We start from the raw sequence: 284,186 nt of genomic DNA, 5'->3' as shown, positions 1-284,186 counted from the left end.
CTTGATAAAATATTCACACTATGATTATACTTTTTCTTTTCCCTTGTATTTCGTCTGACTTTTGCTTTATATATATTCGTTTCTTGGTTGTTACGTAGATAATGGTCCATGTTTGTCTTCTTTGTGAACTGTATCTTTTACCATTAAAAATATTTGTTCCACTTAATTTTTTTTTTTTTTTGCATTGGGTTCTGCCAGATGTTAGTAAATGCTTCCCTTGTTCTGCTTTTGTTTGCATCCGCCTGGTATATCTTTGCTATTCCATTCTTTCACTGCCATTATTTTGCTATCATTTTAAATGTCTCTTAACATTTAGACTATTCTTTGCTCAATCTGAGTCTTTACCTTTTAATGGGGGGAATTTAATCTACTTACGTTAGTGTGATATTTAAGATAGATTGGGCTTATTCTTATCCTCTTAATCTTTGTGTTTTCTGTTAATTACACATTCTATTGCCCTTTCCCTCTTTTCCTCTCATTTTGCCAGAATGATCCAGTTTTCTTTGGTCCTTTTCCTTTTCTATAATGATGTGCAGGTCATATATTCTGTTTCTGTCTTGCGAGAACTTATCTATCAATTTTATCAGTTACATCCTTTTTTTGACAGAGACAGAGAGAGAGTCAGAGAGAGGGACAGATAGGGACAGACAGATAGAAAGGAAGAGAGATGAGAAGCATCAATTCTTCGTTGTGGCACCTTAGTTGTTCCTTGATTGCTTTCTCTTATGTGCCTTGACTGGGGGGTTACAGCAGAGTGGGTGACCCTTTGATCAAGCCAGTGACCTTTAGGCTCAAGTCAGCGACCTTGGGCTTAAAGCCAGAAACCTTTGAGCTCAAGCTAGTGGCCATGGGGTCATAACCATGATCCCATGCTCAAGCCAGCAACCTCGGGGTTTTGAAACTCAGTCCTCCGCATCCCAGTTCGACACTCTATCCACTGTGTCACCACATGGTCAAGCTATTAGTTATATCCTTTTAAAAATTAATTTCAAGGCATCAACAGTAGCAATGAAAAGATAACTCCAATGTCAGAGAATAATGAAATGAACATTTTCACATATTAGTGGTTAAAATGTAAATTCTTTTTATTTTTCTGAAGTGAGAAGTAGGGAGGCAGAGAGACAGACTCCCACATGTGCCCGACTGGGATCTACCTAGCAAGCCCACCAGGGGGTGATGCTTTGCCCATCTGTTGCTCTATTGCAACCGGAGCCATTCTAGCACCTGAGGTGGAGGCCATGGAGCCATCCTCAGCATCCAGGCCAACTTTGCTCCAGTGGAGCCTTGGCTGTGGGAGGGGAAGAGAGAGACGGAGAGGAATGAGATGGGGAGGGGTGGAGAAGCAGATGGGCGCTTCTCTTGTGTGCCCTTCCTGGGAATCAAATCCAGGACTTCTACATGCTGGGCCACCGACACTGTACCACTGAGCAAACTGGCCAGGGCCTAAAATGTACATTTTTATCCCAGGTTTCCAAGTGTTTATATTGAGGGGATATGGAATGTAGCCCTGATCACACGGCCTGAGGCTGTAGTCAATCTCATCCAAGCTGTAAAACTAAAGGATAAAAGTTCTATGTGAAAAATAAGGTATTATGGTGATAAAAGATGAAAATAAATGCTGTTATGACAACCAATATCCTCTATAATGGTCATTGTAGTATTGTTTATAACTGAGAAAATAGGGAAGTAACCTAAATGTGCATTAATAGGAAATTGGGTAGCCTGACCAGGTGGTGGTGCAGTGGATAAAGCAGTAGACTGGGACACAGAGGACCCAGGTTTGAAACCCCAAGGTTGTTGGCTTGAGTGCAGCTCACCAGCTTAAGATCAGGGTCACTGTGTGGGATCATAGACATGACCCCATAGTCACTATCTTGAGCCCAAAGTTTGCTGGCTTGTGGCTTGAGCCCAAGGTCACTGGCTTGAGCAAGGGGTCACCACTTGCTCTTCTGTAGCCCACCGGCTACAGCACATGATAAATCACATAAGAGAAAGCAATCAATGAACAACTAAGGTGCCCCAACAAAGAATTGATGCTCCTCATCTTTTTCCCTTCCTGTCTTTCTGTCCTTATCTATTCCTCTCTCTGTCTCTCTCTGTCTCTCTCTGTCTCTCTCTCTCTCTCTCTCTCTCACACACACACACACACACACAAATAGGGAAATGGGTAAAAAATGATGGAACAGCCACACTATTCCAATTCTCTACATAATGTTAGTCAAGTTATTTAACCCCTCAATTCTGATTACCTTATCTATAAACTGGAAATAATAAGAACACCCGTATCAACCATAAAGTTATAGTAAGGCTTAAACAAATTAATGTATGTACAGCCTTCTATATAGCACGTGTCTGGCACATGATAAGTGCACAATAAATGTTAGCTATCATTATTGTTATTATTATTCAGGTTTTAAAAATAATACAATGGGGGTGGCAAGAGGGGGAATAGAAGAAAAGTAGTCAAAAGGCACAAACTTCCAGTTATAAGATAGGTAAGTATAGTATGATGACCACAGTGAACACTGTTGTGAGATGTGTATGAAAGTTGTTAAAATAGTAGATACTAAGAATTCTCTCACAAAGAAAAATACATATGCATATATTTTTGTACCTATGTGATATGATGGTAATCACTGCATGCTATCTGTAAGTCAAATCATCAATCTGTGCAACCTAAACTTACACAATGCTGTCTGTGAGTTAAACCTCTATAAAACTGAGGGAAGGAAGATTCCAAGATGGCAGCAGAGTAGGCAGACACACAGACTGTCAGCTCACGCCATGAAACTGGATTACAAATTAATTTAGGAACAGTCATCATGAAAAACCAACCTTGGACTAAAATAACAGGTCTCAAAAATCAAGGAGCAAAGAAGAATCCACACCGATCCTGGTAGGGAGTGCGGGGGCACAGTGGGGGCTACCCTGCTCCCAGGAGCAAGGGGAAGCTGAGGCTGAGAGTCCAGAAGAGCTCTCATTACAAGGAGAAAGACCCTGAGAGACAAGGGCCCTTAGTCTCAGAAACAGAGAATAACCTTAGTAATCCAGGGACTGGAGGAGACAGGTAGAAAGTATTAAGTGGGGAGAAGAGAGAAAGTTCTGTATGTGGGAAGTGGTGGGGGTGCCTTAAAGGGACAGAGCAGAGAATATCACTCACAGCCACTTGTCTGGGGCTTCGGGGGCGAGGCTGGCTGAGAGGACTGGTTTGTCTTCCACGAGGAAAGTGGGTAGAGCAAGACAGATGGTGACAGGGAGAGGAATGCCTGGGCTGACCTGAGAAGCTGACTCATTCTCCAGTGCAGAGGCAGCCATAGCTGGGGGAGGGGTTGATCCCTCCACACAGCACAAGCCTAAAGTGGTTCCAGGTGACTCACCTCCAAAAAGCTCTCCAGCTCTAATTAGCATGGAAGACACAGCCAAAAGCAGGAAGTAAGGGGGAGGGGCAGTAACTCAGGTCTCCAGGGAGATCTGAGATACACTTCCCCCTACTGATACCAAGAATGTGCCCCACCCCCAGAGAACAGCTGGCAGAACAATCTTCAGATTCTCAGAGGTTACACCCACCACATTCCTGGATACAGTTTCAAATAAGCCCCCTGCTGAGATCAGTGAACAAGCTCCCTGCTGAGTTAATTAAACTTAAAACAGAACAATCAAGACTTTAAAGTGGCTCGACTAGTTAAGGAGACCACAACTGGAACAAGCCTGTAAGCCACACACAGAAACAATGGGAAGACAGAGAAACTTAAGTCATATGAATCAACAAAAATAATCCCCAGAAAAAGATCTGGATGAAATGGAAGTAATCAATTTACCAAATGCAGAGTATAAAATACTGATTGTTAGGATGCTTAAGGATCTCAAAGCTACAATAGATGGAGTTAATGAACACTTCAATAAAGAAATTGTAAGCATCAAAAAGGACACAGAAATCATAAAAAAAGAACCAGACAGAAATGACAAACACAATATCAGAAATGAAGACTACACTAGAAGGAATTAAAAGCAGGCTGTATGAAGCAGAGGATTGAATCAGTGACTTAGAGGACAAGATAAGAGAAAGCACAGAAGCAGAACAGCAAAAAGAAGAGGATCAAAAAGTCTGAGGAAACTCTAAGAGAGCTCACTCTGTGACAACATGAAGAGAAACAATATCTGTATAGTAGGGGTTCTGGAAGGAGAAGAGAAAGAACAAGGAATAGAGAACCTGATTAAAGAAATTATAGCTGAAAATTTCCCTAAATTGATGCAGGAAAGAGTCACACAGGTTCAAGAAGCAGAGAGAACCCCATTAAAAAAGAACCCAAAGAGACCCACAACTAGACACATCATAATCGGAAAATGTCAAAGCTAAGAGATAAAGAAAGCATACTAAAAGCTGCAAGAGAAAAACAGTCAATCACCTACAAAGGAACCCCCATAAGGATGACATCTGACTTTTCAACAGAAACACTTGAGGCCAGAAGGGAATGGCACAAAATATTCAAAGTAATGTAGAACAAGAACCTACAACCAAGACTTCTTTATCCAGCAAGGCTATCATTTAAAATTGAAGGAGAAATAAAAAGCTTCCCAGACAAAAAAAACAAAAAACAAACAAAAAAAAAGCTCAAGGAATTCATCACAACCAGACCAATGCTGCAAGAAATGTTAAGGGGCCTGCTGTAGACAGAACAAAGCAGGGAAAAGATCTAGTAAAAGAGGAATGTAGATTTAAAGAAAAAAATGGCAATAAACAACTACATATCAATAATAACCTTAAACGTAAATGGTTTAAACGCTCCAATCAAAAGACATAGGGTAGCTGCATGGATAAGAAAACAGGACCTGTACATACGCAGTCTACAAGAGACTGACCTCAAAACAAAAGATACACATAGACTGAAAGTAAAAGGATGGAGAAAAGTATTTCATGCAAATAGAAATGAAAAAAAAAAAGCTGGGGTAGCAATACTTATATCTGACAAAATAGGCTTTAAAACAAAGACTATCGTAAGGGATAAAGAAGTTCACTACATAATGATAAAGGAAGCAATCCAACAGAAAGAGATAAGCATTATAAATATCTATGCACCTAATATAGGAGTACCTAAATATATAAAGCAGACTTTGATGGACATAAAGGGCGAGATCAACAGCAATACTATAATAGTAGGGGATTTCAATACCCCACTAACATCATTGGATAGATCTTTAAGAATGAAAATTAACAAAGAAACAGCAGAATTAATAAAGTACCTAGGAGTAAATTTAACCAAGGAGGTTAAAGACTTGTACTCAGAAAATTATAAAACATTGATAAAAGAAATCAAGGAAGATACAAACAAGTGGAAGCATATACTGTGTTCATGGTTAGGAAGAATGAACATCATTAAAATGTCCATATTACCCAAAGCAATTTATAAATTCAATGCAATTCCTATTAAAATACCAATGACATACTTCAAAGATATAGAACAAATATTCCAAAAATTCATATGGAACCATAAAAGAACACAAATAGTCTCAGCAATCTTGAAAAAGAAGAATAAAAGTGGGAGGTATCACACTTCCTGATATCAAATTATACTACAAGGCCATTGTACTCAAAACAGCTTGGTACAGGCAGAAGAACAGGCATACAGATCAATGGAACAGAACAGAGAACCCTGAAATAAACCCGCACCTATACAGACAATTGATATTTGACAAAGGAGGTAAGAGCATACAATGGAGTAAAGACAGCCTCTTTAATAAATGGTGTTGGGAAAATTGGACATCTACCTGAAAAAAAATGAAACTAGACCACCAACTTACACCATTCACAAAAATACTCAAAATGAATAAAAGACTTAAATGTAAGCCGTGAAACCATAAGCATCCTAGAGAAAAACATAGGCAATAAGCTCTCCAACATCATCCGCAGCAACATATTTGCTGATTTATCTCCACGGGCAAGAGAAATAAAGGACAGGATAAACAAATGGGACTATATCAAACTAAAAAGCTTTTGCACAGCTAAAGACAATATGAACAAAATAAAAATGCAAACCACACAATGGAAAAACATATTCAACAATACATCTGATAAAGGGTTAATAACCAAAATTTATAAAGAACTTGTAAAACTCAACACCAGGAAGATAAACAATCCAATCAAAAAATGGGAAAAGAAATGAGACGTCACGGAAATGGCGCCGTGAGCAGCGCGTCCGACAGATCTCCCCAAAATCTCAACAAATTTATCAACTAGAAACAGAAAAATTTATCCTCGGAGCATTCCGGAGTTCCACACACACTGAAAGCGAACGGACTGTTATCACTTGAATCTGAGAGACGGGTCACAGCTGACAGTGTGAAGGAAGCTAACTACCGCACGGACGTTCATTCAAGCTGAGGAGGGAGTACGCCTGTGGTGAGTCAACCCACGCGTGCAACTGCCCACCCACACTCGGGGAGTGGCAGCCTGGGCACTGGTAGCCGCCGGCGTGCTCTGAGAAACCGTGCGCACACCCTGTGCCGCGGTCCGGTTGCAGAGCGAGCTCTCTTACACCACCAGCGTCCCCAACGGCCCGTGCACTGCGAGTGAGGGTCCCCAGCCACCGGTGTGTCCTGAGAGACCGCGCTCGTGCCCCGTGCTGTGGTCCAGGAGGGGCGCTAAGGCTGTCTTCCCCATTCCGGAGATTCTCTCCATGGGCAGGGCACCTCACCCAGCCATTCAAGCTAACAATCAAGCATTGGGGGAGGGGCGCGCAGGCAGCCTGAAATACTTTCTGGAGCACAGCTGCGGATCCAATCACTGAAATTAGCTTAACCCACGAAATCTGCGCACCCACGGGGCTATAATTGATAGGATCTCTCTCAGTTCAGTGATCCAAGACAAGAGGCGTGATATTTTTCAGTGCCTCTCGCTAAAGGGGCGGGGGCAACTTCTGATTGACAGAGCCTCCATATTCAGGGATATATGCTAACAAGAGGGACTTGGCAGATATTAAGATCTATATAGCAAGCAGCGACTAGTGCCTCTTCTTCCCAGCCAAAATAGGTTACAAAGTGTGGAAAGCCTGGGTTGAGTGGTCCAACTGAATGCTAGGCGCTGAACAGTCACCTTGACAACAATTGACTCCTAGCCCCACCTGATTATGCTGGAGGCTCTGACTGCCAGAGCCTTACCCAGAGCCTTGTGCTGAGTGGGGATAGAGTGGGGATTTCCCAGCTCTTTGAGCCTCTTACTCCCCAGACAGAAGCAGTGGCAGCCTCATAACTGGATCACCAGGCTGCTAATTCAGGAAGGGGAGACTAGGAGAGAGACTCCAGGAAAGCAAACTCTCTCATTGTTGGACCCTGCAAATGCCAACAAGCCTTGACTACCAGCGAGACTAAACCCAATTATATGACATTGCCATAGAATCCCATCAACTGCAAATCCCTACCTAAGCGTGACACAGGGGCAGAACCTGGGGTACAGAGTCACCGACCAGGAAGAGGGAGAGAAAAGAAAAAGGAAGAAGTTAACCTCTCAAAGTCAAGAAAAATCCACAGACTTTATAACTTGTTCCACTAATTCTTTGTTGTTGTTGTTTCTTTCTTCTATCTTATTGCCTTTATTATTATTTCTATTTCCTCACCTCGGTCCTTTTATTCTCTGCCCATCTTATGCTTCCCTTTTCTTGAACTACACTACCCATGAGTGTTACATTTTATTTCTTTTCTTCATCCTTACTCTCCTTTAGGGTTACACTCCAAAACCCTTAACTCTCACTCTCTCCCCCTTGTCTTTTTTTTCTCTTCCTTTTTTTCTTCCTTCGTTTCTCTCTTTTTCTTATTTTTCCCTTTCTATTCGTTTCTTCTTTTCTCCTTTTACTTTTCCTCCCATTCAATCCTCAATCACGAACAAATTATTTAATTTGGGAATCAAGGTTTTTTTTTTGGTTTTATTTTTTATTTATTTATTTATTTTTTGCTTTTGTTTTTGGTTTTCCTTTGTTTGTTTTTGTGGCATTTTGGGTACTTTTTACATTGCTTTTTAACTCACTGGCATTCCTCCCAACCCAAGGTCTCCATTGTAGTTAGTCTTCACTCCACTTAATACAACAGATTTTTACCTATTTTTATTTTTTCTTCTTTAATTATTATTATTTTTTCTCTCCTTTTTTCTGTATCCCTCTTACCCCTCTCATTATATCTCTTAGTTGACCACCACTTACAAGCAAATCATTTTATGCTTGTCTAAGATTTCCTCCTTTTTTTTTTTTTTTTTTTTTGCATTTAGTAGGTCCCTACTCCCTTTTTTGCCCCTTGAACTCTTCACCCCAAATCAGGCCCTCCGTTATAGGCAGTTTTTGTTCCATTTAGCATAATATAATTCACAGGTCATCACGATATTTCCCTAAGGAGGGGAGAGGAGAGGAAGAGAAGAAAGAAAAAAGGGGGAAATAATAAATTATTACTGGTTTTTTTTTGTGGGGTGCTTTCCTTTTTTTTTTCTTTTTATTCTTTATTAATTCTAATTAATACTATCAACAAGACGACCCTCAGATGCCAATAAGAAAAAGGAAATCGAATATTATGGATACAAAAGATAGAGAGGTAACACAAATAGATGTGGAAAAATCTATGGAGAAAAGATTTAACATATTGGAAGCCTTGGAGCCAAATGACAGAGAATTTAAAATAGAAATCTTAAAAATACTCAGAGATATACAAGAAAACACAGAAAGGCAATTTAGGGAGATCAGAAAACAACTCAATGATCACAAAGAATATATTACCAAGGAAATTGAAACTATAAAAACAAATCAAACAGAAATGAAAAACTCAATTCACGAGCTGAAAAACGAGGTAACAAGCTTAACTAATAGAACAGCCCTGATAGAAGATAGGATTAGTGAAATAGAAGACAAGCAACTTGAGGCACAACAGAGAGAAGAAGAAAGAGACTCAAAAATAATAAAAAACGAGAAAGCCCTACAGGAATTGTCTGACTCCATCAGAAAGAATAACATAAGAATAATAGGTATATCAGAGGGAGAAGAGAAAGAAAATGGAATGGAGAATATACTCAAACAAATAATAGATGAGAACTTCCCAAGCCTGTGGAAAGAACTAAAGCCTCAAATTCAAGAAGCAAACAGAACACCGAGTTTTCTTAACCCCAACAAACCCACTCCAAGGCTCATCATAATGAAGATGACACAAACCAATGACAAAGAAAAAATTCTCAAGGCAGCCAGGGAAAAGAAGAGTACAACATATAAAGGAAGGCCTATTAGATTATCATCAGATTTCTCAGCAGAAACCCTACAAGCTAGAAGAGAGTGGACCCCAATATTTAAAGCCCTGAAAGAGAGGAACTTTCAGCCAAGAATACTATACCCATCAAAGCTATCCTTCAAGTACGAAGGAGATATAAAAAACATTCACAAATACAGAAAAGATGAGGGAATTTATCATCAGAAAGCCCCCACTCTAGGAAATACTAAAGGGGGTTTTCCAACCAGATTCAAAGAACAAAAGAAAACAAAACCACAAGTAACAGCTCCACCAAGAAAAGAATAAAACCAAACTTAAACTGTGACAACAAAAGAAAAAAAGGGGGGAAAGGATGAAGATTAACAGTAGCAAAGGACGATGAAGCGCAGAAATACTCATAAGATAGGGTACTACATTGAATATGGTAGGTACCCTTTTCATTACTTAATGATAACCACCCTTGAAAAAACCACCACAAAAACACTTGACTTAAAAAAGGTAGCAACAGAGGAAAGAAGTATGGAATACAAACAAACAAAAACAAATGATAGAAAAACAAAAGAGAAGAATCAAACAAGATACAAAACTAACAGAAAGCAATTTATAAAATGGCAATAGGGAACCCACAAATGTCAATAATTACACTAAATGTAAATGAATTAAACTTACCAATAAAAAGACACAGAGTAGCAGAATGAATTAAAAAAGAAAATCCAACTGTATGCTGCCTACAAGAAACACATCTAAGCAACAAGGATAAAAACAAATTCAAAGTGAAAGGCTGGAAAACAATACTCCAAGCAAACAACACCCAAAAAAAAGCAGGTGTAGCAATACTCATATCTAATAATGCTGACTACAAGACAGAAAAAGTACTCAGAGACAAAAATGGTCATTTCAAAATGATTAAGGGGACACTGAATCAAGAAGACATAACAATCCTTAATATATATGCACCAAACCAAGGAGCACCAAAATATATATGACAGCTACTTAGTGACCGAAAAACAAAAACTGGCCTGACCTGTGGTGGCGCAGTGGATAAAGTATTGACCTGGAAATGCTGAGGTCGCCGGTTCGAAACCCTGGGCTTGCCTGGTCAAGGCACATATGGGAGTTGATGCTTCCAGCTCCTCCCCCCTCCTCTCTCTCTCTCTCTCTCCCTCTCTCTCTCCTCTCTAAAAATGAATAAATAAAATTAAAAAAAAAAAAAAAAGAAAAACAAAAACTGACAAAAATACAATCATACTTGGAGACCTCAATACACCGCTGATGACTCTAGATCAGTCATCCAAACAGAGAATCAATAAAGATATAGTGGCCTTAAACGAAATACTAGAACACCTGGATATGATAGACATCTACAGGACACTTCATCCCAAAGCGACAGAATATACATTTTTCTCTAGTGTACATGGAACATTCTCAAGAATTGACCATATGTTGGGCCACAAAGACAATATCAGCAAATTTAGAAAAATTGAAATTGTACCAAGCATATTCTCTGATCATAAAGCCTTGAAACTAGAATTCAACTGTAAAAAAGAGGGGAAAAACCCACAAAATTGTGGAAACTAAACAACATACTTCTAAAAAATGAATGGGTCAAAGAAGAAATAAGCGCAGAGATCAAAAGATATATACAGACAAATGAAAATGAAAATACGACATATCAGAATCTCTGGGATGCAGCAAAAGCAGTAATAAGAGAAAAGTTCATATCACTTCAGGCCTACATGAACAAACAAGAGAGAGCCCAAGTAAACCACTTAACTTCACACCTTAAGGAACTAGAAAAAGAAGAACAAAGACAACCCAAAACTAGCCGAAGAAAGGAGATAATAAAAATCAAAGCAAAAATAAATGAAATAGAGAACAGAAAAACTATAGAAAAAATCAATAAAACAAGGAACTGATTCTTTGAAAAGATCAACAAAATTGACAAACCCTTGGCAAGACTCACCAAGGAAAAAAGGCACAGGACTCAAATAAATAAAATCCAAAATGAAAGAGGAGAGATCGCCACAGACATCATAGATATACAAAGAATTATTGTAGAATACTATGAAAAACTATATGCCACCAAATACAACAATCTAGAAGAAATGGATAAATTCCTAGAACAATACAACCTTCCTAAACTGAGTCATGAAGAAGCAGAAAGCCTAAACAGACCAATCAGCAGGGAGGAAATAGAAAAAACTATTAAAAACCTCCCCAAAAATAAAAGTCCAAGCCCAGACGGTTATACTAGTGAATTCTATCAAACATTCAAAGAAGACTTGGTTCCTATTCTACTCAAAGTCTTCCAAAAAATTGAAGAAGAAGCAATACTTCCAAACACATTTTATGAGGCCAACATAACCCTTATACCAAAACCTGGCAAGGATGGCACAAAGAAAGAAAACTACAGACCAATATCTCTAATGAATACAGATGCTAAAATACTAAACAAAATACTGGCAAATCGAATACAACAACATATTAAAAAAATAATACATCGTGATCAAGTGGGATTCATCCCAGAATCTCAAGGATGGTTCAACATACGTAAAACGGTTAATGTAATACACCATATCAATAAAACAAAAAACAAAAACCACATGATCTTATCAATAGACGCAGAAAAGGCTTTTGATAAAATACAACACAATTTTATGTTTAAGACTCTCAACAAAATGGGTACAGAAGGAAAATATCTCAACATGATAAAGGCCATATATGATAAACCATCAGCCAACATCATATTAAATGGCATAAAACTGAGGACTTTCCACCTTAAATCAGGAACAAGACAGGGTTGTCCACTCTCTCCACTTTTATTTAACGTGGTGCTAGAAGTTCTGGCCAGAGCAATCAGACAAGAGAAAGAAATAAAAGGCATCCATATTGGAAAAGAAGAAGTAAAGGTATCACTTTTTGCTGATGATATGACCCTATACATCGAAAACCCGAAGGACTCCACAAAAAGATTACTAGAAACAATAAACTAATACAAAAGGTCGCAGGATACAAAATTAACATACAAAAGTCCATAGCCTTTCTATATGCCAACAATGAAATATTAGAAAACGAACTCAAAAAAATAATCCCCTTCACGATTGCAACAAAAAAAATAAAATACCTAGGAATAAACATAACAAAGAATGTAAAGGACCTATATAATGAAAACTACAAGGCATTGTTAAGAGAAATAGAAAAAGACACAATGAGATGGAAAAATATTTCTTGTTCTTGGATAGGAAGAATAAATATAATTAAAATGGCCATACTACCCAAAGCAATATATAAATTTAATGCAATTCCCATCAAAATTCCTATGACATTTTTTAAAGAAATGGAACAAAAAATCACCAGATTTATATGGAACTATAAAAAACCCCGAATAGCCAAAGCAATCCTAAGGAAAAAGAATGAAGCTGGGGGCATTACAATACCTGACTTTAAACTATATTATAGGGCCACGATAATCAAAACAGCATGGTATTGGCAGAAAAATAGACACTCAGACCAATGGAACAGAATAGAAAGCCCAGAAATAAAACCACATATATATGGTCAAATAATCTTTGATAAAGGGGCCAACAACACACAATGGAGAAAAGAAAGCCTCTTCAACAAATGGTGTTGGGAAAACTGGAAAGCCACATGCAAAAGAATGAAACTCGACTACAGCTTGTCCCCGTGTACTAAAATTAATTCAAAATGGATCAAAGACCTAAATATAAGACCTGAAACAATAAAGAACATAGAAGAAGACATAGGTACTAAACTCATGGACCTGGGTGTTAAAGAACATTTTATGAACCTGACTCCAATGGCAAGAGAAGTGAAGGCAAAGATAAATGAATGGGACTACATCAGAATAAAAAGTTTTTGCTCAGCAAGAGAAACTGATATCAAAATAAACAGACAGCCAACTAAATGGGAAATGATATTTTCAAACAACAGCTCAAATAAGGGCCTAATATCCAAAATTTACAAAGAACTCATAAAACTCAACAACAAACAAACAATCCAATAAAAAAATGGGAAGAGGACATGAACAGACACTTCTCCCAGGAAGAAATACAAATGGCCAACAGATATATGAAAAGATGCTCAGCTTCATTAGTTATTAGAGAAATGCAAATCAAAACTACAATGAGATACTACCTCACCCCTGTTAGATTAGCTATTATCAACAAGACGGGTAATAGCAAATGTTGGAGAGGCTGCGGAGAAAAGGGAACTCTCATCCACTGTTGGTGGGACTGTAAAGTAGTACAACCATTATGGAGGAAAGTATGGTGGTTCCTCAAAAAACTGCAAATAGAACTACTTTATGACCCAGCAATCCCTCTACTGGGTATATACCCCAAAACCTCAGAAACATTGATACGTAAAGACACATGTAGCCCCATGTTCATTGCAGCACTGTTCACAGTGGCCAAGACATGGAAACAACCAAAAAGCCCTTCAATAGAAGACTGGATAAAGAAGATGTGGCACATATACACTATGGAATACTACTCAGCCATAAGAAATGATGACATCAGATCATTTACAGCAAAATGGTGGGATCTTGATAACATTATACGAAGTGAAATAAGTAAATCAGAAAAAAACAAGAACTGTATGATTCCATACATTGGTGGAACATAAAAACGAGACTAAGAGACATGGACAAGAGTGTGGTGGTTACCAGGGATGGGGGGAGGGAGGACGCAGGAGGGAGAGAGGGAGAGAGTTAGGGGGAGGGGGAGGGGCACAGAGAAAACTAGATAGAGGGTGACGGAGGACAATCTGACTCTGGGCGAGGGGTATGCAACATAATTTAATGACAAGATAACCTAGACATGTTTTCTTTGAATATATGTACCCTGATTTATTAATGTCATCCCATTAACATTAATAAAAATTTATTAAAAAAAAAAAGAAATGAATAGACCCTTCTCCAAGGAGGACATACAAATGGCCAAAAGGCAAATGAAAAAATCTGCCTATCATCACTAATCATTAGAGAAATGAAAATTAAAACCACAATGAGATATCACCTCACACCAGTCAGAATGGCGCTCATTAACAAAACAACACAGAATAAGTGCTGGCGAGAATGTGGAGAAAAGGGAACCCTCTTGCACTGCTGATGGGAATGCAGACTGGGGCAGCCACTATGGAAAACAGTATGGAGATTCCTCAAAAAATTGAAAATGGAACTGCCTTGTGACCCAGCCTTCCCACTTATAGGAATATATCCCAAGCATACCACATCAATGATTCAAAAGGAGAAATGCACCCCATGTTTATGACAGCATTGTTTACAATAGCCAAGATCTGGAAACAGCCCAAGTGTCCGTCAGTGGACGAATTGATTAAAAAGCTGTGGTACATATACACAATGGAATACTATAGGACCATGAAAAAGAAGAAAATCTTACCTTTTGGGACAACTTGGATGGACCTAGAAACTATTATGTTAAGTGAAATAAGCCAGGCAGAGAAAGAAAAATACCATATGACCTCACTCATTTGAGGAATCCAGGAAACAATGTGAACTGAGGAATGGAATAGAGACAGAGGCAGGATCAAAGAGTCCAGAGGGAAAGTGGACAGAGGGAAAGGGAATGATAGGATGGGATGAGAGCAGAAAAGCAAATCCTGGAGGGAATGGGGAAGAGCATTACAGGAAGGGGGGAAAGGGGGATATTGTGTGGAACATGGGGGAGGGGGGGTTATTCAGGGGACACTAGAATGTATATAAACACAATAAATTAAAAAAAAAAACAACAACTGGGGGAAACCCAGAATATCAGCTCTTTTACACAATATATTGTTAACTGAAAATTTTGCAGAAAACTAGTTACTTCATGTTCTAAAAAATTTGTTGTTAAAGATTATGAAAGTGTGTACACTGAAAGTGGCCACACACAGAACTGACCACAAGTACTATGTCATACATATCTAAATGCAGAAATATGTGCTGAAGTGCCAACATTCATTCTCTTTCTGGTTTTTATGTGTGCCTTAGCGCTACAAAGGGCCCAAAGATGGAAGTAAGCCCAGGGAAGGGTGTGTACATCAGAAAGGATTGTAAACCCAGCAGATCAGGGGCTTGGGTAATGAAGGCAGAAAATAGATTATTCTGGAAAGCTATAATTTCTATATGGCCGAGTTATGAACTGAGAATTGTGCCTTCTACACACAAAACTGTGTTGCTTGAATTTTTAAAACCAAATACATGTTTGTTGTGGACTGTTAATGGCAAGGGGCCATTGTAGATTTGAGGCTTAGCAAAAGGCTAAGTTCTCCCCCCTCCATCTCCATATTTGGCTTTGATGCTGAGTATTTGCACCCACTCTACTTCCTTCCTTGGGTTGCAGGAAGCAATATACATGCCCTTCCTCTGACTCTTTGTTTCAGATGTTTGTAAATTTCACTAATGTATCCTGTTTTTGCCTTGGGAGAGTTCCTGTCTTAGCCTTTGATGTGCAACTTTGTATCAGGGTCCTTGATTTGCATAGGTCTATATAATAAAGCGAACTGGGGCTGTGAGGACTCAGATGCTGCCAGGCAGTTTGAGGAGTCCTCCCGGTCCCATTGGTTTTGTTCTGACAAGTGTGTTTCCTCAATTCCGCACCCGTTATTTGGAGCCGTGCTGGTCCGCGGCACATGTTGCTTTTACAATAAAGAAATGCCCATCATTGCCTCCCACATGTTCCCTTCTAAGTGAATTCATTCTCTCACTTGCACTGGTTCCATGTCTTCTCAGCTGAGTAACTCACTCAGTTTCTCTTTGGAGAATTTGAAACTGGAATAACTCACTCACAGTTTCTCTTTGGAGAATTTGAAACTGGAATACCGAGGGAATAAATTAGGAAGAGCAAGAGAACGAAGCAGATGCAGGGTTAGGGATGACAGACAGGATGGGTTTTGAGAGACCAAGGGGTAACCTTGATTCCTAATAGATATTCCAGCCCATTAGACCCTGGCTATAATTAGCTTCTCACATCTAGATGCTGGTACAGATGATGAACTCCCCACTGCTGAGCTAGTTGGGGTTCTCTTCCTAGCAACTAAAAGATCTCTGACAAGAATGTGATGTTTAACCTTTTGCACCTAGAATATAAAGAATCTGTGAAATTTCTGAAGCATTCTTATATGTACATGTCATCTCTCATAGTGTCGGGAAAGATCACTGTTTCTTTGACCTTTTGTCTCCATGGTTTGTCTCATAATTACTTGTGTGTTTCTTTCTTTTTTTTTTTTTTTTTTTTTTTGTATTTTTCTGAAGCTGGAAACGGGGATAGACAGTCAGACAGACTCCCTCATGCGCCTGACCGGGATCCACCCGGCACGCCCACCAGGGGGCGACGCTCTGCCCACCAGGGGGCGATGCTCTGCCCCTCTGGGGCATCGCTCTGTCGCGACCAGAGCCACTCCAGTGCCTGGGGCAGAGGCCAAGGAGCCATACCCAGCGCCCAGGCCATCTTCGCTCCACTGGAGCCTCGCTGCGGGAGGGGAAGAGAGAGACAGAGAGGAAGGAGAGGGGGAGGGGTGGAGAAGCAGATGGGCGCTTCTCCTGTGTGCCCTGGCCGGGAATCGAACCCGGGACTTCTGCACGCCAGGCCGATGCTCTACCACTGAGCCAACCAGCCAGGGCCTCTTGTGTGTTTCTTGTTGGTTCTGAACAATTCTTTATCCTTCTACTGGCCTCCTGCCACTATCTAGCTAATGTGGACTCAGGGGAGGTTAACAGATTTTAATATTTTCCTAAGCAAACTATCCTTAGGAAGATGTCAGCTTTTCTTCCAAGGGAGAAAAGCATTGGCCATACCCAGTGACTTTTAATTATTTGCATCATTGCTCCTTTCTAGTCCTAAAGTTAATTGAAAGTTGCCCATGCACATTTTAAAAAAGAATTTATTATTTATTTGAGAGAGAAAATGGGGGGGGGGCGGGAGATAGAAGCGAGAAGCATTAACCATAGCAGTTGAGCAAGCCTGAGGTTTCAAACCAGTGGAACCTCAGGGTTCCAGATCAACACTTTATCCACTAAGCCATCACAGGTCAGGTATCCATGCACATTTAAATCCAATAATCATTCCTTTCTAGAATAAGACAGTGGGCTAAGAACAAGATGTAGGCATAGCAGCCTTCATGATCAAACTGCATTCAATTTCAAAGAGACTGCATGACTGCAGATATTTCCAGAGGCATAATCCAGAGAGGTAGGGAGAGCTAGGAAGCCCACATATCTGTGCTCCATTTCCAGCTGAACCTTTCTCTTACACTTGGTTGAATAATTTCAATATAAATTTATCGGTGTGCCAACTGCATGAGAAGCACTCTACTATGCACAACAAGAAATGAATAAGAATTTGTTGAGAACATACTATGTACTCAGCACTTTGCACAGCGCTGGAAGTATCACTATGAATAATATCCTATACCTGCTTTTGAGGAACAACACTTTGCTTCCCTGGTTCTTAGTTCTCCCCTAAAACGAGAAGTGAACTAGGCAATTTCTAAGATAACATCTAGGTCTATACTTTTGTGATTCTTAAAAATTTCCCCTAGATCTTTGTACTCATTTCTGGTGGGAAAGGATGTTCTGTTGTTTTAGTTCAAGAAGTTTACAGCCTGACCAGGTGGTGGCGCAGTGAATAAAGCGTCAAACTGGATGCAGAGGATCCAGGTTCAAAACCCTGAGGTCGCCAGCTTGAGTGCAGGCTCATCTGGTTTGAGCAAGGCTCACTAGCCTGAGCCCAAGGTCACTGGCTTGAGCAAGGGATTACTCGGTCTGCTGTAGCCCTCTGGTCAAGGCACATAAGAGAAAGCAATCAATGAACAACTAAGGAGCCGCAATGAAGAATTGGTGCTGCTCATCTCTCTCCCTTCCTGTCTGTCCCTATCTGTGTCTCTCTCTGCTCTCTGTCACACATACAAAAAAGAAGTTTACAATAGAGGATTGAATAAATTTTTCAAACAAACATTACAATCAGCACATATGGGTTGAGTTCAGTAGTACAATGTTTCTTCCCACATATTTATTAGAGGCTAATTATTTCTCTATGAAATTTTATAGATGCTCGGTCTTTATTCAGGATAGTATGAGGCCAGATGCATAATCTTCAAACCACTGAATTGTGACCATCTGCCTACTGTGGCTATTGCCTGCCAGGTCTCTTTGGGAGAAACATGCTGAGGACACTCCAGGCCAAGAAGCACTATCCTGGGACCTTCATTCAAATTTCTAATCAATACTTTGTGGGTGAGCTAGGTATCACCACAGGGACTCCTGCCTAGACTACATCCTGCTTCAGGCCCAGGGCATTTTCTGTGATACCCACCTGGGAGACAAATTTTAAGAGGATAGTCAATCCCAACACAAAGAAAAGAAATCCAAGAGAAAGACCCAAAAGCTGCTCCCAAGAGAAGTAAGACATTTTATCTGGTGCTCATTGCATCAAGAGGTCCCCCTGTACCATGAGTGAAATTAAATATTTTGGAAAGCTGTATCATAGTAATATGGCACTAATGTTTTTTAAAGCCAAATGTTTTTTGTGTTGTTTTTTGTGTGTTTTTTTGAGAGAACAGAGAGACAGAAAGGGAGAGGGCAAAAAGCATCAACTTGTACTTGCTTTCACTTTAGTTGTGCATTGAGCTTCTTGTACATGCCTTGACCGTACATGTTCAAACCAGTGACTTTTGGGTTTAAGTTGGTGAGCTTTGGAATCATGTGGACCATCCCCCTGCTCAAGCCAGAGACCTCATGCTGACCATCTGTACTCAGAGCCTGCAACCTCAGCGTTCTAGGTCAATGCTTTATCCACTGTGTCACCATTGGTCAGGCAAGCCAAATGCTAACAGATGGCCAAAGGACAGAAAAGTTGAAGGGATCTGTGCTCTAGAGTCCCTGGAGGTTGTAGCCTGGCTATTAGTCAAGGAAGAAAAATAATTATGGAGGACCCAGACAGGAGAATGGGAGGAAGGCAAGAAAGAAGTGAATGATAAATCTTTTGGGGCTAACTGGGAAATTTCAGTAGGCAATAATGTATGGTCTGAATGATTTTCTAATCATTGTAAGGCCTTATATGCTCAGATTAAAGTTTCATTGATGTCCTACCTCCCTTAAGGGTTTTCAGATTATTTCTGTGGATTTGGCCAGCACGAGCATCTATAGCCACTAAGGCTATAGGCATGCAGGCCTAAGAGACTAGACTAGAGGCAAGATAATTGTAGTCCACAGCAGCCATTGGGATGCCTAGAGCAGGATGTAGTTTTAAAAAGCAAAAAGCCGTGCCCTGGCTGGTTGGCTCAGTGGTAGAGCGTCGGCCTGGCGTGCAGAAGTCCTGGGTTTGATTCCCGGCCAGGGCATACAGGAGAAGCGCCCGTCTGCTTCTCCACCCCTCCCCCTCCTTCCTCTCTGTCTCTCTCTTCCCCTCCCACAGCGAGGCTCCATTGGAGCAAAGATGGCCCGGGCGCTGGGGATGGCTCCTTGGCCTCTGCCCCAGGCGCTGGAGTGGCTCTGGTTACAACAGAGCAACTGCCCTGGAGGGGAAGAGCATCTCCCCCTGGTGGGCGTGCCGGGTGGATCCTGGTCGGGCGCATGCGGGAGTCTGTCTGACTGTCTCTCCCCGTTTCCGGCTTCAGAAAAATACAGGAAAAAAAAAAAAAAGCAAAAAGCCCTAGCCTGGCCAGTTGGCTCAGTGGTAGAGCATCAGCCTAGCATATGGACGTCCCAGCTTCAATTCCTAGTCAGGGCACACAGAAGTGACCATCTGCTTCTCCACCCCTCCCCTTTCTCTCTCTTTCTCTCTTTTACTCCTGCATCCATGGCTCGATTGGTTTGAGCATGTTGGCCCTGCGTGCTGAGGATGGCTCCATGGGAACTCCACCATAGGCGCTAAAAATAGTTCAGTTGCAAGCATGGCCCAAGATGGGCAGAGCATTGACCCCAGATAGGGGATCTTGGTCAGGATGCAAATGGGAATCTATCTCCCCTCCTCTCACTTGGAAAAGAAGAAGAAGAAAAAACAAAGAGCCCTCTTTTAAAGAGATTTAAACACCACACATAACTATCTTAACTATATACATTTATTCTTTTTTGTTCTAAAAACCCTAACATCAGAGGACCAGGACTAATAGTCTAACCATGAATAGGATTTCTGATATTTTTCCATGAGTTAATCTGACTTAGATGTAATCTTAAAGTGGGCAAGAGCCTTAATTAAACAGCTCCTATGGTAAATGGGATACTAACATTTTTTATCAGTATTTCTCTTCATACCCTATTAGTTCTAGACAAAAGGAATTGCTTCAGATTCTTCAGAGATTTCTGCCTAGAGAGATGAGAAACATCAATTCCTAGTTGCGGCACCTTAATTGCTTTCTCATATGTGCCTTGACCTGGAGGTTCCAGCCAAGCCAGTGATCCCCTTGCTCAAGTCAGTGACCCTTGGGCTTCAAGCTAGCAACCTTTGGGCTCAAGCCAGCAAATATGGGGTCATGTCTATGATCCCACACTCAAGCCAGTGACCCCGCACTCAAGCTGGTGAGTGTGCACTAGAGCCAGATGACCCCAGGCTCAAGTCAGTGACCTTGGGGTTTCAAACCCGGGTCCTCAGCATCCCAGGACAATGTTCTATGCACTGCATCACTGCCTAGTCAGGCTCATTCTACTTATTTTAAAGATTCATCAAGTGTCTGAGTGCCAGATACTGTTTTTATTCTGATATGTAGTCCTTTTCCATGGACTGGTCTTTGCCTCCACACATTGGAATTCTGTCTTTAAAACTGTAATACAAATGCTTCCTCATTGCATTCATTCAAAAAATATGTATTGAACTCTTACTGTGTGCAGAGTCCCGGTACAGGCAGAAGGATACAACTGTGGGAAAAGATACCACTCAGTCAGCATGTAGTCTGTGGGGACCATGGACAAGAAAAGAGGCTAAAACAAGGGTGTATAAAATAAAGAAGTATCCAAAAGAAGGTGCCTTTCAAAGTTTCTCACGGCTCATTGCTGAAGGTGACAACTGGCCAGGATGTCTAGCAGCCCTAGGCTCCGCCTGGCCATGGGAGAATTGAGCCAATCACTGTCAGCCCACACCTACTCCATTCACACTATACTTGTTCTGGTCTAGGATAAGACCTGAAGGATAAAAAGATGCTGCTAACTAAGAAAATAGACAATCAGCCTGACCAGGCGGTGGCGCTGTGGATAGAGCGTTGGACTGGGATGTGGAGGACCCAGGTTCGAGACCTCGACGTTGCCAGCTTGAGCGTGGGCTCATCTGGTTTGAGCAAAAGCTCACCAGCTTGGACCCAAGGTCGCTGGCTTGAGCAAGGGGTTATTCGGTCTGCTGAAGGCCCACGGTCAAGGCACATATGAGAAAGCAATCAGTGAACAACTAAGGTGTCGCAACGAAAAACTAATGATTGATGCTTCTCATCTCTCTCCGTTCCTGTCTGTCTGTCCCTATCTGACTCTTTCTCTCTGTCTCTGTAAAGAAAAGGAAGGAAGGAAGGAAGGAAGGAAGGAAGGGAGGGAGGGAGGGAGGGAGGGAGGGAGGGAGGGAGGGAGGGAGGGAGGGAGGGAGGAGGAAGGAAGGAAGGAAGGAAGGAAGGAAGGAAGGAAGGAAGGAAGGAAGGAAGGAAGAAAATAAAAAAAAAGAAAAGAGACAATCAGGGCCCTTCGGTAGTTCACGTACCTGGTCTGTCTTGAGCATCTACTACAGGGGTCGGGAACCTTTTTGGCTGAGAGAGCCGTGAACACCACATATTTTAAAATGTAATTCATGAGAGCCATACAACGACCCGTGTAATTCTGTGAGAACCATACAACGACCTGTGTACGTTATGCATTATCCAATAAAAATTTGGTGTTGTCCCGGAGGACAGCTGTGATTGGCTCCAGCTACCCGCAACCATGAACATGAGCAGTAGGAAATGGATTTAATACATGAGAATGTTTTATATTTTTAACGTTTTTTTTTTTATTAAAGATTTGTCTGCGAGCCAGATGCAGCCATCAAAAGAGCCGCATCTAGCTCACAAGCCATAGGTTCCCGACCTCTGATCTACTATATGCTCCGCACTGTGCCTACAAGAATCAACCTAGGAATGCATAAATGGAACAACAAATTGATGTTTCTCTTTCCCCTCCTCTCTCTCTCTCTCTCTCTCAAATCAGCCAATAAAGTTATAAAAATCTCTAAGAATTTTCATTAGTAATTTTCTTATTCTTGTATGTGTCCTGATGGGGGATGAACCAACTGAGCTATCCTGCCAGGGCCTGGTGTGATTTTCAGTTGAGCACAGAATAAAGTCCTGACCTTGAATTTCTATGTAAGCCCAGCAGGACCAGCCTCCTATCTTATTCCTGGGCATTCTCCATCATGCACCCAAAGTCCAACCACTGTCTTACTACTTGGGGTGAGTACATACCCCAGCTTGTGAAGTTTTGTCCAGGGCGGGTGTAGATTTGGGAGCAGTTACTAGGAGATTATCAACCATCAAAAGAAGAGCCCACACCAGAAGAAGGAATGAGGACACGTCAAGCGTGTTCTGAAAGCACAGTTTCCCGCCCCTCCATCAAGAGATCACATTTTTGTGATTTGGGGATCCTTTGTCTAGAAGGGTCATTCATACCACCGAATCCCAGCCCCACGGCCTTTCACATCACCACGACCTGTGGTTTCAATCCTCATTTCTGCTTCTGAAGTTTCTGGCGAACTATCGTTCCTCATTCAAGACTGACTGAGCCTACAAAGACCTTGTGGCCCCGCTACCCACGTGGTGCTTCCACAGTCTGACTCTAGCAGTTCTGCGATGGCAGCGCGGCCTCCGCAGCGCACAACCTCGCCAGCGCCACCAGCCATCGGGCCGCCGTGTTCAGGGCGCCGCCCAGCGCTCGGCGCCGCGGGAGGGCCGGGCTCAGGCCCGGACAGGGCGAGGGCTCCGCGGTCCTGGTCGCAGGCTAGGCGCCCGCACGGGTCACGTGACACGGCGGTGGTCACGCGGGCGCCGCTCCGAAGAGCGCGGGGTCACGTGGCAGGCCCGCGGGACCGCAGAGAGGAGAGGCTCATGGCGGGCCCCGGGCTGTACCTATCGCTGCTGCTGGCGGCGGCGTTCGCGGGTCCGGTGGCGGCCCTGTGGCCTTGGCCGCAGCGCGTCCAGACCGCCGACTGGTCCTACGTCGTCCTCCCGAACAGCTTCCAGTTCCAGTACCACATCCAGTCGGCCGCGCAGGCGGGCTGCTCGGTCCTCGACGAGGCCTTCCGGCGCTACCGGGATCTGCTCTTCGGGTCCGGGCCGTGGCACCGCCGCGCCCCCGCAGGTGAGCCGCCGCGCCCCCGCCGCCGAGACGCCTTGTTTCGCGGGCTGTGGCCGGCCCTCCCGTCTACCCCGTCCCCACTCTCCAATGTCTCTCCGGCTGTGGTTCCAGACGCCTCGAGCCCGTTCACCGCGTCCTGTTCTCGGGCTGTGTTTCTCTCAAACTGCCCGTCCCAGGACGACAGTCCAACCAGGACACCAAATGACTGCATGGTCTGTGCCAGTGGACGTCCCAAGTGGCCTCTCTGGCCGTCTCTGAGTGTCCCAGGGCTCCTGGTGAAGCTGCGAGCAGGCTGGGGTGGGGGAGACCAGAGCTGACCCCGAAACGGTTTTGACAAAACGTGAGAAATGCATGGACCTACGCGCAAGGACAGGAAAGTGACACCTGGCGTAGGCAGGAGATGTTTGAACTGCGAGAGGAACCACAGAGCACTTTTGTACGGAGATGGGGTTTGAACCGCCAGCTAGAGCGGGGCAGTGGATATGGTGGGCCAGGACGAAGAAGAGCGCATTCCAGGAAGCCTGAAAGGCTCGGGCGGAGGCGTCAGAAGGATATAATTGAGCTCAAGTGCTGGGTGTTGGGTGCGATGGGGAGGAAGAGAGTGGGGTGCGTGGTGAAGTGAGGGTTTAAACGAAAAGTCAGGAGTACGGTTGGAATGGGTTTCATCTACACTAGCAAGGGTTGGCAATTTTCTTGAAGGCAACTGCTGAAAGTTGTGTTTGAGGATTAGTATTTCATCAACGCAAAGGAATCAGAGTCTACTTTATGGACATAAAACTTAAGAGTTTTTCTTGAACATGTCCTGGAATCAAGTTCTCTATTAAATGAGGTGTAGCTATTCATGAGTGGAAGCTATGTTGATGGTTGGGTGGATGGGCTGTATAGTAACATCAATTTGAATAGTTTCACCTGTTCTTAAATCATACTGCTCACAAAAATTAGGGGATATTTTATTGCCTTATATTCATTTTGAAATATCCCCTGATTTTTGTGAGCAGTACACTTTTCACAAATGTTCTCATTTGCTATATTGAAAGCATTTAATTAAACAGATGGCAGAGAGTGACAGAACTGCCATCAAGGTAATTCTTCACCAGTAAAATTCTTTGGGCTGGGCGGAGGAGAGACCAGGCTGTTGTGTGTGTGGTGAGTCTCATATTTCTCAATCCTTTGGGACAAATAATAAAATGCCTTACATAGGATTGCCAGTCAGAACATTATTTTGATATAGAACAGTTAGAGCCTGGCTTGTGCACACACACACACAAAAAAAAGAAAAAAAATTGATCTGTCATATAATTGGTATGTGCCTATCCCAGTTCTAGGTGCTCTGGATGTTCTAAGAAAAGTAGAGGCCCTGGCTAGTTGGCTCAGTGAATATATATAGCATCAGCATAGCATGCGGACGTCAGGGTGCACAGGAGAAGCCAACCATCTGCTTCTCTTCCCTTCCCTCTCCCCCTTCTCTCTCTCTTCCACTTCCACAGTCAGCTGCTCCATTGGTTCAAGCATGGTCCTCACCCCCCTACCCTGTGCGCTGAGGATAGCTGGGGTTGGGAGGGAGCTCAGCCTCAGGTGCTGAGGATAGCTCCGTTAATTTGACCATCAGCCCCAGATGGGGGTTGCTAGGTAGATCCTGGTGGCGGCACATGTAGGAATCTATCTCCTCTCCTTTCACTTAAAAAGAAAAAAGAAAAGTAGAAGACCTATGGCTAAGCTTTACAGTCCAAGTGGGAAAATATGTAGCAAAAGGGCACAATGTATTATAAAATGCTGAAAAGATAGATAATTGACATGTTTACTGCTATTGTATAAAGTAAGCATTTACCTCCATTTCAAAAGAACTGCAGTTTAATCAAGAAAATGGAAACCGGAGGTTATGTGACAACGGGTTGCTATAAATTCCCTATGAAAGATTTAGAAACAGATAAAAAGCTAAAGTGTTTTATTTCAATTTACTACCTTCCTGTGAATGAATTTACTCTGTTAGTTGAGGGGTTTATATCCCTTGAGAGATCATGAAAACTGGTTTGGATGAACATTACCAAAGACATAGGAGTAACTTCTTCCTCTGTTTTTCTTTCCTTTGGACCAGAGTGTTCTGGGGAGGCTTTCAGATGACTTGAGCTATAACCCTATTTCTGAAGAAGAAGAAAAATTAATTGATGGAAGGGAAAACAACATCCACAAGGCTTAAACGGGGTATATTTCCTTTATGGGGCTGATTTCAGTAAAGAAAACAACATATACAAGTTGAATCTTAGCTAACCACTTTTCATCGGGTTCCTCCAAATAACTGCCTTGTAGGCATTGGGCCAGTGTTTTTCTTAATGTAGCACAACTTCTGTTTTTGGTCTGAACCTCAAATCCACTGGAATTCATACTTTCCTTTTCTCAAAAACAAGTCTAGTACCGAGTTTCCGTTCTATTCTGAATTCACCTTCAAGGGTTAGCCTTAGTCCCTCCATTGCTAATGGTCTAAGAAGGTGTTCAGTATTTGTTACTGTCTTTGCCGTTGAGAGTGTTTCTGTCAACTGGAGAGTCTGTTGCTACATATTGTTAAACCTATTAAATTAAATTATTTTAGACTCTAGCTACTTGAATGACTTAGTTCTGTGGTTTGATTATTAAGCCACATCCTATTTGCAAATCAAAGATCTGGTCGCTTGAGATGGCACCCATTTGATGGTGCCCAAATACTGTTGTGCAATTGATGGAGCTGGTAAAGCCCTAATTTTTTAGGTTAAGTGGCTAAATTCAGGTTAAGTGTTGATTGACTGCATGCAGTCTTTACTTTTCCTGAAACTGGTTGATTGAAGCTGTAAGTACATACTTAATGGCTGTTACAAAGTTTCTCTCCTGTTCTGATGTTTCCATGCAAATTCCTGTGAGTTACTTAGGATCCCATTGTCCCTAAACAGAATAGTCCTCACTACTTTCCCCAGTCCTCTTATTCTAGAATGGAAGGAAGATTATTATGTGAATATCCAGAGCTCTCTGAAAGCCATTTTTAAAATTTGACTTGCTTGATATCAGATATTGAATCAGTGTCTAAGTTCATATGTGGCATAATTTTTTATAATCTGAATCTCCTAACATACCTCCATTCCTTCTCTAACTAGGGCTGGAACATAGTAGTATATAATTACTTGTTGGATAGATTAGCTTAATAGGGCTGGCTACTTTGCATGAAAGTTTGTAAGATGACTTCATGGTTTTTATTTCCAAGATCATCAAAAAGGAGACAATTTGCAGTTCCACTTAGAATTAAATGCCTTTCCTTTTGAGTGGTAAACTTGGAGTATTAGCATGTAAGTCCAGAGAAAGGATTGTATTGTGCTGTGGTCCCAACTCAAGTTGATTTAATCTCATCCCGGAACTGGGGACACATTGGAAATGTGTCCAGGGAGTGTCAGACAGAAACAGGTGAGATTGGGCAGCTGGGCTGCGGAGAAAGAGCAGTGCTGATTCCTTTTCTCTACTTTACTTGGACTAGTGTGCACTTTAACCTTTCTGGTGACAAGGGCAAGGCATATTCCTGTAGAAGACGGGACTGCTGCTAAGTTTATTGTTTTAAAAGCAAAGAGAAAGAAAGCAAAACGTGAAGAATTCTTTAGTAGACCTATTTTTCTTGTGAAGAACAATGGAGGGAGGGACACATTAAGAAGGGGAGGTAATAAGATTTGGAAAGGAGCCCTGGCCGGATGGCTCCATTGGTTGGAGGTGTTGTAAAGTAACTAAATTCACAAATCCGCGGGTGTTCATAGAGGCACGTAGTCCAAATAAGTTTTTGAAAAGTTTTATTAAAGGAGGAAATTTATTAAATATACCGGCCACATATGGCTGACAACAGGGCAATAAACCCAAATTGTGCAGCCCCCAAAAACAGTTCAGGGGCTGTTTATATACTCCTAATTATACAGGGGAGGGGAGAAAACCTGACATCATGGCATAAGTTTATACCTCTTGTTTAGAGATACATACATTAACCACATGCTTTCAGGGGGGAGGGGTAGTTTCCATAGGGACAGATACCTGTAAATGGTTCATTAGTATAAGAAAAGATTTTAATTTAATCTTTTTTTCTTCCTGTACCTGGCTAGCTATTCACCCTTCCTCCCATAGGTATGGGGGAAGGTCAGGGAATCCAAGTCTTCTTCCTCTTCTGCATTTACAACACAATGCCATTGGCCATCTTAGTTTTGATGCTAATCACACAAGCATAGAAATCACACTTACAAAATCTTTTTGCACACCTAGCCCAAATTAATAAAATGTTCTTTAAATTTCCTAAAATATTAATATTAATTCTGTAGCTTTTGGCACTTTACAACATTCCCCACTGATTCTATTTCCTAAGTCAAATTTTTTACTTAATTTATTGATGAGCATAAGGCTGTTGTCTAGGAATATTAACTTACAATATGTAACAGGCATTTAACAGATAGCATTAATAGCAATATAGTTTATTAAAGAAACAAATGTTGATTAATTTCTTATAAATTGCACAAATCTTTTGCAATTTATATAAAACTAATTGGTTTTTATAACAATTTACTTTTAGTCAGAATTTTAAGAGTACTTAGTGAGTTTGTTGTGGGTTTTTTTGTTTGTTTTTTCTGAAGTTGGAAATGGGGAGGTAGTCAGACAGACTCCCGCATGTGCCCTACTGGGATCCACCTGGCATGCCCACCAGGGGGTGATGCTCTGCCCATTTGGGGCATTGCTCTGCTGCAACCAGAGCCATTCTAGTGCCTGAGGCAGAGGCCACAGAGCCATCTTCAGCGCCCGGGCCAACTTTGCTCCCTTGGCTGCGGGAGAGGAAGAGAGAGACAGAGAGGAAGGAGAGGGGGAGAGACAGAGAGGAAGGAGAGGGGAAGGAGAGGGGGAGGGGTGGAGAAGCAGATGGGCGCTTCTCTGTGTGCCCTGGCCGGGAATTGAACCTGGGACTCCTGCACGCCAGGCCAATGCTCTACCACTGAGCCAACCGGCCAGGGCCCTTAGTGAGTTTTTTTTATATATTCACCATCCTTCTTAGGGTTAACTTGCAAGGGTTGGTGGGGTCAGTCTCTGTCGTCCACGATGGTGTCTCCGCTGGGTTTGTAGGCCTGAACCTGCTGTGATTGACCCAGGTGGGCACGCCCTCTATCTTGGCAGCAGTGGGAGTGGTTAGGATCACAGTGTGTGGGCCCATCCACGTGGGAGTCAGTCCTTGGGTGATGTATTTCTTTACCCAGAATGAGTCCCCAGGCTGAAAAGGATGTACTGGATTTTTTGGCAATGTAGGAAGTGCCTCTTGACTGTCCTTTTGACAGCCTGCTGAGTAATTTGCAAACCCTGCAAGTACTTAAGGAAGGAGTGGTTACTTAACTCAGCTTTTATTTTTTCTCTGAGTTTTGGGAATAAGGGATTAGGTCTCCCAAACATTATCTCAAAGGGCGTAAATTCTTTTTTATAGGGGGTACACCTTGCCCTAAGGATAACTAGTGGGAGTAAGGTTGGCCAGTTTTCACCGGTTTCTAAAACAAATTTAGTTAGAATTTCTTTCAGAGTCCGATTTATACGCTCTACCTGCCCTGAACTTTGGGGCCTATAGGCACAATGTAATTTCCACTTAATATTTAAGATTTTGGCTAAGTCCTGGGATATTTTGGCAATGAATGCCGGCCCATTGTCAGAACCCATGGTGGTAGGGAGGCCGAATCATGGAATTATTTCATGGAGTAATTCCCTAAGTACTGTGGTAGCAGTTTCTGACTTAGTGGGGAATGCCTCTACCCATCCGGAGAAAGTGTCCACATAGACTGGGAGATACCTGTACCCTGCATGTACCCTGCTTTATTTCAGTGAAATCAATTTCCCAGTGTTCTCCTGGCATGGTTTTTTTCTTTCTAACTCCTAAGGGTGTTCTCCTACCTTGTTTTGCATTTACCCGTGCGCAGGCCTGGCAGTGTTGTATAATGCTACTCAATATCTGGTCCAGGTGTGGTATGAATACCTGGATTGGAGTAATTTAGTCATTTTGATTATGCCGAGGTGGGAGGCTTGATGTATTTGAAGGGCTATTGTCTGCCCTAATGTCTTTGGAATCAAGATTCTTTTATTTGGTAGGATTTAATAGTCATTGACATTTTTGGTAGCTCTTTTCTCTTCAGCTAGGGTAGTTTCTAACTGAGAGTAATGAGGAGTGTCGGGCAACTCAGGCAAAGGCAAAGTCACCAAAACTTGGAGAGGCCCCACTGATTTTATAGCTATTGGCTCGTGCCTCTGGGTCTGCTGCTCGGTTTCCTCAGGCTTCTTTCGAATCTCCTTTTTGGTGCCCTCTGCAGTGAATGATTGCTATGGCTGAGGGGAGTTGGATAGCTTTTAGTAATGCTAAGATTTTTATTTTTTAATATTCTTCCCAGCCGAGGTAAGTAGTCCTCTTTCTTTATAAATGGTACTATGTACGTGTGCTGTAGCAAAAGCATACCTGCTGTCCATATAAATGGAAACTGCCTTTCCCTTTCCTCATCTGAGGGCCTCGATAAGGGCTATTAGTTCTTTTTTTTTTTTTTAACAGGGACAGAGAGAGTGAGCCAGAGAGAGGGATAGACAGGGACAGACAGACAGGAACAGAGAGATGAGAAGCATCAATCATCAGTTTTTCGTTGCGACACCTTAGTTGTTCATTGATTGATTTCTCATATGCACCTTAACTGCAGGCCTTCAGCGACCGAGTAACCCCTTGCTCAAGCCAGGGACCTTGGGCTCAAACTGGTGAGCTTTGCTCAAGCCAGATGAGCTCGTGCTCAAGCTGGCGACCTCGGGGTCTCGAACCTGGGTCCTTCCGCATCCCAGTTCAATGCTCTATCCACTGCACCACCACCTGGTCAGGCAAGGGCTATTAGTTCTGCCTTTTGTGCTGAAGTTCCCTGGCCTAACACCTGTGACCAAATGACCCGATTCAGGGTCACTACTGCAGCCCCCGCATACCTGATATTGTCTTTTATGTAGCTGCTCCCATCTGTGTACAGTACTTCATTAGCGTAAGGTAGCTCAGAGTCCTTTAAGTCTGGTCGAGCAGTCTGTATGATGTTGATTACCTCCTTGCAGTCATGTAGCGGGGTATCCAGGTCGTCATTTGGTAGTAGGCTCGCGGGGTTTATGGCAATTGTTTTTTAAAACCTTATTCTGGGCTGTTGGAGGAGTAAAGCTTGGAACTGGGTTACTTGAGTGTTAGACATATTTTTCTGGAGTTTCCCTTAGGAGCGTTTCTACTGCATTTAGTGCTGTCAGAGTTAGCTCTTTACCTAATGTGAGCTTGTTAGCCTCTCTAACTAGGATTGCGGTTGCTGCCACAGCCCTTAAGCATGCAGGCCATTTGGCTGCCACAGGGTCCAGTTGTTTAGACAGGTATGCAGCTGGTCTTTTCTATGGTCCTAGGGGTTGAGTTAAAACCCCTTTTGTGATTCCCTGAGCCTCATGAATAAATAGCTGAAAGGGCTTTGAGATGTCAGGTAGGGCAAGAGCAGGGGCCGATACTAGAGCCCTTTTAAGGTTTTCAAAGGCTTTTTGTTCTGTTTCAGTCCAGTTTAGGGGTTGTGACCCACCCACCCGTGCAGGCATAGAGAGGATTTGCTAATTCGGCAAAACCTAGGATCCACAGTCTGTAATATTCCACAGCCCCAAGGAATTCTTTTACTTGCCTTTTTGTTGTTGGAATGAAGACCTGGAGTATGGCCTTGATGTGTCCAGAGGACAGAGTTCTCTTCCCTTCTTTGACCCGATAGCCTAAGTAAGTAACTTCCAAAGTGTAGAGTTGAGCCTTTTTTGGCTGACACTCGGTACCTGAGTGTTTGTAGTGTGGCGAGGAGGTCCTGAGTTGCCTCGAGACAGTGCTCCTGTGTAGATGCCACCAGTAGTTGGGTCATCTACGTACTGGAGTAGGGTACAGTCTTGATGTTCCTGTTGGAAGGCTACCAGGTCTGTATTCAGGGCTTCATCAAAGATAGTAGAGTTTTTGAAGCCCTGAGGCAGCCTAGTCCAGGTTAATTGGCCAGAGCATTCTCCTGCTGGATTTATCCACTTAAAGGCAAAAACAGGCTGGCTTTTAGGGGCTAGCGGGATATTGAAGAAGGCATTTTTAAGGTCTAGGACTGTATAGACCCGATGCTCAGGGTGCGGGAAGCTGAGCAATGTGTAGGGGTTAGGGACTGTAGGGTGTATGGTCTCTACCAATGTGTAGGGGTTAGGGACTGTAGGGTGTATGGTCTCTACCAATGTGTAGGGGTTAGGGACTATGGGGTGTATGGTCTCTACCCATTTGTTAACTTCCCGAAGGTCCTGGACCGGTCAGTAATCCTTTGTTCCAGGCTTTAGGACAGGTAATAAGGGAGTGTTCCATTGGGATCGGCAAGGCACCAAGATTCCCGCTTCCGGGAGACGCCGTATGTGAACAGCTATTCCCTCCTTAGCTTACCAACTCATTGGGTATTGTCTTACCGCTGCTGGAGTTGTGGTAGACAGCAATTGTATGACCGCAGGTGGCTGATGAGCCGCAAGTTCGGGAGGATTGGTTTCAGCCCATACTTCTGGAAAACTTTCTTGGAATTGCTGGAGTAGAGACAGGCTATGAGCATTTTCCAACTCAGTTGATTCCTGTAAAAGGTATTCTTTGGAGAGGGGGCAGGTTAGGAGTAGCTGTAACCCAGCATCTGGAGTTCCCTTATCAGTTCCTATAGTTAATGTAGAATTCTCCCCCTTAAAGAAGATTGTGACCTGGATTTTTTTTTTTTTTTGTATTTTTCTGAAGCTGGAAACGGGAAGAGACAGCCAGACAGACTCCCGCATGAGCCTGACCGGGATCTACCCGGCATGCCCACCAGGGGCGACGCTCTGCCCACCAGGGGGCGATGCTCTGCCCCTCCGGGGCGTCGCTCTGCTGCGACCAGAGCCACTCTAGCGCCTGGGGCAGAGGCCAAGGAGCCATCCCCAGCGCGTGGGCCATCTTTGCTCCAATGGAGCCTTGGCTGCGGGAGGGGAAGAGAGAGACAGAGAGGAAGGAGGGAGGGGGGTGGAGAAGCAAATGGGCGCTTCTCCTATGTGCCCTGGCCGGGAATCAAACCCGGGTCCCCCGCATGCCAGGCCGACGCTCTACCGCTGAGCCAACCGGCCAGGGCCGCCTGATGGAATCTTATGAAGCCCTTTAGGGTGCTGGAGCCTTTGAGAGTGTATGCCAAAAGCTGGTATTTCCTGACTTTTTTGGGGCCTTATTTGCCTTTTCTGTTACTTCCTTGGCCATTATAGACCTTAAAAGCCATGCTCAGAAGATCTCACTGAGGGACTTGACTAAGAGAGCAAAATTGGAAATCCAGTGTCTAAAGAAGCCTATTAGACTGAGGAAAGAAAGGATTTGATTTGTGATGGTAGGTGGTTGGAGACTGCGGAGGGTCTGAGTTCGATCTAGGGTGAGACCTCAGGTGGTGGGGGTTAAGGCGATGCCCAGATAGACTATGGACTAAGAGTGAAGTTGAGCCTTAGCAGAGAAGACACGATATCACTTCATTGCGAGTAAGTTAAGAAGGGTGGAGGTGTGTCTCCTTGAGGCAGGCAGAGAGGGGCTGCGGAGGAGTAGATCATCTACATATTGTGAGAGAGTACAAATATCAATCAACTTACGACCTATGCAACTTATGACCATTCGACTTTATGACCACAATCGCTAGCCGCGACTGCTCCGCGTCTGGCAGCGCAGGCGTTGCCCAGCTGGGCGTACAACAGTGCGGACCAGCTTCCAGCAGCACTACCATCTCCACGTGCACCATTTCAACTGTTATTGTATTATTATACAATACATTTTTAAATAAAATATGTATTTCTGATGGCTTTAGGCGACCCCTGTGTTTTGGTCATTTGACCCCCGCCGGGGTCGTGACCCACAGGTTGAGAACCGCTGGTGTAGAGGAATGGTAAAGAAGGCATTCTTGAGTTCTAGGATCCTGAAGTGAGTGGTGTTTGAGGGAATGTGTGACAGTAACTTGTAGAGATTAGTGACTACTGGATGGAGGGGAATCATTACCTCATTGATTAGGTGTAAGGCTTGTACGAGGCGATCATCCCCTGAAGGTTTTTGAACAGGAAGGATGGGGTATTGCAGGGAGAGTCTGTGGGGATGAGTAAGCCTTAATTTAAGAGGCGGGTAATTATTGGTTTAAGGCCTTAGAAACAGACACAAAGATACTTCAGATACACATTATGAATTAAGGAATTTAAATGAGCGTGCTTTACTTGTTTCAATTAAAATTATACTAGAGGTGTTTTTTGACAAAGAGACAAAACAGATTATTCACTCACATAGCTCAATAGACAATTCTGTTTTTTTAAGTTTTTTGAAATGGCAGGGAGTTGTCAGCATAGAGGGGAGGAAGAGAGAAAGCAGACGGATGGACAGTGTGAGCAGCTGGATGGAAAAGAAGGAGGGTCAGAATCTGCAGGAGGAGGAGGAGGAGGTTGAGGTATTAGTGGTGGCGCCATGTGGTCAGAGGAGTCAAAAAGATTTGGAGCTCTGAAGAGGGGAGAGGACGAAGGGGAGAAGGGCATAGCTGTAGCCTGTGAGGAGGGGGGTTGGGGCGAGGAGAAGAAAGGCAGAGCCTGCAGTTTGTAAGGAGGTAGGGGGGGCTTAAGAACACAGTGGAGAAGGGAGGGGCCCCCAGCCAGCAGGGGAGGAGAAAGAGAGACTGGATTTGCAGGTGAATGAGAAAACAGAATCCTGTGAAGGGAGGGGCTTTCTGGAGGGAAGAGACTCGAGGGAAAGAGATTTGCAGAGGGACCAAAGAGGGGTCCCGAGAAAGAGGTGCCCCGGGGGTCAGGCAGGAGGGAGAGAGAGTTGGGAGTCCGTGGAGAAGGAAAGATTAGGAGTGGAGGTTTTAGGTGAGGTTTCTCTGGCCAAAAACGGCCTGCGTGTAGAACAAGTAGCACAGAAATTAAGGACAGGAGAGAAGGGAGAAGAAAGGCCTGCACATAAGGAATTTCTGATGCCCTCCCCGTCCGGTGGCAAAAGTTGTCAAGATCTCTTAGGATATTGTAATGGTAGTAGAAAGCAACCTGGCTAGACACCTAGACTTTCGAGGAAGTCCGTAGAAGCTAGCCACTCGGAGTAGAAACCTCCCAAACTGTGAACCTCAGAGAGTAGGGTGAGTCCTGAAAGAGTAAAAGAGTAGTCTCTGAGGCCTGAGATTGGGAGGAGCCCATGTTCCGAGGAGAGCCTGGCTGGACGGTTTGGACTGGGAGGAGCCCCCCAGTAGAAGAGACTGGTGAGAGAAGGGGGTGTCCCTGCCTTCAGTCACATTTCCGAGAGGAGAAAATCTCCGTAGAAAGACAGTCTCAGAGAAGAGGTCTTCACCCCAAGGCTGAGATCCTGGGACGTAGGAGAGGGGCCAGGCTAGGCGCGCCTAGACTTTTGTAGAAGTCTATAAAGGAGTAGAGGCAGACCACCCGTAGATATGGGGTCCAAAGTCAAAACTGTCCGACCAGGAAGGGTTGCTTTTAGAGAGAAATTTGGAGGCCAACCGGGGAAGGAGGAGGGAGAAACTCCTTACCTTTCTCTGGTCCAGCAGGGGTTCAGGACAGGGTTAGACTGCCGGCCAATCAACCTACAATTGCACGTCCAAACAGAATCAGGGAGTAAGCCCAGGACGAGCTGCTGCTGCCCATTGCTTCCCTGGTTGTAAGTTTGAACGGCAAAGAGGGATCATCCAGGCAGTTAGTACCCTGTTCCGGGTTTCAGCACCAAATGTTGGAATCCGTGGGAGTCCGAAAGACCAGAGCAACAGGCTTTATTGAAAGGAAGAAGGAACCCTGCCGGGCACTTCTCCAGGAAGAAGAGCACCAGTACAAGATAGGGGATGAATTTATAGGGTAAAAGAAGAGTCTTGAGCAAGTGGGTGTTGAATCAAAAGTCCTGGTATGTCCAGAATGCTCTTCCTTGGGTCAGCTTGCCAGCTTCTTGGAATTCCTCTGTCTCGGGGGTGATAGTCCAGTAAGGGTGAGGTCTGACAGATAAGCAGAACAACAAGAGGGCAGTTTGGAATTCCTGGTAAATTCATGTATCTATCAATTTCCAAGTGGCTGTTGATACTTAAAAAAAATTCTGCAGCCTGACCAGGCGGTGGCGCAGTGGATAGAGCATCGGACTGGGATGCGGAAAGACCCAGATTCGAGACCCTGAGCTCGCCAGCTTGAGCGTGGACTCATCTGGTTTGAGCAAAAAGGTCACCAGCTTGGACCCAAGGTCGCTGGCTCGAGCAAGGGGTTACTTGGTCTGCTGAAGGCCTACAGTCAAGGCACATATGAGAAAGCAATCAATGAACAACTAAGGTAACGCAATGAAAGACTAATAATTGATGCTTCTCATCTCTCCATTCCTGTCTGTCTGTCCCTGTCTATCCCTCTCTCTGACTCTGTCTCTGTTTAAAAAAAAAAAAAATTCTGCCTATGTTTCAAGCATTTCTGAAGATAACAAGGAGATAGTGGTGAATGTCTTTACAGTCTTTGAAGGAAGGTATGTAGAAGTAAGAACTTGATTTGAAAGTAAAACAAAAATAGCCTGACAGGTGGTGGCGCGGTAGATAGAGCATTGGACTGGGACACAGAGGACTCAGGTTTGAAACCCCAAGGTCACCAGCTTGAGCACAGGCTCATCTGGTTTGAGCAAGGCTCACCAGCTCGGGCCCCAAGGTCGCTGGCTTGAGCAAGGGGTCCCTCGCTCTGCTGTAACCCCTCCCCTTTGTCAAGGCACATATGAGAAAGCAATCAATGAAAAACTAAGATGCTGCAACAAAGAATTGATGCTTCTCATCTCTCTCCCTTCCTGTCTGTCCCTATCTGCCCCTCTCTCTGTCTCTGTAACAAAAAAACAAAAAAACAAAAATAAAATGTCTGAGTACCAGTGGTATCCCTTCTCTTGTCCCATCCACTTCCTTACTGATAGATATGTAAATTTCAAACTGCCCTCTTGATGTTCTGCTTATCTGTCAGACCTCACCCTTACTGGACTATCCCCCCTGAAATAAAGGAATTCCACAAAGCTGAGAAGCTGCCCCAAGGAGGGGCTTCGGACATACCAGGACTTTTGATTCAACACCCACATGCCCCAAGCCACCAAGGAGGAGCATTCCGGGCATACCAGGACTTTTGCCTCAGTATCCCCTCAGGCTCTCCCAAACACTATATAATTCGCCCCTAGTCTGTAACCGGCGCTCTTCTCCCTGGGAGAAGTGCCCAGCAGGGTTCCTTTCTTCCTTTCAATAAAGCCTGTTACTCTGGTCTTTCGGACTCCCATGGATTCCAACATTTGGTGCCAAAACCCGGGACAGGGTATTAACTGCCTGGATGATCCCTCTTTGCCATCCAAACTTACAACCAGGGAAGCAATGGGCAGCAGCAGCTCATCCCGGGCTTACTCCTTGATTCTGTTGGGACGTGTAATTGTAGGTTGATTGGCCGGTGGTCTAACCCTGTCCTAAACCCCTGCTGGCCCAGAGAAAGGTATGGAGTTTCTCCCTTCTCCTTCCCCGATTGGCCTCCAAATTTCTCTCTAAAAACACCCCTTTCTGGATGGACGGTTTTCTCTGACACGCTTCACGTTTTGAGGGGTTTGACTTTCAGTCTCAGTGGACTGCAGGGAAGACTAGGCGCCTAGCCAAACCTCTCCACTCTCTCAGACTTCTTGTCCTCGGAGCTCCCTGACAGGTGGTGACGACCTCTATCAGGGATGACTCCCCCATTCGGAGATTCTCTCCTCTTGGGACAGTGACAAAAGGCAGGGACGCCCCCTCTTGCTCATCTGTCTTCACTATGGGCTCTTCAGAGTCTAAGCCTTCCGACCAGACCCCTTTAGGATGTCTCATAAAAAACCTCACCAAACTCGGTCTCTCAGACCTCAAACTGAAGAAATTAATCTTCTTCTGTAACAGGGCATGGCCTCAGTACAGACTAGACAATGACTTCCATTGGCCTGAAAACGGGACATTCGATTACAATATCCTAAGAGATCTTGACAATTTCTGCCACCAGACAGAGAGGGCATCAGAAATTCCTTATGTGCAGGTTTTCTTCTCCCTTCTCTCCTGTCTTTAATTTCTGTGCCTTCTGTTCTACATGCAGGCCGTTATGGCCAAAGAAACCTCACCTCATTCATATGCAATACCACTCTTTCTCTTTCTCCTCCCCTGCTGGCCGGGGGCCTCTCCCTTCTCCACTGTGTTCTTCATCCCCCTCCCCCCTCCTTAGAAGCTGTGGCTCTGGCTGCGGTGCCTGTCTCATCTCTGACCTCTCTTCCCTCCTTACAAACTTCAGTTCTGTCTGTCTCCTCTCCGACCCCTCCTCCTTCCTTACAAACTGACTGTGCCTCTTTTCTCCTTGCCCTCTCCCCTCTCCTCAGAGCTCTAAATCCTTTTGACTCTTCTGACCATGTGGTGCCACTCCAATATTTTAACCTCTTCCTCCTCCTCCTGCAGATTCTGACCCTCCTTTTTCATCCAGCTGCTCGCACTGTCCATCCGTCTGCTTTCTCTCTTTCTCCCCTCTATGCTGGCAACTCCCTGCCATCTCGAAAAGCTTAAAAAAAACCAAAATCGTCACTGTGAGAGTGAATAATCCATCTTGTCTCCTTGTTTGTTAGAAAATATCTCTAATATAATTTGAAATGAAACAAGTAAAGCACTCTCATTTAAACTCCTTAATTCATAACTTTTATGTAAAGTCTTTGTTTAATGTGTAACTGTGTCTGTTTCTAAGGCCTTAAACCAGTAATTACCCACCTCTTAAACCAGGTTTACTCATCCCCAAGGAATCTCCCTGCAGTACCCCACCCTTCCTGTTCGAAAACCTTCAGGAGTTTATCACCTCGTACAAGCCTTACACCTAATCAATGAGGCAGTAATTCCCCTCCATCCAGTAGTTCCTAATCTCTACAAGTTACTGTCACACATTTTCTCAAACACCACTCACTTCATGGTCCTAGACCTCAAGAATGCCTTCTTTACCATTCCTTACAACCTGACTCTTACTTTCTGTTTGCCTTTACCCAGACACTAATGCAGCCCAGCAATTTACCTGGATTGTCTTACCCCAGGGGTTCAGAAACAGCCCACACCTGTTTGGGCAGGCACTAGCTCAGGATTTAGCAGCATGCAATCTCAAAACTAGTACTCTCTTACAATATGTAGATGATCTACTCCTCTGCAGCCCCTCCCTGCCTGCCTCAAGAAGATACACCCTTAACTTCCTCACTATGAAGTGATATCATGTCTTCTCTACTAAGGCTCAACTTTATTCTCAGTCCCTAGTCTATCCAGGCATCGCCTTAACCCCCACCACCTGAAGTCTCACCCTAGATCAAACTCAGATCCTCCACAGTCTCCAACCACCTACCACCACAGATCAAATCTTTTCTTTCCTTGGTCTAATAGGCTTCTTTAAACACTAAATTCCCAATTTTGCTCTTAGTCAAGCCCCTCAGTGAGATCTTCTGAGCATGGCTTTTAAGGTCTATAATGACCAAAGAAGTAAGAGAAAAGGCAAATAAGGCCCAAAAGAGGTCAGGAAATACCAGCTTTTGGCTCCAGCGCCCTAAAGGGCTTCAGAGGATTCTATCAGGGCCCTACTTCAATAGTGGAAAGAAAGGTCATTGAACTGAAGCCTGCCAGGCTTCCCGACCCCATCAAGGGACACACCTGTGCTGTGGAAAGAGGGACACGAGAACGTAAGCTGCCCCCTTGCTCTGTGGAGGGAGGATTCAGTCTCTTCTAGCCCTGCTCCAGCTATCTGTGACCTGACCTTGCCCAGCATGCTGGGAATTGCCACTGAAGGCCCAAGGACATCGTTCACAAGCCTAAGGTATTTCTTCCAAATAGCAGATAATCTAATCTCATTTCTTGTAAACACAAGGGCCATATACTATACCTCGCTTGAATATTTAAGTTTTATTTATCCCTCAAAGATCTCTACTATGGGTATTGACAGTCTGAGTTTGTTACTTTATTTAATGTATAGTATCTCCTTTATTTCTCTTATCTCAATGCCCCATGCCTATTATAGGCTGGGACCTGCTGCTAATTCCAGCTAGAAGCAGTGGTCAATAGGACTTAAACTCTGACTGCAAAGTGTAGAAATGTAACCACCCTTTCCCTAAGTAATTGCAGGTTTTATAGGTTACTCAGCAAACTGTTCAAAGACTGTCCAAGAGACACTTCCAGCATTACATTACCCAAGGAGTGACTTTCACATGGACAGGCCCACACATCGTGATCCCAACAACTCCCACTGCTGCTAAAGTAGAAAAACGGCATGCCTTACTCCAATCACAAACCTGAAGCTGGTTGGTCTAAGTATGGCAAATATATGAAAAAACTAAGGACTCTTTTAGTCAGGCTTTGGGAAAAGGGAAACTAGGATAAAAAGAAAGTCAACTTGTCACTAGAGGTTAAAATTTTTTAAATCAAGAGTTCTGACTAGAAAGGAATTGTATGGTTTTGATAATAGAAGGTATAAGGTATGGAAATACTTTTGAAAGAAAAAGGAAAAGCAAGTTGTTATGAAGGCCAGTTATTTCTGGATAAGAAAGTCATGAAAGCTGAAGGTTTATGTAAGTTGTAGAAGGTTTGTGCAGGTTATAGGTTTGTACTGAGAAAAAAGAATTTGTACAGTCAGAAAACTGGTTTTCAAAGAATGTTTAATCAGTCATTCTAGCTACCAATGCTCTACTCTCCCCACTTACTGGGACGACTCTTTCCTCCACCCTGACCATCTGGAGCTCAGGAACAGAAATAAAACCGACCCCTTGTCCTTCTATTCTCTATTCACCTCTCAGCCTGCCTCACCCAATCAGGGGCTTTCTACTCATGTGGGACCACAAGTATATGTATCTCCCTACTAATTGAACAGAAACCTGTACCCTAATCTGTCTCACCCCAAATATCAACCTAATCCCATCCCATGAGCCTTTTTCAATTCCTAGTACACTACCCATCAATATAAGGACCAAACAAGCTATACAGGTAATTTCTCTTCTTGTTGCTTTAGGAATCTCTATAAAAGTAGGTTTAGGGGCAGGGGGACTTGCCACTTCCCTGTCTTATCCCTTCTCTCTCTCTCTCTCTCTGAAGCCAAGCGAATTCGTAAACAAGGAATCAGTGGTTTCACACAAACTGGGTGTCTTGACTATTGCCTTTCATTAGTCCATTCACTCTCCTATTTATTTTTCTAATTTTTGGACCATGCCTTTTACGTTTGTTCACTAGTTTCTTACAGAACTGTATGCAGACCTTCGCCAATCAGAAAATTGGAAAAATCTACCTAACCCTACACACCAACCCTGAAACCTGCCCTCGTGAAACAGAAAAATCTGAAACCCTATATTAGCAAACCTCCTAAATCCTATCTTTCAACCCTTATAGGTCCCCTTACCCTAAAGCTCTCCCATATTCCTGAAGAACTAGGAGAATGAATAGCATTGACCTCTTAATGCTTCTCAATCTTTTTGTCCTTCACATAGTAAGGGGACAAGATCGCTGGGTCTTCTTGGCTGAAGAAGAGCCTACAAACAGGCTTGAAACATTTCTTTTAGCTCAAACTAACTGCTCTCTCCAGGGCTGCCAGGAAAAAATATCTCTACCTTTACCGTGGAAGAACTTTCACCCCCGCTATACAACCCTCCTAATCTCTGCATTCCTGATCTCCAAATACTTGCCTCTTTCTTTATTAAGTTCCTACAGGCCGGGATGAGTGAAATCTCAAGGATTATCTTCAATCAAATGCTCCTACACTCCTATTCCTCAATACCCCAAGAAGAACTTCACGAGGGAAATATCAAATAGGTAGGGATGACAGCAGGAAGAAGCCGCCCCTCAGCCCGAGAAGTTCCCTCCTGAATGTTCTCCAAACCCTCTTCCTTTTTAACCACACATATTCAATCCTTCTAAAAAATTTACACCAACAGGTTCCCTGTCTCTAAAAATCTCTACATGTCCTCCCACTCAAGGGGAACCAGACCAGCACATCTCATGAGGCTCATCCAGGAGACCATGCATCACCATGTCACTCTGTCCACCCGGCACTCGCAGCAAGCAACTAACAATTATTACCTCACAAAATTTTTTTACTTCCTCACTCAGGTTTTCGAGGACATCGCCTAGTTCAGACCTCACAGCATGGAAATTGACGACCTCCTTAACTGGATGAGGGACTTGGCTTAGCAAGATTCCCTTCTTGAGTTCTCTCCAGAAGAAGCAATAATTTTCCAATTTTTCCTCCTCTTTCTCCTCATCACCCCTCAGCATATATTATAAAATTAATAACTGCCTTTCTTTTATATGTAACCACAGAGTTGAGTAATGATAGATATGTGTATTTCAAACTGCCCTCTTGGTGTTCCACTTATCTGTCAGACCTCACCCTTACTGGACTATCGCCCCTGAGACAGAGGAATTCCAAAAAGCTGAGAAGCTGCCCCAAGGAGGGGCTCCGGACATACCAGGACTTTTGATTCAACACCCACATGCTCTAAGCCACCAAGGAGGAGCATTCCGGGCATACCAGGACTTTTGCCTCATTATCCCCTCAGGCTCTCCCAAACACTATATAATTCGCCCCTAGTCTTTAACCGGCACTCTTCTCCCCGGGAGAAGTGCCTGGCAGGGTTCCTTTCTTCCTTTCAATAAAGCCTGATACTCTGGTCTTTCGGACTCCCATGGATTCCAACACTTACCACCAGACACAGGACGTTGTAGTTTTTTGCCTGTAGATACCTTCTTTTTATTTGTATTTGTTTTTAATATTAGGTGTAGGCTTATTTTCTTATAGGCACACTGTGTTTTTCTGGTGCATGTCAATATATTAGCCTGTTAAAGGCATAAAACCCAACCCTTTCCCTGTTCATTATACAGAAGGACAGTTTTACTGCCTGTTACTTCTTTTAGAAATGCAAGAGGTCACTGTTATGTTTCTGCCTTTTTTATAAATTTCCTCTGCTGACCCTGGTGATAAAGAAGGTTCACTGTGCCTCATCAAGAGGTTTATACAGTTAGATTCGGTAGGAGCTTTGTCCCACTTTGACAGGGCACTGGTAGCAGGGTCAGCCAAAAAGAGGAGGCTGCATCTGTAGCAGTGACAGAGGTACCTGTGTGAAGGGTTTTTTGAGATCTGCCTCGACATTTATGGGTCTGTTGTTCACTCTCACAGAGAAATGGATTTGCTTCTCTGTTCCTGGATGTAGTGAATAAGACCCATTGGTGGGTCAGGAACTTCTCTCTTTCATTTCCTTTGCTTCTGCTTTAAGCTTCTGTTATTGCTTAAGTTTCCTGGCTGTGCACTCAACCTGCTCTCCAGCCAGTAGTGCTGTGCTATAATTGTGTCCACATCTGAGGTTGGTTGAGGGGTTTGGCTGTGATATAGAACCCTTTCTCTGGATGTTTGCACTCAGATGCAGGAAATTTGGGCGCTTGTCAGCTCCGGTGTCAGTAAGCAGCCTCTCCTTCTCTTGTAAAGCTTTGGAATGGGGGCACATGGCTTACCAGGTCCACTGGATGGGAAGTTTAAATTCTGTCCTGTTTGACCTTGTCCTTGTGGGAACTAGTACTGGGATCTCACATTAGTGGCTTTGATCATGTGACTGGGGCCACAGTCCTAGTTTGAGGCAGTCACAGTGGCAAGCTTCTGCTCCTTTTATGTGTTGGCGTGTCAGCCTGTTCTCCGTACAGGTAGCAGCACATACTCATGGAGCCTTTGGGCTTCTGGAAGAATCTCATGAACAGCCCTCGGGGAAGCTGCTCTGTGACGTGGTTATCACAGGAAGCTCCCAGCCCCAGGGTTCCTCCAGCCATGTAGAAAACCGTCTTTAGGAAAAAGGAAGTAGAAAATGGAAAGAAACTAGCATTTATTGAAGGACTGGCACTTGCTGTATGTTATGCCCTTTGATCTTCATAACAGCTCTGTGAGGTTGGTGTTTCCCCACCTTTCAGACCTGAGACTCCAGGCGCTAATATGTCCAGGGTTGTAGCGCTGGCAGTGGTGGAACAGAAATTCGGGCAGGTCTGTCTGTCTGCAAAAATTGTGCTCTCTTGACTGTGCAATCTTGGGGTAATCTACTCATAAGTATCTTCATCAAGCATTATACCAATTAGTGATTTGGAAAACTAGCTTCTGGTGGAATTAAGCTCTGATCACACTTTAATGTGAATTACTTTAGTGACTTCTAACATCTAATTGCTTAATCGATAGCACTCAGGTTATAAATATTTTGATACCTCACTCGTTATTAGATTCTAGTAGTATTTCTGATTGGCTTTCTTCCTTAGTACAAGCAGGATTTTAAGCAACTAGAGATTGTCAGTAGCTCTGATCCAAAAAATATTAATTGAACTGCCCTCATCCTTGAGGAACTCACAGTCTCTGGAGACGGGAATACAAACATACAGTGTGGTTTTTGCTGATAATGGAAGACTCAGGTGCTTTGCCAGCAGCCCAGCCAAGTGTATGTGTGCATGTGTAGGTACCTTTGGAGAGGCTTCCACAAAGAGCTGTCTAATCAACTCTGGAAGTAGAGATTGGTGGAGATGGAGGTGGTAATCCACATGGAAGGAACTGCAGGTGGTAAAGGCCTCCCGGAAAGCAGCCTTTGTGCCATGTTCAAGGCACTGGAGGTCAGTGTGGTTGACACATACGGCTCCAGGTGGAGCGTCCATTTCCAGAGCTAGAAAAGTTGGAGACCCAGGTCATCTCAGGACAACTCCAGACTTACTAGCAATTTGTATTCTGCTGTCATTCACAGAGGTAGGGAAGATAGTAGGAGAGGAAGGGAAAGGAGGGAAGATGGTAAAAAGAGAGAGAGTGATGAAGAGGCTAGAAGGAGGATGAGAATTACAAAAAGTAAGTTTGACTTTGGATCTGTTGCGTGTGAGGTGTCTAGTGTCTAGTAAATAGCTATATAGCACTGAAGCTTGAGAGATGAGTTGAAACAATTACAGAGGACAAGAAACTCCAAAAGTGACTGTGAGAGGGTGTTAAGGACGAGGAAGAAGATGCTGGATAACTGCTAAGCCAGAACATACTCTTCCTCTTGAGTATTGAAATCATTTAGGATGATAACCAGCCTTGAGACGGACAATAAGACTAGGAACCAGGATCTGAAATCTTGGGTAAATATAGAAGAGACCAGGAAGTTGCAGAGTGTTATGACAAGGAGAGGCTCAAGATTTCACACTGGATGGCCTGGGCCACAGAAGAGATGGTGTTTTTCCCCCCACTTGATGCTAGAGGACCTGACAGCAGCCCCAGATCCCAGCCTGAGGACCTGAGAAGGAATTGCTTCTCAGCGACTCCAGGAGAAGTAGCATTCCTGGGGAAAGCCAGCTTCAGTTGAGGAGGAAATAAAAGAGACTGAGGATTTGGGCACTTAAATAATCATGGAACAAGATTCCAGAGGGTTTGGGGGGGGTGGAGTGCGATGTGTAGTGCAGGTGGTTTGTGGAGGAGAACAGACGACACCTAAAGGGATGGGAGTGTGGGCCCAGGAATGAGCAGAGGCAGTTACATTGGGCAGAGTGACAGAAGATGAGAGAGATGACATGGTAGATTTCCCTGACTGTAAGATTGCCAAGAAAATAAGTTCCAGAGATAAGCAAGAATTCATATGTACATGAGAATTTAATATATGATAAAGGAAGCATTTCCAATTAAAAGTGAAAAGATAAATTAGTCAATAAATGGATAGGAATGGCTTATTATCCATTTGGAAAAAATTTAAATTAAGTATATTAATCACAAAAGTAAATTCCAGCCCTGGCCGGTTGGCTCAGTGGTAGAGCGTCGGCCTGGTGTGCGGAAGTCCCGGTTTTGATTCCCGGCCAGGGCACACAGGAGAGGCGCCCATCTGCTTCTCCACCCCTCCCCCTCTCCTTCCTCTCTGTCTCTCTCTTCCCCTCCCGCAGCCGAGGCTCCATTGGAGCAAAGATGGCCCGGGCGCTGGGGATGGCTCTGTGGCCTCTGCCCCAGGCGCTAGAGTGGCTCTGGTCGCAACAGAGCGAAGCCCCGGATGGGCAGAGCATCGCCCCCTGGTGGGCGTGCCGGGTGGATCCCAGTCGGGCGCATGCAGGAGTCTGTCTGACTGCCTCCCCGTTTCCAGCTTCAGAAAAATACAAAAAAAAAAAAAAGTAAATTCCAGGTGGATTAAAGTTGTAAAGATAAAAGATAGGCCATAAAAATACTAGAAGGAAATGAAGGAGACTATTCAAGTTCTCCTAGGGGTAGAGGAGGCCTTTCTAAGCCAGCTAGGAAGGAAAACCCTAAAGGAAGAAACTAACAGATTTCACTGTGTAAGAGTAAAGCAAAATAACATTAAAAAATAAAGTGCAAATAGGGCAAATATTTGCAACTTTAGAGACATGTTTAAAATGTAGAGAGATCTCTACAAATCAATAAAATAAACCAAAAAAAAGTGCAAAGAATATAGCCAATAAATGCTAAGTAGTGCTCATATTCATTCATTAGTAAAGAAATGCACATTTAAAAATGATAATATTTCTTTATCGATCAGGCTGGCATTGGTGAAAATCATTGAGACTGTCTAGTTTTGGAAGGATGTGAAAAGATGGGCCAATGTGTATTGGTTCAGACAGAAGGCACTACAATAATTTGGGAAGGGTAATTTGGCAGTGTCAAAACCAAAAGACTTCGTATTTTTGGTGGGTTAGCATTTTACCTCTAGGAATTTTTCTACAAAAATCTCTCACAATTTATTTTTAAAAGGACACACACAACTATTTACTAGACATTGTTTATAATATCAAAAACTTAAAAGTATTCCCAAATGTCTTTCTAAATATATCTCAAAAATGGGGTTCTATTCAGAACCTACAATATCAATATATATTGACATTAAAAGATCTGCAGGTTATTTTGGTAAGTGGGAAAAAAGTTACAAATTGTCGCTTGACCAGGCAATGGCGCAGCGGATAGAGTGTCGGACTGGGATGTGGAGGACCCAGGTTCAAGACCCTGAGGTGGCCAGCTTGAGCGCGGACTCATCTGGTTTGAGCAAAAGCTCACCAGCTTGAGCCCAAGGTCGCTGGATCGAGCAAGAGGTCACTCAGTCTGCTGTAGCCCCCTGGTCAAAGCACATATGAGAAAGCAATCCATGAACAACTAAGGTGCTGCAACAAAGAATTGATGCTTTAGTCTCTCTCCGTTCCTGTCTGTCCCTCTAGCTCTCTGTCACACGCAAAAAAAGTTACAAATTAATATGAGGATCTCATTTTTGTTTTAAAATTTAATACTCTCTGTTTTTACAAAAAAAAAACAAAAAACTCTAAAGACTGCAAATGTTAACCAAGATTATCTCTTGGAAACTGTAATTATAAGGAGATGTTTTTCTTTTCAGTGGAATTACCGGGGGAGAGGAGGAGACTAAACAAGTTTTAAAAGTAGGGAAAAGCTTTTAACTACAGCTTTTACAGAAGAAGATGGAAGGAGGATCATCTGGGACTCTCTTGTGGGCTGGATCAGCAGCACTTCTGAGTGGGTGTTAGACATCCCTGGAGGATGTAAAGTCTTGGGTTTCGGGAGGAGACACTGTGGTCCACACCAAATTCAACAGCACTATGGAGGCGCTCCAGGCTCGAGGCAGCTGGGTTCTCAGACTCCTGCTGTACTGGGATAAGAAGTGTGATTAGAAGGGGGGTGGCCTTGCCTCTTCCCCTATCCATACCATTGTACTTGTACATTAACTGCTTCCCAAGCTTTGGAGTACCTCATCCCCTCTTGATAGCCTGGCAAACACGAACTCAGGGTTCAAGGTTCTTGGTCAAAGGTCTCCTCCGAGGTTAAGCTGCTTCCCTTTTTGGAGATAGCTGTTATACCCACTGTAGCCTTTGTCAGTGCTGTTTTGTAATTGTTTAAATTTGTCTCTTCTACTAGACTGTGAGCTTGTCAAGGACAGGGACCAGGGCTGGTTTTTGTTTTTAACTGCCCCAGCACCTAGCACAGCTCCTGATGCATAGTAAGTGCTTGATATATTTTGGTTGGAATGAAGAAATGAGTGAGAAATGAATGATTTCAAGGATTTTTATTAGGCTGGGAATGGGGAAAGGAAGCCTGGATGTTATGTATATAAAGGTGAGAGGGGAGGGGAACAAAGTGGGCACAGAGAGCCTGCAGCATTGGCACCAGCCTCGGAGAGTACCACGACCATGGGGCAGGGTACATGTGAAAGAGAGAGGAGGTGCCAAAGGCTGGGTTGACTTCCCTAATTACCACTCCAGAAACCAAACCAAGTGCCATTATAGCCAACAAATGTGTTTTTCCCTGCTGCTAAGATTCTGTGAATTAAAAACATTGGTATGAGAGAAATGGGTTTTTTTTGTTTTTGGTTTTGGTTTTTTTTGGCAGAGACAGAGGGACAGACAGACAGGAAGGAAGAGAGATGAGAAACATCAATTCTTTGTTGTGGCTTCTTAGTTCATTGATTTCTCATATGTGCCTTGAGTGGGGGGCTTACAGCAAACCAAGTGACCCCTTGCTCGAGCCAGCGACCTTGTGTTCAAGCTGGTGAGCCTTGCTCAAACCAGATGAGCCTGCACTTAAGCTGGCGACCTCGGGGTCTCGAACCTGGGTCCTCCACATCCTAGTCCGACGCCCTGTCCACTGCACCACCACCTGGTCAGGCGAGAGAAATGTTTTGATTCAGGGGGAGAAAGGCTGGTAGAGGAAGAGGCTAAGACAGTTTCCAGATCCCCTAATGCAGCAATGAGCTGTCTCTTCCAGGGAAGTGGGAAGTCCTGAATCTTTAGATTTATGGACCCAGGGGTCTTCAGAGCAGTGACTGAAAAGGTCCTTTCTGTGTGCCTGGGTGTCTTCTTACCATCCCCTACCCCAGCCCCCAAAATACTAGGTTTGGATATATAAAAGTAATCTCTGCATGAACTGTTTGCCATTTATGCCTGATTATCATGTGGCAGAGTCATTATATTGTACATATGCAGCATTAAATATGCATGTTTAAAATTCTAGCATCATTTATTATTTTCAGCAAATATTTATTGAATGGCTCTCACATGTCAGACATTGGAAATACACAGTCCCTGCTGTTGAGGAACTCACAGCCTAAATGAGGAGATAGGTGAACAGCGCATATTAAGATAAATTTTACCCCAAAATGTATGTATGTGTTGCTTCATGATCACATTCTAAGTTCTCTTAGGAAAGGGTAGGGCCAGGATATTAAAGCTTTATGGAAAGAAAACTTTTTAAAAAATTTATTGAGTTCTAGAGAGAAAGAAAGGGGGGGGGGGAGAGAGAGAGAGAGAGAGAGAGAGAGAGAGAGAGACATCAATCTGTTCCTATATATTCCCTGACCGGGGACCAAACCCAAAACCTCTGCGTATAGGGACAGCATTCTAATCAACCACGCTATCTAGCCAGGGCTAAAAGGAAAACTTTTATAAAAAGCTGTTTCTTTCTCTTTCTTCTTTCTTTTTTTTCTTTCTTTCTTTCTTTCTTTCTTTCTTTCTTTCTTTCTTTCTTTCTTTCTTTCTTTCTTTCTTTCTTTTTTGTGACGGAGAAAGTCAGAGAGAGGGACAGATAGGGACAGACAGGAAGGGAGAGAGATGAGAAGCATCAGTTCTTCATTGCAGCACCTTAATTTTCATTGATTGTTTTCTCATATGTGCTTTGACCGGGGGGCTACAGCAGACTGAGTGACCCCTTGCTCGAGCCAGTGACCTTGGGCTCAAGCTGGTGAGCCTTGCTCAAACCAGATGAGCCCGCGCTCAAGCTGGCAACCTTGGGATCTTGAACCTGGGTCCTCCGTATCCCAGTCCGATGCTCTATCCACTGCTCCACTGCCTGGTCAGGCAAGAGCTGTTTCTTAATCAGGTGAGATGTGGAAGTAACAAAAAGTTCATTTCAATTGGAGGACGCAATACTTGCAAAGAAAAGTATGGAGAAAATGTGGAGTTTTCGGGGTTCTGTAAAGAGTCATTGTGCTACTATGAGATTCTACACAGGAGCAGAGAGACTAGGCTGGAGCTCTTACAGTCACCCAATGGATTCTGGACTTTATCCTGAAAGTGTTGGGAAGACACTGGAAGACTCTGAGAAGAGATTGTCCTAACCTGATTTTTGTATTAAAACATCACAAGGGTATGACCAGGTGGTGGCGCAGTGGATAGAGTGTTGGACTGGGATGTGGAGGACCCAGGTTCAAGACCCTGAGGTCGCCAGCTTGAGCATGGGCTCATCTGGTTTGAGCAAGGCTCACCAGCTTGGACCCAAGGTCGCTGGCTTGAGCAAGGGGTCACTCAGTCTGCTGTAGCCCCCCCGGTCAAAGCACATATAAGAAAGCAATCAATGAACAATTAAGGAGCCGCAACGAAGAATTGATGTTTCTCATCTCTCTCCCTTCCTGTTTGTCCCTATCTGTCCCTCTCTCTGACTCTCTCTGTCTCTCTCTGTCTCTGTCACACACACACACACACACACACACCACACACAAGGGAGAGTAGATTGAAATGAGGCATATATGGAGATAGGGAGAGACCAACTAGGAGAGTTATTTTACAGAGATCCAGGTGAGAATTTATGAGAGGCTGATTGAAGGCATTGACCAATGGAAGTGGGAAGATGGTGATAAGAGATAGTAAAGATTTGTAGTTTTTGTAGTTAGAAGACGTAATTGAATCTTTCTCTTTTTTTCTGTTGTAACTCAGTGTTTAGCCATGTTTGACACATAGTAGACAGTCCATAAATGTTGGATGATTTAACTGGTGATCTCCTCAGAAAGGTGGCAGGAGGAGGGTAACCATGGTCTGGGTAAATCAATAGATGATGCTGTTATCAGAGAGACGATTGACCAGGAAGAGGAATGGAGAGTTGGCTCATTGTTGTATTGAAGTGTCGAGGTGCGTTTGAAATACCTGATCAGAGGTGTTTGAATCGAGCTTTGGAAGCACTGGCGTGGGAAGTCAGATTTGGGAGTTTCAGTCGATGTGGAGTGGAGGGCGGGCCCTGTCCAGGGAGAGGGTAAGATAAGAGAAAACAAGCAGTCTGCGATTCTGGGGAACACAGCACATAGGAGTTGATAAAGGAAAAGAAGAATGAGGAAGCATGTTCAAGGAGTTAGAAGGAAAACCAAGAGAGAACAGTGTTCCCTAAGACAAGGGAGTTTAGTGTTTAGAAGTTCCAGGATATCTGATGATGCCAAGAGGTCTCAGAAGGAGTGAGAATATAGTTGTGTGACAACAGGAAGTTTTACCTGTCTTGGTCACTGCTGGATCCCCAGCACGTTGAACTACCGAACACAAAGTAACTATTTGTTGTTGAATAGTTGTTGAATCAGTGAACTGGAAAATGTCCCTAGGATTTAGTTACAGACCCACCGGACCTTGGTTAAGGCATTTTCAGAAGAGTGGTGAAAGGAAGCCAGATTATGGTAGACTGAGGAGTGGATAGCGTGTCAGGAAGTGGCTACAGAGAGAGGACTTGGGATGGCCGTTTCCTTGGGTACTTGTCATGTGCTACACACTGAGCTCAGCACTTCACATGCATTAACTTTTCATCTTCCCAACAGCCCTGTGATGTAGGCTCTGCCACAACCCCCTTTACAGATGAGGAAACTAGCTCAGAGGAAAAATAACTTACCTGCCCAGGGTCCCTTGTCTAGAAACAAGTGTTAAAACCAAGACTTCAACCTAGACCTCTGTTTTCGTCAGCACCTAACTGCTAAGGCTGCTCGGAAGGGGTGAGCAGGCTTTCTTGACATAGGTCAAGGCTCTTGGGTTTCTTCTGCCTGGAGATGGATAACATTTGGGATTCCAGTTTGATTCTGAATTCTCTCCTCGCTTCTGCCGGGAGGTTCTGTCCATGACCTTGTAGTGCCATGGGAAGTCATGGATGTGGTGCCAGTGGGAGTGCCCTTGGCTCCAGACAGGAGAGAGGGAGTTCACTGAGGTTCAGGCTTAGGACAGTACAATCACAGCCTGAAGGTCACAGAGAAGAACCTGTAGGAGGGTGGGAAGAGACAACACTGGTATTTCGGCCTTTTTTTCAGTATTTACTAGCATCTTCATACTATATCAGATAGTGTGTTGGCTTGAAGGGGTGGCTTTCTGCTGATGGGGGAAAGGTACCTCGGATAGAGAGCCTGATCAGGAAGTGGAGGGAAGGAAGCAGGATGGGCTGATGAGCGTGTGCCTTTGCTGGGACACCACCAGCTGATCATGTTGGGACTCCTCTGGTAGGATCCCCCGTCATCTTTCTCACCTGCTCACACTAGCTCCGGGCTTTACCAAGGTTGGAAAGCTTTCATCTGGGGCCCTCAGTAGCAGTGCCACTTCATGCGCCCATCTGCAGCTAGATGGGAAGCCTACACACCAGAATGTGAAACTGTTACCCTCACCAGACCTCCCTATGAAAAGAGTGTTAGACTGAAACAGTGTGTTTATTCTGACATAATTGATTTCCATTCTGGCATCACATACATTTCCTAGCTGGTGACCAGCCAGTAACACAGTTTACAAATCAGCTAACCCGCAGACCACGCCTTGAGTGCTCTTGAGCTGCCTCTAGTTTCAGAGCAGGTGCTGAGGTCTTGGAATTGTGTGTTTGGACTGTGCCCAGCCAGAACTACAGTCTACGTTACAGAGGGCTGACCCAGATCATTCACACTCTGTCAGGAGGGGTTCCTAGGGAGAGCAGGGTTGTGACCAAATGAAAAGGCTGACTGGCTGCACATGTGCAAGGGGCACCTGCGCTTTCCTCCCTCTCTCTTGCCACAGGCGTGAGCTGAAGGGACTAGAGCTGGGGACCCTCCTGTAGGGCTTTGGTTTTGCCTATTGCCTCTGGTGGCAGATCAGCCACCAGAATTTACACTGTTCTTGTAGGAAAACAGCATACATTGGAGAAGCATTCGTTGGTTGTCTTTGTGGCCACTCCTGGATGTGACCAGCTGCCTTCTTTGGATTCAGTGGAGAACTGTAAGTACCACCCTGTTCCCATTCTAGTAGAATAAGCACTTATCTGGAACTGTAGCTCTAGATGGCCTGACCTGAGTTGCTGGTACTAGCTGGGCCTAGAGCCCTTCATGACTGTGGGGACCAAGGGCCACCAGGTACCAAGAGCCATAGAAGGTGAGCTTTTCCTGTGCCCTCCAACTAATGTTTGCAGGCTGACTGGATGATCATACTGGCTGTTCACTGAGTTTTACAAGTCACCTGCTTTCTGGACTAAGAGTAATTCTGTTGCTGTTTTAAGAATGTGAATACACTTTGCTGGGTTTCTCTTTGAGTTCCTACAATGGGGGAAAAGGGAAGTTTTTGGTCATTTGAACTGAGTTGAGGCAGTCCTGTGACTACCTCCCGTCTTCCCTGAGCAGCAGCATTTGGGGTCTTACTGGTCTCCAAAGTGCCATTCAGGTCTTGACTTCTTCTCACGTCCTTGGGTGAGGTAGCTGAGGTCTGGAAGAAAGGGAAAGGGGGGCAGTTACAAAGGCCCCGGGAATGTCGGAACCTGGGGTCACCCCTCCAAAGGAAGTCTGCCATCAGACTTCCTCCTTTCAGCTGCAGGCTGGAGGAATTAATGTTTCTTGGGGAAGAAACTGACCCACAAGTTGAGTGGTGGTTTGCAGAGGACTCTGCTCCAGCCTGACTCTTGTCATGTGTCATCTACTAGAGTCTGCAGGGCCCCTAGGTGACTACCCTTCCATTCTGGCCCCAGTATAGCCAACCTGCAGCTGCCCTGCTCTGGGGATGTCTCCTCTTTGAAAAAAAAAAAAACGTGATCTTGCTATTGTTTTTTTATTTTTTTATTTTATTTATTTTATTTTATTTTTTCAGAGAGAGAGAGGGACAGACAGGGACAGACAGATAGGAATGGAGAGAGATGAGAAGCATCAATCATTAGATTTTCCATTGCGCGTTGCAACACCTTAGTTGTTCATTGACTGCCCTCCCATACGTGCCCCAACCGCAGGCCTTCAGCAGACCGAGTAACTCCTTGCTGGAGCCAGCAACCCTTGGTCCAAGCTGGTGGGCTTTTTGCTCAAACCAGATGAGCCCGCGCTCAATCCAGCGACCCCGGGTTCTCGAACCTGGGTCCTCCGCATCCCAGTCCAACGCTCCATCCACTGCGCCACCGCCTGGCCAGGCTTGCTATTGTTTTTTAATCCAAGGATTTATACAGAACATGTGGTTTATAATCTGAGAATAGAAATCCTTAACCACGTGGGGTTATCTCTGTCATTCCAGACACCTTGACCATAGACAATGAGCAGTGTCTCCTCCAGTCTCAGACCATCTGGGGAGCTCTCCGAGGTAACGGGGCTGATGCGGGAGAGACCGAGGAATGTGGGGTGGTTGGCATTGATGGGGTGGGAGGACAGGATGGGGTCCAGCAGCTTTCTTTGTGGAGAGCATGTGGACTGTTTTCCCATTCCCTGAAAAGAGTGATCTCCTTACAGCTTTCCCCAGAAGCTGACAGGTTTTACTTGTGCAGGGGCAGCAGCTCCACCAGATGGGCACACACTCTGTGGAGGCGGTGGGACCCTGCAGGCTGCTGCTCAGGGTGCCAGCTGGGGACCAGCAGCCAGGACAGGGGGACTGTGCCACAGACACTGCCTATTCAGCTCTCACTAAAGACACATAGCCTGGTTCTTTCGAAAAGGAAAACCATATCAAAGAAATAGATAAATGTCAAAAAAAAAAAGTAAATAGTAGTAAAATATGTAGAATTGTATTATTTGGGAAGGACATTAGAACTTGCTTAGCTGAGAGGTAGTAGACCTATGTCCTTCCTCTTGGTTTATTGTAAAATATAGACTTAGGCAAATACCTTTACTACTTTTGGTAAAACACCTGCTGGTAAAGGACGTAGGACATTCTCACAAAGTCCCTAACCTCAGTTGGTCTGTCTTTATCCCCTTCCCCTCATCTGTCCTCTCCAGTGTTGTGGAGAAGCAGCATGCTGGCCTCCTGCCCTCCAGCACCTTTAGTGGTGGTGCTGACAATTAGCGAGGCTGGTGGGGTCTGGGACACTAGGCATCAGGCAGGGGAGGAAGTGACAGGATAGTCTCGCAGTCTGCCTCAGACTTGGTGCTGGGTGACCCTGGTTCTTTCATTCTGAAACTTGAAAACTCTGGGATTCCTTCGTGGGGACTCTGCTTGGTTTTTAGAAGTGGAGCTGCGGCATTGAGAATACACAGTGCTTTGGCCTCAGCATGCCTGCCATGGCCTTGCTGGAGTCAAGTGTGCATCCTTGAACTGGTCGGTCCAGGGCGACTGCTGGGAACAGTGCAGGTGTGGCTGCACCTGACCCACCTCAGACCCGCAGAGCTAGGTCTCCACTCAAGCTCTGAAGAGGAAATGGGATAATTCTTTGTCTTCCTGGTCCAGCTGGGGACCGAGGCACTTTGGAAACTCAAGCTCATGATCATTTTTTCACAGTTCAGTAAGTGCAAGGGCAGCAGGCTAGCAGGCTAGGGCCCCTTTCTCAGCTCCCTCAGCTTCACTGAGTGCTGTCCCTAAAAGATTGTAACCCCTTGCAGATGATGTTTCTGCATCTGTCCCTACAAGCACACCTCTGAATGTTCTTATAACTTTGTGCCTTTGGAAATATGGCAAAGAGGTATGTTGGCTTTGAGGGTTACTATATTCCTAGGAGGGGCACTAAAACCCTCACACTGCCACCTCCCAAAATAAAATAGAGTAAACATTGATACCACCTTCCTATACCGCCCCCCCCCCCCCCCCCCCCGCCCATCCTAGAGTTGAGAACCATCAAGCCTTCTGCTGGGTGCCCGAGCATCATCCTCTACCATACTGTCACCTCCCAGATGGATGCTTCTCGCCCACCTCCCTAAGTCTTTACTCTGCCTCTCTGCTTCCCTGTAGGTTTGGAGACTTTTAGCCAGCTTGTTTGGAGATCTCCTGAGGGCACGGTGAGTGTGAGCCCTCAAAAAGGGCTCCTTTTAAGTGCCAGGTTGTTCAAGATGCCTGGAGACCAGGAAGTATCTTCTTTGCTTTAAGACAAACTCCTAGTGGCTTGAGAGGGCCTCAATAAGAGTATACAAGGAGACATGAATAGAAACTTGGTTTATTAGACTTGGCCTGTTTAAAATCACTGTAATGTAGTTCCCCTGAGTCATTATTTAGTAAAGACCTGGAGACAACACTGCTTTGAGGAAAACATATCAATGGTCAGTGAAGGTGCAGAATCTGTAGGCTGAATGGTGTGTGGGACAGCTGTTTTTGGCTAGCCTAGGACAGCTGCTCTCTGATCAAATTCCTGCTTATGGTCATTGGGGTAGAGGTGTGGGGCATTTGGGGAGACAGTTACCATGCAGAACAATCACAGAGTGGCTTTTCAGAGTTCTCGGGAGACCTCCTCATTCCCCAGTCCACCCCCATGGTGAGCTCCCTTGGAATGCTGACATGTTCAATGTTTGGTCCACACAGTTCTTTATCAACAAGACGGAGATCGAAGACTTTCCCCGCTTCCTTCACCGGGGCTTGTTGCTGGATACATCTCGGCATTACCTCCCACTGCCCAGCATCCTGGACACACTGGTACCCAGGCCTTAGGCCTTCTTTGGGGTGATGGGCAAGGGATAGCCCAGGTGCCATATTCCTGAAGACTTACAGAGAGAATATAAATAACTATGAGCTCCTTGGAAAAATGTGAAGGATGATCTGCTGTAAGACAAAATAATAAGAGTGATTTCAGTCTACCCCATTGGCTACTGTGGACCAGTTTCCAGGCTATCTCCAGCAGGGATATAGAAGGCAGGTTTGGGAACTGGCTTCTTTGACCGGCAGAGCTAACTTTAGTTTAGTTAGCACAGGGTCACAGAAGATATTTGCTGAGCCTTAGGTGGGGACATTCCTAACTGTCTTGAGTTTGATGGGCAGTCTTACCTGACAGCGGCTAATCCAGCTCAGCTGTCTGCCTTTTCCTTTGCTCCTATGGGGGAACCAAAGGAGGGGAGACATGCGTCAGTCTCAGCTTCTGAGTATGTGGGTTGTGGGGCTACTGAATTTATAGCAGACCCCACAGTCTGGATAAGTTCTAGTCAGACTACCCAAGACAAATGGCAGGAAGAAATGTTAGTCTTCAGAGTATTCGGGTGCTTTTGGAAGACCCTAGGGTACTACATAGCCACAACCCTCCTCTTAATGTGGCTACCACTCATCTCAAAAGGAGGAGTTGCTGCCTCAGTCAGCTGCCTTCAGCTGTGCCCTGGGGAAGAAGAAATGTGCTGGATCTCCATGCCAGGCATGCCCTGGTGAGAAGGTCTGCTGGAACCTGTTAACACTCAGCCTAGCCTTGGGCAGGCCGAGGGCGAGTGGAGCGGCCTGGAAGTCTGCCCAGCTTCCCGAGTTTGAGACTGAGAATTGACTCTTGGTGTGATCACAGTGTGTTCTCTGGCTTGCAGGATGTCATGGCGTACAATAAATTCAACGTGTTCCACTGGCATCTGGTTGATGACCCATCCTTCCCATATGAAAGTGTCACTTTCCCGGAGCTCACCAGGAAGGTAGGTACTGATTTCACCCTACCCACACTGATGGGATGTTTGAGCCCAGCTATGGCGCTGCTGGCAAGGGTACCTGCTCTCCTCACCAGCCAGTTTTAGGGACACTGACATGGGAATGGCACTGATTTGGAGTCAGGAGACCTGAGGCCGAGTTAAGTTGTCCACTTCTTTGCTCTGTGACCTTCAGGAGATAATCTCTTCTGGTCTCATTTTCTTTTTATTGTATTATTTATATTCTGTCAGGTGGACATAATACCTTCATCTTACTGGCCATGTACGCAGGTAAAACAGTAGACATGATGGCTTGTGGCCGATTATGAAATAAGTTCACAGCGGTAGAGCGTCGGCCTGGCGTGCGGGGGACCCGGGTTCGATTCCCGGCCAGGGCACATAGGAGAAGCGCCCATTTGCTTCTCCACCCCCCCCCCTCCTTCCTCTCTGTCTCTCTCTTCCCCTCCCGCAGCCGAGGCTCCATTGGAGCAAAGATGGCCCGGGTGCTGGGGATGGCTCCTTGGCCTCTGCCCCAAGCGCTAGAGTGGCTCTGGTCGCGGCAGAGCGTCGCCCCTGGTGGGCGTGCCGGGTGGATCCCGGTTGGGCGCATGCGGGAGTCTGTCTGACTGTCTCTTCCCATTTCCAGCTTCAGAAAAATACAAAAAAATTATAATAATAAATAAGTTCAGTAAAGGAAGTTCCTGATACCAGAGGGCTGTGGGTAGATTTTCTGATATCCAGGAAGTCCTAGAGGAGTTTTCAGTCTCCTCTAGTTGGCTAGCCTTAAGAAAATGAGATCCTTAAAGGTGTCTTTTGTCTTTCAGGGGTCCTATAACCCTGCCACCCATATCTATACCACACAGGACGTGAAGGAGGTGATTGAATATGCACGGCTCCGGGGCATCCGTGTATTGGCAGAATTTGACACTCCTGGCCATACACAGTCCTGGGGACCTGGTAAGCATAATGTCAGGGGTTGGAGGAAGTCCACTGAGCCTCCTCCTCTTGAGGCTTTGGGGCATTAGCACTTGGACGTGGCATGCTTAGCCTTGGTCCCTGGAAGAGTTTTCCGTCCCTCTTCCACCTGGGATTTTAGATAGCCAGAACTTAATTTGTCTGAAGGAAGCCACTTCTTACTATTATACTATGGGCAGATTCTTCTCAAATGTCCTTGTCTTAATGATGCCCTTGCAGGTTGTTGTGTCCTAGAGTGGAAGAAAGATTTTGCCAATTTGGCTGAATTTGGCTCTCTGCTTTTCTGCCTAAAGGCAGGATGAGAGCAGCCTTTGGGGCGAAGGTGACCCCTGCTGGAAGCAGTGTGTCAAGGCAAGAGTGTATGTGCTGACCCTCTGTTTATGATTATGGATATATTTGTATTTTTTTTATTGTGACTAAGTGCTCATGATTACCAGAGTCCTTGAGTCTATCTACCTGTGTAAGTATAATGTTTATGGGTCCAACTTATGACTTAGTGTGAGTTAATGTCCTTCTGTATGTGACTGTGCCGAATGGTGTGCGTACTTGTGATGCTCGTGTGGGCTTCTCTGCCGCCTAGGTGTCTCTGGATTGTTGACTCCTTGCTACTCTGGGTCTCAGCCCTCTGGCTCCTTTGGACCGGTGAACCCCATTCTCAACAGCACCTATGAGTTCATGAACACTTTCTTCTTGGAGATCAGCTCTGTCTTCCCGGATTTCTACCTTCACCTCGGAGGAGATGAGGTCGATTTCGCCTGTTGGTATGAGCCCTCTGATCTCGCCATCCGGCCTGATGAGCTGCCTGCTCAGAACAGAGGTCAGCCCCTGGCAGGCGGCCTTTCTTGGGTGCTCCTCAGGATCGACCTTGGAGACAGCACTCTGTCTCAGTCCAAACAGCTCCAGTCCTGCGGCTTCTTTCTCTCCAGTGACAGAGAGGCCCTGCCTGCCTGGCGAGGCTATGAACGTAAAACTGTTCCTTCCTTTTCTTATATCCTTCAGATAATTGTGGGAAAGCCAGCTCTAGGCACAGAACTGACTTGTTAAAATCCAGAATAGGGAAAATCATCTATAATTATGAAGGTTTAAAATAGTCTGCTTGAGGAGTCATGGCACAGATGAATTTGAGACTAATAGAGGACAGTGTCTGGTTGGCATTAAATTCTAAGTTCCATGTCCTCTGATCTGCTTAGCTCAGAAGAGGTTCAGGGGCTTCTTTGAGAAATGGGCGCTAGAGCTGGAACTGGGGGCGTAGTTTGCCTTTTTCAAGGCACGAAAGAAGTGGGGGGAAACATCCCAAGAGAAAATGTGAGCAAAATACAGACATCGAGGATGGGAGAGTGGCAGCAGTGCTTGTGTCCCACAGGAATAGAGAATAAATACTAAGGGGAAAACAACACGCCCAGGGTGGGGTTAGAGAGGGAAGCTAGAGCCCCATGTGCCAGAGCCCTGGGTGTAGTCCAGAGACCAGTGTGTGTTCTCTTTGAGAGTTTGAACTCAAAGCTCTTCAGGTCCAGGACCAGAGCTTTCCTGGCCTGGTTCAATGGCTTCTTCATACAGCTTTGTTCAGCTTCCATTTCTGGGGCCTCTGAGATCCTCAGCTGATTATTAATTCAGGCAAAAAAGGAGGTTGTGGGAGGCCAGGTGACTAATCCCAGGCTTTGGGCTTTTCAGATGTTGAAAGAATTCTTATTTTCTCTTGGGATTTAGGAAGTCCAACCCAGATATCCAGGCCTTTATGAAGAAGAAAGGCTTTGGTAGTGACTTCAAAAAGCTGGAGTCCTTCTACATCGAGACGTAAGAAAGGAAGGAGGGTGGGTAGGTTCCCTTGGATCACTTCCTGTGGGGTAAACCATGCCTGGACTAGGCCCTGCTTCACTACTCTCTGAGCCCCTTGAAAGAGTCACTTGTCCAATAGTGACAGGTTTGGAGTGGTCAGTTCCAAACTGGGGAAGACACTGCTTCATTGGGAATGGGCCCCTCGCTATGTTCGGCTCCAAGATCCCTGGCGCCATTAGCCCAGGGCCAGCTTGAGCTGAGCAGACGCTTTCTCTACTCTCCAGGCTGCTCCGTATCCTCTCTGCCTACGGCAAGGGCTATGTGGTGTGGCAGGAGGTGTTTGATAATAAAGTAAAGGTGAGCCGGGGGCAGAGAGGAGCCACCTTCAGTGCCTCCCTCTGCTCTCGCAGCCCCTCCCTGCCTCTGAATAGACTGATCCTCCTGAATTTGATTAGGCTTTCGTGTTTGGAACACTTGGGCCATCTCTCCTTTTCCCTCTAGAAAGGTTGCGGAGGTCTGGGTGTGGGTTTTGCAGCTTGTGTCTGTCTTCCCTCACTGCTGATTTGATCAAGAGTCATTTCTGCTGCTAGGTTACTTGGGATTCCTGAGATTGGCATCCTGGGCTGGGTTTTCCTTCCTAGACCAGGGTCTCGCAGGTCTTCTGAAGTAGGGTTCCTTCTCCTTCATTGTCGATCAATATACTCCCAGCCTCTGCCACATACAGGGGCACTGTAGAAACCTTGTCCCATCCGCTGAAATGTCTGGGGACTCTTAGACATACATGGTAGCTCCCAGTGAGTCCGCTGACCCCACTGTTTGCTCCCCGAGCTCATAGTCACTGTCTCAGTGTGGAGAAGGATGGGGGGATGAGCAGCAGGATGAGCTGTCCTACAGCCTGTGGAATCCTTGACCTCTGCCCTGAGCTGGGAGCTCAGTGGTTGGGGGGCACAGAGAACTGCCCGTGGCCTGGTGCCTGCATCATAATGTGGTCCAGGAGTCTGCTCAATTATGTGCCATTTCCACCATTGAACTTTTGTGACAGGTTCGGCCAGACACGGTCATCCAGGTATGGCGGGAAAATATACCAGTGAGCTATCAGAAGGAGTTGGCCCTGATTACTGCAGCCGGCTTCCGGGCCCTGCTCTCTGCACCCTGGTACCTGAACCGCATTAGCTATGGGCCTGACTGGGAAGACTTTTACAAGGTGGATCCCTTGTCATTTGAAGGTGAAAGCAGGGTGCTCTCCTTGCTGACCACAGGAGGCTGGGCTGGGGCACAGGGTGGGAGGCAGGAGGGTCTGGGCTGGGTATCTCAGGTGAAGAGATGAAACAACCCCACTGAGGAGAAGGCAGTGGGAGGGGTCCCCCAGCTCTGTCTGCAGCTTGTTTTCCCACAGGTCATCCTGAGCAGAAGGCGCTGGTGATTGGTGGAGAGGCCTGTATGTGGGGAGAGTACGTGGACAGCACAAACCTGGTCCCCAGGCTCTGGTGAGGTTCTCTGAGGACCTGGAGGGTTAGGTTCATGGGCACAGGTGTCCCTTGCAGACTCAGTTCTGTCCCGCTACCCCAGGGTAGTATTGGCCTTCCAGGCCTGAGAGCAAAGGGGCATTGTCGCGATCCTGCTGTTTGTATGCAGTACCCACATCTCACCTAACTTCTATCTGTGCATCTCCAACAGCCTATTAGGCATGTGAGGTAGAGATGGAGACAGGCCTGGAGGGCACAGGGACTTGGTCAGAAGCCAGCCTGGCAGCCCATGATTTCCATAGTAAGACTCCCTAGTCGGGCTCCTCAGCAGCCTTCCCAAGCCTGAGGGGTCTGGAGTTGATGTTTCAGAGCACCTGTCACTGCTGTCAGTAATGGTGATGGAGCCCTGACCACTGACTCTGGTTCCTATGTCTGTGAGAGGGAAAGGTGGGGTCACTTTCTCACGTCATGGAGTTGGAGCTGAGCCTGGAGGTCCCTGGATCTCTTCAGCCAGACTGTCGCTCTGGATAAGTTGTTGATCGCATCCCTTGGCCCTGAGCCTAGACAGGAGGCAGTAGCCTGTGGGTGTCCCACCGCCTTGTAGGGGATCCAGGGTCCAATTTGGTGCATGCCCCCTTTCCTCCAGGCCCAGAGCAGGGGCTGTTGCCGAGAGGCTCTGGAGCAGTGAGGTGGTGACAGACATGGACTTTGCCTTTAAACGTTTGGCACACTTCCGCTGTGAGCTGCTGAGGTAAGCAAGCTGTGGGCCTTCCTAAGCATGTGGGTAGGTCAGTGACATGGGCCCTTACTGCCAGGACAAGAGCACATAATAATTGCTGCTGCGTACGGACACCTAGCCCATGGTGTGCATTGTGCTTAGCCCTTTACAGGCGTTATCTCATTGATCTTCTCCACAACTTCATACAGTAGTTAGTTTTATCCCCGTTTTAGAGATAGGCAGCTGTGGCACAGACAAGTAACTTGCCCAAAGTTGCTTAGAACCAGTATTTGAACCAGGCCAACTTAGTCTTCTCAGCCATGCTTTTATGGGCTGTCATGAAGCCTGTGCCCCTGCTGGGGATAAGACTATATATAAATGGCCATTTCCCGGATTGAGCCACTGACGAGGTCCTGGGGACCTGAGGGCTATAGCCTGGTGCTGAGCAGAGCCCAGGCTGAGAGCCACCATGGCGGGGTCTGGCCCTCAGTGTCTGACTCACTGGTTGACCCTGTGCTGGTTCCCTACCGTCTCCAAGCATATTGTTTACTTGGTATTGAAGGAGGCTGCCTAGAGGTGAGGCTGAGAACTCAGGACAGGTTGTCATGCCCACGTGGATTGGAAAGCACCTTAGTCCCCCACCACCATCACATTCACAGCTTTTAGAGCCCTTTGAAGGGCACTCCACGGGCCAGGAGGACTGGGCACCCCTTGGACATCCGCCTCTTTTGTAAGGAACTGAGCGTTGGGGCTAGGGTGCAGAGACAGGCAGGATGGAAATAGGAAGGCACTCCCAAAAGTTCCTGGCTATCCCCTTGTCAGAATCACTCGGGGCAGGTTCTTGCTGACACATGGCTCCACCCCAAGTAGAAGTCTGCGGAAGTGAGACTCTGAGTAGTACTGATGGGCAGGGGCAGCTTGCAACCCCCTGAAATGAGCAAAAGAAGACAGTTGTGATGGTGACCCCTGTCTGAGTGGCTCATCTCACCGTGTTTGTACGTGTCCTCTTGCAGGCGGGGTGTCCAGGCCCAGCCCCTCAGTGTAGGATACTGTGAACAGGAGTTTGAACAAACCTGAGCAATCAGGCACATGCACCGAGGAGGGTGCTGGCCATAGCAGAGTGGTGGTGGGGGCCAGGCTCCCACTGCATCCCAGCCAGGGGTCGGAGCCCCTTGCCCACGTGCCGCTGTGCTTGGAGAGACTGGTGCTGGTGTCCAATAAAGAGTGATGTGGCCTATTTCTACAATGAACATGGACTACCTGTGTAAAAAAAATGTAGGTGGTGCCAGGACCGGCCTTCTGCTTCTGAGAGTATGGGGCTCAGCAGGGCCCAGTCAGATGGGGCTCAATATCTGCCCCTGGCTGGTGCTTGTGTGTCGAAGGCTAAGAAGGAAACCCTTTGTGCTGTCTTGCCTCTCCCTGCCTCACACAAGGTCCAGATGCATGGCCCCATTCTCTAGTCACTTAGGCCTCCAAGCCTTCTATATATGGAAGAAGACATTGTTCAGAGAAGTTCTGGCCATTGGCAGGGGCCCCAGACCCAGTCTCGTCACAGACTAGCCCTCCCTCAGCATACACACACTTCTCTCCTTAGAGCCGCTTCTGCTTCAGGTTTCTTACTTCAAGTTCATGCAACCATTGTTTATATCAGGAGTCGGGAACCTTTTTGGCTGAGAGAGCCATGAACGCCACATATTTTAAAATGTAATTCCATGAGAGCCATACAACGACCCGTGTACATTACGCATTATCCAATTAAAATTTGGTGTTGTCCTGGAGGACAGATGTGATTGGCTCCAGCCACCCGCAACAATGAACATGAGTGGTAGGAAATGAATGGATTGTAATACATGAGAATGTTTTATATTTTTATTGTTATTTTTTTTACAGAGACTGAGAGTCAGAGAGAGGGATAGATAGGGACAGACAGGAACGGAGAGAGATGAGAAGCATCAATCATCAGTTATTTGTTTTGACACCTTAGTTGTTTATTGATTGCTTTCTCATATGTGCCTTGACCGTGGGACTTCAGCAGACAGAGTAACCCCTTGCTCAAGCCAGCAACCTTGGGTCCAAGCTGGTGAGCTTTTTTTGCTCAAGCCAGATGAGCCTGCGCTCAAGCTGGTGACCTTGGGGTCTCAAACCTGGGTCCTCCGCATCCCAATCCAACGCTCTATCCACTGTGTCACCGCCTGGTCATGCGAGAATGTTTTATATTTTTAACGTTATATTTTTTTATTAAAGATTTGTCTGCGAGCCAGATGCAGCCATCAAAAGAGCCACATCTGGCTCCTGAGCCTAGGTTCCCGATCCCTGGTTTAAATGTTGTAGACCACATATGGTCTTGGGACTGTGGTCAGTGTAGAGTATGAAGGACTGAGTCCCAAGAGGCCCTGGTCAGCTCTCCAGAAAGCCAGCACCTTCCATCATCCCACCCATTCTCAGGCCAGTTACACCATTTCAGAGAATCAGTGGCACAGCTGAGACCATGAAAACAGCCCCTGCAGGTCCAGGAGGTAGGCATGTGGCTGGGTCTTGGTGCACAGAAGCAGTTTTCCTAATGGGAAGTGGCTCATCGTGGAGCCAGGCTGCCCCCTGGTGGTTTTGTGGTGAGGTGGCAGTGCAGCCTAGAAGCTGGGGCAGCAGCTGATTTAGATGAGTTCTTTGACCATTATTTAAGTTCTTTCACCTAGTCCTGGGTGGAAGAGCAATGGGGAGGTTCCCAGGCTTTTTTTTTTGAGTGGGTGGTATTTTTCCGAAGTTAGAAGTGAGGAGGCAGTCAGACTCCCGCATGCGCCCGACCAGGATCTACCCAGCCTGCCCACCCACTAGGGGGCGATGCTCTGCCCATCTGGGGTGTTGCTTTGTTGCGGCTGGAGCCATTCTAGCACCTGAGGTGGAGGCCACGGAGCCATCCTCAGTGCCCGGGCCAATTTTCTCCAATGGAGCCTTGGCTACAGGACAGGAAGAGAGAGAGAGAGAGAAAGGGGAGGGGGAGGGGTAGAGAAGCAGGTGGGCGCTTCTCCTGTGTGCCCTGAGCGGCATTTGAACCCAGGACTTCCACACACTGGTCCGACACTCTACTGCTGAACCAACCAGCCAGGGCCCCAGGCATTTCTTTCAGAAAGATTCCAGTCTGGTGGACCCAGAAAGTTGGGGGAGGCAGAACTGAGAAGGAATCTGAGTAAAATATGGTTCATAAACAGTCCCTCAATCACTCGGGGACCTGGTGGGAGCCCTGCCTTGTACTGTTTCTGTAGGGACAGAGTGGGCACCTTCTACCTGCAGAACCCTCTTGGGGATGGGTTTTCACACAGCCCAGAGTAGCCACACCCAGGACTTTGGCTTAGAGAGACACAACCTGCATCCACCAGAGGACCCCAAGAAGCCTGTGGGAGGGGCCAGCAAGCACCCTGTAGGAGTGATGCTCTACTCAGCTGCCCTATTTCCTTCTTGATCTTACCTGTAACATCACTGTTGCTTGGGGGTAATGGTGAATAAAAAGATCAGCCATGAAGTTGTAAGCCTCAAGTCAATGAAGGAACAGACCATGAAAACCTTTGTGTTAAAACAACAGTTAGGTTCTATGATTTCTTATTTCTGTTGTAAATATTTTCATTAATGTTATTATTTTTATAATTAAAAAAAATGTCACTGTGTCCCGGTCAAGACCTTCGGTGGCAGGATGTGCTGTTTCCAGCCTTCGCGTCTGCTCCTGTGTGCCCAGTGACCTCAAACTGCTGACCACAGCCTCCGCCCATTCTGTCCCAGTGCTCCCCACTTCAGCTCCCGTCCCTGGGGCTGTGGATTTAGTGCCCTACCTGCCCAGGGCCATATTGCATCAGCCTGCCTGTGTTCTCTGGGCACCACCAGGGAAAGAGAAGTGCCCAGACTCATTTCCTGGTTCTAGCCACGTTAGGGCACAGAGTCTGCCCCACTCTCTTGTGAATCTCCAAGGGTGTAAAGCAGGCCTGGTGAGAACAACAGCAAAGAAGTGAATAGAAGCAGGGAACATTCAGCCCTGTCTCCTGGGGAGGCTTTGAGGCCCCGTGCCAGGCTCCCCTCTATTCTTGGAGCCCACTGTTCTCAGGTGCACTCAGTGGACAGGGACGGGTAGCAGGGGACTTGTACTGATGGGGTCAGCGAGGGGGTGATGAAAGCCATGACCCTGGGAAAGGATGAAAAAGGATTCTGTTTGAATAGACTGAATTTATATAAATGCAGATACACATGCCTGCCAGCAGCATCATTAGCACTCTAGTTTAGATTTTTATGGGTTTTGTCAATTTCATTTGTAAGATTAATCAATACAGGCCATCACGATTGTGTTTCATATACCTTTGTTTTTCCACTACACCAGAAAAGTAGGAATTGGGTGCTTTGTTTGTTAAAATAATTCTGAATTTTTTTTCTTTCTAAGTAAATAAACTCTGAAAGTTTAAAAATTAGTGTCCCCTTATAACAACTCTATATGTGTATAACATAAACCCATAGTAACTAATTTCAGGGAAATGTTTCCTTGTGTTTTTCATAACTACTCACTCTAACTATATATATCTTCAGTCCTGACAGTTGTCTTTAAAAATCATTTTTGAAGCAGTCCTTGTGTGTTGTGTGTGTGTATGATCCTGCATTTTTCAATGAGATTTTTAGAATGAAAATGTCCATGAACCTTGCTTATTTTAACAGTAATTACTGTATTCTAACCACGTCCATTTTATGTCTTCTCTACCACAGTACTTTATTTTTAATGGTTTCAAACATAAAAATGTAGAGAATAAAATAAGAAACACAGTGTAACCACCAGCCAGTCTTATCACATCTTAATAGTGTCAGATTTCTCTTTGAGATGAAACATGGTTATGTCCCCAGGCCCATCCCTTCCCAAAATAACCACTTCCAAGAATTTATTCAGTCTCATGTCCTCTGGATAGATGGCACTTAGCTGTGACTTTTCTTCATTGTTAATAAATTCCTTTGGCTAATTATAGCAAATTAGAAAGGGAAGTTTTAGAAGCCATTCAAAACCTGTGAGAGGAGACTGCGGGAGGCCAGGGGCTGGGATGGGTGTGGCTGTTGTGCAGTGTGCTGCCAAACAGGAGGAGGGAGCATGTGGGCATCTGTGTATTCTGTTTGTAGGTGTTCAGACACGGAAGTTCAGAGGAAACTAGGGATGTTTATCTAGACTCATGTAAGTCAGAAGTTTGCACGAAGAGATTTGTGGAGATACATCCAGGAAACAAAAGCACTTGGACACCTTTACCTGCTTGCTGTGTTAGGTACTGCTCTAAGCACTTTATTGGATGTTAATTTCTTTAGTCCCCCTCCCAATCAGTGAGGACAGGTAACAGTATTTTTCCTCCCTTGACAGATAAGTAAATTAGGTTAAAAGACTGGTTCATGGTTACACAGCTCAGCAGAGTCAGGGTTTGTGCTCATGGAATATGGATCCAAGCTCACCCAGTTAATGCCCCATACTACACCAGGCTGTCAGCTGCCCCAAACCACTTCCTGTAGAAGGCTTTTCTCTCAGCACGCAAATAGACATCACCTCCCTATCTTGAAATAAAAACCCTCAGTCCTGCTTTTTCTCAATCGAGTTGCCTGAAACAACTGCAAGTGTGTCTCCACTTCTCCTCCAGTCATGAAGGTGCTCACTGAGGCCAACAATCACCAACATGTCGCTACATCAAGGGGCATTTCTCAGTGAGAGTGTAACATTACTTGACCATTCCTTGCATTTTGAGATTTTGATCACTCCTTTTTTTTTATCTTTTTTATCACTCCTCATTTGAAATTCTTTCTTCCCAGACTTCTGTGACGTCGTTCTTCCCTGAATGTTCGCCTACATCTTTCAGGATACTCAACCCACATCACTGACTCCCCCAGCAAACTCCTGTCCCACAACCAGTCACATTGAAGGATTTGTCTTCTTTCCTCTTCTGTACATTTTTCTCAGGGATCTCATTACACTCAAACAAATCTGCATAATATGTATACATATACGCTGAGCTCCAAAGACATCTACTTGATAGTCACATCATCTGAATGTCCATCACACACGTTAGCTGATGTTCCAGGCAGAATTCTTCCTCTTTCTTCATAGCTCCCTACTCTACTGTCCCACTAATGTGAGCCAAAATCTAGGAGCCGTACCTAATTGCCTCTACTCTGTCAAGTCATGTCCACTCTATATGGATAACTCTTAGATCTCTACTCTTCATCTGCACTGCCACTGTCTTTGTGCAGGCTTATCACATCTCCCCTGAACTTAGAATAGGATCCTCATACATCTGCCTTGAGTCTTCCTGAGTCATTCCTTTTTAAAAAAAAAAAAATGTTTATTGATTTTTAGAGAGAAAGGGGGAGAGAGGGACAGGGACATCAATCTGTTCCTGTATGTGCCATGACTGGAGATCCAACCGGCAGCCTCTGCTTCAGGACAGTACTCCAACCAACTGAGCTCTCCAGCCAGGGCATTACTCAGTGAGAGTGTAACATTACTTGACCATTCCTTGCATTTTGAGATTTTGATCCCAGTCATCTTTTTAAACTGCAACTTACTATGTCAATTTCCTGCTTTTAATTTTTCACAATTGTTTCACTGTCCAATTCTCTTAGGTTATTCTAGTCTTCTCCTTTGAGATGATGTGTCTTGAGCTCCCTAATCAACATTTCATGATACTTGACATGTATTAGTCATGTCTTTGGTTGTTGCAAGGAAACAACCCAAGCAGAAAAGATAACACTGCTTTGTGTAGATGCATGCTTCATATAGTAGAAGTCAACAAGATGGTCCTAGGGATAAATCTCATAGAAGACATACAGGAACTTTATAAAGAAAATTATTAAATTTTTGAAAGATAGCCTGACCAGGCGGTGGCGCAGTGGATAGAGCGTCGGACTGGGATGCAGAGGACCCGGGTTCAAGACCCCGAGGTCGCCAGCTTGAGCGCGGGCTCATCTGGTTTGAGCAAAAGCCCATCAACTTGAACCCAAGGTCGCTGGCTCCAGCAAGGGGTTACTCGGTCTGCTGAAGGCCCACGGTCAAGGCACATATGAGAAAGCAATCAATGAACAACTAAGGTGTTGCAACGCGCAATGAAAAACTAATGATTGATGCTTTTCATCTCTATCTGTTCCTGTCTGTCTGTCCCTGTCTATCCCTCTCTCTGACTCACTCTCTGTCTCTGTAAAAAAATAAATTTTTGAAAGATAGAAGAAGAACCAGATGTAGAGATGCAATATGCTCATTAGTATCCAGATCCAGTAATACATTAAAAATATAATACACCAAGATCGAATAGGATTTATTGCTGAAATGCAAGATTAATAACTACACAAAAATAAGTTAATGTTATATATCACATAAAAGAATAAAACATGATTATGTCAGTAGGTACAGAAAAAGCATTTGATAAAGACCTAGCACCACCTGACCAGGCAGTGGCGCAGTGGATAGAGCATCGGACTGGGATGTGGAGGATCCAGGTTCGAGACCCTGAGGTCTCCAGCTTGAGCATGGGCTCATCTGGTTTGAGCGAAGCTCACTAACTTGGACCCAAGGTCACTGGCTCGAGCAAGGGGTTACTCAGTCTGCTGTAGCCCCATGGTCAAGGCACAAATGAGAAGGCAATCAATGAACAACTAAGGTGTTGCAATGAAAAACTGATGATTGATGCTTCTCATCTCTCTCTGTTCCTGTTTGTCCCTATCTATCCCTCTGACTCTCCCTCTGTCTCTTTAAAAAAAAAAAAAAACTAGCACCAGCCTTGGCTGGTTAGCTCAATGGTAGAACATCAGCCTGGTGTGTGGAAGTCCCGGGTTCGGTTCCCAGTCAGGGCACACAGAGAGAGCATCTGTATTCATCTGGGATATTGGCCCTTTTTTTCTCTTTTTTTATAGTATCTTTATCTGTCTTTAGGCTTAGGATAATGCTGATCTTATAAAATGAGTTTGGGAGTCTTCTCTTAAATTTTTGGAATAATTTGAAAGGGATAGATGTTAATTCTTTGAATGTTTGGTAAAATTCACCTGTGAAGTCATTCGATTCAGGATTTTTCTTTTTTTTTTTTCTTTTTTTTTTTTTTTTTCTTTTTTCTGAAGCTGGAAACAGGGAGAGACAGTCAGACAGACTCCCGCATGCGCCCGACCGGGATCCACCCGGCACGCCCACCATGGGGCGACGCTCTGCCCACCAGGGGGCGATGCTCTGCCCATCCTGGGCGTCGCCATATTGCGACCAGAGCCACTCTAGCGCCTGAGGCAGAGGCCACAGAGCCATCCCCAGCGCCCGGGCCATCTTTGCTCCAATGGAGCCTTGGCTGCGGGAGGGGAAGAGAGAGACAGAGAGGAAAGCGTGGCGGAGGGGTGGAGAAGCAAATGGGCGCTTCTCCTATGTGCCCTGGCCGGGAATCGAACCCGGGTCCTCCGCACGCTAGGCCGACGCTCTACCGCTGAGCCAACCGGCCAGGGCAGGATTTTTCTTTGTTAAAATTGTTTTGGATGCTGCTTCAATTTAATTAGTTGTAATCAGTCTGTTCAGATTTTCTGTTTCTTTATTTTCTTTTTTTCAGTGAGAGGAGGGAGGATAGTGAGACAGACTCTGGCATGTGCCCTGGCCAGGATTCACCTGGCAACCCATCTGGATCTGATGCTTGAGTACCAAGCTATTTTTATTGCTTGAGGCTGATGTTCAGACCAGCCAAGCTATCCTCAGCACCTAGGGCCATGTTCAAACCAATTGAGCTACTGGCTGTGGGAGGAGAAGAAGGAGAAAAGGGGGAGAGGGAGGGAGAGAGAAGCAGATGGTTGCTTCTCCTGTGTGCCCTGACCAGAACCCAGGACGTCCATACACTGGGCCCATGTTCTGTCTGCTGAGCTACGGCCAGGGCCTTCTGTTTCTTCTTGATTCTGTTTTGGGAGGTTATATATTTAAAAGAACTTAACAGTTTCATCAGATTGACCAATTTGTTTGCACATAGTTCATAATACTTATAATCCTTTGTATTTCTGTGGTGTTAGTTATTCTCCTATTTCATTTTTTATTTTATTTATTTGGGTCCTCTCTTCTTTTCTCTTGAGGAATCTGGTTAAAGATTTGTCAGTCTTGCCCTGGCTTGGCTGGGTAGCTCAGTCAGTTAGAGCATCTTCCTGAAACCCCAAGGTTGGGAGTTCAGTCTCAGTTCAGGGCACATATGGGAAGCAACCAATGAATGCACAACTAAGTGGAAGAACAAATGAGTGCTTCTCTCTCTCTCTCTCTCTCTCTCAAATCAGTAAATACAAAAATACAATCTTTTTAAAAATGTTTTTAAAAAGATTTCTCAATCTTATTTATCTTCAAAGAACTAGCTTTTGGTTTCATCAATATTTTGTATTTTTTAGACTTATTTATTTTTGCTGTGATCTTTATACTTTCCTTCTACTTACTCACTTCCTGCTTTGTTGTTTGTCTTTTTTTTTTTTCTTGTTCCTTTGTGTAAGGTCATTGTTTATTTGAGTTTTTTTGTATTTGTTTGTTTCTTGAGGTAGGCCTATGAATTTCACTCTTAGGACTGTTTTTGTTTCATCCCATAGGTTTGGAGTTATTGTGTTCCCATTTTCATTTGTTTCAAAGTACGTGTGTGTGTGTGTGTGTGTGTGTGTGTGTGTGTGTGTGTGTGTGTGTGACAGAGAGAGAAAGAGAGGGACAGATAAGGACAGACAGGAAGGGAGAGAGATGAGCAGCATCAATTCTTCGTTGCAGCACCTCAGTTGGTCATTGATTGATTTCTCATATGTGCCTTGACCGGGGGTCTGCAACTGAGCCAGTGACATTGGGCTCAGGCCAGTGACCATGGGTCATGTCTATGATCCTGCACTCAAGCCAGCAACCTTACCCTCAAGCCGGTGAGCCCGCAATTAAGTTGGATGAGCCTGTGCTCAAGCCGATGACCTCAGGGTTTCAAACCTGGGTTTGCCAGGTCCCAGTCTGACACTCTGTCCACTGAATCACTGCCCAGTCAGGCTAAAAGTATCTTTTGATTTCTTCCTTGATCTCATTGTTAACTCATTCTTTATTTAGTAACATTTTATTTATCCTCCATTGTCTTTGTGTGTTTTTCAGGGTTTTTTATTGTTGTAGTTGTTATTGATTTCTAATTTCTTACCACTGTGGTCAGAGAAGATGCTTTCTATGATTTTAGTCTTCTTAAATTGATTTGAGATTTGTTTTATGTCCTAACGTGGTTTATCCTAGAAAATGTTCTATGTGCACTTGAGAAGAATGTTTGTTCTTCTGCTTTGGGATGAAATGTTCTGTAAATACCAATTAAATCCATCTAATCCATTGTGATGTTTAAGGTCACTGTTTCCTTGTTGATTTTTTTGTCTGGAAGTTCTGTCCATTGATGACTATTTAATTGTCAGTCTCTCCTTTTTATGTACATTAAGATTTGTTTTATAGATTTAGGTGCTCCTGTGTTGTATGCATAAATATCACTCTTCTTGAATTGATTTATCATTGTATAATGTCTTTTGTATCTTTTTTTTTTTTTCTTTTTTGTATTTCTCTGAAGTTGGAAACGGGGAGGCAGTCAGACAGACTCCCGCATGCGCCCGACCGGGATCCACCCAGCACACCCACCAGGGGGCGATGCTCTGCCCATCTGGGGTGTCGCTCTGCCGCAATCAGAGCCATTCTAGCGCCTGAGGCAGAGGCCACAGAGCCATCCTCAGCGCCCGGGCCATCTTTGCTCCAATGGAGCCTTGGCTGCGGGAGGGGAAGAGAGAGAGAGACAGAGAGGAAGGAGAGGGGGAGGAGTGGAGAAGCAGATGGGCGCTTCTCCTGTGTGCCCTGGCCGGGAATTGAACCTGGGACTCCCACACGCCAGGCCGACGCTCTACCACTGAGCCAACCGGCCAGGGCTGTCTTTTGTATCTTATTATAGCTTTTTAAAAAGTATTTTGTCTGATATAAGTATTAGTACCTCAGCTTTTTTTTGGTTTGTTTGTTTCCACTTGCATGAAATATATTTTTCCATCCCTTTAGTTTGAGCTCGTGTGTGTCTTTGTTCTGATGGGTCTCATGTAGACAGCATATAATAGGGGTCTTTGTTTATCCGTGCAGTCACCCTATGTCTTTTGAATGGACCACTTAAGCCATTTACATTTCAAGTGATTTTTGATATGTATTTATTGATATGTATTTATATGCATTTTATTCTTTATAACTATTTTCCTTTTTTTTTCTTTTTGAAGAAATTTCTTTAACATTTTTTGGTGGTAATGAATTATTTTAGCTTTTTTCTCTTTCAATTGTAAAGGATTGCCTTGCTGTGTAGAGAAGTTTTGGTTGTGGGTCCTTGCTTTTCTTTTTTCTTTTCTTTTCTTTTGGTTTGAAAGGGAGAGAGAGAGATAGGGAATGAGAAGCATCAATTCTTCATTGCAGCACCTTAGTTGTTCATTGATTGCTTTCTCATGTGTGCCTTGACCGGGGGCTACAGCAGAGCCAGTGACCCCTTGCTCAAGCTAGCAAGTAGGTCTTTGCTTTTCATCACTGGATATTTCATGCCAATCCCTTCTAGCCTGAAATGTTTCTGTTGAGAAATCAGCTGACAGTCTAATGGGCGCTTTCTTGTAAGTAACAGTGTTTCTCTGGTTGCTTTTAAAATTCTTTGTCTTTAAATCTATGTCATTTTAATTATGATATGTCTTGGTCTGGGCCTCTTTGGGTTCATCTTGTTTGAGACTCTATGCTTCCAGGACTTGTCATTTGCTTTCACCAAGTTAGAAAATTTTTTGGTCATTATGTCTTCAAATAGGTTCTCAATCTTTTGCGCTCTCTCTTGCCCTTCTGATACTTTTTTTCTTTTATTTATTTATTCATTTTAGAGAGGAGAGAGAGTTAGCGTGAAAGAGAGAGAGAGGAAGGGGGGAGGAGCAGGAAGCATCAACTCCCATATGTGCCTTGATCAGACAAGTGCAGGGTTTCAAACTGGCGACCTCAGCATTCCAGGTCGACACTTTATCCACTGCGCCACCACAGGTCATGCCCTTCTGATACTTTTTAGCTTTGGGTGTTCTTACACTTCATATTGTCTCTAAGATCCCTTAAACTGTCCTCATTTTTTAAATTATTTTTTTTTCTGGTCTGATGTTTTCTGCTACCTTGTCTTCCAAATCACTAATTCAATCCTCTGCTTCATCTGACCTGCTGTTGATTCTTTCTAGTGTAAATATTTTATTTTAGATACCGTATTTATTTATGACTGATTCTTTTTTATGGTTTCTATATTCTTTCTATGCTATTGACATTCTCAGTAAGTTCCTTGAGAATCCTTATGACCATTGTTTTGAACTCTTCATCTGATAGATTGCTTACCTCCATTTCATTTAGTTCTTTTTTCTGGAGATTTCTCCTTTTCTTTCATTTGGGGAACGTTTCTTTGTCTTCCCATCTTGGCTGCCTCTCTGCATTTGTTGCTATGTATTAGGTAGGTCTGCCATGTCACCCTGTCTTGGTAGTGTCTTCTGTGAGACCCATTGGTACAGTCTTCCTGATCACAGAAGAGTTGGGTACACTAGAATGTCCCTTGTATGGGTTATGTGGGCCCTCCTGTTATAGTTGAGTCTTAATTGCTGTTGGCTTATCTATACATGGTGTTGACCAGGCTGGCTGACTGTGAGGATCAGCCCCTTCCACAGTGTACCAGCTGCTGTGCAGGGACTGACAACATGAAATGGTATTTTCCTCAGCAGGGTTTGGTGCCTGCTAAGATCTCCTATTGAATATGCTGCTGGTGGAGCTAATTGGATCCTGCTCTGATATTGTCCGAATCCTGCCACTGAGTGTGTTGGTTCTGGGGCTTTTGGGGAGGGATTCTGATACAGGTCAATGTCAGACACTGCCTATAACTGGCCCTGGGTACCCTGTTTAGAGATACAGAGTGACTCACAGTTTGTGGGTCTTATGCTGATCCTGGGTGTGCATGGGGAAAAGGCCAAGCTGTGCACCAAGGCTGGCTTCCACTAGAACCTAGCCTGTGTGTGGTCAGTTAGGATATAGGCCCATGGCACCCCAATATCTCCCCTGGCCTGCCTATGCCTGCCAGCTTCTGGTTAGGGTTGGTAACTGAAAGATGGTACACAACTTACCTCAGGTTCTCAGTGATTCACCAGGGAGGGGTGAGTGGTGCTCACCAGATGGATACAGATTCAACCTTGGTGCCAGTTCTGGGTCTGGGGCCACTGAGCAAAAATCTCAGGGTACACCAAGGCAAGCTTCCATCTTCTGGGTGACTGGGGACCATTGTGATAGGGCACGGTCTCAGGGAGTCATCAGGGAAAGGGCAGCAGAGTTCATCATATCCAAACAGACCAAGATTTGTCCCTGTGAAAGGTGGACTCTGCACCTGTTTGGCATGTGAGGGAAAAATAGGCTCTGCTCTAGAGAAACAACTCTGCCTGTGCCAGATTCTGGTTGGATCTCCTCAAGTGCCCTAGTGTAATAGGGCAGGGCCACTGGGTGTTGGGAGGCTGGGAGTAGTGAGTCTCTCATGGGGAGGCCGTACCAGTCAGGCTTGCAGGAAGGAGGGAAATGGCCCCAAACCCAGAGCCACACAACTCAGTCTCTGACACCCCCTGAATTTGTCAGTTCTGTACACCATGTGCCCAGGCAGCTGACTCCTCCATAGGGCATGAGCTCAGTACTATGGGAACACGGGGAATTGGAAGTATAGGACTCAAGCATTACCCCAAGCTGATGCAGTATGGAGAGGAGTGTTCCACCCAAGAAAAACGGTATCTGTGAGTGGTGTGGTAGAGCAACTCAGCACAGGGACCCTTAGGGCTGTCCCTTCATTTTTGTCCCCTGAGCAACACAACCCAGTCTTTCCTCACATGACTCTAGTCCGCTCCAGTCCCCAAACTACACTTCCCTCTGCAGGCGTCCCCAAACTACGGCCAGCGGGCCGCAATGCGGCCCCCTGAGGCCATTTATCCAGCCCCCACTGCACTTCTGGAAGGGGCACCTCTTTCATTGGTGGTCAGTGAGAGGACCACTGTATTTGGCAGCCCTCCAGTGGTCTGAGGGACAGTGAACTGGCCCCCTGTGTAAAAAGTTTGGAGACCCCTGCTAGGGTGAGTAGCTGCAAATGAGCTTTTGTGCATTGGCCCTTTAAGAGTGCATATGGGTTTTTAGAAGACTCCTGTTTCTCCCTGTTGGAACAGAATCCCTGCTGACTTTTACAGCCAGATGTTATGTGGGCTCTTCCAAGCTCTGCTGTTCTGGGCTGGATAGCTCAGCATGGGGTTGAGACCCCATGCTCCTCAGGGGGGAACTTGACAACTGAGATATCCCTCCTGATTCTCAGCCACTACACATGGGTGTAGGGCCAGCACATTTCACATCTCCACACTTCCAGTCTCGATGTGTCTTCCTCTGTAAATCTTTGGTTATGAGACTTATGTTCAGCTAGTTGGTTATTCAGGTTTATTCTATATTTTAGTTGTAATTCTAGTTTGGTCCAGGGTGAACATTAGTGCAACTTCTACCTACTTTGCTGCCATCTTGGATTCTATAGGAAACCTCCTTTAAATATGAAGATACAAATGGATTAAAAGTAAAGAGGTGGAGAAAGATTTTTCTGTTAACACTAATCAAAAGAAAACTGGAGTAACTAGATTAATTTCAGACAGAGTCAACTTCAGAGCATGGAGTATTATCAGAGATAAAAAAGAAACATTAACCCTGGCCAGGTAGCTCAGATGTTTGCAGCTGACCTGATACACCAAGATTGCAGGTTCAATTTCCGGTTCCCAGTCAGGGCACATATAAGAACGAAACAATAAATACATAAATAAGTGAAACAACAAATTGATGTTTCCATTTTTCTTCTCTCTAAAAGAAAATAAATTTTAAAACTTTTTAAAAATTATTATAATGATAAAGAAGAAAATGCACTAGGAAGACATTGAGTGTATGCCCTAAAAATACACAAACATAAAACTTAAAACTACAAGGAGACAAATCTAGGATTATAGTTGGAGTCTTCAACTCTATCACTTGAAGGCTTTTTCAGTAATGGGCAAATCCAGCAGATAAAAAATTATTAGAGCCCTGGCCAGTTGGCTCAGTGGTAGAGCGTCGGCCTGGCGTGCAGAAGTCCCGGGTTCGATTCCCGGCCAGGGCACACAGGAGAAGCACCCATCTGCTTCTCCACCCCTCCCCCTCTCCTTCCTCTCTGTCTCTCTTCCCCTCCCGCAGCCGAGGCTCCATTGGAGCAAAGATGGCCCGGGTGCTGGGGATGGCTCCTTGGTCTCTGCCCCAGGCACTGAAGTGGCTCTGGTCGCGGCAGAGCGACGCCCCGGAGGGGCAGAGCATTGGCCCCTGGTGGGCAGAGTGTCGCCCCCTGGTGGGCATGCCGGGTGGATCCCGGTCGGGCGCATGCGGGAGTCTGTCTGACTGTCTCTCCCCATTTCTGGCTTCAGAAAAATACAAAAAAAAAAATTATTAGTGACAGCCTGGTCTGTGGTGGCGCAGTGGGTAGAGCCTCGGCCTGAAACACTGAGGTTGCTGGTTTGAAACCCTGGGCTTGCCTGGTCATGGCACATACAACAAGAAATCAATAAACAACTAAAGTGAAGCAACTATGAGATGATGCTTCCCTCTAACTCCTCTCTCTGTAAAATCAATCAAAATATTTTTTAAAATCATTAGTGACAGGCCCTGGCCAGTTGGCTCAGTGGTAGAGCATTGGCCTGGCGTGCAGGAGTCCCGGGTTTGATTCCCGGCCAGGGCACATAGGAGAAGTGCCCGTCTGCTTCTCCACCCCCCCTTCCTCTCTTTCTTCCCCTCCCACAACTGAGGCTCCATTGGAGAAAAGTTGGCCCCGGCGCTGAGGATGGCTCCATGGCCTCTGCCTCAGGCGCTAGAATGGCTCTGGTTGCAACAGAGTGACACCCCAGATGGGTAGAGCATTGCCCCCTGGTGGGCATGCAGGGTAGATCCCGGTCGGGCGCATGCAGGAGTCTGTCCAACTGCCTCCCCGTTTCCAACTTCAGGGGGAAAAAAAAAATCAGTGACATAATTGAACTGAACAGCAAAATCAGTCAACTAGAGCTATACATTTCTCAAGTTTACATGGAAAAATCACCAAGATAGAACATTAAAAATGTATGTTCTCAGATTACAGCAGAATTAAACTAGAATGCATAACAAACTATAGCCAAAATATTTGAAAATTAGAAAACATACTTCTAAATATTACATGGGTCAAAAAGTCTTAGCAGAACAATTTTTTAACTTTTTAATTAAATATAAAATGAAATATATAGTATTGCAGATATTAGAAAAGAAAGCTAAAATCAATAAGCTTTTGCTTTAGGAAACTAGAAAAATAAAAAATTTAATTCAAAGTAAGCAGAGATAAGAAATAGTAAAAATAAGAGCAGAGGTCAATGAGATACAAAAATTTAAAGAAGATGGAGAAAATCAACAACCAAAAGCTGGTTCTCTCAAAAGATCAATAAAATCAATAAATCTATAGCCAATGTAACCAAGAAAAAAAGAGAAGATGCAAATTACCATAAATCAGAAAGGGGCAGTCACTATTGCATGGACATTGAAGGATAATGAATATTGTAAACAACTCTGCCCACAAATTTGATAATCTTCAGTGGTTTTCAACCACTGGTACACAAGAGTTAACCACCCTGATGTTGTCTAGACCTTAGTCAAATTCATTTATGCTCGGTGTGATTTCTGCCTTAGCAGTCCGTGAAATCATTCTAATTTCACTAGTCCCCAAGTGTAAAGGTTTAAAAATCACTGATCTAGATGAAATAAATCAGTTCCTTGAAAGATACAATGTATCAAAACTCATACAAGAAGAAGTATATAATATGAATAAACCTGTATCTACTAGAAAAAAATTGAATCAATTAAATCAATATTATTTCAAAATTAAAAGCACTAGGCCCCCCATGGGCTCACTAGAAAATTTGCCATTAGATATTTACACCAATTCTCTATAATCTTTTCCTGTAAATAGAGGCCAGCATTTTCCAAATGCCAAAACCAGGAAAAGATATTACTGCCTGACCAGGTGGTACAGTAGATAGAGCATCAGACTGGGATGCAGAGAACCCAGGTTCAAAACCCTGAGGTCACTAGTTTTACTGTAGGTCCATCCGGGTTGAGCACAGGTTCACCAGTTTGAGCATAGGGTCACTGGCTTGGCTGGAGCCCCTCAGTCAAGGCACATATGAGAAAGCAGACAACTAAAGTGACACAACTATAAGTTGATACTTCTCATCTCCTTTTCTGTCTGTCTCTCTTTTGCTAAATATATGATATAAATGTATACCAAATGAAAATTTTACAAAATTACAACCAAAATGAAAAGCTCACTAGATGGTCTTAACATCTGAATGTAGGTGACAGAGAAAAGAGTTAGTGAACCTGTGGAATAGAATTTACCCAATCTACAGGGAGAAAATAAGCTTTAAAATTTTTTAACAGACCTCCTCAGGGATGTATAGGATTATAACAAAAGATCTAAAACTTTTACCATAAGTCCTGGAGAAAAAAAGAGGGGATGAAAAAATATTTGAAGAAGTAATGGCTGAAAACTATCCAAATTTAGCAAAATATACAAATCTACAAATCAAAGGAGTAAAAGATACAAATCTGCAGATCAAATCCCAAACAGGATAAAGCCAAAGAAATCCATATGAAGACACATCATAGTCAAACTTTTGAAAACTAAAGACAAAGATAGGATTGTGAAAGCAGCAAGAAAGAAATAACACCTTGCCTATAAGGGGAAAACAATTATAATTACAACAAATTTCTTATCAGAAATTATAGAAACCACAAAGAAGTGACACGACATCTTTCAAATGCTGAAATAACAGACCAGAATTCTATATCGAGCAAAAATATCCTTTAGGAATGAAGGGGAAATTGATATTTTTAGGTGAAGTAAAACTTTAAGAATTTGTCACCAACAGAACTACCTTAAAAGAATGGCTAAAGAAGTTGTTAAAAACAAAATTATAAAAAAAGGAATCTTGGATTATCTGGAAAGAGGAAAGATCATCGTAAAGAGGAAAAGTATGGGTAAATATTGTAGGCTTGACTGCTCTGAGTTTTCCAAATTGTTTTTGAATAACATTGAATTGGTTCTCAAAGTATGTAGAGGACGTGTTAAGAAAATTGTAAATGAGAGAAAATAAAGGGAATTAAATATTGGTAACTTTTCTACAGTTTAAGTGGTAAACTATCAACACCAGTATACTGTGGTAAGATATATATGTTTAATGTACCTAGAATAGGAAGCAGCCCATAGGAAAGCAGAAAAATAAAACAGAAACAAACAATAGAGGAAATAAAAAGAAAACAAAATGATGGCAGATTTAAGCCCTAACATGTTGATAATTGCATTAAATGTAAATGGCCTAAATAACATCAATTAAAAGACAAAGATTGGTGGCCTGATTTTTAAAAATGACCCATTATATGATGTCTACAAGAAATTGACTTGAGCCTAACCAGGCAGTGGTGCAGTGGATAGAGCATTGGACTGGGACACAGAGGACCCAGGTTTGAAACCTCGAGGTCACTGGCTTGAGCTTGGGCTCATCTGGTTTGAGCACGGGCTCACATGACCCCATGGTTGCTGGCTTGAGCAAGGGGTCACTCACTCTGCTGTAGCCCCCTGGTCAAGGCACATATGAGAAAGCAATCACTGAACAACTAAGGAGCTGCAATGAAGAATTGATGCTTCTCATCTTTCTCCCTTCTGTCTCTATCTGTCCCTCTCTCTGTCACAAAAAAAAAAAAAAAAGGAAAGAAAGAAAGAAGGAGGGAGGGAGGGAAAGAAAAATTCACTTGAAATATAGCAGGGTACAGAGGTTGAAAATAAAAGGATGGAAAAATAATATGTGAACATTAACCAAAAGAAATCAAGGTTTGCTATATTATCAGATAAAGTAGATCTCAGAGCAAGAAATTTATCAAGAACACAGAGACATTATATAATGATAAAAGAATACATAATCTTAAATGTGTATACACCAACCAACAGCTGAAAAATATGTGAAGCAAAAACTAATATAACTGAAAAGTGAAGTAGATAAATTCACAATTATAGACATAAAAACCCTCTCTCAACAGTTAAAACAACTAGACATAAAGTCAGGAAGGATATAGAACTCAGCAACACCAACAATCAGCAGAATCTAATTAGCATTTATAGAACATTCCTTTCAACTAGAACAGAATGTACATTCTTTTCAAGTACTGCCAAAATAAATTTATATTTACCAAGATAAATCATATTCTGAGGATCACAAAACCTAAATAAACTTGAAAGAATGGAAATCATACAGTGTATGTTCTCTAACCATAATGGACTCAAACAAGAAATCAATAACAAAAAGATAACAGAAAAATCTCTAAACATTTGAAAACCACAAATACATTTATAAATCTGTGGATCACAGGAAATTTAAAAATGCATTAAACTGAATGAAAGTGAAATATCTTAGCAACCCATTTCATAAGCAGATAATTATAGGAACTAACTTTGGTTAAAAGTCTTAAAATACCTTTTTAAAAAATCACTATTTTGGCCCTGGTCATTTAGCTCAGTGACTAGAGCATTGTCTCGGTGCACAGACTTCTGGGGTTCCATCCCCGTCAGGGCACACATGAGAAGCAACCATCTGCTTCTCTTTTCCTCCCTCTCCTCCTCTCTCTCTCTTCCCCTCTTGTTGCCAGTGGCTTGACTGATTTGAGTTCAGCCCAGGGGCTAAGAATAGCTGGGTTGATTCAAGCATGGGCCCAGAGGGGGTTGCCAGGTGGATCCCGATTGGGGCGCATGCAGGAGTTTCTATCTCCCCTCTCACTTAAAAAAAATATCACTTTTTTTTTTGTATTTTTTCAAAGCTGGAAACGGGGAGGCAGACAGACTCCCGCATGCACCGGACCAGGATCCACCCGGCACGCCCACCAGGGGGCGATGCTCTGCCCATCCGGGGCGTCGCTCTGTTGCGACCAGAGCCACTCTAGCGCCTGAGGCAGAGGCCATGGAGCCATCCCCAGTGCCCAGGCCATCTTTGTTCCAATGGAGCCTCAGCTGCGGGAGGGGAAGAGAGACAGAGAGGAAGGAGAGGGGGAGGGGTGGAGAAGCAGATGGGCGCTTCTCCTGTGTGCCCTGGCCGGGAATCGAACCCGAAACTTCTGAATGCCAGGCCGACGCTCTACCACTGAGCCAACCGGCCAGGGCCAATATCACTTTTTTAATTTACATTTTGCTGTAATATTTTTGTTGACTTCAGTTGCTACTGTTGCTCTTGAGAAGTTTCTTAGAGTAGTGGACACAGTTTAGCAATTTTACTTGAAAAGGGGAATGTTTTATAAAATATATAATTTATGAATAATTTATCTTTATTGTATTACTCCTGTGTCCAAACATCACTGGCCCATCAAGAGAATACTCTCACCATCAGCGAGAATAATAAATTTCATCAGTTCTTACATTTTGCCAACTTTCAGTCATAAAAAGCAGCTTTACATGTAGTTTCCATTTTTGGTATGAATGTGTATTTGTGGAAAAGAAAGGCAAACATTTTGTGTGTGTGTGTGACAGTGAGAGAGACAGGGACAGATAGGGACAGACAGCCAGGAAAGGAGAGAGATGAGAACCATCAATTAACTCTTCCTTGTGACTCCTTAGTTGTTTATTAATTGCTTTTTCATATGTGCCTTGGGGGGAGGACTGCTGCAGCAGAATGAGTGTCCCCTTGCTCAAGCATGCGACCTTGGGCTTCAAGCCAGCGACCATGAGGTCATGTCTATGATCTCATGCTCAAACCAGCGACCTCCTCGCTCAAGCCGGTGACCTTAAGAGTTTCGAACGTGGGTCCTCTGTGTCCCAGTCCCACGCTCTATCCACTGCGCCACCGCCTGGTCAGGCGCGATCATATTTTAACTTTGATTTACAACTTTTAAGTTATAGACACACAGTTTGTTTCCATTTCTTCACTTGCCCTGGGTTCAGCAGATGTTAGGTGGTGGGCCTGACCCTAATCTCCTTGACTCTCAGACCCTCAGCTTTCTTGTTGGGAAAGGTAGATAACACTCTCGAGTTCACGGAATTAGGAAGAACCAGGTATCTAAGCAAATTTGGTTAATATATTACGTAAATTCCCTCACTCTCCTGAAGAGGAATCCGTGTTCAAGCAGTGTTTTTCCAGGTTTTGTTTATTGGTTTTTTCTTTAAAAAAGATGATCCCACTCCTGACACCAAAAAAGAGAATATTTAAAAAGATGAGGGGGGAATGCAGGGAAGACGAACTTGTGCAAGGCTCGTGGGTAAGGAAATGGTTGAAGACAGCAAAGAGAGAGACGTGATGGACTGGGGTAGGATGCTTCCAGGAACTGAGCAGTGGGTATGGGGAGAAGGAACCCCCATGTACCCTGCTATGATTGGAGGTGTGTGCGCCTGTGTGTGAGGAAGAGGGTAACTCATCTCCGCAGACATCACCACGCATGACGAAGCTACTTACCCTCAAGAGGTACAAGGCGCACACGCGCAATTCACGGCCACGCCCGCACCCACTTGGTACACACAGAGCAGCCGAAGGTCCGGTTGCCATGGCGAGCGGTAGCGCGTGAGTCCCGCCGCCCCTCCGCCCCTGGCAGAGCCCGGTCAACTCCAGCCCTGATTGGTCGCTGGTTTTCATTATGCAAATTACTTGCGTAGATCCGCGGCTGGCTGCCTGACGTCATCAAGCACGGGGTCTGGAGCTCAGGGCTCAGCTCCTGGAGAGCTCGTGCGGGAGTCCAGAAAGCGTCGCGCGGGGACCTCTAGCCGGACCCCAGCGTCCAGCCAGCTCAGTGCGGGCCTGCCCCGCCTCCGGCCCCGCCCCGTTCTGGCCCGCCCCACCCTCTTTACGCCCCTCCACTAGGGACCCGCCCCCTAGGCAGCCCACCGCCCTCGCCGCCTGGGGCCCGCGCCCTCCCTCCTGGCCCTCGCCGCCAGTCCAGGGAGCGGACGGCGGGATAAGCAGGACCGGTGGGACCGGTGGGAGGGTGGACAAGCGGGGATATGGCCGCGGCGCCAGGCGGGTCAGCGCCGCCCGCCGGACCCGGGCCGCGACTGGGTTTCAGCACCGCGGACAGCGGAGTCGTCATGAGCGGGCTAAACCCAGGTCCTGCCGTGCCCATGAAGGACCACGACGCCATCAAGCTCTTCGTGGGGCAGATCCCGCGGGGCTTGGACGAGCAGGACCTCAAGCCGCTGTTCGAGGAGTTCGGCCGCATCTACGAGCTGACGGTGCTGAAGGACCGGCTCACCGGCCTCCACAAAGGTGCGCGGGGTCAGCCCAGCCCAGCCCTGCCCAGCCCTGCCCAGCCCTTACTATCCCTTACCAGCCCTGCTCAGCCTCAACCCGATTAGAGTTCAGCCCCGCCTAAACTCCAGCCCCAACCCTAATCCTACTTAGAACAGTCCAACACCAGTCCAATAACAGCCTCACTTTTCAGCTCAGTATCCCCAGACCACAGAGCCCCCAACCCAGAAATTTTTTAGACATTCTCCCTCTGATCATCACTCCGGTCCCCTGACATGTTCTGCACTCTAACCTCCAACTTCCTACCTTTCACTTCTTACATCCCAACAATCCCCACCTTTCAGTTGGACTTTTCTCCATCCGTTCCATCAGACATCCCGAATCCTGGAATTTGGAAATTTATTTCACCTTCTAGCTGTCTAATACTCTCAAACTCCCAAATTCTGGACCCAATCATTCCTGAACATCCCCATTTGATGCCACCCTATTCAGGCCTAACCACCCACACACATATCTTGGACTTGTACCCTTCATGTGGCCTCCAAGCCCAGGCACGCTCTACAGCCTTCTTTTGACTCTTAGATGGTCAACCCAAAATGCCACACGTCCAAACTCTCCCCTTCTTCAGAACCCAGGCCTAGTTAACTCACAAAATCTAATTGCCCTCCCAGAAGGTTCTCAGCTCCAATTCCACCCTCATATATATATATATATATATATATATATATATATTTTTTTTTTGTATTTTTCTTAAGTTGGAAATGGGGAGGCAGTCAGACTCCTGCATGCGCCCGACCGGGATCCACCCAGCATGCCCACCAGGGGACGATGCTCTGCCCATCTGGGGCGCCGCTCTGTTGCAACCAGAGCCATTCTAGCACCTGAGGCAGAGGCCATGGAGCCATCCTCGGCACCCGGGCCATCTTTGTTCCAATGGAGCCTCGCTGCAGGAGGGGAAGAGAGAGACAGAGAGGAAGGAGAGGGGGAGGGGTGGAAAAGCAGATGGGCGCTTCTCCTGTGTGCCCTGGCCAGGAATTGAACCCGGGACTCCTGCACGCCAGGCCGACGCTCTACCACTGAACCAACCGGCCAGGGCCTCCACCCTCATTTTTAACAGTAAAGCTTCTCTATGCCCTGCCAGATTAATGTCCACCTCTTCTGATTTGGGTCAGAACCCTGACCACAACTTGGAACTCCTGCCACCTTGTGCCCCTCATCTCAGCTGAATCCACTCTTCTCTCATTCTCTAATCTCCCCAATCCTGTGATTTATCTTTGCTCCTCCCCAATTCTCCTATAGCTTCCCATTTCCCTCCTTCCCAGGATAGTCCTGAACCAGAACCTGTGGACCAAAGCTTTAGGGTGGGTCAGGTTGAAGAGGCAGGAAGGGATATTCTTCCTGTCCTTGCTAGAGAGACAGAGATAACATAGTCCTATCCAGCTACACCCCTTTTCTTCCTGTAGAGAGAGAGAAGAGGCTTGTTTACATGCAGAAAAGTCTATCCAGGCTAGCTGGAATGAGATAGCCAGGGTCATATGTCATACACGGGTGGGGGGAGGAAACGTTTTGAGGAAAAGCACTGTTATCTCTCCTTATCTTCACCATACTACTGTTTCAGGATTTGATGGGGTGGGGAGCAGGTTGACCAACCATCCTCCGTGGTCTTCCTAGGAGAGAAGTGGTGGGCCCTAGGTAACAGCTAAAAGTACTTTCTTAAGGGCTGAGGACTGAAATCAGGCTGCCACCTCTTTTCAACTGGGAGGCTTTGGGGAGGCCCACTGATATAGGGGTTTCAGGAAAGTAGATGCCAATGGGAGATCTCAGACCAGCTATGTAGCAATGCATCTTCTACCCTTTGTACTGGGGTTATAGTAAATGGGGCATGAAAGGACAATACTATACCATCCAGACTCCTCCTAATGCAGTCCAGCTGCCTCATTGTCCATCCATCCACAGCAATTTAATTTCTAAACATTTATTCCAGTATGCAAATTCAAGCTAACCTTTTAGGGGATACTTTTAATTCTCACTCTTCTCACTCTTTACACCATTAGAGTTTCTGAACCATTTCCTCTTCGTTCCTCCCACTCTTCCTTCCTCCCTTCTTCCTTCCCTCCCTCCACTTAACTCTAATTCTTCCTTGGTTGTTTTTTTTTTTTTTTTTTTTGCTTGTATTTTTTCCCTGAAGTTAGAAGTGGAGAGGCAGTCAGACAGACTCCTGCATGTGCCCGACTGGGATCCACCCAGCATGCCCACCAGGGGGCAATGCTCTGCCCATCTAGGGCATTGCGCCCTTGTGGCAGGACCATTCTAGCGCCTGAGGTGGAGGCTTGGAGCCATCCTCAGCGCCCAGGCCAACTTTGCTCCAATGGAGCCTTGGCTGCAGGAGGGGAAGAAAGAGATAGAGAGGAGGAGAGGTGGGAAGGGTGGAGAAGCAGATGGCTGCTTCTCCTGTGTGCTCTGATGAGGAATCGAACCTGGGACTTTCATACGCCAGGCCGACGATCTACCGCTGAGCCAACTGGTCAGGGCCACTGGGTTGTTGTTTCTCCCCCCCCACTCATCTGTCTTTCCATCCTTCCATTCTTCTATCTCCATCCTAGGTAGTCCACACAGGCTCTTTTAGGCAACAACTGTGTCACTGAGCCTTTCAGTCAGGGTCCCAGCCCTGCCCACTTCTGATGTCAACTGATATGGCATGTTGGCAGAAGATTGAGCAGAAATGTAAGCGAAATTGGATGTTTGGTATTTAGCTCCAAACCAACCCACAACTCTCCAAGGCAGGGTTGCCTTGCAAGATGGTCGGAGAAGGTCTCCAAGTCAACATCTTCTCCACCATTCTCCCCAGCAACAGTGATGTCCAAAAAGCAGAGTGACTCATTTTATTTTTGGTGGCTGGGTACAGAGGGAAGCAGCCACAGTGCTTTGGAAAGAACCTCAATCTAAGTGTTAAGAGACTCCAAATACTATCCTGCCACTGACGCACTCTCTGAACCTGTTTCCTGATTGATCCAATGTGTTTGTCCCAAAAGTTCTCTAAGGTCCCTTTCACTCAGTAAATGGCAGATATCCACCCACCTTAAGGGGGCCACATAGAAGACATGGGAGATAATGTTTCCATTGGCCTTTCTAGCCTGCTAAAGTCTAAGTGGAAAACTATACCAAGCTCCTTCCCAAATACATTTTCTCTTCTTTCAGTCTTTCTCCTTTCTACACTCAAAGGCTCTTTTTAGAAACAGATCTTATGTTACAACCATGCTAAAAACCCTTTAGTGTCTCTCCACTGCTCTTAGGAAAAAATTCAAAATCCAGACTGAGGTATACAGGCTGTAGATGACTTGATCCCTGCATACCTAACTGGCCACTCTGCCCTCATTTTCAATCTTTAACTTAACTTTGCATTCATTTCCCCAACACACTGAATTCTTGACTGAGTCTTCATATGTGCTATTTCCTTTGGTTCAATCCTAATTTCTTCTTTGCCCTGTATCTACTGGATCATTTAAGGAAGTCATATTTGGGGCACAGTAACCCTTTAAGAGGACCTATCTTGAAGCCGAGGGAGAGCTGACAGATCAAGCTCCCTGGATAGGCTTGGAGATCACTGGAAGTTCCCACCTACAGGAAGCTCTTAAACTAGCCTCGTCTTTCAAGCCTCAAATTAACCCCTTCCTCAGCTTCAAACTTGAAGGCAGGAAATGTTAAGAAGTTGTGGGGTCCTGGACTTGGCTCCTAACCCTCCTCTACCTTTTCTGCCTCCTTCCATCAAATCTGAGTTGGGAGGGAATCACATCAAATCTGAGTTGGGAGGGAATCAAGGCTGCTTCTGGGAGACTTTGTGAGTATGAATCCAAAAAGGAAGGGGAAGGCTGGGTTAAAGCAGAAGGCAAAGCAGCTTAGGGAGGTTTAACCCCCACAGGACTTACGGCTGGAGTGGTGAGGAGAGATGTGGGATTGTCTGAGCATGTGACTGGGTGTGAGTACACATGTTCCCTAGGCAGGAGGCCAAGAGCAAAGGAGTCAGAGCCTGAAACATAGGCACATGAAGCCCCTCCAGTCAGAGAAGGTAAGGGTCAGAGAAGAAGCAGTGTCCTTATTTAAAGGACAGTGGCTTTGATTTTGTCAACTTAATGGGATGTTCTGGGAAGAGTATTTGGGGGCTTCAGGAAACCCCCTGAGCCAGCCTCTTCCTCCCCAGGCTGTGCCTTCCTCACCTACTGCGCCCGAGACTCTGCTCTCAAGGCCCAGAGTGCACTGCACGAGCAGAAGACCCTGCCAGGGGTAAGTCCACCAGCGTCGGGGGGTGGGAGTCACCTCAGGCTGGGGATGTGCCCTGCATGCATGCCAAAGCAGTATGTAGGAGCTGGAGTAGAACCGGAAACTAGCAGCAGAATCATCTTTAGGGAGAAGGGCTTACTTATGGGTTCTTTATTATAATTTTTCTGGCTCAAAGAAAAGGGCTCAAGATCCTTAGGCCAAGTGTCCCACCCCATCTTTTAGAAGGGGCATCAGAGTTGTGGGCTATACAATTTGTTCACCTTGGCAAACATCATGGCTTGAGATATCATTTGTCCCTGGTGTGAGTGTGTATGCAGATACATAGGTTAGAGGTTCTGCTGGGCTGGGAGCCCATGTTCTCCTGAACTAAGATCCTCGATGGCATGTACCTCTGGTCGTCTTCCTGTAATGTTTTTCCAGGGTGCCTTGACTCACCAAGATCACCTTCTCTCTACTCCTCAAACACTTGGCTAAAGTTAAGAGAGACCTGATTTGACAGGAAGCCAGACAATTATGTGTCTGTCGGTGGCACCTGACATGACCTTGGCTAATCACTGGACAAAAGGCAAAGTAAGATCTATTGACCCCACTTGTGGCAGGAAGCAAGTGGTGATTATTCAGAACTAGGGTAGGTTCACTAAGAGCCAGTAGTCATACTACCCACCCCTCTTGTCCAAGGAGTGATGTTTCTGGAACAAAAGCGCTATGAAATGCCCTGGGCAGGTCAAACCTAGGACTGTATCCAGTTCTAGGCCTCAGGTTTAAGAGAGTCATTAGCCTACCATAGAGGGACCATAATGGAACAGGAAATATATATGGAATGATAGTTTGAAAAAATTGGAGATATTTAGCTGGAGAAGATAGGGTTTAGTGGGGGCTTTAATACAGAGGTGTCATAACATAATAATTGAAAGTATTACTTTCCCAGTCTCAAAGACCTGGATTTGAATCCCAGCTCTGCCATTTGCCAATTTTTGTGTCTCTGGATACATTACTTATCTTCTTGACTTAAATTTTCTCACCTAGAAGAAGAGGGTTATACTAACACTAAGCTTACTGGGCTATCATGAGGATTAACTGAGGCTTAGCAATTGTCTGTCACAGAGTGAGATCTCGATAAATATTACTGTTCAGGGTGTGGTGTCCACTTTTAGATTCTGAAGAGAGATTTGGTTTTCTATGGGTGGCCCCAGAGGACAGGATCAGGATCCGTGGGTATAAACAACAGACACATTAACTTCAGCTCAGTACAAAGAAGTCATCCCTTTGAATCACAGATGTCCAGACACAGGACAAGCTTTGCTTAGAGCTGATCAAGCTGTTGCTAGTATGGTAGGATGTCAGATCCCAGAACCCACCCTAGTAATTGAAGTAATTTGAGCCTCACTCTTTTTTTCTTTTCTTTTTTTGTGACAGAGACAGACAGAGAGAGACAGAGAGAGGGACAGATAGGTACAGCCAGATAGGAAGGGAGAGTGATGAGAAACATCAATTCCTTGTTGCAGCACCTTAGTTGTTCATTGTTTGCTTTCTCATATGTGCCTTGACCAGGGGGCTACAGCAGACCAAGTGACCCCTTGCTCAAGCCAGAGACCTTGGGCTCAAACTGATGAGCCTTGCTCAAACCAGATGAGCCTGTGCTCTAGCTGGTGACCTCATAGTTTCGAAGCTGGGCCCTCTATATCCCAGTCTAATACTCTATCCACTGCACCTCCGCCTGGTCAGGTTGAGCCTTACTCTTGAAGATCCAGTGTCAAGTAATGCCAACTTGTCACCCTCACCAGTCCTCTGTGTGCAAGCTGTGGAGTCAGACAGAACTCTGAGTGGGTCCAGGTCCCAGCATTAACTCTGTGACATGAAGCAAGTCTTTATCTTTCTAAGCCTAAACTTTCTCATCTGTACAACTGAACTCTTAGGACTATTATAATAATGGATTGAACTAAGTCGTGTAAAGCACTCAACACCGTGCTTGGTAGACAATAAGTGCTCACTAGTTAGTGTGGTGGTGGTGGTAGTAATAGCAGCAGTATTAGTAGTGGGAGGAGTAGAAGTCATTGTTCAAACAATCCTGGGAGTATATGACTTCTGCTGCTCAAATGAGACTTGGCACTGAAACAAACTGTAGCATCTCATGTGGGAAATAGCAGGGTGAAGGTGCAGAGACAAAAAGAACAGGATGGCCTGACCAGGCGATGGCGCAGTGGATAGAGCCTCAGACTGGGATGCGGAGGACCCAGGTTAGAGACCCCGAGGTCGCCAGCTTGAGCGCAGGCTCATCTGGTTTGAACAAAAGCTCACCAGCTTGGACCCAAGGTCACTGGCTCAAGCAAGGGGTTACTCGGTCTGCTGAAGGCCTGCGGTCAAGGCACATATGAGAAAGCAATCAATGAACAACTAAGGTGTTGCAATGTGCAACAAAAAACTAATGATTGATGCTTCTCATCTCTCCATCCTGTCTGTCTGTCCCTGTCTATCCCTCTCTCTGACTCTGTAAAAAAAAAAAAAAAAAAAAAAAAGAACAGAATGGATGTAAAATGAGGTTAAAAGTGTCAGGGGAGGGCCCCTGTGAGCATGGGCCAGGCTGGCAGGGAGCAGTGGTTGAAGTGAATCTTTAGATGCCAGGCTGAGGAGTTTGGACTTTATCCCAAAAGCAAATGAAAGACTCTGAAAAAATAATTAAGATGAACTTAGGAAGAACAAAATACCTCCTCAACTAGCCAGCCAGATGGCTCCACAAAATAAGGATTCTATGAGGTGGAGGGCACTGAAATAAGGGGTTTTAAGCACTAGACTACTGGGAGAAAAGAGAAATAATAATAAGCAACTTTTATTGATTCTAAAACTTTACATGTTCAAAATATTTTTTTTTTAATTTTTTTTTTTTTTTCTGAAGCTGGAAACAGGGAGAGACAGTCAGACAGACTCCCGCATGCGCCCGACGGGGATCCACCCGGCACGCCCACCAGGGGGCGACGCTCTGCCCACCAGGGGGCGATGCTCTGCCCCTCCCGGGCGTCGCTCTGTTGTGACCAGAGCCACTCTAGCGCCTGGGGCAGAGGCCAAGGAGCCATCCCCAGTGCCCGGGCCATCTTTGCTCCAATGGAGCTTCGCTGCAGGAGAGGAAGAGAGAGACAGAGAGGAAGGAGAGGGGGAGGGGTGGAGAAGCAGATGGGTGCTTCTCCTGTGTGCCCTGGCCGGGAATCGAACCCGGGACTTCTGCACGCCAGGCCGACGCTCTACCACTGAGCCAATCGGCCAGGGCCCAAAATCATTTAATCCTCTAGGAAAGTTTTATTATAGGCATTCCCATTTTACAGATAAAGAAACTGAGTCATACGGCCTGGCGTGCGGGGGACCCGGGTTTGATTCCTGGCCAGGGCACATAGGAGAAGCGCCCATTTGCTTCTCCATCCCCCACTCCCTCCTTCCTCTCTGTCTCTCTCTTCCCCTCCCGCAGCCAAGGCTCCACTGGAGCAAAGATGGCCCGGGGGCTGGGGATGGCTCCTTGGCCTCTGCCCCAGGCGCTAGAGTGGCTCTGGTCGCAGCAGAGCGACGCCCCCTGGTGGGCAGAGCGTCGCCCCTGGTGGGCGTGCCGGGTGGATCCTGGTCGGGCGCATGCGGGAGTCTGTCTGACTGTCTCTCCCCGTTTCCAGCTTCAGAAAAATACAAAAAAAAAAAAAAAAAGAAACTGAGTCATAGAAAACTAGTGACTTGGCCCTGGCTAGTAGCTCAGTGGATAGAGTGTTGGCTGGTGTATGAATGTCCTGGGTTTGATTCCCGGTCAGAGCACACAAGAGAAGCGACTATCTGCTTCTCCCCCTTTTCTCTACCCCTCCTCTCTCACTTCCTCTCCTGAAAGTAGTGGCTCATTTGGTTTGAGAGTTGACCCCGGGTGCTAAAGATAGCTTGGTTGGAGTCCATCAGCCTCAGACACTAAAAATAGCTCAATATTTGAGCATGGGCCATAGATGGGGTTGCCAGGTGGATCCCTGTTGGGGTGCATGCGGGAGTCTGTTTCACTATCTCCTCTCCTTTCACCTGAAAAAAAAAAAAGAAAAAAAAAGTAAACAAGAGATTTGCCCAAGATGATGTAGCTTCTTCTGGGAAGGTCTGGGCACTCAGGTCAGGTAGTCTGGTTTCGGAACTCATTCCCCACCCCTGCTCCAACCTGCTGGCAGACAGGGCTCTAAGGTTCTGGAGGGGTTGGTGACCAGATACAGCTTGAGCCTCACACCCTTTCATTTCCAGTCTTTCAACATAGCCTGGCTTCCTCCAGTACTACCAGGATTGGCTTTATTCACCCTTCCCAGTTTAACACAGTGGAAATTAATATTTAACTCTTCTAAATGAAAATCAGTGACTGCTGGCCAGCCCCAACAGTGTCTGTGCCATCAGTCTTTCCTTCGGGCCCACCAGGGGCAGCAGCAGCTTTAGTCACCTGGCCTCATGCTCACCAGCATGGAGGGAGCAGGATGCCCAGCTCTCTGCGAACAGTGGGTCTCGGGCACAACTGCCGCCTGCTGGACAAGCAAGAATACGATTAGTCTGGTCTCCTGAATACAGGCTGGAGGTCACTGTTCGGTTAACTCCAAAGAGAAAGCCTACAGCCCTTTAGGACGTTTCATGATGAATGCTGGACTGGAACCTCCCTTTGGTTCCCCTCCACCTGCACCCTGCTAATTTTTGTCACCCATCAGAGCTTGGCTTCCTACTCAAGACTCCCTGCAGACTTCAGTGGTCTGCCCTATCTTCTGCAGCTTCTTCCCATGAAGCTAGGGCTACTTCTTTCAGCTTCACTTTAGGCTCTGGAACCCACCTGAAGAAGGTGAAGCTCAGCCTCAGCCCCACCTTCAGAAGCTTCCCTCTTTTTAAAAAAAAAAAATATATATATATATATTTTTTTTTTTTTTATTGATTTTTTTTTTTTTTTTAGAGAGAGAAAGAAACATCTATCTGTTCCTGTTATGTGCTCAGACCAGGGATCAAACCTGCAAGTTTGCATATTGGGATAATGCTCTAACCAACTCAGCTATCTGGCCAGGGCCAGATCTCTCCCTGCTTATGACCTCCTTTCCCTTGGGCATAGATCCCTTCAAATACTGTGAAGGAGACCGACATAATAGTACATTTGCTTTTGCAGGTTGTGCCCTGCACAAAACAGAGTGAGTGGAAAGGGCAACTATGGGCTGAAATCCAGCCATGCTCTATTGACCATGCCATGTGTGTTAGCATAGGAAGGTATCAGCCCAGAAGACACAAAGAGGCATTTTTTTTTACATTTTATTTATTCATTTTTTTAGAGAAGACACAGAGAGAGAGAAAGAAACAGAGAGAGGAAAGAGATAGAAAGAACAGAGGGAGGAGCAGGAAGCATCAACTCCCATATGTGCCTTGACCAGGCAAGCCTGGGGTTTCAAACCGGCGACCTCAGCGTTCCAGGTCGACGCTTTTACCCACTGCACTACCACAGGTCAGGCATAAAGAGGCATTTTTGTGCTAGCAGCCACCAAGTGAGTCAGAGCCTGTGCCTTCAAGGAGCTTCCAGCCCGGAAATAACTCATCACATCTTCATGGGGTTTACATCTGAGCATGTAAAAGAAGTGTCAGGAGTGAAGAGGAAGGAGAAGCCTCACAGGAGGGATGCTATCAGAGCTGAATCATGGTCATATGTCATCATGTTTGAGGGTCTAGAAACCTAAAAAATGAAGGCCACTTCTGGGGATAGTGTGAGAAATAGCAGGGCAGGTGTCCAGCAGAGATGGCTAACACTCCATGTGAACAGGGGATTGTGTATGTTGGGTAGCAGGGAGGCAGGACTCACAAGATCTGACTGCCAGTCTTGGGATTGGGATCTTGAGCTTTGCTAAGAGGCTTGCAGGGGGGAAGCACTGGCAGATTTTAAGCATAGAAGAGTAGGAGACTGGTTTCAAAAGATGACTCAGACTACAGTGTGAAGGTTGGGCTGGAGAGGAAGCCACCCTGGAGGTAGGGTGACCCTTGAGAACACTGTTGCTTAAGTGCAGATGAACGGTGATGCTGACATGGAGCTGGGGACAGGGAAAGAGTGGAGAGAGGAAGGCAGACATGAGGTTATCCACATAAAGTCCAGAACCAATGGGAAGTGGTAGTAGATTGAATCAGAGGAGGGGGATGATGTAGTACAAAGTGCCGAACACAGTGAAATTTGCTTTTCCTCTGCTTCACTCTTCCCTGCACTCATGACACCTCTCTTAGACTTACCAGTGGTTCCTTCTTTGGGAAGGTTCTCATAAACTCTCTTCCCATGGTTGGGGGAGGGGTTGAGGGCATGCATGGTGAATGGAGGGGGGACTATAAATCAGGCTGGAAGAGTCTGAAGAGGGCAATGCTGAGCCTAAAGGCCGGAATTTAGGCAAGTCAAGGAGAGAGAAGGGGTGATGGGGGTAGGGCACTGCCTTCTCGCTGCTGATGGGGACAGAAGGTCCAGGGCCTGGTGTCTATCTGTGCTGCCTCCAACCTTCCCCACGACACTGCCTGGATTGGCTTGTTCTGTTCTTCTGACATTCTCTCTCTTGACTTCCCCTCCAGGGCTGGGCTCTGACAGAGACATCAGCCTGGACTTCACCTAGGAAACTTTCAAGGAAATAAGTGCTCAACCAAGGGCAAGAGCTCACCTAAGGTCCCATGACAAGTTCTTGGCCAAGGAGGCAATGCCTTCTTTTCTCCAAAGGAGAAGCATGGTCACCTTGCCCCACTCCTTGTATGTCCCCTGGCTGTGTGGCAGGAGCAAGATGGGGTAGGGTTGCCCAGACAGTTCATGTGAGCATCTCTTCTCCTCCAGCCACACTGAGTATCCTAAATTGCAGGTGTTCTCCCTAACCACCTCCCAGTGAAAACTGCAGACCCGGAACCCAATCTGTCCTCATCCTCTTGGGCTCCTGCACTGCAGACTTCCCTGTACTTCCAAACTCCCAAACAGCCAACTTCCCCAACTCCTAAGTCATAAATCTGAGAGTCAGTCAATAGTTCCTCCTCTCCCTCAGTCCCTACATCCTCTAGAACTTTAGTCCAACCAGTTCTTCCCAAACATTTCTTGAAGCTGTCCATTTTGTCCTTCTCTACTCCAGATCACCCTTGCCCCTTATCTGCATCACTGATGTTTCTACCTATAATCTTTCCTTTCTAGTCTTTTTCTCTGCATGGTGACAGCTCATGGGATCTTTTATAAGACCATTCCCCTATTTAAGATCCTTTCCTGGACCCTGGACCCCTATTGCCTTTAAATACAGCAGAGTCAGAATCTCTTGTGGTTTTTACAGCCTGCCCTGGTCTGGCCCCTGCTTACCTTTGTTTCACATCCTTCCATTAAAAGAAAAAAAGATGTTTCACATCCTTCCATTAAAAGCCCATATTACATCTGGTGTGCCTACTAAGATCTAGCCATTGTCATTGTCACCATAATCCTGTCAAGTAGGGTCATGATTCTCCTTTTTACTAATGTGGACACTGAGGCTCAGAGACCTTAGAGAAGTTGCCAGTGATGGAGCCAGGATTTAAATCCATGTCTATCAGACTTGAAAGTAATTTGTTTTATGCTGGCTACCTCCATGCCCAGTGCCCACCAGAACCCTTGCTCCTCATTCAGACTGGCAGCTCCCTCTCCATATCCAAGGTGTCTGGGCTGCTCAGCTTCCAGCCCTGCCTCTCCTGTAGCTCCATGTGGCCTGAAGACTCCAGTCCTGCACATGAGCCCCCAGGTCAATCTACCTCCTCCATGAAGCTTTCCCTGAGTGACTGCAGCTCAAGTCAGCTCCTCCCAGAGCCCCTTACCTTGCACTCCTCCTAAGGCCCTAGTCCCCGCTGTGCCACGTTACTTATGTTCATGTCTTAAGAACAGAATTAAGAAGCACAATGCAAAAATCAGTGTCAGAACTGGGGGCAGATTCTAGCTCAACTACTCACCCGCCATGTGATCTCGGACAAGTGCTTATCCTCTCTCAGCCTCAGTTTTTCATCCATAATACAGGGACAGTGATATTACCTTGCAGAGCAGTTGGAAGGAATTCAGAGACAATGTCTGTAAAGTGCTATGTAAAATACTAGGCTCCCAGCAAATGGTGGCATTATTTCCCCCTCTGTGAGACTTTGAGGACAAAGTTCCCATGGTCATCGCTGCCTCCCCTAAAGGGGCCAGTCTGGGGATGTTCACAGAGTTCAGAATACTACTGGCAGCATACCCTAGTGGTGGAAAGCTTAGGTGCCCAGCCTTTGGCTACTGAGCTCTGCCAGGTTCATGTAGGACATGTGCATACTACCAAATGCCCACTCTCCATGAAAGAGTGGGGGTCTGGGGGAGGAGGACAGGGGTGTTCCCCAGAGCACCAACAGGTTCTGCCTCCCCAGAAGCCCAACCAGGGAGGCAGCTGCAGTGGAAACCCTTGCTGTCACATGTGCCCCCGCTCCAGACTCCAGAGAGAAATTCTCAGGATCTATTTAAGAACTAATAAAATAATGATGATCTTGCTCACTTTCGTTGTCCTCAACCTCAGGCCTCTACTCCTCTGTCCTCCTACCCCACCACTCACCTCCTTGCCTCTCCTTCCTGACCCCTTACCCTCTTGTTTTCTTCCCATCTCTACCAAGTTGCTCTGTCTCCTTGTCCCTCCCTAGTCTGTCTCTGACTCTCTCCTTACTTCTGTCTTCTCATGTCTCCTCATCTCTCCCTGTGTCTCCACTCTCCATAGCTCTATTTCTTGGTTTCTCCTTCACAATCACAGGTGGCCCTGCCCAAGGATGGGTCCTTCCTCCTGGTCCCTGGCCCAGGCCAGTCCAGACTTGTCCAGCTCGCCCTGATCTGCTTGGATTGATCTTTCATCCTCTCTAGACTGCAGCCTGAGTCCTTCCGTTGTCTTGGCCCCCACCCACACAGCCTGGGACACTGCAGGTGCTCCACCAGCAGCGGGTGGGTGTGTCAGAGCGGATAAGAACTTGGGTGGGAGGGGAACTGCACTGGTTCCGGCTTGGCCTGTTTTCCTTTCCTTATTTTTTTTTAATAAGCTTTCCCTACTCCCCACCCCCGAATTTGATCCAAAGGAAATTGCTCAACTGTGACTGCCAGGGCGTCACCATGGTTACCGGGTAGCACTTGTGGCTATGGTAACAGGAAGCTGCCTGTTGTCTTGGCAACAAGCACATTGGTAGAGGATGAAGTGGCCCCTGATTGGTGCAGAAACAGTGCATTTCCTGAGGGGAGGGGGTCAGATCATCACTTATCTGGCCTGATGAGCCTCAGCACCCCTTCTCCGTGACTGAGAAGGCCGCGGTTCTTTCCTCCTGGCACTCAGCTGCCTGCCCCCTACAATGATTCCTCCCATCCTACGCACTCAGCTCTTGGCAGTTTACAAAGACCTTTTGCGTCCCCGTTCTCTCATGTGATCCCCACAACACCCATGAGAGGAAGGTGAGAAGGGGATTCAATCATAGATTCTCTCAGGGTGGTTGGGGGATGGGAACGCGTGGGGTGTACAGGGCAGAGCAGAAGTAGGTTTACAGTTGTAATGCAAATAAATACTACAACCATTAATAAATAATAACAATACAAGAATAAACTCTGTGTTTCACGTACTCACAACTGTAAACCGACCTTTGCTCCACCCTGTATACTTACGTCACCTAGGACATGTTTATAAATTATACAGTTCTAGGTGGTTCTCATCCACCCCTCATCAGGGGACCCTCGAATTGAAAGGTAAAATTTTTTGGTGGGGGAGGGTTGGAGGGAGGAGTCAAGCTGTTTCTGAGGTTTATAGCTTAGATGACTGGAAACATAAGATTTGGGCAAAAAGATGAACTCAAGTCTGGATGTGGCATGTGGAAGGTGCCAGTGGGATTTCTAGAGGGGGTGTCCATCCAGCAGCTGGGGACCTGGGTCTGAAGCTCAGCAGGGCGAGTGGACTGGAGACGCAAAGCTCTGAGTCATCATTGTGGACACAGAGGCCGAGCCTGTGGGTGTGGACAAGGCTGTCCAGGAAGAATGAGAGGAGCAGAATGACCAGGCCGGGCAGGGGGTGATGTCCTGGAGAATTCCAACATCCTTGGGGACGGGGGCCCCAGGAGGACTGAGGGGTAGAAACTATGGTGAGACAGAAGCTTGGGGAAGGCTTTCCCCATTTAACAAGTTGAATCAGCCTGACCTGTGGTGGCGCAGTGGATAAAGCGTTGACCTGGAAATGCTGAGGTCGCCGGTTCGAAACCCTGGGCTTGCCTGGTCAAGGCACATATGGGAGTTGATGCTTCTAGCTCCTCCCCCCTTCTCTCTCTCTGTCTCTCCCTCTCTGTCTCTCTCTCTCCCTCTCTCTCTCCTCTATAAAAATGAATAAATTTTTAAAAAAAATTAAAAAGAAAAAACAAAAACAAACAAAAAAAAAAACAAGTTGAATCAGAGAGGCAACTTACTGAAAGTCATGCAACCATTAAAGGGCAGAGTTGGGGATAGACAGCACTAAGTCTGATTCCCACATTGTTTAAAATGGCACACAGAATTATATTCTATTTGAGGCATAAACCACAGATCTGAAATATCAATTCTACTCTCCCACCCAAAGCCTTTCAGGAAGTCCAGGAGCTAGATGGACAAGCCTCACATAGTCTCTGCCCAGAGCCTAAGGCAAGAGAATCTTCTCAGCCTTCACAGTCTGTCCTGTGCTTGCTACCACCCAACTCTTCAGGTTTTAAACACCTTCTAAAATTCCTAGGTTTAAGAAATGAAACTTGGAGAAAATCTATAATACCAGTATGAGAGAGGCAGAGCACAGAGTTCAAAAGGGTCAGGGCTTAGATCGTGCGGAGTTCAGGAATGGAGAAGCTGGAAGCCTGGGGGCCAGGCAGTCATGCTGACTGGGTGTGTTGGTCTGATGTCTTTCAGATGAGTCGTCCAATCCAAGTGAAACCGGCTGCCAGTGAGGGCCGAGGAGGTAACTTCCCTGCCTGACAAACGTCAGGGTATCACCCTTGTAGGGGATGGTGGGTTCACCCCTAGAGGCAATCCTACCTGTGGTTTATTACTAGAACCTCCTTGGGTCAGAGAGACAAGTGGGATCCTGATTTGCTCAGTACCAGAAACAGCAAAGCCATCCCAGCTCATATGAAGAAGGGATGAGGTCCCAAGACCCCCAGACCTAGAAGAGGCAGGAAGAGCCTAAACAGATGCTGGAGGTGGAGGAAGGGAACCTTTGTCACCTTGCCCCTGGAGAAAGTTCGCACCTGTTTTTTCAGGTTCTTCTTTGTTTGAAGAACAAAGTTAGAGTAGAGTTATTCTCCTTTTTCAGATTCTTCTAATTGCAGAGAACGCAGTCTACTCTAGGTTGGGGCCACTCACTCCTTCATTGCAATTGCCCGGCCACTCATGGTCAGAGATGAGGCTGGTGTAAGAGACTTCGCAGGCCATATTAAGGAATTTGGCTCTATGTTGAAGACCCAGGGATGACTTTGAAAGTTTTTAGCTGCACTGTTTCCTGGTGAAGTGCTCCTTCACCAGGGAGCATTGAGGAGGGGCTGAGGGCCTGCACCAGCTTCAGGCCTGGAAAAGTGATGCCGGCACCTGGTATCAGTTCTTGGTATCTTTCTTGCCCTTGGGTCTAATGTCTGCCTGTAGCCCTCCCTAATGTCTGCTGGCTCTCTCCCTTAGATAAGACTCTGCCATGGCTTCATTAGGAGAAAGAAGCTTTCCAAGGTCAGGAAGAGAATGTAACCCAGTTAACAGACATTTAGTGACTGCTACTGCTTCTGTACATTCACCCAGACTTCATGTTCAGTAAAAGGGAGGATGGTGGCTCCATGGTTCCATTGTAGACTTAGTTCTTTCAGGAAATTCTTCTTTCATCCTTTTAGATTCTCTGACCTCTGTCTCCAACTCTCTGTTTCTGGTCAAGATGTTATCACCCCCTTTTTTGCCTTGAAGGGATATTTGCAAGCTTCCTCCTTCCTCCCCTTGACCCCTCAACATATATTCTCCTTTCCCATCTCATTCTCTTCAGACAGGTCTTTGAGAAGTACCAGGCTGCACACCAAACCTCTGGTTCACTTGTCCCGAGAATTTCGGCTTGAAACTCTGACAGGCATCAAGGCCATTATTGGCTCACAAACACTAGACAGTCCCATAGCTGAGAGGCCAGCTGTGAGTACCTAAGCGGACAGGTTGGGGTGCAGTTTATTTAACCATCCAACCAATGTCTTCTGAGCAACTTACTCTGCATGAGAAATGCAGATGTGGGCAGGAGGACCTGGCCCTTGGCCTCACGGCGCTCTGGAGCGATAAGAGGATATAGACAAGTAACCATGGGTTACAGTTCAGTGTGATCAGTGCTTTTCAAGTTCTGGGGGCACTGTGGACACACAAACAAAGGGTCCCTAGCTTCGTCTGGGAGGCCAAGGTAGACTCCCAGGGTAGAAATCTTTAAGCTGATTTTCAAGGATGGACAAGAAGTGGTCAGTAGGAAAAAGAGGAGGGGGAGAAAGTGTTTGAGGCAAAGGGAATACCATGCACTGAACTCAGGGGAATGTGACACACCTGGAGTCTGGTTCAGGAACTAAGTCCACAGTGCTGGGAGCTCTCCTCTTCTTGGAAGGCAAACACAATTTGTTGGGGTGAGGGCACCCACACAAAGGAGGTCTCATGCCAGTAATGCTTCTGCTTGGTCTGGCCCATGTGTCCTGGTCACCTGGACCCCAACCAGTGTCATCAGCCTGGGTTTTATCACTTTTTCTTTCTGGATAAGCCTTTCAGGTGTCACACCATTGATAAATTCTGTATGTGTGGCCTCCCACCCCAATACCTGTTTATATTCGGAGCAGCTCAAGAGAGCAGAAAAAGCAAATCCAGCTTAAAAGAGGTCTGATGGGCAGTAGAATTCATCATTTTAGTACCACTTGTTACACAGATATTTACTGACAAGTGGTGGGTCTTAAGGAGCATGTACTCCCAGTGCCTCCTTGGACAACCCTTCTTGCACATTGGGACTGCCAGATCTCTCAGTTCCTCCCTGCTCCCACTCTGAGTCTCATATTTGAGAGAGAGGAGGCATATGTGCTAAGTCTTGGGCCTTTACAATTTCTACTTATTTTACTACCAATTTATCTGTGTTAGATAATCTTGTTACTAATCAAAATGTGTTTCTTTTCTTCAATGTTATCATATTTCTCTTCTGAAGTGAGTTCAGCTCTCTGCTGAATTTAAACAACTAATGCTTTTAAAAAATCCAACATTTAAAAAAAATTTTATGTATTGATTTTAGAGAGAGAGGAAGGGAGAGACAGGAACATTGGTCTGTTCCTGTATGTGCCCTGACTGGGGATCGAACCAGCAAACTCTGTGCTTCAGAGTGATGCTCTAACTAACCACACTATCCAGCCAGGGCAGAAACCCAACTTTAAAATGGTATTGAATTTTGCTTTTGCTTTTTTGTTTTTTTTTCCCTGAAGTTGGAAACGGGGAGGCAGTCAGAAAGACTCCCACATGCGCCCGACCAGGATCCACCTGGCACGCCCACCAGGGGGCGATGCTCTGCCCATCTGGGGCACTGCTCTGTTGCAACCAGAGCCATTCTAGCGCCTGAGGCAGAGGTCATAGAGCCATCCTCAGTGCCCGGGCCAACTTTGCTCCAGTGGAGCCTTGGCTGCAGGAGGGGAAGACAGAGACAGAGAGGAAGGAGAGGGGGAGGGGTGGAGAAGCAGATGGGCACTTCTCCTGTGTGCCCTGGCCGGGAATCGAACCTGGGACTCCTGCACGCCAGGCCAACACTCTACCACTGAGCCAACCATCCAGGGTCTGCTTTTGAAATGTTAACACTTGACACAAATGTGGGACATCTTGTTCCATTCAAGTCTTATCTCTGTGATCCCAAACATTCCATAAATCTTCAGACTTAATGATTACAGCTGTCTTGATATATTTGAGCTTGAGCCTGCATATTTTTTGTTATTCCTGAAATTAAATCTCTTAGTTTACAGTTGGTTAATAATGATTTCTATATCTGGTAAGAATACTGGTATCAAAGCAGACATAATCCAAGGGGTATCAAGGCAAATATAATCTTCCAAAACTGTGCTATTTTCTCCTAGAAGGGATTATTAGATTCTTTTTCCCATAAAATAGGAGTCACCAAATCAAATGTTAACAGGAGTCACGTAAGTAACCCTAAATGGGCGAGACTGTCAGGATTTAATTTAAAATTTCCATTTTAATTATATTAAATGTTGGCAACTAACTTGAGTTTTTAAGTGGACCAGCACTATGAGAATCTATTGAAAGCTATCAGTTTTCTTCTTTGGCTCAAAGACTTCAATTTTTTTTTCCATCTGTCATATGAGAATATTCCATGTACACACATAAGCTTTTAAACAAAAATGGTTACTTTACATTTTGTCTCTTGACTTTGATGCCAGTGCAACAGGGTTATATTTCTCTTATTTTAAATGAATAGACATGAGGTCTGTGATTGAAATAACCTATGTCTTAAACACACGGTATATTGTATTACTTTCAGAATTTATTGGTAACGTGCATTCAATGCTTACAGTGCAATAAGAATAACACAACAGCATCTGCCTGACAGAAGGTGCATGGTTCCTCTTCTTCCATGGCTATCCCTTGCAGCCTTGGTGTCCCTTGGAGTGCCAGATGGTCATCCAGGTCCTCATAGACTATATATAGCAGTCTTTTAATGTATCCCGGTCAGTTCCTTTAAACTCTGTAGTAATATTCACACTGTTCATATCCTGCATACTCCATGCCTATATTTTACATCCTGAAGCATTGAGCAAAATATACTTTTAAAGTAAAAATGTATCTAATTTGCCTAAATAAAAGTATTTCCTAATATACTAAAGGAACCCATTTCTACAATATACATACATAGTGCCAAAACTTTTCCCTTGTCATTTGGATTTATATGACTATAAACATTAAATGTTGGCCTGCATAAAAATTCAAGGTTCATATATTTCAAAATGTTAACCTCAAATTTATGAGGTCAGAACTAGAGATCCCCAAATCTCCCAGACAATGGGAACTGACTAGATCTATTTTCTTTTAAGTGAGAGGAGTAGAGATAGAGAGACAGACTCCCACATACTCCCTGACTAGAATCCACCTGGCAACCCCCATCTGGGACCATGCTTGCAACAGAGCTATTTTTAGCACCTGAGGTGGAAGCTCCACAGGGCCATCCTCAGTGCCTGGGGCTGATGTGCTTGAACCAATCAAGTCATGGCTGCAAAAAAAAGAGAGAGAAAGAAGGGGGAAGGGGAGGGGGGAGAAGCAGGTGGTTGCTTCTCCTTGTGCTGTGACAAGGAATCAAGCCCAGGACTTCTACATGCTGGGCCAATGCTCTACCACTGAACCAACTGGCCAGGGCTGAATAGGTCTATATTTTTGCTCTTCAGCATGGAGACTGGGGTTGATTCTTCCTAACTTACAGTATTTCTACTATGGAAGCAGTGAAAAATAAGTTAAATTATAAGTACCAATCTTATAGGAAAGCACTTTGTAGTCCCAAGGCAATATCTTCAATATCATTGAACTCCTGCATATTCTTTCTTTTCTTTCAGATTTCACGGCATAAAGTCAATAACTCATCAATCACAATGGTGATTGCTCTGCTTACTCCATTCCCCACCTTTGCTGTAATTTTTACTCAGCAAATATTTCTGTACCCAAGATTCCTTAGGTACAAAAATTGGTTAAGTAATTAATCCATACACTCCTTTCATTTAATTTTTTATGTTTTATTTTGTATTGATTTTAGAGTGAAAGGAAGGGAGGAGAGAGAGAGAAAGAGAAAGAGAGAGACAGGAACATCGATCTGTTTTGGTATGTGTTCTGAGCAGGGGTTGAACCAGCAACCTTTGCGCTTAAGGACAATTCTCTAACGAGCCAAGCCACCCGGCCAGGGCTCACTTTATTTATTTATTTTTTATTTTATTTATTTATTTATTTTATTTTTTTTTTGTATTTTTCTGAAGCTGGAAACGGGGAGAGACAGTCAGACAGACTCCTGCATGCGCCCGACCGGGATCCACTCGGCACGCCCACCAGGGGCGACGCTCTGCCCACCAGCGGGCGATGCTCTGCCCCTCCGGGGCATCGCTCTGCCGCAACCAGAGCCACTCTAGCAACTGGGGCAGAGGCCAAGGAGCCATCCCCAGCGCTCGGGCCATCTTTGCTCCAATGGAGCCTTGGCTGCGGGAGGGGAAGAGAGAGACAGAGAGGAAGGAGAGGGGGAGGGGTGGAGAAGCAGATGGGCGCCTCTCCTGTGTGCCCTGGCCGGGAATCGAACCCGGGACTTCTACACACCAGGCCGACGCTCTACCACTGAGCCAACCGGCCAGAGCTTCACTTTATTATTTAACTACAATTTTAAATATTCTTTGAGGTGACATCTCTTTTTTAATCTTAAAATTTGGTTTAACTCAAAATCCAATTATCTGTTTCCATATCAATTCTTCTATCCCTGTCCTATAACTGTTTAAGTAACTTTTGCCTGAATTTTCAAGGGCTTGTTTGAATATTAGCCTGGATTTTGAGTAATAAGCATATTATTAACATATTATCTAACTACGTGAGCCATCTTTTCCAAGGGTTTTGTAAGATTCTGTTTTATTCAGTGTTTAATAACAAAACTTTGAGTTCAAGTTAAATTTTGAGCTAGAATATTTAGAATTTCATAATAGTGGGACTTGTCCTCTGACCAAAATCAAATATGAACCTTAGCAACAACTATTTTCTCAGTCAGTTGACATTCATGTCAGTCTTTGATTCTTATACTTATTTAATTCTAAAAAGTATTCTTCTGCCTGACCTGTGGTGGCGTAGTGGGTCAAGTGCTGACCTGGAACTCCGAAGTCTCAGGTGAATCCCTGGCTTGTCTGGTCAAGGCACATAGGAGAAGCAACTACTATGAGTTGATCCTTACTGCTCCTTCCTTCTCCCTTTCTCTCTCTCTCCAAAATTAATAAAGAGCCTGACCAGGCGGTGGCGCAGTGGATAGAGCATTGGGCTGGGATGCAGAGGACCCAGGTTCGAGACCCTGAGGTCACCAGCTTGAGCATAGGTTCATCTGGTTTGAGCAAAGCTCACCATCTTGGACCCAAGGTCGCTGGCTTGAGCAAGGGGTTCTCGGTCTGCTGAAGGCCCACGGTCAAGGCACATATGAGAAAGCAATCAATGAACAACTAAGGTGTTGCAATGAAAAACTAATGATTGATGCTTCTCATCTCTCTCTGTTCCTATCTGTCTGTCCCTATCTATCCCTCTCTCTGACTCTCTCTCTGTCTCTGTAAAAATATATATAAATAAATAAAATAAAATCCTTAAAGAAAAAAAAATATTCTTCTAAGACCTGACTAGACAAGTTTCACGGTACTGCTTCAAACTTGACTCAACATTTCACTTCCTGAAATGCATTCTACCTCCCAAGGAGAAAGGGAGTGCTTTCCTCCAGCTTGACTTAGAGCAGACCACCAGAGCCATGAGTATAGCTGAGTCCCTCACAAGCCCTTCAGATGCAAATGTGCCCCTGCACAAGAAAAAGGCATCTCAGCGGGCTGAGAGTCTTTTTGTAAGGGACCTTACTCACCTCCTATCTCTCCTGGAGTAGGACAATGACACAGTTCTTCCTGGTCTAAGTCCCTATTTTTTCAGCCATCCTTAAAGCCCTTACTTTATTTTTTTTTTAATTGTGGTCAAAATAGAACTAACAAACTTTACCATTTTTTTTAATTTATTTTTTATTTATTCATTTTAGAGAGGAGAGGGAGAGACAGAGAAAGAGAGAGAGGAGAGACAGAGAGAGAGAAGGGGGGAGGAGCTGGAAGCATCAACTCCCATATGTGCCTTGACCAGGTGGGCCCAGGGTTTCGAACCGGCAACCTCAGCATTTCCAGGTCGATGCTTTATCCACTGTGCCACCACAGGTCAGGCCAAACTTTACCTTTTTCTTTTTTTTTTTTTTTTTTTGTATTTTTCTGCAGCTAGAAATGGGGAGAGACAGTCAGACAGACTCCCGCATGCGCCCGACGGGGATCCACCCGGCACGCCCACCAGGGGCTACGCTCTGCCCACCAGGGGGCGATGCTCTGCCCCTCCGGGGCGTCGCTCTGCCGCGACCAGAGCCACTCTAGCACCTGGGGCAGAGGCCAAGGAGCCATCCCCAGCGCCCGGGCCATCTTTGCTCCAATGGAGCCTTGGCTGCGGGAGGGGAAGAGAGAGACAGAGAGGAAGGAGGGGGGGTGGAGAAGCAAATGGGCGCTTCTCCTGTGTGCCCTGGCCGGGAATCGAACCCGGGTCCCCCGCACGCCAGGCCGACGCTCTACCGCTGAGCCAACCGGCCAGGGCCCAAACTTTACCATTTTTAAGTGTATTGTTCAGCAGTGTGTTGACTATATCTACCTTGTGTCCAACTTATCTCCAGAAATTTTTTATCTTACTTTTTACTCATTTAACAATAACTCCTCATTCATTCTTCTTCAAGCCCCTGATAACCATCATTCTACATTCTGTTTTTATGAGTTTGACTACTCTGGATACCTTATATAAGGGGAATCATGAAGTATTTGTCTTCTGTCTGGTTTAGTTCACTTAGCATAATGTCCTCAAGGTTCATCCCTGTTGTAGCACATGTCAGAATTTCCTTCCTTTTAAAGGCTGAGTAATATTCCATTGTATGTATATGCCACATTTTGCTTATGCATTCATTGGCGGATAGACATGTGGGTCACTTCTTGTTAAGGATAATGCTACTGTGAACATGAATGGACAAATATCTCTTTCAGACCTTGTTTTCCATTCTTTTGGATATATACTCAGAACTGGTGTTGTTCGATCAAATGGTAATTCTATTTTTATTTTTCTGAGGAACCACCATACTGGTTTCTGTAGTGGCCCTGTCATTTTACATTCCTTCCAACAGTGCACAAGGGTTGCAATTTCTCTACATTCTTGCCTACACTACTAGTTATTATTTATTTTTATAGCAATCATCCTAATGGGTGTGAGATGCTAGCCCATTGTCATTTTGATTTGCATTCCCTTAACGCTTAGTGTTGTTGAACATCTTTTCATGTTTCTTGGCAATTTGTGTGTTGTTTTTTGAGAAATATCTATTTAAGTCCTTTTGCTCATCTTTAAATCACATTATTTGGTTTTTTATTGTCACTGAGTGGTAAGAGCTTCTCAGGGGTCTCCAAACTTTTTACACAGGGGTCCAGTTCACTGTCCCTCAGACCATTGGAGGGCTGCCAAATACAGTGGTCCTCTCACTGACCACCAATGAAAGAGGTGCCCCTTCCAGAAGTGCAGTGGGGGCTGGATAAATGGCCTCAGGGGGCCGCATTGCGGCCCGCGGGCCGTAGTTTGGGGACGCCTGCGATATATTCTGGATATAAAACCCTTATCAACTATATGATTTGCAAATATTTTTTCCCATTTTTTAGATTGCCTTTTCATTCTGATTGTGCTCTTTGATGCACAAAAGTTTTTAATTTCAAGTCATTCAATTTATCTATTTTAATTTCTGTTGCCTATGCTTTTGGTGTCATAGCCAAGGAATTATCACCAAATGGAAGGTCATGAAGCTTTCTCCCTATGTTTACTTTTTTCCTATGTTTAAGGGCTTTGTAGTTTTAGTACTTATGTTTAGGTCTCTGATCCATTTTCAGTTCATTTTTGTTTATGGTGTAAGGTAAGTGTCCAACTTCATCATTTTGCATGTGGGCATCCAATTTCTTTCAGCACCATTTGTTGAAATGACTGGTTCTCATGTGAAGAATTAGGGCTTATTTCTAGACTCTCTATATTATTTCACTGATCTATATATGTCTGTCTTTAGGCCAGTGCCACACGGTAGCTTTGTTTTAAAATCAAGAAGTGTGAGTTCTCCAACTTTCTGTTTTTTCAAAATTGTTTTGGCTATTCAGAGTCTGTTGAGGTCCCATATGAATTTTAGAATGGATTTTTCTTTCTGCAAGAAATGCTGTTGGGATTCTGGTAGAGATTGCATTAACTCTGTAGGTTGTTTTGAACAGTATTGACATCTAACAATATTGAGTCTTTCAGTCTACAAACAAAGGCAGTCTTCCTTTTATTTTATTTTATTTTTTTAATTTTTTTTTTTTTTTTTTTGTATTTTTCTGAAGCTGGAAACGGGGAGAGACAGTCAGACAGACTCCCGCATGCGCCCGACCGGGATCCACCCGGCACGCCCACCAGGGGCGATGCTCTGCCCACCAGGGGGCGATGCTCTGCCCCTTCGGGGCATCACTCTGCCGAGACCAGAGCCACTCTAGCGCCTGGGGCAGAGGCCAAGGAGCCATCCCCAGCGCCCGGGCCATCCCCGTTCCAATGGAGCCCCGGCTGCGGGAGGGGAAGAGAGAGACAGAGAGGAAGGAGGGGGTGGGGGTTGGAGAAGCAAATGGGTGCTTCTCCTATGTGCCCTGGCCGGGAATCGAACCCGGGTCCCCCGCACGCCAGGCCGACGCTCTACCGCTGAGCCAACCAGCCAGGGCCTAGTCTTCCTTTTATTTTTATCTCCTTTCATTTCTTTTAGCAACCTTTTGTATTTTCAGGGTACAAGGCTTGGCCTATTTGGTTAAGTTTATTCCTAAGTATTTTATTCTTTTTGGTACTATTATAAATGAAATAATTTTCTTAATTTTCTTTGCAGATTGTTCAGTGTCTAGAAACAACTGACTTTTGTTTGTTAATTTTGTATTCTGCAACTTTGCTGATTTTGTTGATTAGCTCTAAGAGGGATGTGTGTGTGTGTGTAATTAAGCTTTCCTAGATGCCCATCAGATCTGGCCAGCAGATGGCTTTCCCTGGGTGTTTCCTTCATTCTCATTCCCAGACTTCCTTGGCTCCTTGGGCTTCAGTTATTCCCAAGAACGTCAGGGAGAAAAGCTCTGCCCTGAATGCTGCCACCCTCAGGAATTCCCCTGGGCCAACTTGCGGCAGGGCCTCCTTTCCTAAATAGCATCTTAGTGCCATTCCTGAAGAAGATGGATTGGACTGAATCTGGGCTCTCAGCCCCATCATTTGCTATGTTAGAACCCCTGACCTGTATGACCAGCTTCATGGAGATGGGCCTCTTGGGCCCTAACAACTTGGTTTGTGTTACAAAAAAAAAAATGTATTTGGTAGAAGAGCAAGGAGTACACATTGGTTGCCAACAGGAAAATGAAGTTATACCATTCAGCTGTTTGTCTTTCCAACTGTGTGTCAACTCTATGCTGATGTTCTCTTTCTAGGGACCCACCCACCACCCATGGGTGCTGGGTTTATTTTGTTTTGTTTTGTTTTGAGAGACAGCAGGACAGAGACCGACAGACAGACAGATAGGCAGGCAGGGACAGACAAGCAGGAGGGGAGAGAGATGAGAAGCATCAACTTATAGTTGCGGCACCTTAGTTGTTCACTGTTGCTTTATCATACATGCCTTGACCAGGGTGGGGAGGCTCAAGCCAAGCCAGTGACCCTTTGTTCAAGCCAGCAACCTTGGGCTCAAGCCAGCAACCTTGATGATTCCATGCTCAAGCCAAAAACCTTGGAGTTTCAAACCTGGGACCTCATGGTCTATCCATTGCACCACCACCAATCAAGCCATGGGATGCTTTTATTTACACATTTCTGACCCACCTCTTACAGATTCCTATTTTTTACCAAACTGGTAGGGTTTGACCTGGAGGAAACTGAATTATTTGGACTAAATCACATCGTCACCTCTCTCTCTCTCTCTAAGGGCATTGATCAGGCCTCCAAATCTTGACGGCTGTGGATTTGGGGGCTATTCTCAGAGGTCTAGCCTATACTTTCACCAGGTCTCTTAAGAAATGTATACCATCCTTTCAGGATCACCTAAGGCTTATTGTCACTGTAACTCAGATCATCCTCTGGTCAAACACCATTAAGTTCCCTATAAAATGGCAATGAGGAGACCAGGATTCAAGGTGATACCTGGGAAACAGGCAGCACAGAGCCCAGCCTACACCCTGGCCTCATTTTAATTTCAAATTCTATATAGTCCAGGAGCCCAGAACCATAGAGCCCATGCCTTGTAATGTAAATGGGAATTTGTAACTTGAGAGACTCTCACTGGAAAAGAAGGATCATAGCATGTCATGTTCTGTGACATGACCTTGAACTGACAACCATCCAGAAAAAAGATCAACAAGAAGAAGAGCAGCTGAAGGCTCAGACTACTGTCCACACAACCCTCTTTCCCACCATGGGGGCTCTATCTCAGCCTTGACATTTCTTTTCCTACTGATGGCTACCTGAATGCTGGTCCATGTGGCATGACATCTTACCTAGGTGCAATAACCGTCTTGTAGACTCTTCCCAATGACACATAAATTAGGGCATTATGAAATCCCTTTAAGCCTTGGGACTCTGGATACCCTAGAAGTTTCTACAGCCCCTCCTGGGTCTTCTGCAACCACATGGACATACTTAAGTGTCCTAGCTCAGACCAATGACACAGTCTTCTGGGGTTGGATTCCCTGACCGAATGAGGCTTGTCTTCCAATATCAAGGCACAGCCACCGACATCATACTGGTCAAGAGATCCATAAAAGACCTTTTCTATCTTCCTGAGTTGCTGAATAGGATGATTGCGGGTCCCTCTCATACACTTTTAGAACTTAAGTCTCTATCTTTTAGGTCAGTGGTTTACAAAGAACTTTCCTTGGAGCTCTGTCTAGGGATTACTAGGGGCATGTGAAGCACGAAGAACTCCAGCACACACACATGCACACAAGCACACACATACACACACTTTTTTAACTTCAGTCAGAGAAGTTTTACTTTTATATTTTGAACTTCATTCTAATATTTTTGTTGGAACAATGGATTCCACGACTTTTATTTATTCACTTTTCTTTTTTTTTTTTTTTTTTTTTTTTTTTTTTCCATTTTTCTGAAGCTGGAAACAGGGAGAGACAGTCAGACAGACTCCCGCATGCGCCCGACCGGGATCCACCCGGCACGCCCACCATGGGGCGGCGCTCTGCCCACCAGGGGGCGATGCTCTGCCCATCCTGGGCATCGCCATATTGCGACCAGAGCCACTCTAGCGCCTGGGGCAGAGGCCAAGGAGCCATCCCCAGCGCCCGGGCCATCCTTGCTCCAATGGAGCCTTGGCTGCGGGAGGGGAAGAGAGAGACAGAGAGGAAAGCGCGGCGGAGGGGTGGAGAAGCAAATGGGCGCTTCTCCTGTGTGCCCTGACCGGGAATCGAACCCGGGTCCTCCGCACGCTAGGCCGACGCTCTACCGCTGAGCCAACCGGCCAGGGCTTATTCACTTTTCTTTTTATTGACTTTATTGGGGTTACACTGGTCAACAAAATTACACAAGTTTCAGGTGCACAGTCCTACAACACATCATCTGTACACTGTATTGTGTGCAGTTTTTTGAAGACTTGGGAAACCAGTGATATGTTCCAATGGTGCTGTTCCATGGGTAACATGCCCAGAAATAAAGTGCATCCACCAGATGGTCCTCTCACCACAAAAGACCAGCACCTGCTCTAGAATCTGGCCATAAGTACATGATCCATCTCTTCTCCCTCAGGATTGCTGGGCAGTAATCATTCTGGACAGATTCTGCTGGAACACACTATGCCTGTCCCAAATAAACTGCAGCCACTGCCCTCCACACAGACATGGAATCGACAGATAGACATCTTGGGGTAGCCAGGGAAGTGAAGGCTGAACCCCACACCCTCCAGGTGAAATATGGACACACATAGCTTTGTTGGAGATTACCTCCACTGCTACTTCAGGCAATCTTTTCTTCCTTTTGAGCATTACCAGCCTTGCTCCCTTGTACCCAAGATCCAAGCACCCTTATTGGCCTAGCCAAGCTTATCAAGGAGTACAAGAGTTTGGGATGGCTCTTCCTGGGTTCTAGTATCTTGAAGGGGAAGCCTGAAGTCAGATTCTCACCCACTTCTTCTCTCTCAACTTGTATCACCTGGAGAAAGCCACACCCCAAATTCAGAATCTTATCTTGGTGCAGAAAGGAGCAGGGCTTTGATAGCAGACCCTGTGGACTGGACCCTCTACCCCAGGTTCCTGAGGCCACCTTGCTGGACATGCAGCTGAGTCCTGTCTCCAGCTTTCTCCAAGAGACACAGGCCCAGCTTGCAGCCCCCTTCCTAGTGCCTCTGCCACTCCCAGAAGAAGGGTGGCCACAGGGAGGGATCAGACTTGTCCTCAGGTAGCATCCTGGTCTACAGGCAGACGTCATTCTCCCTGGAGAGAGATTAGAGCAGGAAAACAGGGTAAGCCAGAATGGAGGTAACAAGGCTTAGTGAGGGCCCTGGCAGCTCACTGAGGGAAGGAAGTGGTGGAAGTGGGATGTAAGGAAAGGACTCAGGGATCCAGCAAGTGTAGTGTGATAAATACTAATGCTAGAGTCTCAAGAAACCAAGCTCCCTGCCCTCCTTGGGTCTGTGAAGGCACTCCAGTTGAGCTTGGTGCTAGGAATGGGGAGTCATCCTTCCAGAGCACATTGTCTGGGAAGGGGCAGTATGATGCAACAACTGCTTCTGGTGCTGTTTTCTGACCCAGAACCCTCCTTGATTTGAACCAGAAGGAGCATTGGGTCTATCCACTGCCATCAGGCTAACCCACAGGGTCTAATTGTTTTCTCTGAACCCAGTCTGAATGCAAAAGCTGCCTCTGAAGCCCTCCTCCCTCAATGGGGCTTACATGGCCACAAACAGCCTCTCCCAAACTTTAAGAACAGAAAGGTCAAACATAAAAGATGCATTCAGTGCTCTACGCAACCAAAGATACCAACTGGATCCATTTTCAAAAGAATAGCAGAGAGCCTTTCTGGGTTTTCCAGAACCTGGGGTCTCTGGAAATCTGGGTTGAATTATTTTCTTCCAGAGCTATCTAGAGGTTATCCTACCCCTCAAAGAAACCCAACCTTGTAGCCCCAGAACCTTCTCATTCCCTACATAGCTTCACAGCTAAACTGTAGTGAGCTACCTACCTAGCTCCTCTGGCTGCGCTGGGGAGTCCAGGAGGACTTAGGGTCCCTAAATCAGCCCTGGATTTGTATCCAGAGGACCGAAAGCTGTTTGTGGGCATGCTGGGGAAGCAGCACTGTGAGGAGGATGTCAGACGCCTGTTCCAGCCCTTCGGCCATATCGAGGAGTGCACCGTCTTGCGGAGCCCAGATGGCACCAGTAAAGGTGACTTGAACTGACCCCGGGATTTCCTGGTGATCTTGCTTCACTCTGGGCCACATGACCCTTTGGCCTGTGTGGCCTGAGCCACCCAATCCCTCTATCCTGCCCCAGGCTGTGCCTTTGTGAAGTTTGGGAGTCAGGGGGAAGCTCAGGCGGCCATCCAGAGTCTGCACGGCAGCCGGACCATGGCGGTGAGGGCGGGCGCGGGGCCGAGGGCGAGGCCAGCGGGGTGGCGATGGGCTCCTCCTTCCCACAAACGATCCACTGCCGTGGACAGGGCTCGACGCGCTCGGCGCTCGGCCCAGGGCCCAGGCCGGTGTCCGGACCGGTCACCGCGACCTCCCCTGCCCAACCCAGGGCGCCTCGTCTAGCCTCGTGGTCAAGCTGGCGGACACGGACCGGGAACGCGCGCTGCGGCGGATGCAGCAGATGGCGGGCCAACTGGGCGCCTTCCACCCTGCGCCGCTGCCGCTCGGGGCCTGCGGAGCCTACACCACGGCGGTAGGTGCAGGCCCGGAGGGGTCGGGAGCCGGGGCAGCTGCCCGCCGCGGGGCCACTCATACTGCCTCCTTCCCTCCCACAGATCCTGCAGCACCAGGCAGCCCTGCTGGCGGCCGCACAGGGCCCGGGGCTGGGCCCGGTGGCCGCAGTGGCCGCACAGATGCAGCACGTGGCGGCCTTCAGCCTAGTAGCCGCACCGCTGCTGCCGGCCGCAGGTACCGAGAGCCGGGAGGGCGGCAGCGGGGTTCGGGGTGCGGGGCCGCAGCCTGACTGCGACCTCCTCTGCCACCGCAGCCAGCTCCCCTCCAGGCGGCGGCCCCAGCGCACTTCCTGGCCTCCCCACGCCCATCGGAGTCAATGGATTTGGCCCCCTGACCCCACAGGCCAACGGACAGCCGGCCTCCAGCTCGGATACTCTCTACAATAACGGGCTCTCTCCTTACGCAGGTGGGCCTCCCCGCCCCGCCACAATCTCCCCAACATGGAGTTGGGAGCAGGGGATGGGGGGGCCCTCCCTGGGAAGGGATTTCTCCTCCTCCCCTGCTGCCTTTCACTCGACCGTGCCCTCCGGCCCGCCTTCACTCGGCCTCTTGTGCCTCTCTCCCCAGCCCAGAGCTCTGGCGTGGCTGACCCCCTGCAGCAAGCCTACGCTGGGATGCACCACTACGCAGGTTTTACTGGGCTCCACGCAGCCTGGGGTGGGGGTGGGGGTGGTTTGAAATGTCACAGAAAGGAATAGGGAAATCGGTGATGGGGAGAGATTATGCTCTCTTCTGAGGTGTCTACCCTTCCGCCCACATACCCTGGGGCCCAGAACCACCTCTCTAAGAGTGAGGGTTATATTGGACTGGGCTGAATTGGTCAATGGTGGCCAGGCAGATGGGGCCCTGCTGGGGGATGGCCCTTGGGGTCACTGCCCACTCCCACCTCTGTCTCCAGCAGCTTACCCGTCGGCCTATGCCCCAGTGAGCACAGCTCTTCCCCCGCAGCCTTCAGTCCTGCCCCAGCAGCAAAGAGAAGGTGAGGGACCAGCTGGAGATCAGCACCTGGTGAGGCGGGGCCCAGGGTCCCTCCCCTGAGCCAGCCCACTGCTGCTGTTCCTGCAGGCCCCGAAGGCTGTAACCTCTTCATCTATCACCTGCCTCAGGAGTTTGGTGATGCAGAACTCATACAGACATTCCTGCCCTTTGGAGCTGTTGTCTCTGCCAAAGTCTTTGTGGATAGAGCCACCAACCAGAGCAAGTGTTTTGGTGAGCTGAGCCCCTTCCCTGGGCCTCTTCCACTTACTTGCAACTTTGAGATTCCTTGCAGACCTTAGATTGTTCCTCCATAAGTCAATGACTCCCAAAAACTGAACATCTAGCACAAAACAGGGTCGCAGACCAGTAATGGTGCTAAGCCCAGAACAGGAACAAATCTAGTTCAGGTTTATCTTGCTAGGTCAGGTATCTGGAAGATGTTTGAGCAGGTCAGGCTTTAGAATCTATCCAGGACAGGAAGTGTCTGGGTCTGGGATCAGAGGTCCCTTCCAACTCCAACTGCAGTTCAGAGGACCAGAATGGGAGCAGTGGGGAGAGAGAGTCAACCCATGCTAGGGAAAGACAGAGAAACACCCCAACCAGTACTCACACTAGATTGCTTTTGTCCTTCCAAGAATCACAATTTCATAAAATTTAAGCCATTTGCCCATTAAGTATGAGTGTGTGTGTGTCCATGCAAACAATGAGGGTGGATGGGGTGTATGTTTAATGGAACTGGCCTGAAGGGCAGGGAGAAGAGGGGGACCAGTCAGAGAGAAAGGAGGCCCTACCAGGCAGAGTCCCCCAGCTAATCTCTGTGCCCTTCCCCCAGGGTTTGTTAGCTTTGACAATCCAACCAGTGCCCAGACAGCTATTCAGGCCATGAATGGCTTTCAAATTGGCATGAAGAGACTCAAAGTCCAGCTAAAGAGGCCCAAGGATGCCAACAGGCCTTACTGATGTGATCTAACTGACCAGCCACAGAAAGGTGAGTCCTTAATGGGCCCCAGGCAGATGGGATCTGAGTGACAAGCCCTCTCAGACTTTTTTGAGATGTTGGGGCACCCATCTCTGAAAAAGTCTGAGAGAGAAGAGCCAGGAGTTGGGAGGAATCCTTGGTTGGAGACTTTGTGTTTTTCCTTCAATCCAAGGACTGAGATAAATTAGACAACATTCCTGTCCCCATAGTCTGGGAGAGACAATTAACACCAAGCTCCAACCAGTGATTTCTACTCCAGAGATAACCACAGGGGCCATGGGAGCAGAAGACTTGTGTTCAGGGAGGGCAGGGGAACGAGACTAGAAAAGTAGGCCAGCTTGTGAGGGGTCTCAAAGGCCATGAGTGTGGACTTCACACAGAAGATGGCAGAGAACCATAAAGGAGGAACACAGTGCAAGTGCTGGGACAGTGGCAGTTAATGTAATGCTGAGGAGGGAAGCAAATGCTCTGGAGGAGCAGGCTTGTGGTCCAGTGAGGTGATGGGGAGGACGGGATGGCCACTGTGAGGTTTCTGGTTCTCAGACAGGGCCAGCTGTCTGAGACTTAGAGACTTGCTATCTCAGAAGGCTCCAGGGCCCTGCCTCACCCCAGGAAGCCCTGTGGGGTGGATGCTGGGTTGGGGTCTTTGGCCTAGGACCCAGGGTCTGGCTTCAGTGGGTCAGGCTGATACCTTGGCCCTGCTGGGGCCCGGTTCCCTGAAAGAGAGGCCCAAGTGCTCACTGAAGATGGTAGCTGACGGGGCTAGCTGCTTTCCTTACCTTGCCCTCCAGACTGATTTTTGCTTCCCAAACCCTTACCAATTAATACCAACAACAGATACTGAGAAGTGAGAAGAAAGGAGAGGAAAAGCACAGAAGCACTTAAGCAGCCCTCTTTGAAGGAGCAGCCGCAAGCGGAGGTAGATTGGACTCGAGGCCGCCCCTGGGGCTCAAGCCACTTTAAGGACTGTCTTCACCAAGTGGGTTGCTCTGTGCCTGTGGTGCTGGGACAGCTGTCGGGGGACCAGCAGAGGGCCGCGGGTTCCAAGGGCTTCCTACGAGGGAAGCCCAGATTTACTTCTTTCAAAATCATATCATTCCTTAGAGTTTAGGGACCAAAGGACTATTGCTTTTTTAAGAATATATATATATAAATTAAAACAAAGAAAAAACACATAAGAGAAACACGAAAGACAGTATAGAGTCTCATGAAAGCTGCCTTTAACTACCCCTAGGAGACAGGGTCAAGGAGACCTTCAACAGCCCCAACCTAGCTGGAGGGGGGCTGGGAAAGGATTGTTCTGTGTCTCATATTCTCAACCATCTCCCTCCCCCCACCCGCACCTTTTTAAAAATAATTAAGGACTTGAGGTCTAGGTTCAGATGCAGGTAACAAGAGAGTTATGAAAGCAGTAAGCCCCCAATCCCCAAACACAGAGAGAGCATTGCTGAAGAGGTGTCAGGACAGTCTCCGGCCAGCCCCAGCTGTGGCCACCCAGAGAGGCCCCCACCAGCAAGAGGGGAACCTGCCTTTCTTTCCCCTGGAACCACTGCTTTCCTGGCAAGAAGAAACGGAGTTTTGGCCCCTCTAGCCTTCCTCTTCCCCTTCCAGAGAGACAGAGGACCTGTCTTTGGCTGAGCCGAGACACCTCCTGTTTCTCGTGCCTTGAGCCAACCCCAGGGTCCCCTTGCTCCAGGCCACCTTCTGTCTCTGAGTCTCAGTTTGCCCACCTGTAAAGTAGATGCAGGATAATTGTAGAGGGCGATGACAACAGACTTGGAAGGTTTGCTTCTGTATATACTGCCATTGAGAAAGGGATCATTTTCAATATGTAGAAGCTTCAGAATTTAGAGGTTTTCTCCTTACCTAGGACCTGGGAGAGAAGTAGATGTTTTGCCAAAATACTTCTTCATTCCCTTAAAAAGTACACCTTTCCTATGCAAGAGTGTTTCACGTGCTTATCCAAGGTGCTTCTAGATGGTGAGCAGTGTTCAGCTTAGAAGTGGTGTGTGCTCTGTCTGTCCATCTGTGTCTGTCTGTCGTGTTCAGTGGGTGCCATATTAAGCTGACCAGTGGTGGTGCTTCCTGCTTGCTTCTGTGAGATGGGCGAGACCACAGCTTAGAAAACCACTCTCACCTTGACTTTGTCCGCCTCTCCCGGGCCTGCAGGGCTCTGCGCATACTTTTCCGGGAGGGTCCCTTCCTCCCCACCCCACATAGATGTGGACCAAACTGGTCTGTGTGGCGGGCATTCTGATCCCTGCTTGTTGCTGAGGCTGGAGGCCTCTGGTCTAATAACACATCAGACAGGAAAGGATGTGGGGGTGGGGTCAAAGGATTCCTCCTTCATAACAGTTTCTAAGAAAACTTGTTCCTACCTGTGCCTCTGTCTTTGACTCGTTCTTGGAGGGAATGGGATGAAAAATAGATCTGGTAATCATATTACCAGGTAAGGCGCGGTGTACATCAACTAATAATTCTCAGATGAGAGAGGGATGAGTGTCGAGGGCCTTTGTATGTCAGCACTATGTTGACACCCAGACTGACCACCTTGGACACCGATGGAGATAGCTGGCACCTGCACATTCAAACACATGTCTACAGAGAAGTAGAGAGCCTCCCTTGTACTTGGTGCTAAGCACTGTTTTGAGTACTCTGGAAGAAAGACAGAACGATAATGCAGTTCTAATGGAGGGCCACATGGGGTCTGTGATGGCAAGAAGAAGAGTACCTAATTCAGACTTGATTGGATATCAGAAAAGGTTTCCTGAAGGAAATGAAAGGAGACGAGGGATCTTTTAGGAGGAACTGGGATATTTGGTCAAAGATAGACAGCTGCATCATTTTGATAATTCATTTTTATGACCAAGACATAATAATGGTGACCATTTACTCAGTGCCTATTCTGTGGCTGACAATGGCACCAGGACCCTTTTCCCATACCTAACTCTACCCTGAACCTTAACCCATCACCAAGTCATGTCAAGACACTTGAACCAAAATGGCATTGAAATGCTTTGCTTCATAGTTAGGGACTGGCAGACAGTGTGCCAGTGCAGCAGGGTCTGGATCAAGGGTCAGCAAACTACGGCCTGTGGGCCAATCTGGCCTGCAGCCTCTTTTTGTATGGCATACAAACTAAGAATGGTTTCTACACTGTTAAAGGATTGTAAAAATAAAACAAAAAAGAATATGAGACAGAGACCACATATGGCCTGCAAATCCTAAAATATTTATCTGATCCTTCAGATAAAAAATTTGCTGGCCCCTATAAGGTCACAGAAGACTTATATAATGTCTAATGAGTTTGAACAACATGGTGTTTGTTTCTCTGTTGTCTGTGTATCTAACAATCTGAACCCTTTCAGCTGCAAGTGTCAACAACCCAACTCAAACATGTTTAAGCCAATAGGAAATTAATTGGATTATGTAATCGGAAAATCAGTATCTACCTTCAAGCATGACTGAATCTAGGTGTTCAAATGATGATGTCTCCATCTCTTGGCCTCACAGTTCCAGCTCTAAAGTCCTAGGGAGAACTTCGGCTAGAATAAGCATGTGCCCCCCTCTAGGGTGGCAGAGTAGGCCACCATAATTGGCAACTTCTCCAGGACTGTGTGGAGGGGAGAAATGGGTCCCCACAGGAAGGGAAGATGGGCAGAGAAGCCGTACGCATCTACTATACTCCATTTCTTTATTGCTCAGCATCTACCTATATATTTTTTTGACAAACATACAATTTCAAAGTGTACCTGTATACCCATACAATGACCTTAGGCCCAACAACAATAACAAAAAACACTCACTTCCCAATGTACGACAAAACAGAATCATATCCAGTAGCTTTATAGAAAACTCAGTCCAGGGTCCCTTTGTAATGTGCAATTCTTCATCAGGTCTGCGTATAACTTCCTGTGATTTTGCAATCCACAGCTAAAAGATCAATTTAGCTACCCCTATATAACCAATAGGAAATAGTGGAGGGAAAAAGGATAACCAGTTTTTAAAAGGAAACATACACCTTCCATTTGGAATGGGGAGCAGAGAAAACAATGGTCACTAATCTATAGCATATAGGGAACATCCTGTGGACAGTGGAGTAAGTGTCTTGGTTCAACAAAATTGTTTTGGGTCCTTTTCAATGGAAAATAGGTTTTTTATATATTTTCCTTATGGACATCCCTGAGAGGATGCCTCTTCTGGAATTGAGTCACCCTTCCCTTTGAACATGATTTTGGGCCCAAAGATTCCCAGATCCCTGTTCGCCAGGTGTGAGGATTTTCTGGTGATACAATTCCTTTCAAACCAATTGGTTTGATTCCTGGGATCTCTGTGAGCCAATAACCATCATCAAGAATCTTCTTGAATCCTTGTCCTTGAGGCTGAATCTGGCTCTTGGGATTTCTTTTTCTTGGCAACAGGTCACACTTTGACCATTTTCTTCTCCCTTAACTTCATGACTTCCATAATGGCCTGCCTGACAATGTCAATCTTTTTTTTTTTTTTCAGGGACAGAGAGTCAGAGAGAGGGATAGATAGGGACAGACAGACGAACGGAGAGAGATGAGAAGCATCAATCGTCAGTTTTTCATTGTGACACCTTATTTGTTCATTGATTGCTTTCTCATATGTGCCTTGTCTGTGGGCCTTCAGCAGACTGAGTAACCCCTTGCTTGAGCCAGCAACCTTGGGTCCAAGCTGGTGAGCTTTGCTCAAACCAGATGAGCCCGCACTCAAGCTGGCAACCTCGGGGTCTCGAACCTGGGTCTTCCGCATCCCAGTCCGACGCTCTATCCACTGTGCACCACCGTCTGGTCAGGCAATAAGTCAATCTTAATCTGCCCAATATCCCCAGAAACAAATGACCTATCCATCTAGTTACCTGTTCAACCTTTAGCAGGCTTATACTCCAGTGACCCCAACCAGATAGTCAAAAATCTCTGAATTGCACTGGCTCCTGAGTCTCAGCCCCAAGGAGATACTTAGGGCAGGAGTGAGGCAACCATACAAATACTCATACTGACCAACCTGCAGGTTGCTCCCCTCCTCACCCTCCAGCTATGGTCCATTATTACACTAAGACCACATCACCAAAGCACTCTTGACAGGAGTCTGTCAGTGGACACCACATTTGGGGACCCTCTAGAACTTGTATAACTTGAGGACTGTGGGCAGAGACTTTAGCCTTCAGCAGGGCCCTTGGAATTTCTCTCTGTGGGTGCTTCTTTCTTTTCTTTTTTTTTAGTGAGAGAGAGAGAAAGGAAGGTAGAAAGACGAGAAAATCCAACTCGTAGTTATGTCACTTTAGTTGTTCATCGATTGCTTCTCATATGTGCCTTGACCAGGGTGCTCAAGCCAAGCTAAGCCAGTGACCTTGGGCTTCAAGCCAGCAACCTTTAGGCTCAAGCCAGCAACCATGGGGTCATGTCAATGATCTCATGCTCAAGCCAGTGACCCTGCATCAAGCTGGCAAGCCTTCACTCAAGCTGGTGACCTCAGAGTTTTGAACCTGGGTCTTCAGTGTCCCGGTTTGATACTCTATCCACTGCGCCACTACCAATCAGGCTCTGGGTGCCTTAAATGTAGTGAGGAAAGACCTTTGGTCTGATGTGGAACTGGTGACATCCCACGATGGAAGCAGCTCTGGATCTGCTGTGTGCTCTGATCACACCTGGAGACAAGCCTGCCTCGGTGGGACAGAACATGCATGCCACACCTTACAAAACAGGGTGCTAAGGATATGGAGATCAGAGACTCTTGATCCTTTCCAGCTTTGGTTGTAATCTTTTGGCACCCATTTTCCTGACTACAGCGGCTATTTTGGGCCTCTGGACCTCCCTTCATAGCCAATATATTTGCACAATTATGTTACACAGTGCTGTGCTCTTTGGAAGAGCCAATGAAGGAGGAAATCTCATGGGCTCAGGGAGCTCAGAGCCAATGCAGGCCCCTCAGCTATCATTCCAGCCTGAGCCACATGTGGTCTGCAGAGAGGTGACCAAGTTTGTGCTGAGCTTCACTCCTTTTGTCCCCAGCCCTGGCTTCAGACATTGCTACCACAGTGTTCCCCACCCTGTAGTAGGTGTGGCTGATCAGAGCCTTTGATTGACCATCTGTAGAGGAGACTTTGAACTTGCAGGCTCTGGCATCCTGCTCTCTAGTTGTCTAAGAGCAGAGAGACCCAGAAGACAGAGCAGGCTGCAAGCCTGGGTCTGAATTCTGCCAAGAAAAGTCTTAGGTGCCCAGGAGAAAATGCAGAGACTAATGAAGAGCCTGTGAAATGAGCCTTATTTCCTCCTAGAGGACAGGCCAGAAATGACCTGACCCGGCGACCTTGGCACTGGCCCCTTACAGGAAGCCAGCAGTCTGGGCTAGATTCTCTGTTTTTGAACAGGAAAAATCAGTTGTGTCCTCAGGACCTTCTTGTTACCATTGGGACCAATGTGTGAGTGGGGACCTGTGTCTTAACCCAGAGACTCTAGAAAGCAGACTTCAAGGCAAGGATTAAAGCGCTCATATTTTGGGGGGGAGACAGAAGCCCAGGATGATGAAAGGGGAGAAGACGTGTGAGGCAAGGACAGATATGAAGAAATGTAAGACAATGCATGACTGTGTTGGCCACTGATTCATATAAGCCAGGAAGAGAGAGGTGGTCATCTGATATGATTGTTTGCTAAGCACAAGGTGTTTACAAGGAGAAACTACACCCTGGAGCAGTTCCCCAAGAAGAGAACCAAGGACTTTATCTGTCTTTTCCTCTCTTAACTCCTGTTATCCACTGGCCAAGGTGTACCCCACATAGTGCTAATTCTGATGTATCTCTGAGTTGCACCATTGCCCTCAGGGTGTCTGCTTGGAAGTCAGATCCTATGGCTTGCCATGTGGCATTTCCACCATGGCATGTGGAAGTGGAGGGACTACTCAGCATAGGTAGGGTGCTAAGGAGGCAGCCTAGGGAGTCCAAGCAGGTGCATGAGGTTTGTGACCAGTACATCCTACTGTCTCTCACAGGATTACTGTTACTGGTCAGGGTCCCTAGGCCACAGAACCCTTGGCACTGTCTGAATGCTAAATGAAATAAATATTATCAGTTTTGGGAGAATAAAGCATTCAAGGGTGGCTTGAGGAGTTGGTATTTTTTTCCTCTGGAAGTTCCCAGGCCCTAAACTCCGGTATCTCCTGCTGCCTTTGCTCTTACTCACTCTAGATGGGCGAAGAGGATGTGGCTTTTATAATCTAAGACCCATGATTATCAGACCCTTGGCAGTCTAGCTTGCTAGCCACAGGCAGAAAAGGAAACTCTAGACACAGCTGCGTATAGTTCTGTTTCTGCCAGCCTGGGATAGTGCTGGACTGTGGAACCTTACTGAAAATATTTCTCTTTTTATTTATTTATTTATTCATTTTTTAGAGAGGAGACAGAGTGAGAGAGAGAGAGAGAAAGGGAGGAGGAGCAGGAAGCATCAACTTCCATACGTGCCTTGACCAGGCAGGCCCAGGTTTTTTTTGAACCGGTGACCTCAGCATTCCAGGCCGACACTTTACCCAGTGAGCCACCACAGGTCAGGCTCTCTTTCTTTTTTAAGATTTTATTTATTGATTTTTTAGAGAGAGAGCAGAGACAGAAAATATGGGGGGGGGGGGAGCAGAAAGCATCAACTCATAGTTGCATCTGTTATGTGCCTTGACTGGGCAAACCTGGGGTTTCAAACCTGTGACCTCAACATTCCAGGTTGGTGTTTTATTGACTGTGCCACCATAGGCCAGGCTGAAAATCTTGAGAGGACATCTTCCAAGTATGTCTCTGAAATTTCCATCTATGATAGATGCATGACCCAAATCATAAAATAAAATAGATCTTGCCTGACCTGTGGTGGCACAGTGGATAAAGCATCGACCTGGAACAGTGAGGTTGCCAGTTTGAAATCGTGGGCTTGCCTGGTCAAGGCACATATGGGAGTTGATGCTTCCTGCTCCTCCCCTCCCCTCCTCCTCTTCTCTAAAATAAATAAATAAAAATCTTTAAAAAAAAAGTAGATCATTTAGCCCACTGACTTGATACCAGATAACAAAGATTCCCAACTTTTCCGCCAAGGATCACCAGGTCCCCACTGACTTCATGTCACTTCTGTTCTGACAGTTCCAGGTTCTTGGGTCTGTTGTTTGCATGTTCCTTTCCATTTCTGTATGAGGGTTGGTTTAATTCTGAGAGATAGGAACCAACATGGACCACCAGCTTAATCCAGAAGGGAACAGTGTAGTGCTATTCCTGACTTCAGATAGGGCTGAATTCAGGGCTCACACCAACATCACCATGTCTGTCTCTCCATCTCTCAGGGCTCTGCTTTATTTTGTGCATTGATCTCATTCTCTTTCCTGCCACAGATGCACTTTCTTCATGTGGCAGAGAGAACTAGATGCCAACTGCTTCTATCTCATGTACTTCTAAAACCACAGCCTCAAAGCAAGAGAGCTTTGAGGAGAAGATTATGATTGGCTTTACATGGATCACAAACCCTTGTCTAAACTAATCACTTGGTTAGGGTGGTGGCATCCCCTGCCTGGCCTTATGGGTCATGCATCCATCTCTGTGGAGTGGAAGGAGGGACAGGACAGAGGTGGCATTGTGACTGCCAGCCCCACTAAGTATGTATGGAGTGTAAAAACATGTACTGCATGGTCTGGAAAAATGTGTGATTTTGCCTGGGTGGGGTACGGGATGCCTCAAGTAGAGGCAGATCCAAAGAAACAGTGTAAGTTTTATCCTAGGGGCAGCAGGGAGCCATGGGAGGACTTCTGTAGAGGCATGACATGATCAGCTTGGGGTTTTAGAAAAATTCCCCTGCGCAGCTAAGTAGAGAATAAGTTAGAGGAATAGATCCTGGGACAAGGTCTGGTTAGGAGGCTAGAACAATGGTGTGGTGAGGAGGCGCAGGAATATAAAAGAGGCTTTGAGATGTATTAAGAGGTAAAACTTAAGATGTTTATGAGATAAATTGGTTCAGTTTAGGTGAGGGTGAGAGAAGTCTAAGATGCTTTCCTCTGAGGGCTCAGACTGAACATGTCATGGGTACTGCTTACTAAGCTAGAAACATGAAGAAATACAGACTGAGAAGGTGAGTTTGCCTCTGAGGCATATAAGTCGAGTTTTCTTAAAAGGCAACTGCTCCAAAAGGCAATGTGCAACTTGAGAGGTAAAGGATGGAGATGTCAATTTAGGAGTCCCAGGAATGTGCAGTCAGTGGTCACACAGAAAAGAAATTTGTTGAAAGGGTATTGGGTGGGTCACAGGATTTCCACTCAGGAGACAGGAGCTTAGAAAATAAGCAAGAACAACCGGAGGTCAAATCACTGGAGTAAAAGCCAAAATCAGATACCAGAACCAGCCCAGCAATAATACTGCAACTGTCATCATCCTTGGACGCTGAATGTCACTGTGACCAGTACCTACACTACTACAGCCCGTTGGACTGGGATAAAGCTGGCCCTGCTGTGGCCACTGGCCCTAGGTTGTTCTAGTGCTCCAAATCATTTACTCCAGAACCTACATTTCTGGGGGCTACTTGGCCAGGCCTAGGTCACATGCCTCTGGTCCAGTTGCCAAAAAGCTGGGAAAGCAAAAACCCAGCCTTTTTTTTTTTTTTTTTTTTTGTATTTTTCTGAAGCTGGAAACCGGGAGAGACAGTCAGACAGACTCCCGCATGCGCCCGACCGGGATCCACCCGGCACGCCCACCAGGGGCGACGCTCTGCCCACCAGGGGGCGATGCTCTGCCCCTCCGGGGCATCGCTCTGTCCCAACCAGAGCCACTCTAGCGCCTGGGGCAGAGGCCAAGGAGCCATCCCCAGCGCCCGGGCCATCTTTGCTCCAATGGAGCCTTGGCTGCAGGAGGGGAAGAGAGAGACAGAAAGGAAGGAGGGGGGGGGTGGAGAAGCAAATGGGCGCTTCTCCTATGTGCCCTGGCCGGGAATCGAACCCGGGTCCCCCGCATGCCAGGCCGATGCTCTACCGCTGAGCCAACCGGCCAGGGCCAAACCCAGCCTTTTTGATGTCAGTCATGGAAGGTGGGCCCTGCTTATCTCCAAGACCTGTAACATAGGGGATTCAGATTTTGGACATCCTCAAATTACCAAGGTCAGCTTCAGGTGGGTACCACTGAAGTCACTGGGCAGAGTGATGAGGGTAGAAATGAATGTAAACTGAACTGGTTTCTTAATTTTTTTTTTTTAAGTGATTTCCAATCCTTTTGTAATTTTTTTTTTTAAGTTTTGTTTTATTTATTTATTTATTCATTTTTTAGAGATGAGAGAGAGAGAGAGGAGAGACAGAGAGAGAGAAGGGGGGGGAGGAGCAGGAAGCATCAACTCCCATATGTGCCTTGACCAGGCAAGCCCAGGGTTTTGAACCGGCGACCTCAGCATTTCCAGGTCGACGCTTTATCCACTGCGCCACCACAGGTCAGGCTGGTTTCTTAATTTAAATAATGAATAACAAGAGTCTCTTGGGATGCTGTGAAGAAGCTACATGTGGTGTAGAAAGAACACAGCCTGCAGGAGCCAACAGAGGAGAAGGATGCAGGGACAGGTGATAATGCCAAGTGACATCACCCAAAACATCTTAAATTTCCCAGTGCATTTAGTAGTTTGGAAGTCATTCGTAACTTTGGTGAAAGTATCTTCAGTGGAGATTTTGCGGAGAGGTCAGATGGCACCAGAAGGAATAAATGGGAGGGGAGGACAAGAGAGATTAAAATTAGATTAAAAAAAAAAGTTTGGCTAGCTTGACCTGTGGTGGCGCAGTGGATAAAGCATTGATCTGGAATGCTGAGATCGCTGGTTTGAATCCCTGGGCTTGCCTGGTCAAGGCACGTATGGAAGTTGATGCTTTCTGCTCCTTCCCCCTTCTCTCTCTTTTAAAAATGAATAAATAAATCCTAAAAAAAAAAAAAAGTTTTGGCTAGCCCTACTGGTTAGAGTGTCACCCCGACAAGCCAAGGCTGCAGGTTCAATCTCCAGTCAGGGCACATGCAAGAATCAGCCAATGAATAAAAGAATGGAACAACAAGTTGATCTCTCTGTCTAAAATCAATTAATAAATTCTTTTTCAGGTTTGGCTAGTTGATCAAGTTTATATGCTGAGATCAAAGAGTAAGGGAGGATACAATGTTGAATATCCATGATGAAGGAGAGGCAGGAGAGGAGGAGAGGGAATGACATACAGAGCACAGTGAAAGGACCGACCATGGATCTGAAGGGAGCCCTCTCTACCTCTGAGGAAGAAAGGGTGGGAGAGTCCAACATTTGGAGGGTGCTGGAAATGGAGTTTCCCTCAGAGTGCTCTTTTCCTCTGTGAAGGAGAATGGGGGTGAGGGCCACCTGAGGAGACAATTTGCAGTAGCTCTGTGCTGGATACAAGTAACTTAAGCAATTTATTATAAATTAAGGTGACTCATAGACCCCAAGGTCAGACGGCCTCAGGAAGGAAGCTTCCAGAAACCAAAGAGCAGTCTCTGTTCTCTGCCTCTTCAAAGGCTGTTATGGGGCCCTTGCTGGTGAGTTACTTTAGGGAACAGAACTAACTCCTTCCCCAAGCACTCTGAATTTCTGCCCTCTGAAACTAAGACTACAAGACCTGTTATTTTATGTCCCTCACTTTCTTCAAGTACTGTAAGCAATGGGTGTAACAAACTAATGCTGAGACAGCATTGTGGCCCAGGCTAAGTTGCCAGGGAGATGGGGTGGGGCATCAAAGAGGAGAGGGAGCTGGAAGGGAGACAGACACTGAGGTTTCAATGTATTCACATGTAAAAACATCACAGGGAAAATTCTGGCTGAGGCTGACTCAGGAGGCCAGAGATGACAGGTGTTCAAATCACTCAGGGCCAAGGCCTTCCTTAAGTGTGTGTGCTGTGTCCAGCTGAAAAGAGGGAGTAAGCCCTGGCCGGACAGCTCAGTTGGTTAGAGCATCCTCCTGATATGCAAACATTGCAGGTTTTATCCCCAGTAGTCAGGGCACATACAGAAACAGATCAATGTTTCTGTCTCTCTCTCTCTCTCTATCCCTCCCTCCTTCCCCTGTCTCTCTCTCTAAAATCAATAAATAAAACATTGTTGGCCCTGGCCGGTTGGCTCAGTGGTAGAGCATTGGCCCCACATGTGGATGTCCTGGGTTTGATTCCCAGTCAAGGGACACAAGAGAAGCAACCATCTGCTTCTCCAACACCTCCCCCATCCTCTCCCCCCTTCTCCCCCCCCCCCCCCAGCCATGGCTAATTGGCTTAAGAGACTTGGCCACTGGCTCCTGGACCTTGCCTCAGGCACTAAAAATAGTTCCATTGCAATGGAGCAATGCCCCAGGTGGGCAGAACATTACCCAATGGGTAGCTTGCTAGGTGGATCCCAGCAGGGGCCCATGCCAGAGTCTCTCTGCTTCCATTGCTCTCTTAATTAAAAAAAGAAAAAAAAAAGTACAAATTGATTGTTACAGAATACAGGGATGTAAAGAACAACATAGGAAATAGAGTCAATAATATTCTAATAACTGTATAGTGTCAGAAGGGTGCGAGATTTATTGAGATGATCACTTAGTTATGTTAATATCTAATCGCTGGGGTGTACACCTGAAACTAAAATAATAAAGTACGTCAACTATAATTGGGAAAAAAAAACATTTACAGGGAATAGTGATGATATGCAGACAAGATAACCATGAGGAATTTCACGGTCCCCTGTGATCTGGCCAGCTTCCGGCCTCTTAGGGACTCTAGAAAAGAAAAGTACTTGGACCTTTCAAAGGTATGTTATCCTAGACTCACAAGGAAAATGGACAGAGCTCATTTAAAGTAAAGATTGACCTGCCATGACCTGTTTCGAGTTTATGATCTGACCATCCTGCTTGGTTCCTTTTGGTCACTGAATTTGCCAGGTCCGCCAAGTAGCCCTTGAACTTGTTCCGCCTTTTTGTTCACAATCCCGCTTTATGAATAGAGGTCAGAATGTTTCAGTACATCGCAACTGCCAGGAGAGAAAATGTATTAAACCGAAGAATTAAGAATCCCTGAGGCGTGTGACCCTACTACAACACGAGGGACCCTGGACTCAGCCCGGCCCCTCAGTCTCCATCTGCCAGGCTGTTTCCCTCCCAACGCCAGGGCTGGGCTCCCCGTTCATTCCGCCAAACCGCTGGGGGAGACACACCCCAACGCCTCTTCTGCAAGGCCCTTGCGCACCGCAGAGCCCCTCTTGCTCCTCCACGTACCCGCTCCAATTCACCGCACAGCGGCCCCCCAACGATCGCACGCCACTCCCCACCACCCACCCAAGCCGCCAGCACCACGCAGGCGCCCCGAACCTGGAGTCCGGAGCGGCGGCGCGCCCAGCGACAAGCCGCGCGGTGGTTGGCCCGGTGCGGGCCACGTGACCATAATTAGCGCCGCGTGCGCCTGCGCAGAGTTGCTCAGCGTGCCCGTGACGGAACGACTGGGCGTGGGGAAGAGCGACCTCGCCCGCCTGCCTGCCCCCGCCCCTTGCTCTGCCGCTCCACCCCCCACGGGGCGTCCCGGGGCGTCCCGGGCCGCTCGTCCTCTCAGCGGCGGCCGCGCGCGGCCCGGGGTCGCCGTGAGTACTCGGGAGGCTGGCCTGCGAAGCGCCTGCCACGGGGAGGGGCGGGGCGGCCGGGCCGCGTGAAGGGTGGGGGCCCGCCCCGCCGCTCGTGGTGCATGAAGTGAGAGGCTCGGACCCGGGGCTCCGAGGGGCCCTCCCGGGCCTTACGGGCGTCGCTGCAGGCCAGGCGGTGGGTGGCACAGGTCCGGCACAGGGCGTCCTCCTCGGGAAGCAGGTGTGGGTGTCTCCGGGGTCCCCCGAGCAGACCAGAGAAGCGCCCCCGTTGCTCCCGCAGGGGAGGCCGCGGGGCCTGTCTTGGGAGCGCGGGTGGCCGCTGTGTTTGCGGGCAGGCTCCGTCCTCGCCGCCCACGAGGCTGGCCTGCAAGAGTCGCCCTGCGCGAGTCGCCCTCCGAGGATCCTTCCCGCACTCTTTGTTCGGTGGCTCGTCTTCCGCGGGAGAAGCGGAGGAGCCTCCGTCCCCACGACCACACGGCGGAGAGTCAGACCCGCATTGTGAACGTTGAGACCCTTGCCTGGGTGCAAACCCGAGGAGCCCCTGTGAGCCGAGCTGGACCTCTGAGACCCAGACTGGGGGCTGTCCCGTTTGGCCCGTCCCTGGGCAAGTTCCTAAGCCGTGGTGTGCGCTGCCTGGGTCCACGCGGACCCGGAACCGAGCGACGTCCTTCCCTGGGTACTGGGCACAGCTCGGGGCGGGCCCAGCTGCTGTCCAGAGGGGCCTCTCTTTACCTGGTTTAGATAAGGCCAGTCTTTCTGAATTCATTTAAGAACGCTTTCGATGACTCAAAACCACATTCCATAGAAACCGGATGTAGTTAGGGGCTGTCAAATGTGGGGTAAGGCCCGGTTCCTCCGGAGGGAGTCGCTTGGCTTCCCTACATCCGGACTGTTCCGTGTGTAACACAAATAGGACATCTTGCAGGTTTATTCTTCAAAAGTGTCTGTGATTCTGGGAATGTTATGAATTCCCCACCCCCATTTTCGTAATCTTCACCTTTTACATCAGTTCTCCATTTCTTAAGAGGAGTGAGCATTAACCGTGGAAGGTGGGAGCACCTACACCGAAACAGCCTGATGTGAGAACAGCGGTAGTCTCTTCCCTGGACAGGGAGAATTCTTTCTGAACTATCTTCTTCTTGTGTCAACAGCAGAAACCAAGCAGCAGCGGCCCTTGGAGACAGGCTGAGTGTTTCTCGACTCCTACAGTGGCAAAGACTTGGAGAAAGTTGGTACTTCTGGCCTCCTCTGTCGTCGCCCTACCACCCAGCCCAAGACAGCACAGCTGGACATTAGTGCCTCTTTCCTTGTTCCTCTGTGGTAGTCATCCAGATTAGCACCTGTTTATTGTCACATCTCACAAACCCAGCCCCTACACCGTCATATTCTGGTTCTCAGCTGCTCTTGAAGGTGAATGGAGTCTTGCCTTTTAAAATCGTTTTTGTATGGTTTTGTCTATGTGTAAGTGCATTTAGGTGCTTTGTGTATTGGCCTTTTGGCTTAGGTATCCAACAGAAAGGTCATTCATTTATTCATTGACAAATACCTGTTGAGAGACTGGCAGTAGAGGCAGCGAAAACAGTCAAAATCTAAGCCACCTGAGATCTTACTTTCTGTTTGGAGATAACCACAATGAACGAACATTGTGTATGTCAGAGCGTGATAAGTGCTGTGACACAAGATGAAGCAGGGAAGGGGGATAGAGTGCTAGCATGTGTGTTGGGGAGTTGCTGTTTTATATAGGGTGGTCAAGGTGACCTTAGCAGAGAGCTGAAAGAGTGAAGGAAGGATCAAGCCATGTGGATATCTGGGTAAAAAGCTTTCCCGGAAGGGGGAACAGCAGGGACAAAGGTACTTTGATGGGAATACACTTGGTATGTTTGAAGAATAACAAGGAGGCAGTTGTGGAATCTCAGGGTGATCTTCCTGTTTGCATTTAGAATTGCTGTTTTAGGGGGAACCCCTGGAAGAGTCTAAGAGTAGTCTCTGATTTTTTTTTAAATTATTTTATTATTATTATTATTTTTTTTTTGTATTTTTCTGAAGTGAGAAGCAGGAAGACAGAGAGACAAACTCCTGCATGCACCTGACTGGGATCCACCCAGCATGCCCACTAGGGGGCGATGCTCTGTCCACCTGGGCGTTGCTCCATTGCAACCGGAGCCATTTTAGCACCTGAGGCAGAGGCCATGGAGCCGTTCTCAGTGCCCAGGCCAACTTTGCTCCAGTGAAGCCTTGGCTGTGGGAGGGGAAGAGAGATAGAAAGGAGAGGGGAAGGGTGGAGAAGCAGATGGGCGCTTCTCTTGTGTGCCCTGGCTGGGAATCAAACCTGGGACTTCCACACACTGGGCGACGCTCTACCACTGAGCCAACCAGCCAGGGCTGGTCTCTGATTTTCAAAAAATTATCTATTATGAATTTTTCCAACTGTTAAGAGTACAAGAAACTCTCATGTGCCAGTCACCCAGCTTCATTCATAATTGGCATTTTGCCATTTCTATTTCATCTGTCCCTCCTCCCTTTTTGGTGCTGGAGTAGTAGTGTTTTAAAGCAAAAAATCAGGCTATTTCACCTCTGAGAACATCACTCCCAGTTTTCTTTTGCATCCTGTTTTTGATGCGTTGGGTAGCACTGTTGGCTGGGGGACTGCTCTGCTGTTTGCCCTGCCATTGTGTCTGTGTTCCCATCCTGGGTTGAGTTGATATCTGAGGAAAAGACCACAGGCTGTTGGAACATGCAAGGAGTTAGAACAGTGGTTCTCAAATATTATGCATTAGAATAACTTGGAGGGCTTGCTAAAACACAGATTACTGGAACCCCATCTCTGGAGTTTCTCATTCAGTAGGTATCAGTAGGAGTCCTTGATTTGCATTTTTAACAACTTCCCTGGTGGTACTAATGCTGCTGGTCCACAAAACCCACTCAAAAACCACAAGTGGAAACCTAATGTTGGAAAGAATTATATTAGAGACCAATAATTCCTCTGTTCAAGGTTGGAGTTGGTGAGACTGAATATATGCAGAGCCAGGAAGGCCTAGAACAGTGGTTCTCACTTTTTTGAAAGGACTAGGAGGTTCGTGTGTTTCAGAGCAATATTGGGATCATTACTGCACTTTTATTTGGGGAGTAGGTTCCAAGATGAGTCCAGGGTATTGTTTTGGCCATAACAGCTCAGGCTGTGTTTACCAGAGGGTGTTCTGTGTTTTGAGGACTTTTTAAGTTTGTTAGCTATGATTGTCATATAAAGGCTTCTAGTGATACTGATGTTAATAAGAGATATGACTCAACTTGGAGAAGTAATTAGGAGTAAAAACTCCCAAAAGCATCTGATTCTGATGGAAGTTGATACTGTGAAGAATGTTCCCAATGCACTGAAGTGATAGAGTAGTATAAGCGTCTGGTCCTGCCACCACTTCTGGCTTCGGGGTTGATACGGCGTTATGAGCTAGAGCAGGGACTTGCTCCAATCCAAGTTCCCCGGTTTAAGAAAAAGTAGCATCTTTTGTTTTTACAGGGTCCATTATCTTTAAAAAATTATGTGTACATGCATGCAAATATGTCTCTTTATGTACAAGTGTCTGTACATATGTATAATAAAAGTGTATCCATAAACGTGTGCTTGTGTATACACCACCAGCTTTTAAGTGGTGGTGAAACCGGTTGTTGTCTACTTTCTACAGGCCAGTGACTTGTTACCACCACAACAGCAGAGCCTGCCATCCCCAGCAGATCTTCAGTCAGCCCCTGATAGCATCCCCATCCCCGTCTTCCTTTGTGGCCTCCTAAATGCCCATCTCGTTGACCTGGGTTCAGCTGGTGGTATGGAGGGGTGCTGCCTAGCACTGACCTGGGAGTGTGTGTGACCTACTGACCCAATGGTGAGGACCAACCTCTGCAACTGATCATCCATGGGGTAGATGGGTCAAAATACAAACTCATCTTTTCCTGTGTTTTCCCTCCCACCCTTTTGGAAGGTGGAGTGGCTCTTTGAAGTTAAGGAAAGGAGAAGGAGCATAGAAACAATTACTTAGTGTGTGTTTAGGTGAGTTTTCTGGGGAACGAAAGGGACAGAGAGTGAATAGACAAGAGGTTAGGTATGCTTTGGAGCTACCTTGGGTCCCTAGATGATCCTAGAAGAGGCTAGCTTATACTAGAACCTAGATATGCCTAGTAACCAACCTTGACATTGAATTCTGTGTCCCTCTCTTCTCTAGCTACCAGACCCTCAATCATATCTGACATTTAAGAAGGCCCAAATTCCCTACTGTTTTTCTTTATCCCACTAAATCATAGCTAATTCATGGATGTGACTGATTCAGGGTGAGACTCAGATGCTCCTAAAGCAGGGGTCGGGAACCTATGGCTCGGGAGCCAGATGTGGCTCTTTTGATGGCTGCATCTGGCTCGCAAACAAATCTTTAATAAAAAAAGATAATAACGTTAAAAATATAAAACATTCTCATGTATTACAAGCCATTCATTTCCTGCCACTCATGTTCATGGTTGCATGTGGCTGGAGCCAATCACAGCTGTCCTCCGGGACAACAACAAATTTTTATTGGATAATGCATAACGTACATGGGTCATAGTGTGGCTCTCACGGAATTACATTTTAAAATATGTGGTGTTCATGGCTCTCTCAGCCAAAAAGTTTCCCAACCCCTGTCCTAAAGGATAAAGTGAAGGGGATAAAGGGATTTGGGACTCAGTTTTGCTATTCCCAAGAATGGGACCTTCTTCCATTCTTTGTGGGGGTCTATTTCCTATTTCCCACCCTGTCACCCCACTCTGTTGTATAAGGTAACAGATCAGCACAAGGTTGTATCTTTATTTCTCATTACTAGGACATCAAAGGCCAGTTTTGGAATGATGATGATTCAGAGGGAGATAATGAATCAGAGGAATTTCTCTATGGAGTTCAGGTGAGATTACCACCCCTAAGATCCATGGATGGTCTAAATGGGCTTCCCTCTGGATACTTCAAGAGTGAAAGAGGTTATTCTGGACCAGAGATATAATGTTGGTGTGGCCTGATCGTTATCAAAGCTAATACATCTTTCCTCTCTCCTGGGACTCATACCTTTCCCAGGGTAGACTATATCCTCTATACATGGAGGCTACCCATGTGTTCTTATTTAGAAAGAATTATTTTCTGACTCTCCCCTCACTAACCAGTGGGATCATTTCAATCATTTTGTAAAAATTACCCTGCCAATGATTGCTTAATGCCATGACAACTCAAGGCATGAGCCTGAGCAGGAATGTTAGACTCCAGATAGAATTGATCTAAATTAAATTCTGTACTTTTCAGTCTGTTCTGAGTTCTCCTAGTAGGCACACCTAAGTATTCTGGTCAAGGTCTGAGAGGAAAAGCTGAGACTTAAGGATGTGAACTCCTTTAGCAAAGCCTGCAGTTGGCCTGTTGAAACTTGTTAGGGTGGTGCTGGAGGGAGACTGGTGTGTTGATGACATCCTCAGCTAGGGCTGCCACCAAGAGCCCCTTCATATACACAGCTTTTTGCTTATATGTAATGCTGCTGTTTGATTTTTCTGTGCTTGGTGTTTCTTCATCTTTTTATTTTTCACCTCTCTCTTTACCATTGTGTTCCTCCCCACTCCCTACTGTTTTTGCTGCTGACTCAGGGGAGCTGTGCAGCTGACCTATATCGACACTCACAGCTTGATGCAGACATTGAAGCCGTGAAGGAGATCTACAGTGAGAACTCTGTATCCATCAGGTGGGACTCCAGGGTGGCAGGGAAGCAAGCCACTTCCTTCTGAGCTGTTAAAGGGCTAGAGGGTTTTTCTTTTATGGTGTGATCGGAGATCTGTGGACACTGATAAATTATGAGCTTAGTAGTAGAGTTGCTCAGAGTACTTAAGCTGGGCTGACAGGAGTAAGTAGGGAAGTATAGTCACTCTTCTTAGAAATTTCCTTTTATTCTACACCTCTCTAGACTGTTAGTTTCATCTTAGAGGTAAGAAAGGCTCCTGGCCTGGAGAAGGCACTGATTATTAGGTAGCTTAAGGCTGTAGCTAAGAGCCTAGGTTCAGAGCTACCTTCAACCATTCCCTTTTCCCTGGCCCAGGCTCAGTTCTCCCTCCACCTCAGTCTCTGTTCCCTTCTTTCTCCCTTAATGAGCCTCACCTGTGGTTGCCTGTATCTCTATAGAGAGTATGGAACTATCGATGACGTGGACATTGACCTCCACATCAACATCAGCTTCCTCGATGTAAGTGGTTCTAGTACCTGCCAAAACATGTCTGGCTGGACTTGTGGGTCTGCTGTGTAGGCCGGGAGTCTAGTTCCTGAGTCCTGTATCTGGAGCACATATTCTCCATCCCTGTCTTCAGATCATCCCCAGACTGTGGTGTTTACTGTCCTGTGCATGTGTGTCGTACAGGGAAACTTCAAGTTCATTTCTTCCTGCCACTAACCTGGAAACTGTTTCCCTTACTCTTTTAGGAGGAAGTCTCTACAGCCTGGAAGGTCCTCCGGACAGAACCTATTGTGCTGAGACTGCGATTTTCTCTTTCTCAGTACCTTGATGGACCAGGTAAAGGCAGTGACTTTGGCCAAGTGCGTTCTCTGAGCTAATCCAAAGTCCTAAATTAATTGAGACAGAGAAAAACTAGGAACAGGCCTTTGGGCATAATCTGCAGGCCATTGGTAGAGGATTTTCAGTTTCCTCTCACTAGTGTCCTCATTCCCTGTCACCTGATAGCAACCCCCTCAAATCCTTCTTGGTTAAAATATTGTTTTCTTTGATGATTCCCAGATGGTATTTATTCCTCCCTTTCCCCTCCACTTCCTCATAGAAGTTGAGGATAATAAAGTCAGCCCCCAGAATCTACCCTTTGCTGCAAATGTTTTCCTTCCCCACCACTATTGTTTAGAGTACTTTTAGAATCTGAGGAAGCTGGTCCACTGGACTATGTCTTTGGACTTCCAGTGGGATAAAGACATGTATATACTAGAAGCTTTTTCTTCTCTTTGCAGAACCATCAATTGAGGTTTTCCAGCCATCGAATAAGGAAGGGTTTGGTCTGGGTCTTCAGCTGAAAAAGTAAGAACTTTGATCTTTCTGGTTATGGACATATATGGATGGACAGGCAGATGAAATATTTGTTCATCCTTGGGTGGAATAGTTTTCTTCCAAAAGTGTGTTTTTGAGATATGCCCAAGAAAGATTAAAATAAATTTGGGGAGCCAAGTTTATTGTTAGGGAGAGGAGCCTGTGGTTCTGGGGTGTCTGGCATTGAAACATCATGAAGGTAAAAAGAGGTTAATAACTAGTTAATATTTAAGGAAAAGTACGACCCTGGATTTAGAGCCGTGCGTTTCCCATTTTCTCTTAGTTTTCTCCAAGTGGGGCCTAGGAGCTCAGACAGTTTTAGTTTATTGAATGTATTGAGCACCTTGTTAGGTGTTTGGTCTACAAGGGGAAAGCCACAGAGTCTACCCTCAGTGAGTTCCAAATAGAGTCCAATGGATATATATTCTAAGTCGAGTGAATATTTAAGTTTTAGAGAGAACACAGAAGAAGAAGTGAGTCAGTCCGATGGCAGGTAGAGGGCTCTGAGTGACTGAATGAGAGGGAGATGATGAATGGTTTTCAAGGATAGGCAAGAGTTGCCTATGTAGACAGACTCTGAAGTGAGTAACATTGCTAGGGCATAGTGATATGAAGCAGCATACATGTAGGAAGCTTCAGGCAGTTGAATATTGTAGTAAAATGCAAGGGGAACGTGGTAGGAACTGAAGCCAGGATGTAGGAAGGGGTCCAAATCAGAGAGGATCTTGGGCTTTTTATATTGTAGGCTGTGAGAGTATTGAAGGGTTTCAGGCAAAGAAAGGACATGGTGGGTTTAGCTTTAAAAACAGTATCCTGTTAGCATTGTGCAAGATAGATAGGAAGGGGATGAGACAACTATATAGTTTAGTTGGAAGCTTCTGTAGAAGCACAGATATTAGATGATGAGGGCTGAACCAAAGTGTGACTAGGTAAGAACAGAGATGAAAGATAGACCGGAGAGATTTATGAGCTGTAAAATCATAAGACTTGCCTTGTGGCTCTGTGAGCAGCACCGTGGCCATCTGCAAGAACAGATGCCTTATGGAAGGCAGCAGAAAGGGAGCCAGAAGGAAAGTGGTTGATCTGTTTCCTAAGGAAGATCAGTGTGATGTGAAAGGTCCAGCTGTGCTCAATATAAGAGCTGTTGGAAACACTCTAGTCACAAAAAATCAAGGAACAAAATTGCATCTGATGGTCTCAAGGGCCTTGTTTTTTTGTTTTTGTTTTTTAATTGATTTTTAGAGAGAAAGGGAAAGGGAGAGAGATAGCAAGAGAAACATTAATTTGTTGTTCCACTTACTTATGCATTCACTTGTTGATTCTTGTTTGTGCCCTGACCGGGAATGGGACCTGCAACCTTGGTGTATCAGGATGCTCTAACCAACTGAGCTACCTGGCTAGGGCTCAAGGGTTGTATTTTTGAAGTGAACCTAGCTGATCTGCAGAATGATGAAGTTGCATTTGGAGAATTCAAGCTAATTACTGGGGATGTTCAGGAAAAAACTGCCTGACTGATTTCCATGGCATGGATCTTACCTGTGATAAAATGTGCTCCATAGTCAAAAAATGGCAGACCATGCTTAAAGATCCTGTTGATGTCAGGGCTACTGATAATTATTTACTTTGTCTGTTCTGTTGGTTTTACTAAAAAATGAGACAGATTCAGAGGACCTCTTATGCTCAGCATCATTGGTCCACCAAATCTGGAAGATGATGGAAATCGTGACCTACGAGGTGCAGACAAATGAGTTAAGAGAAGTGGTCAATAAATTGATTCTAATAGCATTGAAAAAGTCATAGAACAGCCTTGCCAATCGATTTATCCACTCCACAATGTCTTTGTTAGAAAAGTCAAAATGCTGAGAAAGCCCCAGTGTGAGTTGGGAGACCTCACGGAGCTTCACGGTGAGGGGAGCAGTTCTGGAAAAGCTGCTGGGGATGAGACAGGTGCTGAAGTGTATGAGCCCCCAGCCCATGGATCTGTTTACAATTCAGACATTCAATGGTGACAAATAAGTCCTATTTGTGATATTTTTAAAAATTTATAATAAGACTTGAAGTTTGATTTAGATATGTTGTATATCACTGGTAGTCAACCTGGTCCCTACTGCCCACTAGTAGGCATTTCAGCTTTCATGGTGGGTGGTAGCGGAGCAACCAAAGTATAAATAAAAAGATAGATTTAACTATAGTAAGTTGTATTATAAAGATTTATTCTGCCAAACTTAGTGAAAATCTGACATAAAGTACTTGGTAAGTAATTATTATTATATGCTTTAACTTGCTGTAACTCTGCTTTATAAATTTTATAAAGTAAAGTTACTTCCCTACTTTATAAATCACCATTACTGTGGAACCGGTGGGCGGTTAGAAAATTTTACTACTAACAGAGATACAAAAGTGGGTGGTAGGTATAAAAAGGTTGACTACCCCTGTTGTATATGGTCATAAGCCAAGGAATAGTGAAAAGTTATTCCTAGGTTTCCACTCCAGGTGTCTAGGTAAATTGTAATATCACCAATTTAAAGAGGGATGTAGAAGAGGAACAGGTTTGTGGAATGAGGATAGGTAATTAGTTCCATTTTAAATATGTTTATTAAAGGTAACCTTGGGATATTTCAGTGGAGATGCTTAATAGATAGTTAGATGTGTAGATTTAGCACTTACAGGAGAGGTTAGGGTTGAAGGTACGTATCAGTGAATGGGTAAAAACTATAACCAGTGTAGAATTTGAGATGGCTGAAGGAGAGCTTGATGAAGTGAAAAAATCAAGGGCAGAACACCCAAAGTGCCTGAGAAATTAGCAGGGTAAGCAGAAGAGGAAGAAACACTGGAGGCAGCTCAGAGAACTTGGGAACGATGGGAGGAGAATGGTGTTCCAGAAGGCAGGGAGGAGAGTTTCTTTAAGGAAGGCCAGGTGCCAGAGAGGCTAAGCAAGAGGAGAACATAGGTGGTTCTGTTGGCTTTAGCATCAAGGTAAAAGCAACTGTGGAGCCTGACTGGGCGGTGGTGCAGTGGATAGAGTGTCGGACTGGGATGCGAAGGACCCAGGTTCAAGACCCCAAGGTCACCAGCTTGAGTGCGGGCTCATCTGGTTTGAGCAAAAAGCTCACCAGCTTGGACCCAAGGTCGCTGGCTCAAGCAAGGGGTTATTCAGTCTGCTGAAGGCCCGCGGTCAAGGCACATATGAGAAAGCAATCAATGAACAACTAAGGTGTCTCAATGAAAAACTGAAAATTGATGCTTCTCATCTCTCTCCATTCCTGTCTGTCTGTCCCTCTCTCTGACTTTCTCTCTGTCCCTGTTAAAAAAAAAATTGTGGTAGAGTGGTAAAGGCAGACTCTGTTGAGAAGTAAGGGGTTGGCAATGAAGTAGAAACAATAAGTATGGATTGAGAAATTTGGATGAGGATAGGAGAGACCAGGGAGAGGTAGCTAGACTGAGAGGCAGAAACTTGAAACTTTCTATAGACTTTGGGGAAGGAACTGAAAGGAAAGGGCACGGTTGATGAATCAAGGTCTCTAACTAAAGAGACAGGAAGGAGCTGAGATCTAGAGCATAAGTAGAGAAAGTAACCTGTCATAGGAGGGTTTCCTTGTCTCCAGAGAATGGAGGCATCGAGGTAAGGGAATGGAAATAGAAATAGGTAGTAGAGTGGGAAAATTGAGAGAGCTGCCCTGGCCGGATAGCTGGGTTGGTTGGAGCATCGTCTGGAAGCACAGAGGTTGCCGGCTCTATCCCTGGTCAGGGCACACACAAAAGCAGATCAATGTTCCTGTCTTGCTCTTGCTCTCTCCGTCACTTGCTAAAATCAGTAAATAGAAACTAAAATACTACTCAGCCATAAGAAATGATGACATAGTATCATTTACAACAGCATGGATGGACCTTGATAACATTATACTGAGTGAAATAAGTAAAACAGAAAAGCCAAGAACTGTATAATTCGATACATAGGCAGGACACAAAATCCAGACCCATGGACATAGATAAAAGTGCAGTGGTTACCAGGGGGAGGAGAAGGGAGGAGAGGTAGAGGTGTAGGGGGAAGGGGAAGGGCTTAAAGAGAAATAAAATATAGGGTGACAGAAGATGATCTGACTTTGGGTGATGGGTGTACAACATAATCGACTGTCCAAATGATCTGGAGATGTTTTCTCTAAATCTATGTACTCTGATTGACCAATATCACCCTGTTAAATTTAATTGTCTAAATTAATTAATTAATTTAAAAAGAAATTTTAAAAAAAATTAAGAGAGCTGATATCTGATGGCTTTAGTTTTCTCTGTTTAGAAGAAAGAAATATTTGGTTGTAGGTGAAGTTAGTTTCTTAAAGGCAGTGATAAGGATTTAGGATAATAGTTTAGAACAGTGATTTTCAACCTTTTCCATCTTGTGGCACACAAACTACTAAAATTCCACGGCACAAAAATATATTTTTCCCCAATTTTACAGTAAAAAATGGGCATAATATTGATTCATTCACACCAGACAGCCATTGTTTTGTTGCCTGTTTTTACTTTTTTACTTGACAATTGAAGAGAAAAGGCAGAGTCAGTGCCCCTGACTAAATAGTCGGGTATTGCATGTTTTAAAAATTCTGCAGCATAGCCCTGGCCGGTTGGCTCAGCGGTAGAGCGTCGGCCTAGCGTGCGGAGGACCCGGGTTCGATTCCTGGCCAGGGCACACAGGAGAAGCGCCCATTTGCTTCTCCACCCCTCCGCCGCGCTTTCCTCTCTGTCTCTCTCTTCCCCTCCCGCAGCTGAGGCTCCATTGGAGCAAAGATGGCCCGGGCGCTGGGGATGGCTCTGTGGCCTCTGCCTCAGGCGCTAGAGTGGCTCTGGTCGCAACATGGCGACGCCCAGGATGGGCAGAGCATCGCCCCCTGGTGGGCAGAGCTTCGCCCCTGGTGGGCGTGCCGGGTGGATCCCGGTCGGGCGCATGCGGGAGTCTGTCTGACTGTCTCTCCCCGTTTCCAGCTTCAGAAAAAAAAGGAAAAAAAAAAAATTAAAAAAAAAAAAAAAAAAAATTCTGCAGCACAGCCTGGGCTACAGTGGCACAGTGGATAGAGCATTGGAATTGCTGAGGCCACCGGTTCAAAACCCTGGGCTACCTGGTCAAGGCACATACGACAATCAATGAACAACTGAAATGAAGCAACCATGAGTTGATATTCCTCACCTTCCATCCCTCTCCTCTCTCTGTAAAATCAATAAATAAAATATTTAAAATAAATTCTGCAGCACACCAGTTAAAAATTGCTGGCTTAGAGTAATGCTAGAGAGAAATAATCAAGGACAAATGAAAGAGTTGCCAAGACTATTTGAGGGCCCAGCTCAAGTTGGAAACTATAAATTTGAAGATGCAATTTTTCACCTAACAATGTCAGTACCTCTCATGTCACTAGGGTTTTTCTTCACTATTTTCAAGGCAGAGGGTGGTACTCACCTCTTTCCCATTCCTTTTGTTTCAGTCTCAGTATATAGTCGTTGGCAGTAAACTCCAAGGTTCCCAACTTTGGAAGGCTCACCTTTGAGATCTTTTTCTACTGGCAAAGCATCTCAGAATATTTTTTTTGTCCTTTATTTTTTTTATTTTTTATTTTTTTTTCCTGTATTTTTCTTTTTTTTTTTTTTTTTATATATGAAGACAGTGATTTGTCATCAGACACAGATGAGGACTAGCTAATGGATGGGAGTGTTTTTTTTTTTTTAATACAATAGCACGTTATTTTATTTTAAGATTTTATTTATTCATTATAGAGAGGGAAGAGAGAGAGAGAGAGAGAGAAGAGGGGAGGAGCAGAAAGCATCAACTCCCGTATGTGCCTTGACCAGGCAAGCCCAGGGTTTTGAACCGGCAACCTCAGCGTTTCCAAGTTGACGCTTTATCCACTGAGCCACCACAGGTCAGGCTCCTGTATTTTTCTGAAGCCGGAAACAGGGAGAGACAGTCAGACAGACTCCCGCATGCGCCTGACTGGGATCCACCCGGCACGCCCACCAGGGGGCGACGCTCTGCCCACCAGGGGGCGATGCTCTGCCCCTCCGGGGCGTCACTCCGTTGTGACCAGAGCCACTCTAGCACCTGGGGCAGAGGCCGAGGAGCCATCCCCAGCGCCCGGGCCATCTTTGCTCCAGTGGAGCCTCGGCTGCTGGAGGGGAAGAGAGAGACAGAGAGGAAGGAGAGGGGGAGGCGTGAGAAGCAGATGGCGCTTCTCCTGTGTGCCCTGGCCGGGAATCGAACCCAGGACTTCTGCACGCCAGGCCGACACTCTACCACTGAGCCAACTGGCCAGGGCCATTTTTTGTCCTTTAAACTAGGCATTGGGAGTGTGTAGTTACCCCCTAGAATAAAGAGCTACTTTAGTCCTGACCAGGCGGTGGCACAGTGGATGGAGCGTTGGACTGGGACGCAGAGGACCCAGGTTCAAAACCCCAAGGTCGCCAGCTTGAGCGCAGGGTCACTGGGTTGAGCCCAAAGGTTGCTGGCTTGAACCCAAGGTTGCTGGCTTGAGCAAGGGGTCACTCACTCTGCTTTAGCCCCCCCCAGCCCCCATCAAGGCACATATAAGAAAGCAGTTAGCCTGACCAGGCAGTGGCGCAGTGGGATGTGGAGGACCCAGGTTCGAGACCCCGAGGTCACCAGCTTTAGTGTGGGCTCATCTGGTTTGAGCAAAAGCTCACCAGCTTGGACCCAAGGTCGCTGGCTCGAGCAAGGGGTTACTCGATCTGCTGAAGGCCCGCAGTCAAGGCACATATGAGAAAGCAATCAATGAACTACTAAGGTCTCGCAATGAAAAACTGATGATTGATGCTTCTCATCTCTCTCCGTTCCTGTCTGTCTGTCCCTGTCTATCCCTCTCTCTGACTCTCTCTCTGTCCCTGTAAAAAAAAAAAAAAAAAAAAAAAAATATATATATATATATATATATAAAGAAAGCAGTTAATGAACAAATATGGTGCTGCAATGAAGAACTGATGCTTCTCATCTCTCTCTCTTCCTGTCTGTCTCCCTCTTTCTGTCTCTGTCAAAAAAAAAAAAAAAAAAGAAAGAGGTACTTTAGGACAGTATCTTTTCATGTGCTTAGCTAAGGTTATGTGGGGGGGGCGGGGTTCAGACACATTGCCCCACCACAAGTACCTTTGCAGTCCCTGGATCTGCATTTTAGGTTAGTTGCCTTTCAGAGTTCTCTTTCTAGACCTGGTCCTCTGCCCGAGCTTACCTAAGCCTGTTTTCTTCGATTCCTTAGGATCTTGTGTATGTTCACATCCCAACAATGGAAACATCTCAGCAACGATTTCTTGAAGACCCAGCAAGAGAAAAGGCAGAGTTGGTTCAAGGCAACTGGTACTATCAAGAAGTTCCGAGCTGGCCTCAGCATCTTCTCACCCATCCCCAAGTAAGTGCTCCCCTAGGAGCTGATCCTTTCTAATCACCTTATTCTTATCTAAGTCCCCCCTTTTGATTACCTGAATTTATCTATGCAGTCTTCTCCTTGGGTCCTTCAAATTCTGTACCTTTAACTACTAAAAGTACCTCTGCGATCCAGTCCCCCTCTGTGATCCAGTCCTTATCCTTCTACTGCTCACCCCAGTTTTTATACCTCATCCTTTATATAAAGCACAATACCAGGCCCTGGCCGGTTGGCTCAGTGGTAGAGCGTCAGCCTGGCGTGCAGGAGTCCCAGGTTCGATTCCCGGCTAGGGCACACAGGAGAAGCGCCCATCTGCTTCTCTACCCCTCCCCCTCTCCTTCCTCTCTGTCTCTCTCTTCCCCTCCCACAGCCAAGGTTCCATTGGAGCAAAGTTGGCCCGGGTGCTGAGGATGGCTCTGTGGCCTCTGCCTCAGCGCGCTAGAGTGGCTCTGGTTGTAACAGGGCGACGCCCCAGGTGGGCAGAGCATCGCCCCCTGGTGGGCATGCCGGGTGGATCCCAGTTGGGCGCATGTGGGAGTCTGTCTGACTGCCTCCCCGTTTCCAGCTTCAGAAAAATACACACACACAAAAAATTAAAGCACAATACCTAACTTATGGTATGTATTTGGAGAAATGTATGCTAATCTCTCCATCTTTCCTTTGTTTGACCTTCATCTTTATTCCCTATACTAAGGAGGCAGAGTCAGATAACAGGCACCAACTCCTTACTCTTATGTAAGGCTACTCTGATCTATTATCTATGAACTCAGTTATCTAATACATAAAATAGACCCTACCTGTGCTTTCTGATTTTCCCAAAGGCAAATATAGACCCAGATTTGTAGTTTCCCAGGTACTGTTGTTGACAGTCAGGCATCAGGCTTTTTGGGATGAAACTGCTTCTTGCCTCATACAGTGTTTATCACTTAATCCTATGTATGTAAATACACACACCACACACACACACACACACACACTGAGTAAATGAAACAGGCATCCTCTCCAAGGGATCATACCTGGCCTAGATGCCGTAGAATGACCTAGGCTTGGCCTCTATCCTCTATGTTCCAATCAGAAACACACAGATAATGACAGAAAAATAAATTCAGATGTGTGATCCACTTATTTGTGTTAACAGTGTTCAGATTTAATAGAAATTTCTGCATATGTTCTTCTTTGGCTTAGGTCACTTCACTCATCCTGGCCTTTGACCCCTTGTCTCCAGACTTTTTTGAGGCTCATACTGAATCCTAGTTTTGTCACTTCTCCTATCTCTCCAGGTCTCCCAGTTTCCCTATTATACAGGACTCCATGCTGAAAGGCAAACTTGCTGTACCAGAGCTTCGGGTTGGGCGCCTCATGAACCGTTCCATCTCTTGCACTATGAAGAACCCCAAAGTGGAAGTGTTTGGCTACCCTCCCAGCCCCCAGGCAGGTCTCCTGTGCCCCCAGCACGTGGGCTTCCCTCCCCCAGCACGGACCTCTCCTTTGGTACATGAGCTGGGAGGGTCTGAATTGGGTGTTGGGAGGGAGGATTGTGGGAGTATAGCTTCTCAAACTGGGATGGGAGTATGGTTTTCCAGGCATCATAAATCAAACCTGGGCATGTTTCTTGGGTGGAATGGAACACTTTTTTTTTTTTAAGATAGAAGCCAAAACAAATGGCTTCCAGAGACTATTTTTATTTATGTATTTAGTGACAGAGAGAGGGACAGATAGAGACAGACTGACAGGAAGGGAGAGAGATGAGAAGCATCAATTCTTCATTGGGGCACCTTAGTTGATTGCTTTCTCATATGTGCCTTGACTGGGGGGCTACAGCAGAGCGAGTGACCCCTTGCTCAAGCCAGCGACCTTTGGGCTCAAGCCAGTGACCATGGGTTCATGTCCATGATCCTACACTCAAGCTAGCAACCCTGCGCTCAAGCTGGTGAGCCCCTGCTCAAGCCAGATGAGCCCGCACTCAAGCCAGCCACCTCAGGATTTCAAACCTGGGTCCTCTGCCTCCCAGTCCAACACTCTATCCACTGCACCACCATCTGGTCAGACTGGAACACTTTTTTTTTTTTTTTTGTATTTTTCTGAAGTTGGAAACGGGGAGGCAGTCAGACAGACTCCCACATGTGCCCAACCGGGATCCACCCAACATGCCCACCAGGGGGCGATGCTCTGCCCATCTGGGGCATTGCTCTTTCGCAACCAGAGCCATTCTAGCGCCTGAGGCAGAGGCCATAGAGCTACCCCCAGCGCCCGGGCCACCTTTGCTCCAATGGAGCCCTGGCTGCGAGAGGGGAAGAGAGAGACAGAGAGGAAGGAGAGGGGGAGGGGTGAAGAAGCAGATGGGCGCTTCTCCTGTGTCCCCTGGCTGGGAATCGAACCTGGGACTCCTGCATGCCAGGCCGACGCTCTACCACTGAGCCAACCGGCCAGGGCTGGAACACATTTTTAATCTCTGAAAACTTATATCTAAGCTGTTTGGCAAGCTTCCCTGACAGGCCATGAAGCAGAGTGTGGCCTGGGCATCCCAGTGAAATGTCACATATGGTTTTATTAGGTTATGGTTAAGACTTGAGATAATCAGCTGCTCGACTAACCTATTCCACCTATCTATTTAAAAAAAATTTTTATTTATTGATTGATTTTAGAGAGAGAAACATTCATTTGTTGTTCCACTTAGTTGTGCAATCATTGGTTGCTTCCCATATGTACCCTGACCAGGGATTGAACCCGCAACCTTGGTGTTTTGGGAGACACTCTAACCAACTGATTGATCCAGCCAGGGCTCTATTCCACCTATCTTGAAGAAGGTTAAGGATAGGTGAGCTCTTTCCAAGAACCTTTGGAAAATGTCCAAAGGTCTCTCCTACTTTGGAATTACTCAGGCCGATTAGAGTGAAGGCTTAGCTACTTGGTGAGAGTCCTAGGTGACAGGCATGAATGAGTTCTGTCTGGGTACCAGTTTTATAGGAGGCTCATGGGGTCTGTCTGTCTTACTCTTCCCAGGTCAGTGGTCACTGCAAAAACATCCCCACTCTGGAATATGGATTCCTTGTCCAGGTAAGTCAAGTCCATAGTTTCATTCCAAAGCCTTTCCCCTGTTGTCTGACTCATCTGATCCCCTAACATCTCCTAGCTCCTCAGTCAGTTAAATAGTTTATTTCCTGAGTTTATCTGTTCCCAGAACTATACTATGTGTTAGGTAGGTAGGAGAAAAGAAGGCATAGCTCCCATCCTTGAAGCACACATTACTGGGAACTGTTTATAGACCACTTAATGATTGACTGCCAACCATGCTTTGCAAACTTTAACACTAATGTCCTAATGGTCCCAGCGTCCTTGCTCAGGTGGTCTTCAGTTTCTCGTGGACCTCTTTCACTGCTCAGTCACTATGGGTCATTTCTTCCCTTTAACCTTTTCATTCCCTAGACATGCTCTCACTTCGCCTCACTGTTCCCTTTGTTTGTGTCATTTCCTTCGCTGGATTTCTTCCCAGTAGCTGCTGATGGCAGTCAAGACTCAGTGTCACCTTTTCTGTCTCATCTTCATTACTCCAGTTACATTAATGAGCTGAAAGTGATGTCTCCTCTCTCTCAGCTCTCATGATGCTTTTTGTTTTCTGTGGCATCTAAGTGTCACGTACCATATGCTGCCTTGAATTGTAGTTAATTTGTATACATACCACATCTCCCCTACTGGAGCAGAGACTTGAGAAGACAAGCTTTTATATTACTGCATAATCAGGAAGACTTTTCACTGAACTGGGTACATAGTAGGCATGCAATAAATCTGAATGAATAAAAGCCCTGCACGACCCTTTACCAGCCCCAAAGTATGTGAAATAGAAACAATATGATTTATACACAAAGTGTACCATCTTAAGACATAATGTTTTAAAAAATACTTGAGGATATTCCTGCGTGAAGTCTGCATTTGTTTTCTTCCCAGCGCAGAGTTGGTCTGTGGTTGTGACCAGCAGCTAGGCCGGCTGTTCTGGGTAGTGAAATGACTTCTCAGGCTCCCTGCCATCTGATCATGGACTAAATGCTCACTGGTCCCCAAGGGACAATCTAATTGCTACAACTGATGCTAATAGTTTGATTAATACCTGTCAATATTTAAAAATACTTTCACAGAAATCATCTCATTATTCCTAATGCCTATATAAGGTGAATAATGTTCCACTTTATAAATGAAGAAACCAAGGCCTAGGTTAATTGACTTGCTTAAGTTATATGTGGTATTAAGTAGCAAAGAGGGTACTGTCAGCCCAGGTCTTCTACCATGGCTGGTTGTATTTTTACTCTTCAACTACAGTCTTAGCTATAGAGTCAGGCCATCAGTCTAAGTGCAGGGCCCAGGAAGAGCTTCTATTCTAGGCACAGGGCTGGGAGGGAAGAGAGTAGCTGGAAAAGAACTCAAATTAGTTCCCATATCTGTTCCTGTACTTCCAGAAGACTTAGTAGACTCTCCTCTCTCCCCAGATCATGAAGTATGCAGAGCAGAGGATTCCAACGCTGAATGAGTACTGTGTGGTGTGTGATGAGCAGCACGTCTTCCAGAATGGGTCCATGCTCAAGGTGTGAGCACAACCCTCCTCTGTGACCCTCTTCCTTGGTCCCTGAGCCAAGACTCCTTCACTCCTCATCTCTCATTTATTCCTTTCTTTTTGGCTGTATGGTAAAGGTAGAATTCTGTCCTTACTCCCTGAGTCTCTAGAAATAATTGTTTTTCTCAGAAAACAAATGTCAGCAATCCTGCTAGGAAAGATGAGGAGATTTTTTTTTTATTATTATTCATTTTGGAGAGGAGAGGGAGAGACAGAGAGAGAGAGAGAGGAGAGACAGAGAGAGAGAAGGGGGGGAGGAGCTGGAAGCATCAACAGGCCCATATGTGCCTTGACCAGGCAAGCCCAGGGTTTCGAATGGCGACCTCAGCATTTCCAGGTTGACACTTAATCCACTGCGCCACCACAGGTCAGGCCAAGGATATATATTTTTGAAGAATAATCCCCATCCAACATTTAAAAATAAGAATCAGATATTGACCATGATGATTGGATATGATGCTGTCCTTAGGGACTCCAAATCTAGGTTAGTAGACAGACACTTCACTATCTGTGTATAGAAGAGATATGAACGGTGATGTGAAGCTCAAAAGAGAGCTCTAACTCCTTAAGAGGGTTGGAAGACTTCGTGGAGGAGACAGCGTTATTCTCAAACCTATGAGTAAGTTAAGACTTCACTTCTTTACAGTGTTCTCCTGACACAGAGGGCCCCAAATCCCTACCTCACTCTAAAGTTGTCTGAGGTCAGAATTGTCCCTTTCCCCTGCAACACCTTTTTACTACACTTCCCCCACCACCCCTGTGCTTAATGTATTCATGCAGCCAGCTGTCTGTACTCGTGAGTTGTGCGTCTTCTCCTTCTACACGCTGGGGGTCATGTCCGGAGCTGCAGAGGAGGTGGCCACCGGAGCAGAGGTATGGGGGAGACTGCGGGGGGCCTGGTGATTGCACTCCTTGGAACATAACCTCCAGAAATGCTTTCATATGTAAGAATGCTCACGATAGTATTGTTCATAGTACACAGTAAAGAAATGGATACAACTCCATCTATAGGCTGTCCAGTTAAAGAAATTATAGTATGTTCTTACAGTGGAAATACTCTATAGCTATTATTTATGGTTAGAAAAGAACGGTATATATAGTACAGTTCTGCTTTTTAAATAGCCTGTATAACACAGTAACTATTTCCATAGGGAAAATATCTGGAAGGGAATACGTCAAATTTAATAGTTCACCTGTGAGGAATGAGCTTTGTTTGGGGGCAGATAAAAATGAATTTTACCTTTTCTTTAATTACTTTTTTTTTTTTGACATAGACAAAGAGAGGGACAGATAGGGACAGACAGACAAGAAGGAAGAGAGATGAGAGCATCAATTCTTTGTTGCGGCATCTTAGTTGTCCATTGATTGCTTTCTCATATGTGCTTTGACCAGGGGGCTACAGCAGAGCGAGTGACCCCTTGCTCAAGCCAGCGACCTTGGGCTTCAAGCCACAGACCTTGGGCTCAAGCCAGTGGTGACATTGGGCTTCAAGCCAGTGACCATGTGGTCATGTGTATGATCCCATGCTCAAGCCAGCAACCCTGTGCTCAAGCTGGTGAGCCCATACCAAGCCAGATGAGCCCATGCTCAAACTGGTGACCTCGAGGTTTTAAACCTGGGTTCTCCGCATCCCAGTCCAGCGCTCTATCTACTGCGCCACCGCCTGGTCAGGCTAATCACTTTTTCAGTCATGGATACTTTAATTTTTATGAGTTTATATTGTGTTATGAAAAAAAACATGAACATATTTGCTTTTAAAAAGAGGAGCAGAGAGAAATGCTGAGACTCCAAAAGGTAGACCTGTCCTGGATACTGTGTGACTTCCGGCACTGAGAATCATTTAGCTTCCGCTGAACCCTTTCTCTCTCTTCCCTGAAGGTGGTGGATCTGCTGGTGGCCATGTGTAGGGCAGCTTTGGAGTCCCCTAGAAAAAGCATCATCTTTGAGCCTTATCCCTCTGTGGTGGACCCCACTGATCCCAAGACTCTGGCCTTTAACCCTAAGGTATAGTTGCTTGAGAAGAAAGTCGGGGCACAGGAGCAAAGGCTAATGGGAGACTGGGGCTGTCATTTTATAGTAGTTACGCAGCACCTTGGAATAAGGATCAGAAGACATGAAACATTTGTTTCTTAGGAACTCTTGAACCCTAAGCTGTACCTGTTTTAGTGAATAAGTAATTGAGTTTGTCAGAATTAAGGGAGAAGAATTATTAATTACATCATAAAAGGGAAGAATAGAGACTTTGGAGCCAGACAGACTTGGATTCTACTTGAGACTTTGCTGTTCCCCAGAATGGTGTTAAGCAAGTCAGTTAACCTTAATGAACCTTAATGAACCTCAATTTCCTTATCTGTAAAAGGGGATAATATCTACCTTGCAGATTGTTATGAAAGTGAGGAATAAAATATGTAAAGTACTGTATTAGTTAGATTTCTCCAGGAGAACATGACCAATAGGAGATTTATGATAAGGAGTTGACTTATAGTTATAAAGGCTAAGAAGTCCCAGGATTAGCAGTCTCCAAGATGGATACTCAGGAGAGCCAGTTTAAGTTCCAGTCCAAATGCTAGCAGTTTCCAAATCCAAGTCCAAAGACAGGAGAAGGCCAGGGTGCCAGCTTCCAGGAGTCTGGCAGCAGGAGCCTGTTACTTGGCCTTTTTGCTCTGCTCAAGGCTTTCACTGGATGGCCCACACAGATTAGGGAGAACAATGTGCCTTACGCAGTCCACTGCTAATCTCATCTCAACATACCCTGAAATAATTTTTGACCAAGTGTTTGGGCACGCCATAGTCGAGTCAGATTGACACAGTTAATGATCCACAAAATTAACCATCACAGTCTTGCTTATATGCTCTGTATCACATACTAAACCAGGCTCTTTACAGATGTCATTTCAGAATATTTGTATAAGGGTAGTGGGGATTTCTATCTTCATTTATTCACAGGGTTATTGGGGTTCTAAGAGGTTAAGTAACTTAACCCTAGTACTGTCAGCTGGTAAGAGAGCCAGCATATGATTCTGGAACTGACATTAAATGTATGTTCTTTCCATGACATTTCATGCCATTTCCCTGGGGCCTACGCTATTGTACATCTGATCTTCCTTTTCGTTACATCTTACTCTCCTCCACTTATCTTTCTCTGGTTTTTCTCTTCCCATTGATTCCCACAGAAGAAGAATTATGAACGACTTCAGAAAGCTCTGGATAGCGTGATGTCCATCCGGGAGATGACCCAGGTACTCTGCCCTTGGCCTTCCCTGCCCTGGGCCACTTGAGTGTTGTATTCTGCTTGCAATTCATGGGACTGGAGTAAAGATTTAGAGATGCTACTCAGATTCCTCACTGTGTTTTCTTTAGTCGTCCCTCCTGTTCTGTTTTGTTTGATAGCTCTGTTGCTCCTCTTTCTTGCTCCTAAGGTCTCTCTCAGCCTTTACCTTTGCTGCTAATTCCTTAACAGGTTGTTCATGTTTATTGTTTTTTCCATGATTCTTAGGGAATTAGCAAAATGAGGGAAAGACCTCTACCCAGGGTTGGGAGGTTGAGGAGGGGGGCTTGAAGGTAAGGAACTAGACCCAGGGGCCTGCATCTTCTATCCTTCTAGGGGTGGGGCAGCCACATGGAGCAGTGACCATCCTTTGACTCAAGGCTGTCCCTCACCAGACTTCCCCACCCCTCGTCTGCAATCTCTGCATGAATAGACATTCATTTGTGCTCATGTACAGGTGGGCCTCTTCTCAGCAAATCCTATATCACAGTTCAGGTTAGCACATAAAATACACCAAGAAGGGATGCTTTATTTGTGAGGACTCTTTGCTTTATATAAAGTTTTACTGCAGGATTCCTTAGCCTATTCTTTCTGGACGTTGATTTTATTAATTTTTTGATTCATAAGCAACTTTATAGGACTGTAGGAATTGAATAAAATGAGGGAGACCCACCTGCATGTTGTTTGTAAGCATCTTCAGTCATTTTCATATTTATTTACGAGTCTTCCCAATCTGACTGGGTCCTTGTGGGTGGGAACCCCGTCTTTTCCTGACTCTCTGTGGCCTTCAGTGCCAACCTTGCCCTGGGCCCTGATAGTCAGTCTGTGGAAAGCGGGAGGGCTGCTACTGCTCCTGGAAGTTCACCTTATGGCTGTTGTCTTACAGGGCTCATATCTGGAAATCAAGAAGCAGATGGACAAGCTGGATCCCCTGGCCCATCCTCTCCTACAGTGGTATGGATAGAAGGGTTCATCCTTCCCAAAGTGGGACAGGGACATGCTGTTAGACATGGTGCCTACACCGTCTCTGAGAGACGGCTTCAGCTTTCTTCTTGGATATGTCATGGAAGACACATCCAGCTTTTCTTCAGGCTGGATATGTCATGGCTGCTTTTCCTTGGGGTTTTATTGCTACACCTGGCTTTGACAAGAACTCGGGTCCTACAGAGAGCCCATAGATTCTGTGCTAATCTCAACCTGTCTTTTGGGGTTTATTATTTCCCAGTGGGTTTTTGAGTGTCCCTTGCATGTAGGAATTAACACTTCATTTCAAACAAGTTTCTCTGCATCAAGAGAGGTGTGTCACCCCCCTTCAACTCCCTTTCCCTGTTTGGAAGTCTTCCCTGTTGCCATAGATTGTCCAGAGCCTTGAGGCACTGCTGTTACTCCCTTCTAGCAAAGATTCTGACTGTTCTGTACTGCTCAGCTTCCACCCTCCCTCCCTGACCTTGATTGCGGTTCTGTTTTTCTGACATAGCTTTCCCCTCTTTTCTTAGTCAACTTTTGACACCAGTGCTTTCTCAGTGCAGCATGCTCCCTAATTAGCATGAGGGGAGGCCAGGCATGGGTCCTCCAGGGCGGCACCACAATGCACAGTGCAGCACGGAAACAAACCTCCACTGTAGGTCACACAACTTTGCCAATCCTCAGTTTTATGCCTATGTTCTCTACTGCCCTCAGAGTTCAGCCCACACACAGCCCAGTCTATCCCTGAGTTCTCAGGACGTTTATCCGAGTTTCCTGCAACCCAAGCAGTGACTTTCTGTTTGTTCTTCCCTATCCCTGAGAGCCTTCAGGTTTCCCCTGGGCTCAGGTGGGGATAATTCCTGACCTCTTGTGTTTTTAGCTGACCTCTTGTTCCTTTCCTTTTGTTCTATTTGTTTTCTTCCTAGAGGTAGCCGCTCACCTCCCACTCCTTTTTCATCCATTGTTTAGCTAACAGTAACTAGCTTTCCTTTTACGTTGTTATTTCCAAGCATTACTACCCAGGGAACACTCTAATAGCGGCCTGGACATTTCACACAGTCAGAGCCCTCGCTTTTCTCCCAGGGCATGGCAAGGCTGCTGCTCTGTTGAAGAAGGCTGAGTCACGCCCTTACTCTGTCCTGTTCTTTTTTTCTCTCTTTTGTCCTAGGATCATCTCTAGCAACAGGTCACACATTGTCAAACTACCTCTCAGCAGGGTAAGTGACCTTTCTCCCTTTAAACTCTACATTTCTAATGAGAGGCAGGGAGGGGCTCCAACCAGCCAACCACATGGTTCCAGACTTGCCTGGTTGGCTCTGTCTTTGGGCCTAAGCATATTTCCTTATTTGGGGTCATTGCAGCGGGTATATTTTGCTTCCCCAACCCTTCCCTCCCTGATCTCCATTTCTGCTTTGTTTTTCTGACCCCACCCCCACCCTGGGCAGCAGCTGAAGTTCATGCACACCTCACACCAGTTCCTCCTGCTGAGCAGCCCTCCTGCCAAGGAGGCACGGTTCCGGACCGCCAAGAAGCTCTACGGCAGCACTTTTGCCTTCCAGTGAGGCGGGGGGGGGGGGCAGCAAATGATGTAGGGTGGTGACAGGTTCACTCGAGATGTATGAGTTTGTTACCTGTGTCCATCAACCAGTCAGTCAGCAGTTATTAAATGTGATTGTGGCCGGTGTTATAGAGGAAAAAAGATACATATGATATGGTCTTCACTCTCATGCCACTAATGATGCAGTTGAGGAGAAATGGTATTTACATATAAAAAGACGATTGAAGAAACAGATTGGAGAAGTTAAATTTGAAATCTACTTTAAGGAAGTCAACAATGGAGGTCTAGTAGAGAAAGAGCCATATTAAAGGTAATACGAAGTGCATGGTGGTGCCCTTTTTTCAGACATGAATTCAAGACTGGAAGGCATATGTGGATTCAGTGATAACTTCGTTGATTTTTGAGAATTTAATTTCAAGTAGAGGTGACTAGGCTGATGAAAATACTGGATCAGCAGCTGAGGATTTAGGATGGGACTAACTCAAGCACGGACAAGAGGATGGGACTAGAAGGTGTAGGGGTTGGCCACGCGCACACACACGTCATGCATGCCTGTGACTGCCCATGTGCATGTCCACCGCCAGGTGTATGTGTCCACCTCCATGTCCTGTGTGGGTGAGGATGAGTGGGAGTGGTAGTCTTGGAAGTGCTCCTGGAAACCTCATACTCTGAGTAGACACGTATTCTATCCTGCCTTACAGTGGGTCCCACATTGAGAACTGGCATTCAATCCTGCGCAATGGACTGGTGAACGCATCCTACACCAAACTGCAGGTGAGGCTGTGCCCCTTTTTCTTTCTCAGCCCCCACCCTGCCCTCTCAGTTTGGGGAAGCCTGCTCTAGTTCTTGGCTGTTTCTGCCTCAGCACCCTCAGATCTAGCCTGTTGTGTGGCTTCCCTAGGGAGGAAGTTGGAACTGTACATATGGAATGAATGTGGCTGGGGCATATTTTACCCCTGGATGTGTTTTTGTTGATTCTGGGCATGGGAATATAGCTGTAGGCAGGGGTAGGAATTGCTGATTGCAGCCATTAGATGAATTAGCCTATTAGAATTCTCAGTGTATGTGACCATTCAGAGTTGATATGGGAGACTTCTTTGCTCTGTGAGACTCCAAGGCACAGCTATGGTCCCTCTTCCTGGCTACCTGTTCTGTAGTTCCTTGGAGGGGGGGACATAGGGAGAATCTGCATATGTACCAAGGCCTGGGGACAGGAGCAAGGATTCTGAGGACCTGACTCAGTGGCTCTGCTGTTCTTCACTCTCCAAAGCTTCACTCTCCGAATACTCTCCTTTGGTATTTCATAGACAAAGGCATTAACCTGCATTCGGTTTTCAGATAATTGGCTTTTTAAGAGTAGGTGCCTAGAGTTACCTGACTGAGAGAGAATGGAGGGACAGAGGGCTGGATAAGCATTGTGGCTGCCCAATGTCCAGCCATGGGAGGGCCCAGGCTCATATTGCTCATCCTGGTGTTTCCCTGCAAGCTGCATGGAGCAGCCTATGGCAAAGGCATCTACCTGAGCCCCATCTCCAGTATTTCCTTTGGATACTCAGGTAAGAAATACTCTCTGGCCACCTATTTATATTGCATCCATTTTGTGAACACCTGCTCTGTGCTGTTCTCCTCCTCCATCACAAATACTTGATCTGTGTCAGCTCCCTCCCCAGTCATGGGCACAGAGTTTGTCTTTCTCAACTTTCTCAGTAGAAATTTGGATTCTTCACAGGGTGAAGCTTTTTAGTTCCCTCTTAGGTAGTCCTTTTTCCCACAGGGATGATTTTGTTCATTATAGAGACTTGACCCTGGGAATGGGTGAGGGAGTAACTAGGAAATGAAAGTAGGCTTTTTGTAGACCACATTTTTGGTGTTGGCAATAGCCCATTTTTAGGAATTCTGTGTGTACATGTGCATGTGAGTTTACATGTGAATACACTGCAGGCTTGAGTCCTTTCCATTGGTTTATACTTCTGGAGACATTGTTCTCCCTGTCAACCATCTTTTAAACTGTATGTAATCACACACTATAATATTAATCACATTGAATGCAAGCGAAAGCATTTTATTTGGGAGATAAGGCGTGAATGAGGTCCAGATTCTAGTTAGGAGATGAGTGCAGCTTTGTCTTGCTCAGAAAATGTTTCTGAGTTAGAACTCTCTTAGTATTCCAGGTTCGTGTCCTAATTCCTTCTCTGTCTTCTTTTGTTCTTGTTCTGTATAGTCTCTTTCTAAAGGAGGGCCACCTTGTAGTTGCATGTCTACTATATGGAGAGGACAGTGCTAGAGTCTTTATGGATTATTATCTAGTATCCTCCAGGAATTAGAACTGTCATAAAGATTAGAAATCCTAGGTCCAGAGGCTCAGAACTAGAAAAATCTCTAACAGAATAAACCAAACAAAGTAGAAGAGATAGTATGGGTAGGAACCAAAATTGCCTGACCAGGCGTTGGCGCAGTGGATAGAGCATTGGAGGACCCAGGTTTGAGTCCCCAAGGTCGCCAGCTTGAGTGCGGGCTCATCTGGTTTGAGCAAAGCTCATCAGCTTGGACCCAAGGTTGCTGGCTCAAGCAAGGGTTTACTCAGTCTGCTGAAGGCCCACAGTCAAGGCACATATGAGAAAGCAATCAATGAACAACTATGGTGTCGCAACGAAAAACTGAAGATTGATTCTTCTCATCTCTCTCCGTTCCTGTCTGTTTGTCCCTATCTATCCCACTCTCTGACTCTCTGTCCCTGTAAAAAAATAAAATAAAATAAAATAAAAAGAACCAAATAAAAGCAGGTACAATAGAAACAAGCCAAAAGTTGATTCTTTTAAAGATTAAAACAAACAAACAAAAAAAAACTAGACAAAGCTTAGTTGGATTAAGAAGGAAAAGAGCACAATTAGATGAATGAAAAAGGGATCATAACTATAGAGAGAGCAAAATTTAAAAAGCTGATTGGAGAATTTTGCCAGCTTTATACCAATACTTTGAAAACTTTGACAAAATGGATAAATTCCTAGAAAAAGATAACTAAAAACTGATTCAAGAAGAAAGAGAAAGCCTAAATAGCCCTAGAAGTATAAAAGACATTGAGTCCTGGCTGGATATCTCAGTTGGTTGGAGCCTAGTCCTGAATACAGAGGTTGCCAGTTCAATCCCCGGTCAAGACACATGCAGGAACAGATCAACGTTCCTATTTCTCTCTCTCTCAAATCAATAAAATAAACAACAATAATTTTAAAAAAAGATACTGAAATAGTAGTTTAAAATTTCACACACACGCCTGACCAGGCGGTGGCGCAGTGGATAGAGCGTTGGACTGGGATGCGGAGGACCCAGGTTCAAGACCCCGAGGTTGCCAGCTTGAGCGCAGGCTCATCTGGCTTGAGCAAAATAAAAAATAAAAAAATGCTCACCAGCTTAGACCCAAGGTCGCTGGCTCAAGCAAGGGGTTACTTGGTCTGCTGAAGACCCACGGTCAAGGCACATATGAGAAAGCAATCAATAAACAACTAAGGTGTTAACAACGAAAAACTAATGATTGATGCTTCTCATCTCTCTCCATTCCTGTCAGTCCCTATATATCCCTCTCTCTGACTCTCTCTCTCTGTCCCTGTAAAGAAAAAAAAAATGCAAGAAGTTCTTGTAGCTTGTGTACACGGGTAAATACTTTGAAAAAAAAATTTCACACACACACATACCCCACCAAACCCACACAACTCATGTAGCTCAAATAGTTTTTAAGTCAGTCTTAAAACCAAACTTTCAGGGAACATATTATCAATTTTATACAAAATCATTGAGGGAATAGAAAAGATGGAATTCTAAGTCATAACAAATTGGTAAATTTGACTTTATTAAAACTAAAAACTTCTATCAGAGGACATCCTAAAAAAGTGAAAAGACAAGCTAGAAACCAGAGGACATTTATAACACTTGTAACCAGAGAAGATTAGTAATAAAAAATATATTTAAAAATTTTTTACAAATCAATAAGGAAAAGACAACCCAATAGAAAAATAGGCAGGTGACATGAACACACATGTCAACTAAAGAAATGACCAAAAAATATGAAAAGCTGCTCAACCACTATTAATTAGGGCAATAAAACCAGCACCAAAATGACTTAGCATTTTAGCACCCATATGGATTAGCAAAAGCTAAGACATATGAGACCACCTCTGCAGGATCTCTCTTATTGCTCATGGGGACGTAAAGTGGTCTGACCACTTGGGGTTAAATTTAGTATTAAAGCTGGGAAGTTTTATCCCAGTGACCCAGCGTTTTTGTTCCTGCATGTGTGCACCCAAAGAGCATACACAGCCTTCAAAGCAATCTGTTCGCAACAACAAACCCTGGAAACAACCCAGATACTCATCATCAGGAGAATGGGTGAATGCATTGTAACACATCCTCACAGCTAAGTATTACTTAGCAATGAGAATGAACGCGCATTGAACATGGAAAAATCTTCAGTAAAATAAGTAAGCCCAGAAACATCCTGCATGTTTTATATTGTTAAAGTGCAAACAAAATTGCCTGACCAGGTGGTGGCGCAGTGGTTAGAGTGTTGGACTGGGACACGGACGACCCAGGTTCGAGACCCTGAGGTCTCCAGATTGAGCGCAGGCTCACCAGCTTGAGTGAGGGATCGTTGACATGACCCCATGGTCGCTGGCTTGAACCCAGAGGTCACTGGCTTGAAGCCCAAGGTCGCTGGCTTAAGCCCAAGATTGCTGGCTTGAGCAAGGGGTCACTGCCTCTGCTGTAGCCCCCCAGTCAAGGCACATATGGGAAAGCAATCACTGAACAACTAAGGAGCTGCAATGAAGAATTGATGTTTCTCATCTCTCTCCCTTCCTGTCTGTCTGTCCCTCTCTGACTCTCTGTCACACACACACACACACAATAAACATTATGTAGGAGTGTGTGTGTTCGATAAAGTAAATTTCAGAATGGTGGCCACCTTCCAAGGGGAAGCAGATATTTGGGATGGGATAGGAGTACAAAGATGTATGTTACCAGTGATTTAGTTCTTGGGTTTCGTTCTTAAGTTGGGTCTGTACATATAGCCACACAGGATAAGCGTCCAATAAGTAGTTATTAAATGTGCACATGGACCTTATTCTGTGTGAGGTCTGATGTGGGGAGGCGTTGGGGTAGTCTTTTTGGCTTCTTTGTCTAGGTTCCTCAGTTTCTGTCTTTGTCCCAGTGTGATTAGTTTAGCAGTGTGATTACTAGCAGAGCCTCCAGTGACTTGGCCAGAGTATGTGGGTTCAGATGAGAGCCAGTGAGAAAGGGTTGGTAAATGCCATCTGTTCAGTCCTGTTAGACACTTGCAATAAATATATATTCCAGACACAAAACATCCAGGGACTATCCAGCCATCATGTCTGGTCTTGGGAAACTGACCGAACATCCCTGGGGTAGTTTGGACAGGACAGTGTGCAACAAGATTGGGATGGGACAAGATTTATAGTACATCATCAGGGCCATCTCTGAGACCAGTCATAGAAATCAGATTGTTCTTTTCTGTCCCCTGGAGTAGAACCTGAGTGGCATTTTCTCTCAGAATCTTGCACTGAAATACCGAAGCTGAGAACATCATGTTTGGATGCAGAGCTAAACATAGCTCAGGCTAATGGAGAAGGTGGAAACGGGTAGTGAGTGTAAGAGGGAGAAATTAGCACTTCAAGTCTTGAAGCTCTCCTTGCCCTGAGTGTTGGTCAGGCCATCATTCTGTCACAGGGCTTTCCTGTGAGTGCATGGTCGAATTGACAGCCTGAGCAGCGAAGTGTCAGCATCGCTTCCCATCTTCCTCCTCTGTCTTCCTCTCTGACACATGTGCATGCGCATAAGACCGAAGGCCAGGCTGTGCTGAAGCCGAGCATGGAGCCTGAAGTCCTGATCACAGGCCACAGAGAGCTGGGAGGAGGGCTACACAGCACTCTTTAGTATCTAAACCAGAAAAACCAGGAATGAGTCTGTTGATGTCATGAACAGAACCATTCACTGGGGGTGAGGCTGGTGGAGGATTTATGGGTTTAGGTAGGGTGGGAACTGAAGAGAAGGGGCACCATTGTTCTCAAGTATGGGGAGACTTTCTGAAGGGAGCAGGATTCTTGAAGGTTTCTGCCGTGTGGGTTTATTGGTGGAAAATTACCACTTCCCTGCTCTGCTTTCTCTCTGTTCTTCTGAGTGACTCTGATCACAGTGCTTAATGTCATTTGAGACCAGGCCAGATCGGACTTGCTCTGCTTGCTTCCTCTCTGCTCATATCACTCAGCCTTGCATCTGACCAGATGTCACCACTGACCTGGGCCCCTCATTCCTGTCTTATATCACGTGTTACTCCCTTATTGTAGAACCCTTGAGTGATTCCCTGATGTTCTCAGGATGAACTCTAGATACCTTAGCACGGCTGACAAGGCCTGCCTGACCTGACCCAAGCCCACCTCTCAGACACCAGCTCTTGCCGCTGCTGTGTGTAAACTAGGCATGCTGCTGTTCATCTCCAGGCCTCCCACATCCTATTACCTCTGCCCAGGATGCCGCCCCTCCTCATGTAGCTCGCTTGCTCTCATACTAGAGCTCCCAGCTGGCTGTCACCATCTTCAAGCCCCTAGGCTGGCTTCCTCCTCTGCCTTGGCTTACATGGGCTCTGCATCCTCCCTCACAACAGGTGCCATACTGTGTTGTAATTACTTGCGCTCCACGAGACCAAATTTTGTGAGGAAAGACACCTGGTTTGTTTAACTTACCACTGTGTGCCAAGTGTGTAGCTCAGTGCTGGCACATGGTAAGCACATGAGTAAATGTTTGGTAAAGGAATAGGTGAATGAACTGGGCTTGCTGTTCCATTACAGGAATGGGAAAAGGACAGCACAGGATGCCTTCCAAGGATGAGCTGGTCCAGAGATACAACAGGATGAATACCATCCCCCAGGTAGTATTAATTGGCCCTGCTCCAGGGAGGCAGGACCCATCTCCTGAGATGTGTCAGCTACAGAGAGGGATGGGGAAATAATAGTGGGGGTGATGGGTAGTTTGAAGATCATCTGAAGGAATTGGTGCATTCTAAGATAAACACACTTCCAGAGTTGTAAGTAGCCTGTCATGAATATGAAAGCAGAGACTGAGTTTATGAAAAAAATGCAGTGACATGAAAATGTGGAGATGGAGGCTATGGGCTTATCCGGACTGGTTATGGGAAAGTGAAATCTGTATGTGTGTGGAGGGGGTGGCTGGGAGCCCAGGATATCCCTGACTCCACCTATCCCCAGCCAACCAGCCCCTGCTGGAGAAGCTTAACAGCCCACTTGCCTCTGCTCTTTCCCCTCCAGACCCGGTCAATTCAGTCGAGGTTCCTGCAGAGTCGAAATCTAAACTGTATAGCACTTTGTGAAGGTAGGTGGCTCACCCAGTCTCTGCTTTTCTGGGTCCCCAGCCTTTCTTTTTGGTGCAGCTGTGGCACATGATCCAGCCCAGGGTGATGTTGAAGCATCATGGCTTCCCTCCCCTGCCTGGAGTGACCTAAGCATCATATTTGTAACTTCTGGTCCCCTTCTTCTCAGTGATTACATCTAAAGACCTCCAGAAGCATGGGAATATCTGGGTGTGCCCTGTGTCCGACCATGTCTGCACACGGTTCTTCTTTGTGTGAGTCTAGGAGCATGCCTTGCGGATTGTTCTGGGGAGAGAGGATGGGATGTGTTGGTTTGTGACCACTGGAGAGTTATGTCTGCTATCTGAGGCTTGCCCCCGGGGACCTGAATGTAGCTGGCACTGTGACTTCCTTTGGAGGCCAGGATGCCTACAGATCAGGGTCTGTGGAGAAGAAACCAAATGAGTTGAATCTCTTTGGCCCTGAGGAGAACCAAGAAAGGGTTTTTACTTCTGGGATGGGATGGCCCAGCTCCAAATACCGTTCCACTAGTTATGATTTCTGACATGTTCTGCCTCTGTGCTTACACTTGTCCTATCTTTGGCAGATATGAGGATGGTCAGGTGGGCGATGCCAACATTAATACTCAGGACCCCAAGATACAGAAGGAGATCATGCGTGTGATTGGAACTCAGGTTTACACAAACTGAGGGGGCCCAGCCCTCATGCTCGTGCTACCCATTCCCCCAGGACCCATCTGCCCTTGTCAAAGGGCTCAGGAGCAGCAGGCAAGGCTGCCCTGAGGATTCAAGGGGCAGGGAAAGGATAGAAGAGGTGGCCTTCATGGTGATTGACCCAGGAACCACTCTACATCGGGTTGGCCCAGACTGACCCCCATCCCCAGTTTTCCCAGTTGACTTTACCGTTTGTAAATAAAACAATAAAATGGAAGGTGCTGTGGACTGGATACGATCACTGTGGTCTGACCGGCTTTGGCCCAGTACCTGCCGCAAGCGCCAAATTGGGGTGAGGAGACTAGACTCTTGCAAGGGTTGGGATTATTTAGGGTGGATGCAGTCAAAGTTGAGTCTGTCTAGTGCAGTGTGCTACAGATCTGTCAACATTTCAATCCGGGGATTAGATGAAGGGAAATGGACAGTTATGCAGATGACACCAACTGAGACAGATACAGAACACAATACCACTGATGAGCTGTTCCTCAGGATTTAAAAGGACCACAAAGCCAGAGCAGCTCAGATTTCCTACCTCTGGAAATCAGGTCACATTAGAACCTCTGCTTTCTGCACAAAACCTACCCATTCTCCCTAGCTCTGTATCTCAGGGGCGGGGCCCTCACTCCTCTCCTTACAGCTACTTTGAAATAAAGAGGTGGGGAGAGAGCTGGCAGATACAGGAAGTTGGGTTTATCTCTAATTTGAAATCTATAAAGAGTTCCTAAGGAAATGTAGCCTCCCATAATGAAACCCAGTTCAGATCCTCCAAAGCCAGCCATTCAGGCAAGGGAGGACAGCTGCTAACAGGTCTATTTCAGTGAACTCCATCTCCCTACTGGAATCTGCACTGCCAACCTCTGCTGGTCTTTCGGGCTGAGCTCCATGTACCTACAGAGACAGGTAACGGACAGGTTGGACACTGCCAAATAGTTTGAGACTATAATGAAGAATGTCAGTAATATAAGCGCAGCAGAAAACTTCTCCAGCATTTAAACAAGCCCGGCTTTCCAAGTGCAGGCACACATTGGCAATTGCAGCTCCAGACCACTGCAATAAAGCCAAGTAATTGCAGTAAAGTAGTTGTAATCTTTTTGTTGATGGAGGAAGGGTATTGCCTTCGATTAAAAAGAAAAAGCTGTGAAGTGCAATAAAACAAAGTCTTTTTTTTTCTGCTTGTATAGGTTTTTTATTCTGTTACAGCATCTTGACTGACAAATTCTGTGCTAGATCCATTATTTCATTACATCTCCCTGCTTGGGAGATGCACTTCTTTGCCTGAGTTCCTTGCCTGCTTTGTAGTTCCTTAGTTCCGGACTTCCTTCACTCACAAGTACTGTACCATTCTTTTTTTTTTTTTAAGATTTTATTTATTGCCCTGGCAGGTTGACTTAGTGGTAGAATGTCGGCCTAGTGTGTGGATGTCCTGGGTTCGATTCCTGGTCAGGGTACACAGAAGCGACCATCTTCTCCACCCCTCCACCTCTCCCTTCTCTCTGTCTTCCCCTCCTGCAGCCTTGGATTGATTGATTCATGTGCGTTGGCCCCGGGTGCTGATGATGGCTCCATGGCCTCGCCTCAGGCACTGAAATAGCTGGTTGTTGAGCAATGGAGCAATGGCCCCAGATGGGCAAAGCATCACCAGATGGGGGCTTGCTGGATGGATCCTTCTTTGCCTCCTGTGGGAGTCTGTCCCTCTGCCTCCCTGCCTGTCACTTAAGAATAAAATTTAAAATATATATATTTATTTATTTTTAGAGAGAGAGAGAAGCCTCAACTCATAGTTGTTTCACTCTAGTTGTTCATTGACTCTCTCATATGTGCCTTGACCAGGCAAGCCTGGGGTTTCTAACTAATGACCTTAGCTTTCCTGGTCGTCACTCCATCCACTGTGCCACCACAGGTCAGGCAGGAAGTACCACTCTTAAGGTCCATCCCCCTAGGAACTCTTTCTTTAACTTTACCCGTTTTAGATCAAGACATTTAGACTCCACAAGTCAGCTAGTAAGATTCTCTTCCCGTTTTGGTTTCAGGTCTAGCAGAAATCCTCTTCACTTAGTAAATGACCCCATCAGGGAGTCCACCCTAATTGACATTCCTGCCTCCTGGGACAACGTTTGCAGCTTCTTTGTACAGTATTGGAGATAGCTAACATTTAGTTTTTACTAGGTAGGCACTAGACATTATACTAAGCACTGGCTAAGTATACAATGTGGCTAACACATTGGTTTACCATGTGCTTAGTATTGTTGTAAGCTCTCTACAGGTATTGACTAATATAATTCTTATAACAAGTCTATAAAGTAGGTGCAATTATTCCCATTTTGTAGATGAGAAAATAGAGACAGAGGATAAGTGCTTTGCTATTCCACACTAGTAACTGACAGGCAACCTGACTCTAGAATGGCTAGTCTGGTTCTGTACTAGATTTACAAGTTTCTGTACAAGTTTTACAAATGTTGCGTTTAATACTAACAACAAAAGGTGGAAGATAGGTTTTCTCTAGAGATCTTCATGTGTCTAAGGTCTCACAGCTGGTTAGTTGCAAGGCTAGGTTTTAACCAGACCTGCCCAACTCCAGGACCTGAGCTCTTAACCATTCTTTTACTTCCCCTGAGGTTCTCAAACTGCTCTGACTGCTGTTCGGACAGCTGAACTGAGGTGCTTGATGACTCAAATGGCATAACATTTTTGCTCTATTTTCAGAAATTGTCAATAGATTTTTCTCAGCATTTATTATAATTTATCAGTGGCATAGCATTTATTATAATTTTTCTTTATCAGTGGCATAGCAAGTATTAGTAAATGATGGAATGAGAGGTAATGAACAGGGTATATTAGCAGAAAAACTCAACACGTTACTCTTTTCTTTTTTTCTGAGGGGGTGGGAGGGAGAGATGAGAAGTACCAACTCTTAGTTGTATCACTTTAGTTTTTTTTTTTTTTTTTTTTTGTATTTTTTCGAAGGTAGAAGTGGGGAGGCTATCAGACTCTTGCGTGCGCCCAACCAGGATCCACTTGGCATGCCCACCAGGAAGTGATGCTCTGCCCATCTGGGGCGTTGCTCTGTTGTGGCTGGAGCCATTCTAGTGCCTGAGGCGGGGGCCATGGAGCCGTCCTCAGCGCCCAGGCCAACTTCGCTCCAATGGAGCCTTGGCTGCGGGAGGGGAAGGGTGGAGAAGCAGATGGGCGTTTCTCCTGTGGGCCCTGACTGGGACTCGAACCTGAGACTTCCACACGCTGGGCCAACACTCTACTGCTGAGCCAACCGGCCAGGGCTAGTTCATTGATTGCTTCTCATAAGTGCCTTGACCAGGGATGAGGGTACTAGCAGAGCCAGTGACCTCTTGCTTAAGCCAGTGACCTTGGGCTTAAGCCAGTGACCATGACACCATGTCGATGATCCCATGCTCAAGTCAGATGAGCCTGCACTCAAGATGGCAACCTTGAGGTTTTGAACCTGGGACCTCAGCATCCCAGGTCGAGGCTCTATGCACTGTGCCATCACCGGTCAGGTGGGTGTTACTGTTGTTTTTGTTTGTTTGTTTGTTTTTATTCATTTTAGAGAGGAGAGAGAAAGGGAGAGAGAGAGACAGAGAAGTAGAGAGAGAAGAGAGAGAGACAGAGAGAGAAGGTGGGGAGGAGCTGGAAGCATCAACTCCCATATGTGTCTTGACCAGGCAAGCCCAGGGTTTCAAACTGGCAACCTCAGCATTTCCAGGTTGATGCTTTATCCACTGCGCCACCACAGGTCAGGCATGTTTTGTTGTTTTTTTTAAAGAACATATGCATGATATTTTTTTGTCAAAAAATTATAATGAAATTAAATACAACAGGCCCTAAAATAACATGTCTATAATGTTGATGAGGTGCCATAGAACTCTTGTTTATATCAATTAGCCCAGGGGGCCTGACCTGTGGTGGCGCAGTGGATAAAGCATTGACCTGGAAATGCTGAGGTTGCCGGTTCGAAACCCTGGGCTTGCCTGGTCAAGGCACATATGGGAGTTGATGCTTCCAGCTCCTCCCCCCTTCTCTCTCTCCTCTCTCTCCCTTTCTGTCTCTCTCTCTCTCCTCTCTAAAAATGAATAAATAAAATTTATAAAAAAAAAAAAAAGAAAAAAAAAAGAAAGCTAAGTTCTTAAAAAAAAAAAAAAAAAAAGTTAAAAAAAAAAAAAATTAGCCCAGGGGTCTCAAACTCGTGGCCCGCCCACCAATTTTGTGTGGCCCACAGACTAATCAAACTTCGTGGATTAGTCTGCAGGCCGCACAAAATTGGTGGGCGGGCCGCATGCGGCCCGCGGGCCGAGTTTGAGACCCCTGAATTAGCCTATAGTAAAATTGGTTTAGTTGCGTGCTGTTTTGCTTAGTCACAGAAAGCTACTGATGACATTGAGGGCTTAATGAACCCTATTATATAGGGTTCCATGTGAAAGCAACAGGACTGTTTGAATCTGAGATGTTTGAAAACCACACATAATCATAGCTGAAAAAATTCAAAACATGTATGTTGTAAAACAAATCTAATTAAAACCCTACAACAAGATGCTTTTATTGCAGGGAAACTGGGGGGAGTTAGGGAAGTACTGCCCCTTTCCCCCACCCAGGTCTAGCTACCTTGGAGGCAGGGGGCTGTGAAAGCCAGGTCTGAGTAAGACTGTACTCAGAGGCCAAGGCTATTATAAATACTGCACACAGAGGTTGAGAGAGGCTTCCTCCCTTTCCTGGAGTCTTGGGCTCAAGCAGCCTTACTTCATGTAGACCTAGACATGCTTACAGAGGGCCAGGGCCAGCAAAAGAACAACTTTTTTTTTTTTTGTATTTTTCTGAAGCTGGAAACGGGGAGAAACAGTCAGACAGACTCCCGCATGCGCCCGACCGGGATCCACCCGGCACGCCCACCAGGGGCGATGCTCTGCCCACCAGGGGGCGTCGCTCTGTCGCGACCAGAGCCACTCCAGCGCCTGGGGCAGAGACCAAGGAGCCATCCCCAGAGCCCGGGCCATCCTTGCTCCAATGGAGCCTTAGCTGCGGGAGGGGAAGAGAGAGACAGAGAGGAAGGAAGGGGTGGGGGTGGAGAAGCAAATGGGCGCTTCTCCTGTGTGCCCTGGCCGGGAATTGAACCCGGGTCCCCCGCACGCCAGGCCGACACTCTACCGCTGAGCCAACTGGCCAGGGCCACAAAAGAACAACTTTTTAAAATCTTTTTTCTTTTTTAAAGATTTTATTTACTGATTTATGGAGAGAGGAGAGAGAAAGAAAGGCAGGGGAGAGGAGCAGAAAGCATGTGTCGCATGTGCCCTGATCAGGCAAGCCTCAAGTTCTGTTCCAGCAATCTGAAGCTTCAGCATTCCAGGCAGACGCCCTGTCCACTGCACCACCACAGTCAGGCAAAAAGAACCATTTTCCTCAATTATATAGTTTCAGGTGGAGGGTAGATGGCTATGATTTCTGGTTTGGGAGCTTAACTTCCTTCCCTCTCCTGGTAATTTTCCTTTCATGTGGGGTGTGGCCATGACTCAGTTGGTGGTGAGGATGTAGCCATCATAGAGGAGGAGCCTCCTGCTGGATTCTGCCTTTCATCCCAGTCAGCAGGGAGAGGAAGAGAGTCTGGTGCTGAGTCATGACTGGTTACTTACCAGCTTCTCACAGGGTGGATTCTCGGATGGAGTTTTGGAAGATGCCTTACTTCTGGGCCCTATTTGGGATTGGTGGGAAGGAATTCAGGTGTCACAGAATTCCCCCAGAACCCTCCTCCCAGAAGGGGTGGGAATAAAGTAGGCTCCAAGTCATTTGAAGGGGCATCATTCTCTCTGGAGTACAGGACTTTCCATAAATATCTCAGAACCTACAATGAGGCCAAAGATGCCACCCTAAGTTAAAGCGTTGCCTACCAAAATTATTTTACCTAGGAGAAAGACCAAAGTCTCCTTAGTCCTAGCTGTCATTTTGGTGATAAGTGACTGAGGTTTGCTGGCTGCCAGTGAGTAGGGAGGTGAACACTAGAGGCATGGTGCCAAGGAAAAAAGCAGACTTGGATTGGACTGTAGCAGGAGGACTTCCCGGGGAAGGGGCACTTGATCCACTGTTCACTGATGCTTTCCTTGGTCTTCCAAATCTTGATTACTTTTAGGGACTAGGATCTGCTTATATGCATGTTAGGAAGTCTGAGCTCTGGCTACACTTGCAGGGAAGAGGTAGAGAGCACAGGGCCTCTTGTGGACAAGGTTAACCCGTCCCAAGGAGGCTTGTCCTTTGAGCCCTAGCAGTCCTGGACAGTCACCTTGGCAGAGGCCATACTTTTGCTTCTTCCCTCTTGCTTCTATGTGCTGATGGAGCACTTTTTCAGGAGAAATACGTAAATACACAATTGCATTCAGAAGACATTCTTCATTGCTCCTTTCTCCTGGACTGGCCTTTCCATCTCCATCCCCATTCTTATCCTAAGCAACCCTCCATCTCTTCCTTCATAAAAGCTTCCCTTTCCCAGACAAGCTGTTTTCTCTTTAGCCTTAACTCCAGAAGGCCAACTTCCTCTTCTGTCTAGGATTTTTTCTGGAGGGAATTCTGGGATTAAGATTTTACGCCCCCCTGGTGGGTTCTTGGGAGTCTGAAGGAAGGCACGGATAAATGTAAAGGTCTTCTTGGTCTGGATCTGGAACAGGCATATGTATAAAGTCCAAAGTGATAAGTATTTCTGCTATAGTCCTGACACCAGGGCCTGCGGGCTGCCCTGGAGATCTGTATTGCCCTAAGAGAGAAATAACATGGCTGTTTCAGGCAGAAGCCAAGAGGTCAGTCACATAATGCTAAAGGCTGTAACCAGGGCCAAAGTTCATCTTTGGGCTCCAAGATTATGTACAGTATCATATGCTGACATACCTACCCCACCAGGGACTCCAAATGGCCTTTGAGAGTTAAACCATTCAACTCCAGATTCTGTGGTTCTGTGGCGCAGAATCCAAACAAGTAACATAGCAACTGACATCCTCACTCACACGCCGTCCAGGGAATCAAGCAGCTCCCATGCCCATCCTGCCGAGTCAGTGAGCACCATGCAAGGGCTGGCTCAAGGGGAAGAGGCCTGGCTTCTAGGAGTCTGTGTCCTTAGCTTTCCTGTTTCCTGTAGACCCTCTAGTGCTGGGTCAAGGGAGTGAAGATTCAGGAGGATGGCCAACAGAAAGGCAAACCAGGTTACTTGAATTCAGAAAGATGTCCTGGCACCAGTCATGAGGACAACCCTCCAGGACTGGTCAATGCCCAAAAAAAGAGGATGCCTACTGGGCACTTTGCTATACTCATACACACACACCATCTGATCAAACCCCACGCTAGGAGGCAGGTCTTGTCTTCAGTTTACTTTTAAGGAACTGGACTCTTACACATTAAATTACAGGATATAGTCATAGGGCTAGTGAGTGGCATTGGAACTAAGATCTGATGGAACCCAAATTTTCTTCTATACTATGTTGCGTTTCAGCAAAACAATAATCTTAAACTCCGTGTGACAAATTTCCACTATGCATGTAATGTAGACAGCATTTTTATACTGTTGGATGATCAATATCTGCAACCAAAGGGCAATAGTTTGCCACCAACTCTCCAGTTTTAACAGATACGCATTTCAATATTGAAAATATATCTAGATTTAGAACCCTTTTTAAATTTTGTGTGTGTGTGACAGAGACAGGGCGAGACAGATAGGGACAGACAGACAGGAAGGAGAGAGATGAGAAGCATCAATTCTTCGTGGCACCTTAGTTCATTGATTCCTTTCTCATATGTGCCTTGACCAGGGGGCTAGAGCAGAGCAAGTGACCCCTTGCTCTAGCCGGCGACCTTGGGCTCAAGCTGGTGAGCCTTGCTTGAACCAGATAAGTTCATGCTGAAGCCGTGACCTTGGAGTTTTGAACCTGGGTCCTCTGCGTCCCAGTCTGACGCTTGATCCGCTGCACCACTGCCTGGTCAGACTATTTATTTATTTATTTAAATTTATTGATGTTAGAAAGAAAGGGAGCAAGAGGAACATCGATTTGTTTTTATTTTATTTTATTTTATCTTTATTTTATTTTTTCATTTTTCTGAAGCTGGAAACAGGGAGAGACAGTCAGACAGACTCCCGCATGCGCCCGACTGGGATCCACCCGGCACGCCCACCAGGGGCGACGCTCTGCCCACCAGGGGGCGATGCTCTGCCCATCCTGGGGGTCGCCATGTTGCGACCAGAGCCACTCTAGTGCCTGGGGCAGAGGCCACAGAGCCATCCCCAGCGCCCGGGCCATCTTTGCTCCAATGGAGCCTTGGCTGCGGGAGGGGAAGAGAGAGACAGAGAGGAAAGCGCGGCGGAGGGGTGGAGAAGCAAATGGGCGCTTCTCCTGTGTGCCCTGGCCGGGAATCGAACCCGGGTCTTCCGCACGCTAGGCTGACGCTCTACCGCTGAGCCAACCGGCCAGGGCTGAACATCGATTTGTTGTTCCACTTATTTATGCATTCATTGGTTGATTCTTTTTTTTTTTTTAATACTTTATTCATTTCAGAGAGGAGAGAAGGGGGAGGAGCAGGAAGCATCAACTCCTTTATGTGCCTTGACCAGGCAAGCCCAGGGTTTTGAACAGGCAACCTCAGCATCCCAGGTCGACGCTTTATCCACTGCGCCACCACAGGTCAGGCAATTGGTTGATTCTTGTAAGTGCCCTGACCATGGATGGAACCCATAACCTTGGCATATCAGGTTGACACTTGAACCAACTGAGCCACTCTCCCAGGACTGGATTTAGAACTTTAAAATGCAATACAGTAGAGCATTGACCAGACCACTAACTGCCCCCAGTCCTCCATCCCCACAAGTGTTGTCCACTACTGTACTAAGTTCATCCTTAGCTCAGGGACCAGAAAGGGCCATTTATGCTACTCATAGGAATATAATTCTCCCTTGTAGAACATGGCCTTTTCCCCTCTCAACAACTTCACGTGCTCTTACCACTTCAATAAACAAGCATTTACTTCCTATCTTCAACTAAGGGACTGGAGTAGTCTCACAGAAAAAAATTAAAAAATTTTAATCTCAAATTTACTATTAGGCTCACTTTCTCCTGCGTGCTTATCTGAGATAAAGGAAAGTGTAATGAAGGCCTGTGATTCACTGGCAGGAAGGGTGTCTGCCAGAGCAAGTCACACCCATTAGTCTCATTTTCCAGGAAACACTAAGAACCTAAGAGTCTTCACACTTTTGAATGAAGCAAAGTTACATGGCCCCAGGTCGCCCCGCCTTGTTCCACCCCAGAAAGCATAAGGACCTTGCGCTCCCGCGCCACGCACATCCGCCCTTCCAAGTTCACCCTACCCCCATTCCCGTGCCCAAGAGCCCCGGAGCGGGCCGACCTCCAACCATCCCACGGATCTCCATCTCTTCCTACCTTCTTTCTGATCCTATCTCAGGCTCACCAAGTCCCCGCGGGGGCGGACGCCCGGAGGGTGGGGAGTTGTGGGGTGGCGCTGGGGGCACGCTGCCCGGGGACCCATCCATCTGGGCACCGCCCTAATAGGCGAGGGCAACTGGGGAGGCCTGGACCGAGGGTCAAGAGGTTCTCCCTCCTACAGCGTGACAACTGGTGGCAACAGGTGGCCCAGGCGCCCGGGGGTCTGGGAAGCAAGTCTCCATAGCTCGGGGGGCGGGCCCGTCCTTCTCTCCGCTTCTCCATTGGTCGCTACCGAGTGGCTGGCTGACATTTTATGTGATGTGTCCTTCCGCCGCAGAATGTAGTCCCCCACAAAAGGTCAATCTGCCTGCCCATTCGGGTTTCGCGGCACCTCCTCCCGAAGTGACGGCTCCGTGTGGGTGCGCAGTGGAGGGTGGGGCCGGGCCGGGCGAACAGGAAGCTGACTTGGTGGGGGCGGGGCGGCGGAGGGATTGCGGCGCCTGCAGCGGGATAACCTTGAGGCTGGGACCGCCGACTCCGCACTGGAGGCAACGCCGTCGGAGCCTTGGGACTTCTGTGCAGGAACTTGAACCGGACCACGTCGGAGGTGAGCGGGGACCGAGCTCGGCCCTCCGTGCCCACCTGGGTTCCTTCGCCCCAGCGAGTGCGCAATCCCGGCGCCCGTTCCGCGGCAGCGCGCGATCCTGGGCATCTTGGACCTGGTTGGGTCCGGTAGGGAGAGGCTGCTCGCGCCCAGGGCCTGCTCTTCAAAGGCTCCGGCTCCTGCTTCCAGAGCCTGATAGGTCAGCCAGCTCCTCTCCTGCCCCAGCTCCTACCCGCATCTGGTCCCATCTTCGCCTCCCTACATTCCTCCTCATCTGCTCCCTTCCGCCTCCCTCCGTGCGCCCTCGCTCGCCTACCATCCCCCCCCTTTGCCTCTTTAATGCTACTCCATTGGCCCCCTGTCTGGAACCTACCCGTGTCTCCTCTTTTTGATGCTTTCCTTACCTCCCAATGAAACCCCTCTAGCTCCTCTGCGACCCTCCGCACGCAGGCCGGGTGCACGCTGCATGCCCACCCCTACCCCATTCATCTTCGGGTTCGCGCCCTCTCTTCCATTCTGGTCACGTCCACCCCTGCGCATCCCTGTCCTCCGCGCCGCGCGGTCCTCGCCCCTCCCACTCCGTTCTGGTCACGTCTGACTGCTCCGCCGCTCCCCAGCTCCCATTTTGCCGGGTCCCTTCCGCATTACGCCTCCCAGTCCCGTGGCCCAGTCACTGCCCGGAGTGCAGCGGTCTTGATGGGCAGATGCAGTGGCGGCCTGCCTTACGTAACCCTTAGCATTCCCCGCCGCAGGGAAAGAAAGGGTGGGTGCTGCTGGGGCGCCCCAGATTCTGCGACCTCACCCCCGGGAGCGTCGCCAGGCTCCATCCTGCTGCGGCGGGGCTGCACGTAGCCCCTGGAATCTACTCCGCCGGACCACGCCTCTGCTTCACGTTGCCTGAGAGATGTGCCCACATTGTAGAACGCAGGGTGGGGTAGAGCAGGTGTGTGCTTGGCTGCAAGGACCGCGTTCTTTCCATACGAGCTCTGTGTTTTTTTAGAGCTGTTTTGAGGAAAGGGATGGAGACCGGAAAGCCTAAGATCAGTCGTAGCCCACAGAGCTCACAGTCTCACCAGAAAACGCAAACAGCCGTTTTCACTGGTGAGGAAGGTACACCCTTCTTGCTTGGAGAGCAGGGGAGGGAGGTGCCAGGACATCTCACAAAGTGGCATCACATTGGGTTTGAAGAAGCAGGAAAGCACCTTACATTCTGAAGGTTATTTAAAAGTCAGTTCGTGGTAAAGCACCTTTGGTTTCTTATCCATGTCCTTCAAACTCAGGTCATCATCAATCCTCCTGTACGAGAGAACCTGATGGATAGAGGCATTTGGAAATTGTCAACAGACCTTTAGGATCAGGTTTGACTCATTAATATAAGGTGATATTGCAGATAATTCAGCCTCAGGGCCTGTTTTCCACGTGCAAACTGAGAATAACGTTTTTCTCATGATAGTTGAAAGGATTGGTTTCTGAACGCACGCCTACGTGTATATATGTTGAAAAATCAATGAAGTGTCTAATCTCTGGTGAAAATTAATACAGAATCGGGTTCTAGGGCTCATCCTCATGCCATCCCTATATACACACTCGGTTAATCTTTGCGAGTCTCTAAATACTAGGTATCTCTTGGAAACTCGTCCCTTCAGGGATTCCGGTACAGGGTTTACAGAGTAACTAATTGTAAGGTCGGTGGCTGAGTTACCCACGTGACCAACCCTCTATCCGCCGACCTTACACTAATAATGTTACTTTGAAACTCTCCACTTGCAACAGGGTTCTTTAGTCTCCTAAGAATGGGGATCAGGAAGGAATAGAGGGGGATTTTAATCTTTAGTGTTGGGCTATAAGAGTAGAAACAAAGTTGCAACACGGAGAAATCTTTAGTTCCATCCTGACTTGCCTGGTACTAGAATTGGCTTTGCCATTTAAGTGTAAAATTAGGGTTGGAGGCAGGTGGCAGTAGCCCCCTCCTGGCTCCGCTGTGGGTGTGGCCACTCCAGCCTAGGGTAACAGTCCTGACCTAGGCCTCCCACTATGCTGCATTGTTAGCAAATAATTTGCCCTCTGGTTTTTCCAGGGTGCTGCTGTGAATACAGTGGGGCTGTTCTGAGGGGCTAGGTATGTAACCCATCTTCAGGTCGTTGTGTGGGGGTGAGGGAGGCTCTGTGGGGAAGATGACTCAGCCTCGCAACTTAGCCGCTTTTGAGAGAATTATCATCGTTGGGTGAGTGGGAAACTGCATTATTAATTTGGCAGGTTTAAAAAGTTCCCTCTCCCCCTTCAGTGAGTCAAATAATGAACCACACATTTCCCCCAGTTAAAAATGTCTCAACTGAGTGAAAAAATGGTTTGTCCAGATCCCCAGGCTCTCTATAATGCCCTAGGAACAGAAGTGCAGCGGGCAGAGCCCTGCACCCAGTCTATGCACCCACGTTCCCGAGCCTTCTGTGGTGGGCATGGCAGCCTGTGGGGATAGCGCCTGGAACAATGTCCTTGAACTCATTTCTGAGTTACTAGACTTGAACCAAAATATGTGGACATTAGGCTCTTTCTTTCTAGTACAGCTGTTCTCGTGTTAAGCGTGGCATTGGAAGTACATAATTTTAGTTTAACTTAGTTAAATTCATAGTTTAACCAAGAGCCATTAATGAATCTTTAAGAAATGTTACCCCCTGAGATTTGGCAAATTTAGTAGCTGTGACTCCAATCAGAGTTAACACCTTATGGGAGTTACTTATGCAGCTTGTGTGTTGTGACATCAATGTGGAATCACAGGAAAAGCCATTGCAGTTCTGAAGCTGTTTATTTCTTAATATTGAGGCAATGGAAGAAATGAGGAAATGGCTGTGAGCAGGAAGGTAGAAAAAAAATATAGCCTTTGCATGACAGACTCACACTACATGAGTTTTCATTTACTTAGCTTCAGCTTTTATGAAGGCATGCCAGGAGGTGTTATTCTGACCCAAAGCTAAGACCGAGATCAAGGTAGGGGAAAGTGACTCATTTGACATTCTTTCTCAGTCATTCTGAGGATCCCCATTCAGATCCCAGTTGACTGGCACACCACAGGAATGAGTCACCCATGTGAGCAGAGCAGTTTTCTTGCAACTTTGTGAGATGAAGAAATTATTTTATTTGGTTAAAATTCTTATAGTACCTTGAGTTATCACTTTAAGCATCAAATTTTGGTATAGGTGGGATAGAGCCAAATGAAGACCATTCCTAATGCCATTCCTAGTACTTTCTGGGAACTTGTATTTTTCACCAAGAGCCAGCCTTAGGCTAGATCAGTGATAGTCAACCTGGTCCCTACCACCCACTAGTGGGCATTCCAGCTTTCATGGTGGGCGGTAGCGGAGCAACCAAAGTATAAATAAAAAGATAGATTTAACTATAGTAAGTTGTTTTATAAAGATTTATTCTGTCAAACTTAGCGAAAACCTGACATAAAGTACTTGGTAATTATTATATGCTTTAACTTGCTGTAACTCTGCTTTATAAATTTTATAAAGTAAAGTTACTTCCCTACTTTATAAATCACCATTACTGTGGAACCGGTGGGCGGCTAGAAAATTTTACTACTAACAGAGATACAAAAGTGGGCGGTAGGTATAAAAAGGTTGACTACCCCTGGGCTAGATAAATGAAGTCTGCTTCTTCAGGGCTTCATCAAAGAAGCTGTTTAGGGAAAGGTGAGGTGTGGTGGGTGGTGGCCTGCAGCCTCTGCTGGGCCTTTTGGCCTCCTGATTTGACTGATTGCTCAAAGAGGGAGACGTTGGCTGGCTGGCCACGGAGCAGCACTGCCCCTCCCTGCCCCTGCAGCGGCTGTGTCAGTCTGCACGTAGGAGAGCCAGGCTGCAGTACCTCTGCTGGCCTCTGAGGCTAACCTCCCCCACTTCTGACTGTATGCAAAGCTGGGGAGCTCTAAACCTCTCTTCTCTGAGGTCAGCAGTGAACAAGCTGCATTTGGAAGTCAGGCAGCGGCTGTAGTGGGGAGATGCCAGGACCCGCTGTGATAGGGCAGCGAAGCTGGTGGTCATAACATTTCATTCAGAGTATGAGCTGGCTTAGCTGATAGCAGTTGGGAAAATTCTCTGAAAGGAGGCCCATCCCGTCTAAACACTTTTTTTAAAATTCCCATTGATTTGAAGGAGAGAGGAGAAGCATCAACTTATTGTTCTACTTAGCTTTTTTATTTAGTTGTGCACTCATTGGTTACTTCTCATAAGGCCAGACTTTGAGCCTGTGACCTCTGTGTACCAGGACAACACTATCCACTGAGCCCCCAGGCCAGGGCCCTTTCTAAACATCTTTAATCAATTTACAGAGAGGGAATATTTAGACAACATGTGTCTCTGCTGTCTCAGGTGATGAGTCAGCTGAGTCAGTTTTGGAATGAAATGAAACCATGCACATTTGGGGGGAGCCCTGAAGTTTTGATCTAGGTAAGAGGTATGGAGACAAAGACTTGATATTTGAGGCACCTTTTATTATTATAAGGGAGCATACTCACAAAAGTTAGCCATCAGATGGTTGAACATTTAAAAAGTTTTACAGTTTCAAGTGTTGGTAAAGGGGATTGGAAGGCAAGAACTGACATTTCTGGTTAGTTGAAAGTGGATATAGCCACTTTGGAGAGCAATTGAGAAATATTTAGTAAAACAGAAAATAAGCATACCTTGTGGCTCAGGAATTTCATTTCTGGGTGTATAGACTCTCACACCTGCACAAGGAAACGTGCAAGGAGAGTTGTTATAGCACTGAAAACTGGGGGGGGGGGGGGTATTGGTTTAATAGGGGGGAGATGGCCAACCAGTAAGGGAATACCAAAATAAAGCATCTAGCTGTGCAGTGGACTGGTATAGCATCTCATAGGAATTAACCAGATCTGTACACTAACCAGATAGATGTTAAATGTGCCAAGTGAAAAAGCAAGTTTAGTGATATTTGTATAGCACACGACTTAGGGCATTTTAGAGATTAGCAGTATCACAGGTGGTCGGTGTCAATGTTTTTGATGGGATGTGAAAGGGCTGAAGGGGCCTGGGGGTGGAGAAGAAATAAACTGTAAAATTGTAAAAAAAATTTTAGGTCTAAAAATAATCTGGCCAAATGTTAATGTCAGTTCTGGGTGGTAGAAATGCAGTTGTTTAATATATCTTTAGTTGAAAACAAAGCAGAAGTAAACCCAAGACCAGTCAGACTAACTAGGTTAACTAGGTCAGTGCCCTTGGCAAGCTGGCATGGCCCTCCTGCCATTCCTCCTTTTTCTCCCTGCAGCTGTGATACAGAGCAGTAGTTCCTGTAAGTGCTGAGGCCCATCATCCAGCTTGGTTGTGCCTGACCTGGAAGGGTCCTAAACCAAAGTATGAGTTCCGTGCCCGGAAGCCCTGCCTCATTCTCTCAAGCCTCATAAGGAGGCACCGTAATAGCACAGCAACATCCAGACTTCCTTCTTTGGGCTGAAACCAGTTCTCTGCTCGGAGTGCCTGCGATTAAACCAGGAAACCCTTGGCATGTGAGGACAGCGAGGTTTCCCCATCTTGGTACTTCCTGCCCTGGATTTATTTGGCTGGTCTTTCTGGGGTTAGGCCCATTTAGCATCAGCTTTTGTGTCCTATTCCACACTCTAGTTTGTGAAAGGACCTTAGGCTCTTGCTTATAAGTCTTTCTTTTTTTATAATAATGGTGCTTTATTTATTTATTTATTTTACAGAGACTACTGAGAGAGGGACAGACAGGGACAGACAGACAGGAACAGAGAGATGAGAAGCATCAATCATCAGTTTTTCTTTTCTTTTTTTTTTTTTTTTTACAGAGGCAGAGATAGGGACAGACAGACAGGAACGGAGAGAGATGAGAAGCATCAATCATCAGTTTCTCGTTGCGCTTTGCGACTTCTTAGTTGTTCATTGATTGCTTTCTCACATGTGCCTTGACCTTGGGCCTTCAGCAGACCGAGTAACCTCCTGCTGGAGCCAGCAACCTTGGGTCCAAGCTGGTGAGCTCTTTGCTCAAGCCAGATGAGCCCGCGCTCAAGCTGGTGACCTCGGGGTCTCGAACCTGGGTCCTTCCGCATCCCAGTCCAATGCTCTATCCACTGCGCCACCACCTGGTCAGGCAATCATCAGTTTTTCGTTGCGACACCTTAGTTTTTCATTGATTGCTTTCTCATATGTGCCTTGACCGTGGGGCTACAGCAGACCAAGTAACCCCTTGCTTGAGCCAGCGACCTTGGGTCCAAGCTGGTGAGCTTTGCTCAAACCAGATGAGCCCGCGCTCAAGCTGGAGACCTCAGGGTCTCAAGCCTGGGTCCTCTGCATCCCAGTCCGATGCTGTATCCACTGCGCCACCACCTGGTCAGGCGCTTATAAGGGGTTTTTGTTTGTTTGTTTGTTTGTTTTTTGTATTTTTCTGAAGCTGGAAACGGGGAGAGACAGTCAGACAGACTCCCGCATGCGCCCGATCGGGATCCACCCGGCACGCCCCTGTGGGTGACGCTCTGCCCACCAGGGGGCGATGCTCTGCCCCTCCGGGGCGTTGCTCTGCCGCGACCAGAGCCACTCTAGCGCCTGGGGCAGAGGCCAAGGAGCCATCCCCAGCGCCCGGGCCATCTTTGCTCCAATGGAGCCTTGGCTGCGGGAGGGGAAGAGAGAGACAGAGAGGAAGGAGGGGGGGTGGAGAAGCAAATGGGCACTTCTCCTATGTGCCCTGGCCGGGAATCGAACCCGGGTCCCCCGCACGCCAGGCTGACGCTCTACCACTGAGCCAACCTGCCAGGGCGTATAAGGGTTTTTTTTTTGTTTGTTTTTACAGAGACAGAGAGAGAGTCAGAGAGAGGGATAGACAGGTACAGACAGACAGGAACAGAGAGAGATGAGAAGCATCAATCATTAGTTTTTCGTTGCGCATTACAACACTTTAATTGTTCATTGATTGCTTTCTCATACTTGCCTTGACCGCGGGCCTTCAGCATACCAAGTAACCCCTTGCTCGAGCCAGTGACCTTGGGCTCAGATGAGCCCTCGCTCAAGCTGGTGACCTCGGAGTCTCGAACCTGGGTCTTCCCGCATCCCAGTCCGACTGTGCCACCACCTGGTCAGGCCGGTTTTTAAGTCACTTCTAGCCCTGAATAAATAAAAGCAAAGGAATATTACTTGAACCTACAGGTGTGTTCATTTTGTTGCAAAACTGGGCAAACTAGACTTTCCTTTCTGTTATGGGGCCTGCTGAGGGTGGAGCAGACTTCAGATTCACATATCTCAGCTAAAGATTGCTTATCCTCCATAACCCATCCCATGTGCAAATTCACAGTTGTCATCTATCTATTTCGGGATGCATGCCCATTCACTCTAGACCCGGCTTGGACTTGGTTCTGTGGCTGGCCTGCACCTGTTCGGATCTTCCTGCTGCCACAGTCAGCTGAAGCCCAATCTTGGGAATTACATCCCCCTGCTCCATCATCTGGGGAGAGAGCTCCTAGGGAACGGGCTGGCCTATGTGCTTTGTCCAGCATGTTGTGATGTAGACTGGACCTTCTAAAGATGTGGAAATTGATGAAAGGCCTTCATGCTGGTTTGGAGAGTAGGAAGCCTGAGTAGCAAATTGATACCAGAGTGAGGAAGACAGGTGCCACTGTTACTGGGTTAGTCTGGGTGGTGAGGCTGGCATCAACTGGTGCAGAGATCCTGGGCTGGTTACAGACTGGCTCAGGTACGTGCAGGCTCATGGGCCAGGCTGCTTGCCAGAGCAGAGTGGCATGGGCCTTTGTGAGAGGTAGAATAGGTGGAGTGAAGAGTGAATCTTTTCCAGAACAACTTGCCAACAGTGCAGGCTCTAAGAAGTAGCATGCCAGGGATTTTTTATACAAATCCCTCCACCCCTTGCTGGTTTCTGAGGAGTGAAATGAATGAAGTAATCAGGAGCCCCTTGAGATAGGAAAGGAAAAGTGGGACTAGGGGCCTCTGGAGCTGAACTGGGACCGCCCGCTGAGTCCTGACTGCCTGCACTCAGGTCCCCTTTGGTGTCTCGTTTCTCGCAGAGGAGAAATGGCTCTGAGGAGGCTCCTCCTGCAGGGGCTCAGGCTCAAGAATGAGGCTCCTGTACCTGGGCACAGCAGTTCTCGCCATCAGTGGATGCACCGGACTTCCAGTGCTGGCTGGAGGTTGGCTCTGCATGTCTGTGCGTCCCGCAGAGGAGGGTGTGGTAGTGAGGCCACTGTCAAGGGCAGGGCCACGTGTCCCCACAGACACTGTCCAGATGTTGGTGTGAGTGGGGGGGGAGCTCTTCCCTGCGGCTGGCCCTGAGAGACTGGGGCTGAGGCTGCCGTCCTGGGGCCAGCAGAGTCCAGAGGGTGCTGTAGGCAGAACTGCAGGTAGTTGGCACCATGTGCTTGGAAGAAGCAGCTCAGGGAGGTCCTTGGAGACGGGCAGGAGAGACCAGTTAGTGACCAGGGATGAGACATGGGGTCTGTTTTGGTGATGTGCTCTGAGGACATGCTGAGACCCTGTAGGAATCTGGACCCACTTGCTTTTTTTGGGGGGTGGGGTCATTGCTGATATATATTTCCACTCAAATAACCAAGTTTTCATTTGTTATTTTTGTACTTAATAGCATAGGTAAACAAAAGGTCAGACCTTGTAAACCTCAATTTAGTCTGAGGTGGTGAAATAGGGTTAGTATTTGAGCTCAGTATACTTATATCTGGTCCTGGGGGCAGGCTTCTGTGCCAGGACACCTTTGTCACAGTACTGTGTGGTGGAGCCTGAGGACAGACTAGACAGGACAAGAAGTTGTCTGGATTTGAGCATATAACTAACAGGTTTTTTTAAGATTTTATTTATTGATTTGAGATAAAGAAAGGTGGTGGGGGAGGAGTACGAAGCATCAACTTGTAGTAGTTGCTTCTCATGTGTGCCTTGACTGGGTAAGGCTGGGGTTTTGAACCAGTGACCTCAGCACTGCACCACCACAGGTCAGGTACTAACAGGTTTTTGACATTGAATTTTCCTGTAAACTGTATTACTTTTTTTTTTTTTTTTTTTTTGCTTTGAGGTTCTGAATGCACCAGTTGACCTGTGAAACTGTCCAATTGTAACTTAGGTCCTAAGATGCCTTATCTTACCTGCCACATTTAAACAGTATTCCTAAAGTGCATAAAACAATAGTTGCCTAATAGAACTGGGAGCTTCACATTTGTTTTATTTTTTATTATTATTTTTAGCAAGAGAGAAAGAGAGACAGAAAGATTCAGACAGATAGGAAGCATCAACTCATAGCTGTGGCACCTTAGTTGTTCACTGACTGCTTCTTATATGTGCCTTGACCAGGGGCTCTAGCTGAGCCAGTGGCCCGTCAACCTGCACTGAGGCCCCCTATGGTGTCTTGTTTCTCGCAGAGGAGGAAGTGGCTCTGAGGAGGCTCCTCCTGCAGGGACTCAGGCTCAAGAATGAGGCTCCTGTATGTGGGCATGGTGTGGGACGGACATGATAATGGGCTCAAGCTGGATGAGCCCATGCTCAAGCCAGGGACATCTGGGTTTCAAACCTGGGTCCTCAGCATACCAGGTTGACACCCTGTCTACTGTGCCACCACTGGTCAAGCACACTTTTTTAAATTTCAATACTTTTACCAAGATGCTTGTAAATATATTATTTCTGGAGGAGGTATATTTGTAATTTTTCTTATAATAAAAATATTTTATATCAGTAAATTTATTAGTAAAGACAAGAAAAAATTTTGCTGTACTCCTACCACCACAACATGCTGTTAATATTTTGGTAGCTACGCTTCCAGACCTTTTATGGATGTTTAATTTAGTATCCCTTCCCCCTGAAAAAGGAGGAGGGATCAGGTTTCTGTAGAGCAGGGGTCCCCAAACTACGCCCGCAGGCCGCACTACGCCATTTATCTGCCCCCACCGCACTTCCAGAAGGGGCACCTCTTTCATTTCTAGTCAGTGGTATTGTATGTGGTGACGCTGCAAAGCGCAATGTTGCTCATGTACAGTACTACTTCCAGTGACGCGGGACGCACGCGTCATGGCTCCGGAAGCGCATCATATCACTTGTTACGTTAGCAGTGACAAATATGGAACCAGACATTGACCATCTCATTAGCTAAAAGCAGGCCCATAGATCCCATTGAAATACTGGTCAGTTTGTTGATTTAAATTTACTTGTTCTTTATTTTAAATATTGTATTTGTTCCCGTTTTGTTTTTTTACTTTAAAATAATATATATGCAGTGTGCATAGGGATTTGGTCATAGTTTTTTTTTATAGTCTGGCCCTCCAATGGTCTGAGGGACAGTGAACTGGCCCCCTGTGTAAAAAGTTTGGGGACCCTTGCTGAAGAGAATAGTGAAATAATAGTAAACCACATGTTTAGAGTCTTTACAGGAAAAGGAATATTTGGGTGTTAGGGGAGGGGGAAAAACATCGTAGAGGGGCCAGCAAGAACTTATTTATTTAGTTAGTTTAAAATTTTAGGGGGCGGTGTTCTACCCATCTGGGACCCTTGCTCCATTGCAATCGGAGCCATTTTTTTAGCACCTAAGGCGGAGGCCATGGAGTCATCCTTAGCACCCGAGGCCAACTCGCTCTAATTGCGCCTTGGCTGCAGGAGGAGAGAAGAGAGAGAGAAGCAAGATGGCGAGGGGTGGAGAAGTAGGTGAGCACTTCTGTGTGTCCTGACTGGGAACCGAACCTGGACATCCACATGCCAGGCTGACACTCTACCACTGAGCCAACCAGCTAGGGTCAAGAATTCACTTTTACCTATGAGTTTTCTGTTACCAGTTTCATGGTATTTGCTTGGGAGGTTTGTGTTTTCCTTTGTAACATCACTGAATGTCTAGGAGCAGCTACCACCTGAATACCTGGTTATTAAGGTAATTTTTTCATTACCTCAAAGAGCTTTAGTTATACTCAGCCTTTACCTTAATCCTTGTACAGCTCCAAAGAGAAAACCTTACTCAGCTCTGAGCAGTTTTTGCAAGTGGGGCCAAGGAGCCACCCTGAGCCAAAAAAAGAGCATTATGTCACCGGAAGCTCAAGCACAGAGAATACAAGGTATGACCTGATAATTGGTGGCCCAGCCAGTTGTCTGCAAGGAGACCCTAATGTCTCGGGCCTACTAAGGAGCCAGCTGGTGCTTTCTAAGAAGAGTGGGGCTGGTTACCCCAACCCAGTTTCGCAGACCTTTTTTGTTCATGACACAGCCTTCAGACTGTGTGGCTCTCTCCACTTGGAGGCTCCAGCAGGGCCTCTGTGTTCCTACTGGCTCCGTGTGCTACCTGGTACCGTCTCCTCAGTAGTACCATTCCCTTAGTGGCCAGACTTACCCAAGCCCACTGGTGTTATGAAGGCATGCACTCCTCTTCAGCTGTGTGTGCAAATGTGGGAACCTTGGCTGCCCGGGCTGGCCCTCCAGTAATTCAGAAGTTCCTCAGATTTGGGCATGGACGGGGTGCAGGTACAAATTTGCTTTTGGCAGAGATGCATTAAGACTCATGAAACAGTGTTCAGCACACACGGGATATGTCCAGGTGCTGAGAGATGCAGAACCAACCAGGTTGTGTGGAGAGGGGTGATGCTGATTTTCAGGACCTGGTGCTTAGCAAGGTGAGGAGGCACACAGCGAAAGGAACAGTGTGCTTGCCATGTGCACAAGTTAGCCAGTCTCTTATGTCCCCATTTTAAACATTTTAGATTCTGTAGTTGAGGACTTGTTGCTCACAACTGGTCACAAAGCTTCTCAGGCTTTTACCAGACTTCTTGAAGATGGCAGAGACAATTTAGTTGTGCACTCTTACCAGAGCCACCCAGAGAGGCCCCAAAGTCAGGGATAGAGGGAGAAGGAATAAGGTTATGGGAAGGGGTGCTTTGATTTGGAGCCTTCCGATTTAGGAGGATGTGGGACAGGGCTAAAGAGGGATTTGTTCCTGAGCCTGGGATGAAGCATTTAGGCTTGAGGGTTTTAGAAGGAACAGCCCCTTGGTCTAAGAATTTGAGGAAAGGGACAGTCTTCTTTTTTTTTTTTTTTTTTTTTTTCATTTTTCTGAAGCTGGAAACAGGGAGAGACAGTCTGACAGACTCCCGCATGCGCCCGACCAGGATCCACCCGGCACGCCCACCAGGGGCGACGCTCTGCCCACCAGGGGGCGATGCTCTGCCCCTCCTGGGTGTCGCCATGTTGCGACCAGAGCCACTCTAGCGCCTGAGGCAGAGGCCACAGAGCCATCCCCAGCGCCCGGGCCATCTTTGCTCCAATGGAGCCTTGGCTGCGGGAGGGGAAGAGAGAGACAGAGAGGAAAGCGCGGCGGAGGGGTGGAGAAGCAAATGGGCGCTTCTCCTGTGTGCCCTGGCCGGGAATTGAACCCGGGTCCTCCGCACGCTAGGCCGACGCTCTACCGCTGAGCCAACCGGCCAGGGCAGGGACAGTCTTCTGACGAGAAATGTCAAGCTTCTGCTCATATCCTTACCTGACAGTTCTTCAAGGGACTGGCTGTAAGTGTCTCACTCCTTTTCTCACTGGCTGAGTGAGTTTACTATAAGGCAGTAATGAATGAGAGCAAAGGTCAGAAAAGTTGTCAGGATTGTAACCTGGGCTGGTTAATTACCTGGAACAGACAGTCTTTGTTACTGGGAGTGGTGTGCTTGTCAGAGTTGTAAAGGGAGTTGGCATGGTGCATGGTTGGGGAAAAACATCTGACAGGCAACTTTAATCTCATGTTGCAAATGGAATTGTGATAATTTTAGAACTAGACCAGCACAATGGTTATCCTGGGTTTTATGCAAATTGCTTTGCACATCCTGAAGTCCTTCTGATCAAAAGTAGATAGGGTTTTTAGTCGCAAACTCCTGGGATGAAAAGATTTTGCATTCAGGGTTCCAGTGTTCCGGGATCAGTTTTTATTGCCTATCAGTGGTCTGGGACCCACTCTCAGGCCTGGAGTGTGTCGAGCAATGACTTTATATGGTGTTTTGGGTTAGTGAAAACCTAGGAATCTAGAGCAAGGAGAACTGCCTGAGTGTTGGCTGTCTCGACAATCAGGAACATCACTTTGGGTTTGGGGGGGCATTGTTAAGAGTCAGTATGGGTGCTCCAGCCTGTAGTGGATGTTTGTGGCTTTGAGACAAGTTTTCATACAAAGATCTAGATTTACCAAGGTTCTAAACTAGGAAGGAGTCAGTTGTTTATGTCACTGGAAGATGGTTAGTTTTCTTTTGAGGAAGCTCCTTCAGGGCACGTAAAATGATGTTGTTGATATGATTAGCAGGAAAGCTGTCGGGGTAGAAACTAGCCCAGTGTGAGGGAGGTCTGCGTGCAGTGGATGCTCAGGAAGTACTTGCTCATTGTCCCGTGCGCCCTTTGCGTGACTCAAGGAGCACCACATGGCCAGGGTGTGAGGGGTTACCTGTGGCGTGTGCACAAAGCATGTTGATTGATTTAATGTATCAGCAGGAAATGGCCTTCCATGCCAAGTGGTGTAGTAACAACCCAGGCTTCTCAAACTAATCACGCCCTTTGCTTCCTCTGGACCCAGGACCTCAGCAACAATGCCGAAGCCCCACAGTGATGTCGGGACTGCCTTCATTCAGACACAGCAGCTGCACGCGGCCATGGCCGACACGTTCCTGGAGCACATGTGCCGCCTGGACATCGACTCACCGCCCATCACAGCCCGGAACACAGGCATCATCTGTACCATTGGTGAGTGAGTGTGCCCCCCCCCCCCCCCAAATAAGGCTTCATGTGACAGTGTTCTTTTCTCTCCTGAATAGACTAAGTGTAGCAGTCCTGGATACTGAGCAAGATTCTGCACAGATTCTTATGGGAACTGATAGCGTAGGAAGTTGCAATAAAGTATTGGTATGCTTTATGTTTTCTGCTAAAGGCAAAAGTTAGAGAGCATCTTCCTTAGCATGTCTTTGTAGGAGTATCTTGGAGACTTAGGAAAGATGTATGTTTTTTTCTTCTTCTTTTTCATGTGAGCAGAGGGGTGATAGAGACATAAGACTCCCACATGTGCCCTGACTGAGATTCGCCCGGCAAACTCCATCTGGGCCATTGCTTGGCAACCAAGCTATATTCAGTGCCTGAGGTGAGAGGCTCAATGGAGCCATCCTCAGCACCCAGGGCTGATGCACTTGAACCAATTAAGCCATGGCTGCAGGAGGGGAAGAGAGAGAGAGAGAGAGAAGGAGAGGGGTGGAGAAGCAGATGTTTGCTTTCCTTTTGTGCCCTGGCTGGGAATTGAACCCAGGACATCCACATGCTAGGCCGATATTACCACCGAGCCAACTGGCCAGGGCCAGAAATATTTTTTGACATTCTCTGTATGACCAAGTGTCATTGGTTGGACATCTGGCTGGGCTTCCAGGAGAGCAAAGAGGGCTAGCCAAGTCTTTCCTGGGCTTCCCTGATTAGATGGGAGCCTGTAGAATTTAAAGGCAATAAAAGTGTGCCCCTAAATTAAGAAAGTGGGCTAACACAGTAATAGCCATGTATGTGGCTTTTTAAAAAGAATATTGAGCTCTTTGGGGGGTGGGAAACCCAAGCAAGTTTCAAGTGTATATCCTTTGAATAATTAAGATTTTTGTCTTTAAAACTTTTTTACTAGGCCCAGCTTCCCGATCAGTGGAGATGTTGAAAGAGATGATTAAGTCTGGGATGAATGTGGCTCGTCTGAACTTCTCTCATGGAACTCACGAGGTGAGCGTCAGCTGGGCAGCTTGGCCACTGGGGTGGCATGTAGGAAGCAGGGTGAGGATGCAGTGGGCCAGGCAAGAGCAGATCTGGGGTTTACAGCCAATGGGAAGAGTGCCATCAATGGCCTGTCCTTGCCTACTCTCCTCCCCCTCTCCTGCCATCTCCGTTGGCCACACCTCCTTGACAAAGAAGACCTTTGTTGAGACATGGACAAGAGTGTGGGGAATATGGGGAGGGGGGGAGGAGAGGGAGGGGTTGGGGGAGGGGAGGGGCACAAAGAAAACCAGATAGAAGGTGACGGAAGACAATGGGACTTTGGGTGATGGGAATGCAGCATAATCAAATGTCAAAATAACCTAGAGATGTTTTCTATGAACATATGTACCCTGATTTATCGATATCACCCCATTAAAATTAATTAAAAAAAAAGAAGACCTTTGTCATTGGCTGTGGTCCTCCCATGTACTTGTACCACCATGAGCCCATGCAGAGGGACGTAGAAAAGTGCTGCCGGAACCTCTCTGAGCCATTAGCTGCCCTGGCCGTAGGGCTTGACACGCCCACCACGGTCTTCTGTAACAGCTCACACTGCAGGGACAAAGGCTTACCCTGCAGATGGACTCTGGTCTGGTTTAGGATGACCGGGCAGGCCCAGGAGAAGGGCTTCCACTGTGGCTCTCACACTGACCCTGTCTGGCATTTCATACTTCACTTCCTCAGCGTTGTGTTCAAGCTGTTCGTTCCCAGGGGTTCCGGTCCATTCAGATAAAACTGAGTCATAACACTTTCCCAGGAGCCTGGTAGGATTATGTTAGTGCTAGGGCTGCTCACGAGCGGACTTGACCTGGGGACAGACCCACGGTCCAGGGGGCTGCTCTTGGGAAGTCTTCTATTCCTGCTTCTGTTCCCAAATTCGGACAAGCTTATTTTGAGGAGTGTAGGAGTATAGGGGCTCCCTGAGGGACAGTGCCTTTTTAAAACCTTCAGGCTCAACCATAGGCCCTGGGATTTCACACTGGCATTGATAGAGGAGAAATAGATGAGGCAGACTTCCCCTCTCTTGACTTTAATACCTCTCTTTTTTTAATTTTTAAAAAATATTTTATTTATTGATTTTTAGAGAGAGGGTAGAGAAAGAATAGATAGAAAGGCAAGGGAAGGAGCAGGAAGCATCAACTCACAGATGCTTCCCGTTTGTGCCTTGATCGGTCAAGCATGGGGTTTGAACCAGTGACCTCAGTGTTCCAGGTCGACTCTTTATCCACTGCGCCACCACAGGTCAGGCCATGCTTGTTCAGAATAAAGAAAATGCTGCCCTAGAAGAGCAGGGGGAGAAAGGTTGCCCTCTGGCATTTGGAAGTTGGTATTAAGTTTGAGCTAAAAATAAAGCTTCAGAAAGAGCCATCCAAGAGGTGAATTCTTCCTTTCTGGAAACATGAGACTTCATCATAGCTTCCTTAGCCCGTGGGAAACAGCCTATAGCCTGGCAAGTGGCAGCCTCTAAATGTCACGGGGGCCTGACTAAGTTCAGAGGATCCATGTTCAGCAGGCACCTCAGACAGGTTAAGACATGTCTGCAATGACATTCTGTCATTTTCCAAAGCTGGGGGTCCTCAGCAGGAGTCACCAGAAGTCACTTCAAGAGTTAGCTTGGGCCCTGGCCGGTTGGCTCAGCGGTAGAGCATCGGCCTGGCATGCGGGGAACCCGGGTTCAATTCCCGGCCAGGGCACATAGGAGAAGCGCCCATTTGCTTCTCCACCCCTCCCCCTCTCCTTCCTCTCTGTCTCTCTCTTCCCCTCCCGCAACCAAGGCTCCATTGGAGCAGAGATGGCCTGGGCGCTGGGGATGGCTCCTTGGCCTCTGCCCCAGGTGCTAGAGTGGCTCTGGTCGCGCAGAGCGTCGCCCCATGGTGGGCAGAGTGTCACCCCATGGTGGGCGTGCCGGGTGGATCCTGGTCAGGCGCATGCGGGAGTCTGTCTGACTGTCTCTCCCCGTTTCCAGCTTCAGAAAAATACAAAAAAAAAAAAAAAGAGTTAGCTTGGCCCAAAGAGAGAGCTGAAAACATCACAGCTGCTCCCTGCTGCTGGATCAGGGAGCCAGGGTCTACAGAGGAAGGAGCTGAAATAGATTTTAAGAAGTTGACCTTTACTGGGCTCTATAACTTCTATCCAGTAAAATAACACCACACAGCCCCAAAATGGCAAGGGTGAGTGCTATCCATTGTGCCTGCTGAGGGGCCGACTCAGGCCATTTTATTTTATTTTTTTAAACTGTAAGAGGCATTTGGAGATAATCTGTGCTTTAACTCTTATTCACAGATTAGGATTGGGATAAAAACAAACAAACAAAAAAAAACCCAAATCTCTCCTATGGGTTTATTTTAGGTTTTTGACCAGGATGAGGTTGTCTCTGCAATCTGGGTTTTAGAAGCTGATCTGAAAGTGTCCTAATGTTATATATAATGTCAAGTAGACAGGTTTCAGTTTGACTGCACAGCACCTTGTGGCTCCTGACCTGCAGCCGGGTTGTGCTTATACAGCTCTTCATATTTTAAATACTCTTCTGAGCAGAACACTGAAGTTGCTTTCTTTCCCTCGCTCTGACCGAGGAGTGTCCACCGTCTGCACAGGACCCTTTCACAGCATGACCACAGGATCTCTAGCCCCCACGTCTGTCTGTTTACATGGCAAACATGGGCAAGGTGTGCTTTCACTGAGCAAGTGGTCCCGTCGTGCCATGTTGGCCAGAAATACTGACTTCACTAACCAAGCTGTAGAGTGTTGCACAAGGACGACATTGAGGGGTGGGATTTTTCAACTGGTAACATCCAACAAGACCACAGCTGTGGTGGGAGGAGACTTCAGTACTCCTTCTAAAAGTGTACCAGAAGATGACAGTGTAGAGAATTTGAGTAATATAATACCTAATAATCAATTGGTAAGTGTGTATGATTCTGTCTCCAAGACATAAATGCATATTTATTTAAATTGCTAATGTTTCAGAAATATGTTAGGCCACAAAAAGGAAAATAAAACCTCAAGTTTCGTAAGTAGAAATTATATAGGCCACATTTGCTGACTTAGCCTTTTTTTTTTTTTTTTTTTTTTACAGAAACAGAGAGAGGGACAGACAGACAGGAACAGAGAGATGAGAAGCATCAATCATTAGTTTTTCGTTGCACATTGCGACACCTTAGTTTTTCATTGATTGCTTTCTCATATGTGCCTTGACCGCAGGCTTTCAGCAGACCGAGTAACCCCTTGTTCGAGCCAGCGACCTTGGGTCCAAGCTGGTGAGCTTTTGCTCAAACCAGATGAGCCCGTGGTCAAGCTGGCAACCTCGGGGTCTCGAACCTGGGTCCTCGGCATCCCAGTCCAACGCTGTATCCACTGCGCTACCACCTGGTCAGGCTTGCTGACTTACCCTTTATAGAAATTGAGAACAAAGTCTAACATACTAAGTAGAAAATCTGTAAATTTGAATGCAGTTGTCAAGCGAGAGTGTGAAAGTAAATGAAATAAATACATATTTAATACAAAACACTAGGGGGAACCCTAAAATAACCTTAAACAGGTGAAGGAAAGGAGTTGATTTTAAAGCATAGTTTAATGATTAAAATAGAAAATAAATTCAACAAATTAAACCAAGAGTTGGTTCTTTGGGGCTAAAAAAACAACAACAAAAAACAGGAAAAAAAAACAATAAATCAAAAAGTCCTGGAAAGTCTGGTCAAGAATAAAAGAGCACAGAAAAGACTATAAATGGGAAAGGGACTATTTATTCTACATTAGAAGAGAGTTTAAAAGTCATAAAATGACTTGTAGCTTAATTTCTTATATAGAGAGTCCCTGGGTTCAAATGAGATAGGTTCTGTAGGTTTGAAAATATGTAAGTATTTATATGCACAGAAAAGTGGAAGTAAATACTATGTTAAGACAAACATCTCTCTAAGTTGCATTTAATAGGTAAATGTACCTTTTTCAACTCACATACAGATTCAACTAAAGAACAAACCCACAGAACCCATCTTATTCGTAACCCAGGGACTGCCTCTACATTGAAATGAAATTGGATATTTTCCAACAATTAGATCGTAAGATCTACCTCTGCTCAGAACACCAGGCCCAAATGGCAGTTATATATTAAAGTCATGACCCATGACCAAGTAAATTTTATTCTGGAAACACAGTTTGCATTGAGATTCAATAGTTTGATCAGTATAATATAAGATAATGATAGTAATAGGTAGCATTTATTAAATAGTTTCTATGTGCTCATTTCTGTTCTAAGTAAGTTATGTATTCTGTTACTCCTCACATTAACTCTGAACATGGGGCATTTAACTGTATCCAACACCCATTCATTTACTATTTCTCTATTGTTTTCTGTATGATTTTTATTGCAAGTCAGGATTAGAAAGAAATTTCCATAACTTACAGTAAGGAACTCTACTTCAAAGAGCCAGTGGTCCTCATTGTAGAGTTTATCTGAATTAGCTGAGATTTTCATATCCAAGCTTTAGGCAACACCATGCTTGGCAATCAAGCTCTGGTTCAGCTTCCCTCTGGCCTCCTGCTTGCAGGTGCTGCTCTCCAGGATGATGGTGGTTATAGGCCAAGACCCATGAAGTGCTGAGCTAGGTTCTTCTTATTGGCACTGTCATACTGATTACACTATTTAAGAACTTTTGACACCTAAGCTTTGAGTCAAATGGTAACGGCAAATAGAGAAAGAGAAGGGGGTTGGCCCTGGCTGGTTGGCTCAGCAGATAGAGCATTGACCTGGCATATGGAAGTCCCAGATTTGATTCCCAGTCAGAGCACACAGGAGAAATGGCCATCTGCTTCTCCTCCTCTCCCTCTCCTCCTTCTTTCTCTCTCTCTCTTTCTTTCCTGCAGCCATTGCTTGATTGATTTGAGTACACTGGACCCAGCACTGAGGATGGCTCCATGGAGCCTCTGCCTCAGGCACTAAAAATAGCTCAGTTGCGCCCTGGCCGGTTGGCTCAGCGGTAGAGCGTCGGCCTGGCGTGTGGGGGACCCGGGTTCGATTCCCGGCCAGGGCACATAGGAGAAGCGTCCATTTGCTTCTCCACCCCCCCCCCCTCCTTCCTCTCTGTCTCTCTCTTCCCCTCCTGCAGCCAAGGCTTCATTGGAGCAAAGATGGCCCGGGCGCTGGGGATGGCTCCTTGGCCTCTGCCCCAGGCGCTAGAGTGGCTCTGGTCGCGGCAGAGCGACGCCCCAGAGGGGCAGAGCATCGCCCCCTGGTGGGCATAGCGTTGCCCCTGGTGGGTGTGCCGGGTGGATCACGGTCGGGCGCATGCGGGAGTCTGTCTCTCCCCGTTTCCAGCTTCAGAAAAAATACAAAAAAAAAAAAAAATAGCTCAGTTGCAAGCATTGGCCCCCAGATGGACAGAGCATCGGCTCAAGACGGGGGGTTGCCAGGTGGTGGATCCTGGTTGGGGCACATGAGGGAGCCCATCTCACTATTTCCCCTCCTCTCACTTAAAAATAAATTAATTAACCTGACCAGGTGGTGGCGCAGTAGGTAGAGTGTCAGAGTGGGATGCAGAGATCCCAGGTTCAAAACTCCGAAGTTGCCGGCTTGAGCACGGGCTCATTCAGCTTGCACATGGGTTCACCAGCTTGAGTGCGAGGTCTCTGGCTTGAGCATGGGATCATAGACATGACCCCATGGTCGCTGGCTTGAGCCCAAGGTTACTAGCTTGAGCAAGGGGTCATTTGCTCTGCTGTAGCTCCCTGGTCAAGGCACTTATGAGAAAGCAATCATTGAACAACTAAGGAGCCATAACGAAGAATTGATGTTTCTCATCTCCCTTCCTATCTATCCCTATCTGTCCCTCTCTCTGTCTGTCTCTATTTCTGTCAAAAAAAAAAAAAGTAATTAATTTAAAAAGAGAGAGAAAAGGCTGAAAAGAGAGAAGGTTGAACTCAAGACTTGTTGCAAGTGAGAAATAGGAATAGCAAAAGGCAGTTGGTTCAGAGAAAGGCACTTTCCACCTACCTCTATTCCACATTTGCCTGTAACCAGACTCTAGAAAATAATTCTAAAAGCAGGCTTGTGTGACCTTAGCAACAGGTCACTGCTAATAATAATAATAAATACATAACAGGCTACTTATCTTGGGCCACTTTTAGCTTAAGTAAATAATTTGGAGTTTGAATTATAGATGGAATTAATAGAGAAAAGCTCAGAATTGCTCAGTACATTCAGCATCTGGCATTGATGGACAGACCGGTGTTATCCAAACACCAGCCTGGGATTTTCCTCCTGTCGTCCACTTTATTTGATATGTGCTGAGGACAAAAGAACCGGTGAGGGGATACAGGCGCTTTTTCTGTTGAGATGTGTCTACACCAGGGGTCTCAAACTTGTGGCCCACTACACCATGCCTTTCACGGTTTTTGGTGGCAGTTCTCGGAAATGTTTCTGAGATTTGCGCTTGGAGTGAGTTGGTGTTGTGGTGGAAGTGGTAGAAGCCAAGGAGGTTGAAAAGGCAGGGAGCAGGTGGAGGAGGCCTGCCCTGAGCAGTCAGCTTCAGCTCCAGCTCTGGTTGTGGAAGGACATTCACCCTCTCCTCACTTCTTTCCTCTCCTCTCCCTAGTACCATGCAGAGACCATCAAGAATGTGCGCACAGCCACGGAGAGCTTCGCGTCTGACCCCATCCTCTACCGCCCGGTTGCTGTGGCCCTGGACACTAAAGGGCCTGAGATCCGAACTGGGCTCATCAAGGGCGTGAGTATCCTAGGGAGAAGCAAGTAAGAGGCCCGGAGGTGTCCTCAGCCATTTCTGCCCTGCTGGAAGCCACGTTCCTCAGAGTTTAGGTGTATGAATGAGGGTTTGATTCATCACTGTTCCAAAAAAAAAAAAAAAGGTGAAAGGTGTTGATTTAATTGGCCCTGGCCAATTAGCTCAGCTGATTGGCTCAGCAGTAGAGCATCGGCCCTGTTTGTGGAAGTCCTGGGTTTGATCTCTGGCCAGGGCACACAGGAGAAGTGCCCATCTGCTTCTCCACTCTTTCCCCTCTTCTTTCTCTCTGTCTCTCTTTTCCCCTCTGGCAGCCAAGACTCTGGGAGCAAAGTTGGCCCGGGCACTGAGGATGGCTCCATGGCCTCTGCCTCAGGTGCTAGAATGGCTCCTGTTGCAGTGGAGCAACACCCCAGTTGGGCAGAGCATCGCCCCCTGTTGGGCATGCTGGGTGTATCCCGGTCAGGCGCATGTAGGAGTCTGTCTGTCTGTCTGCCTCCCCCTTCTCACTTTGGAAAAATACCCCCCCAAAAAAAGTTGATTAATCAACTTGGCTAAGAAACAATGCCAAAAAGGAACCAGTTTTACTCTTAGAAAACTACTTGCAAATCTCTGCTGTTGGAGAGTGATCTGTCTTTCCCCCTCTGTCTTTAAATAGTATAACTAAAACATTGTAGGTTTATCTGGGGTTGTTTCCTCGAAATATGCTGTTAGACAATGGGATTATTTATTCCCAAAGGAGAGAGCTTTACTGTTACTTCTACCTGAGATCTGAGCATCATTCCCTGGAAGATAGGGCTTCTTTTCCTGCCTGGAGGGCTGCCTGGCCCTGAGGCCCAGGCCTGTGGTGCATTTTACTCTCTTGTCTGCAGAGCGGCACCGCAGAGGTGGAGCTGAAGAAAGGGGCCACTCTCAGGATCACGCTGGACAACACGTACATGGAGAAGTGTGACGAGAACACCCTGTGGCTGGACTACAAGAACATTTGCAAGGTGGTGGAAGTGGGCAGCAAGATCTACGTGGACGACGGACTCATTTCTTTGCTGGTAAAGGAGAAAGGTAGGTCTGAGACCAGCTCCCGTGTCTAAATTTCCTGGACATGAGGAAGAGAAAAAGCTTGTTTAGCTGTTAGCAACATGGAGTCTGTAGTCTCAGGAATTCCCTTTTAACTCCTTATTCTCAAAAACAGACTTCAGCCCTGGCCGGTTGGCTCAGCGGTAGAGCGTCGGCCTAGCATGCGGAGGACCCGGGTTCGATTCCCGGCCAGGGCACACAGGAGAAGCGCCCATTTGCTTCTCCACCCCTCCGCCGCGCTTTCCTCTCTGTCTCTCTCTTCCCCTCCCGCAGCCAAGGCTCCATTGGAGCAAAGATGGCCCGGGCGCTGGGGATGGCTCTGTGGCCTCTGCCCCAGGTGCTAGAGTGGCTCTGGTCGCAACATGGCGACGCCCAGGATGGGCAGAGCATCGCCCCCTGGTGGGCAGAGCATTGCCCCATGGTGGGCGTGCCGGGTGGATCCCGGTCGGGTGCATGCGGGAGTCTGTCTGACTGTCTCTCCCTGTTTCCAGCTTCAGAAAAATGAAAAAACAAAAAAAAAAACAGACTTCAGTTCTGCTTACTCATGCTCTTGGGGAGCATCCAAGAAGATTTCTTTTTATGTTTCCTCACCACTGTGGGGTCTCTGCTTCCTCCCTTAGCCCCTCATATGATATGTACAGGACTCCCATGTGTCTGGGAATAATGGCTCCTATTGTAGTTAGACACTGTTATAAGAATTCCACGTGATAACTTGTTTACATTTTAAAACATCCTTATCATTAGGTATTCCTATTTAACGGGTGAGAAAGCTGAGTCACGGCAAAGTTAGTTGACTTGCTGGAGGTTACACGGTTACTGGTATTGGGACTTGAACTCTGGCAGGATGGTGCCACTGCCCACAGTGTGCTGCTGTCCTGCTTGCTGCATTGGGGACAGAAGTGTCAGCTTTTTGTTCCTTCCTTTCCCTGTTAATGACCCGTGCCCTTCATTTGCTCTGACTCCCACCTACTACTTCATTCTGCCAGGTGCTGACTTCCTGGTGACAGAGGTGGAGAATGGTGGCTCTTTGGGCAGCAAGAAGGGCGTGAACCTCCCTGGGGCTGCCGTGGACCTGCCAGCCGTGTCAGAGAAGGACATCCAGGATCTGAAGTTCGGGGTTGAGCAGGATGTTGATATGGTGTTCGCGTCCTTCATCCGCAAGGCATCCGATGTGCATGAAGTCAGGAAGGTCCTGGGAGAAAAAGGAAAGAACATAAAGATAATCAGCAAAATCGAGAATCACGAGGGGGTTCGGAGGTAAGTGCCCCACCATCCAACCTGCCGCCTCCTGCGCCAGCCCAGCTGTGCTCTGTGAGTGCCTAGCTGCCTGGGCATTGGGGTGTAGGCTCCTGAGTTTATCCCCAACCCACCGAACCAGGCTGTCCTAAGGAGAGGAGTGAAAGGCATTGGTTAAAAAAAAAAGAGGCCCTGGCCAATTTGCTCAGTGGTGGAGCGTCGGCCTGGCGTGCGAGAGTCCCGGGTTCAATTCCCGGCCAGGGCACACAGGAGAAGCGCCCATCTGCTTCTCCACCCCTCCCCCTCTCCTTCCTCTCTTGTCTCTCTCTTCCCCTCCCGCAGCCAAGGCTCCATGGGAGCAGAGTTGGCCAGGGCGCTGAGGATGGCTCTGTGGCCTCTGCCTCAGGCGCTAGAATGGCTCTGGTCTCAACAGAGCAACGCCCCAGATGGGCAGAGCATCGCCCCCTGGTGGTCATGCTGGGTGGATCCTGGTCGGGCGCATGCAGGAGTCTGTCTGACTGCCTCCCTGTTTCCAACTTCAGAAAAATACAAAAATAAATAAAAAAGAAAGAGAGGGAGGGAGGAAGGAAGGAAAACTGTCCAGGTGATTGGGATGCCAGCATCTTGACATTGTTCCAGAGACCCAGGGACTGACCTTGGAGACCTTGGAGAGGGCCCTACTCACAGGATCAGGAGCAGTCATGCTATGCTCCTAATAAGGAGCACTGCCGGTGTTTGCTAGAATGTAGGGACCACCAAGAGGGAAGGCAGTGGGTTTTTAGGAAGGGGCCTTTTTGGTGCTATGCTGAAGGTTATAGCTTCCTAGTCTTCATTCAGAAAGCAGCTGGTGAGGCCCAGTGACCAGGCTTGCTCTGGCATGGTGACAGCTTCCCAGAGAGGGCCATGCAGCTCTACTTAGGCTTAGATTATCCCATCTCAGCTTCCCCCCTCTCCAGTGCTCACCATCTAGAGCAGTGGTCCCCAACTTTTTTTGGGCTACGGACCAGTTTAATGTCAGAAAATATTTTCACGGACCAGTCTTTAGGATAGGACACATAAATGTATCACGTGACCGAGACAAGCGTCAAGAGCGAGTCTTAGGTGGATGTAACAGAGGGAATCTGGTCATTTTTAAAAAATAAAACATCGTTCAGACTTAAATAATGTAAGTTATTTATTCTTTCTCTGTCGACCGGTACCAAATGGCCCACGAGCCAGTACCAGTCCGCAGCTGGGGGGTTGGGGACCACTGATCTAGAGCAGAGGTCGGGAACCTATGGCTCGTGAGCCAGCTGTGGCTCTTTTGATGGCTGCATTTGGCTCACAGACAAATCTTTAATAAAAATAATAATAACGGAAGCCCTAGCCGGTTGGCTCAGTGGTAGAGCGTTGGCCTGGTGTGCGGAAGTCCTGGGTTCACTTCCCGGCCAGGGCTCACAGGAGAAGCGCCCATCTGCTTCTCCACCCCTCCCCCTCTCCTTCCTCTCTGTATCTCTCTTCCCCTCCCGCAGCCAAGGCTCCATTGGAGCAAAGATGGCCCTGGCGCTGGGGATGGCTCCATGGCCTCTGCCTCAGGCAATAGAGTGGCTCTGGTTGCAACAGAGCGATGCCCCGGATGGGCAGAGCATCGCCCCCTGGTGGGTATGCCAGATGGATCTTGGTTGTGCGCATGCGAGAGTCTGTCTGATTGCCTCCCCGTTTCCAGCTTCAGAAAAATACAAAAAAATAAAATAAGAAATAAAAATAAAAATAATAATAACATTAAAAATATAAAACGTTCTCACGTATTACAATCCGTTCATTTCCTACCGTTCATGTTTATGGTTGCGAGTGACTGGAGCCGATCACAGCTGTCCTCCGGACAACACCAAATTTTTATTGGATAATGCGTAATGTACACGGGTCCTTGTATGGCTCTCGCGGAATTACATTTTAAAATATGTGGCATTCATGGCTCTCTCAGCCAAAAAGGTTCCCGACCCCTGATCTAGAGCCAAGTGATGGTGACACAGGTTGGTGACATCTGTTCTTCTTTGGCTTCCTACTAGAAACACGACTCAGTGCAGCTATAACCCTAGACTGTCTCATGTGATTAGGCATGTGCCTGTGGTGGGTGGAAGGGGCAGGGTAGCCTAACCTACTGGTGTGACCTTGGCTCTGTAGATGTCCTTTGTGTTGGGCAGTTTGGGGTCCTCCCTCTGCCATCCTGATGAGCCAGCTGACCTTGAGCCCCAGCCAGGCTGAGCCATATGTCCTCTTTCCTCTGCAAGTTAGAGGGGGCCACCTCAAGGTGTCCTTGGCTAGAAGAGGCTGTGGATCTTTGTGTTGCGAGCTATAAGTGGGCCACAGGTTTCCTTTCTGCCTTGGAAGTGTCGTCTGGAGTGCAGGTGGCACAGAGCCCTCAGGTGGGGCCTTCTAGCATGCAGACGGAGAAGGAAGGAGCCTGTGGGAGTTGAGGAAACTTCTGCCCCATACCCTGTCCCCAATGAAGTATCCACGCTAGTGCTGAGGAAACCAGCAGGCTAAAACCACTGGGCCACCGTGAGGGACTAAGGTAGCTGGAACACCCCAGCACCTGCATGCATCCATGGTGACATCATGAAAGGCTGCTCTGCAAAGATAGCTGAGTCAGGTTCCCAGGAAAAGTCCCTTTGCGTCACTATAGTGGTGGCCCCTGTCCCACACAACCTCTCTTTTTCCACCTTTCAGGTTCGATGAGATCCTGGAAGCCAGTGATGGGATCATGGTGGCGCGTGGTGATCTGGGCATCGAGATTCCTGCAGAGAAAGTCTTCCTCGCCCAGAAGATGATGATCGGGCGCTGCAACCGGGTTGGGAAACCTGTCATCTGTGCCACGCAGGCATGTGCCTCCCCTCCTGCACATGCTTGCACTGGTCTCTGCCATGGAACCTACCCAGTCACAACATATGCACACATACACCTCTTCATCCACACACCCACATTCTCTGCATACACACTGTCCAGGGAGTCAGCTTGCAGTCATTCTTGCCCAGGCCTTGTCTCAGTAATGCTCTGTCCCCTCCCAGATGTTGGAGAGCATGATCAAGAAGCCCCGTCCCACCCGGGCTGAGGGCAGTGATGTGGCCAACGCAGTTCTGGATGGAGCTGACTGCATCATGCTGTCCGGAGAGACGGCCAAAGGGGACTACCCCCTGGAGGCTGTGCGCATGCAGCACCTGGTGAGTTCCTAGGGCTACCCACCGCGCCGGCTGCAACTCTGGCTCCAACTCCAGCTCTGGCTCAGGCTGGGTGGGGGCAGCTGTGGTCCACAGCTGTACCTCTCAGCTTCTGCACCCACATCTTTATCACCCTTCACATCACAACACGAATGAGAAGGTGTGTGCCGGGGATGTGTCTTGTTTTTTCTGTTCTGCCTTCCCTGCCCAGAGCCCCCTCTGACTGCCTTCTGTTCTGGAGATGTCCTCCTATATCAGAATCAGCCCTGTCACCCTAGCTCCAGTACTGGGATACCTGTACCTCTTTCTCCGGACAGCCCAGAGGACCTGAACGCTTTGCCTCCTCTGGGAAAGACCAAAGGCTTCTGCTTCCAACCATCTTCATTTGGCTTCCATTTTAATTCCCCTCCTGTCCCACCGATGTCCTCCCTGCAGGGGTCTCTGGGCCTGCACTGGAGACTGTCATCCACACTGAGTTGGCTGTGAGCTGGCTTTGCATGGTGCCTGCAGCTGGACCTGCTGTTCTGAGCTGTTGTACTCACCTTAGCCTTAACAGTGGGGTTTAAGTGATAGGCGACAGGCCCACAAATAGAGATAGGTGGAAGGATAGCTGATCCTGGCTGGCCCTGCAATGAGAGCATCTGGAGGTGACACGCCCCACCCTCCCCCCATGTCCCACTGCCTGCCTGCTTCTCATGGCCTGACTTGCTAGGATCCACTGCCCCGTCTGCTCCTGCTCTAGAGCTTACTAAAGGATTAACTAGGGATCTGCTGTCAGGGTGACTCATGACTGAGAAAGTGAGTGTTACAAATTAACTTTCCAGTAATAGTCCTAGGTTAGTGTTACTTTGTGTAGCTCAGGGAACTTGTCTCTTAATCTTGAAATGGTTTGTCTTTAACCTTCCCATTCCCCTTCCATCTGCAAAGGACCCTTTATGCGACACTTCCTCTCCTACATTCCCCCACATTTCAAACAACCCCCCAAAAGAACCTCTGGATGAAATAGCTTCCTTCACTCCTTCATGTTCTATGTGTCCAGTTATTGGGCTTAACCAGCCTCCAGAGAAGGCATGTCATGTATACTGTATGTCTTTTCAGCAGTGAACTGAGACATCTTGACTAAGGTTGTCTCTGGGCTGTCTTAAGCATCCTTGGTGGATTTCAGCATGATGAACTTGGTAGAGACCAGTCCTGTTCCTGGGGTGATTATGTCCTCTGGCCCTGGCAGATATGCCACGTCAGACAGGCTTGCTGTTCTGAGGCTTAGGTACCCTGAGCTCATCCTAAGAATGCCCCAGTGCTGGGAAAGTGCTCTCTCCCAGGAGACAGTGGGCCTTGAACCAGTCATGTCTAGAGTGTCTGCTAGTATATGTATGGCTCTCTCCACACGTCTCCTCTCTCTAATTGCCTTGCTTAGGCATGTGGCCTCAGAGTGACTTGATACACTGAGCCATGAAACCATGTAGGGACTTCAGTGCATCTCTGGGCAAGTCATGTAGTTTCTCAGTGATCTATAAAATTAATTAGATGGGATATGTTTAATTCTAGACTTCACCTTAAATATGCACGGCAGTTATTAAGTGGTAAGTCCCTGTGGATTGGTGTAATTTTCATAGCCTCTGTGAGATACATGCCGCCCCCATTTACCGACGATGGGTACGCGATGTTGAAACCTGAGTCTGAGCCTGACCAGGCGGTTGCACAGTGGTTAGAGCGTTGGACTGGGATGCAGAAGGACCCAGGTTCGAGACCCCGAGGTCACCAGCTTGAGCGCGGGCTCATCTGGTTTGAGCAAAGCTCACCAGCTTGGACCCAAGGTTGCTGGCTTGAGCAAGGGGTCACTCAGTCTGCTGTAGCCCCACAGTCAAGGCACATATGAGAAAGCAATCAATGAACAACTAAGGTGTTGCAACGAAAATCTAATGATTGATGCTTCTCAGATCTCTCCGTTCCTGTCTGTCTGTCCCTATCTGTCCCTCTCTCTGACTCTCCTCTGTCTCTGTAATAAAAAAAAAAGAATAAAAAAGAAAAAAACCTGAGTCTGAGCCCAGATCTGGCTTCAAAGCTAGCATTTTGTCCTGCTACATAGCGCTTCATCTTGCAGGAGATGAGGCCGTATCTCCGCAGGGGGCTTGTCCTGGGGTCAGAGACTTAAGAACCCGGCTCTGGACTCTCACTTCCACATCTGTCTTTCCCAGACCCCAATTTTTCCTATAATAGACGGACACCTTAGAGAGAACTGCAGGGTTTAGATCACATGGTCTTGCTCAAAAGATAAGTTACGGGGTCCAGGCCAGGGGATGTCGGCCTCTCCTTTCCATGTCCTTAGTCAACACTGATGACAGCCTGTCTTAACTGTTCACTGCTTTCTCCTGTGTCTAACTGATGCACTTAATGACCTGTAACTAGGGGCCAGGCAGTGCCAGGTATGGTTTAGTCCCTGTTCCTGTTCCTTTCCCCTTCCCCTGTCCTTGGGCTGCATGCATTCCATTTCTGCAAAGAGAAAACCTTTAACCTAGTGAATCCCGCCACATATCTGCTTATCCTGTCAAATCCTGAGATAATATTGCTGATTCTGTCCTCGCCCATTATTCTCTAAGATGCTGGTGATTGCTTTATAAGCCCTTAAAGCTTAAATTTTTCTTCTAATAATTCTTGGTATTACTATTTGAGCAGATGGTCTATAAATAACTCAGTGGCTTTCTCGTGACTTTTAATCATTAGATTTTAATCAGGTTTCGTATTTAACTTGCCTGCATGCTTGCACAGGCCTCTGTCTCCACATGGCTGTTCAGTGGACCCTGCCAATGTCACTAGTTTCCCGCCCTCCTGCTTAGAGCACACTTCAGCCTCAGGCCTTGGCTTGGACTGACCTCAGTGCTGTTCCATGTGAGTCAGTGGTGGGCCACCCTGTGCCTGATGCCAAGCCAAGCACCCCATGTGGCAGTCTGGCAGGTGGAGGCTGGGCAGGACACCCTGGGGAGCCAGACAGCCAAGTGAGGAGGGAGGGCCTGTTCCTTCCTATAAGCTGTGTCATGAGGTAGCGTGGTCAAGTCCTGCCAGGGAGTAGCACGAGCCCGCCTGGGCATGTTTCCATGCTAAGGTGCTACAGCCTGCCGCTGTATCATCTCTCTCCACCCTCAAAAATTCCTTCCAAAACGGAAGAACCAGTTTCCTCTGATGGAGGAGAGGCAGCCACCGCTAAAGCTGGAAATCTGCACATATCCCTAAGCAGGCTTGAACCACCTGCCTGTTTGCATCCGCCTGAAGCATAGATTTAGCCAATTAACCTGCTATCTTCTTCTATGATTAATTCTCCATTCTGTCTTTCCATAATTATCGTTTTTTCCTCTCCTTCTTCCCTCCTCCTTGCCTCCCCTCCTCCTTGCCTCCCCTCCTTCCTAAACCTTACAGATAGCTCGTGAGGCTGAGGCAGCCATGTTCCACCGTCAGCTGTTTGAAGAACTTGTGCGAGGCTCCAGGCACTCCACAGACCTCATGGAAGCCATGGCCATGGGCAGCGTGGAGGCCTCCTATAAGTGTTTAGCAGCAGCTTTGATAGTTCTGACGGAGTCTGGCAGGTAGGGCCCTAAAGGCAGGTAATGCTATAGGGTCACCGGCTTCCTGCTCCAGCTGCTCTAGAAGATGGCAGGGCCTGGTCTGCACCTGGGGCCTGGGCTCAGAGCCCATTCTCTCACCTGCAGGAAGCCAGCCAGGGAGCTCAGGGCATGCAGATCTGAAGGATAGGCACAGGCTTGGTAGGCACAGGCGCTGTCACAGGCACCTGGTGAAGGACTGGTCCCTGCAAGTCTTGATCTTGCTTCGCTCAGAATCTACGGTGATTGGGCTCCTCTGGGCCTTTGCACCCAGGGATGTGTTCCTTACCAGCTGTCTGTGCCACTCTTCCCTCCCTCTCCCGTTGTGACACAGCTCTGACAAAGCTCTGTCCCCCTCTTGTCCCTCTGGACGGATGTTGCTCCCCTAGATTGCCCGTGAGGCAGAGGCCGCCATCTACCACTTGCAATTATTTGAGGAACTCCGCCGCCTGGCGCCCATTACCAGCGACCCCACAGAAGCTGCCGCCGTGGGTGCCGTGGAGGCCTCTTTCAAGTGCTGCAGTGGGGCCATAATCATCCTCACCAAGTCTGGCAGGTAGGAGGTGGCAGCAGCTCCCTGGGAATGCCCTGCTCAGTGACACCTTTCCTTGTGGGTCCTGGGAGCAGTGCATTGAACGATGCTCAGATGGCACTGTGACAAGGTAAGACCCTGCTGCCTGCCACCTGGACCCTGCAGGGAAGGAGCTCCCCCAGAGCCCAGGCCAGGATCTAGAATGACCAGAGCCCATTCCTTGCACTCAAAGGACTCTAGGCAGCACTTGTAAGGCATAGGGGACTGTTTGGGTCCAAAGTAGGTTTATACCATCAAGATGAAGTGGCAACTTCACTACATAACTACAGATAAACTGACTATAGTTAGTAACTTGGTATTTGAAAGCCACCAGTTTTGCCTATTTCAGTTACTGGGTGCTCTTGAAAAGTTCCTTTTGGAAAATCAGTGCCATTCACTGACATGCTCTTTGGTTGGTGCATGAATCCCACTCTGTCTCTGAACTCCAAAGACAAGTGATCTCTGGCCCAGGGAAAGGTCACCATGTTGTCATGTAGCCGAGCTGAGCCTGTATTCAGGCATGGACTTGGGATCCCTTCCTAGTCCTGGACATTGAGTTATCATCCTTCGTCCCCCAATCTGGGGTGTGCTCTGCGTACCTCCCAGGGTGGCTCAGGTTTCCCGGGAGAAGAGCGAGCAGACGGCAGTCCCTGTGCACTGAGGTGCAGTGGGGCTGCCTGGTGACACTAGATCTGTACAGATTCTCTCCGCACCATTGGGGCTGACCTTTATGAAAAGGTCCAGCCTTTGCTATTTGGCTATTTTTAGCTCCAGTCTTCTGGGGTTTCACTCTTAGCCTATCCTGACTTCAGCAGTTCCTTTCCTTTGGAAGTCTTGTGTGGAGGCCAGGACTTAAACAGGGCATTCTCTGCTGTCACATGGCTTAGGTTTCCTTGGCACCTGTTGTGTGTCCTCACAGCTTGCCTTCTGGGGCCCAGTCCTGCCTGCATACTCTTCCCCAACTCCCGAGACATCTGTAGCTGCAAGTGTACAGGGAAGTGCCTGGTGCTGGGGCTTCTGAGAGGCCCCCCATCTGCACCACCACTTCCAGCTCCTAGTCTTGCCCTTTGGGGAGCACCCAGGTTTCTCAGCCTAACTTAGATAGTTGGATTTGACTCAATTTCCAGAGCTCAGTTGCTGGATCTGTTACAGGAACCTGAGGGCCCCATCAGGTGGGGAGAGGGCCCAGCACTAAGAAGGCAGCTGGTGGTGTAGATTCCCCAGGGGTTGGTTACTAGGCTCTGTTCCTGTTCTCTGTAGATGTCAAGAGTTGGGTGCTGTTCACATGCTGCTTGTCTCGTAGGAGTTACTGGCATCAAGAGAAGTGGGTGCTGGTGAGGTTAGACCAGAGTTGCCGCCTCCTGCCAGAATGAAAAAGTTGGAAGGGGGCATTCCACCAGCAATGGGCCATGTGGGGAAAATGACCATGCTGGGTCAGTAGGGCCATGGCGCCCTGGCCTGTGTGGAGGGGTGGAGAGCAAATGGGTCATAGCTATAAAGAAGGAAGAGTTACGTGCTATGAAAAATACAGGAAAGGGGGCTACCCCAGCCATGGCTGGCAGTTCCTGAGTCCCACAGGGTGGCCCAGGGAGCAGACATTGAAATGGTCAGAGCCTCACACTGGCATCATGAGTTGGAGTAGAGGGTGAGCTATTGAAGCCCCTGAGGGGCTTCAGTGGAGGCTCTGGGACACCATTTTATGGTCTTTTCTGCCTGTTCTTCATCCTGTCTCAGGTCTGCTCACCAGGTAGCCAGGTACCGCCCCCGTGCCCCCATCATTGCTGTGACCCGTAATCACCAGACAGCTCGCCAGGCCCACCTGTACCGTGGCATCTTCCCTGTGGTGTGTAAGGACCCAGTGCAGGAGGCCTGGGCCGAGGACGTGGACCTCCGGGTGAACTTGGCCATGAATGTTGGTGCGTGGCTGGGAACATGGGCTCTAGCCCGGGGTGGGGATGCTTGCACACTGGGCTCTCTGGGAAGCTGTGAAGAGGGAACATGCAGACCTTTGGGTGCAAGAGACCTGGCTGCTCTCACTGGGAATGGTATCTCTACTGGATCTTTGCCAAAAGGCTGAGAAGCAATGGGAGTGTTCTCTGACTCCTGCATCCCCTTCCCTGAAGTTCTGGGCTGAGCCCAGGAGAGAAGAAGGGCCTTTGAGTTGTGGGGCTGAGAAGCCCAGTTTGTCTTCTCCCTCTTCCCAGTCTAGGACCCAAAGCCAAAGGATCCTGGGTAATCAGGATTGTTTATTCTTTAGCATCTGCTCATTACTGAGCTTTTTTTTATAAAATTGGCCAGAGCTCTTGCAGATTTTGGGGGCAAACAGATCATGTACTGAGGTGGCCTTTGTCCCTGTGTAAGTAGAAGATACCATGGAATGAGAGGAAGCAGCTAGCTGTGACCTTGGGCACGGCTCTCCACTTCTAGAGTATAAAAGGAATACTGTCCAAAGGTCCTGGCCAACTCTGCCATCTGAGTGATAAAGGAAATCTCAGGACTGCCCACATCCCCTTTGCCTGGGCTGTGAGGCTGAGGCCACCTTGTGGTGTAAAGGAGTAATAGCCAGCCAGCCCTGCTTGCTGTCTGCTGCCAGGCAATGTCCTGGGTCATACCTGCCAGACTTGGTGTTTACTCACCCACTTCCCTTCTCTTCCTCCAGGCAAAGCCCGAGGCTTCTTCAAGAAGGGAGATGTGGTCATTGTGCTGACCGGGTGGCGTCCTGGCTCTGGCTTCACCAACACCATGCGTGTGGTGCCTGTGCCGTGAAGGGCCCCAGAGCCCCTCCTCCAGCCCCTGTCCAATCCCTTTCCCCACCCATCCATTAGGCCAGCAATGCTTATAGTGCTCACTAGGGGCTGTAGTGTGGCACTGGTGGGCTGGGACACCAGGATGGAAGTTGAATGTCTCTGAAACATGGTTATTTTTAAGACCCCGCTCAGGTGGGGCAGCCCAGAGCCAGGCTGCCCATCCCATGGCCCTACCCAAGCAAGGGAGGCAGAGGTGCAGGACCAGTACTTAACATAGAGGCAAGAGCTCTTGCTTTTCCTGTGCACTCCATCCAATTCCTGTAGAGATGGATACTCAGAACTCCCAAGCCTGGCCTAGGGTCAGGAGACAGCCAGCTAGAGAGGATAGTGGTTCTAGTTTCAGCAAACTAGATCTGCCCGTCACTTGCTTCTCCAAACCCTTCAGCCTTCTCCACTCCCACCTTGTGCACAGTGCAATTCTGTCCCTGTACTCCACTCAGCTGTTGCTGCAGACAAACACTCCACCCTCCACCTTCAGTTCCCCACTACTGTAGCCGCCTCCAGACCTGTTGCTATAGAGCCTACCTGTATGTCAATAAACAGCAGCTGATGCACCTGTTGCCTCTTTTTTTTTTTTATTGGGGTCATTGGGGGTGGTGATTGCTGCCCTCTGAGTAGCGTGAAAATAGCATGAGCCTCAAGGCTCCTGGTGGGGGCTCCAAAAAAGCTCAGACCACCTATCCTGTCCATCTCCACAGTGCAGAGCTGCTGGGAAGTAGTAACTCACTGTCTTGGTGTAGGTTACCCCTTGAGCATTCTGGGGAGTGGGTACTGTGGCGGCTGCTTAAAAGCTCCTGCAGTTTAACATCTTCCTTGAATTAACTGAGAGGGCAGTGCCCTGCCGTCCCCTTAGACCAGAGGTCGGGAGCCTATGGCTCGTGAGCCAGATGTGGCTCTGATGGCTGCATCTGGCTCGCAGACAAATCTTTTTTTGCTTCACTACTTCAGTTTTTTATTGATTGTTTTTTCTTTTTTTTTTTTTAAATAATTTTATTGTTTTTAATGGGATGACATCAATAAATCAGGATACATATATTCAAAGATAACAAGTCCAGGTTATCTTGTCGTTCAATTATATTGCATACCCATCACCCAAAGTCAGATTGTCCTCTGTCACCTTCTATCTTGTTTTCTTTGTGCCCCTCCCCCTCCCCCTTTCCCTCTCCCATTCCCCCCTCCTCCCCATAACCACCACACTCTTATCAATGTCTCTTAGTTTCACTTTTATGTCCCACCTACGTATGGAATAATGCAGTTCCTGGTTTTTTCTGATTTACTTATTTCTCTTCGTATCATGTTATCAAGATCCCACCATTTTGCTGTAAATGTTCCGATGTCATCATTTCTTATGGCTGAGTAGTATTCCATAGTGTATATGTGCCACATCTTCTTTATCCAGGCAGACAAATCTTTAATAAAAAAATAACGTTAAAAATATAAAACATTCTCATGTATTACAATCCATTCATTTCCTGCCGCTCATGTTTATGGTTGCGGGTAGCTGGAGCCAATCACAGCTGTCCTCCGGGACACTAAATTTTTATTGGATAATGCATAACGTACCCGGGTCATTGTATGGCTCTCACGGAATTATTTTACAATGTGGCGTTCATGGTTCCCTCAGCCAAAACGGTTCCCAACCCCCCCCTGCCTTAGACCATTGTGCAGCAGAGACCCCTGATAGAGGCTGCAGGATGAGCCCTGGCCCCTAAGACCAGCTTCTGCTCCTGATTCCCAGAACAATTTCAAACCCGGGCTCCGTTTGTGCCCCTTGTGTTTATCAACACCCTCCCTCCAAGATAGTAATAGGTCAAGGAGGTGGGAGAGGTTTGGGAACAGAACTGAATCCAGTTTGTGTCATCAAGCCCTCTGACCACTTCCAAGGACTAAAACCTATATGGTGGGGATACGAAGGAAGGGATCTGCAGGCCAAAACGGTTGGGGGGAGCCAAGTTTGATCCCATTCTCAACGTCCTGTTTACTGTCACCCCAACAACACCGGCAATCAACCCTTCTGCCTGTGCGTCCCCGCTCTGGATGTTCTGGCCATCCATCTTACACTCTTCCCAGACTTCTCCAGAAGTTTTCTGCCTGGGAGACTGAAATTTCCAACTTTGCGAAAAGTGCATGACAGCATAGTAGCTCCCAGTTTGTACGACTGTCGGGTTCCTCGTTGCCTCTGGTGTTCCCCATTCAGGCCCTCCCTAAGTTGGTGCGGAGAGACATTGAAAGCTACCTTGGAGTTCAGTGTTGGGAAGAGTTCGGAAGGCTGGGATCAGTTGTTGCGGAGAGCACCGAGCTGCGAGACTGCGAAGGCTCAAGAGGAAGAACGAGGAGGCGACCCAAGGCCCTCGCTGTGATAGGGCCGAAGGTGCAGACCTGGGAAGGGGCGGTGGGATCTGTGCGGAGCTTGGGCCCCACCTTGAATCTGGAGAGGAAGGAGCGGCCAATCGAAGACGGGCCCTCCGGCAGGCGGGGGCGGGGCGGCATGCAGTTGGGCCGTGGGATCTCCGCGTTTGCTAGAGGCGCCGCGAAGACCGCTCTGAGCCGGGGACGAGGCAGCTGAGGCGGGCAGGTAAGGGGGTGCAACCCGCGTGTCGGGCTCGGGACCCCGGAGGCTGCGCGAAGGGCGAGGCGAGGCTCTCAGCGCCTGGGTGCCCTTAGCCCGGAGGGCCGGCACTTTCCGCCGCTGGAATGTAGGCTTGGCTCCAGGGCAGCGCTGCGCCGCGCCGGCTTCGGCGCCTCGCGGGCTGCGGCGTTAGCGCTGGGCGTGTCGTCCGGGCTGTCTGCCCTCTGCGCAGGAGGTCGGGACATGGGGATGAGGGATGTCCTGGTGGCGTCGGGACGGGCGTGGGCACCCTCCTTGGGACGCCTACCTCTGCCATCATCGCAGTTCACGCATGCAGGCATGCTTGCAATTCATTCATTCCTTTCTTCCTTCCCAAGCCATATCGACTCCCAGTCCTCACTGATCCCCACCCAAAGGCTGGCCCCCGGATGTGGGTGTCAGCCTCCCTGCCTTCCCAGCGGGGTCTAAAATTGTAGCGGCCCGCGGCTGCCCAGGAGGCAGCGTGAAGCTGTCCTGGCACGACCGAGCCGCACCCGAGCGTCGGGCCCGTCCCTGTCGGGCGGGCTGGGGCCAGTCTCTCAGCCTCGATATCTGATCCAAAGTCACCCTGAGAGGAAGGACAGTTCTTGCAGCTGGACAAGGAGGTGGTGTTTCAGGTGACCTAAAGAATTGTGGCCTCTGCCCCTTGAGGTGTTTGTTGGGGCCTTGGAGGGTGGGATTAGTTCGTGGAAGGCAGAGCCAGTGGATGAGGCTGTAAATTCCTGCCCTTGCCCATGTCCCAGGTGCCACAGTCTGAGCTCTGGAAGGCAGCCTGGCACCCCTAGTCAGCTGGCACTGGGGCAGGTGGCATGGATGTGTGAGCCTTGTGCCCACTCCACCCAGGTATTTGAAGCTGGTGGAATGCTTTAGAGCTCCATCTGTCCTGTCAGCAAAGAAGCTGGTGGGGCCCTACCCACCTGCTCTACCATTTGCTTGCCCCCCTGCAAGATTGTTTAAAGGTGCCATCCTTGCGGAGATGGGGCTCTTAGAGAAAGACAGTACCCTGAGCATCTGTGATGTCTTCGCCCCATGTACACCCCCAGCTGTACATCTCTTTTCCAAGCAAAGACTTCTGGAGTTTCAGGGAGAGGTAGGCAGAGGGTGCCCCTCCCATTCTGCGATGAGGGGCAGTCTCCACAGTCTGCTGGTCACACTGGCTGGAGTTCAGTCCAGTCCATGCTGGCAGACACGCTCAGGTGTGAGGTCACAGTTTGACAGGGCCAGTAAAGCAGGGAGCATCTCTGGGGCAAACGGGCAGCCTAGTAGGTGAAGCTGACGGGCTGGCACTAAGATAACAAGAGAGTTTCTGCTGGGGGCAAATTAAAGTTCTCCTTACTGACTTGCCTTTGGGAGAATGTTCTGAATAGCCTAGAAAAGGCAGCCCAGGCCCTGTCCATGCCTTGATGTTACTGGTTGCTTTCAAATTTCAAAAAGTTAGCTTTAGGCCATTTTAGTGCAGACCAGAAAGACATGTGTGCCAGTTCATCCATTTTGGTTCATCTTCTGAGGTTGAAGTTGGCCATACTCATGGTGGCTTTTTGCTACCCAGCCTCCCTGGAGTTCTTCCACGGACCTGCTTGGGTGGCTCCACCCAGCCCTGGTTAAGTGGTAGCTTTGGCCCTTAAATGCCACATACCCTATTTATCAGACCAGCATGAAGAGCCTTGTTCAGGGAATCAGAAATGAGCCCTCAGCCTAATGCCATTGCTGTTGCTGTGACTTGAAGACAAGTCAGGTTTTCTTTGGGTCTGCTTTGTCCTATGTGCAACTCCCACTGGCTTGGAAGTCCAGGTCCTTTCAGAGTTCCAGAGTTGTAAGGAACAGAGGGGACACCCCCTCCCTACCAGGTAAGGTGACTGGACTGTGAACCCCCTAAAGTCCATCCCCATGCATGCATTCAGTGATTCAGCTACCTAGCATGTTTCCCCTCAATTTCTGAAGGTGGTTTTTTTCCTATACATATAATTTCTTCTTTGCTGTGACTACCTATGGAAAGCCCATAAATTTGAGAACAGTTCAGCATTTCACTTTGGTGTCCAGTGTCTGAGGCTGGGAACCAGAAAATCATTTTTTTGTTTTTCTCCTTTTCTGAGAAGTGAAAAATCATTCTTTGGCAGGAAGTCCTTCTTGGCCACTATGCTTCTATTCACCTGGGCTGCTGGGCATTGACCTGTCACCACCTAGTATCACTACCCTTTGAAGCTTTGATGAATTCCCCAGCTGTTTACTAGTGTAGGAAAGGAAGGAGGAGGGGGAGGGCAGAAGTCCCTGGGCATGGAGCTTCTGTGTAATTCAGAAGGAATTGTCTCTCCAAGAAGGACCTACCTGCTACATAGTATAGATGCCAAAGGAAGGGGTTGCTTCCCAGAACAGAAGCCTCTGCAGGGCAAACCCTTCTCCTTTCTCCCCACTACAACTGTTCTTTCTTTCTTTCTTTCTTTCTTTCTTTCTTCCTTCCTTCCTTCCTTCCTTCCTTCCTTCCTTCCTTCCTTCCTTCCTTCCTTCCTTCCTTCCTTCCTTCCTTTCTTCCTTCCTTCCTTCCTTCCTTCCTTCCTTCCTTCCTTCCTTCCTTCCTTCCTTCCTCTCTCTTTCTCTCTCTCTCTTTCTTTCTTCTTTCTTTCTTTCTTTCTTTCTTTCTTTCTTTCTTTCTTTCTTTCAGTGAAAGAGTCAGAGAGAGACAAACAGGAAGGGAGAAAGATGAGAAGCTCTCATCTCGTAGTTGCATCACTTTTAGATCAGTGATTATTTCTCATATGTGCCTTGACTGGGAGGCTCCAGCCAAGCTAGTGATCCCTTGCTCAAGCCAGCAACCTTGGGCTCAAGTCAGCGACCATGGGATCACCAGCGCACTCAAGCTGGTGAGCCTTTGTTCAAGCTGGATGAGCCCATGTTCAAGCCAGCAACCCTTGATTTCCTAACCTGGGTCCTCAGCATCCCAGGTTGACGCTCTATCCATTGCACCACCTGGTCAGGCAACTGCGCATTTTTATTAGTCTAGAAATGTGTAGTCATAATTTAGGACTGGAGTGTTTTAATAACTTACTGTGGTTGATCCAAGTTCTTGTCCTAAATTAGTGTTTCCTCAGAACTGAAAAACAACATGGTTAATTTTTTTAAAATGGACAGTAATCAGATTACTTGAATCTTTCCCATAATCGCCAGCACCACACAAAATGCTATTTTAAAATAAGTTTTGAATTTTGAAGGACTACTCAAAATTTTATTTTATTTATTGATTTTACAAGGCAGGGGGGTAAGAGTGAGAAGTATCAATTCATAGTTACTTCACTTTAGTTGTTCATTGTTTGCTTGTTGCATGTGCCTTGACTGGGCAAGCCCAAGGTTTCAAACCAGCAACCTCAGTATCCTAGGTCAAAGCTCTAGCCATTGTACCACCACAGGCTAGGCTCAAAATTTTATTTTAAAACAACCCAGCCAAAATACCTCAGAATTGATATTCATACTGGGCTTCCTTCATTACTAAACAAGTTAAAAAAATGTTTATGTCTTTAAAAATATAACTACAAAGCCCTGGCCAGATAGTTCAGTTGATTAGAGCATCGTCTCAAAGCATAGAGGTTGCTGGTTCGATCCCCAGTCAGGGCACATACAGGAACAGAATGATGTTCCTGTCTCTCTCTTTCCCTTCCTCTCTCTCTAAAATCAATCAATAAAAATTTTTAAAAATAAATAAAATAAAACTATAATATTTTTACACCTAAAACAACAATAACAATAACTCCTTAAAATCATCACATATTAATATCATTTAAAGTTCCCCCATCAGCTCGTAATGTTTTTGTACCATTGTTTCTTTTAATAAGGATATATATGAGGTTTTGCAGTTGGTTAATGCATTGAATCTGTATATCTATATCTCTGTAATCTCTTATAAACTGTAGGTTCTCTTTCCATTTCTTCTTTTTTTGTTATTGTAATTTATTTGTTGAAGAAACAGGATTTACTTATCCTATAGTATTCCCCAGTTTCTTAGTGTTGTTTAAAATATTCCTCTGACCCTGTTTTCCTATAAATAGAGTTGTATCTAGAAGTGGCTCAGATTCAAGAGATATTGAGCACTTGGGGAAGCACATTTGGAAGAACTTGAGGAAGCACATCTGGTTATTTCTCTTTGGACGATGTCAGCAGACATTGATGATTATTTTATTTAGACCCATTATTTCATTAGGGATTTTAAAATGCTATTGCTCTAATTCTATCACTCTTTCATCATTTATTAGCTTGATTCTTCCCATTAAAAAAAAACTGTCTCAAAAAAAAAACAAGAAAAAAAAACTGTCTCTTCAGCTATTTGGTTACTCTGAGGTATAGCTAATACTAGAAAGGCAGCATTAAAAACTTAACTCTTTTTACTTACAATTTTTCAAAATAATGAAATGGGTCCCTAGTATCTACCAAAGATGACCAATGAGTAATTTTTTTAATTGATTTTAGAGAGAGAGGAAGGAGAGAGAGAAAACATAAGTTGTTCTTACACTATTTATGCATTAGCTGATTCTTGTGTGTGCCCTGGTCAGGGATCAAACTCACAACCTTGGCTTAGTGGGAGGATGCTCTAATCCACTGAACTACTCAGCCAGGGCCCAATAAGTCATTTTTGTATTGTAATCTCATGGATTTAAACAATTTTGAAGTGTTTCAGTTCATTGTAGACATCATCCTTTTTTTTTTTTTAATTTTTTTTTTTATTAACTTTAGAGAGAGAGGAAGGGAGAGAGTGAGAGAAAGACAGGAACATTGATCCATCCTGTATGTGCCCTGACTGGGGATCGAACTGGCAACCTCTGTGCTTCCGGATGATGCTCTAACCAACCGAGCTATCCGGCCAGGGCGACATCATTCTTATTGATGCTCAAATTGTCCCATTTTTGTCCCATCTTCAGAGGTTTATGAAGTCCTTATGCCATGACTGAGGTCTTTGATGGCTTCTCTGCCATCTGGTATGATTAGATATTTTATACAGTGGTACCTTGACACACGAGCACTTTAAATCACAAGCAAGTTGAGAGACGAGCAGTGAGATTTTTTGCTTTAAGTCACAAGCAGACATTTGAATCACAGCTTCCGCCACCCGCCACTAGATGGCTTGCCAAACATTCTGAAAGGGAGGAAGAAACAAACTTCCATGGAAAGGTTTTTGTTGAAACGGCCTCTGAGTGAAAGCGAGGAAAGTGTGGCGAAAAAGTCAAAAGTAAGTGAAGAAAATGATGATGATTAAGCAAAGTAAAAAAATAGCAATTAAGTTGAGCGATAAAGTTACATATCATATGTAGTGTGTAAGTTAAATTTTGCAATTAAATGTAGCGTTAAGTGTGTAGAGAGTAAGTTATGTTAAGCAATAGTGCACGAAATGAATACCTTCTCCACCAGTCTCCTCCCTCTCTGCCAGCATTTTTGCCTGACCTTGAAAGTAAATACACTTCACATTCTCTCTTATTATGTGTGTGTGTGTATATGTATTTGTTTTTTATAAAGTACATTTTCTTATTTAAAAGCATATAAAACAGCCTTACCAGGCGGTGGCGCAATGGATAGAGCATCGGACTGAGATGTGGAGGACCCAGGTTTGAGACCCTGAGGTCGCCAGCTTGAGCGCAGGTTCATCTGGTTTGAGCAAGGCTCACCAGCTTGAGCCCAAGGTCGCTGGATTGAGCAAGGAGCCACTCGGTCTGTTGTAGCCCCCAGGTCAAGGCACATATGAGAAATCAATCAATGAACAACTAAGGAGCCGCAATGAAGAATTGATGTTTCTCATCTCTCTCCCTTCCTGTCTGTCTGGCCCTATATGTCCCTCTCTCTGACTCTGTCTCTGCCACAAAAATAAAATAAATAAAATAAAAATAAACAAATAAAAGCATATAAAACAAAAAATGCATGTGGTTTTTGGGGGCTGGAATGGATTAATTGCATTCCCATTCATTTAAATGGAGAAATTCGATTTGACAAATGAGCAGATTGAGTCACAAGCTTGGCCATGAAACAAATTAAACTAATGTGTCAAGGTACCACTGTACTCATTTGTGTATTTCCTGCCCCAAATCTGGAATCAGCCATATTTTCAAGGAGTACAGGTTTCTTTTTTTTTTTTTTTTTTGTATTTTTCTGAAGCTGGAAATGGGGAGAGACAGTCAGACAGACTCCTGCATGCGCCCGACCGGGATCCACCCGGCACACCCACCAGGGGGCGACGTTCTGCCCACCAGGGGGCAATGTTCTGCCCCTCTGGGGCATCGCTCTGCGCGACCAGAGCCACTCTAGTGCCTGGGGCAGAGGCCAAGGAGCCATCCCCAGCGCCCGGGCCATCTTTGCTCCCATGGAGCCTTGGCTGCGGGAGGGGAAGAGAGAGGCAGAGAGGAAGGAGAGGGGGAGGGGTGGAGAGGCAGATGGGAGCCTCTCCTGTGTGCCCTGGCCGGGAATCGAACCCGGGACCTCTGCACGCCAGGCCGACGCTCTACCACTGAACCAACCGGCCAGGGCCTCTTTTTTTTTTTACAGGGACAGAGAGAGTCAGAGAGAGGGACAGACAGACAGGAACAGAGAGAGATGAGAAGCATCAATCATCAGTTTTTCATTGTGACACCTTAGTTGTTCATTGATTGCTTTCTCATATGTGCCTTGACCGCGGGCCTTCAGCAGACCAAGTAACCCCTTGCTCAAGCCAGCGACCTTGGGTCCAAACTGGTGAGCTTTTTTGCTTAAGCCAGATGAGCCTGCGCTCAAGCTGGCGACCTCGAGGTCTCGAACCTGGGTCTTCTGCATCCCAGTCTGATGCGCCACCACCTGGTCAGGCAGTACAGGTTTCTTTTAGTGGGAAATGCTATGTAGAGATCACAATCTCAGCACCAAGGGTGTTTATTGCTAGCAGAGTGGTTTTTTTTTTAAGTAATCAGTTCTGGAGTTTGTATATATTTTAAATAAGTTTTGTTGCTGATCAAATTAAAATTGTATTTTCTATCATTGTAGGAGCTATAGGCTATATTAAAAATCTAACGCCTGACCAGACGGTGGCACAGTGGATAGAGCATTGGACTGGGATGTGGATGACCCAGGTTCGAGACCCTAAGGTCACTGGCTTGAGCGCGGGCTCATCTGGCTTGAGCAAAAAGTTCACCAGCTTAGACCCAAGGTCGCTGGCTCGAGCAAGGGGTTACCTGGTCTGCTGAAGGCCCATGGTCAAGGCACATATGAGAAAGCAATCAATGAACAACTAAAGTGTCGCAACGCGCAACGAAAAACTGATGATTGATGCGTCTCATCTCTCTTCGTTCCTATCTGTCCCTCTTTCTGACTCTCTCTCTGTCCCTGTAAAAAATAAAATAAAAAAAAATAAAATAAATTTTAAAAAAGAATTCATTTAATAACAAAATCTAATAAGCCCTGGTGGGTTAGCATCATCCTGGTATGCAAAGGTTGCCAGTTTGATCCCAAATCCATGTACCACAAATTAATGCAGTAGTAACTACTGCTGGCTGTGGGCCTCCCTTTCTTCATCTCCACAGTCATATCTGGCCCACTGAAAGGTCTCCATCTGTGTAATGTCCTGGTCACTAAAACTTAGTTTCTCTGCATTGCCTCCGGCTTTGGAATTCTGACACTCAGGTTTTTTATGGGTTTTTTTGTTTGTTTGTTTTTTGACAGAGACAAGGACAGATAGGGATAGACAAAGGGAGAGATATGAGAAACATCAATTTTTTGTTGCGGCTCCTTAGTTGTTCATTGACTGCCTTCTCATATGTGCCTTGACTGGGGGACTACAGCAGTGAAGGTGACCTCTTGCTCAAGCCAGCAACCTTGGGCTTAAGCCAGCAACCAAGGGGTCGTATCTATGATCCCACGCTCGAGCCAGCGACCCCGCGCTCAAGCTGGTCAGCTTGTGCTCAAGCCAATGAGCCCATGCTCAAGCTGGCAGTCTTGAGGTTTCAAACCTGGGTCCTCTGTCCCAGTTCGATGCTCTATCCACTGTGCTACCACCTGATCAGGCGAGACCCAGGCTCTTACGAAAAGCTTGACCTGTTTTTTGTTTCAAGGTGCAAAGTTTATTTTTTTAAAATACACTTTTTGTTTTAAGATAATTGTTTTGTTTTTGTTTGTTTTTTTTAAACATAGTAAGGTTTTCAGAAACAGACATTCTTTTTTTTATTTTTTATTTTTATTTATTCATTTTAGAGAGGAGAGAGAGAGGAGAGAGAGACGGGGGGAGGAGCTGGAAGCATCAACTCCCATATGTGCCTTGACCAGGCAAGCCCAGGGTTTTGAACCGGCGACCTCAGCATTTCCAGGTCGACGCTTTATCCACTGCGCCACCACAGGTCTGTTTTAAGATAATTGTTGATTCACATGCAATTGTATAAAATAATACTGAGTTCTCATGCACCTTTCACCCAGTTTTTCCCAGTGGTAACAACATATTTGACAGTAGCACAATAGCCCAACCAGAAAATTGACATTGACATAATCCATCGCCCTGTTCAGATTTCACAAGTTTTCCCTGCTCTGGTATGTGTTTAGTTTTGTACAGTTTTATTACATGTTAGGATTTGGCAAAGTACATTTTTAAAATCCAGGTTTCTTTTTCTGTTGGATTTTGAGGTGTCTATGTAGGAAGAATGAGATTTTAGGAATTTGGAACTTCAGAAGTATCTGTCAGTTCATGTGGCTGTGTCCTGGGAACAAGTTGTTCTGGTTTTTTTTTTTTGGGGGGGGGGGGTCCTACATTTTTATCCTTCTTTCTTAATTTCTTTTTTTCAAGTGAAAATTATTTATTGTTATCACAAAATTTAGGTAAAGTATATAGAAAGGTATAAGAAGAAAATAAAAAGCACCTAAAATCCTGCCCTGGCTGGATAGCTCAGTTGGTTAGAGCATCATCCCGAAGCACAGAGGCTGCTGGTTCAATCCCTGGTCAGGGCACACGCAGGAACAGATGTTCCCGTCTCGCTCTTGCTCTCTCCCTTCCTCTCTCTAAAATCAATAAAATAAACATGGAATAAAAAACTCCACCTGAAATCTCAACTGATGGAGAAAAATATTGTTGGAATTTTGGTGAGCATCCTTCCCACATATATATTATTATGCGTGCTGTTCTATAGAATGCTTTATCCAATGTTATATAATGCAATTTTTCTGTGTTAATGGACATTTGAAATAAATTTTAATAAACGACAATTTTGATAGTTACATAGCCTTCTATTCTATGAATAAACTATAATTTGTTCATGCCCTATTGTTTCTTCTCCTCTAACCACACTTCAGTGAACGTTCTTATGCATTTGAATTTGTGTCCAATTTTTTTTCTTTACATTTTTACTTTATTTTATTTTGAGAGAGAGACAGACAGACAGGAAGGAAGAGAGATGAGAAGCATCAACTCTAGTTGTGCCACTTCAGTTGTTCACTGATTGCTCTTTCATACATGCCTTGACTGGGGGGCTCCAGCCAAGCCTCTGACCCCTTGCTCAAGCCAGCAACTTGGGCTCCAGCTAGCAATCTTTAGGCTCAAGCCAGAGACCATGAGATCATGATGATGCCATGCTCAAGCCAGTGACCCTGCACTCAAGCCGACAACCTCAGGGTTTCAAACCTGAGACCTCAGCATCCCAGGTTGACACACTATGCACTGCACCACCACCAGTCAGGCCAATTCTTTTCTTTTTTTTTTTTTTAAAGATTTTATTTATTGATTTTAGAGAGAGGGAATGGTGGGGGTGAAGAGTGGGAAGCATTAACCTACAGCAGTCACATCTCTGCGTAAGCCTCGACAGGGCAAGCCGGGGGATTTGAACCGGCGACCTCAGCTTTTCAGGTTGATGCTTGATCCACTGCGCCACCACAGATCGGTACTGTGTACAATTATTTTCTAAGAATAAATTGTTAGAAGTGGAATTTATGCATCTGATGGGTATCTACATATAAAATGTATCACCCTTCTCACACTGTAGCAGGAGACTGCCCGTTCACTGAAATGCTGATCAACAGTAGGTACTTTTAAACTTTTAAGCCTTTGAAATTTAATAAGTAAAAAGAGATATACTGCCTGACCAGGCGGTGGCGCAGTGGATAGAGCGTTGGACTGGAATGCGGAAGGACCCAGGTTTGAGACCCCGAGGTCTCCAGCTTGAGCGCAGGCTCATCTGGTTTGAGCAAAAAGCTCACCAGCTTGGTGAGCTGGCTCCAGCAAGGGGTTACTCGGTCTGCTGAAGGCCCACGGTCAAGGCACATATGAGAAAGCAATCAGTGAACAACTAAGAAGTCACAACGCGCAATGAAAAACTAGTGATTGATGCTTCTCATCTCTCTTCGTTTCTGTCTGCCCCGTCTATCTCTGCCTGTGTAAAAAAAAAAAAAAAAAAAAGAGAGAGATATACTTTCTACCTTTTTTAAAAGATTTTATTTATTTATTTATTTATTTATTTTTGAAAGAGACAGTCAGAGAGAAGGACAGATAGAGACAGACAGACAGGAATGGAGAGAGACTAGAAGCATCAATCATCAGTTTTTCATTGCGACACCTTAGTTGTTCATTGATTACTTTCTCATATGTGCCTTGACTGTGGGCCTTCAGCAGACTGAGTAGCCCCTTGCTCGAGCCAGCGACCTTGGGTCCAAGCTGGTGAGCTTTGCTCAAATCAGATGAGCCCGCACTCAAGTTGGCAACTTTGGGGTCTCGAACCTGGGTCCTCCAAATCCCAATCTGACGCTCTATCTACTGCACCACCCCCTGGTCGGGCAAAAACGATTTTATTTATTGATTTGAGAGAGAGAGAGAGAGAGAGAGAAGGTGAGAGAAAGAGAGAGAAGGAGGTGGGGAAAGAAGTGGGAAGCATCAACTTCCGGTAGTTGTTTCTTGCATGTGCCCGGACCTGGTAAACCCAGGATTTTAAACAAGCAACCTCAGCATTCCAGGTCAATGCTTTATCCACCGTGCCACCACAGGTCAAGCATTTCTACCTTCTATTTTTAAATACCTTTATTGTTTCTTGCTGATTTTTAAATAATTGCATGCCTGTTATAATAAGTTCAAACAAAACAAATTAAAAAGTGAAAATTACCCTGTAATTCTTCCTGAGATATAATAACTATTGTTTGACATATACCCCCCCCCCTTTTTTTTCTTTTCTTTTTTCTTTTTCCAAAGTTAGAAGCAGGGAAGCAGTCAGACAGAGTCCCGCATGTGCCCTACCAGGATCCACCTAGCAAGCCCACTAAGGGGTGATGCTCTACCCATCTGGGGCGTTGTTCCTTTGCAGCTGGACCCATTCTAGCACCTGAGGCAGAGGCCATGGAGCCGTCCTCAGTGCCTGGTCCAACTTTGCTCCAGTGGAGCCTTGGCTGTGGGAGGGGAAGAGAGAGATAGAGAGGAAGGAGAGGGGGAGGGGTGGAGAAGCAGATAGGCACTTCTCCTGTGTGCCCTGACTGGTAATCGAACCCGGGACTTCCACATGCTGGGCCGATGCTCTACCCTGAGCCAACCGGCCACAGCCTTGACATATACTCTTAAGTAAAGATATTTTAATTTTATAAACAGATTTTTTAAAATATTTTATTTATTGATTTTTTTAGAGAGAGAGGAGTGAGAGAGACAGAGAGAGAGAGAAGGGGGAGGAGCAGGAAGCATCAACTCCCATATGTGCCTTGACCAGGCAAGCCCAGGGTTTCGAACCGGCGACCTCAGTGTTCCAGGTCGACGCTTTATCCCACTGCGCCACCACAGGTCAGGCCTATAAACAGATTTTTATCTCACTAATTTGCACCTACTTTTCACTAAAGAACACATTTTGGACTTTTTTCCATATTTGCACATACAGCTATCCTCTGTTCTTTGAGTCAGTTGCATAGGAATCTATTAATAAAATATTATTTCCATGTGTCCCCATATGAGTAGATATATTTGCCTAACTAGCCATTCATTTTCTTGTACCAAGTTCTGTGAAATGGAGTTGTTGAGTCAAAGGATTTGCATTTCTTAAAAGCCAAGTTTATAAAAATTTATTAAAATTCAAAGTTATTTTATTATCTATCCCATGAACATCCATCCAGCTGCCTTTCTCTCTTTTTTTTTTTCCCCTCTTTTCCAAGTGAGGAAAGGAGATAGACTCACGCATGTTCTCTGACCAAGATCCACCCAGCAACCCCCTATGGGGCCATGCTTTGCTCATCTGGGGCCATGCTTGCAACCAAGCTATTTTTAGTGCCCGAGACATAGGCTCCATAGAGCTGTCAGTGCTTGGGGCCATCCTCAGTTCCTGAAGCCAATGCCTTTGAACCAATAGAGCCATGGCTGCAGGTGGGGGAGGAGTGAAGAAGCAGATGGTTGCTTTTCCTGTGTTCCCTGACTGAGAGTTGAACCCGGGACCTCTACACAATAGGAGATGGTCCTACCACTGAGTCAATCGAACAGGGCCTCTTTTTAAAAAATTTTTATTTTTAAAAAATTTTATTTATTGATTTAAGAGAGAGAGAGAGAGAGAACAGTGGGGTGGGGGAGGAGCAGGAAGCATCAACTTGTTGCTTCTCGTATGTGCCTTGACCAGGCAAGCCCAGGGTCTCAAACAGACGACCTCAGTGTCCCAGGTTTATGCTTTATCCCCTGTGCCACCACAGGTCAGGATATCCAGCTGCCTTTTAACTGGGCAGTCAGTTGCATGACTTTGTTGTAAATGCCTGCAAATTTTCAAGGTATCAGGTCTGCCCTCTGCTTAAAACTCTTGCTCCAGGTCTTGTAACCAACCCAATTCTTCACACCTACAGAAATTTATTCAAATTTAGTAACAGGTAGTAATAGGCAAACTTCTGAAGTTTTCCAAGTACTGTTTAAAAGCCATTTGATGTTTGTCAGAAAGTTTAACTAGTTTCCAGTGTCATCATGGGGTATAGAGAACGCTTATTTTCCACATTCTTGGTAACATTGAGCAGTGTAATTTTTAAAAAATGTTTACAAACAAGATAGGTAATAGAGATTTCTTTTTTTGTGACTGGACTGTTCATATTCTTTTATTTATTTATTTATTTTTTGTATTTTTCTGAAGTTGGAAATGGGGAGGCAGTCAGACAGACTCCCGCATGCGCCCTACCGGGATCCACCTGGCATGCCCACCAGGGGGCGATGCTCCACCCATCTGAGGCATTGCTCTGTTGCAACCAGAGCCATTCTAGCGCCTGAGGCAGCGGCCATAGAGCCATCCTCAGTGCCCAGGCCAACTTTGCTCCCATGGAGCCTTGGCTGCGGGAGGGGAAGAGAGAGACAGAGAGGAAGGAGAGGGGGAGGGGTGGAGAAGCAGATGGGCGCTTCTCCTGTGTGCCCTGGCCAGGAATCGAACCCGGGACTCCCGCACTCCAGGCTGACTTCTGAAGTCAACTGGCCAGGGCTTGTTCATATTCTTTTTTTTTTTTTTTTAATATTTTATTTATTGATTTTTAGAGAGAGGGGAGAGAAAGAGAGAGGGGAGAGGAGCAGGAAGCATCAACTCCCATATGTGCCTTGACCAGGCAAGCCCAAGGTTTCGAACTGGCAACCTCAGTGTTCCAGGTCGACGCTTTATCCCACTGTGCCACCACAGGTCAGGCCTGTTCATATTCTTTAATTACTTTTCTATCAGATTTTTTTTTACCTTTTTCTTACTGACTTGGATGAGTTCATTACATGTTAAAAAATACCTTCATCGGTTTAAATTTTGATTTACAGAGCTTTTAAATTTTTATGTGATTAACTTTTTTTTTTTTTTACTTTTAGCTAGAGATAGAAAGGACAGATAGGGACAGACAGACAGGAAGGAAGAGAGATGAGAAGCATCAGTTCTTCCTTGCGGCACCTTGGTTGTTCATTGATTGCTTTCTCATATGTGTCTTGACCATGGGGCTACAGCCAAGCCAGTGACCCCTTGCTCAAGGCAACGACCTTGGGCTTAAGCCAGCAAACATGGGGTCATGTCTATGATCCCATGCTCAAGCTAGAGACCCCTTGCTCAAGCTGGGGAGGTGGGCCCTCAAGCTGGATGAGCCCGCGCTCAAGCCAATGACCTCAGGGTCTCGAACCTGTGTTCTATGCATCCCAGGCTGACACTGTATCCACTGCGCCACCGCCTAGTCAGGCAAATTTTTTCCTTTATGTGTTCTGGGTTTTATATTTTGTTAGACTTTTCCTGATATTTTAATAATCTCTTCCATTTTTTTTTTTACAGGCTTAAAAAAATATATATTTGGATGTTTGATCCACCTTGAACTTACTTTTGTGAATGGTTTGAGGTAGCCAGTTGCCCCAATACCATTGAATGGACCACCCATTCATCTTTTACTTATTTGAAATACCTTCTTATTTATATACTAAGTTCTCAGAAATTCATAGGTCATGTTCTGGATTTATGCTGTAACACTCTATTAATCTTTTCTAAATCAGTAAATACTGTGTTATGTTAATTAGTCTAGCTTTGTCATTTGTTCTGACATCTAATAGGGCAAAGCTCTTGCATTAAGTTTGAGATAAATTAAGTTTGCTTCTTTAAAACTTGGAATTTTCCCACTCAAGAACAGAGGTTTTTCTCTCCATTTATTCAAGTCTCCTTTTATGTCATTTTAAAAATGTGGTTTTCTTCTAATCTTTTTAAAAATATTTTTTAAGGCTCTGGCCAATTGGCTCAGTAGTAGAGCCTTGGCCTGGCGTGTGGACATCCTGGGTTCGATTCCCAGTCAGGACACACAGGAGAAGCAATCATCTGCTTCTCTACCCCTCTACTCCCCCTTCTTTCTCTTTCTCTCTCTGTCTTCCCCATTCCACCGCCATGGCTCAATTGATTCTATTGCTTAGGCCCAGTTACTGAGGATGGCTCTGTGGAGGCTCCTCCTTAGATGCTAAAAATAGCTTGATTTTGAACATGGTCCCAGATGGGCAAAGCATAGGCCCCAGACGAGGGTCACTGGATGGATCCTGGTCGGGGGTGCATGCAAAAGTCTCTTTTTCTCTTACTTAATATATATATAATATATATATTATATATATATGTGTGTGTGTGTGTGTGTATACATATATATATGTGTTTTTTAGAAACTTTATTGATTTTAGAGAGGAGAAAGAGAGAGAGGGAGAAAGAAAGGAGGGGAGCAGGAAGCATTAACTTGTTAGTGGTTGCTTCTCTGTGTGCCTTAACCAGGCAAGCCTGGGGTCTCAACCTGTGACCTCAGCATTCCAGTTGGACGTTTTATAAACACTGTGCCACCACAGGTCAGTCTCATTTTTTTTTTTTTTTTTACTTTTTATTTTTTTACATTTTAAAAGTTTTATTGGGTATCTTGTATGTGTTGCTGACATATATAAGAATCGTTTTCTGCCTGACCTGTGGTGGCGCAGTGGATAAAGCGTCGACCTGGAAACGCTGAGGTCGCCGGTTCGAAACCCTGGGCTTGCCTGGTCAAGGCACATATGGGAGTTGATGCTTCCTGCTCCTCCCCCTGTTCTCTCTCTATCTCTCCCTCTTTCTCTCTCTCTCCCCTCTCTCTCTAATAAAAATGAATAAATAAAAAAAACCTAAAAAAGTAAATAAATAAAAAATAAAATAAAAAAAAAAGAATCGTTTTCTGAAATATATTTTATAACTGTTTATTGCAGGTCTACAGAAAAACTACTGACTTTTATGTTGACCTTGTAACCAAATTATAATTAACTCCATAAGAGTTCATTATATTTCTGTGCCAATCACACCTTTGCCTAGCCCAGTGCCCAAGTATAAGAATAGCCGAGCCATTTTCTTTCTTTTCTTTTAATTTTTATTGATTGATTTCAGCGTGAGAGGAAGGGGGAGAGAGAGAGACAGGAACATCAAGCTACTCCTGTATGTGCCCTGACCGGGGATCCAACCAGCAGCCTCTGTGCTCTGGGATGATGCTCCAACCAACCCAGCTATCCTTCCAGGGCCCAAACCACTTTTTTATATTTTTTTCAGTTAATTATATGTTGTCTAGGTTTATCTTAACCATCTTTCAAATAATAAGCGCTTTTTTAATATATAAATCTTTTGTTTCTTTTTCTTGCTCTGTGGTTAGAACTCCCAGAAAAACATTGAATAAGGATGGCAAAAACAGGCTGTTCTTCGGAGTTTCCATCTTTTAGACAGTCTGGGGCTCTCCCTGGAGGAGAAGGTCCCAGCAAGCTCCTTGAAACTAGGTCATCGCTCAGGAATCTGAACCCTGAGCCTGAGCCCAACCCGGGCAGCAGCACTGGCCGCTGGCCGGAACCAGCGGTGGGGGCGTGGCCTGGTTTGGTGCTGGGCACCTGCCCAAGAGGGGTCCCTGGACGGGCAGGAAAGTGGGCGGGGCGGATGCAGGCGCTTACCCCAGTGCCCAAGAACCCCCCAGCCCCGCTCAGGCGCTGGCCGGGAGTGTGACGCTGGGATCTTGGGCGCGGCTGTCCTCGGTGGCGCAGAGTGGACTTGTGGTTTGAGGTCTCTGGGCTGGCCTGTCGTCAGGGGAGGATGGCCAGGGAAGGCTGGACCATCAGCAAGGCCCAGGGCAAGGACAGGACGTTCCAGCACGGACTCAGGGAATCGGGAGAGGAACAGGCCACCCGTGCCCTCCTGCCCCAGAACTCTGGCTTTCAGTGAGAGAGGGAAGGCAGGACCCAGGGCTGGTGCGCCGCTGGGTGGCCTGCGCTCGGGGACCGGGTAGGCTGGGAAGGCAGGAGGAGGCTTTAAGCCCCAAGTCTAGATCATGGCCGCCTTTCAGCCTGCTGCTCCTGAGCCTCTACGCAGAAAGCGTCGCCTTCCCGTTCCTTGTTGAAACACCCCTAGCGCTTCCACAACGGCCTCCACACTTGGTTTTCTGTCTGCCTCTTGGGCCTCTGTCTCCAGACCTCCTTGCAGGACTCCTCGTCCTCCGCAGTCTAAGAGTTGTGGTTCCTGAGGTCCCAGACGTCTCTTCCCACCCTCTCCTCCTGGAGATACTGTTTGCCCTCTGCATACTCTGGCTTCACATCCCAGGGTTCAATCAAGCAGGGATGGAAAATATTCCGTGGGGAAAAGTCCCAGAAAATTCCATACTGAATCCTTGTGAATAAAATGATGTGTAGGCAAACCCTGCTGTAGCCTATATGCCAATATAGGTGATATTCAGTACCACACCTTTTATTATTATTACTTATTTTTATTTTTAATGAGAGCTAGAGAGAGAGAAGGAGAGAGAGACAGGAAGGGAGATGAAAAATATCAACTCGTTTCACTTTAGCTGTTAATTGATTGCTTCTAATATGTGCCTTTTATGGGGGGGCACTCCAGTGGAGCCAGCGACCCTTGCTCAAGCCAGTGACCCAGCTCAGACTGGCCAGCCTACTCTCAAACAGGAGATCTTGAGGTTTTGAACCTGGGACTGCAGGGTCCCAGATTGACGCTTTATCCACTGCACCACCACCTGGTCAAGTTACAATGCCTTTTAATATGAGAGACTTGAGCATCCTGGAATTTTGGTATCCACAGGGAAGGAGGGGCCTGGAACCATCCCTCTTGTGTGTACCAAAAGACAACTGTAAAATTCACATACCATTAAATTCATCCATTTTTATATTTAAAAATATTTTAATTGGCCGGACCAGGTGGTGGCACAGTGGAGTGTCGGAGTGGGACACAAAGGACCTGGGTTCAAGGCCTCAAGGTTGCTGGCTTGAGCACGGGCTCACCAGCTTGAGTGCAGGTTCGCTGGCTTGAGTGTGGGATCATAGATATGACCCCATGGTCGCTGGCTTGAAGCCCAAGGTCACTGGCTTGAGCAAGGGGTCACTCGCTCTGCTGTAGCACCCCATTAAGGCACATATGAGAAAGCAATTGATTAACAACTAAGGAACCGCAATGAAGAATTGATGCTTCTCATCTTTTCCTTTCCTGTCTGTCTGTCCCTATCTGTGCCTCTCTCTGTCTCAAAAAGAATTTTTTTAATTGATTTGAGTGAGAGAGGAAGGAAGAGACAGACAGACAAGAACATTGAGCTATTCTTGAATGTACCCTGACTAGGGATCGAACCGGCATCCTCTGCACTTCAGGACCATGCTCTAAACAACTGAGCTATCAGCCAGGGCTAAAATTTATCCTTTTAAAGTGTCCAATGCAGTAGCTTTTTGTGCCACCATCATCATTATCTAATTTCTGAACAGTTTCATTATCCCAAAAGAAACCCTATGCCCATCAGTCACTTCCCGTATTCCCCTCCCCTCAGCACCTGGCAACTACTCATCTACTTTCTGTCTGTGCGGGCTTGCCAATTCTGGATATTTCCTGTACATTCAATCATAAAATACAGTGGTCCCTCATCTACTGCAGGGCTCGGGTTCCAGAATCCCCCTGCAGTAGGCGAAAATCCATGAAGTAGTCACCATATATTTATTTTATTATTTATATATATTTTAAGGCTTTATAAACCTTCCCCACACTCTTATAAATACTGCCTATGCTCTTAAACACTTTCTACACTCTTAAACCTACGTAATTTTAACAACATATAAAATTCTATATGAGTACTCACCAGTGAATATACTACAACGTGAATGAAGAAGATGATGAATTAGCTGTGCAGTACTGATGATGATGAAGGTGATGATGATGAGATGAATGTACTGCACAGCCAAAAGAGCATTACAGCTCATCTGAAGGCGCCACTTCATCAAGCACTTCATCAGGTAGTACAGTATCTTCACCCTCGTCTGTAACTTCTGTTTTCGCTAAAGGCATAGGCATAACTGGTGTCTTCTTCTGGGTGAGGAACATAGTTATGGGGAGGTGCTTCTTTTTCTTCTGGGCGAGAAAGTTTTTATAAATTGACATGCCACCCTCAATTGTATTTGAGAACTGCAACAAATGAAGCATCTGGGAGTCCCATTCTTGAGCTACTCACTGAAGTGTTTTTGTGTGTGTGTATGTGTGTGTGTGTGTGTGTGTGTGTGTGTGTGTGTGACAGAGACAGAGAGAGGGACAGATAGGGACAGACAGACAGGAAGGGACAGAGATAAGAAGCATCAATTCTTTTTTTTTTAATTTTTTTAAGATTTTATTTATTTATTATAGAGAGGGGAGAGAGAGAGAGAAGGGGGGAGGAGCAGGAAGCATCAACTCCCATATGTGCCTTGACCAGGCAAGCCCAGGGTTTTGAACCAGCAACCTCAGCATTTCCAGGTTGACGCTTTATCCACTGCGCCACCACAGGTCAGGCCAGAAGCATCAATTCTTTGTTGCAGCACCTTAGTTGTTCATTGACTACTTTCTCATATGTGCCTTGACCAAGGGGCTACAGCAGACTGAGTAACCCTTTGCTCAAGCCGGTGACCTTGAGCTCAAGCTGGTGAGCCTTGCTCAAACCAGATGAGCCTGTGCTCAAGCTGGCGACCTCGGGGTTTCAAACCTGGGTCCTCCACATCCCAGTTCGATGCTCTATCCACTGCACCACCACCTGGTCATGCTCACTGAAGTTCTTTGGCCATTCTGACCATGGTAGTGAGGTGATCGAGTGTTAGACCAATCTCCTTTTTTCTTCAACTCCTAGTTCCTCTTGTTCCTCTTCCTGTTCTTCACTTGCTGACTTCGTCATCTCTGTCAGGTCTTCGTCTGTCAACAGTTGTGAGTGGGCATCGATCAGGTCATTAACATCATCAGGAGTCATGTTATTGAAGCCATCTTCTCCCAGTAGTTTAGCCATCTTCATAGCCTTATCTACCGCAGAGTGTTGGACTTTGTCAGGAGAGAATTCCTTATAACTGTGGACCACTTCTGGCCACAAATTTTTCAGCTGGCATTCAAAGTTTTACTTTTCATCTCCTTTATGACTTTCTGAATATTTAGGAGACATGATGCAATGGTGTAGTCATGCCAGTACACCTTTAGCAAGAAGTCTTCATCTGAGTCCATAGCTTCAACGAGGTTTTGCAGGGTGTTTCACAAATAGAGAGCCTTAAAAGTGTGAATAACACCTTGATCTATGGGCTGAATCAGCAATGTGGTGTTCGACAGCAAGAACTCTATCTGCATGCTATCGTACAACAGACAGACAGTGTGGCCTCCAGCATTGACCATGATCAAAAACACTTTGAATTCGAGGCCTTTCTCTGCCAAATAAAGCTTGACCTCCGGGATAAAGCACTGGTAGGAACAATCTGACATGAGTTTCATGATCCAGGCGTTGGGGTGGTGCATCCAGTACACAGGCAACACATTCTTATTCTTGTTTTTTAGGGCCCTTGGGTTTTTTTTACTTATAAATAAGCCCTAGCTTTATCATAAAGCCCGTAGCATTCCCACACATAATCAGAGTTACACAATCTTTTTGGGCCTTAAATCCAGGGGCTTTGACTTTGTCCTTCATAATAAAAGTGCGAGACGGCATTCGCTTCCAGAATAAACCCGCCTCATCCATATTAAAAACTTGTTCAGGCTTAAAGCCCTCTTCCTCAATGATGGGGGTTTTTTGTTTGTTTTTGTTGTTTATTTATTTTTTTCTGAAGTGAGAAGCAGGGAGGTAGAGAGCCAGACTCCCACATGCACCCAACTGGAACCCACCTGTCATGCCCACTAATGGGTGATGCTGTGCCCATCTGGGCCACTGCTCCAATGCAACCGGAGCCATTCTAGCACCTGAGGCGGAGGCCATGGAGCCATCCTCAGCGCCCCGGCCAACTTTGCTCTAATGGAGCCTTGGCTGCAGAAGGGGAAAAAAGAGATAGAGAGAAAGAAGAGAGGGAGGGGTGGAGAAGCAGATGGGCAACTCTCCTGTGTGCCCTGGCTGGGAATCGAACCCGGGACTGCCACCTGTGGGCCAACGCTCTACCACTGAGCCAACCAGCCAGGGCCTCAATGATGATTTTGAATGTATTGTTCACATACTCCTTGGTCTGGATTTATCTGCAGAGGCAGCTTTTCCATGCAGAGAAACGCTCTTAAGTCCAAACTGTTTCTAAAACTTGTCAAACCAGCTCTTGCTGGCATTGAATGGAGTTGGTCTGGTGGGAGAAGCACTCGATAGTCCTGCTTCTGTATTGTCCTCGTTCTCTTTCTCGTCACTGTTGCAAATGTCACCGCTTTCAGCAAAAGTTTCATAAAGCTTCTTGGCCTTCGTGTGGATGGTGTTGGTATCCAGCGACATATGCTTCTTCCTGCAGTCACTGATCCACTGGGCCAATGCAGACTCCATCCTCACAATGGCCTTATTGCGGGAAGATACCACTTCTTCGCAGTCTTTTTAAAAGACACTGCTGCCATCGTCCTTTATTCTTTTCATACTCCTTCATGCAGCAAACCAAAAATTTATTGATCCCGTAATGGTGGCCTACAGCCACATAGCTTCTCCTTTCCTCTAGCATGTTGAGGAGTTCCACCTTTTCTGTGATGGTAAGCATCTTCCTCTGGCGCTTGGGTTCAGTGCCAGAAGCCTTAGAAGGTGCAGAGCATTTGGGCGACATCATAGGGCTTGAAATAAATTCAGTTTTTTATGAAAATTTCACAAAAACACAACACGGCAGAGCAACACTACATGCAGCAATCAAACCTCGATGTGAAATGCACAAGGCGAGATGCTGAATGCATGCTATAGGCAGGAGATGGAAGAGACTGATGTATATAGTCTCTGAGCCAATAAGTGCTTAGGATACAGAATACAGTGCTCTGGTTGGTAGCCTCCCATCCATCAGCCAATAGTGTGCCGTGTATGATCTCATGTGGGCAAACTAGCTCAAGTGGAAGCAGCTGTAGCTGCATTTTCTATACCTGCGAGTCTTTGTCTACTCATCAGCTGTATGCTATGTATTTTATTTCCATTTAATATTCTTTTAATGTTTTAATATTTTTTATATTTTTATATTGTTTTCAATTTTTTGAAACTGCTTATTTTACCGCAAAAATAATTAAAATAACAAATATATAAAAATACCTATATACTGCAAAATCCTGTGATATAGTGAAAAATCCACAATACAAAATTAGATATATACAATTTAAAAATCCGTGATACAGTGAGATTGTGAAAAGTGAACCACAATATGGCCCTGACTGGTTGGCTCAGTGGTAGAGTGTCAGCCTGGCATATGGAAGTCCCGGGTTTGATTCCTGGCTTGCAGCCAAGGCTCCACTGGAGCAAAGTTGGCCCAGGTGCTGAGGAGGGCTCTGTGTCCTCCGTCTCAGGCGCTAGAATGGCTCTGGTTGCAACAGAGCAATGGCCCAGATGGGCAGATCATTGCCCCCTGGTGGGCATGCCGGGTGGATCCCAGTTGGGCGCATGCAGGAGTCTGTCTGACTGCCTCCCTGCTTCTCGCTTCAGGAAAAGAAAAAGGTGTACCACGATATGACGAGGGACGACTGTACATGGTCTTTTTGTGACTGGTTTTTTTACTTACCATATCGTTTTTAAGGCTCATTCATGTTGTAGTGTGTATCAGTACTTCCTGTCTCCTTATGGCTGAATAATGTTCCACCGTAGGGATAGACCATATTTTATTCATCCATTCATCAGTTGTAAAGTACTGAGTTTTACATTTCTGGGCTATTGTGATTATAATAATTACAATTCTATGGGCATTCTTGCACACGATTTTGTGTGGCCGTGTTTTTTTGGTTCCTCTTGGATATAAATTCCACCCAGGAGTGGAATTGCAGGGCCATCCAGTAACTCTTTGACTAGCTATTTGAGGAACCAACAGACTGTTCTCCAAAGCACCTGCACCAGCAGTGTATGCAGGTTCCAATCTCCACATTCTTACTGACACCTGATATTGGTCACAGTCTCCTAGTGGGTGTAAGGTAGTGTCTCGTCATGATTTTCAGATATTGAACATCTTTTCGTGTACTTTATTGGTATTTGATCACTTATTTGGGAAAAAAAATTTTTTTTGAAGATTTTATTTATTGATTTTACAGAGGGAGAAGGGGGTAGGGGACGAGAAATAGTTGTTTCACTCTAGCTGTTCATCGGTTGCTTGTCATATGTGCCTTGACCAGGCAAGCCCAGGCTTTCAAACCAGCAACCTCAGATTTCCAGGTCGACACTTTATTCACTGTGTCACCACAAGTCAGGAGGAAAAATATTTATTCAACCATTAGCCCATTTTAGTTGAATTATTTGTCTTTTTCAACTTTTTTAAAAAGTTAAGTTTTAAATTGTGGTTAAGAAAGCACATAACATAAAAATTACCATCTTAACCATTTCTAAGTTCATTGATACTGTTCAATGGTGGCAAGTATATTCAAATTGTGCAACACATTTCCAGAGCTTTTTTATCTTGCCAAACTGAAACTTTGGCAAGATAAATAATAATTACCTTTAATAATTTTTCATGTTCCCTTCCCTCCAGCCCCTGGCAACTACCATCCTACTTTTTGTCTATGAATTTGACTACTCTAGATACTTCATATAAAGAGTCATACCATGTTTGTCTTGTTGTGACTGGTTTATTTCACTTATATCTTCAAGGCTGTAAGAGTTCTTTATTCCAGATACTAGTTACTTATCAGATACATGATTTGCAGTTATTTTCTCCCATCTGTGGGTTTTCTGTCCACTTTTCCTGATATATCATCTGCAGCACAAACATTTCTAGTTTTTTTTCTTTTAGATTATTTATTTATTTATTTATTCATTTGAGAGAGAGAGAGAAGGGGGAGGAGCAGGAAGCATCAACTCCCATATGTGCCTTGACCAGGCAAGCCCAGGGTTTCGAACCAGCAACCTCAGCATTCCAGGTCAATGCTTTATCCACTGCGCCACCACAGGTCAGGTGCATTTCCAGTTTTGTTTTGGTTTTTTTGGTTTGTTTTTTTTTACAGAGACAGAGAGAGAGTCAGAGAGAGGGATAGACAGGGACAGACAGACAGGAACGGACAGATGAGAAGCATCGATCATTAGTTTTTCGTTGCGCATTGCAACACCTTAGTTGTTCATTGATTGCTCTCTCATATGTGTTTTGACCAGGGGCCTTCAGCAGACCGAGTAACCCCTTGCTTGAGCCAGTGACCTTGGGTCCAAGCTGGTGAGCTTTTGCTCAAACCAGATGGGCCCTCGCTCAAGCTGGCGACCTCGGGGTCTCGAACCTGGGTCTTCTGCATCCCAGTCCGACGCTCTATCCACTGTGCCACCGCCCAGTCAGGCGCATTTCCAGTTTTGATGAAGTTCAATTTATCTATCTTTTTCTTCTGTTTCTGTGGTTTTGGTGTCATAGCTTAAGGGACCATTGTCTAATCAAAGGTCAGAAAGATTAACACCTATGTTTTCTTCTAAGAGTATAATAGTTTTCACTCTGACATTTTTTAGTTAACTTTTGTATATGGTATGAGATAGGGGTCCAACTTAATTATTTCGCCTGTGCATTTCAGTTGTCCCAGCCCATCTTGAAAAGACTACTCTTTCTCTCATTTAATTGCTCTTGGCACCCTTGTTGATAGCTTCCATTCTTTTTTTTTTCTTTTTTCTCTTTTTTGCATTTTTCCGAAGCTGGAAATGGGGAGGCAGTCAGACAGACTCCCGCATGCGCCCAACCGGGATCCACCCGGCATGCCCACCAGGGGGTGATGCTCTGCCCCTCTGGGGCATTGCTCTGTTGCATCCAGACCCATTCTAGCCCCTGAGGCAGAGGCCACAGAGCCATCCTCAGCGCCCGGGCCATCTTTGCTCCAATGGAGCCTTGGCTGCGGGAGGGGAAGAGAGAGACAGAGAGGAAGGAGAGGGGGAGGGGTGGAGAAGCAGATGGACACTTCTCCTGTGTGCCCTGGCTGGGAATCGAACCCGGGACTCCTGCACGCCAGGCCGATGCTCTACCACTGAGCCAACCGGCCAGGGCCGATAGCTTCCATTCTTTATATAAACACTTGCCCTGGGGAATCTTCTTAGCTTCATTACCACCATGGACCAATAACACAAACAGTTATCCCTCCAGCCTGGGCCTTTCTTCTGAGCTTTTTGCCCATATATAGTCTGACATCTCCACTTAAATGTTTCTCACATATGTCCAAGACTAAACTCACAATTATTTTCTTCAAAGACACTCTGTGTGTGTGTGTGTGTGTGTGTGTGTGTGGCAGAGACAGAGAGAGTCAGAGAGAGGGACAGACAGACAGGAAGGGAGAGAGATGAGAAACATCAATTCTTCGGTGCGGCTCCTTAGTTGTTCATTGATCGATTTCTCATATGTGCCTTGAACGTGGGGCTACAGCAGACCAAGTGACTCCTTGCTCGAGCCAGCGACCTTGGGTCCAAGCTGGTGAGCCTTGCTCAAACCAGATGAGCCCGCGCTCAAGCTGGCAACCTTGGGGTCTTGAACCTGAGTCCTCCACATCCCAGTCCAATGCTCTATCCACTGCACCACTGCCAGGTAGGCCAAAGACACCATTTTTATGATACATTTTCTCCTGTTTTGTCTCAGCAAAACAGAGGAGAATCCTACTTGATTAAACTGGAAATCAAGAGTTATATTTGATATTTTTCCCCTTACAGCCCACATGAACTGATCACCAAGTCAGGTTGGTTCTGTTTGGAAATAAATACCCTGAGTCCTCCTCGGGCCCCAGGTCTCTAAGACATTGTTCCTGGGCTGAAACACCGTCTCATAACTGAGCTGTCTCCAGGGAAAATGTTAAACACACAAAAGAGGAGAAAGTAGTAGGGTAGCCCCTATGTACCCCACACCCAGATGTGAGGTTGTTCCTGTTTCGTCAGCCTTCACCCTCTGCACCCCTGCCACATCCTCTTTACAATACTTTGAAGCAACTCTATGTATCAGAGTGATTTCTTTAACATAGAAAGTAGATAGTTTATTTGTGTTTAAACCCCTTCATTGGTTTCCCTTTTTTTTTTTTTTTTCTGAAGTTGGAAATGGGGAGGCAGTCAGACAGACTCCCACGTGCGCCCAACCGGGATCCACCTGGCACGCCCACCAGGGGCAATGCTCTGCCCATCTGGGCATTGCTCTGTTGCAACCAGGGCCATTCTAGTGCCTGAGGCAGAGGCCATGGAACCACCCTCAGCACCCCGGCCAACTTTGCTCCAATGGAGCCTTGGCTGCGGGAAGGGAAGAGAGAGACAGAGAGGAAGGAGAGGGAGAGGGATGGAGAAGTAGATGGGCGCTTCTCCTGTGTGCCCTGGCCGGGAATCGAACCCAGGACTCCTGCACGCCAGGCTGACACTCTACCACTGAGCCAACCGGCCAGGGCCTAATTTTTTTTTAAATAGAAAAGCACTCCTTCTTCCTCTCCCCACAACGTTTTTTTTATTATTGATTTGAAAGAGAAGAGAAAGAGACAAATATTGATTTGTTGTTCCACTTATCCACTCACTGGTTGATTCCTATATGTGCCCTGATCAGGGATCAAACCCTCAACCTTGGTGTGTCAGGACACTGCTCCAGCCAACTGAGCTACCCGGCCAGGGCCCCTGTTGCTTTTAAGAGAAAGATGAAAACCTTTCCTGGGGCCCACAGGGCCCTGCCTGCTCAAGCCCCCCCAACCCCTCCAGCCTCGTCGCTCACCACATCACTATTCACTTCTGCCCTTCTGACACAAAAGCTCTGTTTATGTTCCTCATAAAAGCTACACACATCTCTGGCTAGAATGGCCCTGGTTGCACCAGACCTTTGCACGTCATAACCTCTGCAGTGACACCTTGTGCGGCGCCCTCTGACCACCTAACCCTGTTCGATTAGCATCCATTGGCTGTTAGCTCAAATGCCACTGTTCCTGCAGAACGGTCCCCCCAGCTCTCCACAGCCCAACTAGGACTCCCGCTGGAGGTCCTCCTCCAGCATCTTTCCTTCACAGGATACATTTCACAGTTATAATTATGTATTGCTTTATGTTAATATTTGTTTTCTGTGCGCCTCTTCCACCAGGATAGCAGCTTGCCTTCCCCTCTTCGTGTACACAACACCTGCACAGAGCTGAGCAGATGGCAGGCCATCCACTGGTGTTTGTAGGAGGAAGGCAGAGCAGCCGCCACCCTTGGAGGGCTGCGCTCAGCCAGCCTCTTGTGGGCCGGGGTTCTTCTGAGCACAGGGCCACCGCAGTCCACCCAGTGCTGGGCTCTGCTCTGTCTGCCCTTGGACACTTGCTTCTCTCCTGGGCTGAGTTTCTTGCCTTGTAGCAGAGGAGTCACTGAGGCACAGAAAGAGAGAGTGGCCTCCCCAAGGTTCCTCAGCCATGTGGGGTACCTCCAGGCCTGCCCTCATTCCTGCCCCCACGCTCAGGCTCTCCAGGACCCCGAGACCGTCCAGTCTGCCTGAACCCTGAGAAGAGCCTGATGGGCCCACGAGGTCAGAGCAGTGGTTGGAGTTGGGTGTGCTGAATGGTATCCATAGATGGACAGAGCTGACTTGTCCCCGGAGTGGCCACAGTACCTTGCAGCCAAGGGGAGGGGGGCCAGTGTGAGTGCCTGAGGCTGTTGGAGGGCCCTTCCCTCAGCAGGAAGGCAGAAGGTGGCCACCAGAGCACAGGGGTGCTCTGTTTCTTAATGAATGCAAGTCTGTTTTTAGACCTGAATGACCAGCTTCTTCTCTGAAAACAGCCAGGCCCCAAGTGACCTGCCAAGAAAAAGTGATCTGTGACCAGGTCCAGGAGCATCGGCTCAAACACATGCTGCTGCAGAGGCAGGCAGGTCTCCACAGGACCAGCTGCCTGCTCACTGTGCAGCCAGGCTTCCTAGGAAGTCCTGGATGTGCCCAGAAGCAAGGCTGAGTTTCAGCACTTCAGCTGTTTATCCGATCTGTCTTCCTGGTAACTGTTTTCATTCGGCAGGCCGTTGAGCTCTGGCCAGTAAGGGGGCAGCAATCTCTAGTCTCCCACCTCTGGTGGAGGGGGTGGAAAAAGAGGGTGGCATGGCTGGGCCTGAGCTGGGGGGTTCCTCTGGGCCCAAGGTGGGTGGGAGGCAGCCAGTGGCTATGGCCCCGGTGTGGAGGGGACCCTGCTCCCAGCTGCTGTCTCTGGCTGCAGTCCCGGGAAAATGCTCAGTCATGCAGGACATGTATGGAGCTTTGTGGGTGAAGTTTGGGACCCATTTGTGCCTCCATCCCTGCTTCTGGTGGGGACCTGCTCCTCTCAACATCTTTCAAGGGACGTGATGGACTCGGGGCCCACTCAGCCCTCAGTGATGCTGGCAGGCATGTGAGGCTCAGTGGGAAAGGCTGGGCCATGACCTCTTGGCCCCTCACAGCACCCCTCCAGGTCTGTAGGTCAAGGAGGAGCAAACTCAGGGGGAGGTGGCTGGGGGCCACCCAGATGGTCCAGGGAAGCCAGCAGCAAACTTGAGTGGGATGCTCTCACTCCAGGTCTTTTTTTTTTTTTTTTTTCATTTTTCTGAAGCTGGAAACAGGGAGAGACAGTCAGACAGACTCCCGCATGCGCCCGACCGGGATCCACCTGGCACGCCCACCAGGGGCCACGCTCTGCCCACCAGGGGGCGATGCTCTGCCCATCCTGGGCGTCGCCATGTTGCGACCAGAGCCACTCTAGCGCCTGAGGCAGAGGCCACAGAGCCATCCCCAGCGCCCGGGCCATCTTTGCTCCAATGGAGCCTCGGCTGCGGGAGGGGAAGAGAGAGACAGAGAGGAAAGTGCGGCGGAGGGGTGGAGAAGCAAATGGGCACTTCTCCTGTGTGCCCTGGCCGGGAATCGAACCCGGGTCCTCCGCACGCTAGGCCGACGCTCTACCGCTGAGCCAACCGGCCAGGGCTCACTCCAGGTCTTATGTTTGTGTCCTAAGCCCTGCTTCTGCTGCTGCTGCTGCTGAGCAGATACAGAGGAGCTTCCCTTTGGGAAACATTTGTTTATTCAACAGTTATTGAGTGCTTGCTGTATCCTTGAGCCATACAAGGCCCTGGGGCAAGAACCCCACACACGGTCTAGTGGGGAGACAGCCACATAAGCAGGTGATGCAGCAAAGGAAGATCCTGAGCAGATGATGTGGACACAGGCAGGGTTGGGTCTGCTTTCCCTGCAGGTGCCAGGAGGAGAGATACTGGGGGCTGGGAACGAGAGAGACTCCATCTTGGGCAGGATCAGGTTAGGGAAGCAGGGCCCAGGCAGAGCTGGGAGAGGCTCCTCATTAGCACACTTCCCCACGTGCAAGGGAAGTGGCCACCTGCGCATTTGCTCCTTAATTCCATCTTCATGAGGAGCTGGGCCTTTCTGGTGTACTGAGAGAGCCAAACTCAAGCTGAGGTTGGGGGTCAGGGAGCAGGGAAAGGGCAACTGAGGCCCTTTAACCAGGGTTGGTCCAGTCAGCCAAGCAGCCAAGGGCTTGGCTGTGAGCAGGTCTGGGCTCCACGGAGGGCCTGGGCAGCAGACAGTGTCTTGGCTGCTGAGTGTGGAGATGGGGCCAGCCTTGCTCTCAGGCCTCCCAGCTCCCACTGGATGGGGGAACCCAGGGATTCTGAGATCCCTGAAGGTAGAAGGAGTTCTTGTTAGCATCAGAGCTCAAAGAGGTCCTTGTTTTGGATGGATCCAGCCACCCACAGAGGGCTGGGCCAGCCCACACCTCCTGAGCAACTAGCCTTCCCAGTTTGTTTGGTTTTTGAGCAGAGGAGATAAAGGCTTGGGGTTGGGGGTCTGATCCCACTCCCCAGAGTGCCTACCTAGTCCTCTCAGCCCAAGGGACCCTTTTCTGTCTCCCCCAGGCCTTCTCTATTGGGGGCTCTGAGAGGGCAGGGGCCCGGCCCTGCAGCCAGGGAAGCTCTTAGAGGGCAGACCTGGGGGGCCCTCGAGTTCTCCCGGCCAGAGGCCACAACAGGAGTGTACATTTTCAGTGAGACCGGAGTTTGAATTCAGGCTCCACAACGTCCCAGTTACGTAGTCAGGAGCAAGATGCTTTGCCTCTCTGGGCCTCAGTTTCCTCTTTGGTGTAATGGCAATATTGCCATCTCCCTTGCAGAACAAGAGCTGAATTGAGGATGAGAGGAAGATCTGGTCCCCTCCCTTCTCTCCAAGGGCTTCTTTGGCTGATGAGGCTGGACCGAGTCTGAATACTCAGGGAGAGTCCCCTCCCCTTCCCGAAGCCTTGTTGCGGGGTGTGGTATGACCCAGGCATGGGTGTCAGACACCCCTCCCAGAGTCCTGGCCCTGTCAGTGACTGTGTGGGCAGGCGATTGAACCCAGCTGAGTCTCTGCTCTCCATCTGTGAAATGAAGTAGCATCCCCTGCCGAAACAACACCCCATGTTGTCCTGGGTTGTGGGCAAACCAGGTGTGGGTGTTTCTTGTCTGGGACATGGAAGGCAGGATTCAGAGTTAATGGGCAGCCACGGGGAGCAGCCAGTCTTTGCTGTCCCCCAGACTGGGGATTTGGGCCGTGGCCCCCTGCTCCTCTCTGCCCCGGCCTCCCTCACTCCAGAGCAAAGCTCTGGTATACCCAAGTCTGCTGCAGTGTCTGCTCGCTGCCATGGGCTGCTCACCTCCACATCTCGTCTATCCCAGAGAGGACTCATGAGAAAGGGGATGTGGTGGGCCTTCTGATCTTCTCCCTCTAAAGAGGCTGCTGGTTAGCTTTCAATGGCTTTGCTTTGGGTCTGGAGCACACCTGTGACTCTGTCGGCTGTGGCCAGGGTCCTTCGCTACAAACCATGATGTCTTGGGAAGCAGGGTCGCTGGTCCTTCACATCTCCCTCCTCAAAGATACCACAGGAAGTAAAGGGAAACCACACACCTTCCTGGCCTGGGTGTTCTCACACTGGCTCCTGAGAAGTGTCTGTGGCTGTGCTGCTGCCTCCCATCCCGAGTCCTTTGCCAGGCTTGCTGCGCGGGACAGCTGGATGGGACAGCTGGATGCAACCTCCACCTTCCTGAACCCACTCTTTGCACTGAGTATGGAATTAATTTTGGGGTTTCTTCTCCTTTTCTAGTCAGCAGGAAGGGCAGAGCAGTTTTCCCAGAGAGGGGACATCAGCTTAGAACATACATTCTGCCAGTGCAGCTTTTGTGTAAGAAATATTAGAATTATTATTTGCAGAAGAAGGAGGTGCCCTTTTATCTTCCGGTTCCAGCATACTGACGGTGAGCCTGACTCTATGCTCAGGATCCCAGGTCCCTTAGAGAGAGGGCTGGGCTGTGACCCTCGAGAAGGACACGGTGTGGCTTGGAGCTGGCCCTGGCTACACGGGGAAGCTGCTGGTCTTCTTTCCACCTTGGCATGACTTAGTAAATGTGCTCTGTGACCTTAACAGGTGAAGGAAATCTCTGCTAACAATGCAATTCCCTGTCCTGCCAAGGACTGTTCCTGGAAATCCATAAGGGCAAGGGCACCGGAAGTCAGGGCCCTGGACCCAGAGCCCAGGGAGGAAGATTGGCCCTGGGGACTAGAAACCAAAGAAAGGAGGGTGAGGCACGGCTCCTTCAGTTGTTTCATAACTCTACCTGCGAGGTGAAGATCACCTGAGAGCCTTCCAAAGCCTGAAGCTGAATGTAACACCTACCTCATGACCCAGCAATTCCAATCCCAAGTGTTTACCCACAGAAATGAGTACTTGTGTCCACAAGACAGAGTGATGGAATGTTCACGCGGCATGTCTAGAGCAGGCAAGGACTGGAAACTGCCCAGATACTTATCAGTGGTAAAAGGAATGTGTCAACTGTAGGATGTCCATAGCATGGCATTCTGAGCAGTAGTGAAAATGCACCATTTACAACCACACACGAGCCCTGGCCATGCAGCTCAGTTGGTTAGAGCATTGAGATGGTAAGCCAAGGTTACAGGTTTGATTCCCTGGTCAGGGCACATATGAGAATCAACTAATGAATGAATGCATAAATAAGTGGAACAAATTGATGTTTCTCTCTCTCTCTCTCTTTCTCTCTTCCCCTCTCTCTCTCTCTCTGAAATCAATAAATTAAAAAACAAAAACAAACTACACACCACGCTGAATGTCACCAATATGCTGCCAAGGAAACAGCCATGGGAAAGGGCAAGGATACGACAGGATTCCACTCAAAGTTCCCAAAAAGCAACGGTGCCCCAGTGGCCAACATCCCTACCAGGTCCAATGTCCACCAGCTCCCTGTCCCTGAGTGGCTATATCCATGGTCTCAGGTTCATACACTCAGGCACGTGCTGCTAAAATGTTTCTTTGTTTGGAAGAGAAAGTCTCTCCTTGAAGGTCTCAAGTGCAGAGTCCTGTCTGGCTGCAGGAGGGGGTGGAGCTGTCCCTGAGCGTGACTTGAACAGAGCTGGTAGGACCCACGGATGCTCTAGTGTCTCAGATGTCCATGAGGACTCCAGGGGGGAGTGTGGCATCTCCTTGCAGCAGGAGACACTAAAGGGTACCCTCCTGTGACCATGAAGGCCCAGCTGGCTCAGGCTGCAAGGCCTGGCCAAGCTTTCTGCCTCAGCATCAGTCATGGCCCAGCTTCTGCCAGCGGGTTAGGGTGGCATGTAGGAGCCCCAGAGTGGGGTCTACCCTGTGGTTACAAAGGTTGGGTGGGGGCAGGAGGCTCCATGAGCTGGAGGAGTGGTGCCTGGATGTGCCAATCCCAGGTAAGTGCCACCAAGGGGACAGGACAGGGGGGTCAGCAGGCCCAGTTGGTGCTTCCCCAAATACCCCATCCCATCCTGCCTAGGCTTCATCTTTTTCTGTATGTTGTCTGCCTCCTACCTGACCTCCCTCCTGGTCAGTCAACTACATGGACAGAGGACCTGGTGGTGCTGGGCCAGGGAGGCTCCCTGCCCCACAGGCTGGGGCTCCTGGTCACTCCTTCAGCTCCTGTCCACCTTTCCTGCCACTTCACTTTTACTGGCTTGCTTTTTTTCTCTCCCTTGCTTCTTGTTGTGTTGCCTGCCATCTCCCTTTCTCTGTCTCTCCTTCACCCATTCATTTAGCATCCTCGGGGTGCCTGCTGTGTCCCAGGGTACCAAGATGCTTAAGACATGCCTCTGATGAGCTCCTAGTTGACTGAGGGAGATGACTGTATGAAAAAACAAGTGCAGTCTGGTGTGTTAGGCACTGGGGCAGCAGCATAAAGGAAGGGACAAGGCACCACAGCTCTGCTGAGGTTGGGAAACCAGGGAAGGCTTAACAGAGGAGGTGACCATTGACCTGGGGCTTATAAGAGGATCAGCAATTCCCCAGGTGGACAAGCAATGGGAGGAATTCCAGGTCCAGCTAGATGAAGGTGAGAAGGGCTCCCGCAGTGAGGAGATAAAGGAGCTCACAGAGCTGCAGGGGAGTCTGGGGAGGGAAGCAGGAAGGGCAGGAAGGCTGGCTGAGGAGGCAGGAGGAACTAAAGCAGGAAAGTCAGCTACAGAAGGGCCACATCAGATCTGGGCCCCAGGTGGGTATTGAGCAGTGTGGGTGCTGTAGAGGGCCAGGTGTGTGTTAGGAAGCTGTTGCCAGTGTCCAGGAAAAAGACGGTGGCATCCTGGGCTCGCATGGTGCAGAGGGCATAGAGGAAGTAGATGGTAGTGTGAGCTAAACATCGGGGAGGCTCTCGGGGCCCTGGGTACTGATTGGTGGGGCAGTGGGGAGAAGAATGAGTGAAGGACTCTGGCTCCGCTCACTGTGGGGACAGAGCTGTATGGGGATTTGGGGTGCTCAGAACCGAGGGGGTTGGAGGCACGATGATGAGTGCACTTTGATAGGTGTGCCTGAATGGCAGGGCCAAGGGGTCAGAGTCAGAGGTGTCAACATGGGTGTGTCCTCCCCAAGAAGGCATTCAGAGCAGAGGGCTGCACTGGGCATCTTGTGAGGCCTAATACCTGAGGTCTGCAGGAGGCAGCCTGACTTCATCTCTGGGTCCCCTACTCACTGCCTCTCTCTTCCTCTCTCTTTTTTTTTTTTTTTTTTTTTTTTGTATTTTTCTGAAGTTGGAAATGGGGAGGCAGTCAGACAGACTCCTGCATGTGCCCGACCGGGATCCACCCGGCACGCCCACAAGGGGGCGATGCTCTGCCCATCTGGGACATCGCTCTGTTGCAATCAGAGCCTTTCTAGCGCCTGAGGCAGAGGCCATGGAGCCATCCTCAGCGTCCGGGCCAACTTTGCTCCAATGGAGCCTTGGCTGCGGGAGGGGAAGAGAGACAGAGAGGAAGGAGAGGGGGAGGAGTGGAGAAGCAGATGGGCGCTTCTCCTGTGTGCCCTGGCTGGGAATTGAACCGGGACTCCTGCACGCCAGGCCGACGCTCTACCACTGAGCCAACCAGCCAGGGCCTCTCTCTCCCTCTCTTACCCTCTCTGTTCTTCTCTGCTTTCTTGATGGGCCTGACTCCCCTCCTGCCATCTCCTGGTACTAGCTGCCCGTCCCTGCTGTCTCATGGTGTGATAAGCTCATCCTTTGTGGTAGAAGGAATTTGTAGAAGGAATAAAGAAATGGGTGGGTGCCTGAGTTCCTGCCCTAGCCAGTGAGGCTCGAGGGCAGAGCAGGACCTGCTGTGTCCTTCAGAGGAGCATCCTGCCCTTGGACCAGGGTCAGCAGGGGGACAGGGCCTCCTTTGAGGACTTTCCCAACCTTTTCTACCCTTTTAATGTCCAACATCCTGGGCCTCCCCTGCTCTACCTCCCTCATGACAATACTGTTTTTGTGGCTTTGATTGAAAAGATAAATACTGATTTCAGAAACCCTAACTCTCTTTTCAAGTACAGTTTACTTTCAGTATTATTTTGTAATGGTTTTAGGTGGGTAGCATGGTGGTTAGGCAATCACACTTTACGAAGTATTACCCTCATATTTCCAGCACCCACCTGGGTATACTCCCCATGCTGTATTTTACATCCCTATGACTGTTCTGTAGCTGCCAGTCTGTGCTTCTCAATCCCTTCACCTCCTTCACCCAGCCCCCCAACAGCCCTCTCAGCTGGCGACCACCAGTCTGCTCTCTGTGTCTGTGAGACTTTATTTTACTCTTTAGATCCCACATACGAGTGAAATCATATGGTATTTGTCTTTCTTTGACTCATTTCACTGAGTATAATACCCTCTAGGTCCATCCAGGCTGTCACAACAGGGAAGATTTCATTCTTTTTCATGGCCCCATAGTATTCCATAGTATATATGTACCACAGCTTTTTGGTTTTTGTTGTTTTGTTTTTTTACAGAGACAGAGAGAGGGATAGACAGGGGCAGACAGACAGAAACAGAGAGGAGAAGCATCTATCATTAGTTTTTTTGTTGCGCATTGCAACACCTAGTTGTTCGTTGATTGCTTTCTCATATGTGCCTTGACCGTGGGGCTACAGTAGACCGAGTAACCCCTTGCTCGAGCCAGCGACCTTGGGCTCAAGCTGGTGAGCTTTTGCTCAAACCAGATGAGCCCTCGCTCAAGCTGGAGACCTTGGGGTCTCGAACCTGGGTCTTCCACATCCCAGTCCGACACTCTATCCACTGCGCCACCACCCGGTCAGGCATACCACAGCTTTTTAATCCACTCGTCCACTGATGGACACTTGGGCTGTTTCCAGATCTTGTCTATTGTAAATAATGCTGCAATAAGTATAGGAGTACATTTGTTCTTTCAAATTAGTGTTTTGGGGTTGTTTTTTTGTATTTTTCCGAAGTTGGAAACAGGGAGGCAGTCAGACAGACTCCTGTATGCGCCCGACTGGGATCCACCCGGCATGCCCACCAGGGGGCAATGCTCTGCCCACCTGGGGTGTCACTCTGCCGCAATCAGAGCCATTCTAGCGCCTGAGGCAGAGGCCACAGAGCCATCCTCAGCGCCCGGGCCAACTTTGCTCCAATGGAGCCTTGGCTGCGGGAGGGGAAGAGAGAGAGAGGTTCGATGCCCTGGCCGGGAATCGAACCTGGGACTCCTGCACGCCAGGCCGACGCTCTACCACTGAGCCAACCGGCCAGGGCCTATATATTTTTTATAATGAGCATTTCAAAAAAAAAAAAAACAAGGGGAAATAAACATCTGTGAAGTGTGAAATGGTGGAACCAAATAATTTTCTAAATCAATTTTGGGAGTCAGCAGGTCAAATTACTAGCACAGTCTGTCACTTTGCAAGATTTAGGAAATGCATGTTGATTGTACATATGGAAACTCTTCATAAGGTGGTGGCAGAGGTCACCAGGTCACATAGCTATAGCTGTGCTGATTTTGTGGGTGAGGTCACCAGGTTATGTGGCTGTGACATTGGGCACAGCCTGTCCCCTGCCAGGTCTTAGTTTCCTCATCTGTACAATGGTATGGCTGGAGGGGGTCAGGCTGAATAATTTCTGAGGGTCCTAGCAGATCTCTCACTGAGCCCATAGCTGCTCCTTGAGGAGAGAACTGTAACTTTCCTAGGTCGCAGAGTTGAGAGTGACTGAGTTCTGGAATTTGTAGGCTCCAGGGTTCAGCTCCTCATCTTTGAGAAGACCACCACCCAGGGCATTACCCACGGCTGCTACCCCCTGTCCAGCCTGGGTTGATTCTCGGCCACCCTCTCCTCTCATCAGTCTGCAGGCCCACTCACTAGTTTGGCTGCTCAGGCTTTATTGAGTTCAAGCCTGTCTTCCCAGGACAGGCAGAAAGCAGGGAAACTTGGGGAGCCATTTAGTAGAGTCTTGAACTCCAAGGCTACTGTGGAGCCAGGCCCTCTGCCCAGGAAGAGGGTGTCCCCCCCTACCAGGACCTTTTCTCTGAGACAATTTTGAGATGGCTTGGCTCTCAGGCTGAGCTACCCTGACTGACCAAAGGCAACCAGTGGGGACTTCCAGGTGTGGGGCAAAGCCCCCCCACCTACACTGACTTGTGGGCTGACTGCAGTCCACTCCCATGCCAGCAGCCTTGTGGGCTCCTCGTCTTTGATGAGGCTGCCTGTGTCGGCCCCTTCCCAGAACCCAACAGTTTATGGTAACACTGCCTGCTTCCCTCACAAACTTGCTTTCAGTTTCAAGCGGGTTTCAGAGTCTTCCCTGCCAGTGTGCCGGTTCTCGGGTGGGGCAGGGACCCAGCTCTGCCCAGCACTCAGTTATGGCAGATGTGTTTTCTTCCAGCCCAGTCATAAACTGAACTTCAGGCTTCTAGGAGGGACAACTAGTGAGCTACCATCTCTGTCACTTGCCTCAGAACTCCTGCCTGAGTTGCGGCTGCCGGACCCCAACATCTTCAGCCTCATGCTGAGTGGCAGGGCCAGTCTTGAATGGCAGGCAGAAGCAGCTGCCCTGGGTACATGGGCCGGTGTGGAAGGTGTCCCCCTTTCTGATGCGGGACTGTTTCTTCTTAGCAACCAACAGATGCATGAGAAGACGGCATCTCCGAGGAGCCTTGTGTTCTGCACAGAGAAGCTAGACAGAGTTCAGATACATCCGGACTCCAGGTGAGGCCCCATCAAGTCAGATATGCATATGGATTGGGGGCAGGCCACCCTCTGGAGGAGACTTGTTAGACATGGGATGTAAGGCTGAGTCAAGATGTGAGATCCAGCCTGGATTGCCCAGGGCCTCTTCCTCCCACTCCCAGCACCGACCCAGTGCACCGGGACCTAGCAGAGTCCAGGCTTCTCAGGTTACCAGCCTCCTCCCCTGCCCACCTGTCCTCAGGCCAACTTGGTTAGGACAAAGGTTTGTGTGTCAGCACCACCCCATTTCCCCTAGCCTCGGTAGCCAGCCTCTAGTTAGGTCAGGTGAGTCTGCAGAACCCGCTGCAGAGCTCCCCACCACCAGAAAGAGGATGCTAGACGGGCAGTCCTGCCCGGATCATGGCCTGTGGTCAGGCCCCGGAGCTGTGAGTCTGACACCTCCATTTCACCTGCTCCCCAAAGTGGTCCTCGTTCCTGTGCTTCCAGCTCAGTTATTCCTGAGTCTGCTCCTCTGCATACCCCTTGGCCAGAGAAATAGGATCGGGCTTTTGACACCCAAGGGTAAATGGCTCCTAAGCATCTCTAGGAGATCTGAGCTCACGCTGAGTCAATCTCCTGGGGGGGGGGGGGGCATAGCTCACCACTGTCTAGGAGGGTCGCCGAGACCCCTTGTGTCCTTCCCCAGGTTTGAGCTCTTTGCTTGCTGTGTTTATTCCTGCGCTGTGACCCTAGAGAAGGGTCCCTCTCCAATCTCAGCCCCAAGCTTCTGGCTCAAAGTCAGGGCAGAACTGGCACTGAGGATGCATGGGTAGGACTCGAGGGTTCCTTGTCCCTGGAACGGAATGTCTCCTTCGCAGTCTGCACTGGCCAGAAGATTTGAAGGGCGAAGAGATAAAGAAGTCCAGTCGACAAGAGGTAAATGTGTGGAGGCTGATTTCTCCCGGCCCAGTTGGGGGTGGCATGGAGAGGGGGCTGGGCTGCCTGAATTCAGTGACCACTGCTGGCTCTTTGGCCACCAGGAAACCTGTGTGGTGGCCCCTCCTGGGTGGGAGTGGTGCACCCCCATCCAGTCATAGGCTGCCTATCAGGATCCAGCATTACCAGGAGACAAGCTGTACTAGGAACTTGGCTTCTGCACCACTGCCTACTCACTGGCTGCCTCATGCTCTGTCCCCGGAGGGCCCGTGGCATTCTGTCCTGGCAGCTGGAGCAGGGCCCCTTGGGTGCTGTGAGCTCCTGGCACTTCTCATCCCCAGCCTGTGTGTTTGCAGACACTACTAAGTAAATACAACCAGCAATACCACAGGCTATTCAAGGATGTCCCCTTGGAGGAGGTGGTTCTCAAAGGTGAGCCTCCTCACTGGCATGCCTGGACAGGTACCTGCACTGCCCGAGGCTGGGGTGCTGTCCTCACAACGTAAAAATGGGAACTGGCTGCCCTTTGCATGCAATTGGTCAAAAGTGTGGGAAGACTGGGCTGGTTCACGATATGAAGTTGAATTTATGAACATTTTCTTGAGGAAATGTCAGGGCTTCCAAATCTTATTTCTGTTCTGCTCTTATTGGTGACTTCTCAGGACTTTCACTGAGTGTGTGGGAGCATTTGCACCAGCAGGATCCCCTCTGCGTGCAGGGCGGGCAGGTCAGGGCAAGGGATTCTGCCCGAGGAAGTGAATCAGGCTTGGGGGGCCAGGGCAGAAACCTGCCAGACCTTTCAGGGCGTGGATGGAGGACTTTGAAAGAGCTAGCAGTCCACTGGGCTGGGATGTGGAGGGGGCGGTCAGTGCTCTCAGGAGAGGATTCTCTGGGTACTGAGGAATGGGTGGTTTGGGAATTGGGGTTCTCAGGAAGACAGTTCCAGAGGCTAGACTCTGGATTCCTAAGTGAGGACCCAGGCCCTGGGGCTTCCCACGGACCCTGCTCACGGTCATCTCCTCTCTATGACTTCCCAGTGTGCTCCTGTGCCCTCCAGAGGGACCTCCTTCTCCAGGGTCGTCTCTACATCTCCCCCAACTGGCTCTGCTTCCATGCCAGCCTCTTCGGCAAGGACATCAAGGTAGTAATGAGTAGTAAGGGCACCACAGCTCAGGGAGGCCCCAGCCCAGCCCAGGAAAGAGGCAGCCGCTTCCTATGGGCATGCCTTGAGTCACGCCTGTTCCCCACTCAGGCCTCCCACTGGCTGGATGAGCCTCCCTGAGGCGTCCCACCTGGTGTCAATGCTGCTTCTTCCAGAACAGGGGCTCCAGACCTAGACTCTATGTCTGGCCTGAACAGTTCACACCAGATTACTCTGCTTCTGAAATGCTTTCAGATAGACAATTGCACTACTCAGGTGGAGCCATAAGCGTGGTCAGGCAGTAGTCCAGCCAACTCTATGGTAAGAGCGGGGGATTTAGCAGAGCAGCCGCCCCTGGCCTCCTGGATAAGAGGGGGAAAGCCCAGAGCAGCGTGTGCTGCAGGGCTGGCATGGTGGCAGCGGGCCCCGGGTGGAACGCCTGCATGACAAGCGGAAGGTTCAGATGCCCTCCCACACGGGGCTAGGCTTCTCCATCCTGCTTGGCTCTCTGTGAGGCAGGGCTGGGGCCTTGTGCCAGAAGCAAAGGAATCATGTCCTTGGAAATGAGTCCTGAGAGCTGCATGCCTCTTCCCACCTCAGGTGGTCATTCCTGTGGTGTCTGTGCAAATGATAAAAAAACACAAGATGGCACGGCTCCTGCCCAATGGCCTGGCCATCACCACCAACACTAGCCAGAAGGTGAGTAGGCCTCAGAGCCACACTCTCATCAGCCCCCACCCCAGCCCCCAGAGCCACAGCCGGACTAGCACATCCCCAGTCCTGATGCACCCCACCCTCTGCTTTCTTTCTGTGTCCCAGTATGTTTTCGTGTCACTGCTCTCCCGGGACAGTGTGTATGACATGCTGAGGAGGGTCTGCACTCACCTGCAGGTATGGGGCTTAGGGTGGGAGTGAGGCCAGACAGGCTGCTCCAGCCTGATTCAGGTCCTGGGACAAGGGTGTTGGGAAGACGGGCCACTTCTTCAGCACAGGGAATGGGACAGTGATAGGGGAGTGACGGGCTCAGGGTCACTGTGTCAGAAGCAGTCCCGGACTGTGTGTCTGTATGGGTGAGCATGACTCTCTGGGGCCAGTGGGTCTTCATGTGTCCCCATGGACATGCCCTCAGTGTACTGACAGACAGGAGCACGGACCACCTCCTGGGACGTCTGTAGTTCTCTCTGGCCTGTAGGGAGGAAGGGGAAGGGGCAGCAGCGTGGAGAAGCAGGTTGCCTTTGACTTGCCCTCTGCTCCCGTGTTAAATCAGCCCCCGCCCCCTGCCTGCAAAGTCTGGGAGCGAGGCTCCATCTGACCCAGAATGGAGGTAAAGCTCTGTTAGAGAATGCTAGCACCTCCCATGCCCGACCTTGGCTGCTCTAGACAGACAAGTAACCCCTGCTCCCTTTACTCCTCAGCCTTCCAGCAAGAAGAGTCTGAGCATCAGAGAGTCCCCGGAGGAACCCGACTGTGCGTCTCTGCTGAGAGCCGAGGTGGGGAGCAGCAGCTCTGCCTAGAGACGGCCTAGGCACTGGGCACTGGGTTCAAGGGCTGGCGGCCGTGCTGGGTTAGGGGCTCTCCTAGACGCCATGCTCCGCACCCTGCAGAGCCAGCAGGTCCAGGGCAGACCGGCTGACCCTATGAGCTGGATAAATTTCCAGGCCCAGAACACTGCCAGGTGCATCCCACACCTGTGTATACCGGCACGGAGCCAGTGGTCCACCCTCTTTCTTTTAGCAAAATCAGGATGACCTGTAAGGGGATAGAGATGTCCCTGGGGAACTTCAAAGGCTACTAATGTGAAACCTAGACAGACTCATTTTAGATTTGTTGAGGTCCCGGGGATCCGGGTAGATAGAGCTGAGTTTCTAGAGTAGGGATGGGGGTGGAAATGCCCCGAGTGTGTGTGAAGCCTCCCTCCATAACTATAAAGTAGTCAGCCAAGTGTGCAGTGTGCACAGTTCCAAACAGGGAGACAGAAAGGTGATGTTCCCATTTTTGTTGATGGGGACCTAAAAGTGCCCAATGCCAAGATCAGGGACCTGCTTAGGCGTAGAGCCAGATCAGAGGGAGTCATGACAAGCAGGTTGTACTGAGCTTTCTCGGACTCAGGGGCTCTGAGCACGTGCTTGGGTGGGCTCACGTCTAGGACCCCACTGTGGTTCTGCATTGGCAGTCTTTAAAGACATTGTTCCCTGGAGGAGTAGCTGGTCACAGCAAGGGAGCAGACAGGAGAGACACATGCTTTCTATGGCAATGGTTGTCCCCTCCTGAGCACCAGCTTCCTGGCCTTACTAGGCATCTGGTAATATATGGACAAAACTTTGATAAAGCTTGTGCGGGCCACTAAGCACTAAGGGCAAGTAAGATGCCAGGGTACATGGTGAGACAGCTTCTCCTGCTCTGTCTGCAGGAGGTCCTCATCCCTGAGATGAAGTGGAGAAAAGTGTGCCCTGCCTCCAGGTCCCTTTCCCTCCTAGACAGCATCCCTTGTATCCCTCGGGAACCCATGGACTCCTCAGACAGCTTCTTCCCTGCCAAGCCACCTCCAAGGTCGGGTGAGTGCAGAGGGCTTGTCCATGGCAATGGCATGCCAAGACCAGGCTTCTCCTCCTCCTACTTCTGTGAAAAATCATTGTTGCTGCCAACGGGGCTTCTGAGAGCTGTTTCTTTCCTTCTCCAAACCCAAAAGGGAAAGCCAGGGGTCCAAGCAGCTTCAGAGGACAGCAGGAGTTGGGTGTTCCCGTGCCGAGCTGTGGTCCCAGGAAGATGATTACTCCTCTGCCCTTCGTTGCAGAGAATGTGGTCTGTGAGCAGGAGGTGCTGGTGGGGGAGCCCAGAAGCGATGGGGAGCTGAGGCTCTGGAACTACAGGCTCCTTAAGGTCTTCTTCCTGCTGTAGGTGACCGTCCTGGGAAAGGGGTAGACCCGTCCAGTGCCTGGGTGTTTGGAGCGGGGGTCTCAGTGTGTGGGGCGGTCACTGTCCAGAGCGAGGGGGAGATTCTGAGCCAACTGCAAGCTCCTGGGTGGCGTCTGGAGGTCACATGGCAGGCCCGTCTGTGGTGACATAAATAAAGAGTATCCAGTTTTTATTTTTACAACCCTGTCATTTAGGGCTGAGGCTGTGCAGCAGCGAAGGGCAGCATAGGGAACTGTGGAGAAAAGGAAAAGTTGCCCAGAACTGGGGAGCGCTGGCAGAACTGGAGAGGGCCATCAGCTAGAGCAGGGGACACCACGGCCTTCCTGCTGCCAACCCCTAGGGCAGTTGCTGGTGCCCCAGACTTGTCTGTAACCACCAAAGGACAGCAGACAGTAGGCATGGTGGGATGTATCATGAACGGCCAGCGCCTGGCTTCCTCTCGCCTCACCTCATCACCTTCCCCTAGCTCTGCTGGCTGGGGCCTCCATGGGGGGGGGGTGGTATCCTTAGTCTCCCAGAGGAGCTGCAGGACTGAGGGGGCTGGCTGGAGGGAAAGCGGGATCACCTGAGGAACCCAGAGCTCCTGCTGGGCTTTGAGGACACCTCCATGGAGATGAGTCACAGGACCTCATGTGGCCTTGAGGATGAGAGGTGCCCAGGCTTGAACATGCCTACAGGACAAAGGGTTCTTTAACTCTCCCAACTGCAAAAGGAGCTTAGGACCACCCTGACTTTCAATGAGCCTCTAAATATGCTTTTTTTTTCCTAGAAGAGAGATTCACCTCTTCTTGCCCCTTTCTCCAGGATCTGCCTCTTGGTCATGTCCTCCTGCTATCTGGCATTCCGCATTTCGCGGCTGGAACAGCAGCTGTGCTCCCTGAATGGAGGTGGCCCAGTCCTTGGGCACAGGTGACGCCCTTTCTCTTCCCAATTCCTCTGGGATTCAGGACTGTGGACAGGGACCAGCCAGGCTGCTGGTCACCCTGGTTGGATTGGCCTGCCCTTGACAAGCTGTCTCAATGCCCAAGCGGGACTGGGCAGAGTGTGCAGGACAAACAGATGCCACCCTGACCCACTTTACAGGGGAAGGGGGGAGGCACCATCCACCCGTCTTGCTGCCTTCTGAGCCCTTCTCTGACCTGGCATCTCTCCTGTGTGCAGGTAATAGCCACCTGGCCTCTGTCCCCACTCCTCCCAGAAGAATGCCTTGGTTCCCTCAGTGGTGCCCTGGGGTTCATGCTGCTGGCACGGAGCTGGAACTATGAAGGAAAGCATTCTAGAGCCTTCTTCCCCCACGCCTTCTCCCCTCCTCTGAGTGGTCTGAAGCACCTGTTTACAAAGCTCCTACAACTTTTGAACTCAGACAAAAAGCCAGATTTTTAGAACCAGCGAGGAATTCTGTACAGAAAGCTTCAGCAAACACTTAAATGCAAAAAAAAAGAAAGAAAGAAAAAGACTGTTTTTATCTTGTTCCCTAGAAGCAGTTCTGGTGCACAGGCAGAGCACTGGGGGCCACCCCCAGGGACAAAGGCCGTGCTTTGATACCTGGAATGTGGTTCTCTGACTGTCACACGGCTCACCCCAGGGTGGGACAGAGGCCAGAACCCAAACCACCAGAGTCCCTACTCTGGGGCCTAGAGGGCACCTGCCCCTCAGGCCTAGGGTAGTCTGGAGGGGATGCGGGCAAATTATGAGAGGGAAGAGGAGGGCTTGTGTCCAGGATGCTATTGAGAAAGGAGTATTTATGCTCTGGGCTCCGTTCAGGCCCTTCATGAGGAGGCGGCCTGGGTCTGGGAGGACACTTCCAGAGCAAGGGACAGAGGCAGGGGCTGGGAGGGAGAACAGAGGTCTGGCATTCCGGATCCTCAGCTGCCACTTCCTGGTGAGACAGGTGCTGCGGGCCCTTTGATCACAGACCAGTGCTGGATCTCCCCTGGTGTGTGTGGACATTTCCAAGGCACCACAGGTAGAGAGTGGGTGTGACAGGTGGTGGCTTTGATCTGAGGTATTGCTCTGTACTCTCTGCCCGACTACCTGGATCTTAGGCATGGCCAGCGGCAACTTGGCGGAGAGGCTGGGCAGCTGGGCATGATGCTGGTGGGCCACCATGGGGCAGAGCTCACTCACATCCCCTGTAGTCACTCTATGGGCTGTTCTCCATGGTAGAGGTGTCCAAAGTGGGCCTGGTACAATGCAGGGGCCAAGCCAAGGGGACCTGTCTTGTACCTTTGGGGACAAGAGAGGTAGGGCATGGAAAAAAACACAATGGTCACTTTGCCATAGAGATCCCCCTTCTCTGTCAAAGTCTTCTCTAGTCTAAAAAGCTCTGTGCCTCTAAATTCTAGCCTGCTTTCTCTGGGTTCCCATCTGCTGAGATAGTAATTTGGAAGTTCCCTGAGGGCGTCTGTGAGCAGGCCAGCATTGTCAGGGAAAGTCCCAGCTGATGGGTGAGTGGAATCAGAGATAGCCAGTGTTCTCCCCTTTTCAGACCCTAAGAGGTTAATCGGGGAGGAGTCCAAGTGGAAATGACTTATTACAGAGTCACAATTGTCTGCCCCATTTATGACAAACCCAAGTGAGGACTGAGGGACTGAGAGTAGTTGACAGCTCCCTGCGCTCAGGCTGGAGGGCTCTGTGTCCTCTACCACACCAGACTCTAGGGTTCAGTCTGGAGCCTGGCCTTGTGGGTTGCTTACACCAAATCTATGTGTCTCAGGTGAAACTAATGGTTCCGTCTTCCCCACAGCACCCCGCTTTTTGTGTGATCACCCATCCTTTTTCAGGAACCAGCCCCCCTCCATCAGTCATTTTCATCATATTTTCAGGAAAACAATCCTACTTGCCCTAGAGCCTCCCCCCCCCCCCCGTCCTCACTGAACATTGGGGAGACCAGATGCATCTGCCAGAGGCCATGAGCAGTGCAGGTCATGGGAGGCTGTGCCAGGGGGCTGAGGAGCACACAGTCTCCAGCTGTATGCCAGGGCTCAGAGAGGGCACAAGGCAGGCTGCAGGATGGGTGGCTTTGAAGACCCTCTTAGGGTCCAGGGCTTTGAGTGGCATGGATGTGCCTGTCCTCTGGAGGGTCCCTCTCTGTTTCTTTCTTTAGCCCCCCAGGCTGGTACTCTGCTGCTGTGCTCATGTATAAACTTTGTGTGTTTATACAGACCTGCTTGCGTTGGCGATGCTCCCCTAATTGCCTGGGAGTTTGGTCCAGCTCTCCTCGGCTTGTTCCACTGTGGCAGACTTTGAAAATATTTTTAAATAAAATAAATTCTGACTTTTCTAGTATCCTGTGATATGGAAAGTTCATTTTTATCTTTTGACTGTTCACTAAAGCTACTCTTACATGTCTGACACCAAGGAGACTGACAAAGCCCAAGCCCCCAGCACCCCCAGTACCCTGCACATCTCAGGACTTCAGCTGCGGAAACTCATACTTTGGGCATATGGATGCAGAGGGCAAGGATGGCTATAGCAAGCCACCAGTATCTCTCTATTAGAGGGACACGCAGAACGCTTCCCCCTATCTCCTGGGCAACTCTAAAGCAATGTTCATAATTTTAATAATACTGTGCTTCTGACCTAGGAATTAAAAGTCTGGAACTCAGCACCAGAAAATTCCTATGACACCACACCTATATTTCGCAGCTTAAACTCCAGTTTGGGCCACTTCACCTTGCTTTCTCCCGAAATGGTCCCTCAAGTAGGGATTCATTCATTCAGTAAATACTGAGCCCAGACTATGTGTGAGGCATCGTGTTGGGCTCTGGGCTGCAGCAGTGACCCTGCTGAGCAGCATCTCAGCAGTTCCCTGGCACTCGTGTTCCATGAAAATCTAAGTCTCAAATATATCTAAGTGACAAACAGGGTCACTGTTGTCACAGATTGTGACTAATTTCCAGGAAGGAAAGAAATGGAATATTAGATTGAGTGAAGAGATGGTTTCAAATGGGTGATCAAGAAAGGTCTCTGTGCGCTGGCGGGTGGCTCAGTGGATAGAGTGTCGGCCTTGCATATGGACATCCCAGGTTCGATACCTGGTCAAGGCACACAGGAAAAGTGACCACCTGCTTCTTCCCCTGCCCCTCCCCCTTCTCCCTCTCTTTCCTTCCTGCAGCCAGTGGCTCGACTGGTTTGAGCGTGGCCCTGGGAGCTGAGGATAACTCAGTTGGAGCACAACTTTAAGCACTAAAAATAGCTCAGTACTTGAACATCGGCCCCAGACAGGGTTGACAGGTAGATGGGTACTGCAAGAGTTTGTATCACTATCTTCCCTCCTCTCACCAAAAAAATAATAAATAAATAAATAAATAAATCTGAAGTGACATTTAAGTTGGTTCTTAAAGGATGAGGAGCCGGTCAGGGGAGGAGCTGGAAAAAGAGCATTCCTAGCAAATGGATCAGCAACTGCAAAATGGAGGAAGCAGAGCATACATCTCTAAGATACTAATCAAGTGGGAGAGTGACATGAAAAGAGGTTGATGAGGTCAAAACAATAACAAACAACCCTATTTAAAAACTGATGAAGGCCTGACCAGGCGGTGGCACAGTGGATAGAGCGTCAGACTGGGTTTCGGAGGACCCAGGTTCGAGACCCCGAGGTCACCAGCTTGAGCGTGGGCACATCTGGTTTGAGCGAGGCTCACCAGCTTGCACCCAAGGTCACTGGCTCGAGCAAGGGGTTACTTGGTCTGCTGTAGCCCCACAGTCAAGGCACATATGAGAAAGCAATCAATGAACAACTAAGGTGTCGCAATGAAAAACTAATGATTGATGCTTCTCATCTCTCTCCATTCCTGTCTGTCTGTCCCTGTCTATCCCTCTCTCTGACTCTCTCTCTGTCTCTATAAAAAATAAAAAATTTAAAAAAAACTGATGAAGGACTTTCCCAGAGAAGACACACAAGTGGCAAACAAGCACATGCAAAGATGCACAACATCACTAATCATTAGGAAAATGCAAACCAAAGCCACTGTCAGGTACCACTTCACCCCCCTTAGGATGGCTATTGTCAAAGAAACAGAAAACAACCAATGCTAGTGAGGTCATAGAGAGAGTGGAACTCTTATGTTCTGTTGGTAAGAATGAGAGATGGTGTAGCAACTGTGGAAACAGTATGGCAGTTCTTCAAGAAATTAAAAATAGAACTAGTATATGATCCAATAATACTACTTCTGGGTATATACCCCAAAAGAACTGAAAACAGCGTTTCACAGAGCTAGCTATACATACATGTTCATAGTGGCATTATCTACAATAGTCAAAAGAGAAGCAGCCTGAGTGTCCATCAACAGATGAATGGATAAACAAAATGTATTGTTTATTGGTGGCTGGCTTGAGCAAGAGATCACAGGTTTGGCTGGAGCCCCTCCGTCAATGCACATATAAGAAGCAATCAATGAACAACTAAGGTGCCACAACTATGAGATAATACTTCTCATCCCTCTCCCTTCCTGTCTCTCTCTCTCTAAAAAAAAAGAAAAGAAAATGGAAGAACATTCTGACCCATGGTACAACGTGGATAAACACTGGGGACATTATGCTAAGTAAAATAAACCAGACATAAATACTGTGTGATTCTACTTATATGAGGTACGTTGGATAGTCGAATCCACAGAGAGAGAAAGCAGAATGGTGGTTGCCAGAGACCGGGGGAGGGACACAGGGCATTATTGTGTAACAGATACAGAGTCTCAGTTTTGCAAGATGAAGAGAGTGTGGAGACGGATGGTGGTGATTATTGCACAGTGACGAGGATGTACTTCAAACTACAAAGCTCCACACTTAAAAATGGGTAAGACAGTAAGTTGTAGGTGTATTTTACAACTTAAAATCTAAAGAAAAAGAGGTTGGAGAGGTAGGCTATAGAAGGAAGTTTGGGTTTTATATAACCCCTGGGTACTGCAGTTCAGATCAGAAAATTTGGAGCTGGTAGAAGCAGTGATGCCAAAACCTAGTGCTTCCCTCTGCTCAAGGAGGCAGACCTGTGGGTGTGCTGTGCAGGGAAATGTGGCTGGTAACCTACATATGAGAGTATCTACCCATTTTCATATTGCCAGGGACTGGTTCAGAGCAGCAGTGTCAAAGAGAGGACACATCATTTCATGTTTGAAGTGAGCTACCGGTAACTTTATAAGGGAGAAACAACTGCCTTCAATTTGGAGAAGTAGAGAGAAAAATTCATATATATATTTATACACGTGCCCTGGCCGGTTGGCTCCATGGTAGACACACACACACATATGTATACATATATGTATTGTAATGCCAGTGGCCAAGGCTAGGCAGGTTCCCACTGAATTTGGGCAGACAATAGAGGAACTGCAGAGCTGGAGAGCATTGGGCCATTCCCGTTTATTGGAGGCTCACAGAGACAGGTGAGCGAATAAACAACAAAAGGAAACAAAGGAAAACCTGCTGTTCTCAGGAAAGACAAGGGAGCAAGGAAAACCACACTTCACGGTGGTGGGAGAGAGATCTGGGGGAATAGCCACCCAGGGGAAGCACCGCAACCTTACATAGACCACACACATGTGGCACTGTTACACACCCACGCACTAATCAAGCGAAGAGCTTGCAGCTGGTAAACCCGCGAGCAAGCCTAACACAGCTGCCCCCACATTCCACCCACTTAGGGTTGCTTGCATCATAAGACGGGTTTCTTCCGCGATGGTCCCAGTGTGAGGAGTGAGGGAGGGACATTACAAAAATGAAAAAAGTACAGACTACAGCAACAGAATTATAAACACAGCTATGGGCGAAATGATAGAGTGGTCAGCGGCACCAAGACAGACAAATCTCTCCTTCTGGCAGAACACAGGCCAGAGTTCTGTCTGCAGACAGCACAGCAGCAGGTACCAGAGGCCAGCCCGGGCGGGCATTCCAAACCTTATTGTCCTGCACACCAGGATCTGCTGGTTCTGTGAGCAGCAAGAAGGGAGAACTCATTATGGGCCATAGAGAAACTACAAAGATGCCCTTCATAGTGCTGTCCCCCTGAGCACTCAAGGGATCACACACTTCTACCTTAGGTGGCCAGGTGCTGGTTGCCCAGTTAACTGGGGGGAGGTCCACCTCTAGCCCCCTACCCCACAGTGCCAACAAGGCCACCCATCGTAGGTGGGGGGGCGAGTACAGTTCAGGGCCATGTCCACTGAAGCCATCGGCCTTTAGGGAAGGCTGTTGGGGCAGGCAAAAGCACATCACCCTGCTGTCCAAAGCCCGGCCTGAGCAAAGCGTCCTTGGTGCATATCTGCAACTGGATGGGGGCAGCTGCCAGGTGCAGGAGGGCTTCCATTGGAGCTGGGCTTCCCTGTCAAGGTCTCTCATTCAAAATCCAGAGTACTGTCCACAAGCAGCATGTCCATCCAGTAAGGGAGCTGGTGCCCCCCTCCTGTCACAGTCCCTGCTTTAAGAGTCCATTATACCACTCAGTGATACCAGCAGCCTGGGGGTGGTAGGGAACATGGTACTTCCAGTCCACCCCAGGTCTTAAACTCATTGCCTCACCATAGCTACCATTGTCACTTTCAAGGACCAGCGGCCACCCATATGTAGCACTCAGGTGGTCCAGAGCCTGTATGACTGCCCTTTAGTCAGGGTTATGGGCGGGGTAAGCAGCAAGCAGACCGGTGGCAGTATCTACACATATGACTACATACTGGTACCTGTCCGACTTTGGTAAGGGTCCAGTGATGTCTATTTGCCTTTCTCAGTGGAACATGACCCCTCTGGATCTGTCAAGGTGATGCCAGTTGTCTCTGCGGGTGCTCCTTGGAACATACTGCACATTGCTCACAGGCTGCAAGTACCTCTGCATAGGACACAGACAAGTTCTATAGCTTAACGGTAACCCATGTAGGTTTCTGTCCTGCATGGAGCAGATGCTGGTGGAGTCACTGTACCACATCACCTGCAGGTGCAGTCTCCAACCATCACACCCTCACCACACTCTCACCAAAGTGTCTGCCTCATCATTCCCAGGATGGGCTAGAGGGGCATGCCCTGTGACATGATATAGTCATCTGCTTCTGGTGTCCTCTTTCCTGTAAGTCCTGCCACATGGCCGTCAGATGGTGCATTAGCATCACTGGTTAATGTGCCAAGTAGCAATGCAAAGGGTCAGTCCACGATAGACAGCCCAGCTGTCAGCGCAGATCACCAGAGGTGAAGGTTCATATGGGCAACTAGCCATATGGCTCCTAATTCTGCCAATTGGCTGCTCTGGTCTGTACCTGTGTCCATCCAAATAGTCTCAGTGGCCAGATGGAAGGCTATGGCCATCCCCTTGGCAGGTTGGCCCCTGCTAGAACCATCAGGGTACCAGGTATCCTCAGGGGTGGGCATTTGTCCCTTCTGGTAGGGACTGACTTCAGATTCTGCCTCCTGGGCTCTAGCTGCACCTGACTCTAAGGTCACATAGGTGACTAGACCCAAGACTTTCTGCAATTCTGCTCTCAATGGGCTGGTGCTCAAAGCACAGTACTGTTGCAAGTATGTACCACACGTGGCCAGGGTGGAGGTTTGGGCCATATCACTGTGAAGTTTGGTTGCCCAATCTCTCACCCCTCCTGCAACAGGGTATGTGGTCTTGACCATAACTGGAGTTGTGGTCATAATACTCTCAGTGGACAGGAGGGCAGTATACACAGCTGCCAACTGTTTCTCCACTAATGAGTAACAGACTTCAGCACCTTTCCACAATTGGGATCAAAACCCAATGGGTTGCCGTAGGTGCTCTGTCTGTTGCCACAAGCCTCATCCAAACCCCTCAGGGGTTACACGGACATCAAGCTCACAGGGCCTGGCAGGATCAAACACATTCAAGGCCTGTGCCTTCCAGACAGCTCTCTTAGCTGCTGCAAATGCACCTTGTGCCTACTCAGTCCAATCCCAGTGAACCCCCTTCCGGATAAGGTTATGTAGGGGGTGCAGTAACTGAGCTAAATAAGGTATGAATGCTCACCAAGACCCTAACAGACCTAGGAATTCCTGTAACTGCTTTACCATAGTGAGCACAGGGTATGCTTGGATCTTATCTATAACTGTGTCAGGGATAAATTTGTCTTACCTGACCAGACAACTCCCAAGAACTTAACAGATAACCCAGGGCCTTGTAATTTGCCCTCACTGACCGTCCACCTACAGGCTTTCCTATGGGATAGCAGGGTAGGGACTGCCTGCTCCAATTCGGGAAGAGAGTCACTAGTTAGCATAATGTCATCAATATAATGATACACACAAACTGCCTCTGGTTGTTTCCATTTAGCCAGGTCAGCAGCCACCAGCCCATGGCACAAGGTGGGGCTATGCAAATAGCCCTGGGGTAATACTGTAAAGATCCATTGTCTCTCTTCCCAACTGAAGGCTAATTGGTCTTGACTCTCTGCAGCTATATCAATAGAGAAAAAGGCATTAGCTAAATCTGCCACAAAGTGGTATATCCTGAACTCACGGCTTAACTGATCCATCAGGTTAGCTATTCAGGATACAGCAGCGTGCAAAGGGGAAAGAACTTTATCAAGTTCCTTGTAAAACTGTCATTCACCTGGTTCTGTTTGGTTTGCACACAGGCCACACTGGACTGTGTGTTGCCTGGATGATCCCCACCCTTTCTAGTTTGAAGATTGTCCCTGTGACTTCTTCATAGCCGCCTGGCAGGTGGTTCTGCTTTGTGCTAGTCACATGCTGGGGAACAGGTAATTGCAAGGGGGAATGTGATGCGTGTCCCTGCAACACTGCTTTCATGACCCGGACTCACAGGCAGAACTCCCTGGCTGTAGTTTCCAACCACAGTCCTTGTAAGACATCTACCCCCAAAATATATTCAGGCCTAGGAGATACATACACCTTATATGGCTTAGGAGGCAGTCTTCCTATTCCCAATAGAATAGTTATTGGCTTCACTTGGACAGTTTGGTCCCCATACCCATCAATGGCCACTGGGGTCCCAGCAAACCGCTCTGGGTTCCCATAGAGGAGGGAACATTCTGCCTGTATCCACCAAGGCCAACACCTGTTGTACATTAGAAGGGGACCAGTGGATAGCCAGCTCCATGTGTGGCCTTCTGTCCCTGCCCATCCCTGTTAGATGAGTCCCTTGGCCTTCCTCCTATTCAAACTGTAACAGCAGGTCTTGGGGGTCCTTCTCTCCTTCAGCGGTCCTCATCATATAATCTTGTAACTCTTCCACCCATGCACCAACTGTTTTATTGGTAGCTGCTGGGGCCATTCGTCTCAGTGGCTGGAATCTCCGTCCCTGTTTAAGCTGCTGCCAAAGCTCCAAAAGAACCTTATTAGGCTCACCATCCAATTTCTCCCTATCTGCCCCAGCTGCAATCAAATCTACCCACATCTGTGTTCGGGTAACTTTCACAGACCTGTTCCTCTTGCTAGTCGGAGAGGCAGCACAGGCAGCAGCCCTCAGTTTTGTGATTCTTTGCTCCTCCTGCTCCCCCAAATCTGCTACCATCTGTATAACTGCGTTGATGGGCTGTCCCACATAAGGGCCCAGGATAGCCACTAGTGACCCAAAAAGAGCTGACGGGGCACTGCTGAGGATAATATCTCACATCGGCTGTAAACACTTCCTCGTCTGGTTCACGGGACCCAGGGTGGAAAGCAGCATTCTTAATACCTAGTTCCCGAAGGACCTTTACTAACTCACTGTAGCACTGCCACTGACTCACTGACTCACTGCCCCCAGCAAATCCCCAGCATTCTGCCAGACTGTACGAATGGTGGCCATCACCCATTCTAATAGGGTATGGTCTCCTGGGTTGTCATGGCAGTTCTGAAGATGCTGCCTCAAGGAGGAGTGTGTGGTAATGGTGGCCAATTTCTCCATCTCTGTTCTGGAGAACATGATGCAATCCACCCCCTATGTCCTACAGCCTCAGTAGACAGGCTGCCAGGGGCTCAGTGGGTTTCTGCCTGAATTGTGCCCCCAACTCCATCAGCTCTGCCTGGGTGTAGGGCACAGAGTGCTTCTCTATCTGTGGAGGGAGCTGTGCCTGCCCCTGAGGGACTCTTTGCTGCTGGGATTTTTTTTCTCTCTCTCTCTTTTTTTTTTTTTTTTTTTTTTTTTTTTTTTACAGAGACAGAGAGAGAGTCAGAGAGAGGGACAGACAGACAGGAACAGAGAGAGATGAGAAGCATCAATCATTAGTTTTTCGTTGCACATTGCAACACCTTAATTGTTCATTGATTGCTTTCTCATACGTGCCTTGACCACAGGCCTTCAGCAGACCGAGTAACCCCTTACTCGAGCCAGCAACCTTGGACTCAAGCTGGTGAGCCTTGCTCAAACCAAATGAGCCTGTGCTCAAGCTGGTGACCTCGTGGTCTCAAACCTGGGTCTTCTACATTCCAGTCCGATGCTCTATCTACTGCACCACTGCCCGGTCAGGCTGCTGCTGGGATTTTACCTTCTTGGTGAACACCAGCTGGACTCTGAGTCTGTGGACAGCAGTTGCAGCCTGAGCCTCCCCCTCAGAAGAGGAGGAGTCGAAAACGCCTGCTCCTGCCGGACTCAGAGCCGCTCCACCGGCAGGAATGTGGCTCCGTCTTCCATGCCCACTTTGGCTCCTGTGGCTGCCAGCTCTTGGCCTGAAGCTGACTCTCAAGCTCCTGAACCCACAGTTGTTTCTCTAACAGCTGTCACTGCCAGTGTTCAGCTTCCAGGGCAAACTGCAACTCGCAAACCCACAATTCCTTCTCTAGAGATTGCTCCAGTTCCAGGTGCCATTAGTGTTTAACCTGCACCTCACAATGCAACTCTCAAACCTGGTCAGCCTTCCTCTCCAGTTCTGGTTCCAGTTCACACCATCGCTGGTTCTCAGCCTGCAGTCTGACTTGTAATTCTCGGATCTGCAGCTCTATCCCAGTGACCATTCCAGCTTGTGAGGTTGTTGCTGATCAGTCCACAGCCCACCCTGGAGCCTTGACCTCAGGTCGCCTCTCATACAGAGCTCTCAGCTTCCTCTCGCAGGGCTGTAAAAAAATACCCAGCTCACAGCCCCTAAAAGGACAGCTACAGGGAACCATACACTGGAGTGACCTCTCCTCTACCCTACCCTTCAAAGGTTTCGGCGGTGCCATACCAATCTGCTCCAAATCCTGCCCACTGTGCCAGATATAAGGCTAGTGGCTGAGGCCAGGCAGGTTCCCATTGAATTTGGGCAGATGGCAGAGGAACTGCGGAGCTGGAAAGCGTCGGACCATATTCATTTATTGGAGACTCACAGAGACAGGTGAGAGAATGAACAACAAAAGGAAACAAAGGAAAACCTGCTGTTCGCAGGGAGGACAAGGGAGCAAGGAAAACCACACCTCATGGTGGCGGGAGAGTGATCTGGGGTATGGTGCCTTACATAGACCGTGCACATGCGCTTTACTACGCACCCATGCACCAATCAGGCAGAGAACTGCAGCCAGTAAACCCGTGAGCAAGCCTAACATAGCCGTTGTTTCCCACATGTATACATACATACATAGATATATATACACACACATATGTGTATATATATATAATATATATATATGTATGTATAATGCATGCAGGAGCTTCAGTTTTGTAACATGGGCTGTCTGTAGCCAGATGTAAGGAAGGGTATTGGGAGGGGCATTCAGGAGTAAGGGATCTGGGGAAAACTGCACCCTACAGGAGTCATCCTGGGAGCAAGGCATGGCCCCCACCCAGCACCCAGCCACCCGGGCCCGGGCCCACCTTCGTGCTAGCCGTGGCATTAGGCCACGTATCAAGCTGGGCGAGGGCGTGAATCTGTGCTGCTCCTCTCCTAGTTGCTGGGCCGCAGTGTCAGGCTATGCCAGAGCAGAGACACTTCTCAGGAAAGGCTCTCCAGTTTCCCCCAGGTCAGGACGCAAGCCAGATCCCCAGGCAGTTTCAGGCAGAGGGGAGGAAATGCCAACTCGGCCACTAGGTGGAAGCAAAGTCCAGCAGGACCTGGAGTCCAGGTGGTGAGGCACAGAACTCATTCTTTCTTTAAAAAACAAACAAATAAACCTCTCTGTCCCCTTTCAGGGTGAAATGGCCCAAGCCTGGTCCAAGTCCACTGCACTGCCTACCCGACAGGCTCATGGGCCCATTTCTTCCCTGTCCCCTTTGGTACCTTCTCTTCCCTCCTTCCCTCTTCTTTCACAGCCCCCGGGAAAGGTCCAAGGTGCTTCTGAATGGAAAGAATCCCTGAGGACCCTACAGACCTTGTGAAGGTCAGGCCGGTAGGAAGGCAGAACCGGCAGGGGTGGAGAAAAGGTGTGGCGCAGGGGGCGGCATGGAGTCCGCAGCAGTGGTGGGCAAGAGCTTACTTCTCCTCCAACAAGGGCATGGAAGTTGGGCTCTCACCCTGACCTGCCCTGGTCAGGAGCACCTGCTTTTACTCAGGGCCCAGGACAGACACTTGGCTCCTGAAAAATGTGATTCCGGACGCAGTACCCCCTCCCCCTCCTCCTTCATTCAGAGATAAGGAGCTGGACCTAGGGCAGACAGCGAGGATTCAAATGGAGCAGTTACAATAGGCTTTGTCCACTGACCATGGGAGAGCGGGAGGCGGCTGAGTCTCTGAAATGGTAATCCAGAGAAACCTGAGTCCTCCCCCTGGTGCCTGACCTCAGCGGAGCCAAGGAGCACCTGGCGCCCAGCAGGCCTTTCTGGCTGGGGGGCCTCTGCATTGGCAGGGCTCCTTTCCTTCCTGGAATGTGTTCCTTCTTGTTTGCCACTCAGTGCCTGGCCCAAGGCCAGACCTGGGCTGCTTGGAATACCATGTCCTACTCACTTCTCTCACAGGATCTGAAACAGGGCTCTCTCTTTCACTCGGGGAAAGGCCAAGCCCTCGCTGCCGCTGACTCCTCACATTGGATCCTCCAACGGCCCAACCCAGAAGCCCTGGGGGTGGGGGGAGGATCAGCTGGGATCCCAGCACAGCAGAGGGTGGCACTTTCACGTCTTACCCTACTGGCAGCCATCTAAATTGGGTCAGTGTAGGCAAAGGGTAATTCACAAGCTGTTCGTTAATGTGTTAAATGCAGAAATGTTGGCTTAGGCAACACTCTGGGGAAGTGTGACACCCGCTGCCCCTGGATTCACTCTAGCATGAAGGTGTGTTAATTGGTGTAGGATTTCTGATAGAAGTTTTTCTTTGCTTTTAGTTCCAAATACCAGGCTAGTCTGAATGCACTCTCTCTACAATGTAACTAACTACATGAGAGAGATGTGTTAAGCACTCACTGTCTATGGGCTCCAGAATGTATGCTCCTATGGATACTATGACACTATGATTTTCTGAGCATGTAACTGTGTACCAGGCCTGTTGGGAAAACAGCTGTGTTAGGCTCACTTGCTTGTACTTTGTCTGATTAGTGTGTGAGCACGTGGTAGTACAGCATGTGTATAGTCTATGTTAGCCTATGGGTGCCTGCCCTCAGGGCAGATTGCGGATTGCCTGCCCACCACTGCGAAGGGCCATTTTGCTATTTGTTTGCCTGCTGCTGTGAGAAGTGGTTTTCCCTGCCTGTTTGCCCGTCTGCCATTGCAAGACTCTATTAAATGGAATGGCCCAACGCTTTCTGGCTCCGTAGATCTTCTACCATCTGCCCAAATCTAATGTGGGCCTGCCTAGCCTCAGCCACTGGCATTACAAGCACTCACACAAGATGCTTTTTTTTTTTTTTTTAATTTTATTTATTTATTTTTTACAGAGACAGAGAGCGAGTCAGAGAGAGGGATAGACAGGGACAGACAGACAGGAATGGAGAGAGATGAGAAGCATCAATCATTAGTTTTTCATTGCGTGTTGCAACACCTTAGTTGTTCATTGATTGCTTTCTCATATGTGCCTTGACCGCGGGCCTTCAGCAGACTGAGTAACCCCTTGCTGGAGCCAGCGACCTTGAGTTAAAGCTGGTGGGCTTTTACTCAAACCAGATGAGCTCGTGCTCAAGCTGGCGACCTCGGGGTCTCGAACCTGGGTCCTCTGCAACCCAGTCCGACGCTCTATCCACTGTGCCACCGCCTGGTCAGGCATAAGATGCTTTTTATACTCATCTCACTTGACTCTTTTTTTTTTCTTTTTTGTATTTTTCTGAAGTTGGAAACGGGGAGGCAGTCAGACAGACTCCCGCATGCGCCTGACCGGGATCCACCCGGCACACCCACCAGGAGGCGATGCTCTGTCCATTTTGGGGCGTCGCTCTGCCGCAATCAGAGCCATTCCAGCGCCTGAGGCAGAGGCCACAGAGCCATCCTCAGCGCCCGGGCAATCGCTGTTCCAATGGAGCCTTGGCTGCGGGAGGGGAAGAGAGAGAAAGAGAGGAAGGAGAGGGGGAGGGGTGGAGAAGCAGATGGGTGCTTCTCCTGTGTGCCCTGGCCGGGAATCAAACCCTGGACTCCTGCATGCCAGGCCGACGCTCTACCACTGAGCCAACTGGCCAGGGCTCACTTGACTCTTGATTTAAGAAACTCTCAACACAACAATATGGCCTGCACACCTTACATTGTGGAAATTGAGACCAACAGGCCAGCAATGCAACATGGACTCCTTCAGCGAGTTTACTGAGAAGACAAGATAAGAGAAATAGCTATATGAGGGATATAAGCTCAGTATAAGTACAAAAGGGAGTGTTATAGGCTGACTCAGTGGCACAGGGGTGTGCAGTGCATGTGGGTTTCAGAGAATGAGTAAGATTTGGGGTAGGTGGAGAGATGTGGGAGGACAGGATGTAGTTGGGGTGAGGAGTTGGTAAAAGAATGATGGTGTGAAAGATGGTGCAGGAGAAAGCTTGGGAGAAGCAGAGCTAAGCAGAGTTCCTGCTGGGGAACAGAGAGGTAAGTGGAAGAAATCCCTCAAGATCTAAATGCCAGGTTGAGAAGAAGAGACTTGATAATTTGGGCAATGAGGAGTTATCGTGGCTCAGGAGCGATGGACAAATTCAATGGTTTAGGAATACCAGTTGGGCAGTAAAGTATAAGTATTGTGGTCTGTGTAATTCTTTGTTGGGGGTGGGGGTTCCCTGTGCCTTGTAGGATACTTAGACACATACTTGGCCTCTACTCACCTGATGCCAACAACATCCCTCCCCATCCCAGTTGTGACAACCCAAAATATCTCCAGACATTGCCAAATGTCACCAGTGGGGAAAAGTACCCCTAACAGAGAATCAGTAGTCTAGACTGAGGGTAGGAGATTAGGGCTGGGCCTCAGAATAATATTAGCAGGTATTTTCACACTGAACTGCAGCAATCTATTTACTTTCAGAACAGCTGCTGAAAGTAAAAATGGTTTCCTTTTCCACAGGAACTCCACCCTCAGTACCAAAGAACTTAATGGCAGGGAGACAACAGACTCCAGAAGTAGACCACTCTGTACATTAGAAACCTCTAGAGCAGTGGTAGTCAACCTAGTCCCTACTGCCCACTAGTGGGTGTTCCAGCTTTCATGGTGAGTGGTAGTGGAGCAACCAAAGTATAAATGAAAAGATAGATTTAACTATAGTAAGTTGTTTTTTAAAGATTTATTCTGGCCCTGGCCGGTTGGCTCAGTGATAGAGCATCAGCCTGGCGAGCAGGAGTCCCAGGTTTGATTCCCGGCTAGGGCACACAGGAAAAGCAGCCATCTGCTTCTCCACTCCTCCCCCTCTTCTTCCTCTCTGTCTCTCTCTTCCCCTCCCACAGCCAAGGCTCCATTGGAGCAAAGTTGGCCCGGGCGCTGAGGATGGCTCCATGGCCTCTGCCTCAGGCGCTAGAATGGCTCTGGTTGCAACAGAGCAATGCCCCAAGATGGGCAGAGCATCGCCCCCTGGTGGGCGTGCCGGGTGGATCCCGATCAGGTGTATGTGGTAGTCTGTCTGACTGCCTCCCCGTTTCCAACTTCAGAAAAATACAAAAAAAAAAAAAAGATTTATTCTGCCAAACTTAGCAAAAATCTGACATAAAGTACTTGGTAAGTAATTATTATTATATGCTTTAACTTGTTGTAACTCTGCTTTATAAATTTTATAAAGTAAAGTTACTTCCCTACTTTATAAATCACTATTACTGTGGAACCAGTGGGTGGTTAGAAAATTTTACTACTAACAGAGATACAAAAGTGGGTGGTAGGTATAAAAAGATTGACTACCCCTGCTCTAGAGCAGGGGTCGGGAACCTTTTTGGCTGAGAAAGCCATGATGCCATATATTTTAAAATGCAATTCAGTGAGAGCCATACAATATGTTTAACACTAAATACAAGTAAATGTGTGCATTTTATGTAAGACCAACACTTTTAAAGTACAATAAGTCTCTGAATTCTTTTTTTTTTGTCTTAACATATATTTGCTTTTACCTTTATGTGTATACAAATTCTTAACATTTTCAAATACGATCTTAAACAATCTCGGATGATGCAGAAGGTGATGGTCTTGCTGGAGAGGATGGGACTGGTGTTAGAATCAGGGTTTGATTCTGCTGCTGGAGTCAGTTTTTTGAGGTAAATATCAAGGGTGGTTTGTACAGGGCTTTTCTTTTTCTCATCAAAATGGCCCTGTAGCATCTCAGGCCTTCGGTAAATGCACAGTAAACTTTGGTGAACCTCTCTGTATTGGGATCTTGCCATTCTAACTTTGCCTTTCCTGCTTTGATTATCCATTGCTTTAGTCTTCTACCATCTGTAGTCTTCACTAAATATGTTGGTGTTCACTAGGGAGTCTCTATTCTGGCTGGTCAGAGTCTGCTGAGAATGCTCAAGGAATTTCTTAGGATCCAATGCTGTCATTGTTATTTCTCTTGCATCATGGAATTCTATGTTCCAGTAATAATGCAACCTAGGCAGTCCTTAATCAGCTTCCTCTTGAAGGGTCTTGTTTCTCAGAGTGTTCCAGACTTATTCACCTTTGTTTCCCATCTCCTTCCTTCTCTCTGCACAAACTCTGCACAAAACTGGATTCTCACTCAGCACTCCACCATCTTGGCTGCTTCTCCTGGGCTCCTCCACATGGCCCTTCTCTGCTCTCAATGCTAATCTCAGGAACCAAGAGCTGAATTTTTTTTTTCTTTCTTTTTTTTTTTTTTTTACAGAGACAAAGAGAGAGGGATATACAGGGACAGACAGATAGGAACAGAGAGATGAGAAGCATCAATCATTAGTTTTTCATTGTGCATTGCAACACCTTAATTGTTCATTGATTGCCTTCTCATACGTGCCTTAACCACAGGCCTTCAGCAGACCGAGTAACCCCTTGCTCGAGCCAGTGACCTTGGGCTCAAGCTGGTGAGCTTTTGCTCAAACCAGATGAGCCCTTGCTCAAGCTGGCGACCTCGGGGTCTCGAACCTGGGTCTTCCGCATCCCAATCTGATGCTCTATCCACTGCGCCACCGCCCGGTCAGGCAGCTGAATTCTTTTTAATAACGTTGTTATGCTGTTGCTAACCAATGATGAATAAAGTACTTCTTACCATTAATGCAACTCCTGGTGCTGCATGCTTTTGCTGATGGCTTTGTAGTCTGGTTGATACGTGGTGAGGTTAAGATCATGCAGGCGTTGAGACTTCCATCTGTTAAACATGATTGTAGGTTGGTCTTAACGTTCTTTAGATGTGAGAAAGACTGCTCACATGCATACGTAGAGCCAAACATTGTCAGTACAGCAATACTCACATGCTGCAGTGTGTGGTATGTGACGGGAAGCGCATTCCAAGTTTTGACAATCAGCTGGTCCGCAGGTTGAAGTTTTTTTATTTCTCCCCACTTGTGTTTGCTCGCTAACTCTGCTTGCTGTCATGCAAGTCTTTCTAAATCTTCATTCAGTGACTTGAACTTATTCACCCACATGTCTGAGGCCTTCAGGTCAGCAGCTTGTAGCTCAAAATCTCTGACGGAGACACCGGGGATGTAACTCAGGTCGGCACTGTCCACTGCACACTCGTGTGGATGGGTGATGAACTTAAAAAGACAAGTGCGTTCACAAAATTCTCCAAAGCGCACTTTGAATGACTGCAGGAGATTAGATGTGAAGCCCGCTAGCTGCTGGAGATCAAGATGTTGAGCAGGGTCACTTGCTGTGCATGTATCTTTAAACTCTCCCAGTTTTTCAAAGTGTAGTAAATGACCTGTTTCAATGTCAGCGATGAAGAGTTTCAGCTTGTTTTCAAATGCAAACACTGCTTGTTGAAGGGATAAGACTGTATTTCCAACGCCTTGCATTTTCACACTGAGCTGGTTCAGATGTTCAGTCATGTCCACAAGATAGTAGAACTTCAGGAACCACTCAGTGTTAGCTAACTCAGGATGCTCGACATTTTTCATTTAAAGAAAAGTCCAGATTTTGCTCAGACAAGCCACGAAACGGCTGAGCACCTTCCCTCTTGACAACCAGCGCACATTGCTGTGCAGAAGCAGACTAGGATAATTATTCCCAACTTCATCCAGCAGTGTTTTAAACTGGCAATCTTTTAAAGCTTGGGCAACAATAAAGTTGACCACCCGAATGACCAGCAACATCATCTCACCAAGCTGCTCACTACACATTTGAGCACAAATCCTGATGTAGGATGCAGTGAAAACTTAGGATGGGTCTCTTTTCATGTTCATGAGGAAGCGCTACGAATTCTCTGTTTTTCCCCACCATGCACAGAGCACCATCAGTACACACCAAAATAAGTTTATCCATCAGTAGATTTTTTTCTTTAGCGAACTCAGTGAAAGACTTGAATAAATCCTCCCCTCTTGTTGTCTCTTTCGTAGGCAAAACAGCAAGACTTTCCTCACGTAGTGTGTCACCAACAGCATACCTTGCAATCACGCTGAACTGGGATTCATGGCTTATGTCTGTTGACTTATCCAAAGCGAGAGAAAAGAATGGTGCTGCTTTTATGTCCTTCACTTGTGTTGCCTCAATTTGATTTGTCATCATGATGGTACGATCATGAACAGTTCTTGCTGACAGAGGCATGTCTTTTATTCATTTGATTATCTTGTCTTTTTTTTTTTTTTTGTATTTTTCTGAAGCTGGAAATGGGGAGAGACAGTCAGACAGACTCCTGCATGCGCCCAACCGGGATCCACCCAGCACGCCCACCAGGGGGCGATGCTCTGCCCCTCTGGGGCGTCGCTCTGTTGCAACCAGAGCCACTCTAGCGCCTGGGGCAGTGGCCAAGGAGCCATCCCCAGCGCCCGGGGCCATCTTTGCTCCAATAGAGCCTCGGCTGCGGGAGGGGAAGAGAGAGACAGAGAGGAAGGAGAGGGGGAGGGGTGGAGAAGCAGATGGGCGCTTCTCCTGTGTGCCCTGGCCGGGAATCGAACCCAGGATCTCTGCACGCCTGGCCAACGCTCTACCACTGAGCCAACCGGCCAGGGCCTGATTATCTTGTCTTTATCCAAAAAGTCGTCAAAAAGTTCATTGGCAACATCACGCATGAATGTTTTGGCATACTCCCCATCTGTGAATGGCTTTCCATTTCTCATAATTGCTAAAGCACCAGCAAAGCTAGCCGAATTCCAGTCACCTTGTTGGTCCCAAACACAGAGTTGCTGCTGACTAGCTTTCACTCTGCACAGTAGCTCTTGACATGCTTTCTTCCTGCTGTCCCCCACTGGATATTTCAATGCAAATGTAGTATGGCGTGTGTGGAAGTGCCGCTTTATATTTGACTGTTTCATTGATGCAATTTTATCATTGCATATTAGACACACTGCAGAACCTGCTCTCTCCACAAAGGCGAGTTCCTCTGTCCATTCCTGCTGAAAAGTATGATACTCCTCATCTTTTTTTTCTTTTAGCCATCTTCTTCATCAAAAGGGTTTCTACAATTAGCTGACTGACTACTTGATTAAAAGGAGGGAAGTTTACTTCCTGACCTCACAATGACCCGTGTATGTTACACATTATCCAATAAAAATTGGTGTTGTCCCGGAGGACAGCTGTGATTGGCTCCAGCCACCTGCAACCATGAACATGAGTGGTAGGAAATGAATGGATTGTAATACATGAGAATGTTTTATATTTTTAACATTATTTTTTTTTATTAAAGATTTGTCTGCGAGCTGGATACAGCCATCAAAAGAGTCACATCTGGCCTGACCAGGCGGTGGCACAGTGGATATAGCATCAGACTGGGATGCCAAGGACCCAGGTTTGAGAGCCTGAGGTCGCCAGCTTGAGCTCATCTGGTTTGAGCAAAAAGCTCACCAGCTTGAACCCAAGGTCCCTGGCTCAAGCAAGGGGTTACTTGGTCTGCTGAAGGCCCGCAGTCAGGCGCATATGAGAAAGCAATCAATAAACAACTAAGGTGTCGCAATGCGCAACAAAAAACTAATGATTGATGCTTCTCATCTCTCCGTTCCTGTCTGTCTGTTCCTGTCTATCCCTCTCTCTGACTCTCTCTGTCTCTGAAAAAAAAAAAAAAAACAAAGAAAACACCACATCTGGCTCGCGAGCCCTAGGTTCCCGACCCCTGCTCTAGAGGATCCTCCAGGGCTACAGAATGTGCTCTAGACCAGTGGTCCCTAACCCCCGGGCCGCAGACTGGTACTGGTCAATGGTCCATTTGGTATCGGTTCGCAGAGAAAGAATAAATAACTTACATTATTTCTGTTTTATTTATATTTAAGTCTGAACGATGTTTTATTTTTAAAAAATGACCAGATTCCCTCTGTTACATCCGTCTAAGACTCACTCTTGACGCTTGTCTCGGTCACGTGATACATTTATCCGTCCCACCCTAAAGGCCGGTCCATGAAAATATTTTCTGGCATTAAACCGGTCCGTGGCCCAAAAAAGATTGGGGACCACTGCTCTAGATGTCTCATTAACAAGAAAGTGGCTGATAACAGGATTCTCTCTCTCAACCCCCACCCTCAAGTCACATCTTACTCAGTGGCCACTTTGAATAAGGAACACCCAATCTGTCTCACACAGAGAAGCTACCGATATGTAGTTTTGCTAGGTTTACATTCACCTTTCTAAAATTTTGTGGGGTTTTTTTTTGGCAATTAGTAGAGTGGGGAGATAGAACCTGGCCTGCCAATGAAGAGCTAGGATTTATCCTGATGTATGTTTTTCTAAATCAGTGACAGTACTGCCTGCTGGCCACCTGCTCAATTTTGTAACTGGTTTTATTGGAGCACAGCCCTGCCCATTTGTTTATCTGTAGTCTCTGGCTGCTCTGGAGGCCCTGGAGGCCCAAAGGTAGCACTGACTGAGTAGTTACAACAGAGACTACATAACCTGTAAGCCTGTACTAGTTACTATCTGGCCCTTTAAGAAAATGTTTGCTGCTTCCTGGTGTAAAGGAAAAATGCCTGTTGAACAAAATGGTGAACTCAGATCCTCATTCTGTGGCCAGGAATGACAGATTTCCACTTTTACCCCACTCTGTTATCACTGAGCACCTACTATGGGCTAGGCACTGTGCTAAGTGCTTGGGGTCTGTTCATGAACAAAGCAGACACAGATCTTCACCTTCACAGAGGTTATGTATTCTAGGGTGAGGGCAGGGAGATCAGACAATAAGCAAAAAAGATAATCATATAGTATGTTAGAACAGACTTAATGTTAGAAAGTGGTAAGTGCTAAGGGGAAAAGAAAAATGTAAATTTAAAAAGGGAGGGGGATTGGAAAGGCTAACGAGGTACCACAGTTAAAAAGAGGGTGGTCGCCTGACCAGGCGGTTGCACAGTGGATAGAGCGTCGGACTTGGATGCGGAAGGACCCAGGTTCGAGACCCTGAGGTTGCCAGCTTGAGTGCGGGCTCATCTGGTTTGAGTGAGGCTCACCAGCTTGGACCCAAGGTTGCTGGCTCCAGCAAGGGGTTGCTTGGTCTGCTGAAGGCCTGTGGTCAAGGCACATGTGAGAAAGCAATCAATGAACAACTAAAGGTGTCGCAACACGCAATGAAAAACTAATGATTGATGCTTCTCATCTCTCTCCATTCCTGTCTGTCTGTTCCTGTCTATGCCTCTCTCTGACTCACTCTCTGTCTCTGTAAAAAAATAAATAAATAAATAAAATTTATAAAAAAAATAAAAAAGAGGATGGTCAGGGAAGGTCTGATTGAGAAGTTAATATCTTACTAAGTGAGAGAATAACTTGGTGTGGCATTCCAGGCGGAGCGGAGCAAATAGCTGCTGACGCATAAGGTCTAAGGCGGGAAGGTGCCGGTCTTGTTCAGGGACAGCAAGGACGCAGGTGTAGCTGAAGAGAGAGAGCAAGGGGGCAGAAGTAGAAAATGAGAGCACAGGGGTGACAATGGGCAGCACCGGGTCATGGGGGATGGGGAGATCATGTAGCTAGACCATGGCAGAAACTCTGGGTTTAACTTTGAATGAAATGGGAAGCAGGGGAGTGAATGATGACATTGTATTATACAGTTTGTAAAAGGATTGCCCTTGGCTGCCAGGGTGGGAGAGGTGGCAGCAGGGAGGTCTGTTAGAAGACTTCTGTGGCAACCCAGGTGAGAAATGGTGGTGGCAGGAGTAGAGATGGTGGAAATGAGAAAATTCTGGATATGTTAAAAAGGTACAAACAATAGAATTTCCTGTCCAATGAGAGATGGAGCACAACAGAAAAAGAGTTATAAAGGATAACTCCATGTGTTTTGGCTATAAAGGATGGATAAAACTGCCATTGACTGCAGTGAGGAAAGGCATGAGGGATGCCACTTTTGGAACGAAGATCAGAAATGTCATATTGGAGATGCTGAGTGTGAGATGAGTTTTAGACCTCTCAGTGGGGATGTCAAGTGAACAATAGACTATATGAATCGGGGGATCAGGAGAGAAGTCTGGGAAATATAAATTTGGCAACTGTTGCCATATGGATAGTATTTAAAAGCATGAGACAACAAACAACCAGGAGGCAATACCACATGGTGGTTAAGAGTACAGGTTCTGGGTCAGTACAGCTACATTTAAAACAATTTAATTTACTGATTTTAGCCAGTGAGGAAGGAGAGAGAAAGAGAGACAAGAGCATTGATCCATTCCTGTATGTGCCCTGACTGGGGATCAAACCAGCAACCTCTGCTGTAACCAACCAACCTAAACCTCATCGCTTTACTTGGGCAATGCAAAGCCTCAGTTTTCTCATCTCTAAAAGGGGTATAATAATAGTATTCACCTTATAGATTTATGGTTAATTATTAAATGGGAAAATTCATGTCAAATCTTTAGAAGTCCTTGGCATGTAGCAAGAACTGAATAAATATTAGTTATTATCTACTACACTTCAAGAAATAAATTTAGGCCCTGGCCGGTTGGCTCAGTGGTAGAGCGTCGGCCTGGCGTGCAGGAGTCCCGGGTTCGATTCCCGGCCAGGGCACACAGGAGAAGCGCCCATCTGCTTCTCCACCCCTCCCCCTCTCCTTCCTCTCTGTCTTTCTCTTCCCCTCCCACAGCCAAGGCTCCATTTGGAGCAAAGTTGGCCCGGGTGCTGAGGATGGCTCCATGGCCTCTGCCTCAGGCGCTAGAATGGCTCTGGTCACAACAGAGCGACACCCCAGAGGGGCAGAGCATCGCCCCCTGGTGGGCGTGCCGGGTGGATCCCAGTCGGGCGCATGCGGGAGTCTGTCTGCTTCCCCGTTTCCAACTTCAGAAAAATAAAAAAAATTTAAAAAAAGAAATAAATTTAAACTCGTATAAAACCCAGTGTTGGTAGGGATGCGTGAAATTAGACACAGGTTTATATTATACATTTTTTTTTTAATTTTATTTATTTATTTATTTTAGGTTTTATTTATTCATTTTAGAGAGAAGGAACAGAGAAAGAGAGAAGGAGGGGAGGAGCAGAAAGCATCAACTCCCATATGTGCCTTGACCAGGGAAGCCCGGGGTTTCGAACCAGCAACCTCAGCTTTCCAGGTCGACGCTTTACCCACTGCGCCACCACAGGTCAGGCTATTATACATTTTTTAATGGTCTCACACACTGAGTCTTCCCCTGGAGGCCTGTCTGGCTGTCTGCATTAAGGAATATAAACTGCTCACATGCTGTGATACCAATCCCACTTTTATGTTCCTCAAGGAAATAATTTGAAATAAAAAGTTATTTATAAAGAGTGTTTGCAGCATTGCTATTCATAACAATATCAGAACTAACCAAAAAGCCTAACAGCTGGAAAATGGCTAAGAAAATAATAATCTATTAACTTTATGTAACCCTCCATGTTACCTTCAAATATAACAAGCAGGCGACTTTCCTGGCCTCCATGTTTCCTCGGGGCCAGGGAACCTCGTCAGGTGGGAAGCGCTCTGTACTCAATAAAACCTTTTATTATTACACACACACACACACACACACACACACACACACACACACACACACACACACAAAAATATGACAAGCAGATAATGATGAAGTATGGAAATTCACAAAAAGCAGAATTAAAATAGTGCTTACACATGGGTTTCAGCTGTGTCAAAGATAAAATGTCTCTAAAAATCAGCAGATACGTTGGAGGGATGGATGTCCAGGGCTGGGTTTGCACGTTGAGTTCCTTGTTTTCTGTCAGGTTGCTTAAGGTCATCAAGCCCTCCCCCTATAATCACTTGCTCTTTTGCAAGGATGGCTTGGCCTTCCAGCTGTCAGGCCATGGAAGCATGATGGGCCATATATTTATATATATATATTTTTATACATTGCTTCTACATTTATTCATTCAACAGATAACCAGTGTCGATGTGCCAGGCATTATATGAAGCCGCAGGGATTCAATGGTGAACAAATCAGGCATGGTGCCTGGCCTCCAGGCCTTTCGTGGAGCGATACAACACCAAGAATTCTAGGTGATTTGGGCACATGGGAAGAACTCGTGATTCCAGGAAATGGTTTAAACAAGGAAAACAAAGTAATGTGGGGCATCAGGGAAGATTTCCCTGAGGAAGAGTTTACATAGGTGTTGCTGATGAATCATGTGGGAGACTCAGGCGAGAGTACAATGATAACTTTCCTATTACTATCACTAATGTTGGCTATCACTTCCTTTGACACTGTGACATGTTAGTTTTTCCTCACATAAAACTTCATTTATAAAAAAAACAAAAAACAAAAAACAAAACTTCATTTATTAGATACATTTGCCTGCCTGACCTGTAGTGACGCAGTGGATAAAGCAGAATGCTGAGGTTGCCAGTTCACGACCGCGGGCTTGCCGGGTCAGGGCACATACAAGAAGCAACTCTGAGTTGGTGCTTCCCGTTCCTCCCTCTTCCTACCTTTCTCTCTCTCTTTCCTCTTTCTAAAATCAATAAAATCTATAAAAAAAAAATAAATAAATGCATTTGGCACTTGATTTTTTCTTGGTGAATTCATTTGCTTCATTTTGGAACTCAGTGATTAATCTTTCCAGTTTTGCACAGAATGCTCCATCTTGGCCTAGTTCCATTCATTTGACCCAATCCCTTTAAGCACCCTCCTTTTTCATGAGATTCCCCAGGTCGCTGTTCTTGTTCTACTTCTCATCTCTCCTACACAGGGTATCTGAAAGGAGGCACAATGCAGGGCTTTTAAAATGCTTCAAGTCAGTAGCTCCAAGTCAGGAGCTGATCTGAATATGCCTAACACAGAAAACAAAGCCAGTTTTTATAAAGGTTTTGGTACCTCGCAGTTAATTAAGAGGACAATTTTTCACTATTGGTTTCTGTAATATACCAGTTGAATTTATGAAATTTATAAAGTGAGGCAAGATTACATTTAAAATGTTCAAGCCAGGAGCTCCTGCTAGCATTTTTCTCAGAGAGGGAGAAAGGAATAGATGGAAGGAGTGTGAGATGGAGGCCCTGTCATTGAGCCTTGGTCTTGTCACTTTCAACCAGGTGATGCAGCTTCTCTGAGTTTGTTTCTATCTATAAAATTAGAATATCTGAAATAAATGACAATTAAATGAGATTACAGCTGACCTTTGAACAGGCTGGTCAAGGGGTCCTGACCCCTTTCCCTCCTCCATTTGAAGATCTGGGTATAACTTTTGACTCCCTTTCTCAAACTTAACTACAGTTGTCCCTCTGTAGGAGACAGGCTGTAAACTGATGAAGTCCTTGCAAACCTTCCCCACATTCCTTGCTTGATTGAGTTGCTAAAGGCAATCTATATTCCCTTCCTCTTACCCTTTGTTCGAAGAACTGCTAGTTAAGATGTTATGCATGACTCTGTATTAGAGACTTCCTTGCTAAAATTCCTGTAATAACCAAGCTGCAGATGGCTTTGTTCTCTGCATTATAAAATAAAGTTGTTTGTGGGTGTCTGGGCTTTTGTAGGTCATCAGCCTTGTAGAAGACCTCCCAATCCCATCCTTTGTCTCTCTGTGTTTACTTCTTCATCCCCACTGTAAAGCCAGTAGCCACGGCCACCATAACAGACGCCTGGTCAATGCAGGTTTGCATTTGATTTGGACAGGTGGTAATGAAACAGTGAAGCCAAGAACTGGTGGGCCATTAGCTTTAATCCTAGCTTGAACCCAGTGGGCAAGAAATATACACAGTGGGAAAACACTTCCCTTTCCATTCAGGGCTCCCAAAGCCACTGACTTATCCGAGTTACCTAGAATCAAAGGTTTCTACCTCACCAGCCTTATTCACCTCTGTTCCCCATCTCCTTCTCTCTGCACAAAGTCTGCACAAACTGGCTTCTCCTTCAGCATTCTGCCATCTTGGCTGCTTCTCCTCTCCTCCACATGGCCTTTCTCTGCTCTCACCTTTCTCTGCTCTCTCCCAGCATAGGCTTCTCTGCCCCCATTTTATAGTGTAGAAATCAAAACCCTTAATCCAATATACAAACAAGGAAGTCTCTCATACAAAGTCACTTATCTGAGGCATAATGGGATTTCTTATGAGAGTGCACCACCCACATCATGCAATCAGTCAAGGGTGAGAAAAGCTTAGTCTTAAAATTAAGCCTTAGGCTATAACAAAGCTGCCTACTAAAGCCTGTCCCCCCACACCCAATGCAAACTATAAGCGAGTAAACATATATCATATTTACAAACTTATTGGATCCACACCCCACCATTCTCCCTCAGGACTGGGTATGAGTCATGTTGGCTCTCGCCATCCCTCATATCCATAGGGGATTGGTTCTAGGACTACAGCAGATACAAATCTGCGGATGGAAAATTCTGTTTGTGATCAGTGGTTGGTTGAATCTGTGGCTGCAAAACTCAGGGATATGGAAGGCCAACTGTAAAGCCAGAAGCCAGGGCCAGGGCCACTATCACAGCAGCCTCCTGGCCCATGCAGGTTCGCATTGGATTCGGACAGTCGGTAAAGAAACAATGGAGCCAAGAACTGATGGGCCTTCATCTTTAATCCTAGTTTGCACCCAGCGGGCAAGTAAAAACACACACTGGGCTCCAAAACCCAATCACATTCAGTGCTCACAAAGCTACTGATTTATCCGAGTTTCCTAGAATCAAAGGTTTCTAGCTCACCAGCCTTATTCTCCTCAGTTCCCCATCTCCTTCCTTATCCCAGATACAAACTCTGCACAGACTGGCATCTCACTCAGCACTCCGCCATCTTGGCTGCTTCTCCTGGCCTACTCCACGTGGCCTCCTTCTGCTCTCTGCTCTGCTATCTCCTCTAATGATAATCTCAGGAACCAAGAGTGCAAGCTCCCGCTCCGTCCCCATTTTATATTTTAGAAATCCAAACCCTTAATCCAATATACAAAATAGGGAAGTCTCTAATACAAAGTCACTTTCTGAGGCATGATTGGATTGTACCACCCCACATCAAAAAGGGTAGGAAAGGCTTAATCCCCAAACCAAGCCCCAGGCTACAAGGATTCTCAACACACATTAATATCACCTGGGCAATGGCCTCTTTAACAAAGTGAGCATAATACATTTTATCTGCCCAACACCAACTTTATTTATTTTTAAAAATCCACATATAAGTGAACCTGTGCAGTTAAAATCCATGTTGTGTTGTTAAAGGGTCAATTGCATATATAATATTATAATTATATATTGTTGGGCAAATGAGTTTGTGAAATTTGTATTTTTTGAGTTTGTTCACTTTTAGTGTTTCAAAAATGGCGCTGGGCAGAGCCAGATATATGATTTGTGAAATTGCTAATTACCTTCCTGCTTGGGAAGGGCCATTGTTATGCTAATGTGTGCTGGAGGAGATTTTCCCTCCAGAAAAATTTTAAAAGGAAGGATGAGGAGAAAGAAGCCAAGATGGCAGGGAGAGAGAGAGAAGCCAGTTTTGCAGAGTAAGAAGACATGTTGGCAGATGGGGAACCAGAGGTGAGGGGCTTTGGGATTGGTGAAGCCTTTGATTCTATCCCGGTTGTGGAACCAGAGAATGTGTCAGTAGCTTTGTGAGCTCTGAGTGAAAGGGAAGTGCTTTTTCCCTGTGTGTTTGCTTATTGGCTGGGACGGTGTGAGACTTGAATTAAGGAATGGCCCACCATTTTTTGGCTTTGCTGTTTCTTTACCGTTTGCCCAAATCCAATGAGAACCTGCATGTTAGGGCTACCAGGATGGCGGCGGCCCTTGGCCTTAAATATATGAATTATCATACACATACAGAGTGATACAAAGATTAGCTGTCATCTACCTTCCTTGAATGTTTTCTCTTTTGTACATAACACAGTATTTATCAGGCTGTATTTATAGAGCTTTTAACTCAATATAAAACTGTCTTCAAACCTGCTGCTAGTCTTTTTTATATTTTTTAAATTTATTTTTTTTCTATTGATTCGAGAGAGAGGAGTAAGGGGAGAAAAAGGGAAGCATTAACTTGCTGATCCACTTAGTTGTTCCTTTTAGTTGTGTACTAAATGAGGCTGCTTCTCGTACATGCATGCACCCTCAACATGCTGGGTTGATGCTTTATCCACTGAACCACTCTGCCAGGACCTTACTGCTAGTCTTAAATGGAACTGGTAGTAGGACAAAAAGGGAATAGGTGTATTTTAGTGTCTACTTTATGATTTACAGACATATTTAATCTTTATAGTACCTGCTTAAATAGATTATCTTCTCTTTGCAGATAAGGCTACTGAGTCTCCATCTTGCCTGAGGCAGTAAGTTTATAACCAACAGGGCTTTGATGAAAATAGTCACACTCTTTCCCACACTACAGCATGTCCATTTCTGTAACTGTTCTCCACTTTTCTATTTTAAGTGATAAAAGAAAAACTTTTATTATAGGCAAATAATCATGTGACTGAGAAATCCTACATTGCCATTTTGATGGAATACTGTTGGGCAGATAAAATATATTATGCTCACTTTGTTAAAAATGGCACTGCCCACGTGGAAGCCCGTCGCCCAAGTGATATTAATTGCCCTACTTGCTTGGGATGGGTGTGATTATGTTAATATGTGTTGGGGGAGGGCTTTCTCTCCAAAAGGTTTTAAAAGAATGAGAGATCACGCCCTGGCCGGTTGGCTTAGTGGTAGAGCGTCGGCCTGGCATGCAGAAGTCCCGGGTTCGATTCCCGGCCAGGGCACACAGGAGAAGCACCCATCTGCTTCTCCACCCCTCCCCCTCTCCTTCCTCTCTCTCTCTTCCCCTCCCGCAGCCAAGGCTCCATTGGAGCAAAGATGGCGCGGGCGCTGGGGATGGCTCCTTGGCCTCTGCCCCAGGCGCTAGAGTGGCTCTGGTCGCAACAGAGCTTCGCCCCAGAGGGGCAGAGCATCGCCCCATGGTGGGTGTCCCGGGTGGATCCCGGTTGGGCGCATGCGGGAGTCTGTCTGTCTCTCCCCGTTTCCAGCTTCAGAAAAATTAAAAAAAAAAAAGAAGAAAAAAAAAAGAATGAGAGATCACGTTGTTCTGGGGAAGAGTGATTACGTTCTAGGAGGAGCCCATGCTGTAGGAGAGCAGAAAAAGGCCACATGGAGGAGAGGAGAAGCAGTCAAGATGGCAGAATGCTGAAGGAGAAGCCAGTTTGTGCAGAGAGAAGGAGATGGGTAATAGAAATGAATAAGGCTAGTGAGCTAGAAACCTTTGATTCTAGGAGAACTCGGATAAGTCAGTAGCTTTGTGAGCACTAGAAACCTTTGATTCTAGGAGAACTCGGATAAGTCAGTAGCTTTGTGAGCACTGAATGAGTGGGTTTTGGAGCCCAGTGTGTGTTTTTACTTCCCGCCAGGTGCAAGCTAGAATTAAAGCTAATGGCCCACCAGTTCTTGGCTCTGTTGGTTCTTTACTGACTGTTCGAATCCAATGTAAACCTGCATGGGCCAGGTGGCTGTGATGGTGGCTGTGGCTACTGGCTTTACAAATACCTATTATTAAAACATGATAAAAAAAACAACTAACCCCCCACCCCCCAAAAAAAAGATATATGGTCAATATGGATATAGTAGAAATTAGTGTAGTAAAAATAATAAGGTACATATCAGAAATATAATCTATTTGTGATTTCTCTAATCATTTTGATCCAATTAGGACTAGTGCTAGGAACTTCAATAACTATCTAGCCAAAGGGTACGAACATTTCTAATTGTACAGGGATTAAATAGAAAAGCCACTGATACTTTTTTTTTTAATTTATTTATTTTATTTATTTTTTATAGAGAGAGGGATAGATAGGGACAGGCAGATGGGAACGGAGAGAGATGAGAAGCATCAATCATCAGTTTTTCGTTGTGACACCTTAGCTGTTCATTGATTGCTTTCTCATATGTGCCTTGACCACAGGGCTTTAGCAGACCGAGCAACCCCTTGCTCAAGCCACATGACCCCGCACTCAAGCTGGTGACCTCGGGGTCTCGAACCTGGGTCCTTCTGCATTCCAGTCCAATGCTCTATCCAATGCGCCACCGCCTGGTCAGGCACTGATACTTATTTTTACATTTGACCACCATCTACAGCTGTGTTTATAGATATCAACCTTCCCGAATTCAATGAGACCATGGTTGGACAAATTTGAGTATACTTATGGATTAATGCAACAGGATATATATATATATATATATATATATATATATATATATATATATATATTTTGTATTTTTCTGAAGCCAGAAACGGGGAGGCAGTCAGATAGACTCCTGCATGCGCCCGACCAGGATCCACCTGGCATGCCCACAAGGGGGCGATGCTCTGCCCATCCGGGGCGTCGCTCTGTTGCGACCAGAGCCACTCTAGCGCCTGAGGCAGAGGCCACAGAGCCATCCTCAGCGCCCAGGCAAACTTTGCTCCAATGGAGCCTCGGCTGCGGGAGGGGAAGAGAGAGACAGAGAGGAAGGAGAAAAGGAGGAGTGGAGAAGCAGATGGGTGCTTCTCCTGTGTGCCCTGGCCGGGAATCGAACCTGGGACTCCTGCATGCCAGGCTGATGCTCTACCACTGAGCCAACCAGCCAGGGCCTTGTGCAACAGGATATTTGATGGCAGGGTTGTTCAGTGATCAATTCAATTTTGAATAACCTGTTTCCCTTTTGCATTTTTTGAAGCTGAATTTTGCACA

At 47.0% G+C, this 284,186-nt stretch overlaps 5 protein-coding genes, 1 long non-coding RNA gene and 1 pseudogene across 28 annotated transcripts; 6 read left to right on the top strand and 1 right to left on the bottom strand.

Annotated features, from left to right (window-relative positions):
- The first annotated feature begins 23,259 nt into the window (after positions 1–23,259).
- On the top strand, positions 23,260–66,509 carry HEXA (hexosaminidase subunit alpha). 2 transcript variants are annotated; one of them, XM_066387982.1, is made up of 14 exons: positions 23,260–23,557; positions 52,468–52,560; positions 53,830–53,895; positions 55,471–55,517; positions 56,035–56,145; positions 57,012–57,113; positions 57,929–58,061; positions 58,660–58,840; positions 59,787–59,873; positions 60,140–60,212; positions 60,898–61,081; positions 61,252–61,342; positions 61,968–62,072; positions 65,710–66,509. In XM_066387982.1, exons 1-14 carry the CDS (start codon positions 23,305–23,307, stop codon positions 66,035–66,037), a joined length of 1,854 nt encoding a protein of 617 aa, XP_066244079.1. In that variant the 5' UTR covers positions 23,260–23,304; the 3' UTR covers positions 66,038–66,509. The 2 variants fall into 2 exon arrangements, with proteins under 2 accessions (XP_066244079.1, XP_066244080.1); XM_066387983.1 differs by lacking the exon at positions 65,710–66,509 and adding an exon at positions 63,053–63,289.
- A 17,524-nt stretch (positions 66,510–84,033) lies between these two features.
- Positions 84,034–118,784, top strand: CELF6 (CUGBP Elav-like family member 6). Of its 6 annotated transcripts, none has more exons than XM_066388116.1 (13): positions 84,034–84,398; positions 88,579–88,661; positions 99,562–99,610; positions 113,762–113,890; positions 113,999–114,078; positions 114,245–114,388; positions 114,471–114,603; positions 114,683–114,835; positions 114,997–115,059; positions 115,328–115,408; positions 115,495–115,638; positions 116,240–116,395; positions 117,224–118,784. In XM_066388116.1, the coding sequence occupies exons 1-12, from the start codon at positions 84,137–84,139 to the stop codon at positions 116,365–116,367; spliced, it is 1,449 nt and encodes a 482-aa protein (XP_066244213.1). In that variant the 5' UTR covers positions 84,034–84,136; the 3' UTR covers positions 116,368–116,395; positions 117,224–118,784. The 6 variants fall into 6 exon arrangements, with proteins under 6 accessions (XP_066244213.1, XP_066244214.1, XP_066244217.1 ...); XM_066388118.1 differs by lacking the exon at positions 84,034–84,398 and adding an exon at positions 88,337–88,446 and having other exon boundaries at positions 117,224–118,783; XM_066388117.1 differs by lacking the exon at positions 115,328–115,408 and having other exon boundaries at positions 117,224–118,783.
- An 11,077-nt stretch (positions 118,785–129,861) lies between these two features.
- PARP6 (poly(ADP-ribose) polymerase family member 6) lies at positions 129,862–163,238 on the top strand. 12 transcript variants are annotated; one of them, XM_066388100.1, is made up of 24 exons: positions 129,862–130,002; positions 131,154–131,412; positions 133,683–133,880; positions 134,847–134,924; positions 135,646–135,740; positions 136,175–136,235; positions 136,469–136,559; positions 137,003–137,069; positions 144,332–144,481; positions 145,777–145,987; positions 147,500–147,553; positions 148,978–149,073; positions 149,883–149,975; positions 150,981–151,106; positions 152,276–152,341; positions 153,257–153,324; positions 154,505–154,553; positions 154,782–154,894; positions 155,596–155,668; positions 156,381–156,450; positions 161,749–161,828; positions 162,226–162,289; positions 162,457–162,541; positions 162,874–163,238. In XM_066388100.1, the coding sequence occupies exons 3-24, from the start codon at positions 133,878–133,880 to the stop codon at positions 162,974–162,976; spliced, it is 1,896 nt and encodes a 631-aa protein (XP_066244197.1). In that variant the 5' UTR covers positions 129,862–130,002; positions 131,154–131,412; positions 133,683–133,877; the 3' UTR covers positions 162,977–163,238. The 12 variants fall into 12 exon arrangements, 11 of the variants coding, with proteins under 11 accessions (XP_066244197.1, XP_066244208.1, XP_066244207.1 ...); XM_066388111.1 differs by having other exon boundaries at positions 145,777–145,927; positions 154,785–154,894; positions 162,874–163,237; XM_066388110.1 differs by having other exon boundaries at positions 145,777–145,927; positions 162,874–163,237.
- LOC136375967 (small ribosomal subunit protein eS1 pseudogene) lies at positions 137,981–139,087 on the top strand (annotated as a pseudogene).
- Positions 144,015–172,692, bottom strand: LOC136407737 (uncharacterized). The gene is made up of 3 exons (XR_010752004.1): positions 172,414–172,692; positions 144,223–144,382; positions 144,015–144,106 (listed from the first exon to the last, which is right to left on the bottom strand). It is a non-coding gene; the product is annotated as an uncharacterized lncRNA (long non-coding RNA).
- A 205-nt stretch (positions 172,693–172,897) lies between these two features.
- Positions 172,898–207,539, top strand: PKM (pyruvate kinase M1/2). Of its 4 annotated transcripts, none has more exons than XM_066388112.1 (11): positions 172,898–173,023; positions 186,569–186,735; positions 187,646–187,737; positions 194,361–194,492; positions 195,377–195,563; positions 196,565–196,835; positions 199,524–199,674; positions 199,862–200,014; positions 203,997–204,163; positions 205,913–206,094; positions 206,838–207,539. In XM_066388112.1, the coding sequence occupies exons 2-11, from the start codon at positions 186,582–186,584 to the stop codon at positions 206,942–206,944; spliced, it is 1,596 nt and encodes a 531-aa protein (XP_066244209.1). In that variant the 5' UTR covers positions 172,898–173,023; positions 186,569–186,581; the 3' UTR covers positions 206,945–207,539. The 4 variants fall into 4 exon arrangements, with proteins under 4 accessions (XP_066244209.1, XP_066244210.1, XP_066244212.1 ...); XM_066388113.1 differs by lacking the exon at positions 203,997–204,163 and adding an exon at positions 203,426–203,592; XM_066388115.1 differs by lacking the exons at positions 172,898–173,023; positions 203,997–204,163 and adding exons at positions 173,049–173,219; positions 203,426–203,592.
- Positions 207,540–209,374: 1,835 nt separating this feature from the next.
- On the top strand, positions 209,375–255,017 carry GRAMD2A (GRAM domain containing 2A). Of its 3 annotated transcripts, XM_066388552.1 has the most exons (12): positions 209,375–209,560; positions 246,736–246,828; positions 247,668–247,725; positions 248,082–248,157; positions 248,763–248,866; positions 249,467–249,565; positions 249,686–249,757; positions 250,282–250,356; positions 251,277–251,421; positions 251,556–251,760; positions 252,587–252,691; positions 252,944–255,017. In XM_066388552.1, the coding sequence occupies exons 2-12, from the start codon at positions 246,746–246,748 to the stop codon at positions 252,945–252,947; spliced, it is 1,026 nt and encodes a 341-aa protein (XP_066244649.1). In that variant the 5' UTR covers positions 209,375–209,560; positions 246,736–246,745; the 3' UTR covers positions 252,948–255,017. The 3 variants fall into 3 exon arrangements, with proteins under 3 accessions (XP_066244649.1, XP_066244650.1, XP_066244651.1); XM_066388553.1 differs by lacking the exon at positions 209,375–209,560 and having other exon boundaries at positions 246,734–246,828; positions 247,496–247,725; XM_066388554.1 differs by lacking the exons at positions 209,375–209,560; positions 248,082–248,157 and having other exon boundaries at positions 246,734–246,828; positions 247,496–247,725.
- The last annotated feature ends 29,169 nt before the right edge of the window (positions 255,018–284,186 follow it).

This window comes from Saccopteryx leptura, chromosome 6 (assembly GCF_036850995.1).
Source record: "Saccopteryx leptura isolate mSacLep1 chromosome 6, mSacLep1_pri_phased_curated, whole genome shotgun sequence".
In the NCBI taxonomy this organism is placed as follows: domain Eukaryota; kingdom Metazoa; phylum Chordata; class Mammalia; order Chiroptera; family Emballonuridae; genus Saccopteryx; species Saccopteryx leptura.
This window is presented reverse-complemented; position numbering and strand designations above follow the sequence as displayed.

What these genes read in the sequence shown, in the direction of transcription:
- HEXA (XM_066387982.1), top strand. Translation starts at nt 23,305, where the DNA reads ATGGCGGGCCCCGGGCTGTACCTATCGCTGCTGCTGGCGGCGGCGTTC. An exon ending in TCCCGGAGCTCACCAGGAAG is followed by an intron (nt 57,114 to 57,928) that starts GTAGGTACTGAT and finishes TTTGTCTTTCAG; the next exon opens with GGGTCCTATAACCCTGCCAC. An exon ending in GGATCCCTTGTCATTTGAAG is followed by an intron (nt 61,082 to 61,251) that starts GTGAAAGCAGGG and finishes GTTTTCCCACAG; the next exon opens with GTCATCCTGAGCAGAAGGCG.
- CELF6 (XM_066388116.1), top strand. Translation starts at nt 84,137, where the DNA reads ATGGCCGCGGCGCCAGGCGGGTCAGCGCCGCCCGCCGGACCCGGGCCG. An exon ending in TGGGATGCACCACTACGCAG is followed by an intron (nt 115,060 to 115,327) that starts GTTTTACTGGGC and finishes CTCTGTCTCCAG; the next exon opens with CAGCTTACCCGTCGGCCTAT. An exon ending in GCCCCAGCAGCAAAGAGAAG is followed by an intron (nt 115,409 to 115,494) that starts GTGAGGGACCAG and finishes CTGTTCCTGCAG; the next exon opens with GCCCCGAAGGCTGTAACCTC.
- PARP6 (XM_066388100.1), top strand. An exon ending in ATCTTCTCACCCATCCCCAA is followed by an intron (nt 144,482 to 145,776) that starts GTAAGTGCTCCC and finishes CTATCTCTCCAG; the next exon opens with GTCTCCCAGTTTCCCTATTA. An exon ending in CATCCTACACCAAACTGCAG is followed by an intron (nt 155,669 to 156,380) that starts GTGAGGCTGTGC and finishes TTTCCCTGCAAG; the next exon opens with CTGCATGGAGCAGCCTATGG.
- PKM (XM_066388112.1), top strand. Translation starts at nt 186,582, where the DNA reads ATGCCGAAGCCCCACAGTGATGTCGGGACTGCCTTCATTCAGACACAG. An exon ending in GAACTGGGCTCATCAAGGGC is followed by an intron (nt 194,493 to 195,376) that starts GTGAGTATCCTA and finishes TCTTGTCTGCAG; the next exon opens with AGCGGCACCGCAGAGGTGGA. An exon ending in GAACTTGGCCATGAATGTTG is followed by an intron (nt 206,095 to 206,837) that starts GTGCGTGGCTGG and finishes CTCTTCCTCCAG; the next exon opens with GCAAAGCCCGAGGCTTCTTC.
- GRAMD2A (XM_066388552.1), top strand. Translation starts at nt 246,746, where the DNA reads ATGCATGAGAAGACGGCATCTCCGAGGAGCCTTGTGTTCTGCACAGAG. An exon ending in AGAAGTCCAGTCGACAAGAG is followed by an intron (nt 247,726 to 248,081) that starts GTAAATGTGTGG and finishes GTGTGTTTGCAG; the next exon opens with ACACTACTAAGTAAATACAA. An exon ending in GGGTCTGCACTCACCTGCAG is followed by an intron (nt 249,758 to 250,281) that starts GTATGGGGCTTA and finishes TTTACTCCTCAG; the next exon opens with CCTTCCAGCAAGAAGAGTCT.